Genomic DNA, 288,358 nt, shown 5'->3' on the forward strand with positions numbered 1-288,358 from the left:
ACACTATTGTAAAAAAAGGGGAAAAATCCGACGGGGGATAGAGTTTTGGGGAGAATCCCAGCATATACAAAATTGTAGCACATAATTCAAAATTCAAAATAAAAATTTATTTTAAAAAAATCTTTTTGGGTTTTCTTGTCACTTCTTTGAAAGGCAGAGACAGAGAGCAAGTTGGCTAACTCTCCAAATGCCCCTAACAGCCGTTAGTGGGACCAACCAAAGATCGGAACTCTTTCCAGATCTCCTACGTGTGGGGAAGACTCTATGTTCTTGAGCCATCACATGCTGCCTCCCAAAGTGTGCATTAGCAGGAAGCTGGAACCAAAAGTTGGGACATTCTGATGTGAGATGCCAGTGTCCCAAACAGCATCTTAACTATTCTAGCAAATGATTTCCCCAGACCTAGAAATATTAACCAGTAGGCCAAGCACCCACCCCAACCAATGTTTTTAAATTTCGATATCCCTTTATTAAAAAACAACAACAAAAAAACAATAATAGCTAGCGCATACCTGTGGAATGTCCAACACCAAGAAAGAACCCTAGTATGAGCTATGGATTCTTTTTTTTTTTAAAGATTGATTTATTTTTATTGCAATGTCAAATATATCCAGAGAGGAGGAGAGACAAAGAGTAATATCTTCCGTCCCATGATTCACACCCCAAGTGACCGCAATGGCCCGGTGCTGAGCCGATCCGAAGCCAGGAGTCCAGATTCTCTTCTGGGTCTCCCACTTGAGTGCAGGGTCCCAAGGCTTTGGGCTGTCCCCAACTGCCTTCCCAGGCCACAAGCAGGGAGCTGGATGGGAAGCAGGGCTGACGGGACATGAACTGGTGCCCATATGGGATTCTGGCGCATTTAAGGCAAGGATCTCAGCTGCTAGGCCACGGCGCTGGGCCCGAACTATGGACTCTTGCGTGATCATGATATATCAATGTAGGTTCAGCAGCTTTTAGCAAATGTACCTCTCTCATGAGAGCTGTTTGATTATAAATAGTATCAATTATGCATCTGGGGATAAGGGCAAGAGATGTGGACATCTCTCTGTACCTTCCTTTCAGTTTTGCTGCAAACCTAAAACTATTTTTAATAAAGTCTGGGGCTAACATTCTGCAGGCCAATCCTTCACCTGTAGCATCAACATCACATATGGGCACCAGTTTTGGCCCCAGCTGCTCCACTTCCACTCCAGCTCTGCACTGACAGCTGTACTGACACTGGAGGGTGGTTCAAAGCCTTGGGACCCCACACCCACATGGGAGACCCAGAAGAAGCCCCTGGACTCTAACTTCACATCAGCACAGCTCCAGCCATCACCACCATTTGGACAATGAACCAGCAGATGGAAAAATATCTCTCTTTGTCTCTCCCTCTCTTTCTGTAACTCTAACTTTCAAGTAAAATCTTCCAGAAAAAAAAAAAGTAAAATCTGCTTTAAAAAAAAATGATTTGCTCATTTGCCTCTAACTATCACATCTGTTCAGTTTCTTTGAAAGCAGGTACTCTGATTCCCCCAGTTGCTAGAATAGTGCATGGTCCCATGAAGCAATGAATGATTCAAATGCTGTTCCCTTTGTGCTCAGCCAAGGGTATTCATATGTACAAATACAGTAAGGCTGGAATTAACCAACTTGGGAATTCCAGGCTCTTGTTGGAAAACCACTTCAATTTTCCTAAATGGTTGGCACATTGGCAGAGCTCTTGGCACAGCCTTCCTCTATACCTGCAATGGCTGGCAGCTTCTTGGCACTGAAAAGCATTGCAGAAGCCTGCTCATTTAGCAGGCTGCACCCCTGGGTCATTGAGTCCCATTGCTATTCTTTAACCAGCAGCTCCTTTTAGCAAGAAAGTTCTTGAGGTCAGCTCTGGTCATGTCCCCTCACATACCAGTCCCACCTCTGGAGGAATGTATTATGTGGAGGCAGATTGTGGGCTGCGAGGAAAAGGCTGTCCATCATGAACTGCAGACTTCAAATGGTTAAAATGTGAATTACATCTCAATAAAGCTGTTACCAAAAGAAGAGTCCAGAAGTTTTGAAAATGTACATTCGTGAGGTTATAGATTCATGAGGTCTTGGCTCAAGATGTGTAGAAAATACAGAAAGAAATTTAGGCAATTAATGGTGAGTACCCTGCTGGTAGATAGCTCAGTAGCCCAACTTCCTGCTCAAGATCAGAGGGTAAAGCTCTTCAAGCAAAACTGGGGCCCGGACAGGAAGGAAGGCAGAGAATGGAGAGAGGAATTCATCTACTTTGTCCCCATCCCATCCCAGGGTACATGCAAAGCCTGAGAGGGGATTCTGCTCAGAAGAAAAAATCAAAGCCATTTTCCAAATGAATGATAGTTCCCCCACTGTGTTCTATCCATTCTGCAAGAAGAGAGCTGCCTCTACCAACATTAATGAAGCAAAACAAGCAAGTTTAGGAGCCAGCTTTCAAAAACACCTGCTGTTCTGATCCTTCCGTCTCACTCTCTCTGTTCTAGCCCCGCTATCTCAGCCTTCCTCACCAGATGACCAGTGCTGTTATTTCAAATGCAGAGGAAGGATTGGGGCTGGGGTTTGCTGAAGTGGAGCATGTGGCATTCCTGGAAATGATCTTCCCATTGTAGAAACACCCAAAATAGCAATGGCTCCACACTTAATAATTGATACACACTTCAACAACAATTGCATTTTTCTCCAAAGAACAGGGTTTAAAATACTATTTTTATAGTGCTGGATTTAAGAATTGCAGTTCTTAACTGGGATAAAAATAATCCAATTCTGGTGTATCCCTTTACCCTTGGTGTCAGAAACCCTAATGTATTGGCCTCCGTTTAAGCTGAGACACGCATGCTCACGGGTGAGCAAAAAATAGAAGTCTTGGTGGAAAATGGAGCAGTACAGCAATCTATAAGATTTGCAGTTTTTACAGTTTGCAGAGATGCATTTAGCTTGAGCTAAGCCTGGCTCAGGCCTGAACCAGAAAGCAGAGCCCATGGCTCAGCATACAACAGGGCGGTCCTGCTTGTGGTAGCTTCCCGGGTCATTGGGATTCCTCTTCCAGGGCTTTAACTCCACGCAGCTTTGGTGGGGCAGCATCAGATCCCAGCTCCGGAAAAGAACCTTCTTCTGGCTACTTCACATTAGCCAGTACTTTAGGTCATCCAAGTAGGATTTTTCCCTTTGAGAGGAAAGCAATCACAAAGGCAAATCTTTGTAGCAAAGAAAACTGAGAAGCTTTTTATCCCTTTTCAATGGCTTCTGTTGTGATGGATGAAACTGCAAGAACAATTAGAGCAGATGTCAGTGGAAAGCTCCTGAGAAGGAAAAAAGTAGGCTTAGCAGCTTTCCTGTGACAAGATTAAGGCACTTTCTCCTTTAAATACAGTGCTGTTCCAACTTAGTTTCAAGAGATTAGCAAACACTGCAGGACTGAACTAGCGGTCTATCTCAATAGCAACAGATACTTAAACAAGGGAGAAATTGTGAATGACTTGCACTGAGCCTGTGTTCATCCAGATTTTCAATTTGGAATTCCTTGTGCTTTCGCCCTGGTAGCCAGCTCAAGACTGTTATTTATATTCTGTGTAGATCAAACATTGCTGAGGCATCCTCTTACTTACAGGGCCAGTGAGGCAGCTCCAGTTTTAATGTTGCCAATGAAACATCAGTTCTCCCAGATGATGAAAGTGCCAAGAATACAAGTAACGCTGCCACTTCATTTGCATTCATTTGCACCTCGTTTTCCGTGGGGTCCCCTAGAAGCATGTTTACTCTGCCCTTACCTCTACTCAGATTAACTTGCTAAAAAACTAATCAGGCATAGGAGAGGCTGGGGTTTCCAGTTTTTCTGACAATGTACAGGTACCCGATCTCATGTTTGTCTGGCATGCCATTTATTACATGTTTAGGGTTCACTTTAGATGTTCAACTGTAATGATTTATATGGGTATGGAGAGGAGAGAAAGGAATAGAATGAGAACTAAGGTTAAGCAGTTAACCAAGCAGTTAAGTCATCCTGGGCCATATTGGAGTGCTGAACTTGGTTGCCAGCTCCTGATTCCTGACTCCAGCCTCCTGCTAAAATGCAACTAGGGGCCTGGCGCAGTAGTGTAGCGGTTAAGGTCCTTGCCTTGAATGTGCCAGAATCCCATATGGGCACTGATTCTAATCCCGGCAGCCCCACTTCCCATCCAGCTCCCTACTTGTGGCCTGGGAATGCAGTCAAGGACGGCCCAAAGCTTTGGGACCCTGCACCCACCTGGGAGACCCGGAGGAGCTCCTGGCTTCGGATTGGCTCAGCTCCAACCGTTGCAGCCACTTGGGGAGTGAACCATCAGACGGAAGATCTTCCTCTCTGTCTCTCCTCTCTGTATATCTGCCTTTTCAATAAAAAATAAATAAATCTTTTTTTAAAAAATGCAACTTAGGAGGTGACAGTAACAGCTCAAGTAACTGGGTTCCAACAATTTATATGGAAAACTGAGTTCCTGGCTCCTGGCTGCAGCCCAGTCCAGCCCGGGGCCACTGCAAGAAACTAGTGAGTGTGGGCAATCTGAATGTTGCGCTCTCTCTTCCTCCCAAGTCACAATTTTTTTATAAAAATGAGAAGCACTTGGAGTACATGATCACAATTCAGAACTTGAGAAAGAATTTGACAATTGTCAAGATTGAGTAGGTCAAATCTCTGATGTTCATGCTTAAAACTGAACTTCTGAACATCTCTGACTTTAAAAAGCCTTCCCAGAAAGATCACTAGGAGGAGTGGGAAGGAAAGAGCATGGATTGCACCCTAGGAAAATCATAGAAGTCAGTGGTTTCAGGAAGCCACCTGGACAAGAAGGAGAATGCACCTAAACCTAGCAGGAGATCCAGGTCCCGGAATAGTCTGATAAGTATTCTCTGGGGCCTGGCACAAAGGCTTAGTGTCTAAATCCTTACTTGCAAGTACCAGAATCCCATATGGGCACCAGTTCGTGTCCCAGCTGCTCCACTTCCCATTCAGCTCCCTGCTTGTGGAGAAAGCACAACTGGGAAAGCAGTTGAGGATGGCCCAAAGCCTTGGGACCCTGCACCCACGTGGGAGACCTGGAAGAAGCTCCTGGCTCCTGGCTCCTGGCTTCGGATCAGCTCAGCTCTGGCCATTGCAGCCACTTGGGGATTGAACCAGTGGATGGAAGATCTTTTACTCTATCTCTCTTTCTTTCTGTAAATCTGCCTTTTCAATAAAAAAAAAAAAATTAAAAACAAAAACACATGAGGGGCTGTTGGGAAGTTGTGCCCAATTATCCTGTAACCCAGAAAATAAGTCCTGGAGTCAGTGAGCCAGGGAGAAAGGAGAGCTGGAGAAGTGTCAGGATGACCAGGTTTACCAGGCCAGTCTAAGGATGCTCAGGAGCTGCAAGCTGAGAGAGCTCTGAAAATGTCTGACTCCCATAAGACCCAGCAATGGGGTCTGGCACGGTAGCCTAGTGGCTAAACTCCTCGCCTTCAACACACCAGGATCCCATATGGGTGCCAGTTCATGTCCCGGCAGCCCCACTTCTCATCCAGCTCCCTGCTTGTGGCCTGGAAAAGCAGTGAAGAATGGCGCAAAACCTTGGAACCCTGCACACCTGCATGGAAGACTGGGAAAAAGCTCTGAGATCCTGGCTTCGGATTGGCGTAGCTCTGGCTGTTGCGGCCGCTTGGGAGTGAATCATGGGACGGAAGATCTTCTTCTCTGTCTCTCCTCCTCTCTGTATATCTCACTTTCCAATTAAAAAAAAAATCTTTAAAACAAAACAAAAAAGCCCCAGCAATGAAGATGTTGAAATAACCACATCCCTTATTAGAGTACCTGGATTCTAGTCCCAGCATTGCTTCCAACTCTAGCTTCCTTCTAGTGCACAGCCTGGAAGGCAGCAGTTGATGGCTAAGGTACTTGGGTTACTGCCACCCACACAGAAGGTCTGAAATGAGTTCCGGGCTCCCAGCTTCAGTCCAGTCCAGCCTTGGCTTTGTGTATGTTTTGGGAATGAATCAGCAGATATTCTGTCTTTAAACTATACAAAATATGAAATGTAGAGAGAAAGCAAAGAGGAGAATGACAAACTATATAAAGAGGGATGCCTGTTGTGGCACAGTGGTTAGGCCACCACCCACAACACACACATCCTATATTGGAAAGCCAGAATTCAAGTCCTGTGTTTACTGCTTGCTGCGGTATATCCTGAGAGGCAGCAGCTAATGTCTCAGGTTCCTAGGTCCCTGCCTCCCATGTGGTAACCCTGGATGGAATTCCAAGCCCCTGGATTCAGCCTGGCCTAATTGCTGGCTGTTGCAAGGAAAGTATGAAGCAAAATGGAAATATAGCATACTTTAATAGTCAGTATGGGAAATAACAGAGCAGGAAAACATAGTGTAAGGGGCCAGTACCATAGCATAGCAGACTAAGCCTCTTCCTGTGATGCCAGTATCTCATATGGGTATCAATTCAAGTCCCTGCTGCTCCAATACTAATCCAACTCCCTGTTAACGTGCCTGGAAAAGGAGCAGAAGATGGCCCAAGAGCTTAAGTCTCTGTGTCCATGCGGGAGACCCAGATGAAGCTCTGGTTGTCGGCTTCCAACTGCCCCAGCACTGGATGTTACAGCCACATGGGAAGAGAACCAGTGGATAGAAATGTATACTCTCTCTAACTGACCTTAAAATAAAATAATTATTTAATAATATTATGTATTTTAGTAATTCTAGGTGTCTATATAAGTACTCCCTGCTAAAGTTCATCGGGAGCAACTTCTTACTCCTTAACAGTAGGCTTCTCATGATGACTTCCTTTCAAAGAATACAGTGTAAGAGGATTCTTCAAAAAATTCATAGAAATAGGTGACGGGACGGTATGGTACGGTACGGTACCTAGTGGCAGAGTAGCCTAGTGGCTAAAGTCCTTACCTTGTAAGCACCCGGATCCCATATGGGCGCTGGTTTGTGCCCTGGCAGCCCCACTTCCCATCCAGCTCCCTGCTTGTGGCTTGGGAAAAAGGTTGGGAATGGCCCATAGCCTTGGGACCCTGCAACCATGTGGGAGACCTAGAAGAGGCTCCTGGCTCCTGGTTTTGAATTTACTCAGCTCTGGCTATTGCAGCTGCCTGGGATGTAAATCAACGAATGAAAGATCTTCTTTGCTGTCTCTCCTCCTCTCTGTATCTCTGACTTTGCAATAAAAGATTAAATAAGATCTTTTTTAAAATTCATAGAAATTGAATTAAAAAGGCTTGGCACAGTGGTCTAGTGACTAAAGTCCTCGCTTTACGTGCACCAGGATCCCATATGGGCACCAGTTCATATCCCAACGGTTCTGCTTCCCATCCAGCTCCCTGCTTGTGGCTGGGAAAGCAGTCAAGGATGGGCCAAAGCCTTGGGACCCTGCACATGTGTGGGAAACCTGGAAGAAGCTCCTGGCTTTGGGTAGCTCTCAACCCCCATCAGTCAGCCAAACCCAATCAGGCTGGCCATTGCAGCTGCTTGGGGAGCGAATCATCAGGTGGAAGATCTTGCTCTCTGTATATCTGACTTTCCAATAAAAATAGAAATAAATAAACCCATTTTTAAAAAATGGAATTAAAAGATTTTATTAGCAAAAATTTTTGAAATCCATGCTTATTTTTTCATATCACTATTTTTTTTTGCTATATTATTCCGTTATTTGAAAACAGAGACAGAGAGAAAGACAGAGATCTTTTGGTTTATTTCCCAAATGGCTACAATGGCCTAAGATGGGCCAAGCTAGAATCCAGAGCTCATCCAGGTGTCCCAAATGGAGGTCAGGGACCCAACTGTTTGAGCCATCACCTGCTTCTTGCCAGGGTCTGTATTAGCAGGAAGCTGAAGTCGGGAGTTAGTGCCAGGACTCAAACGCAGACACCTGATAGAGGATACAGGCATGCCAACCAACACCCTCACCACTCTCCCAAATGCCACCCACAATGTGGTCTTAGTAGATGGACTGCATTGAACCTCCACTCATTCCCCGGGTCCCAACCAGAAGGCAGAAATGTCAGGGCCTTCCAAGGCAAGCATAGCCCCAGCTTGGCTCAAAATGCAGTGCACCCTCAAAGAACTTCACAGAACCTCCTGGTAACGTTATTAAGCACAAAAAAGAGAGAAAGTTGTGGCTGTCAAGATCACCATCACCTTGTTTTTATTTCCAGCTTGCACCCATGTTCAGGACGTGATAGAAAGTTACCTCCCAGACTTGGCCACTTTCAGCAGCCTGTCCTCCTCTGGCTGCTTCATGCCCCCTGCTGGGCCCTAGCACCTTCCCAATTGAAGCCTGAAGGCTTCCTTGAACCAGGATTAAGTATTTGGATAATAATTCACATGACAGTTTTTCTCTTTTTTGGAAACAGTGCAGTGCAGTGCAGTACACTAAGGTGGCACCCAAGGGATTAGTCCATGTGCCTGGGTTGGGCTGACTGATGAGGTTTCAGAGCTAGCCCAGTATTTCTCTCATCTTCAGAGAATGGAATCTGACAATCTGAGTAGAGTCTGATGATTTGAGGAGCTGAGTCCAGCTGATTGCTCTGGAGAAAGTGTCCATGAACTCTGCCAAGATCCATGTGGCTGTGCTGCTCTTTCCTAGGAGTGATGGCTTATCTCCCATGTTTTTCAATTCTGGGTATTACCAAAAAGCCTTCCACCAAATTCCCAATCTTTTTAAAAATATTTACTTATTTAGTTTTTTCTTATTGGAAAATCAGATTTACAGAGAGAAGGAGAGACAGAGATAAAGATCTTCCATCTGCTGGTCCACTCCTCAGGTAGCCACAATGGCCTGTGCTAAACTGATCTAAAGCTAGGAGTCAGGAGCTTCTTCCAGGTCTCCCACGTGGGTGCAGGATCCCAATGTATTGGGCCATCCTGCACTGCTTTCCCAGGCCACTAGCAGGGAAATGGAAGGGAAGTGGAGCAGCCAGGACCTGAACCAGTGCCCATATGGATCCCAGTGCATTTCAGGCAAGGACTGTAGCCACTAGGCTACCATGCTGCCCACCCCCCATCATTTTTTTTTTCTTGCAACCTAAAGAATTTAATTAATGCAAGCTTCAGCACATGCTTGTTGACACCTTTTATGTTTCACTGCCATGCTGAGTTGTGGCGCTTCATGGATACAAATGTGAATTTTCCGTCTTTATCCTAAAGGACTTTTGCAGTTTAATCTGTATTCTTCACACATGGCCTCTGAGTTCTAAATGTGAAATGACTGTGCCTCTACCGAAGGGACAGATAGCTAGATGCCTCCCAAATCTGTTCTTTTCTTCCCAAGTGTTAGGGCCCAGAGAACAATATCCCAAAGTATTACATTTTGGCATGCTAAGGGCTCTGAAGGAAAGGACAGCCAAGGTCTTGGACTTTTTCCTTCTCCTCTTGTGTCCCCAGAGGGAAGTGCAACAGAGCACTAATCTCTGAAGTACCCTTATCTGCCTAAAAATAAAGACTTCAAAAGGGAAATCAACTGTCATATACCCCTTCCCTGAGAATCTCATCAACCAGGAAAAATTAACTGGCTCACAGGAGACAAGACAAAAGGTCAGTATCACAGCATATCACAGGCGATAGCCTACTCTTCTGAGGGCTACTCAAAAGAGTTTTATTTGTATAACAGGACAACTTCTGTCCACTGTGCCTTCGCTCCTCCACTGCCTTCTCCTCCTCCACCAAGAAGCCCTTAAGCTTCCCTTCTTTTCTGGAGCTCAGGATGCTATAAAACTTTCAATCATCTGGCCCCTCTTCAAATCTCATATTTGGTGGGACTCCCATGTGTATGCACATAATTAAAATGGTTTTTCTTCAATTAATCTGTCTGCTGTCAGTTCATTTCACTGACTTACTTATTCAGTCTTCAGAGAATACAGAGGTTGTTGTCATCCCTACAAATGGCAAGGGTCATGATGAGGCTACACATCCTGGACAACATTTATTAAGATTTATTTTTATTGGAAAGGCAGATCTGATTTATGGAAAGAAAAGACAGAGAAAAAGATCCTCCAACTGCTGGTTTATTCCCCAAATGACCGTAACACCCAGAGCTGAGCTGATCATAAACCAGAAGCCAGGAGCTTCTTCTGGGTCTCTCACACAGTTGCAAGGTACCAAAACTTTGAGGCATCCTCTATTGCTTTCCCAGGCCACAAACAGGGAGCTATATAAGAAGTGGCACTACCAGGACACGAACTGGCACCCATATGGGATCCAGGCATTTGCAGAGTGAGGATTTAGCTACTGGGCCATTGCACCAGGCCCACTGGATGATGTTTTATGGCCAAAAAGTCTGAACTATTCTCACCAATGATAAGGGGCCTGTGGACTGAGGCATTAAGTCAGAGGGGTCACCCTCTAGCTTCTCTTCTTCCTTTCCTGCTGTCGGGACTCAGAAAAGGCAGTGACCCAGACTCAGTTAAGGTGATAACCCAAGGTCAAAGAGGATAGAAGAGCCTTAAAAGGAAGGAACCTGGGCCCATGTGACCTCAAAAAGTAGTTACCTAAAATGACTCCAGGGAGACATCAGCTTCTTGGTTCATTAACCCCCTGAATTTTGGTGTGGAACAATAACTTAGGAACCCCTGTCCCCTAGGGGCCACTGTTGTACCATAGATGATAAAGCCACCATGGAAAATGCTAATATCCCATGTAGGCAATGGTTTGTGTCCTGGCCATTCCACTTCTAATCCAGCTCCCTAGTAGTGGTCTGGAAAAGCAGCAGAGGATGGCCTAAGTGCTTAGGACCCTGCACCCACATGGGAGACTGGAAGAAGCTCCTGACTCCTGGCTCCAGGTTGGTCCAGCTCCAGCCACTGTAGCCATTTGGAGAGTGAAACAGCAGATGGAAGATCTCTCTGTGTATGTCTCTCCCTTTCTGTAAATCTTTCAAATCCATTTGAAAGGAGGGAGCGAAGGAAGGAAGGAAAGGAAAGAAGGAAGGAGAGAGGAACAGGAAGGAAGGAAAGGAAAGGAGAATGGAAGAAAGGAAAGAAGGAAGGAAGAAAGAAAGACAAACAGAGAGAAATCAACTTCTGTCTCCACAACGAATACAATAATGCTTCTCTAGAAACAGAGACACCATCACTACATGAGGTGGCCACCCTGGGGGTTCATGGTCAACCACGGTATGCTGTCTCCCTCAGAGGTGGCTGTTGAGATTCATGTGCAAGGAGCATGGTTCCCACTGTAATAGCATCAAATATGGGGGTAGGGACCATTAAGAGGAGAAGCCTAGTAAGACTCAAAGCACTTCCAGGTTTTCCAGATCGCCCACTACTGTGATTCCTTGCTTTCCCACACTGCTGCATCATGGGGGCTCCCAAAGAGCCCAGAACTCTATCTGGGCTTCGCACAAGGGTTACAGAGGCCAAACACCAGACCATCATCTGCTGCCACCTGGAATGCATAAGCAGTAAGCTGGCGCTGAACCGAGTAGCCGAGACTCAAACCAGCTCTCCAGTTTTGGGATAGAGCCATTCCAAATAGCAGCATGACCTCCTGGGATGCAACACACATTCTCTGATTTTTTTTTTTTTTTTTTTTTTTTAGAGAGAAGGTCCTCTATCTTTTGATTCACTCCCCAAATGACCACAATGGCTAAAGGAGTCAGGAGCTTCCTTTAGGTCTCCCATGTGGGTGCAGGGTCCCAAGCACTTGGGCTACTGTATGTTGTCTTCCCAGGCCACAAACAGAGAGCTGGCTCAGAAGTGGAGTAGCTGGGACACGAACCGGTGCCCTTATGGAATGCCAGAACCACAGTGCAGAGGATTACCCATTAGCCTCTTATGCCACTACACTGGCCCTCTCTGTCTAATCTTTGAAAGGAAAAGAAAGAGAGAGAGAGAGGTGTTTGGCTCAGTAATTAGATGTTCAGTGCAGTGCCTGCATCCAGTAACAGAATCCCTGAGTTTGAGTCCTGGCTCCTCTTCCAAACCAGCTTCCTGCTAATGTGTATGGGAGGCAGCAGATGATGGTGTAAGTGCTTGGGTTCTGCCATCTTTGTAGGGGACCCAGATTGAATTGCAGACCCCTAGCTGTGGCTTGAACCAGCCCTGGCTGTTGCGTACTTTTGGGAAACTAGCAGAGCGCCTACCTTTCAAATAAATATAGCCAATTTGTTAATTAACTTTATATATACTAAAAACAAAACACCAGAACTAAGATGACCTTCCAGGCCTGAATGGCAACCTGGCTGGGACCCACTCCAGGATCACACGTTAATATTTCCTTATCCCTAAAGCACTTTGAGAGTTGAGGCCTGGCGCGTGCTACTTCAGCGCTTGCATAGCAACCCCTGCTTTGCATAAAGAAAGAAGTACCATAGCAATGCCTTCCTGAAGAGCCCAGACCCTCAGGGATGCCAGAGGCCACCTAGAGAAATTCACAGACACTCCACCACAGTCCGGATGTTGCACCAACCACACACAGTCCCCGAGGAAGGCAGAGGCTACATGTTTGCTCCTCTGGGAAGTCAGCGTTAGCACCTCTCCAGAGGATTGTGGGGTATCACCTATATGGGGAACACACTTGTTGCCGCTTCTACTGGCCCTGACCATACTCAGTGTGCACTGTGAACTCAGACGACCAAATGGACACCCTCTGGACAGCTGACCTCACGTTCATTTGAGCACCCTGAGACACTTTAGGCACCCCAGAAGACACCCTTTCCTAGGCTTTGTTTCTAAGCTCTCTTGTGTTTTGACTGCATCTTGCTTGTTTTTTTCTACTCGGATATCCAAGAGTGTTTGAGATTGTGTTATCTGAAGACAAAGCACTAGACAAAACCAATGGAATCTGTAACTTGGGAGATTACATCCTAAGAAGAAAGGGCAACCATAGATTAAAAGACAATATAGGGGCCCGGCGCGATGGCGCAAGTGGTTAAAGGTCCTCACCTTGCACGCCCCGGGATCCCATATGGGCGCCTATTCTGATCCCGGCAGCCCCGCTTCCCTTCCAGCTCCCTGCCTGTGGCCCGGGAAAGCAGTCGAGGATGGCCCAAAGCTTTGGGAACCTGCACCCTGTGGGAGACCCGGAAGAGGCTCCTGGCTTCATTGGCCCGTTGCGCTCACTTGGGGAGTGAATCATCGGACGGAAGATCTTCCTCTCTGTCTCTCCTCTCTGTATATCCACCTTTCCAATAAAAACATAATAAAAATAAATCTTTTAAAAAAATAAAAAAAATAATAAAAAGACAATATAGATACTGTGCCAAATACCTTCCAGTATCCCTCAATTATGGGAGGCCATTGTTTGGACAAACACAGACCAGGCTGAAAATCAAAATGGGGCCACTCATGCTAAGGCTCCTTGTCACAAAGCTGAAAGCAAGCTGCTTATCTGATCTTCAAAGAAGTCAGGATTTGGAGAGATAACAACCAAATTTTCCCAACAGAACAGCTTCAGTTGGTTTGATAATGTAGCTCCCTTCACCTTAATAACCTTTACTCAAAGAAAGGTAACTTGAAGTGATTTTATAACCAATCAGTCACATTTTCTGTTGTTTTGTCTCCCTGTCCTGACTTTAAATGAAAATAACTTTGAAATGACTAACCTGTGTGTTTCAGTTTTCTCAGCCTTTTTCTATCTGTAAAATCGATCTCCTCTGCTCCACTAAGGGAACATTTATCCTGTTTTATAGAACGATGTGTTGTCTTGGAGCTGGCAGGGTATAGTATATATAATATATATACTATTTAGTATACAGAGAGTATGATATAGTATAGGCTAATCCTTTGCCTGCGGTATTGGCAGAGGATTACCCATATGGGTACCAGTTTGTGTCCTGGCTGCTCCACTTTTTGATACAGCTCCTGCTTATGACCTGGGAATGCAGCAGCAAAGGATAGATGGCTCAAGTCCTTAAGTCCCTGAACACATGTGGGAGAATCAAAAAAGGCTCCTGCCTCCTGGCTTCAGATCAGCTCATCTCTGTCACAATCATTTGGAGAATGGATCAGCAAGTGGAAGACCTCTTTCTCCCTCTGCCTCTTCTTCTTGCTCTGTAAAATCTGACTTTCAGACAGAAAGAAAGAAGGGGGAGGAGAGAAGGAGAGAGGAAGGAACGAAGGAGTGAAGGAACTAAAGAAGGGAGGAAGGAAGAAAGAAGGTGTGTTGCCTGATTCTAAAATCAAGAAGAAATTCAGGGACTGGTGGCAAGCAGGTTAAGCTGCTATGTGTGATGCCAGAATGCTTCATCTATAAAGTGCTGGTTCAAGTCCTGTCTGCTCTGCTACCAATTTGGCTTCCTCCCAATGCATCTGGGAAAGTAGTAGATGATGGCCCAAGTGTTTGGGTCCCTGCTACCCACATGGGAAACATGAAAAGAGTCCCTGACTCCTGGTTTTGCCCAGCCTTGACCATTGTACCCATTTGGGAAATAAATGAACAAGCAAAAAACTTCTCCCTTGTCTCTTCTTGTCATTCTACTTTTCAAATAAAAAATGTGTTTTACAAAATAAAGCCAAATAAGATCTTTATAATGCTGTAATTTTGTCCTTTGACTTTTTATTTTAATAAAGTTATAGAGACAAAAAGATCTCCCATTCACTGATTCACCCACTCAAAATGCCTGGAAGAGCTAGGACTAGATCAGGCCCCAGGACAGGAGCCCAGAACTCCACCAGGGAGCTAAGTACATGAGCCATCAGCTACTGCCTCCTGGGATGCATATTAGCAGGAAACTGGAACCAAAAGGGCAGCCGGGACGTGAACTCAGGTGCCCTGCTAGGGGGTGCAGGTACCCAAAGAACTTCTAAACAATTGGCCCAAATGCCCACCTGCTGTGACAGAAAAAAAATTAAAGGATTTATTTATTTATTTGCAAGTCTGAGTTAGAGGGAGAGCTTTTTTATTTATTATTATTATTATTTTTAGATTTATTTATGTTTATTGGAAAGGCAGATATACAGAGAGCAGAAGAGACAGAGAGGAAGATCTTCTGTCTGATGGTTCATTCCCCAAGCGGCCACAACAGCTGGTGCTACAGCAGGTTGAAATCAGGTCTCCAATGTGAGGCAGGAGTCTCAACCAATGTCCTAACCACTAGGTCAATAGACACCCTTACTGGAAACTTTTAAGCTACATATGTGGGAGTATGAACTTGACATCACAGTTAAGATGCTGCCCTGGGTGTCTACATTGCATGTCAGAGTATCTGAATTCCAGTCTCGGCCTTCCTCCCAATTCTAGCTTGCTGCCAATGTACATCTTGCATGGCAATACATGGTAGCTCAGATAGTTGGGTTTTGGCTGCCACTGCATAGGAGGCTTGGAGGGTGTTCTAGGTCTATGACTCAGCCTTGCCTACCCCTGGTTGCTGTGGGCATTTGGGGAATGAACCAGCAGATGGCAGATGTTTGTCCATCTGTGTGTTTTTTTCTGTCTGCCTTTCTAAAGAAATGAAAATAAAGAAGTAACTGTTTTTAAAGAAAACGAAGAGGCAAAAGTTAGCCTTTTTCTTTTCAGATACAGCTGAGATGGCATTTCTTTCCCAGTCTCCTTAGTGGAAAGCCCTAACATGTTAGGGAGGATTCTAAGCATAGGGAGCAAATTCCCATGAGGCAGGGGCCTTCACTTTCAGCCTGCCTAGCTCTAGCTCCATGATTGAATCCTTGAAGATAGGCCCACCGTTGGTTACTTGATGGATGATTAAGTCCGACTACATAAAATAGACAAAGCCCAAAATAACAGTAAAATAAATATGACAGAACTTTATTTCTCTCTCTCTCTAGCAAACAAAAGCATTGGAATAAATAAATGTCTGTCAAGTTTATGCTACTGTTATTTTGGATTTCACTGTTATATGCCCCAGAGATTAACTTGAAATGTTCTTTGGTTTCCAACAGCCTTTCTGGACCCTTAAGACCACAAGTGATAGAAGGCAGAGCAGCAAGTTAGAAGGAACCCAGATCCTCTCACTCTTCCTGTGCCATGGTCCAAGACAACTATTAGGATCTTACATTTCAGGCAGTAGAAAAGTGAAATGTGGAAGAATCAGACCATCCCCTTCCTCATAAGAAAATTCCCCAGAGGACCTGGTGTGGTGACCTAGTGGCTAAGTCCTCACCTTGCACACACCGAGATCCCATATAGGTGCCAGTGCTAATTCTGGTGGCCCCACTTCCGATCCGGTTCCCTGCCTGGGAAAGCAACTGAGGATGGCCCAATGTCTTGGAACTCTGTGCCCATGTGGGAGACCCGCAAGAAGTTCCTGACTTCTGGGTTTGGATCAACTTGGCTCTGGCCACTGTGACCATTTGGGGAATCAGCAGATGGAAGATCCCTCTGTTTGTATTTCCTTCTTTCTGTAAATCTACCTTTCCAATAAAAATAAATAAATCCTTAAAAAGAGGGGGACAATGGGAATGCCTTAAAGATAAGTCATTTCTGCCTTAAGTAAAATCAGAGCTGTGCTACTGAGAAAGAAGAAAATGAATGTTGGCATAGGTAACATACCTGTACCTGTTGAGTCTTAGCAGGTGATCTGGGTGAAGCTAAAAGACTCAGAGAATGGTGCTACAGTTTACAGGATGGATATGTAGGGAAAAGAGGAGTTTTAGAACATTTATTCTTCAATGATATACCAATAGGCTAAGGACAAATAGAGGGGTCACAAAATTAATCAATTCTAGGTCAGGCTGGAGGCCACTCCAAGACAATAGTGTCTCACGGACAATTTGGTGATGACAAGCGTATAACAGTATAATAGTTCCCCAGGTCTCACTAGCACAGGTTTCCCAGTTGGTGCCATGCAGTGTTAGTAAGGTTTTGAGAGGAAGACAAAATGAGGGCCTGGCCAAATAGCTCATTTGGCTAATCCTCTTTTTGCAAGCATCAGGATCCCATATGGGCACCGGTTGAGTCCTGGCTATTCCACTTCCCATCCAGCTACTTGTTATAGCCTGGAAAAGCAGCAGAGGATGGCCCAAAGCCTTGGGACCCTGCACCCACATGGGAGACCTAGAAAAAGCTCCTGGCTCCTGGAGTGAATCAACAGATGAAAGATCTTTCTCTTTGTCTCTCTTCTCCGTAAATCTGATCTGCCTTTTGAATAAAAATAAATGAATCTTTTCTTATTTTTTTATTTTGATAATCTTTACATAGTTGATTAGGGCACAAAGAGCCAAGGGCTACAGGAAAGTGGATAAGACCATTGTTTCCACATTATTATTATTTTTTTTTCTGTATCTGGGATAAGGGGGAAGATGAAAGGATAAACCCCACTCTGCCTCCCACCCATCCCAGGTCCCTGATATGGGGCATGCTCCAAGGACCCTGTTCAAGTGGTTTTTTGGTAGTTCAATAGTTCTGAATTGCTGCCAATTTTGGCATTTCAAGCTCGGTGAAATCTCTCTAGAATCCACTGACTGACATAGTCCACCTTAGAGTCTCCATTTGCCCATATTTGCACTGCCAACACGTGGCTGGGGTAGTTGGTTGATTTGTTCTGTCCTCCCTCCTCTGTTGTGGTACCAGGTATCCTTTAGGTTCCGATGGACTGCCATATCTTCCATGTGCACCTGGATATGCTGTCTACTGCTCTGTCTGAGCCTCTGAGAAGACTCAGCTTTGACACTTGCACTCTGTGGCTAGACCATTGAGCCTGCACTTTTCTTCATGATTGGGGTTCTGAGATCAGCAGTTCAGCTGGAGGTTCCTGAAGAAACTTCGTCTAAGGTGATACCAGACTTGACCCTTGTGTGTGCATGCCAATACAGGCATGTTGCCTTAATCAGCTTATGGGGCCTGGTGTGGTACCCTGATGGCTAAAGTCCTCATGTTGCAGGCGCCAGGATCCCATCTGGGCACCAGTTCTAATCGTGGCAGCCCTGCTTCCCATCCAGCTCCCTGCTTGTGGTCTGGCAACACAGGCAACACAGGCAACACAGGCAACACAGGCAAGGATGGCCCAAAGCCTTGGGACCCTGCACCCATGTAGGAGACCCAGAGGAGGGTTCTGGCTCCTGGCTTCAAACTGGCTCAGCTCCAGCCATTGCGGCCACTTGGGGAGTGAATCAACAGACAGTAGATGTTCCTCTCTATGTCTCTTCCTCTCTGTATATCTGCCTTTCCAATAAAAAAAAAGTAATCTTAAAAAAAAAACACAGAAATGAGTAGGGAATAGATATGGTCATATCAATGATGCAGATACTGATATGTGAGAGGTGATTGATGATGAAATTGACTTATGAGATTCTGGAAACTAAGTCCTTGACGGGCTGTCTGCAAGTTGGAGAACCTGCATTGCTGGTAGCATGGCTGAAAGTCCTAAGGACTTGAAAGTAGAAGAGCCAATGATACAGCTCCCAGTCTGAGGCCTATGGCCAGAGAAGGCAGCTAAGGGTGGAGTCCTTGTTCTAGTGCAGGAGTAAAAAGGCTAGAGAGCCTGAAATTCTGATTGTTCAAGAGCAGGAGAAGAGTGTATCCCAGCAACAGGACAGAGAGGAAACCTCCCTTTTGTGGGATGTTTTTTTAATATATGCATGTTTAGTATAAGTCAATTTAATTTCATACATTTTTACTTATTTGCTTTTAGTTATAGAAGGGAGTAAGATCTTCCATATGCAGGATTGCCCCCAAATGCCAGCAGCAGTCAAGGCTGGGCTGTACCGAAGCCATGAGCCAGAATATTCAATTCAGTCTCCTATTTGAATTGCAGTCACTCAATTACTAGAACCATCACCTGCTGCCTACCAGGACATACCAGGAGGCTGGAAATGGAAACAGAGACAAGACTCAAACTCAGGCACTCTAAGTTGGGACATGGCAAGCCATGCAGCATCTTAACCACTATGCTGAATGTCTACCTTTTAACATTTTGTCTAGTGTTTTTTTTTAAAGATTTATTCGTTTTTTTACAAAGTCAGATATACAGAGAGGAGAAGAGACATAGAGGAAGATCTTCCTTCCCACGATTCACTCCCCAAGTGAGCACAACGGCCGGTGCTGCGCCCATCCGAAGCCGGGAACCAGGAACCTCTTCCAGGTCTCCCACGCGGGTGCAGGGTCTCAAAATTTTGGGCTGTCCTCAACTGCTTTCCCAGGCCACAAGCAGGGAGCTGGATAGGGAGCAGGACTGCTGGGATTAGAAACAGCGACCATATGGGATCCTGGCACGTGCAAGGTGAGGACCTTAACCACGATGTTATCGCGCTGGGCCCACCCTTTAACATTTTTTTTTAAGATTTTATTATTTTTATTACAAACTCAGATATACAGAGAGGAGGAGAGACAGAGAAGAAGATCTTCCGTCCCATGATTCACTCCCCAAGTGAGCGCAACGGCTGGTGCTGCGCTGATTCCAAGCCAGGAACCAGGAACCTCTTCCGGGTCTCCCATGCGGGTACAGGGTCCCAAAGCCTTGGGCCATCCTTGACTGTTTTCCCAGGCCACAAGCAGGGAGCTGGATGGGAAGAGGAGCTGCCAGGATTAGAACTGGCGCCCATATGGGATTCTGGCTCATTCAAGGCAAGGACTTTAGCTGCTAGGCCATGCCGCCGGGCCCTACCCTTTAACATTTTAAAGCTTTCCACAAACTAGGCTGAAAATGTCCTACCAAAGTGATTGGAAGTTCATCCCGCACATCTCAAGTAGCCTAGCATTTAAGACCCACTTGGGAAAGCACTAGTCCCGTATCAGAACCCTGAGTCCCATGCCCTGCTCCAGCTTCCTGCTAAAGAGTACTCTTGGAGACAAGAAGAAAAGTCCCTGAACCCAGCACAATAGCCTAGTGGCTAAAGTCCTTGCCTTGCATGCACTGGGATCCCATATGAGTGCTGGTACATACCTTAGCTACTTTACTTCCCTTCCAGCTCCCTGCTTGTGACCTGGGAAAGCAGTGAAGGACGGCCCAAAACCTTGGGATCCTGCATGCACATGAGAGACCCGGAAGAAGCTCCTGACTCCTGGCTTAGTTGTTTATGAGTGAATACTGACAAGCTATTTCCTCAAAATTCTGCACTTTTCTATTGATCCCTTCACTGTGCTGTTTCATTGAGCAGCCTGTGCATCCATCATGGGCATCAGCTTTGTGGACACATTTGAGAGGCAAAAATGATGTAGGTAGAGTTGTTTTGTCCCCTTTGTAGTAAACGCCTTTTTTTTCCCATTTGATAGTTGCCAATAATAGTGGCCTTCAAGAGCACTCATTTTTGATAGACTCTTGTGCCTGCCAGTCCCCTCTCCTCAGTCACAGGTGTTAGGTTTCAGCTTTTGCTAAATCCTAGCCCATCCTGAGGATACACTAAAGCCTCTTGATTGGATTTAGGTATTCCGCAAGGTCTTGTTGGTAATGCTTATTCAAACCACTTCTCCCATGGAGGCCCCTTACCTAGATGGCTGCTGTGAGTTAGCAAGGACCCCTTAGTGTACATGACAGAGTCACGCCATGCTCAGAATAATTTAGGAAAAAAAAAAAAAAAGAATAGGGAGTCTTTGGGTCCACAAGCCAGCCTCTGGAGGGAAAGCTATCTAGAAGAGGAAAAATTTGGGGTGTCAAGGCAGCTGTCTGCTTTTGCAACATATGTGTGTGTTTTTCCTCTGTCCGCAAAACTGACTGCCTAATGCCTCTTGCTTCATTCTACTGTCTTTGCAGTTGTACTTGTTCTGTGTTCCTAGGAAGGAGGACAGCTGCCTCCCACACAATTCCAAAATGTCTGTGTACTGATAGATAAATACAGACCCACAAGTATCTGCTCCACCCTGGGCTCTTGAGTAACTGACCCACTTCCTCTATTCCAGTCAGCTATGGTCAGGGGAGCTGTGGAGCCAACTCGGAGCAGGGGATGGGAGTGGGGGTGAGTTCTCACGTGGGTCATGGACGTTATGTTCTGTTAGAATCTTCAAGAGAATGTCCTGTTACAGACAGAATGCATAAAGAGCTATACCCAATACCAACAATAGTCTCCCATTTCTACATAGCAACTAGATGATAGCTATGCAGGACAACTAACGGACACCTAACCTTGAACAGATCATTCCTTGATCAACGCAATGATTTGTTTGAGTCTCCTAGGGAGCAGCAATGCAAAGCATGCTATGTCCAAGAGGTGAGAATAGCAACAAACAACTTGGTCAGAAAGCTATCAAGATTTTGAATCTGAAAAGATCTTGCTCTCAAAGGGTATCCTCAAGTGGATTAGCTGATGTCACTTGACTTACAGATTTTGTGACATTATTGTCGGGTTAGGCAGAGCACAAATGACTCTTACTACCCTGCGGAAGCCAAGCCCATCCAGGAAGAGTTGGAATGCCAAATCACCTAGCCTTGTCTCTGCAAAAAAGATCAACACCTGCCGTGATGAGTATACTCACACACATGCGCTAACCAAGTAGCTGCTGCCTTCTCCCATCCCTGTGTCTAAGATGTATAAAAGCCCGGTGCTGCATATACCATGGGTGACCATTTCCCTAACTCAGTCCCCCCAATGTGGAATTGGTCCCTGGCCATCTCCTACCAGGGAGCGGTCTGTCAGACTCTGCCCTGACTAATAAAACTCTTTGCCTAAACTAATCCCCTTGAATCTAACAATTATAATCGGAGAAGACAAATGTGAGGAAAAAAATGTTAGAGTTTTAATCTTAACCTACGTTCCTTTATCCTCGATGGTCCCAAAGCATTGGGCCGTGCTCAACTGCTTTCCCAGGCCACAAGCAGGGAGCTGGATGGGAAGTGGAGCTGCTGTGATTAGAATCGGCGCCCATATGGGATCCCGGTGTTCAAGGCGAGGACTTTAGCTGCTAGGCCACGTTGCCGGGCCCAACCTTCCATGACTTCTTAACAATAAAGACTCTTAAGAACTTTCTAGCACTAACTTGTCCAGTCTAATCTCTCATTACATATCAGGCATTATGCCTCACCTCTTTCCACCCTATTAATGTCAATTTCTCAAGCATTTCCCTTCCTGGATGCTAGAAATTATATTGCAGGGCAGAAGTGTAATGTGCCATAATGGAGCTATGTAGAAGTGCGCTGGGATCCCAGAAGAAGGACACGCATCAACTGGCTGCAGGAAGAATCCAGGAGAAAGAAGGAGAGGCTGGCAGGCACAGCGGTTAGCATCACTGAGGTGTGCTTTAGCAGAGTTGCCATAGATTAGGAAACGAAGGCCCAGCATCCTTCATACCCAAATTGTAGAGGAGACAGTGTAACAAAATCTGGGATGGGGGGGTAGGAGATGGTAACCACAAATCTTTTGTAGGACAAAGATATTCTTCTGGAGTACAGAAGGAGCTGCAAAAACTGCAAAGCTTTTTCAATAATTCAGGAGAGCTAGGTTCTGGGCAAGAACTAGGGTAATGAGTGCTGTGCCTCAAAGATGGCAGAGATTGGGAACTTCCTAGGATCTGTGGGCTGCAGTTAATATGTGTGTGTGTGTGTGTGTGTGTGTGTGTGTGTGTGTGTGTGTGTGTGTGTGTGTGTGAGTGTGTGTCTGTGTGTCTGTGTGTGTGTGTGTAGGTAAAGGAGTCTGTATTTTAAAGTGTAAAATAAAGCTGCAACGCCTCCCTCCTTAAAGTGTGCTAAGCACCTTTCTGTGTAGTCCCTAATACGTAGCAAGTGGACAAGGGGTCTCTGACTTTCCACAGGACAACTGTTCTTCCTACTGGCGCCGGACAGCCAGGGGTGCCCATGACCTGGGTCCTTGACTTCTCTTCAAGAAGGGATTCAGGAGCTAAGAAGAGAATAGTGAATGGTAGGCTTTTGTAGCAATTGAAGAGAAGTTCATAGAAAAAGCAAAGGCATACAGAGAGTGGGGCCCACTAAGAGGGCAGTGGCCTCAGCTCTGCTATGTTAAACATTACACAGTGCATTCCCTGAAAGGGGAGGGGTTCATTCTATTATGTGGGAGGAATACTCACACTTTCTGGAAAGAAGGTAAGGATTTCCCAGAATATACACACAACCCCTCTTCCTCTCCATATGTGAGTCCATGTTTTCTTTCATGGCCACTGCTAGGTGTGTCATTCAGCACGCTAAAGTATTGCATGAGAATATAAGGTGTTATAGGTCAATCTAGGTCCATCTGTTGCAGGAATTTTGACTCCGAGTATGGCAGCAACCTCAAATTCTTGTCTCGCAGGAAAGAAGAATTTTCATGCGGACACAGTTTAGTTTTAACGCAAGATTTATTAGAAAAGCTGAGAAGAGAAGACTCCCATCCTAGTGACGGGAGGGGGTTTTGAGATAGAAAGGACCCTTACCTCCTGCCATAGTGGCAGGAGGAAAAGTAAAAAGAACCCTAGTGCTCTGCCATAGTGGCAGGAGGCAAAGAAGCAAAACCCGTATTAATGGTGGGGAATGCACCTTTTAAAGGTTTCCCTCAAAGATGTTTCTCCATAAACAAAGAAAGTTCCTGATTTCCATGGTACCTGGCCTTGGAACAAAAGGTCACAGAGATACCAGACATAGGACATTCCAGGCCTTAGGCAGAGGTGTATTACTCCTTTCAATGATAAAGAGATCAGCCTGAGGCCCTCCCACAATAGCCAAGGTAATGGCTGATACTTCAGGTGGGGAATTGATATGCTAATAGCACCACTGTCCCTTGGAAGAGACGTGCCCTGGTGAGTTCAAGACATGGTGGGGAAATTCTCTTTTACTCAGGGACCCAGAATACCCTAACTGCCTACTACCCACTAACTCCTCTCTCACATCCAAGCCTCCTAAACTGGTTGAGGCTGGGAGCCCTTTATTTTTTATTGGAAAAGCAAATATCAGAGAACAGGAGACACAAAAAGATTTTTCATCTGCTGGTTCACTCCCAAGTGGCTGCAACAGCCAGAACTGAATTGATCTGAAGCCAGGAGCCAAGAGCTTCTTCTGGGTATCGCACATGGGTGCAGAGACCCAAGGCTTTGGACCGTCCTCGACTGCTTTCCCAGGTCACAAGCAGGGAGCTAGAAAGGAAGTGGAGCAGCTGGGATACGAACCGGCACCCATTTGGGATTCCGGCGGATGCAAGGCTAGGAGGATTTAGCCACTATGCTATCATGCCAGGCCCTAGAGTGTCCTTCAAAAAAAAAAAAAAGACTATGTATTGAAAGGTAGAGTTACAAAGTGTGTCAGAACTAGCTTCTATTTCCTGATTTACTGCACAGATGTCTGTGCAACCATCTAAGCCCACTACAATCTTTTATTTGTTTATTTGTTTATAAACTCAGATATACAGGAGAGACAGAGAGGAAGATCTTCAGTACGTTGATTCACTCCCTAAGCAGCCACAACAGCCAGAGCTAAGACGACCTGAAGCCAGGAGCCAGGAGCTGCTTCCCCTGGGTCTTTCATATGGGTGCAGGGTCCCAAGGCTTTGGGCCATCCTCAACTGCTTTCCCTGGCCACAGGCAGGAAACTGGATGGGAAGTGGGGCCGCCAGAATTAGAACCAGCACCCACATAGGATCCTGACACTTCAACCAAGGACTTTAGCTGCTAGGCTACCATGCCGGGCCCATCCATGGGGGAAAGTGCTTGGTGCAGTAGAAGCGTGGGAGGTTTGTATGAGGCCCATGGGTAAACCGTGTGAGGTCATTCTCCCTGGGCCACCATCTCACTGCCCCATGTTGGCACATACACTGTCAGTCGGCTATTTGTCTCTGAGCAGGTGACCAGTAAAACAAGGCCTTCAAGTGGCCAACACAGGAATTGCCCAGTCATTTCCTAATTGGTTAGAGATCTCCAATGCGGAAAGTTCTCTGCAGGTTACTCTCCCCTCTGCACCGCCCCCTGCCCACCCCACCAGACAAGGAGTTTGAGAACCCAAGACACTTCCGGAAACAACTTTGTGTGTCTTTATATTTCTCCTTTTTGCAATGATGTCCTCGATACCTCCCAGAAGTTACTGAATTATTTCCACATTCACATGTTCACTTCCCAAATAAAATTCCTCTGTTGGGCCCTACACGATGGCCCATTAGGTTAATCCTACTCTTGGCAAGAGCCTCCAGGATCCCATGAAGGCACGGTTTTGTGTCCCACCTGCTACACTTCCTTTTCATCCCTTGCTTGTGGCCTGGAAAAGCAACGGAAGATGGGTCCAAAGCCTTGGGACCCTGCATGCATGTGGGAGACCCTGAAGCTCCTGGATCCTGGCATAAAATTAATTTGGCTCCAGCTGATGTAAGTATTTGGGGGGGTGAGCTAGAGGATGAAAAATCTTTCTGTCTCTCCTTTTTTCTGTAAACCTGTCTTTTCAATAAAAATCAAATCTATTTTTAATTTTATCATTTTTTAATGGCACAATTGCATAGGGTATGGGATTTCCCTATCCCTTCCAAAATTTGGGAATCCCAAGTTCCCAAACCCTGACTGATTTTCCCCCATATTATTACAATAATTTAGTCTTTAAAAAAAAAGAAAAAAGAGAGCAGGGAGGAATTGAATGGATGCTCTGATATGGGATATGTAAATTCAGGCATCACAAGAAGCTTAACTGACACCTGATTAGAATCACAAAGACAGTTCTTTAGTGTAGTTTTTTTGAGAAAGTTGTGTAGCTAGTTAGATATGAGTTTATGCATATGTGAGGAATTAAAGAAAACAGGAATTTCTGTGTAACGGGAGAAGGAAACAAGCTTTGGAAGCAAACCAACTTTTATCTTTCAGAAGTCTTTGTCACTGCTCAATAACCTGGTTGGGTGTGTTCCAGCATTCTCCCTAGGGGCAGCTTAAGGGAATCTTGTGCTCTTCACCACTTAACTGTCAACTTTTTCTGGGAAGGATTCCCCAGGCATTAAACTCTACCCTGCACTATCCCAGCAAGGGAGGAGGGGGAGAAGAGGCCCACATCCAGCAGCCATAAAGACTAGAGTCTCAGGCATACCTGGCTCTCAATTCTGTATAATGAGAAGCCTACCTGGTTCTCTCTATAATTTCTCTTTGTAAACATTTCTGCCTTGCTTCCTACTACTCTCTGTCTCTCTTCTGAATTCTTCTTTGTACAAAGTGAAAAACCCTGAACAGCAATGATTTCCAGGAATAGTAGGAGCTATTACCAAGTCTCCTCCTCTTTACTGTCTTACTGGCATAGTAGCTAGGACACTGGTTGGGACACCTGTTTGCCATATTAGAATGCCTTTATTCGAGGCTAGACTCTAGTGCTAATTCCAAGTTTTATGTACCTGGGCTTTTGCTTCTTGTTTGAAAACCTGGATTGAGTTTCCAGCTATCAGCTTCGACCCCCTGGCCATTGTGAGCACTTGGGGAGTGAACCAGGGAATGTGTGAATAGGAGCTCTTTTGGTCAATCTAGGTGTCGGAAGAAAGGTTTTCCAGAGCCATTCAAAAAGAAAATGGTGAAAGTGGTGTATGAACAGAGCAATTAATAATCAGGGAGAAAGCAGGGAGAAAAACCATCAGAAGGCCAGAATTAACAATCTTGTCTAAACAGAAAAAGCCCCCTGAAGGATGTGATCCATAACTTCTATTGTCATGATAAAATCAGAAACTCACATGAGGAGAGTGGAGCTCTGTCTTGCTAAAAACACTTTTAGGGCAGAAAATAGGGACCTGACTATATCTACCAACTGATTTAACTATCGCAATTGAACCCGGAGGTCTAAAGGTTTCATGTTGAGATTCCAGGTCAGACCCTCAGAGCTGAAACCTCCCACTCTTCTACTGTGCCAAGCACTGACAGTGCCGATTATTCACTTCCACTTTTAACAACTAACCACAGTGATGCTACTCAAAAGATGCTTCCAGTACATCACAGTGCCTGATTTTGAACCTGATTTTGAGCCAGTTTCATGCACACTCTGAGAGGAAGCAGGTGATGGTTCAGGTACAAGGGTCATTGCCACCCAATGGGGAGACCTAGGCTGACTTCTAGGTTTGGCCCCTCCCTGGCAGGTGCAGGCATTTGTGGAGTGAATTCAAACATGGAAAATGCCTTTATGTCTCCCTTTCAAATCAAATGAAAATAAAGCAAGCATTTAAGGAGAAATAAGAAGTTTCCTTGAGTCACCCGGGGAGGGCTACTGGCTGATCTGGGAATTCACTGCTTAGATAACCTGGTGGGGGGAGGGAGGCAAAAAGTAAGGAGGACCTCTCCATTTTAATAAAAACCATTAGCTTCAGCTAATAGCAATAAGAATGGAGGCGCCTGGTGATTGTGAGCACTTACATTGTAAATGGAAAACAGGAGGGCACCTTGGATTTCTTCATTGTTACATGCTAATGAAGTGGCAGTGCTCAAACAAAGGCCACAGGGGAAATTAGCCAAGGGTGTGGCCTGGCCTCACGCTGGGTTAGAAGCCGGTGTGGCAGGCTGGCTGTCTCTGGTTGAGGATTAGAATGTCTCCCGCCCCCTTCCACTGGCTTTGTGACCCTAGAGCCTGTTTCAGGATAATGTGTAAAATTAAATCCTGGGGTGGCTGTTCCCAACTCTCCAACCTCACAAGTAGATGGATTCTTGGTCATCTTTTGTTCCAGTCAAAGCAAGTGGAACTGCAAATTACTTTAGGTTCCTATCTGAACCATTTTAGAGACTTTTTGTTTTTGTTTTTCTCTGTGGGTGTTTAAAAAGTTATTTATTTGGGGGTTGGTATGTGGTTTAGTGAAATAAGTCACCAACTGCCATACTGGCACCACGAATAGAGGCTGGTTTGAGTCCTGGCTGAATCGCCTCTAACTCCCCACCTATTAATGGCGTGGGAAAGTAGCTGATGGTGGCCCCAAGTGGCACCCACATGGGAGACACAGAAGCAACTCCTGGCTCCCAGCTTTGGACTAGCCCAACTCTGATCCTGATGGCCATTTGGAAAGTGTACTAGTGACTAGAAGACTTTTGTCTCTTTCTTTTACTCTCTCTGCCTTTCAAACAAACTTTTAAAAAACTTTAAAAAAAAATTTTTTTTTTGAAAGGCATAGTGACAGAGAGAAAGGGAGAGACCGAGAATTAGATAGCTTCCATCTGCTAACTCTCTCCCTAAATGGCTGCAATAGCTTCTTCCAGGTCTGCATATGGGTGGTTAGTGAGACTACTGAAGCCGACTAAAATATTGGCCACTGCTTCAAATGGGTGGCACAAAAATTTCCCAGCTGGGCCCGGTGTGATAGTGTAGTGGTTAAGGTCCTCATGTTGTATGCCTGGGAAACCATATGAGCACTGGTTCTAATCCTGGCAGCTCCACTTCCCATCCAGCTCCCTGCTAGTGGCCTGGGAAAGCAGTTGAGGATGGCCCAAAGCTTTGGGACCCTGCACCAGCGTGGAAGATCTGGAAGAGGCTCTTGGCTTCAGGTTGGTTCAGCTCTGACCATTGCGGCCACTTGGGGAGTGAATCATCGGATGGAAGATCTTCCTCTCTGTCTCTCTTCCTCTCTGTATATCTGACTTTCCAATACAAATAAATAAATAAATCTTAAAAAATAATTGCCCAGACATTTCCTAACTGCTTAAGAGACCACCAATGTCGTGGGAAATGTTTTACCTGTAGGTTCCTGCCCAAGAAAGAGGGGGCAGGGAACCCTTAAAATCCCAAGACCCTTCTGAAAACATTTAGCGTCTCTCCCTCTTCCTGCAAGGGACACCCCATCTCCTGGCTGTCCTGGGAGGAGCTTTCCGTTTCCCATTCTTTCCACATTCATCTGGTCACTTTGCAAATCAAAACTCTACAACAGATTCCCAGCTTTTTATTTCTATATTAAGCTGAACAAAGATCCCACTGAGCTTTTCTAGAAACAGTTGGAGCCCAAGCACTTGGGCCATCTTTCACTGTTTTCCCAGGCACATTAGCAGCAGTCATGTGGGTTGTCAGCATCACAGGCATTGGCTTAACTGGCAATGCTACGACGTTGAGCCTCTCAAACTTTAAAAACTAAAGTAAGGATTTGACCATAAACTCAGAGCCAACACTCTGAGTCGCAAAAATTCAAACTGTCCCTCATTGTTGACATCTCGATGCAATATCACATTGAAATGTGGCCCTGAGACAAGTAATTGTAAAATCCAATTTACTCGAGAACTACCTTCGCCACTTCAAAAGGAACCTGCTGCCCCCCACCTTTGACCAATCAAAGGAAGGCCACTGGCACTGTGGGCAGCGAGACACCCACACATGAGTGATCAGGCACTGCTCAAAACTCACTTAGATCTCACTGCCTTTAATCCCTCAGGCTGTCTGGGAACTGAGCTTAAGTGGCCTGACTCCTGGCTCTGCGCAATTGCAAATAAAAAACTACTTTCTTCCACTAAGCTGGTGTCAGTAATTGGCTTGTGAGCAGTTCCAATTTGGGGAGATCTATAACAGTTCCTCCAACCATTTTGCAAGGACAGGGGGTGAGTTGCAGGGAATTCCATAATAAGCCAATTTGGTGGAGTGTAAATGGCAGAAGAGGTGACATGACACTGGGAAAAGGAAACGGGGAAAAGATTATAAAGGTTTAGGACTGAGATTTGTACTTAGGCGTCTGGACTTTATGATGGAAGTAATGAGGAAGAAGTAAGGAGTCTTGTGATTTTTAAATCATTATTTGAAGCACAATTTAAAAAAAAAATGATGAGAAAGATGTACCACGCAGTGGACTAGCACAGATAAGCATATAAGGATAAGTCCCAGTAGGGAAGTTTTATTTAATGTTGATGTAAATGTAAATTATTATGTATGCTTTTTTGGGGAGAATTATTTGTCACCAATGATCAAAAATGCATTTTTTATCCTGTAGAAATTTCTATGAACTAACATAAAATACCTGCACAAGTGCACAAGTATACACATAAATCAAAAAGGCTGCATAATTTTTGGATCCACAGCAAAATAAAAATGCAAATTTCCCTAGTTCAAAAAGCAGCAGAAAAAAGTTCATTAAAAATACTAACGTAAAACTTTTCTTTTTTTCCCTTTTGGCCTCTTTCATGCTTTATCATGGTAGAATTTTGTTTTTTGCTTTTTTTTTTTTTAATTTGAAAGCAGAGTTACAGAGAAGGAGAAACAGAGAGATCTTCCATCTGCTGGTTCATTCCCCAGATGTCTTCAGTGCCCAGAGTTAGGTGCTCCAAAGCCAGGAACCAGGAGCCTCCTGGGTGCAAGGGCCTAAACGGGAAAGGACAATATGGAGTCCTGGAGAGTTGAGCAGTTCAAATTTTATTTTATTTTGCTTGATTAATAAATTGTTTATTTCTGAGTGCACAGAGAGAGAAATCTCCCATTTATTAGTTCATTCTGCCAGTGCCCACATGACTGGACTGGAGCAGGCACACACCCAGAATCAGAGTAAATGAGTAAAATGTAACAATCAGTGAAAAAAATATATCCTATATTAAAAAGTATCCCATATCCTGAATTAAAGTGCTGATTAAAATCTTGGCTACTCTGTTCTGGTCTAGCTGTCTGATAATGTCCATTGTAGGAGGCAGAATGACGGCTCAAGCACCTGGGTCTCTGAGAGACTTGGATCAAGCTCCTGGATCTTGGCTTCATTATGTTGCACCCCAGGTGGATACAGGGATTTTGGGGAGTGCACCATCAGATCAAAGATCTCTGGCTGGCTGGCTAGCTCTGTCTTAGTACCTTTCAAATAAATGATGAAATCCAGCCAAAATTTTGCCCTAAATGATGAAATCCAGCCAAAATTTTGCCCTTCTTTTGTGTTTAGAGTTTGCTCTATGCATCTCTTCAGTTAATTTAATTTTTCAAACTATGGGTGATCTTTCAGATTTGTGAAGTTTTTTTGTTTGTTTGTTTGTTTGTTTGTTTTAGATTTGTGAAGTTTTGTGGCAGAGTAAAAGAGAGACAGAAAAGAGACAGAGATAAGGTTTTCCATGCAGTGACTCACTCCTCCAGTGCTTACAATGACTGAGGCAGGACCAGGTCATTCCCAAAGCTGGGAATCTGTAATTCAGTTTGGATCTTCCACATGGAAGACAAGAATCCCAGAACTCCAACCATTGTTGGCTGTCTCTCAGAAGCATTAGCAGGAAGCTGAACCAAAAGAAGTGGAGGTGATTTGAACCAAACCTCATATGGATGGGAACATCCCCAAAAGCCTCTTCATTGCTGAACCAAATCGCACCTGACACTGTGATTCGTGGAATACCGCATCCTCTGGTGGTTGTCAACCCAGAAGTCGGGTTGTATGCTGAAGCATGGAAAATACCTTCCTTTCCTTCATAAGAAGAGTGGGACTTTGGCAATAAACTCTAGTTTATTCCTTGTTGTCACACTAATGAATTAAAAAATTAGTTTTATAAATTTTTTTGTTAAGATTTAGAGAGGAGAGACAGATCTTCCATCCTCTGGTTCACTCCCCAAATGACCACAATGGCCAAAAACTAAGCTGAAGTCAGGAGCCTGGAGCCTCCTCCAGGTTTCCCCCATGGGTGCAGGCTCCCAAGCCTTTGGGTCATCCTCTACTACTTTCCCAGGCTATAAGCAGAGGGCTGGATGGAAGTGGAGCAGCCGGATAGGAATCAGCATGCATACGGTATCCCAATGCTTTCAACAAGAGAATTAGTCGTTAAGCCATTATACCAGGCCTTCCCAAAAATTTTTAAGGCCCTATAGGATTAGGTCCAAACTCCTTAGCCTTGTAGGTGCTGGTGTGGTGGCACAGCAAGCTTATTCTCTACTTGCAATCCTGGCATCCCTTATGGGCACTGGTTTGAGTGCTAGCTGCCCCACTTCAGATTCAGCTCCTTTCTGGTGGCCAGGAAAGCAGCAAAGGATAGCCCAAGGCCTTAGGTCCCCGCATCCACGTGGGAGATACAGAGCAAGCTCCAGATTATTGGCTTCAGGTTAGTGCAGCTCTGCCCCTTGCAGACATTTGGGGAATTATCCAGGGGATGTAAGAACTCTGTCTTCCCTCTTGTTCTATTTCTTACTTTAATGTAAAATAAATAAATCTTTAAAGGAAAAAACAAAAATCACCAAAAAAAACCTCCTTGGGTTGCTCTAGGAAAAAGTTTTGTACACCTGACACAGGCATCCCTATCCTGACCCAGCTTCCTGCTAATGTGCCTGGGAAAGCAGTGGAAGATGGCCCAAGTACTCAGACCCCTGCAGCCATATGGAAGACCCAGCAGAAACTCCTGGCTCCTGGCTTCAGCCTAGCACAGCCTTGTGGCCATTTGAGGAGTGAATCAGATGGAAAATCTTCCCTCCCAACCCTGCCAAGTCTGCCTTTCAAACAACAGAAATAAATCTTAACAACAACAACAAATCCCACAGCATTTTTCCCTGTTGCATTCTCAAAACACCAACTGTCGCGCCCACGACTCCTATCGTCCAGCAATAAGAAGGAGACGCGAGTGAAGCCTTCTGCGGTAGTCTTTATTGTGCACACCAAGATGAGGAAGAGGAAAGGGCTCCGACCCCGGCAGGCTGCCTGCTCTTATGTGCTGACTGGCCCCGCCTCCGCCGATGATAGGTCGGCGTCATGATCATGCAGGGTCCTGGGCGACCGGATTCGTCAGTCCCCAGTGTTCACGCGCCGGCCACGCCGCAGTAGTACCGCAAAAGCTACGTGACTCTCCACCAGGCACCAAGGTGTGGCTTCTCCGGCCGGCGCCATTTTGGGTACGGCATGTGGCCAGTGCATATGGATGCGGCTGGCAACAACCAACCATCACCTATTCAGTATTGCTGTGTTGATTAAGGTGCCTCCCTTGCACATTAGAGTACTAAGGTTTGATCTGAGCTCTGTTTCTGACTTCACCTTAGTGCCAATGCAGCCCTTTAGTAAGAGGCAGTGGTGATGGTTCAGGTAATTGAATTCCTGCCATCTGTGTGGGCATGGGAGACCTGAACTGCATTTCTGCCCCTGGTTTCAGCCCTTGACCAGTCCCTGCTGTTGGGGAATTTGTGGAGTAGACTGCTGAACCAGTGGGTGGCAGCTCTCTTCTCTCTGGCTCTGTTGCTCCCTCTCAAACACATAAACTTCAAAAAAATTTTTTTTAAGTTCATTAAAAAAAGAAAAAATATATTGCCTTCTTTCATAGCATTTTTTTTTACTAGCTCTGCCATCTCTAGTCTCCAGTAGGTCACATTAATTACTCCTAATTTTGGGCCACCATGACCCCTTTCTAACTTGATTATAAGTAGTTAGATACTCTTTCCTACCTCTTTTATTGAAGGGTAAACTCAAGTTCCAGAACTCTATCTATCAAGGTAACCCAGCCTATGACACTAAACGCAAGAATCTGATTGCACCTTGAACTGAATTGAACTTACACATTTGTATTTTCTGCAATTATTTTCTTTTCTTCTTTAAGTCCTCATAAAAGTTAATTTGGAAAATGTCAGCCTGTCTCAGCTGTCCTTGGAGGAAAGGAGGAAAAGGGCACTTGTTCACTTGTTCATGCAGCGACAGAGAAAAAGCACATCCCTAGGGGCCAGGAGAGAGACGGTTGTAGCGACATAAATGCAGGACAGCACTGGAGGAAAAGCAGGCCGAATGACAGCTGTGCCTTCCGCCTGGAAATTTCCTTTGGAGATCTCCTTTCCTCTGCTCTGGAGAACTGCGCATGTCCTCAGTGCAGCGGTTCCCTTCTGCTCCTCTGGAGTGGAAATCAACTTGCAAAGTGGGATGGGTCTTGGGTGGCCTAGACAAAACGCAAACAAGAGGGATGGTTCAAGGTTACCCAATGAGCCACCACTTTCCTTCTAAGATCACAAGATAAGTGCAGTGAAGGCTGACAAAAACAGTGGCACAGATCTTTGGAGACAAGGCTGCAAGGTCCCTGAGGAAAGTAAAAGGCACCAGAAGCAAAAATTGAGCCCAGCTTTATTCTCCTGTCTCCTAGGTTCCTTCCCAGGCTTATCTTTTCTCCCTCCCTTTAGATCTGCCTCAGACTAGGAGCCCATCAGGAAGGAGAGCCTTAATCCAGGGGCCCCGGCCTCCCGGATGGTCCAGATAGTGTTTACCAAGAACCAGCTTTGATATCCTTTGTGGTGTTCTCTTCCTTACTGAAGAAAAATGGGTTTTACCTCAATTCCTCATTCCTGTTTAAATATTTAGTTTCATCAGCACAGGCCCAAGAGCCTGTTCCATTTCCCTGGGGTGCCTGGGAGCCATGCTGACACCAATGTCATAAATAATCTATGGGATCCCAGCAACAAGCCATTGGCTTGTAGTCACTCCATTCCTCAAATCTCCAGACTTTACTCTGCACAGATGCTTCGGGGCAAGCTGGGCCAGGCAGGACAAGTCGTTCTTGGGCCCTGAAACCTTTAATTTCAAAACTACTTCTAGAGGACATCACTATGATAAGCCAAGAGCCCCACTGCAGCCCAGATTTGAGGGGCCTTTGAGGGAATATAAGGCCTGTATGAACTGCGGGGGAGAGTGGGTAGAGGTGAGAAGACCGAAATCCCACAGTGCAGCCCTATTTGAGTGTTGCATTGGTGGAGATACCTCAAGGCTATTGTTTTTTTAGATTTATTTGTTTTGGGGCCTGGCGTGATAGCTTAGCGGTTAAAGTCCTCGCCTTGCATGTGCCGGGATCCCATATGGACACCAGTTCTAATCACAGCGACTCTGCTTCCCCTTTAGCTTCCTGCTTGTGGACTGGGAAAGCAGTTGGGGATGGCCCAAAGCCTTGGGACCCTGTACCCGTGTGGGAGACCCAGAAGAACTCCTGGCTCCTGGCTTCTGATTAGCTCAGCTCCAGCCATTGCGGTCACTTGAGGAGTGAACCATCGGACAGAAGATCTTCCTCTCTGTCTCTCCTCCTCTCTACATATCTGCCTTTCCAATAAAAATAAATAAATTTTGTATGAAAAAAGATTTATTTTTATTGGAAAGTCAGATATGCAGAGGAGAGTCAGAAAGATCTTCTGTCCATCGATTCACTCCCCAAATGGTGCCGGAGTCCAGCTCCAGCTGAGTTCGGAACTCGAGAAGGGTGCGTGGATGAGGCGTAAAGAGGAAAGAAAGAGACGGACCACTAGGACTTCATGATCATAATGGATGATGCACAAAAGCTGTCCGCTTTATTTATACAAAATCAGTCAAACTCTGGCTCAGACTTTTTACGTCATGGTCAAGTGGGTGTTTCTAAAGATAACTCTGCCATAGTATTACCTAGAAGTTCCTGCTGCCAGTACCTAGAAGTTCCTGCTACAATTCTTATCCTACAATTCAATCTTGTATCACAAAGAAAAGGAGAACTTAAAGATCAAGGAAAGAATGAAAGCCTAAATACAGGTCCCTTGATTAGCATAGGTTCAATGGGGACAGCCAAGACAGTAGGAATGATAAAGGGCCCTTTTTGCAAGATATTGACCTCCAAGCTCAGGCTGAGCAAAAGGTTAACCTCGCAGTAGCAAATGCCAGGATGGATTAGAATTCTTCCACAGGGTGGTCCGGTGTCCATGAAAAAGAAGGTGGAGCTGCATTCAGGTGATTGTAGAGACATCCGCTGGGTGGGCCCTGCCAAACAGCGGGAAATTCCTTGCGGCCCTGCCTGCAATGGAACACTCTTCACCCCCTCATGTCCCCTACATCTGCATGGACCCCAAGAAAATGGCTGTAAAAGCTGGAGCTGAGTCGATGTGAAACCAGGAGCCAGGAGCTTCTTCCAGGTCTCCCATGCAGGTGCAGGGTCCCCAGGCTTTGGGCAGCCCTTGACTGCTTTCCCAGGCCACAAGCAGGGAGCTGGATAGGAAGCAGGGCCACAGGACAAGAACTGGTGCCCATATGGGATCCTGGTATGTGCAAAACGAGGACTTTAGTCATTAGGCTACCATGCTGGGCCCTTTTGTTGTGAACATCATTTTTTATTGGAAAGACCAATATACAGAAAGAAGAAAAGACACAGAGAGAAAGATCTTTGATTTGCTGGTTCATTCTCCAAATGGCAACTGCTGGAGCTGAGCAATCTGAAGCCAGAAGCCAAGAGCTTCTTCTGAGTCTCCCATGTGCAAGCAGGTTTTGGGACAGTCTCCTCTACTTCCCCAAGCTATAAGCAGAAAGCTAGATGGGAAGTGGGACAGCCAGGACATGAAGCAGCGCCATATAAGATACTGTGGCTTGCAGGTAGAGGATTAGTATATTGAACCACTGGGTCAGCCTCTTTAGAGCCAGTTTGATAAGGTCTTGTTAGGGATCTGTGTGAGTATCAATCAGAAGGGAGACCAGCATCACATTCAGGTGACATCCAACTTCAGTGCCACAAGAAGAAGACTGTGAATACTGAGCTTTCTCTCCTTCATTCAGAATCCTGACTCCTAAGATGTATTCTACCCTTCCAGATTTTACTCCATTATCTGAGAAGTCTGGAGGGGAAAGTTGGGGCTTCCTTGAGATGGATGATGGACACTTTTTCTATTACAGAAAGGAACCAACTGTGGGATTTGGTGGACAGGTCCTAGATATGCTTTACAAAACCTCAAAAAGGCTTACTGAGGGCCCAGCAGTTAAAGTTCTCACCTTGTATGCCCAGGATCCCATATAGGTGCCGGTTCTAATCCCAGCAGCTCTACTTTCCATCCAGCTCCCTGCTTGTGGCCTGGGAAAGCAGTCAAGGATGGCCCAAAGACTTGGGACCCTGCACCTGTGTGAGAGACCCGGAAGAAGTTCCTGGCTCCTGGCTTTGAATTAGCACAGCACCAGTCGTTGTGCTCACTTGGGGAGTAAATCATCGGATGGAAAATCTTCCTCTCTGTCTCTCTTCCTCTCTGTCTCTCCTCCTCTCCTTCTAAAGATTGATTTAAGAATAAATACAACTTTTTTTTTAGATGTATTTGTTTTTATTACAAAGTCAGATATACAGAGAGGAGGACAGACAAAGAGGAAGATCTTCCGTCCAATGATTCACTCCCCACGTGAGCGCAACGGCCGGTGCTGCACCCATCCGAAGCCGGGAACCAGGAACCTCCTCCAGGTCTCCCACACGGGTGCAGGTCCCAAAGCTTTGGGCCGTCCTCTGCTGCTTTCCCAGGCCACAAGCAGGGAGCTGGATGGGAAGTGGAGCTGCCCGGATTAGAACTGGTGCCCATATGGGATCTCGGCGTGTGCAAGGCAAGGACTTTAGCTGCTAGGCCATGCCGCCGGGCCCAAGAATAAAACTTTTTTTTTTTTTTTTTTATTGGAAAGGCGGATATACAGAGAGGAGAGACAGAGAGGAAGATCTTCCATCCAATGATTCACTCCCCAAGTGAGCGCAATGGCCGATGCTATGCCGATCCGAAGCCAGGAGCCTCTTCCGGGTCTCCCACGCGGGTGCAGGGTCCCAAAGCTTTGGGCTGTCCTCTGCTGCTTTCCCAGGCCACAGGCAGGGAGCTGGAAGGGAAGCGGAGCTGCCGGGACCAGAACCGGCGCCCATATGGGATCCCGGGCATGCAAGGCGAGGACCTTAACCACTTGCGCCACTGCGCTGGGCCCCAAGAATAAATCTTAAAAAAAAAAAAAAAAAAGCATACTGCTTCCAGGTGCCCCATTTTGTCAGTCAGCTCCTCATTGCTATGATCTGGGTAATTAAATGTGAAACATCACCTTAGTTGCCACTAATGATATGGTCCTGGTCTGGCTTTGTTCAAGCAACTCCTTCAGCTAAGCTCTATCATACTCTCTTTTTGCTCCAAAACTTTGCAGAGATAAAAGGAGACAGAAACAATTATTTATTTATCCAGGGATTCAAAGTTTTGCTTTGAGTTCTCCAATATGTGCAGTCCTTTTTGAAATCAAGAGTGCAAATAAACTTCAGTCTTGTGGAAATGGCAGCTGCTACAAGCATACACATAAAGATAAAAGGAGTGGATGAATGGAGCAAGTTCTAGTTGCCATCCTTCAGTCTGGTGGAAGGGGGGAGCTCATGAATCCCCACTCCCTGTCCTTAGAGGCAGCCACACCATACTCTCTAGAGTCAGTCCCTTTACTGATTCAATTCCAACTGACCAGGACCTGGAGAATTTAAAACCAAACCAAAGGAAAGACGGCTAGTGATGGTCTCTGATGACTGGCCACCATGTGGTCGAATGAAAAAGTGGATTACTCTGGGATGTCACAATCAGACTCCTCCCTGTTTTGCTTCACTTCTGGTTTTTGTCCTCTATTCCTTTTCTTCCTTGGTCCCCCTCTGAGACGCCCGTCCTCCCTACCATAGAAGTATGGATTGGCATCTGAACAGCCAGGGTGCTTCCCAACAAAGGAACACAACTAAGGTATTCATTGGTGTGTTGCCATATTGGCAGTCTACTGCTGTTTATTGGAATGTGTGACAACACTCGGGTATGTTGAAGAAAAGATGTTGGGATGCTCCCGGGGGTGCCCACCTAAGCCATGTAGCATCTAGGTATTGATTTTGGTTATCACTAAGTTAACCATGACAATCAGGAGGAGAGACAAAACAAAGCAAGATAAACTGAGCTGTTTCAAAGGGTTGAGCAAGACTGAGTTGAACTGGTCGTGGATTACCTTATTTCTCGGTGTATTTCTTTTTTATTGTCTTACTCTCTTTCCATAGCCCTTGGTCTTTGCATTTTGTACTCTCTGTGTTTTCTCAGTGAATTGATGTTTACTTAGAATCTTGTGGGAGACAATAATCTATGTTCACTCTTTAGGGCTGTTACAATAAATTGCTAGAGACTAGGCTTCAAACTTCAGACACCCACTCTTCCACAGCTCTACGGGTGAGAACTTGGAGATCAAGGGGTTAGCAAGTTCAATTCCTTCTGGAGTCTCTGCGTGCAGTCCTTGGCATTCCTTGCTTTCTTCTCTATCTCTCTACCTTCAGAGCAAAGGCCTCCTCCTCTCTGTGTCTTTGTACTCTTGTCATTGGATTCAGGGCCAACCCTAATCCAGGATGATCTCATCTTGAGATCCTTAACTTAATTATACCTTCAGACACCCTATTCCACACTTGATCTTAGCCAAAATGCCAAGAAGCAATCACCCCATTCCCAAGTAAGATTTTATTCATAGTTTGGGGTGGTGGCAGCAGCTTTCAACCCCAACACCACTTCAAAGGTGAGATGGTGAGGTAGGAGGAATTATATTTGTTTTTTCAAGTTGTTTCTGCTTCCTCTTCTGCTACTTCCATCTTCCCTACCACAGTCGAGGGGGTGGGGCGGGGGAGAACTGAAGAGTGAAGCAGAACTCTAACAAATGTTTGCTGAGAAGGTTGCTTGCTAGCTTTAGCGAGATGGTCAGCTTCTGGCATTCCCCTTTGACTTCATCAACTGCCTCAGGCAGTGAATGGAATGATTTTGTCCAGGCCCTGCCTGTTTGCACATTTGGAGCTGGACTCTGATCCCATGGAGCTGACCTTGCTAAACCTGTTTCCACCCAAACTGAAGAATGCAAGGAACTTGCTTCTTCCCCTGCAGCGCAGGTTTGGCTGTAGTCCTTAGATTAGGCACACTGGACTCCGAGATGGTGACACGGGAGAGTGTAGTCCCAGTGGATCACTCCTAATCTCTGGGCCAGCTCATCCAGTCATTTTCTAAAAACGAAACATCTACTTAAATGTTTCCAACGGTGCTTCAAACACTAGCTGTGCAGTACTGACTCTGTGTGCCTCCCTTCCTCTCTGTCTAGCCCCTCCTTCGTACTTCATACTCCCTACTTGGTTTCCTCCATCCATGCTTGGTTTCACCCTTTTACTCCATGCCATCCATGGCAACAATCTTACCGCTCCACCCTCCCAAATTAAAGCTTAGCTTGCTTCTCTTTTAGTTCACTGACCCTTCTAGAGGACAGAATATCAGGGCTTGTCACCACCCTCCCAAAAGATCTTGGAATTTTGTTTTATTTATTTATTTATTTACTGTTTTTCTGGATTAAAAAAAAAACATTTTTATTGGAAAGTCAGATCTATAGAGAGGAGGAGAAACAGAAATCTTCTGTCCTCTGATTCACTCCTCAAGCGGTCCCAACAGCTGGAGTTAGCCAATCTGAAACCAGGAGCCCAGGGCCTCTTCTGGGTCTCCCACGGGGGTGCAGGGTCCCAAAGCTTTGAGCCACCCTTGACTGCTTTCGCAGGCCACAGGCAGGGAGCTGGATGGGAAGCAGAGCCACCGGAACACAAACCAGAAACCATATGGGATCCTGGCACGTGCAAGGCAAGGTAAGGATTTTAGCAACTAGGCTTCTGTGCTGGGCCCTTGATTTTTTTTTTTTTTTTGAGACTTATTTGTTTTTATTTACAGGCAGATTTACAGAGAGAAGGAGAGACAGAGAGAAAGATCTTTCATCTGCTGGTTCAATCCCCAACAGTTGAAGCTGAGCTGATTCGAAACCAGGAGAAGGAGCTTCTTCTGGGTCTCCTACATAGGTGCAGAGTTGCAAGGCTTTGGGACATAGTCAGGGACTATTCCCAGTGGCCTCACTTCCCTTCCAGCTCCCTTGCTTATTACGGCCTGGGAAAGCAGTCGAGGACAGCCCCAAGCCTTGGAAGCCACGTGGGAGACCTGGAGGAAGCTCCTGGCTCCTGGCTTTGCCTTAGCTCAGCTATGGGCATTGTGACATCTTGGAGAGTGAATCATTGAACAGAAGATTTTGCTGTCTCTCCTCCTCTCTGTATATCTCACTTTCCAATAAAGAAAAATGAAGTTAAAACAAAACAAAACAAAATGAAGAAAGAAAGATCTTCCAACCACTGGTTCATTCCCTAAAATGGTTGCAAAGGCTGCAGCTAAGCCAATCCAATGTCAGAAGCCAGGAACTTCAACCAGGTGTCCTATGCTGGTTCAGGTTCTTAAGGACCCGGGCCATCTTCCACTGTTTTTCCTGGCCATTTGCAGGGAGCTGGATGGGAAGTGGAGCAGCTGGGACACGAACTGGTGTTCCTATCGGATGCTGGTGTTTGCAGTTAGAGGATTACACGATTGAGCCACTGCGCTGCCCCTGAGAAGCATCTTTTAAAATAAAATTTTAAAGATTTATTTATTTGCTTGACATAATAGCTCAATTGGCTAATCCTTTTGTTCCAAGCACTAGGATCCCAGGATCCCATATGCACACCCATGTTCACTTGGGGAGTGAACCAGTGGACAGAAGATCTTTCTGTCTCTCCTTCTCTCTGTAAATCTGCCTTTCAAAGAAAAATAAATAAATCTTTAAAACAAACAAACAAACAAAGCAGTGGAGTAGCGCCCATGTGGTAGATCTTTAGCTAGTTGGGCCATCACACTGGACCTAGAAAATCTTGCCTGTGGTTTCCTTTTTCTCAGGAACTCTCCTGCTTTTTATTCTTGTTGTCATGCCTACCTTCTTCCTGCTCTAAAATTGTAGACCTTTAAAACTCTGGACCCCCACTGCCCTCTGGCCAAGAACATCTGAGACTGGCTGTTCTTTTCCAAAAGAATTCTACTAAAAAGCAAAATAAGTTAATAAACAATGGGAAAAGAGAAATAAATCATAGGAAATACAAATAAGATGCAGTTCCTTATCCAAAAGTTTCTGGCCTCTCGTTTCAGATTAGTCACATTCTAGACCCTCAGGCTTCTTTTCGGGGTTCAGTATCACAAAGCTCCCAACTAGCACCAGCCTTCTTTTATTTATTTATATTTTTGTATATTTTTTGAAACAAAAACCAACTCTCTGGCTCATTTATGGTTTTGTTCCCCCACCCCCTTTTTAAAGATACATCTTTGCTTTTTTGTTTGTTTGTTTTTAAAAATGTATCTATTTGAGAGACAGAGGAGACAGGTGGAGAGGGTACGGTGGAGTGCTGTGGGCAGGAGAGTGTAGATCTTTCATCCATTGGTTTACTCTTCAAATTGCCTCAACAGTCAGGCCATAGTTAGGAGCTAAAAACTCCATCTGGGTGTCCCATGTGGCAGGGACCCAAGTACCTGGGTCTTTGCCCACAGCCTTCTCAAGCATTGGTGATGGCAGCTTAACCAGCCTGGAGCCTCATCTGTGACTTTCAGAAAGAGAGAAAGAGAAAGAGAGAAGGAGAGAGAGAGAGAGTGAAAAGGAGGGAGAGACAGAGATCTCTAGTTCATTCCTCACATGGTTACAATGGCTAGCATTGGGTTAAGCTGACCCAGAGCTTCTTCCTGACCTCTCACAAGAGTGCAGGGGCCCAAGCCATTGAGCCATCCTCTGCTGCTTTCCCAGACCATTATCAAGGAGCTGGATGAGAAGTGTAACAGCTAGGATATAAACTAGCATCCATATAGGATGCCAGTGTCACAGGTTTATTCACTGTGTCACAATGCTGGTTCCTCACCTGTGACTTTCTTACAGCAGACCTGTTCAGCTAACTGGTGTGAGTCTGAATCCCCCCTGCCCCCCCCCCGGGAGTGTCCTGGGCCTCAGACAATTCCTTCTATAAGCTTCTTAAATCATCACAACCACGTAAAGACCTGTGAGAGGGCTGCATGGCCCTGGGATTCTGGCAGGGTCTAAGTGATGCCTCTTAGTGAGAAGGAAGGCTGGAATAATACATAAATATGAAGCATGCAACCTATGTCAAACATTTTCTGTTTTTAAATCATAGCATGAGCTTTTGAGATAGATTTCTATCACTAGACATATTGGGTAGAGTCTGGGGCTTGGAGGGATTCACTATCTTCCTCAAGGTCTTATAAACAATTAAACTGGTAGCAAAATTTGAGCTGATGCTACTGATAAGGTTGTGATTATATAGCATAAGAGAGATGCTAGCTTTTCTGGTCTTTATCTGATTTTTAATTAATTTATTTATTTTTAGGGTTTACTTAGTTTTGTTTGAAAGAGTTAGAGAGAGAAGTCTTCTATATTCTGGATCATTCCCCAGATGGTCCCAGTTGCTGAAGCTGAGCCAGTCTGAAGCCAGGAGTTTCTTCTGGATCTCCCATGTGGGTGCAGGGTCCCAAAGCTTTGGGTAATCCTTCACTGCTTTATCAGGCCATCAGCAGGGAGCTGGATCGAAAATGGAGCAGCTGGGACTGGAACCAGCACCCATATGATACAGGTACTTGCAGGTGGAAGACTAACTGGTTGAGCCATGGCACTGGTCCCAAAGGATTTCTTTCAATGTAAAGCTGTTTCATTCCCTCTTGTGCAAACCTCTCTGCTATTAGATGTATAAAAGTTTCATAGACCAAGTTCTTACATTCAGCATTTCATTTGATTCTCTGGTTTTGTGTCTGACATTCACTGGCATTAATTATTTTGGATAGTGGGAAGCTGGAATATACAGGACATGGCTATAGGAACTGGAGAGGAAGAAGAAGCAAAGAACAGATTCTGGAGGAAGGGAAGAGTTCTGGTTCCTGCCACCATTTCCCAAGTTCTCCAAGGCCTTCCCCTGGGGGCTGCTGTACCAATGTGTAAGAAGTAGGTGTGGATGTGGGGAGTTCTCCTGGCCCTTTTCACCCTGTTTACTGTGGTCGGTATAGTCATCACAAACACCTGGTAAGTAGCATGAAGCTGGGGAAGTGAGACTGGCAGACAAGGAACTGGAAAAAACACAGAAATGTTTTGAAGGAGAAATTGCTCACTTATTAAAAATATAATGTGAAAATACCCTGAAGCCTGTGGGTTTTTTTTTTTTTCCTTTCAGCTTATAGTGCTCAAGTGACCTTTTCCCTTGGAGAAAGGCTTTATGGCTCCGAGCTTGCGAGTCGGAGGAAGGGGCTGAATTACCGTCTGCACAGTGCCAACAGGTCATTGTGTGAACTCCAGACGAATTATTCCAGCTATTTGCTTGCGTTGTCAGTTCCAAACCGGAAACAGTGATGTCAGATATGTCACACTATATTTTTGGTGGTATCTCCAGTAGAAGAATTATGATAAACAACAGCTATATCATGTGCATAGCACAACGTTTTGGCTTTCTTCACTGGGTCACAGGAGCAGCTAGGGCTCACAGTGTGACACATGGCATAAACCCCCGGGAATCAGGCTTTCTGGGGTTAAAAAGAAAGCGGAAGACACCTGTTATTTGTTTGGTGCTTTGTGCTCTAGTTTACAAAGCATTTTCAGATACCATCACAGGGAGCCTTACCACACCTGCTAAGTGGCGTTAGTGCCCCCATTTTATAAAAGAGGAAATAGGTCACACAGTGCAACACAGGCAAAGTTGCATATTGTTATTATTATTTCACTTTGCTTCGGCTGTCCAGATAATTTTTTTTGTTCATATTTTTTTTTTCCACTGCAGTACTTTGTGATAAGGGACCAGTACACAAACACAACTTTCTTTCTTTTCTGGAGATCCTTCCTCCTATGCTGAGTAGATCTCACAGTCAGCAGCCATTCAGCTATACACATCAGCAGACACTCCCAGCAACCCCCGTGAGGACAGCAATTTCCAAGTGTAGTAGATTGACTTTTTACAAGAAAATTATTTATGTTCATTTGGGGGATGGCCAGCTAAGATTCAACTTCGCCGGTTGGAGTAGACAAGTTGTCTAGAGAATTAGCCTGCTAAAATAACGATTTAAAAGCTTTAGGCATGTAACTAGTTAACTGCCTAGCAAGAGCAAGCTGGGCTTACAGGATCTCCTCCTGGGGTGCTACGGGGGTGGTGAACTGTAGGGCTGTGTTCCCCTTTACACAAAGGGCGCCTCCAAGTTTCTCCTCCACTCCCACCCCCAACCCCATAGGACTCGCAGTGTATAAGCCGACTACAGGTAGGGTCTAAGGGTGCCCGGAAGTGGGCTCTGTTCACCCTAGTATGGGGTGAGCCATAACAGGCTTGCCAATGGAGTTAGGGTGCACTTGGAAGGAAGCCGGTTTTTCTAATTCTGGCCCAACCGGGCCTCAGACTGGAAGCGCCAGGGGGTCGGCTGGGTTCCAGGCCCGCGCCGCCCGGCGCCTGCTGCAATAACCTCACCTCGAGGAAGGAGTCCTTGCCGCCTGCTCTTATTTGCGTCCAAGGCTTTACACCGGGACTGGCACTGGTGCCGCCGTGCTTGAGGTCACCCAAACTGGGGCTCCCCCGGGACACAAACCGGGAAGGAGAACCTGTCTCGCGTTGGGCAGGTGACTGGATACTCGGGGTGGGGCAGGACGCGCTCCGCAGAGGCTCAGCCTCGGTTCCCACACCAATCACCACGGGCCCCAGGCCCGCATCTTGCTAGTGCAGGTTTCAGCGTCGGCCAGAACTCGGGCCCTGGGGTCCTCCACTTCCCAGGCCCCTCAACGTCCCTCGTCGTCCCCACAGGGCCCGCAGCCAGCAGCGTTGGGGCCTCCCCCGGCGCGGCCCACACGGCGTCGCTCGCCCGGCGCTGGGGGCGGACGCCAGCCCCCAGCCCTCGGCGTCCCCTCCCCTTCACTTCCCCCTCCCCTGTCCTCTCCCTTCCCCTCCCCCGCCCCCCCCCCCGCGGCGAGGCGGCGAGGAGGAGGACGAGGAGGAGGCGGCGGCGGCGGTCGAGGCTGAGGCTGAGGCGGCGGCGGCGGCGGCGGCGGCAGCGGGCGGGGCTCGGCTTGGGCTCCGCGGGCGGGCGGGCGGATATGGCGGCCAACATGTACCGGGTCGGAGGTAGGAAGGCTCGGCCCGACCCGGCCCGTCTGGGAGCGGGCTGTGGGAAGTGGGGGGTCGCGGCGAGCGCAAGCTAACTGCTGGGAATCCCTGGCGCCCGGGCTGAGGTCGCAGGGGTGGGGGGCACCGGGGCCCTCAGAGGGGCCGGGCTCCCTACCCCACCCCTCCCCCCACGGTGGCCCGCAAGGGGCCCGGGCCCACCAGCACCCCCCACTCCCTGTCTAGGTTTTTCGAAATAGGCCTATATTTGGGGGCATGAATTAACCAGGCGCCCCACTCCATGAGACCTCCGTGGGGGACGCATCCGTCGAACCCCTTAAGTGGGTGGGTGGCCTTTTCCTCGCGTGTCTTCTGGGTACTGGAGGCCGGGGAGGACGGGAAGGGGGGACATCGTCCTCCCCCACTCTCCCTCGGTGGGGTCGAGGGGGCCCAGTGAGGGGCACAGTTGGACAGGCCTGTTGGCGGAGCCGGGCCCCTTGCACGTTTCTTTCCTCTTGGCGTTTCTTGTCCAGCACCCCAAGAGTGGGGCCGAGCAGGGTCAGGGAACCGCAGGCAGAGGTGGGGGAGTCGAGTTCTGCCCAGACGTTTTGCTCTGGTCTGGTTGTCTCTTTGCCAGCCTTCTGCAGAAGAGAGAAATAAGGTCAAACAAACTTTCTCCCTACTCACGACGCCCTCCTCCCTCTTTCCTGGTAAAATAATAATTCAGATAAGTGGCGTATTTGTGTGTGAGACGCTCTGCTTTCTCCGCTCATTAGCCGAGCTCCTGATGGATGGTGGTGGGAATGGCCTGGCTGAATGAGGCCACTTTGCTGAAGAGAGCAGGGAGGCCTCCCGAGATAGACAATAACAGTGCAGTGCAGCCTCGCATTTAGACACACAGTGGGAACTTTTCAGGGAGTCTGCTAGATGAGAGGAGAAGCCACACTCGAACATTTTTCTCTTTTTTGTTGAAAGCCTGCAGCTTCCTTTAGAGCAAGAGCTCACATGGATCTGAACTAAATATGGTAAAGGGCTGGGGTAGATGGCCCTGTCATCCCCCTCCAGAGGACTCTGTGGATGAGAAAGTGACCCCATTTGCTCCCCTTTTCCGTAGTCTTGTGCAGGCTGTTTTGGTGAAGTTTGTCATCGTGTTTTTTCTTACCTGTCCTGTTCACCTGATTTTTTTTTTAAGTTAGTGGTGATTGAAATGTAGGTTGGGCTATTCAGCCTTTCTCTGTGCTCTGAGTTTGTCTTGGGTCAACAGGTCTATGTTGAGAAGTGTACTCCTGGGCAAATTGAATTGGAGGGGAAAGATGTGGGAGCAGGTAAGATACAGGAAACACATGTTTTGCCAGCCCTGATGGTCCAGTGGATCAGAAACTTGTTTATTAAACAGATGACATGTGTGGGACAAAAGTCTAGGAGACCTTGATTAAGTGTTCATTGAAATGAAGATGTCAAGAAAATCAAGATCTGGGAATATAGTGGGCACAGGAGTGAATATATTAAAGTTGCATTATTAAGTTTGCTTTAACCAGTGGATGAATTGCATGCTTAATTTTGAATGTGAATTGCCTAATAAAGTCTTGGGTTGACAAATGTGACTTTTCTGTTGAAAAGATTAAGTGCTGTTACTTGCTTTAATTACAGATTATGTCTACTTTGAGAATTCCTCCAGCAATCCCTATCTAATCAGAAGGATAGAAGAACTCAACAAGGTATGAGTATTGCTTAGTCTCATATTAAGAACTATTTGTTTTCCACTGAAGGATATTAGGGAAGGGACGGAAGAGGCGATTTTGTTTTCAGGCTCAGGGTCTGAGAGTAAGAGATTGTAGAGTGGAGAATTCTGAAGGATTTGAGATTTAAAAATTTTTTTTAAAGTGACTTTTTTTTTTCTTTTGATACCAGATGTTGTTATTGGCTATGTGCAAGTCTGTATGTTTCTTCAGTTGCTGATAGCCTCTCTAAGCGGGTCACTGTGTGACCTGGTCTCTTATTTTTACAGTCATCAAAGTGTTTCTCTCGTTAGTGAGTTAGTATTTCTCTTTCAGCTTTAGAAGGAAGAAGTTGGAACGTACAATGCTGAAAGAACTTGGCAAACTTCTGGAACTAGGCTAACTCATAAGAATATAATTTGACATGATAATATACAATGATTTTGTACCTTTGGCCCAAGTGAAATAAAACTTGTCAGTGAAGGTGTGTCCCTGACTCAGGTGTGGTCGCTGACAGAAGCATAGTGACTGGCCGTGGGTGAGCTTTCACAATGGAGGCCAGGGAAGCAGTCATGGGTGTTGCTTTCCTGATGCTGTGTGATATCCTCTGGACCATTTTGAGTGCTCTTGGCGTGGCTTCTGAGAATTTGTGGTGTTAATCATTGGGCTTCGTGGCTAGTACCTCTCCCCTCAGATGTCACCTGAAGACTGGTCTAGGTCTAAGTCCTAACAAAATAGGCTTGGAACTTGTCAGTACTCACTTATAGAGCCGCCTTGAGATCTTGATTGCTTTTGGAATATCCCGGAACTTTATACTAAAAAAAAGTCTTGCCGTATTTGAGACTATGAAGAGCAGGGTCTTGGGCTGGGATCAGCCATGTTGCAGTGTAATTGTTATCTGCTTTTTTTTTTTTTAATTTAAAAAATGATTATTTGAAAGGCAGAGTGAAAGTGATACTGAGAAAGAAAGATGTCTTCTCTCTGCTGATTCACTCCCTAAATGGCTGCAGCAGCCAGGGCTAGCCCAGGAGGAAGCCAGCCAGGGGCCAGGAACCTCAGATGGGTGTCTGGGCGCCGCTTTACCAGCCAGGAGCTGAATCCAAAGCAGGGCAGGTGGCACTCTGCTATGAATGCTGATCTTGCTGGGCCTTAACCTGCTGCACCACATAACGCCCTCTAGATCTGTTTTGTTTTTAAACGATGCTGACCTAATATATAAAAAAATTAAGACTGAGGGTGGACATTTAACTTAGCAGTTCAGATGCTTTTGTTTTGTATTCGAGTGCTTAGGTCTAATGCCTGGCTAAGATTCTTGACTTCATATTTTTGCTGATGTGTATGCTGAGAAGAATTAGTAGTTGTGTTCCTGCCACCATGGGGGAGGCCTGGGTTGAGTTTTGAGCTGCTGCTTTCGGCCTGGTCTAGCCCTAGCTGTTGTAGGTCTTTGGGGTGTCAATCAGTGGGATGGAGCTAGGTTCTCTGCCTTTCAAGAAAAAAAAAAACAGGTGTGTGTGTGTATGAGGTGAATCTTTGGATTCCCAGCCCTTCCACTTGTATACCAGCTCTGTGCTAATGTGCTCGGGAAAGCAACACAAAAAGGCCTAAGGCTATTTTGAACTGTCCACCATATCTATTTAGAAAGTTAATTAGGATTCAGAAATGTTGACCTAGTATTGCACTATTGCTGTGTGTCCCCTCTTCTGGTGTTGCTGAGAGCAGGCGGATGGTTTCTGCTCTGTCTTTTGGCTCAGGCACAGTAGTTACTACGTTCCTGCTCCTGAACCCACCTTCAGAGGCTTCCCCCCCCTTTTCTTTTCTATTTCTTTCTTAAATATTTATTTACTTATTTATTAAAGATGTATTTATTTTATTGGAAAGGCAGATGTACAGAGAGGAGGAGAGACAGAGAGGAAGATCTGTCTGATGATTCACTCCCCAAGTGACCACAACGGCCAGTGCTGCGCCAATTCAAAGCCAGGAGCTCTTTCAGGTCTTCCCATGCGGGTGCAGGGTCCCAAGGTTTTGGGCTGTCCTGAGTGCTTTGCCAGGCCACAAGCAGGAAGCTGGATGGGAATTGGGCTGGCAGAATTAGAACTGGCACCCTTATGGGATCCCAGCATGTTCAAGGCGAGAACCTTAACCATTACGCTATCAAGCCAGGCCCAATATTTATTTATTTTTATTGCAAAGTCAGATATACAGAGAGGAGGAGAGAGAGAGAGGAAGATGCTCTGTCTAATGATTCACTCCCCAAGTGAGCGCAACGGCTGATGCTATGCCAATCTGAAGCCAGGAACTTCTTCTGGGTCTCCCATGCAGGTGCAGGGTCCCTAGGCTTTGGGCCGTCCTCGACTGCCTTCCCAGGCTACAAGCAGGGAGCTGGACAGGAAGTGGAACCACCGCGACTAGAACTGGCGCCCATATGGTATCCTGGCGCATTCAAGGCGAGGACCTTAGCTGCCAGGCCACTGTGATGGACCCCAGAGGCCCCCTTTTTATAATCAAACTATCATGCTCTCAACATTGCTTTTTTTCCTTCATGACCTTCAAAAATTGATTACTGTGTTTGTTTTCCCTCCATCCCCCCCCCTTTTTTTAACATTTATTAATTTATTTTGAAAGAGAAACAAATCTTGCATGTATTGATTCATTCCCTAGATGGTTACAAGCACCAGAGCTGGCTCAAACCAGGAACCAAGAGCTTCTGGATTTCCCATGTGGGTTGCTGGAACCCAAATACTTGGCCTGTTTTTTCACAGGCCTTTAATAGGGTGCTGAATTGGAAGCTGAACAGTTGAGGACCCTGCACCCATGTGGGAGACTGGGAAAAAGCTCCTGTCTTTGGATCAGCTCAGCTCCAGTTGTTGCAGCCCCTTGGGGAGTGAACCAGTGGCTAGAAGATCTTTCTCTCTGTCTTTGTAAAATCTGACTTTCCAATAATAAATAAATAAATTTTAAAAAGATTTATTTATTTTTATTGCACAGTCAGATGTACAGAGAGGAGGAGAGACAGAGAGGAAGATCTTCCATCTGATGGTTCACTCCCCAAGCGGCTATAACAGCTGGAGCTGAGCCTATCTGAAGCTAGGAGCCTGGAGCTCTTCCAGGTCTCCCACGCGGGTGCAGGGTCCCAAAGCTTTGGGCCGTCCTTGACTGCTTTCCCAGGCCACAAGCAGGGAGCTGGATGGGAAGTGGAGCTGCTGGGATTAGAACCGGCACCTCCATATGGTATCCTGGTGTGTGCAAGGCGAGGATTTTAGCCTCTAGGCCACATCGCCGGGCCCTAAATAATTTTTTTGTTTTTTAAAGAAAGAAACAAGGGCCTTGGTATGGAGAACAGAGGTGGAGCCAGTGTTGTGGCTCTGCACAGCAAGTTACTGCCTGTGTCTCAGCTACTCCACTTCCAATCCATCTTCCTGCTGGTGGCTTTGGAAAGGCAACAGAACAGAGCTGGAGTTCTTGGGCTCGTACCACAATGTGAGAGGCCTGGATGGGCTCCTGTCTTCCACCTGCACCAGGCCCAGCTGTTGCAGTCATTTGGCAGGTAAACCATCTGATGGAAGATCTTATTTCAAATAAAGAAGTAAATCTTTCTTATTAAGCAAAAGGAAATGACAGAGTTGTTTTTCCTCAAGGATGTGAAAAGAAATGGGGAAAAGAGCCCATGTGAGTTTTCTGGATAAAAGCTTTGAGAAAATTGACCAGGTAGTGGAAGCTAATCTGCTTCCTATCCAGTTTTCTACTAATGTACTGGGGGAGGCAATGCCACGCATGGCCCAAGTACGTAGGCCCCTCCTACCTATGTGAGAGACCAGGTTGTTGTTCTTGGGTTCTGGCTTCAGTCTGCCCCAGCCCTGGCTGTTCCAGCCATTTGTGGAGTGAACCAATGACTGGAAGATCTCTTCTCTTTTTCTGTGCCTTTCAAACAAATAAGTAAACCTGATAAAAAAAAATGTGGCATACTCTCACTGATACACCAAGGGAAGAAGGGATGTTGTCCTATTTTATTATTAGATGTAGTATGTGTGTATGTATTTTATAGAGGGCAAAATATAGTTGTAAAGTATCCATTATGTAACCATGTGCATGGAAAAGAGAAGAAAATAGAATATTTATTTTTAATTGTATCACCATTTCCAAGGCAGCATTGAAGAAATAATTAGGGGCGTAGTGGGTTGAGTTGTTGCTTGGGATGCCCACGTTCCCAGTTGGAAGGAAGCCTCGCTCATTTTGCTTCAGATCCATCTTTCTGCTAATAAATCCTGGGTGGCAATGGATGATGGCTCAAGTACTTGTAATCTAGTGGGAGGAATAGGTGGAGTTCCAGGGTCCTGGCTTCAGCCTGGCCCAGCCCCGGGGAATGTTACCAGTGGATGAAAGATGCTCAGTCTGTCTGCTTTGCTTTTGAAGTACATGGAAATAAATCGATAAACATTTTAAAAAAATATTTATTTCATTTTTATTGAAAGGCAAATTTATAGAGAGGAGATACAGACAGAAATCGGTGGCGCAAGTGGTTAAAGGTCCTTGCCTTGCACGCCCGGGATCCCATGTGGGTGCCGGTTCTAATCCCGGCAGCCCCGCTTCCCTTCCAGCTCCCTGCCTGTGGCCTGGGAAAGCAGTCGAGGACGGCCCAAAGCTTTGGGAACCTGCACCCGTGTGGGAGACCCGGAAGAGGCTCCTGGCTTCGGATCGGCATAGTATCGACCCGTTGCGCTCATTTGGGGAGTGAATCATCGGATGGAAGATCTTCCTCTCTGTCTCTCCTCTCTGTATATCTGCCTTTCCAATGAAAAAATAATAAAAATAAATCTTTAAAAAAGATTTATTTATTTTTGGGCCTGGCAGTGTGGCCTAACAGCTAAAGTCCTCGCCTTGAATGCGCTGGGATCCCATATGGGTGCTGGTTATAACCCCGGCAGCTCCACTTCCCATCCAGCTCCCTGCTTGTGGCCTGGGAAAGTGGTTGAGGACATCCCAATGCTTTGAGATCCTGCACCCGTGTGGGAGACCTGGAGGAGGTTCTTGGCTGTTGCGGTCACTTGGGGAGTGAATCATTGGATGGAAAATCTTCCTCTCTGTCTCTCCTCCTCTCTGTATATCTGACTTTGTAATAAAAATAAATAATTAAAAAATATGTTTATTTATTTTTATTGGAGAGGAGCGACAGACACAAAGATCTTCCGTCCGATGGTTAATTCCTCAAGTGATTGCAGCTGCTGGAGTTGTGCTGATCCAAAGCCAGGAGCCAGGAACCTCTTTTGGGTCTCCCATGCAGGGGTTCAGGGCCACAAAGCTTTGGGCCGTCTTCATCTGCTTTCCTAGGCCACAAGCAGGGAGCTGGATGGAAAGTGGAGCTGCTGGTATTATAACCGGTGCCCATGTGGGATCCTGGCCTATGCAAGGCAAGCCACTAGGCTACTGTGCCTGCCCCAAAAGGTCTTCAGTGTGCTGATTCATTCCCCAAGTGACCACAGTGGCTGGAACTGAACTGATCCAAAGCCAGGAACCAGGAGCTTCTTCTGGGTCTTTTGAGCAGGTGCTGTGTCCCAAAGTTTTGTCTGCTTTCCCAGGCCACCAGTAGGGAGCTGGATGGAAAGTGGAGCAGCCAGGACACGAGATAGTGTCCATATGGGATCCTGGTGCATACAAGGTTATTATTTTATTTTATTTTTTTGATGATCAATAGCTGAAATTTGTTAGGGGCAACAGACTTTATACACTTAGGGTCATATAGGATAAGGGTGGAGGTATTGAGCGAATGAACAAATCCATCAACTGTTTCTATGCTTTTGTTTGGAGGTCCTTTTTTCTTGTATATTCCATCAAGCGTTCTCATACACATACTTTCCACTCAACTGTTCTTGTACAAATGATATCCCATCAGGTATATAAAAGGTAGTCATTCGGTTGTTTTCATGCAAAGGATATCCATTCAGTCACACAAAGGCATACAAGGTTATTGAGCATGGCCCAAATAAGCATTTTAAAAAATATATAATTAGCTTTGTAGAGCATCAGTGTTAGAGAAATTCCACCAGTTTTACCATGAAATGCTTTGAGGGCCATGTGAGGTAGCCTAGTGACTAGAGTCCTTGACTTGCACAAAAAAAAAGAAATGCTTTGAAACCTTTGCTTTGGATTTGTTTGGTTATTTTATCTGATAAAGATGACAATGACAAGAGGTGTACAGTGGAAGTTATTAATAGATTTTATTTACATGCAACTATTGGCCCTGCTCATTTAGCAAATTGCTGGATCATTACCTTGGGATGATGTTTTTTTATCATAATGTTGTAAAATATAGAAGCATTTTGGCTACAAATATAACATGATTTCAGTTTTAAAGGGTAGTGTTTCTGCAGGACTATTTCTCACTCTAAAATACTGCTGTTGAACTTCATAAAATTGACAAATTTGTTACAGCACATAGATTCATTTATTTCTGTTTGAATATACTTATAAACCCAGAGATTCTGAAGACTTGTTCTTAAATTTGTTGGAAAAATGAAAGCTTGGTAGTATTTTATTGTGATCTATGTGTTTTTATAGGAAATTTTGTAATGAATGACCATCTTGAAAGCTCTCAGAATTCATAGAATAGAGCCTGAGTCCCAGCTGCAATAAATTATAACCTAAATGAATATTGATTGTATTCTAGGCTGTAGTCAAAAAGAAATAAGGGCGTCAGCATTCATAAATCCCGGGTTTTTAGTACTTTGATGTTTGAGGGTGAAGTTAACCCTTTTGAGGGCCCTAGTGTAGACTTCCCCGGGCTGAGGATGCCTTTCCGGCCACCTACACCGTGTGTTCAGCCTGGGAGTTTAGGGGAGACTGGGCGAGTTCATACTTGGCCCATGCTTTTTAGGAATGGGTTTGTAGAAGATAAGTTTAAATGTCTTGTATAATGTGTACTTTAAAAAATTGTTAGGATTAGCTTCTTAAAGATTTTTCTAAGTTTACTTTTGGTTTTGAACAGATCTAACCGCTTTAGTTTAATTGATACCAGTGAGTTATTTTATGTTTAACATTCTAATTATATTTTGAACCTGAACAAATGCTGCTTATCCTTGTTTGTGTTTTTTAGTTTTCTGGTTATTGTGTAGTGGTTTGCATGGTGTGTTTTACCTGGTCATTCTAATGTTTTTAAAAATTTTTTTCATTTCTTAGACTGCAAGTGGCAATGTGGAAGCAAAAGTAGTGTGCTTTTATAGACGACGAGATATTTCCAACACGCTTATAATGCTTGCGGATAAGCATGCTAGTAAGTTTTCTTTTTTCTTGGATTAAAATAATGTTTGAGTTGTGCTTTTAATATGGTGCAAAAATGGATTTAAAAATTATCAATAACATTTTATTAATTTTTACTTATTTGAAAAGCAAAGAGAGATAGAGATCTTTCATTTAATGGTTTACCCTACCCCTAACAAATACTGGATTAGGCTGGATTAGGCTGAAGCCAGAACCTTGAAACTAAGTCCTGGTCTCCTGGGATGGTGGCAAGGACCTATATTATCTTTCACCTGCTGCCTCTTAAAATGCTCATTAGCAGGAAGCTGGAGTGGAGAGTGGACCCACGACTCTAACCCAACATTCTAAAATGGGATGCACATGTCCTAGTTAATGTGTTAACTACTGGACCAAATGCTTGCCCATGGAAAACATTTTTTGGTTCTGGAAAGCTTATGATTTCTTTTCCATGTACTTTAGATGAGTGTAATTTTTAAAAAAGATTTATTTTACTTTTTTTTATTACAAAGTCAGATATACAGAAAGGAGGAGAGATAGAGAGGAAGATCTTTCATCCGATGATTCACTCCCAAGTGAGCGCGACAGATGGTGCTGTGCCGATCCAAAGCCAGGATCCAGGAACCTCCTCCAGTTCTCCCACACGGGTGCAGGGTCCCAAAGCATTGGACCATCCTCTGCTGCTTACCCAGGACACAAGCAGGGAGCTGGATGGGAAGTGGAGCTGCCGGGATTAGAATTGGCGTCCATATGGGATCCTGGCGTGTTCAAGGCAAGGACCTTAGCCACTAGGCCACTCCGCTGGGCCCAAGATGGGTGTAATTTTTAAAGGGTTTATTTTATTTTTATTGGAACATCAGTTCTACAGAGAGAAAGAGAGAGGAAGATCTTCCATTTACTGATTCACTCCCCAGGTTGCTGCAACAGTCAGAACTGAGCTGATTCAGAGCAGGAGCCTGGAGCCTCTTCTATATCTCTCACACAGGTGCAGGGTCCCAAGGCTTTGGGCCATCTTCTACTGCTTTCCCAGGCCACAAGCAGGGAGCTGGATGGGAAGTGGAGCAACTGGGACATGAACCAGTGCCCATATGGGATCCTAGTGCATGTAGGGCGAGGACTTTTGTCAGTAAGCTATCATGCTGGACTCTGATGAGTGTAATTTGTTGGGAGGTGTTTGTGTTTCACATACATATAGTTAGATGTATGGTAAGTATTTTACTTACTTATTTAAGTTGGCGAGACAGAGAACTGCCATCCCTTTCGTTCCCCAGATGCCCACAATGGCTAGGGCTTGGTCAAACTGAGTACAGTTGTTCTGCATGCATGGCAGGAACCCCACTGCTGGAACCATCCTTGATGTCTCCCAGGAGCTGTGTATGTTGAAGCGGGATTCAGGAGCTGGCGTTCGGAGGTGAACCCTAATCCTGCAGGGTGATACACAGGCATCTTTACTGGTCAACTAGAACTGTAATAGTATTGTCATTGTCTTGAGGATTTTGAAGTTTTCCTAGGGTTTTGGAAATGGAGTAAAGGAAGTGCTTGCTTGCCAAAGTTCTTCTTAAGAGTCATTTCCCCAGTGAGGAACCAAGTGTATCACTTATCTCATAAATTAAATTCCTACTAGGGTGGGGGGAGGAGGGTCTGGTGATGTGGCATAGTGGATTAAGTCTTTGCTTTCAGTGGAACTAGCATTTCATATGAGTACTGATTCAAGCCTTGGCTCTTCTACTTCTGATCCAGCTCCTAGCCAATAGCCTGGGAAAAGTAGCAGAAGATGACTCAAGTGCTTGGGCACCTGCACCTGTGTGGGAGCCCTGGCTAAATCTCCTGACTCTTGGCTTCTGCTTGGCTTAGCCCTGGCTGTGTGGCTGCCTGGGGGATGAACCAAAAAATTCAAGATCTCTCCTTCTCTCTTTGTGTGTATAACCCTGCCTTTTAAATAGATACATCTTTAAGATAAATAATTTTCTACTGTATTTTAAAAGACAATTCATTGTATTTATTGATTTCTATTTTGAATGTAAAATATTCATTGTGATATGACTTGTCCTGTAATATTGCAAGTTATGTACTGAAGAATTCAAGGAATTTGGTATTTACCATTCACATGAGACCAAAATAATGCTCTTTCAAATGATGATAACGAGCTGTTTTAGTCAGAGTCTATAAACTTAATGTGTTGTGACCAGTGTTATGGTGCAAAAGGGTAAATCGAATTCGGGTACCCATGTGTCATCCTGATTTGAGTCTGTTACTCTGCTTTGCTCCAGCTTCCTGATAATGTGCCTGGGGAGGCTCCAGATGATGGCTCAAGTACTGAAATCTCTAGCATCCCTATCGAAGGCTTGGATGAGATTCTTGGTTCTTAGCTTTGTCCCAGCTCAGATCTGGCTATTTTACTTTATTATTTTTGAAAGATTAGTTTGTTAGAACTAGCATTGTGCTGTTGCAGGTAGAACCACTAGCTGCAGTGCCGGCAACCCACATGGGTGCCAGTTCGTGTTCTGGTTGCTCCAGTTTTGTTCTAGCTTCCTGCTAATGTGTCTAAAATGGAGGATGGCCCAAGTGTTTGGTGTCCTGCATCCATGTAGGAGAACTTCAGGCCAGCCCAGCTCTGGCCGCTGTGACCATCTGTGGAGTGAACTAGTGATTAGGTGATCTCTCTCTTTTTAAGTCTCTTGCCTTTGAAATAAATATTTTTTTTTTAAATTCCATTATTTATTTATTTGAAAGACAGAGGAACAGAAAGAGAAAGGGAGAGATAGGCAGCCTGAGAGCTTCCATCTACTGGTTCATTCCTCAAATGGCCATAACAGGCTAGGTTGGACCAGGCAAAGCATGAGCCTGAAGTTCTTTCAGTCTCCTGTGTGACTAGTATGATTCCAGCTCTTGGGCCATCTTCTGCTGCTTTCCTAAATAGATTATTAGCAGGGAGCCATACTGGAAATGGAGCAGCCAGGACTCTGGTGTAAGGTGCCAGTGTCACAAGTAGTGGCTTAACTGGCTGCCAAAATGCCAGTCCCAAAAGTGTTCTTTGTGGATGTAGTTACTCAGGCTAGGATCAAATTCAAGCTTCCACATTGCATTCATTGTCAAGTCTCTTTTGTGGAACAGTTCCTAAGTCTGTGTTTTTGACCTTGACATTTTGAAGAGAACAGGCCAGTTTTTTTTGTTTTTTGTTTTTTTTCTTTTTGGTAGCTTATGTCTCTGTTTTTATCAAGTATTTCCCTGTGATTGGATTTAGATGATGTGCATATTTTGGACAGATACCATGGAAGTGATGTTACCTTTTCTTCAATGATTGTATTAGGGATAAATACCTGAACTTGTCTAATGTTGGTGATGTTAGTTCTGATACCTTAGTAAACCTGGAGTCCCCTTGTATTCATTAAGTAATTTTGAGGATATCCTTGTCAACTCTGTAACTATATTGTTCTTAATCAAATAATAAAAAAAGTCCATTTATTTATTTGAATGGCAGGGAAAGAGGAAGGGAGACAGGGAAGGAGGAAGGTAGAAAAGGAGACAGAGAGACAGAGAGAATATGAGATCTGTCTTCTGGTTTACTTTCCAAATGTCCATAGTATTTGGGGCAGGGCAGGGCAACAGCCAGGAACCAGGAACTTCAGCTGGGTCTCCCACAGGGGTGTCAGGGACCTAACTACACAGGTTATCATCTGCCACCTCCAGGGTATGCATTAACAGGAAGCTGAGCCAGCACTGAGCCCAGGCACTCTTTTCTAGATGCATTATCAGGGAGCTGGAGCCAAAGTGGAGGAGCTGGGCCTAGAAGTGGTACTCATTTGGGGAGCTGGCGTTGCAGAATTGCAGGTGACAGCTTAACCCACTGTGTCACAATGCCTGTCCATCAAACTATGTGCCCCCTAACAATAAGATTTATTGATTAATTTGAAAGGTTGGGTTACTGAGCCAGGGAAGAAGAGAGAGAGAGAGAGAGAAAGAGAGAGAGAGAGAGATTCCTTTGTTGATTCACTTTCCAAAAGATTGTAGTGCTAGGTCTGGACCCAACCAGGAGCTTGGTACTCTATCCTGATCTGCCACATGGGTGGCAGAGGCTCATGTACTTGGACTACTGTTTTCCCAGGCTATTGGTGGGGAATTGGTTGGGAAGTGGAGCAGCCAGGATATGAACTGGTACCCATATAGGATCCCAGTACTTGTAAGGTGAGAATTTAGCCATTGAGTTATTGCACCAGACCCAGAAGATGTATTTCTACCTATGCACTGTTGTGGAATAAGAGCTGGCTATGGGAGAGAAAGGTACTGATTGTGTCCAGTTCAGTCTTATTCATATAGTTTATCGGTTTACTGATGATTCCCTGTGTGTCAGTGTTTTAGCTAGTATCAGAAAGTACTATTAATAATATTTTTCTTTTTGAAGATTTATTTATTAGGGTTAATATTATATAACAGGTTAAGCCACCACTTATAATGCTGGCATAACATTGGACACCAGTTGGAGTCCTGGCTGTTCTGCTATTTTTTTTTTAACTTAAAAAAGTTTGAAAGACAGAGGTTCAGAGGGTAGGAGAAACAGAATCTTCCATCCTTTGTTTCCCTTCCAAATGGCCACGACAGCCAGGACTGGGTCAGGCTGAAGCTAGGAGCTCAGAGCTGCTTCCCAGACTCCCATGTGGATTCAGGGTTTCTAGCACCTTGGGCTATCTTCTGGTGTTTTCTCAGGAACATTAGCAGGGAAGTGAGTTGAAAGTGTGGCAGCGAGCAACACCTGTGCGCCTCATGTGGACCAGATCAGGGAAGAGCCAGGATGGGCAGACTTTGTACTAGTGCTAACAAAACTAGAGGGGGTGAGAGCTGTCAGCGATTAACCATAGCAGAAGCTGGCACTAGGGGCTAATACTGTCAAGTCCAACCACAGGGTCTCCTGGAGAGTGCATAATCTGGGAGTGAGAGTGACCTGGAAGGGAAATAGTGGGCTCCTCCCTCTTGGGTTACCACTCCCATGGGAGGGCACAAAATAACTAGGACAGGGGCTGGGGTGGCTAGACAGAGAGGCACTCAACAACATCTGTGAGGGCTGAACATTTGAGCTGGTTGGATGTACCAGAGCCAAATGGGATGTGGACAGACTGGACTAGTCTGCTACACATACTGGCAAACCAGGGTAGAGGGCGGGCCTGGTGGGGGTTATTGTGGGTCACTTCGACTAGGCTGCAGCTCCCACTGGTTTATGCGAGGGCCGAGTATGTGCTGGACAGAACCAGGCTGGACTGCAACACCCATTGGTTCCAGTGGAAGTCGGGGCTGAAGATGGAACCAACCAGCAATTGCAACCACCAGCTGAGCGGGGAGATGGACTGTGCCAGTTCCTATACTTGCTAGCACATATAGGAATCTGGTCTGGGAACACCTCAAAGTTCTTTTGGGGATCCCCTCAACCAAAATGGTGGACTCAGAACCTTAACCAAGAAAAGGCGGAAGATAGAACAGGTCAGTCAACAACCACAGCTATATGTTGGCAGTGAAATACTGGACAAAGGGAGACTCTATGATGGACTATGTCAATCAGTAGATTATTCAACACCCTCATCGTGTCTGGAGTGGCGAGATTGGCAGCAATGCATAACTGGTGAACTACCAGGACCACTTGAGAAAGGATCTCAGAGCATCCGCTACATCCGGGACATGGGGTGGGTGGGAGACTGGGTGGAGCTTCTCCTCAATATTTCCTTCAGCCCTTGTAACTTTTTACCCTAATCAACAATGTAATTAAAAAAAAGAAAAAAAAGAAAGTACTGCAGCGAGATCTGAAGCCTGTGCCCACGTGGGATGCTGGTGTCACAGGCAAGCCTGCAGTTGCAAGATGTTGGCCCCATTGGCTGCTACACTTCTGATCCAGCTTCCTGATTATGTGCATGAGAAAGCAGATAAAATGGCCCAGGTCCTTGGGCCCTTGCACCCAGCAAATTCCTGGTTCCTGGCTTTGGCCTAGCTTAGCTCCCCCCACTCCGCCACCTTCTAGTTCTGTCTTTAAAATCAGTCTAAAAAAGAAGCCAGTGCTTGAATGGGTACCTGTTTTGGATGCTGGTGTCATATACAGTGGCTTTATCCACTACACAACACTGGCTCCGACGTTGTTTTGCTTTTTTTCTTTATAATTGTTTATTTGAAAGGTAGAATGAGACAGAGAAAGAGGGAGAGTGAGAGAGGAGAGGAGAAGTGAGAGGAGAGAAGAGGAGAGGAGAGAGGAGGAGAGGAGAAAAGAGAGAAGAGAAGACAAAAGGGAAGGGAAGGGGAGGGGAGGGGAGGGGAGGAAAGGGAAGGGGAGGGGAGGGGAGGGGAGGGGAGGGGAGGAGAGGGGAGGGAAGGGAAGACAAAGCGAGGGAGGGCCCGGGGGAAGGCGAGGCAAGGCGAGATCTTCCATCTTACTGGTTCACTCTCCAAATGGCTACAGTGGCTGGGTCTGAGTCGGGCTGGAGCCAGGAGCTTCCTGCACTTGCGTCTGGGTGCGGGGGGGGGGGGGGGCCTGAGTACTTTGACTGTCTTCTGTTCCTTTCCCAATGGCATTAGCAGAGAGAAAGATTAGAAGTGGAGTAGGTGGGACTCGAACTGACTCCTATATGGGATATTGGTACTATAGGCAGCAGCTTAATTTGCTATGACATGGCTCCTCCTCTGCCCCTGAGCTGCCACTGTTCCCTAAAAAGTATTTTTGGTGGTTAGTGTTGTGGTATAATGGGCAAAGCTGCCACCTGTGATGCTGGCATTCCATTTGGTCACCAATTCGTGTCTCAGCTGCTTCATTCCCTACTCAGGTCCCTGCTAATGGCCTGGGGAAAGCAGAGGAAAATGGTCTAAGTGTTTGGGCCCCTGCTACAGCTTGGAGACCTTGATAAAGCTGCTGGCTCCTGGCTTTGACCTGACTGCCACTGGTTGTTGTAGCTATCTGAGGAGTGAAACAGCAGGTAGAAGATCTTTCTTGCTGTCTCACTCTGCATTTTCATAACTCTGACTTCCAAATAAATAAATAAACCTTTAAAAAATGTATTTGTTTTAATCTGGACCTGGCAAGAGAGCCTAGTGACGAAAGTCCTTGCCTTGTATGTGCTGGGATCCCATATGGGCACCGGTTCGTGTCCCGGCTGCTCCACATCCTGATCAACTCCCTGCTCATGGCCTGGGAAAGCTGCAGGTTTCTCTTCCTCTCTGTATGTCTGACTTTCTAATAAAAATAAAATTTTTAAAAAGACAAACAAAATAAAATAAAAGTGTAAGTTCCCTTTGACATCAAAACCTTTAATACAAATGACATTTAATGTAATACCACAATAACTCAAAACAGAATGTGATAAGCACTGGGTATACAAATTACCTCACCTTTATCTAAAGCAAATCGTAACCCTATTACCTAGTAATATCACCACACCCTAAAATGTGTTATTTAAAAATTTTGATAGTGGCAAGGCAGGCCTTGTGGCACAGTGGTTTAAGCCATTGCGTGGGAGACCTCCATCCTGTACCTGAGTGCTAGTTCAAGGTCCACCTGCTCTGTCTCTGATTGCATTTCCTACTAATGTGTCGTGGAAGGCAGCCAATGACAGACCCAGTGCTTGGGTCCCTGGAGCCTATGCCAGGACCAGGACAGATCTCTTGGCTACCAGTATCTTCAGCCTGGTCCAGCTCTGCTTGTTGTAGGCATCTGATGAATGACCCAACAGATGCAAGATATCTGTCTCAGTCTGCCGTTCAAGAAGATAAAAACAAATACACACACACACACATATATATTTAGGATTAATTAATTTTTTTTTTTTTTTTTTGCAAAGTCAGATTTTACGGAGAAGGAGAGACAAAGTTCTTGCATCTGATGATTCACACCCCAAGTGGCTGTATCGGCTGGAGCTGAGCTGATCCGAAGCCAGGAGCCAGGAGCCACTTCTGGGTCTCCTACATGGATGTAGGGTCCCAAGGCTTTGGGCCATGCTTAACTGCTTTCCCAGGCCACAAGCAGGGAGCTGGATGGGAAATGGGGCTGCCGGGATTAGAACCGGTGCCCAGATGGGATTCCAGCACGTGCAAGGAGAGGACTATCACGCTGGACCTGGAAACTTTATATTTTAAACGTGTTTCAGAGCCGGCACACTGACATAACTGGCTAATCTTCTGCATGCGGCACCAGTGTCCCATATGGGTGCTGGTTTGAGCCTCGGCTACTTACTCCACTTTTGATCCAGCTCCCTGCTTAGTGCCTGGGAAGGCAGTAGAAGATAACCCATATGCTTGGGATCATGCTCCCATGTAGCAGACCTGGAAATAAGCTCTTGGCTCCTGGCTTCAGGTTGGCTCAGTTCTGGCCTTTACGGCTATCTGGGGAGTGAACCAGCAGATGAAGACCTCTATCTCTCTGTCACTCCTCTGTAAAATTTGCCTTTCAAATAAAAATAAATAAGTCTTAGAAAAAAGGTTTGATTATTTATGTGAAAGGCAGAGGGAGGAAATGAGAGAGAAGACAAAAGGAGACGAGCTTCCATCCCCTGGTTTGTTTTTCAAATGGAAACAGCCAGTTCTGATGCAGGCTGAATAAAGCCAGGAACCAGGAACTCCATCCCATATGGGTGGTAGAGACCCAGAAGCTGTTGCTGTCTTCTGATGCCTTTCCAAGGCTTTTAGCAGGAACCTGGTTTGAAGGTGGTGTAGTCAAGACTCTAGTTTGTACCCCAGGCCTGGTTCAATAGCCTAATGGCTAACTCCTTGCCTTGCATGCGCTGGGATCCTGTATAGGCACTGGTTTGTATCATGGATGCTTCACTTCCCATCCAACTCCTTGCTTGTGGCCTGGAAAAGCAGGTGAGGATGGCTAAAAACCTTGGGATCCTGTACCTGCGTGGAAGACCAGGAAGAAGTTCCTGGCTCCTGGAAGAAGCTCCTGCCTTCAGATTGGCTATGCTCCGGCCATTGAGGTCACTTGGGGAGTGAACCAGTGGTTGGAAGATTTAAAGAAAAAATCTTTTTGTTGGAAAGGGAAATCAGATTTACAGAGAGAGGAAGATCTTGTTCACTCCCTAAATGGCCGTGTGATCAAGTGTTGGGGCCCAAGGGTTTGAGCCATCCACTATTACTTTCTCTGGCCCTAAGCAGGGAACTGGATCAGAAGTGAATCTTCTGATGTTCTAACTTGCCGATTGGGATGTTGGAACTGCAGGTGGAGGATCAGCTTGCCACTGCCCTTGCCCTGGAAGGGGATTTTGTTTATAATATAAAAGATTTGGCATTTCTTGTTTCAGGTGCTTTACTTGTATCTGAAAGAGAGACAGGAAAATAGACACAGTGGAGCTGGTGCTGTTGTTATAATGTATAAAACCACTGACTGCAGTGCTGGCTGGCATTCCATATGGGTACCAGTTCCAGTCCTGGCTGCTCCATTTCCAGTCCAACTGACCTGGGAAAGCAGCAGAAAATGGACGCAGTACTTGGGCCATTCCACTCATGTAGAAAGGCCCGTGGAAGCTCCCACCTCCTGACTTCAACCTGGCTCAGCCCTGGCTGTTGCAGGCATTTGGGAGTGAACCACTGGATGGGAGATCTCTTTGTGTCTCCTGTCTCTGTAAATCTAACTCACAAATAAAATGGATATATCGGGCCCACCGTAGTAGCCTAGCCGCTAAAGGCCTCACCTTTCACGCGCCAGGATCCCATATGGGCACTGATTCTAATCCTGGCAGCCCCACTTCCCATCCAGCTCCCTGTTTTTGGCCTGGGAAAGCAGACAAGCACAGCCCAAAGCCTTGGGACCCTGCATCCACGTGTGAGACCTGGAGGAGGCTCCTGGCTCCGGCTTCGGATCAGCTCAGCTCCAGCCGTTGCGGCCACTTGGGGAGTGAATCATAGGATGGAAGATCTTTCTCTCTGTCTCTTGTTCTCTCTCTGTATATTTGACTTTGCAATAAAAAGAAATAAATCTTTTTTAAAAAGGATAAATCATATATGAATATAGAATATGTATATATAATACATATAAAATATGTATATGATAAATATATAAGTGTATAAACATGTAGATCATATATAGATGTCATGTATATTAAAGAAATGCACACGGAGATGCATAGTGGTTTTTTGTTTACTCCTCTAATGCTTCCAGCAGCCTTTCCTTGCTTGGGACTTCCTCAGGGGTGATAGGAACCTGCTGCCTCCGAAGATGTCCATTAGCAGAAAGCCGTAGCCAGAAGCATGGTTTTGACCGTGTTTCTAGTCTTTTTGTGTCTTGTTTATTATATTTGCTTCACAAATGTGTCTACCCTTAATTTTACCAAAGGAAATAAATCTGAAGTAACCTGCCCATTTGGTTTTAAAATTTTGATCTGCAAATTCTCTGACATTCTTTCCCTTTAGAAATGGGGCGTGTGCCTCCTGTCTTTGGAACTGGGTGAGGATGTGACTTCCACAGTACACTGGAGTCAGTGCTGTGTGACCTGAGGCTCGATCAAGGCAGGCCATGCAGCTTCTGCCTGGCTTTTTTTTTTTTAAAGATTTATTTTTATTATTTTTTTCATTGGAAAGGCGGATATACAGAGAGGAGAGACAGAGAGGAAGATCTTCCATCCGATGAGCGCAACGGCCGATGCTATGCCGATCCGAAGCCAGGAGCCTCTTCCGGGTCTCCCACATGGGTGCAGGGTCCCAAGGCTTCGGGCCGTCCTCGACTGCTTTCCCGGGCCACAGGCAGGGAGCTGGAAGGGAAGCAGGGCTGCCGGGATTAGAACCGGTGCCCATATGGGATCCTGGGGCGTTCAAGGTGATGACCTTAACCACTTGCGCCACCGCGCTGGGCCCCTGCCTGGCTTTTGTAATGTTCGTTCTCAGGATGCTCCTGCTTGGAATTCAGGAGCCATATTGTGAGGAGTCAAGACCTTGTGTCTGTGCTGAAGCTGATAGTCCTAGGAGAGCCCAGATGACCATCGTGTGGCTGTGGGAGCAGCTGAGTGATCCAGGGGAGCAAGGATTCGTGTTTCTGGAGCAAGGACGAGATGTCTGTGTGTGCCCCTGCTGCAGCTGTGAACCCGGGACAGCCGTTGTGGTTTTGTGCCACTGAGTTTTAGGCTAATGAGTAATTCAGTCATAGTTGGCTAGAACAGAGCCATAATAAATTTTGCGTTTTTGTGTATTTTATCTATGCTTATGAATTTTATTTTTTCTTTAAATATTTATTTTTATTTGTTTGAAAGAGTTGACTATAGAGAAAGTCAGCGAGAAAGAGAAGGAGATAGAGATACCTTCCATTTACTGATTGATTCCTCAGAGGGTTGCGTAGGCCCCGGGGCTGGGCCAGGCAGAAGGCGGGAGCCCTAGTACTTGAGCCGTTTGTAGAGTTAAATGGGAAGAAGAGGAGCTAGGATGCACATGGGGTATTGGAGTTGTAGGAGATGGCTTAGCCAACTACCACAACAACACTAACCCCTTTTTCTACCTCTCTTTCTTCTATAACACTGACTTTCAAAGTGAGGTTTTTTTCAAGATTTTTTTTTTTTATTGGAAAGTCAGATTTACAAGGAGAAGGAACGATATAGAGATCTTCCATCCCATGATTCACTGCCCTAATGGCCAATGGTTGGAGCTGAGCTGATCTGAAGTAGGCATCCAGAGCTTCCTCCAGGTCTCCTGTGTGGGGCAGTGTCCCAAGGCTCTGGGCTGACCTCAAGAACTTGACTGCTTTCCCATGCCAAAATCAAGCAGGTGGAAGTGGAGCAGTCTAGACATGAACCAGTGCCCACATGGGGCAGGTGCCTGTGAGGATTCAGCCACTGACCTATCCTACGAGACCCAAGACTTTTTTTTTTTGTTAAAATTTATTCATATTTATTGGAAAGGCAGATTAAATCTGTGGAGAGCAGAGACAGAAAGACTTTTATTCTCTGGTTCACTGCCCAAATGGCTGCAATGGTCAGAACCGAGCCCATCTGGAGCCAGGAGCCAGGGGCTTCTTCTGGGTCACCTGTGCAGGTTCAGGATCCCAAAGGTTTGGGCCATCCTCTACTGCTTCCCAGGCTACAAGCAGGGAGCTGGATGGGAAGTGGAGCAGCCAGAATATGAACCAGCACCCATTTGGAATCTTTACGCTTGTAGGGTGAGAGTTTATCCATTGAGCCACTATTCTGGGCCTTAATTTACGTTTTTTAAAAAATTTATTAAAAGCTTTAAAAGTAGCATTTAGCTAATAAAGGATAAAGTCCTTAGATATGGATAATCCTAACATGATGGCAGTGAAAATATGGTAATTCAAAGAACTGACAAAAAATGAGACCAGAATAATACCTGTAAAGGACATTTAAATCCTTCAAAACAATTTTTAGAGGATTAATAATGATTATTAAAATTCACCATTCAACTCAGAATATGAAGAAGATAAATGGAAAGGAAAGTAGAAATTGGATTAAGCAATGGATTGGCTTAGCTCAAGCCGTTGCAGCCGCTTGGGGAGTGAACCATCGGATGGAAGATCCTCCTCTCTGTGTCTCCTCCTCTGTGTATCCGCCTTTCCAATAAAAATAAATAAATCTTTAAAATGCAACAACAATAACAAAACACAAATTACAGATGTAGCTCCTGAGCTTATTTTCATGTGTGTGAGAGGATTAAGTTGGTGGTGTTTTTATCCATTTATCGCATATATTTTGAGCTGAATTGTAGTGCAAGTCCTGTTAATCACTGGGGATAGGCACTGAAGAGTTGTGGAAATCTTAGATTCTATCTTTCTTTCTTTTTGTTTTTTGAGACTATTCTTTTGTTCTTGTTAAAGATTTATTTATTTAATTGAAAGTCAGAATTGTGGGAAGAGAGATATCTTCCATCTGCTAGTTTGCTTCCCCAAGTGACTACAGCATCCAGATGTGACAGGCAGCAGCTTTATCTGTTACCCCATGATACAAGCCCCTGTTTCTTCTTTAGTTTTGCTGGAAGCAAATAATTTATTTATTTAAAAATTTATTTTATTTTTATTGGAAAGACAGAGTTAGAGAAATATCTTCCATCTTCTGATTTACTCCCCAATTGCCCCAATGACTGGATCTGGGTTGCAAGTTGATTTCATCCAACACCAAGAGCGTCTTCTGGGATTTATAAGTGTGTGAAGGGGCCTAAGGACTTGGCCCAGCCTGCACTGCATTGCAACGCCACAAGCAGGAAGCTGGTTCGGAAGTGCAGCAGCAAGCATGTCAGATGTTGGTGCTCCAGGGAGAAGGCCTAGCTTGTTCCAGCCAACAGCTACAGCAGCAGAGGATTGGAAGCCATTTGACTTGGAAGCAGTTATTACAGCTATTCAGTGTCCTTGTTTTCTGAGACACATTGTTAGAAAAGTTTTGATAAGTCCTGACAATGACTTTATTGTCCTTATTTTTTCACCCAGAGGGTTTTCTTTTTTTTTTAAATTGGAAAGTCCGATATACAGAGAGGAGGAGAGACAGAGAGGAAGGTCTTCGTCTGATGATTCACTCCCCAGGTGGCTGCAGTGGCTGGTGCTGTGGCAATCCAAAGCCAGGAGCCAGGAACCTCTTTCCGGGTCTCCCACCTGGGTACAGGGTCCCAAGGCTTTGGGCCGTCCTCAACTGCTTTCCCAGGCCACAAGCAGGGAGCTGCATGGGAAGCAGGGCTGCTGATATTAGATCCGCACCTATATGGGATTCCGGCGTGTTCAAGACGAGGACCTTAACTGTTACGTATCGCACCGGACCCAACCCAGAGGGTTTCTGAGCAGTTAGAGTTTTACCAGAGAAATAGAACTAATTGGGCATTATGTGATATATCCATAAAAGTGTGTGTATGTGTATACACATAGACATATGCGTACATACACATGTTTGTTATACACACATACATAAAACATTTAGAATCAGTAGGTATCTTTGTGTGTATTTGTTTATTTATATTCATATACAAAGTTTTTTTTTGCAAGGAACTGTCTTGGTAACTATGGTTAGGCAAGTCTGAAATCCCTGGATTGGGTGGTAGATGGAATTCTTTCCTCAGGGAATCCTCATTTTGCTCTTGAGTCATTTAGCTGATCCGATGAGGGCCAGCCAGAGCATGTGGTGTCTGCTCTGACGTCAAGTGCAGATGTTCACTGGTTGTTGGGAACTCATTGTCTGAAAGTGTTAAACTGTCTTTATTTTACCATCATATGCGAATGCTAGTTTCACACTATAGAATTTTGTACTTGAAATAGCTTACTCTTAGAACTTTAAAATAATTGCATATATTCTGGTTCCCAATGTGTTAAGGTAGTCATTTGTGTTCCAATTTTAGTATATGTGCTGACGAGTGAGCACAAGGTAGTCATTTGTTAACTTATTTCAGTGATCCTTGTGTGTGATAAATTTTAAAAAGTTTACTTTATTTTTGATGTTGTTTATGTAGTTGACATAATTGCCAGCCCATGAAAACCACTGAAAAGGATGGGGAGGGTCGAGGTATGGAGTAAGGTGGGTGGGACAAATTGTTCCAATTTTCCCCTGCTTCCCTCCTCTCTCGGATAGGGTGGGTGGGGGGGAGGAATTATGAGGAAAGGGAATGTGGAAAGGGAATATGGCAGCTCCCAGCTGTCAGACTACATCAGTACCTGGGGATGAGGGATAGCGCACAGTGTCATAGTAGAAACCCTGATGTGGAAAACAATGTCCCGAGGGTATTGCTTGAGTGTTTTTCATATTTGTGAGACACTGTTGGTTTCATTTCTCTAAGGTTGAGAACATCCTTGCAAGGTCCATGGACTGACAGAGTCCACCCTGGTGTATCTACTCACGTAGACACTTGCTGCCAAAGCTTGGCCAGGAGAGATATCCAACATGGTCTGCTCTCCATCTTCTTGCGTGGCACTTGGTGTTCTCTGTAGGCTCAAGTTTGCTGGCCATGTCTTCTGGACATTCCATCCATTGCACGGGCATTAGCAGTTGAGGAGATCTAATCCAGATACAATGCATTCTAAGATTTGACCAAAAATCCTGTGATTCTCTGTCTAGTTGAGGAGTCCCCCAAGAAACCTCCCTTGGGGTGACCCCAGACTTGAGTCTTGCATATGCCTGCCAGTACAGGGTCTGGTTCAGTCTGTCAACTGTTTCATCCTGTGTATACACTGCTGATTGTAGTTGCCTGGTTAGTTCTGTCCCCAGCCCCACATCCCAAGCAAAGTGATGGGCGCTGTGGCCCAACCCGACCCACAGACCTGGCCTTTGCACTCACCAGCGGGACTGCAGCCTAGTTAGGGCGACCCCCAATAATGCTCAGCAGGCCTGCCCCCAGTCCTGGTTCCTGTGCGTGCCAGTATATGTAGCAAACAGGTCTGGTCTGTGCCTTGTCCCATTCAGGCTCTCATATGCATCTATAGGTGTTGCAGCTTAGCTTAGTCTAGCCCACCCCATAATCCAGTCCACAAATATGCCAACAAGTGCTGATGCTTATCCTACCCCCACGCACACCAGCAGGAGCTGCAACACAGCAGAGGAGTGTCCACATTTTCTCTACTAGGCCCAGTCCCAGTCCTGGATCTTGTACTTTCTATGGAGTACTGCAATGCAGTCTGACGTGACTTGAACCCTGTCCTGGCATTTGCTAGCAGATGCTGTGGCAAAGTCCAGCCAGTTGGCGTTTATCCTGGCCATTGCATGAGCCAGCGGATGCAGTGGCCTGGCCTAGCCTGGGCTTTTTCCCCAAACCTAGCTCACATGCAGGCTGAAAGTTGTTGCAGCCCTGTCCAGCCTAGTCTGTCTCCAGTCCTAGCTCTAATGCTTACCAGTGGGAGTAGTGGCTTGGTAGGGGAGCCCCCGTAGGCCCTCCCTTCTGTCCCCTATCCAGGTTCTTTCCCAGCCTGGAGTCTTGCATGTGCCAGTGGGTGCTGCAGCCCAGTTTGGTATGGCCTGTCTTGCTTCAGCATTTGCTGGTGGGTGCTGCAACCTATTCTAGCCCAGCCAACCCCTAGTCCTATCCCTAAAGTGACCCAGCATGTGCTGCATCCTAATCCGACCTGGCCTGCACCCTGTCCTGACTCTTGTACCTGCCAGTGAGTGTTGACAGACTGACCCAGCCCACCTGCCCAAAGACGTGAACCACATATATGCCAGCAGGTACCATAGCCCAGCTGTTATGTAAGTCAATGGATGCTGTGACCTAGCTTAGCCCATCCCACATCCACTCTGGATTTCGTGAGCACCAGTGGGTGCTGGAGTGTAGTCCAGTCTGGCACATCCCCAGACCCAGCCCACGTACATGCCTAGGGGTGTTGTAGCCGTGTTTAGCCCAGTCTGCCCCTATTCCCGGCTCTTATGTTCACCAGTGGGAATTTTACCTTAGCTGGGGTGTTCCCTTAGCTCCACTACCAGGTCTGGCCTAGACACAGATCTTGCGCATGCTAGTGGTTGTTCTGACCCAGCCTGGCAGGGTCTGTCTTTCTCCCCGTTTTGGCTGCAGCATGGTTTAGCTTAGTTATTGATGTCTTTTTTTTTTTTTTAAAGATTTATTTTTATTATTTTTTTATTGGAAAGGCGGATATACAGAGAGGAGAGACAGAGAGGAAGATCCTCTGTCTGATGATTCACTCCCCAAGTGAGCGCAACGGCCGATGCTATGCCGATCCGAAGCCAGGAGCCTCTTCTGGGTCTCCCACGTGGGTGCAGAATCCCAAAGCTTTGGGCCGTCCTCGACTGCTTTCCCAGGCCACAGGCAGGGAGCTGGAAGGGAAGCGGGGCTGCCGGGATAGAACTGGCGCCCATATGGGATCCCGGGGCATGCAAGGCGAGGACCTTAACCACTTGCGCCACCGCGCTGGGCCCGATGTCTTTTAATTGTTTAAATTCCATTGGGCAAGGCACTCGGGTATTGGAGTTAAAGTCAAACTGGATCCAAGTCACAGTTGAATAGGACGTTGAGTGCAATCTTGGTTCTTGTCTCACAGAGAAGAATTTACACTCGGAGGGACAGTGAGCAGAACAAGGTTTATTTAAGTGAGAAACCTGCTGTGGCATTTAGGAAGGGGACTCCAAGGAAGGAAACCTCTCAATTTTAAAGATTTAGTGATGTACTTTCATCTACTTGAAGGAGAGAGAAAGATTGATTGATCTGTCTCCTAGTTCATTCCTCAAACTCCTGCAACATCCAGAGCCAGGCCAGGCTGATGCCAGGAGTCCCAGACTCCATCTCCCATGTTGGGTGGGGGCGGCCAGGGGGCCTTTGTGCTTGAAGCGTCATTCATTTCTTCCCAGAGTACATTATCAGGAATCAGGATTGAACTAGCTCTCCTATATAGAATACAGGTGTCACTCGAAGATACAGCCCACAAGGCTTTGGTTGATCTGTCTGAGCCAGTCCAACATTGTCCTTTCAAATTCAGAGCCCTGGCAAATCTAAGAAAGGAGTGCTAGCTATGTCCCTGTGGGCACTGCTTGATCATTTCCAGGAAGCTATCACATCTAGATTGGAGTTGCCATAAAATCTATTTTTGTGACAGCATCAAAGTAATAAAGTTGCATTTTAAAGAAAATTTTTCTCTTGCTATTCGAAAATGTTTTCATTTTTTGTGAATGACATTTTGTAATTAACAGTTATGACAAGTTTGTGTCTCATTAAGTGGATTATTATCAGCTGTAAATATTAGAAAGATTTATTACTTGACAAGTTAGTTGTGTTTTATGGTGTACATTTTCTTATCGATATCCTTTGAATATTAATTTTTTAAGCATTTGCAGTTACTTTAAAATTGTCATATTGCTTATTGATCACCAAATGATGCATTGAAATAATTAGATATTCAAAAACTTCTTTTAGAGGTCTTATTATTACTTTTACTTCTACAGTTGTATGGTTGGAAAAGTATGAACTTAAGTTATTGATCAGTTGAAAAAAACTTATAGTCTGAATATCTAATCCATAATGTATTGTCTTGTATCTTTTTGTTGAAGTATATTTGATAAACTGAACTCTTTATCCCTCTCCTCCTTTTTCTGCTATTGTCTCATATCTTTGTTTTACCATTTTTCAGATACCCTGAGTTTGCTTTTCATTTAGTATTTCAAATCTTAAAAACCTTAAAGATTTTATGTGTGATCCCTTTAAACCTTTTATTTTTCTGGTGTTATCTTTGCCCTAAGATAACCTATATACTCTAGGATCTTTGTTCTCTTCGTGTGTGTGTGTGTGTGTGTGTGTGTTACATTTATGGGAGGGGACCAGCCCTGTGGTGTACCAAGGAAAGACCAGTTCTGGGATTCTGTCTTCAGCCTTACCCAGCCCCAGCTAGTGTTGGCATCTGGGGCGTGAGTCAGTGGATGGGAGATGTCTGCCTCTGTTTTTCTGCTTTTTTAAGAAGGATGCCCTCTTCTTACATCATCTTAAAAAAATATTTATTTATTTTTATTGGAAAGTCAGATATACAGAGAGGAGAAGAAACAGAGAGGAAAATCTTCCGTCCCCCAATTCACTCCCCAAGTGGCCGCAATGGCTGGAGCTGAGCCAATCCAAAGCCAGGAGTCTCTTGCAGGTCTTCCACATAGGTGCAGGGTCCCAAGGCTTTGGGCTGTCCTCAACTGCTTTCCCAGGCCACAAGCAGGGAACTGGATGGGAAGCAGAGCTGCAGGGACACAAACTGGTGCCCATTATGGGATCCTGGCACATGTGAGGCAAGGATGTTAGCTGCTGGGCTACTGCACTGGGCCCCTCTTGTTACATCTTTTTTTCCCCTCCTGCTTTTTTTAATTTTTATTTTTAGATTTATTTTTTTTTATTGGAAATGTGGATATATACAGAGAGGAGAGAAAGAGAGGAAGATCTTTTGTCTGATGGCTCACTCCCCAAGAGGCCACAACGGCTGGAGCTGAGCCAATCCGAAGCCAGGAGCCAGGAGCACTTCTGGGTCTCCTAAGCAGGTGCAGGATCCCTGCTGTTCGAAAACCTTCAGTGTTTTGAGTCACAGATATAGACTGTTTTGCTACAGAATAGGAAGGCAGTAGTAGAGGCAACCATTTGAAGTATACAGCAAGGATGTTGGGATTTGACGTGGGACACCAGTAGGGATCGCATTTCCCCCACTGGAGTGCCTGAGTTTGATGCCTGGCTGTGCTCCTTCTGACTCCATCTTCATGCTGATGCAGGCCTGGGAGCTACTGGAATGGTTCGAATGACTGGATTCTGGTTACCCATGCAGGAAACACAGGTTGAGTTCCTGGCAGACACTAGCATTTGGGGAGTAAACCAGTAGATGGAAGGTCTTGTTCTCTGTTTCTCTGCCTATCAAATAAGCAAACAAACAAAATCCGCAAAGCTCAAGAAGGCTGCCTGGCCCCTGTTGAGATTAATAAGGTGATACTGAGAGCTATTACAAAATGGTTGTTCACAGATCCAGGTACCCAAATTCTTTCACGACAGTTTTTGTTTAGAGTAGGAACAGATCTGCACAGTTGAAAGCCTCTCGGATAGAGAAGGGGCCACTCAGAAGATCCTCTTGGTTCTGCATGTTCTGTTGTGGAGCAGAGGTAATACAACTGCTGACGACCCATTTATCCTTACCTGTAAGGCTTCCAGGATCAACGTTTTTTTACTTAAAGTGCCACACAGGCATCCATGGCATCAGTAGAAACTCTAGGACTGAAGTCCAGTTATTCTCTATTTTTTTCTCCTTCATGTCTTTGCATAAAGATATAACAGGAGGGGAAGGGCCTGGCGCGATAGCATAGTGGCTGAAGTCCTTGCCTTGAACATGCCTGGGATCCCATATGGGCGCTGGTTCTAATATCGGTTGCCTGGGAAAGCAGTCGAGGACGGCCCAATACCTGGGCTGGGCTGGCAGGGCGTCCTGAAACTAGGAACCTGGAACTCCATTGAGCCATTACCTGTTTCCTCTCAGGATATATTATCATGAATGTGGTCTTGGGAAAAAAAATTAAGATTTGAAAATGGCACTCTGGTATGGGAAATAGACATTCCTCGTGACAGTGTTTGAAACTGTGCTCAATTCCTACCCCTGTTTTAGTTTTTTTTTTTTTAAGCTAGCTTTTGTGTTTTTCAAACTATTTATTTGTGGTTTTAAAACTATTAGAGATAGAGACAGATAGGTAAATATTCCGTCTGCTGATTCACTCTCCAGATGGCCCCAGTGGTGATGGATAGACCATGCTGGAGCCAAAGACTTAATCTGAGTCTCCCATGTGGGTGGCAGGGGCTCACATGTTTGGTTATCTTCCTCTGCTTTTTCCAGACTATTAGCATTGTGCCAGTGCAGCCAAGACACTAACTAGTGCCTGTATGGGTTGTTGGTATTGTAGGTGGCTTTACCCACTATGCTATGATGCTGGTGTCCAATTAGCTTATTTGTAAGGTGCAGAGAGAGGCATGCTTAACTCATCAGATGCCTGGATGGGACCAGACCAGAGGTGAAGATGGGAGCGAGGATCTCAATCCAGCCCTCCCTTGTGGGTGACAAGCACCCAGTTATTGGAGTCATCAGTCCTGCTTGTCTAGGTCTGCTTTAGTAGGAAGCTGGAGTCAGAAGCAGTGCCAGGCATCCAAGCCTGGCACTCTTGATAAGTTCTGTGGGAGTTTTAATTGGTTTCTTCACTGCTAGGCCAAATGCCTGTGCCCATCTGTTAGTTTTGCATGGTGTTTAGTGTCATCTCTTAATGATGAAATTTGGGTTATTCGCAGCTTTTGGCTTCTGTGAATAAATCTGCTGTGAACATTCAGGTGTAAGTCTTCTGTGCTTAAGCTCCTGTTTCTCTTGGGTAAATATCTAAGAGTAAAGTTGTTCACTCTTGTGGTAGGTATAAATTTACTATCGTACATATTGCCAAAAAGTTTTCTAACGGTTTATTTTTGCATCTTCTGTTAATGTATAAGAATTCCAGATGAGCTGGGTTCTTGATTAGACACAATGTTTCTGTTTTAATGATTTTAGCCATTCTGGTGCCGCAGGGTTTCTTTTAGTGGACTGTAGCATAATATCTTGGGTGGGTAGAATGCGAGCCAAGGTGACCAACTCTTCTTTATGTGTTTGGAACTTAAGGATTCTCTAAATGAAAGACTCTCCATTTTTTTTTTTTAAAGATTTATTTTTATTATTTTTTTCATTGGAAAGGCGGATATACAGAGAGGAGAGACAGAGAGGAAGATCTTCCGTCCGATGATTCACTCCCCAAGTGAGCGCAATGGGCCGATACTATGCCGATCCGAAGCCAGGAGCCTCTTCCGGGTCTCCCACGCGGGTGCAGGGTCCCAAAGCTTTGGGCCGTCCTCGACTGCTTTCCCAGGCCACAGGCAGGGAGCTGGAAGGGAAGCGGGGCTGCCGGGATTAGAACCAGCGCCCATATGGGATCCCGGGCGTGCAAGGCGAGGACCTTTAACCACTTGCGCCACCGCGCCGGGCCCAAGACTCTCCATTTTAAAACCTGATTTAATCAGTAGGATGTGAAAGGAAAAAAGGCCCATAAATTAGCACAGTACCCTTAACCATCCTTTCCCTGATGATGTGTTGTGTGATTTAAAAAAAACAGGGACTGTATGGTACAGCTCTTAAGGCACTACCTAGGATACCTGCATGCATTAGGGTTTGACATCCAGCTCTGTTTCTGACTCCAGCTTCCTGCTAATGCCATTCTGGGAGGCAGAATAAAATGGCTCTAGTACTTGGGTCGCTGGTATCCTGACTTTCAGATTTTGCCTGGTCTAGCCTGCAGGCCACAAGCAGGGAGCTGTATGAGAAGCGGGGCTGCCAGAATTAGAATGGGTTCCCATGGGATCCCAGTGCGTTCAAGGCGAGGACTTTAGGCGCTAGGCCACCACACCAGGCCTGAATAATGGCTGTGATTTCTTTTGTTTGTAGTATCTATTACAGTAAATATGGATAGAGCCTGCCTAGTCTAATGGCAGCAATGTCAGAATGAGACAGTGGATGAAGATCTGCCTGTCATTTGGCCTTTCAAATAATTGAACGAAAAAGTTGAAAAAAGAAACACAAAAGTGAGGGACTCAGCCAGCTTCCCTTTTCCTACAGATAACAGTATAGACTATGCTTATTCAGACACCTTTGCGAATGTGTGCTGCAAGTCACCACATTTGGTCCTTGAAGACATCTGAATGTATAAGCTGTTTTCTGAAATACGGAATTAACTGTAGGCTTAATCAGAACAGGCCTTTATGGCTTCCTTTTTAATACCCCAGAACATATTGGCAGTTACCTGAACTTTGGTAGAAGGGAGGCCGTGAATCCTGGTGAAACATGTGGCAGGGCAGAGTTAAGAGTTTTATAGCTCACAGAAAGTTGGTATTTGCTGAGTGGTGGGAGCTCTTGAAGGCTTTTTGTCAGAGAAGAACTTGGAGCTGATTTTAGGAGATGTTGGCTGCTCTGTTGGTAATGAATTGGAGAGCCTGGTGTTCTGGTAGTACTGGATAATTTTGTTATTTCTAATTCTTTTGTTTCTTAAGTTTAAAAATTGTTATTAGATGGAAAATTGCATGGTGGCATATTAAGGCTGTATAAAATTCCAGATGGACTTTGAATATATTATAAGGCTGAGCAGCTTTTGCCAGATGCAGTGTTCTCTGAATAAAATGTAAAGCAGAAATAGCTTAAGTGTCTTCTGATGGGATCCTGACTTGCCACAGAACAGCTAATGAGTCATTGTGTGTCACAATTGGAAGATAAAACTTCTGTGAAAGGTTTGCGTATTTATTTTTTGAGATTTGCTCATTTTTATTTGAGAGGTAGATTTTTACAGAGAGAAAAGGAGAGAGAGAGCTCTTCCATCTGCTGGTTCACTCCTCGAAGAGCCTCAATAGCCTGATTCAAAGGCAGGAGGCAGGAGCTTCTTCTGGGTCTCCTGTATGGGTACAGGGTCCCAAGGACCTGAGCCATCCTCTGCTACTTTCCCAGGCAGAGAACTGGATCAGAACTGGAGCTGCCAGGTCTTGAACTAGCACCCATTTTGGATTCTGGCACTGCTGCAGGTACATGATTAATGTTATAAGCCACCACACCTTTTCATGTGCCAGGTTTCTTAAAACCAGTAAGTTAAAAAAAAGTTTTGCTTTAGCCAGTGTTTTTCTTTTTATGTTAAATTTTTAGTGAATATACATTTTTCATTTTCTTTTCCTTGAAATAATCTGAAGGGGTCTGTGGGGTTACAACAGTTTCGCAGTGATAATAAACTGTCGTGTAGTGTAGTTGACTAGACTGTGTAGCACATGATAATACCATTACTCTTGGGCTGTTGGAATGAATGCCAATGATTTCTTTTGTTTGTAATATCTAATACAGTAAGTATGGATTGAGCCAGCAGACACAAAAACTCCTTGAGATACGCAATAGGACTTGAGTGTGTGAATAAAACTTCAGACGGAAACTCTCGTCAACAGCTGGTGTAGATGTTCTCATAGAACCCTTTCTCCTGAGAGGTGCTTGTGAGAATGATTCTTCAGTGAGTCTGAACTGCCATGATTTCCCCAGACCTGCTAAATCTGGGTTTGCTGGCGTGGCTCTGGATATCTGTTATCATTTGTTTACCAAACATAGCAGCAAAGTACTAGCTAACTGGTTTAATTTTAATATGATTTGCCTTCTTAATTAAGAATCATTGTTTTTAGGATACAGGGACACTTTTAAAGATCCAGGTGGACATTTTAAAACATGTTTTACTTATTTTGAAAGGCAGGGCTGCAGAGAGTCAGAGGCCTGTGGCATCTGCTGTTTCATTCCTTCTATTGGATACTGTGCTTAAGTATTTTTAGGAAGAGGAGAAGTAAGGGCAGCGTAGTGATGAATGTGAGCCCGTCTTCCTTTTGCCTGCTTTGCCTTCACTGGGTATTTTGGTTTTATGTGCCTTTGATTCTTTTTTTTTTTTTTAAGATTTATTTATTGTTATTACAAAGTCAGATATACAGAGAGGAGGAGAGACAGAGAGGAAGATTTTCTGTCTGATGATTCACTCCCCAAGTGACCACAATGGCTGGTACTGTGCCAATCTGGATCCTGGAGCCAGGAACTTCCTCTAGGTCTCCCACATGGGTGCAGGATCTCAAGGCTTTGGGCCGTCCTCGACTGCTTTCCCAGGCCACAAGCTGGGAGCTGGATGGGAAGTGGAGCTGCCAGGCTTAGAACAGGCACCCATATGGGATCTTGGCACGTTCAAGGCGAGGATTTTAGCCGCTAGGCCATGCTGCCAGGCCCTGTGCCTTCGATTCTTACAGCACTGTGTGCCCTGTTCTCTTGCCTCACACCCTAGTTAGTTTTACCATGCATGAATTACTATATGGTTTTTTTTCCCCTCATTCATAGCTTTCTATTTTAACCATGTGTGTAGATATGTTTTTACATTTAATAAAATGGTATAGTACATGTGTCTGACAGATTGCTTTTTTGTTGAAGCTCAAGATTTTGATCTGCTCATGTTGGTTTAACTTACTTACTTGTACCTACTGAATGCTTTCAATTGCGTGACTAAACCCGAAATTCGTCTGGGTTTGGTTGGTTTTTTGTCTTTTCTGGGGATTTTGTTTATTAGCTTTTCAAAAACTTAAGGTGTAACTCATGTCCCATATAATTCATTCCTTTAAAAGGATATGTAATAACATGTCCTGATGTAAACGTTATCTTCATTTAATTCCAAGGGATTTTCATCATATTAGAAGCTATATCTATTCACAGACATATCCCATTTCCACCTGACATTTACTAAATCTACTTTCAGTCTCTTTGGGTTTGCCTAGTCTGAATATTTCACATAAATGGAATAATTTTTGTTTTGATTAATAGTTGGATTGTTTATAATTAGTTTAATTACACTCATTCTAGAGGGTGTGAAATAATTTTGTTATGGTTTTGATTTTCATCCCCCTCGTGATTACTAGTTTTGAATGTTTGCATGTTTACTGGTTATTTGTATTATATATTTTGTGGAAATGTCTATTCATAACCTTTACTCATTATATAAGTATATTGTCTTTCTTTAAAAATAAATATGTATGGGCCCAGCGCGGTGGCGCAAGTGGTTAAGGTCCTCGCCTTGCACGCCCTGGGATCCCATATGGGCACCGGTTCTATCCCGGCAGCCCTGCTTCCCTTCCAGCTCCCTGCCTGTGGCCCGGGAAAGCAGTCGAGGACGGCCCAAGGCTTTGGGACCCTGCACCTGCGTGGGAGACCCAGAAGAGGCTCCTGGCTTCGGATCGGCATAGCATCGGCCGTTGCGCTCACTTGGGGAGTGAATCATCGGACGGAAGATCTTCCTCTCTGTCTCTCTTCTCTGTATATCTGCCTTTCCAATAAAACATGATAAAAATAAATCATAATAAAACATAATAAAAATAAAAATAAAATAAAAATAACAAATAAACAAAAAAAAAACCTAGAATAGATGGAGAACAGCGAGGAAAGCTTAGAAATAGGAAATGGGCAGGGAGGATGCACTTATAACTCACTGGGTGGGACACGAAGATTGGTTGCTCCTCACTAGGGTATTGAGGATTTCTCTGCACACCTCTCCTAAAACCGTTCACCTAAACTGTTGACATATGTCTTGTTACAGTTATAGAGCTAGACTACCCGAAAAACAGCCAGGTTCTGCAAAATCAGGCTTCAACACTATGAACTGCTAAATACTAAAATTAAAATAGACATGAGACAGCTGAATAGTAATCTATAGCCATTTTAAGGTGTATAGAACCCAGCTGTATATAAACTAATAATTGTAATGTCAATGTAGAAGTCATGGGATGTGGTTCAGAAGTTGTACTCTTTTTGTTGTTGTTGTTGTTTTCTCTCTCTCTCTTTGAACATGCTGGTTACACAATATCATATCCAATAATTCTGGTATGTTATAAATTGTTACTGATGTAATGTCGGGGCTTTCAATTGATTGGGATGATACTCTTTTGGCTGTACCTTCAGACCAGAGACTGTCTCCCCATGAAACTGTTGAACTTATCTGCACAATAAGATGCTGGACTCTATGTTTTGTAGCTGTTTGCAAGGAAAAAAATCTCAACTGAATTTGATCTGTGGTAATGCAACAAGATGGAAGAATCCACCATGGGGGAGGGGGGGAGCGGGTTTTGGGGAGGGGAGGGGGGAATCCCAGTGCCTGTAAAACTGTGTCTCATGATGCAATGTAATTTAAAAAAAATTAAAAAAAAAAGAAAAAAAAAGAAAAAAGATATAATAAATATGGAACTGTATCATAAAATGATAATAATAAATGCAATTTTTAAAAAATAAAAAAAATTAATAAATATGTATGTATATACTTTTTTGAACAACAGAGAGAGAGGATGTGGGAGAGGGAGACCTTCCATCTACTGGCTCATTGTTCAAGTGTCTTCAGCTAACCAGGTTGGGCCGGCTGAGGCCCGGTGCCAGAAACTTGGTCTTAGTCTTCTCTGTGTGTGGCAGGGTACAAGCACTTGCACCATCATCCTCTGCTTTTCCCGGTGCCTTAGTAGGAAGGTGGACTGGAAGTACACTGACTGGGACTTGAATTGGCACTGTGATGTGGGATGCTGGAGCTGAGCCAGAATGCTGGCCACAAGTTCACTTTTTTTTTAAAATTAAGTTCTTTTTTTTTTTTTTTTTTGTTAAGATTTATTTTGTTTTTGAAAGGCAGAATTACAGAGAGAAGGAGAGACAGAGAGGTCTAACCACTGGTTCACTTCCCAAATGGCTGCTATGGCCAGAGCTGAGCCGATACAAAGCCAGGAGCCAGGAGCTTTTTCCAGGTCTTTCATGTGGGCTCAGGGTCTCAAGGCTTTGGAATATCCTCTGCTGCTTTCCCAGATCATAAGCAGAGAGCTGGGTTGGAAGTGGAACAGCTGGGACTTGATCTGCTGCCCATATTGAATGCTAGTGCCAGAGGTGGAAGCTTAGCTTACTATGCCACAGTGCCAGGCCCATTCCAGTCAATCAAATTAGACTAATCAGTTTAACTAATTTTTGTGTTTGGAAGAATGTGTGAGAGGGAACCTATGACATCACCTGTTGATTGACTTCCCACATCCCCACCATAACCAGACTAGGCTAGGGACAGTTCAGAACCAGTGGAAACTCAATCTGGGTCTCCCATGTGGATAGCAGGATCCCAGGGACTTCATCTGTCATTGTTGCTTCCAGGAACTCCAGGAAGCTGGAGTTAATAGGTGGAGGCTTTTATTGGATCCAGGCCCTCCGGTGAGGGATGGGGCAGTCTTAACCCATATTTGAACTATTTGGCTAAATCCCAATTCCTGTACATGCGATTTGATGGTGACAATAGTATTTGGTAATTTACAAGTTTCATTTTTTTTCCCCTTATTCTGTGTTTTCAGGATGTCATTATGAAATGAGAATTGTCCATTCATTCTTGATTGGAAATCAGTATAAATTTGGAGATGTGTAAATGAAATTTAAACTAGGAAGTTATAAAAATTAGTTTAATTAACGAACTTTGTAATGAAAGGTACTTAAGTGGTTTTTTGGATTGTTGTTTTGATTTGGTTTAATTTTGGAGATTTTAGTTCTTTTTAGCTTGTATCAAGGGCTTGTATAAATAGATAAGGTTGTTAATACCATTATATTTACATAAATATGTATGTATTTCTTAAGATTTATTTATTTTTATTGGAAAGACAGATTTACAGAGAGAAGGAGAGATGTAGAGACAAAGAAAAAGATCTTCCAAGTGGAAGATCTGATTCTCTTCCCAGTGGCCACAATGGCCAGAGTTGAACCAATTTTGAACCAGGAGCCTGGAGCTTCTTCTGGGTCTCCCATGTGTTTGCAGGGTCCCATGCTTTGGGCTTTCTTTCCCAGGCCACAAGCAGGGAGCTGGATGGGACATAAAACAGCTGGGACACAAACTGGTGCCCATATGGGATCCTGGCACTTGGAATCCAAGGATTTAGCCACCGAGTCATTGTGCTGGCCCTGAGAGTATTATTTTGTATGGGATACTCATCTAGCAGTAAGTTCATTGATCTCCTTTGGTGAAGTTTTGTTAAACTGGAAAGTAAATGACTAGAAAGTGTTTTTGTTTGAGAGTTCATGAAAAAGAAGGTTCTAAGAACTTCAGATTTGCTGCATTAATTTTAGCTATGTGTTTTCAATTCAGAGTTTTGAGAGGTTGAACGTAGAAATGATTTGACATTTATTCCATTTGCTGTGTTCAGAGAATTAAAATTGTTACAGGTGGATTATGTTGCTATTAGGTAAAATCCCTTTTATAGTCTTGAGTCATGAAATAAGAATTTATAAAAATTGTGTGGTCTGACATGATGGCTCAATGGCTAAAGCCTCACCTTGCAAGTGCTGGGATTCCAAATGGGTTCATGTCCTAGCTGCTTTAGTTTCCATATAGCTCTCTGTTTCTGGCCTGGAAAGGCAGTAGAGGATGGCCCAAAGCCTTAGGACTCTGCACGTGTGTGGGAGATCTGCCAGAAACTTGTTCCTGGCTTCAGATTGGCTTAGCTCTGGCCGTTGTAGCCACTTGGGGAGTGGACCAGTGGACAGAAAATCATTCTCCCTGTCTCTCCTTATCTCTGGGAATCTGATCTTCTTTTCCAATAAAAATAAATAAAATCTTAAAAAAGATTGCGAATAAGTTGCTATGGGTGTGCTACCTTTGGTATCTGAAAATCAGAATTTCCAAGGTATATTCACATGTGAGGAACCAGCTGAACCCCTCCTGCATCCTAAAAGTTCTTGAATCTGTGCAGTCTGTTCCAGGGGAGGCTGCAAAGGATCTAGTAGTCACCAGTGGTGTTATTATTATTATCTATTATTATTATTTTAAGACTTTAGACTGGAGTGGTGGCCTAGCATGGTAATCATCCATCTGCTGTACCATCATCCCATGTGAGCTCTGGTTCAATTCCTGGCTGCTCCATTTCCAGTTTAGTTCCCTGCTAATGGCCTCGGAAACAGCAGATGATGGCCCAAAGTCTTGAGCTCTTGCACCCACAGACTCAGACTAAGCTCCTAACTCCTGGCTTCATATTAGCCTATCTCTGGTTGTTGTGACCATTTGGGGAATGAATCGGGGGTAGAAGATCTCTCTGTCTCTCCCTCTCTCTTTAACTTCTTTAAGTGAAATAAATAAATGTGTAAAAATCTTTATTTATTTTAAAGGTAAAGTTACATGTTCAAAGAGGGAGAGACCGAGAGATGTGTTTTTTTTTTATTGTATTTTTTAAAAGATTTATTTATTTTATTACAAAGTCAGATATACAGAGAGGAGGAGAGACAGAGAGGAACATCTTCCGTCCCATGATTCACTCCCCAAGTGAGCGCAACAGCCGGTGCTATGCCGATCTGAAGCTGGGATCCAGGAGCCTCTTCCGGGTCTCCCACGCGGGTGCAGGGTCCCAAAGCCTTGGGCCATCCTCGACTGCTTTGGATTCCGGTGTGTTCAAGGCGAGGACTTTAGCCGCTAGGCCACGCCACCGGGCCCCGAGAGAGGTGTTTGATGCACTGTTTTCTCCCCAGATGTTTGCAATGTACATGCTGATCCAGGCTAGCAGGAGCTAGGATTCCCTTCCCGGTCCCCCATGTGGGAGCAGGGACATAAGCGCTAGGGCCATCTGCTGCTGCTTTCCTAGGTGCATTAGTAGGGAGCTGGACGGGAAGTGGAACAGCTGGGACTTAGTGCCTGTATGGGATGTGAACCTGTTATATACACACAGTGTTGTCCTCCATAAATATTATTTTTGAAGTTGTATATTTGAAATTAATCAACATTATGTTTCTTTAGGAAGATTATTAAATGCAGTGTTACAGAAAATCTTCCTAACAGCTTTGATTCCCAAAGCCACACTTTGAATTTTTGTTCTTAGTGGCTGTTTCACTTGTCTCTTGAGTAGTGCCTGATTCGGCATCTAACACATAACAGTTGAGTGAGTGAAAGAAAGTCATTGTTCTGGTGTCACACTTGACAAACAGATTGATTCTAGATTGAAAATCACTTTTTTTCTTGGAGAGCATTGTTCCACCAGTCTAACTTATAGTTTTGCCATTAAAATATAGATTCTGTTAGGATTCAAGTTTCTTTAACTTTTACAGTATTTTCATGTTATCATATTAAAAAATTAAGTGTGCTAAGACAATTCCAGAGATTAGTCTTTTTTTTCTAGATTTAGTTATTTTTATTGGAAAGGCAGATATGCAAAGAGGAGGAGAGACAGAGAGGAAGATCTTCCATCCGACGGTTCACTCCCCAAGTGGCTGCAACAGCTGGAGCTGAGCCAATCTAAAGCCAGGAGCCAGGAGCTCTTCCGGGTCTCCCACGTGGGTGCAGAGTCCCAAAGCTTTGAGCAGTCCCCGACTGCTTTCCCAGGCTACAAGCAGGAAGTTGGATGGGAAGTAGAGCTGCCCGGATAAGAACAGGCACCCACATGGGATCCTAGCGTGCAAGGTGAGGACTTTAACTACTACACTATCGTGCTGGGCCCTAGAGATTAGTCTTACTCAGAAGTTTTTTTTTTTTTTTTTTTTGAGAGAGGTGAAGGGTATGGGATGGGGAATGGCGAATGGCAAGAATCTTCTTTTTGCAAGTTTATTCCCCTAGTGGCCTCCTCAGCCTGATCCGGACAAGGTTGAAGCCAGAAGCTTGTAACTGCATCTGGTCTGATATGTGAGTGGCAGATATCCAAATGTCTGGACCACTCATATATCACAGCAGATGTAGTTAAAGGGTGCTGGGTTAGACGTGGAGCAGCCAGGACTCAAACCAGCTCTCAGGTATGGGGATTCTGCTGTTGACAGCAGTGGTTGAATCTGCTGTGCATGACACTGGCTTCCACCTGCCATTTTTCTGCTGAACCCTGAAAATTTTATGGTTCTAAATGAAATGAGAAGTTAAATATGGAAATTTAAAATAAATTTTGTTTGAAGAAAATATTGAATGAAATGTTGATTTGTCCTAGTATCTGGATAGGTCATGTGCTTTATAATAATGATATATTTGAATTCTATTTGTGCAGAGGAAATTGAGGAAGAATCTGAAACAACAGTTGAGGCTGACTTGACTGATAAACAGAAACATCAGTTGAAGCATAGGGAGCTCTTTTTGTCACGCCAGTATGAGTCTTTACCTGCAACACATATCAGGTAAGAGTCTGTTAGAAACTAAGCTGATGTACTCAGTAAATATGAAGATCAAAAATCAAAAGAAAAAAAAAAACCCAAAAAGGTTTTCTTTGATACCCTTTTCTCTTCAGAATCTTGACGTAGGTAGTTTATTAGTGGATTCAGAACAAAATTATATCTTAGAGCTTGCTAATGTGTGTTAGCATATAAAAACTCTACAGCAAAAATTGTGCAGTAAAGTAACCACTTTAGGTTTATTTTAGTCTTGATTTTCGTGGTTTGCTTGAGTCTGTTACATTGTGCGGAGTACCAGACAATGTTTTGGGAAATGTTAGCCTTCTCTAAATTCCTAGGATTTATTCAGATGTTGGGCTAGTCTGTAGATAGGGCTGTGCATTGATAGTGTATGTCAGTGGAAGAAATCTGGTTTCTGGTGTACAATTTTGGTGATTGTAGAAATTATAATCTTTTCTTATCTACTGATGGTTGTAAAATTTATATATATGTATATCTTTTAAAATATTTATTTTATTTTTATTTCAAAGGTGCAGTTATAGAGAAAACGAGAGAGAACAAGCAAGAAAGAGAGATAGGGCCCAGCATGATAGCATAATGGCTAAATCCTTGCCTTGCATGTGCTGATATTCTATATGAGTACCGGTTAGTGTCTGGCTGCTCCACTTCCCATCCAGCTCCCTGCTTGTGGCCTGCGAAAGCATTCAAGGACAGCCCAAAGCCTTGGGACCCTGCAACCTTGTGGGAGACCCAGAAGAAGCTTCTGGCTCTTGACTTTGGTTTGGCTCAACTCTGACTGTTGTAGTTATTTAGGGAGTGAATCAACGAGCAAAAGGAAGATCTTTCTCTGTGTATCTCATTCTCTTTATACATGCCTTTCCAATAAAAATAAAATAAATCATTAAAAAAATATTTTCTGTCATCTACTGGTTCGTGCTCCAAATGATTTACAGTGGCTGGAGCTGGGCCAATCTGAGACCAGGAGCTTCTTTCTAGTTTCTCACATGGCTGCAGGGGCTAAAGGAATCAAGCTATCTTCTACTATTTTCCCAGGGCATAAGCAGGAGCTGGATCAGAAGCAGAGCAGCTTGGACTTGAGTGGGTGCCCATATGTGCTGCTGATGCTGCAGGTGGTAACTTAGCGCACTCTGCCACAGCATCGGTTCCCCATCAATGATTTTTTAAAGTGTAGTTTGTAATTGCTACATGGTGGAGGTATAAAAAAAGTTTGAATTTAGTAGACAAGCAAATTTTGAACCTCAATATCAGGGAAGTTCCAGATGGAGTTGGATTTACTCAGCCTCGAGAGAGCATGCCGTGCATTTCAGGTGAGCATGGTATCACTGCTTGACGCTTTGGCTAAGATCAAATGTGGTATTAGCTGAGCAAGGTGTGTGTGGTGCCTAAAGTGTGTACAGGCTTGCAGATTAAAGGAATTTCTTTGACATTTGTTCATGATCTTTTATCCATTTCCTTACTAGTTGTGTTGTTCATAAAAACTATATACAAGAGTATGTTGTATTCATTGCTTCAATAGTTGGTTCCTTAATCTTAGGCCATTGGTGTTGGCATAAAGTCTAAACCTGACTGGGTTCTGACAGGTTTATAAATTTCATAGCTTTTAATTTTTCTTAAACCTTGTTAAAATGTCTGTTAATTATTTATTTGCACAGTGACAAAGGTGGGTAAAATAAAAATATCTTCCATCCACTGCTTCATTCTCTGAATTGCTGCAATGACTAGCTCTAGGCCAGGACAAAGCCAGGAATTTGGCGTTTCATCCATGTCTCCCACGTGGGTGCAGGGGTTCAAGCACTTAGGTCAACTTCTACTGCTTTTCCAGGCCTTTCCCAGGGACTTGGATCAGAAGTGGAGCAGCCAGGACATGGAACTGGTGCCTATAAGGGATGCTGGTGTTGCAGGTGGCAGCTTTGCCTGCTATACTACAGTGTTGGCCCTCAGCTCTCATTTGGTCTTGATACTTAAAACATCGACTCCAGGGACCTTTGTGCATAACTTCCTTTTTTTTTTTTTTAAATGAAGATGTATTAATTTTTCAAAAATCAGGATGACAGAATGGGAGAGGCAGAAATATTTTCCATCTCTGGTTCACTCCCCAGATGGCTCAAGAGCCAAGGTTGAAACGGGCCGTCTCCCACTGCTTTTCTCAGGCTGTTTACAAGGAACTGGATGGTAAATGGAGCAGCTCAGTTGCCAAATGGTGCCCGTATGGGATGCCAGTATTTCAGGCAGCAGCCTCCTCTGACATACCATACTGGCCTCAGTAACTTCTTTTATTCTATAAATAGACCCAAATATCTTCCATAATGTATTTGACAGATATACTGAAATTATTTTTTCTGCAAATCCATCATTAGATTGGCTAGAGATAGTATATTTCGCATGATGTAATTCTTTTACTGGAAGATAATCTAACCAGGTTTTGTGAGAACATTCTTCTTATTACCAGTAAGGATAGCTCTTTATGTACATATTTATTTGTGAGGCAGAGAGAGGGAGGAAGAGACAGACATGCAGAGAGAGCTGCCATCTGGTTTGCTTTCCACATGTATGCGATGGCTGGTAACCAAATCCAGGTCTCCCACAAGGGTGGCAGGAGCCCAAATGCTTGAGCGATTGCCACTACTTCCCATGGTCTGCGTTATTATGACACACTGGAGTCAGGAGCCAGGGCCAGGAATCAGACCCAAGGACTCTGATGTAGAGACGTGGGCATCTTAATCAGCATCTTAATTGCTAGGCTAAATGCCTATCTCACTAGGACTATTTCAAGAAAGAAAAGTAGAGAAGCAAGTTAGTAACTTCTGTTCAAAGAGATGGAACATGAAAACATAATTTGAGATATTTCTACAGATATGTATAAAACAAATGCTAAAGACCCACATGTGTTATTTAATTGGAAGGTACTAGATTATAAAGATTCATTTTAAGCTCAAAGTATGTGACCAGTCATCAGAATTTTGCTAGAACAAGAGTCTGACGAATGGTTTTAAATTTGTATCAAACATATGCAAGTATATTTTTAATTTACCCTCCTGATAGTTTGAGTCTGTTTACAAGTAATGTTGGCTTCCTTTAACAGACTGCCTGGAATGGAAACACTAATGAAGTGTTTTGATCTTCCATAAGAACTGAGATAGTGTATTGAAAAATTGTCAAGACAATCCTGTGCTGAGCACAGAAGCCACATAGTGTACATGCTCATTCGATGGTTGTTGAACACATCATCTGTGTTCTGTGTTAGGGAGCTTACTCAGTGCTTGGTAACAAAGACAACCGTCCTTCCTCATCAGTTCTAAGTTTATTGGGTGGTGATTCATTTGTTTTGTGGAAAGCAGACAGGCATTTGGGGCTTCTTGCTTTTTTTTTTTTTTTTTTTCCTAAATTGAGGGGGAGTATTGTAGACTGTAATCTGTAACTCTCATTTGCAGACAGCTAAGTGGGGTTAGTGGCAGTCTCTGGCCAAGGCAGGGAGCCGTGTTAACCAGCTCACATGCTGCTGTAGAACAAGTGCCGATTGGAGTGGCCCTGACATTGGCTAATGTTGAAGTCATGCTTTATCTATTTCTGCTTAAGAGGAGAAAATTACTGAAGTCCCATGGTTCTTTGGCAACAAAGATAGGTAATTTGATGAATGCTGAGTTTTTTCCCCCTCAGGGACATTATCAGATGCCCAGCACTCCCTTGGTGTTTATGGCACATAGGAGAAAACCCAACCAAGGGATTTGTCCTTTGTGGTTTGTGAACTGTGATGCTGGATTCTGCAAGCTGCCCAAAGTGGTGGGCCACAGCTCTTTGCTCTCTGTGATTCCACTAAGGGGTAAAGTGTGAAGACAGCCTAGGAGCCTCCCAGGTGCAGTTAGTGATCTCTTCCTGTGCGAGATGGAGCTTGAGGAACAAGCAAGAATCACTTTGTGGTACCTTGGTAAAGAGAAGGGCAGTAGCATGCTTCATTCATGCAGTCACTTAGGTCACTTAATAGTAGATTATTTTCTGCCTACATTAGAAAGTACTGTAGTTTATTATTATGCCAACTCAATGCCTGTATTTTGCTAGTCTTTGTAATGTGTGTATGACTAATACTTTCATTAATAGATTTTTATTACACCAACAGATATTCAGTGACTGTTTAAATTGGCATCACATATGTATAGTATACATTCCCTTATGAGTGTACTTTGAAAATTTGTAAATTTGGAGATGACAAGACAGGTACCAGTGGAGAAAGTTGATGTATTAATTATTTAGCCCTTATTTCGGATTACGTCTCTAAACTTACTCTTCTATTGTCTGCATTGTGATTCTGGGGGCTTCTTTTTCTTTACATTTGTGAATTGATTTATTTACTTTTGAAAGGCAGATTTTATTTTAAAGATTTATTTTATGGCAAAGTCAAATAAACAGAGAAGAGGAGAGACAGAGAGGAAGATCTCCCATTCGCTGATTCACTCCCCAAAGGCTGCAACTACCAGAGCTAAGCTGACCTGAACCTGGGAGCTAGCATCTCTTTTCTGGTGTCCCACTTAAGTGCAGGGGCCCAACAACTTGGGTTGTCTTCCACTGCTTTCCCAGGGACCTGGATCAGAAGTGGAGCAGTTGGGACTCAAATCAGCACCCCATGGGATGCTGGCACTGCGGTTGGATATGTGACCTACTGTGCCATGGCCCTGGCTACCACAAAATGCTGTGAGAATGCTGTTTATTGTTTCCTTATTTGTAGTATGTACTAAAATCACCTAAGTGCAACAAAAATAATTTTTGCTTTCTGATAATGAAAGCAACATAGTTTACTATTGAAATGTAGAAAATACCAAAAAAACCCCTTTTTGTTAATTCTTCCACCCAAAAGCACTTTTTATGTATCATTAGCATATTTCCCTCTCATTGTAAAAGATTTATTTATTTATATATTAACGCATATTTCTCTTTTTGTCTACTACTTATTTGAAGGAATTACTTCATTTTTTTAAAGATTTATTTTTATTTTTAAAGTCAGATATACAGAGAGGAGGAGAGACAGAGAAAGATCTTCCGTCTGCTAATTCACCTCCCAAGCAGCCTGGAACTGAATTGATCTGAAACCAGAAGCCCGGAGCCTCTTTCAGAACTACCACGCAGGTGCAGGGCCCCAAGGCTCTGGACTGTCCTTGACTGCTTTCCCAGGCCACAAGCAGGGAGCTGGATGGGAAGCGGGGCTGGGGATTAAACCAGTGCCTATTTGGAATCCTGGTATATGCACGGATAGGGCTTTAGCTGCTAGGTTACCACGTTGGACCTGATTTATTTCACATTCATTTGAAAGGCAGAGTTACACAAATGGCCACAACAGTTGGAGCTAAGCCAATCCGAAGTCAGGAATCTGGAGCTTCAACCTGGTCTTCTGTGAGGGTGCCGGGGCCCAAGGATTTGAGCCATCCTTCACCACTTTCCCAGGCTGTAAGGAGGAAACTGCACTGAAAATGGAAAGGCCCAGTATGCAGAGGCCAAGCCAACTATAACACAGTGCAGGCCCCAGATTTGTTCATTTGAATGAGTTATAGAGAGAAAAGGAAAAAGAGAGAGAAGGAAAGATTTTTTGTCTGTTGGTTTGCTCCCAAATGGTTGCAATACCTGGAATTGTGCTTGTCTAAATCCGGGAGCCTTCTCTGTGTCTGTGTGGGTGCAGGGGCTCCAAAATTTGGGCAATGCTTAGCTGCTTTTCTGCACCATTAGCAGGGAGCTAGATTGGAAGTGAAGCAGACAGGACTCAAACTGGTGCTCTTACGGGATGATGGTACATCAGGTAGAGGCTTCAGCCATTTCTCTTTTCTGTGGACACTCACTGCTGGATTTGGATTTAGGCCCTGCACTGCAGGAATTTTCTTGGAGTGGCGATAGAGCTAAGCCACCTGTGTTTTTTGGCTGCCTGTTGTTAAATAGGGCTTGTTCTGTAGTGCAGCTGCTGTCATCATTACTTTGTTCTAGGTTGGTAGATTGGGTTTTAAAATAAGTAAGAAATTAATTTGCAAAGAAACAATGCAACAACAAGAGGAGAAAACAGTTTAAAAAAAGCTGGGAAAATTCCGTTCCTCAGTTTGACAGATATTACTGATAGATTTGATATAGAGGAAGGAACAGAGTGGACCTTGAGCATACGTTCCACAGTGAACCCAGATTCACTATCTTAAGATCATGAATACATTTTGTGTTTACATTCTGAAACTTTATTTGCATTTTTTTTATATCTAAGTGTTCTTTTTGTGTCAAGTGTGAGGTGGGTTAGAAAACAAAATTTAAGAATATAGTTTTTTGGGCCTGGCACGGTTGCCAAGTGGCTAAAGTCCTTGTCTTGCATGTGTTGGAATCCTGTTTGGGTGGCGGTTTGTGTCCCTGAGGCCCCGCTTCCCATACAGCTTCTGCTAGCGGCCTGGGAAAGGATTTGAGGACAGCCCAAAGGCTTGGGACCCTGCACCTGCGTGGGAGACCTGGAGGAGTTGCCTGGCTTCTGATGGATCCAGGTCCAGCCGTTGCGGGCACATAGGGAGTGAATCAACAGATGGAAGATATTCCTCAGTCTCCCGTCCTCTCTGTATCTCACTCTTCACTAAAAATAAATAAATCTTTAAAAGAAGAAGAAGAAAAAGATAGTGTTTTATACTGTTGGAAAACTATTGATATTGGCCGGTGCTGTGGCATATTGAGGAAAGCTACCTACATTGTATGGCAGCTCGTCCAAGATGCTAGTGTTGTAGGCTGTGACTTTATACTCACAAAGCCAAAATGCCCCAGAAATTAGTGTTTATTTTTAAAAGATTTATTTGTTACAAAGAGTTACAGAAAGAGGACAAGATCTTCTATCTGCTGATTTACTTCCCAGATGGCCACAAGGGCTAACTGAGGCAGGTTGACACCATAGCCAGGAGCTTCACCCAGGCCTCCTGTGTGGTTTGCAGGGACTCAGACACTTGGGCCATGTTCTGCATTTCCCTGGCCAGTAGCAGGGAATTGGATCAGAAGTTTAGTAGCTCAGGCAAGAGCTGGTACCCATATAAGATGCTGCTTTGCAGCTGGCTGATGTATCCATTATGCCATAGCACTGGTCCCAGCATAAGAGTTTAAATTTTTTGTTGTTTTTGTTAATGTTTATTTTTTGATGGTGTTTACATAGTTGATGAGGGTGGGAAGGAACAAAGGTTAGTAAAAAGTGGGTGTGATCATTGTTTCCCAATTTTCTATTTTTTCTTCTTGTATCTGCGGGAAAGAGGAAGAAGAGGAGAGAAGCCACACCAGCCTCCCAACCACCTCAGTACCTGGGGATAGGGGATGGCCACCCAGTATCAACTCAGGGTCCCCAGTGTGACGTGTGCTCTGAAGGTTCTGTTCAAGATGTTTTGGTAGTTCTGAAATGCTGTCAATCTTGCTGTTCCAACAATGAGGAAACTCTTCCAAGGTCCATTGGCTGACACAGTTGACCTTAGGAGTCTCAATTTGCCCAGATATTTGCTGTCATTTTTTGGTTGGGGTAGTTTTTCTGATTTGTTCTGTCCTCCTTCCTCTGCTATGGTATCAGATGTCCTTTTCAGACCTCAGTGGGCTGCATATCCTCAATGTGATTCTGGATCTGCCTTTCATTGCTCTGTGTTTTCCAATGAGGAGGCCAGGTTCTGACATATGCACTCAACAGTCAGACTACCAATCCTGGATGTGAGACCCCAGGCTCCCTCACGCCCTTACCTGTGCTACCTGCCAGACCCTCAGCAAGTCCATACACCAAGTCCCCATATGTGTGCCACCAGATGGCCAGTGGGCTTCCTCTGGCACCATTGGCACCCTGGGCTGCCTGACCTGGGTTGTGCTAGACCCCCTGCAGCCAGCACTCATGGGCCCAGCACACACTGTGCAGGTGAGTCTAAGGATCCAGGCCCTGCCAGCCTCCAGGGCTCATAGGCCCAGTTCCTGCCACATAGGGGGCCCAAAGACATAGGCCATTTTTACTACTATTTATTTCAAAGACATAGATGCAGACAGACAACACAGAGTAATCTTAGATCCATTATTTCCCTCCCTGGATGCCAGCCGTATGTTAGGATAGGCCAGCTGAAGCTGGCATCCACGAGTTCCACCTGGATTTTCCACACAGGTGTCAGGGACTTGACCTTTGAGAACTCTTGCCTCCCAGGGTGAACATTAGCAGAAAGCTGGATTCAGAAGTAGAGTCAGGACTAAAACACTGGCTATTTGCTAGAAAATGCTAATGACCTTGCCTCAATCTGGAAATACATCTAAAGAGAGATACATAAAATTAACATACAAAATATTTCCGGAGGAATTAAATATATATAAAGACTTATTTGTTTTTATTGGAAAGGCAGATTTTATGGAGGGGAGGAGAGACAGAGAGAAATATCCTCCATCTGCCGATTCATTCACCAAGTGGCTGCAATGGCTGGAGCTGGGCCAATCTGAAGCCAGGAGTTTCTTCTGGGTCTCCCATCCTCTACTTCTTTCCCAGGTCACAAGCAGGATGCTGAATAGGAAATGCAGCAGCTAGGATACAAACTGGCGCTCTTACAGGATCCAGCAGATGCAAGGCGAGGATTTAACTGCTAAGCCATCGTACCAGGCACGGAATTAAATATTAGAGATGATAAAATAAATAAAAGGTAAATCATGAGAATATATTTTCTCAAAATTGACTCAAAACAGTTCTGAATTACATCTTAAGAGAATTGCCTGTATAAATTAGCATAAATTGAAAAACCAATTCCAGCACTTAAAGAAGAGCGAAGGACCAAGAACAATTGAGAGTGAGATGTCAAAATATGTTTGGAAAGGCCTGCATGTGTTCCAGGATTCTTTCTGGAAGGTTTCTGAAGTCAGTTCTATTTTCGTAACAGCAGTTGGATATCATTTTCTTCTTTCCCTGTGTGATTTTAAACTGCTGGTATCAGACTGCTAGTGGGTAAGACTGCTGGTGTCATGGCACAGGTTAGGTAAGCTGTTTCCAGCTGTGATAGTGCTCATTGTGTTTTCGAACTTCGTGCATTCAGTGTATGTTTTAAAAAGCAGGCTCCAGGGCACAGTGTGGTAGCCCAGCGGCTAACGTCCTCACCTGGTACATGCCAGGACCCCATGTGGGCGCTGGTTCATATCCCAGTGGCCCTGCTTCCCATCCAGCTCCCTGCTTGTGGCCTGGGAAAGCAGTCAAGGATGGGCCAAAGCCTTGGGACTCCGAACCCATGTGGGAAACCTGAAGCTCTGGCTCCTGCCTTCAGATCAGCTAAGCTCTGGCCATCATGGCTGCTTGGGAAGTAAATCAGTGGTTGGAGAATCTTCTCTGTCTCTCCTCTTTTTTGTATATCTGACTTTTCAATAAAAATAAATAAATCTTATAAAAAAATGCAAGCTCCACTTAAGAATTTTTTTACAAAGTAGTGCAATATATTTTAATGATTCTCTACCCTTCATTTTAGAATTGCAGTAAAATTCCCATAGTTTTAAACTACCATTATCCATTGTTACATGTACAGTTTATTGGCTTTTAAGTCATTGAAAGTGTTGTACAACCATATAACTTGAGTCTTGCTTTAAGAGTTCACACTTTTTGGGTAGAAGTTTGATCTAGCTTCGTGTCCTGCCTGGTTGTTCTGCTTTGATATGGCTCCGACAGTGGCCTGGAAAGACACCGAAAGATGGCTCAAATCTTTTGCCCCCTGCACACTGGCTCACTGCTTCAGACAAGCCCAGTTCTGGCTGTAGTGGCCATTTGGGGTGTTAACCAGCAGATATAAAACCGATCTGTCTGTCTGTGTCATTCTTTTAAGTATAATAAATAAGTCTTGGGGAAAAAAAAATGAAGTTTGGTTTGGCAGTTAAGACACTCATCCTACACTGGAGTCCTGGGTTGTAGTAAATGCTGAACTTCATCTTGTAGCTTCTTGATAATGTGGACCGTGGATCAAGGTAGTCCTGACTCAGCTTGGTTGGATTTGTGCAACCTGCTTTTGAGACCTGAACTGAGTTTCCAGCTCCCAGCTTAGCCTCCTGATAGACTGTACATTTCCCACTGCCTTGCCCTCCACATGATTATTTCAGGAGGAGTGAACCAGCAAGCAAAAATGCTCTATTTCTGATATTAAAAGCTTTTTTTAAAGAATTAATCTTTTTAATGGTCTGTGTAATGATTTTAATGTTTGGTCACATAGCACTGAGGTTCTCAGTTTTATAGACTTAGTCATTCTTTTGCATGTTTTTAATGAAATTTCTTGTTCTATTCTGGAATGAGATTCAGAGATAATTGAATAGCACATACTTGATACATAGCTTGCTTTTGTTTTCAGCTATGAGTTGAAAGTTATTTTTTTCCTGAAAAATTGAATTACTGGGTTCAGTGCAGTAGCCTAGTGGCTACAGTACTTGCCTTGCATGTACCGGTACCCATATGGGCACTGGTTCGTATCCCAGCTGCATTACTTTCCATTCAGCTGCCTGCTTGTGGCCTGGGAAAGCAGTTGAGGACAGCCCAAAACCTTGGGACCCTGCACTGGTGTGGGAGACCCAGAAGAAGCTGCTGCTTGGCTCCTGGCTTTGGATCGGCTCAGCTTTGGCCATTGCAGCCACTTGGTGAGTGAACCAATGGATGGAGGTTCTTTCTCTCTCTCTCTCTCCTTCTCTCTGTAAATCTAACTTTCTAATAAATAATAGTAAAAAAAAAAAAAAACCCTGAATTATTCTGTTGTAATCAAACATTTGTCATCACTGAACTTTAGTTTTATGCCGTATAAGTCCTTTGTGCTTGTTGTACTATATATATTTTTTTCCTCTCTCAACTGTTTTTAGAATTCTCTCTTCTATTGCGTTCTGAAATTTCTGGGTAATGTATCAGCAGTGAGGGTAGGCCATTTATTTTTTTTATAAATTCTTAATTATTTTTATTGGAAAGGTAGATTCACAGATATAAGAAAGAGAGAAAGATCTTCCATCCTCTGGTTCATTCCCCAAGTGGCTGCAGTGGTCACAGTTGAACTGATCTGAACCCAGGAGCTTCTTCTAGTCTCCATGCAGGTGCAGGGTCCCAAGGCTTCGGTCCAACCTCTACAGTTTCCCCGGGCCACAAGCAGGGAGCTGGATGGGAAGTGGAGTAGCCAGGACATGAACCGATGCCCATGTGAGATTCTGGCATATTCAAGCCAAAGATTTAGCCACTAGTTATCCTGCCGGGTCCAAACCATTTTAATTTTGAAGTTTTTGTCTTCCTTGTATCTGAGATGCAGTGTGTGTGTTTTTTTTAAGATTTATTTATTTTTATTGGAAAGGCAGATATACAGAGAGGAGGAGAGACAGAGAGGAAGATCTTCTGTCCGATGGTTCACTCCCCAAGTGGCCGCAACGGCTGGAGCTGAGCTGATCCGAAGCCAGGAGCCAGGAACCTCCTCCAGGTCTCCCACGTGGGTGCAGGGTTCCAAAGCTTTGGGCCGTCTTTGACTGTGTTCCAGGTCACAGGCAGGGAGCTGGATGGGAAGTGGGGCTGCCAGGATTACAGCTGGCACCTATATGGGATCCCGGTGCATTCAAGGTGAGGACTCGAACTCCTACACTGTGGCACCAGGGCACAAAGATTTATTTATTTATTTATTTTTAAATTATATTTTTGACAATCTTTACATAGTTAATTAGGGCACAAATGTCAAGGGCTACAGGAAAGTGGGTAAGACTATCATTTCCACACATTTTTTCTATATCTGGAGTAAAGGGGGAGGTAAAGGCCGTGACATGCTGAACGCGCTCAATCTTGTCTGATTTATTTATTTTTATTGGAAAGTGAGACATACAGAGAAGAGGAGACAGAGAGGAAAATCTTCTGTTCGTTGAACTTTCCCCAAGTGGCCACAGTGGCCGGAGCTGAGCTAAACCGAAGCCAGGAACCTGGAGCCTCCTTCTGGCCTCCCACCCAGGTGCAGGGTCCCAAGGCTTTGGGCCGTCCTTGACTGCTTTCCCAGGCCACAAGCAGGGAGCTGGATGGAAAATTGAGGAACTAGCACCCAAATGGGGTCCTGGTGCATGTAAGGCCAGGACTTTAGCCACCTGGCCATTGTGCCAGGCCCAGTTCTCCTTGAAGTTACTGTCTGTGCTGTTGAAGTGATCACAATACCATCTGTTCTCTTGTGTTGCCTAGTCATCTGTGTCCTAAACGATCAGTGGATTATTTTTTTGTGTTACTCTTTATCCTCAAGAAAAAATAGCGAGAGAATATTCAAGAGAATAGCGAGGTCCGGAGTTGCGTGGGAGGACTTTGTCTGCTGCTCTCCCAGGCCTCGCTCTCTCAGACTGAAGCTGGCCAGCACTCTGCTGGATGTGCCACCTCCATCTGTAAACATTGGCTCCTTTTGTATGTGTCTTATGAACTCTGTTTTCTGATTTTTTTCTTATCTAATATTAGTAGTTGAAACTACCAATGTCATGTTTAATAGAAATATAAATGGTGGGCGTTTGGGCCTTGTTCCTGATAGTCTTTTTAGAAATACCTGGGAAACGCTTGGACTTTTTTTTTTTTTTGCGTCCTTTATTGCTGATAATACAATGTTTCTTAAATGTCATATAGAAAGTGAAAAGCCAAATGGCAAATGAAAAACATAACTATCTATAAGAGATAAAGTGATCTGTCAGTAAAAAGACGAAGGGCAAAGGGTGTGCTCGCACCCAGCGCAGTGACCCGATGTGTACATTCCCTGTCATTCAGAACCAAAGAGCTTCATATTCAATGCTAAGATTTCATGGTTGATGTATGAAATTTTTAGAAGACAAGCTTCCATTTCTTCTGAGTCTAGATTACTTCTGTCTTCTATTTAGCATTTGCCAGAGACTATAGCTAACTTGGTAAAAGAAAACTATAAAAGGCAAAAATACTAAAAAAAGGAAAGAATATTGTCATTGCCCACAAATGATAATGACATTAAGGAAAATTCTAAATAATGTCGAAACCTAATTGTATTTCATAAATTGTTTAGAAACACTTTGACTTTTAAGCTCTGCATATTTTTTTTCATTTTTTTCAATTATTATTATCATTTTATGATACAGAAGCATAGGCTCTGGGATTTCCCCTAGTCCCTTACCGATTGCCTCCCCACACACTGTGTTCCCCCATGTCATTACAACAGCGTAGTTCCTCATAAACAGTGATAAGTCCATCATTGCAGGCATGGGCAGTGGCAGAGTCCAGCATCCCACTGTCAAGAAACATCTAACAGTTTCAGTGGGAGTCCATCCTAGATCCTTTGGATTCTCTGTATGATGGCTTTAGTTTCTTGTTACTGTTTTCCTTGCTATACTTTAAAAGGCATCTTAGAAAAAATGAGATGGGGATTGCCATCACTTGTTTAATCCATTATTTTGTGACGATTCTAGAACTGTTACTCCCTTTCTACCCCACTGGGATGCCATGTATTACATCACTGAATAAAAATATATAGTACTGAGATTTATCTTGCCCTCTTTAGGAAGCTGAGGTGTCAGACTATTCTGGAAGTGACTTAAAGAAGTTATTTAGCATTGGTAAAACACACAAGAAATGTATATCCCAGATACACAAAAGAGGAGAGACAGAGAGGAAAATATTCTGTCCGTTGATTCATTCAATGGCCAGAGCTGAGATGATTTGAAGGCAAGAGTCAGGAGTTTCTTCTGGGTCTCCCAAGTGGGTACAGGGTCCCAAAGCTTTTTAGACTGTCCTCTACTGCTTTCCCAGACCTCAAACAGGGAACTGGATGGGAAGTGGGACTGCCAGGATTAGAACTCCTGCCCATATGGGGTACCAGCGCAAGCAAGGAGAGAGCTTTAGTCACTAGGCCACTTTGCCAGGCCCCATTCCTGGATAGCTATGATGGACAAAGTTCAACTGATCAAAAGCCAGCAACTTCTTCCAGATTTCCCAAGTGTGTGTAGGGGCCCAGGGACTTGGCTCATCATCCTCCACTGCTTTCCCAGACCAGTAGCTGGATCAAAAGTAGAACAATTGGAACGTAAATTGGTATTCCTTTTGGATGATGACAAAACAGACTGGGACTTAACCTTCTATACTGCAGCTCTGGCCTCTGACCACCCCCCGCCCCTTTTAATTTTATTTTTTCTTTTTGGAGTTTGAGAGAACATGAAATTTTAACGTGGTTCAAAAATCAAAATATACAAAAATGGGGTGGATAATAAACTGCATAGTTTCCCCAGTTCCTCAGTGTTTCTAGTCTACTATGTATACTTCTGGAGACCTCTGTGCCTATATAAGCAATGAAGTATGTGTATTTATGTCTTGGTGTAAGTTATGGTGCTGTTACATTGTGTTTTATGGATGAAGAACCTTGCTGATGACTCCGTATGGGATCATAAAAATCTGCTTTTTCTTTTTTTATGGTTGGTTTATATTTCTCATTTATTTGGTTCATTTTAGTCTTGTGGTGTTAAAAAATACTGCACAAAAGATGTTGCAAAGAGGTCACTAGATGTGTGGTTGTGAGTGGGTATAATGCCACATAAAATTGTTGAAAATGACCTAATTAAATTTTCCAAGTTTTTTCAATTTCTTTATTCACATAATAAATAAAATAGAACTGCAGTGTGGGTTATCTCTTGGTTCACTGTGGTCATTACTGTTGAAGCTTATTTAGAATCTCATTTAACGACAACAGTTTTTTTCCTTCACATGTTAATGTGCTAGCATTTTTCTCTTATGGTAGATAGGATTTTACAGGTTTCTTGAGAATCTGTAAACAAAATTTGAATGAGTCCAAAGAGTATTCCTGATGACTGTAGGTAATGCTACTTAAGGAATGAATTATTATAAGGAAGTTCATGGCATAGTTTGCTAAGGCTCTTAGAGGATAGGCCAAAATAAACATACAGTAAGCAGAAAAGTCATACATACCCTGGTTTCACATGTGAATATTGGCATGTGTAGCACGCTGTTTTTGAAGGTCGTGTTTATATTGTGATCTTCCTCTTGAATTGACCGTTTTAGCTCTCCATTTAGGATTGAGTTGTTTCTTCATCTAAAATTACAGTGCAGAAATTACAAATTGTACTTCATATACTGTCTCCACTATGTGTTTTCCATGGGGAACTGTCAGGGAGCTTGTCTAACAGAACAGTTGGCCTTCCCGTCCTGGAGAGAATTTTCCCAGTATCCACTGCCAATCCTTGGAACATTCCACCTGTTCACAGAAAAGGAAAAAGGGACTATCATAGTTTTCACCCTAGTTTCCTCTTTGACAGTTTCTTTAAAATTTATTTCAGATATTCAGAATCTAGTCTGTCACAAAAGCCTAGTGAAAAATCCTCACCTTGAATGTACCGGGATCCCAGATGGGCGCCGGTTCTAATCCTGGTGGCCCCATTTCCCATCCAGCCTGGGAAAGCAGTCGAGGATGGCCCAAAGTCTTGGGACCTGCACCTGTGTGGGAGACCCAGAAGAGCTCTTGGCTCCTGGCTTCAGATCGGTGCAGCACTGGCCATTGTGGTCACTTGGGGAATGAATCATTGGTTGGAAGATCTTTCTCTCTGTATATCTGACTTTGCAATAAAAATAATAAATTAATCTTAAAAAAGAAGAAGAAGAAAAACCCGACGTAGGGGCTCAGTACTGTGGCATAATAGGCTATGGTGCTGGCATCCTATATGGGTGCCAGTTTGAGTCCCAGTTGGTCCACTTCCAATCTAGCTCCCTGCTATGATTTGGGAAAGTGATAGAGGATGTTTCAAGTCCTTGGGTCCCTACATTTCGGAGACCCAAAAGAATCTTCTAGTTTAAGAGCTCTGCCTAGATTTCTCTTGTGGTTGGCAGGGGCCTAAGAACTTGGCCATCTTCCTCTACCTTTCCATACTTAGCTTAAGATAGAGTTGCTTTGGAGATCAACTAGGACTCAAACCAGTGCTCATATGGGATGCCAGACTGCAGGATGGAATTGGTCTCTCTAAATTCTGAATTAGATCATTGTTCCTTCAGGTGAATTAGCTTGGACTTCACCAATGGCTTTTGATGCCAGCATCTTGTGTGGTCACCAGTGCAAGGCCTGTTACTACTCCACTTTAAATCTAGCTGCTTGCTAACGTGCCTGGGAAAGCAGCAAGTACTTGATTGCCTGCATCTATGTGAGACACCCAGCACAAACTCCTGGCTTCAGCCTGGTCTAGAACTGGCTGTTGTTTGCCATTTCAGGGATGAACCAAACTTTGGACGATGGTTCCCTCAGTTTCTTCCTGTACCCTGTCTTCCAAATAGACAAAATGAACTTTAAAATTTGTTTTTACCATTTTTCTAATCAGTGAGCCATGATTGGTTTGGCATTATGGAACCCAAAACATTACATTTCTCCTTAAACCACTTTTTCCAACACTTCTTGGCATGATAGTGCATGTGTTAATTACATATTCATATTTACTGCATAAAAGAATTCCTGCTTAGCCTCTTAGTTTGTTAGCTGTTAAAATATGTACATGAAAATTTTAAAAGTTAAGATTTTAATTTTTGAGAAAAGTATAATGTATCCACATTAAAGCTAACTAAAAACTTTTTTCTTTTAAAATTTATTTCTTGGGCATGGCATGGTGGCTCATCTGGCTAAATTTTACCTTGCAAATGCCAGGATCCATTTTGGCGCTGGCTCAGGTGCCTGCTAACGCATCTGAGAAAGCAATGAAGGATGGCTCAAGTGCTTGAGCTCCTGACTAATGTAGGACACTCAGCAGGAGCTCTTGGCTTTTGGCTTCTGACTGATCCAATGCTGGTATTGGCAGCCGCGTGGGAGTGAACCAGTGGATGGAAGAGTTTTCTCTCTCTGTTATTCTGCCTTCAAAATAAACAAATTTTTGCAAAAATTTCAAAACAATGGTTTTGTTATAATACTTAGCAGGTTTTGCTCCTTTGTGGAAATAAACTGACTTTAGTGAACCTTTTAAGGCCAAATTCCTTGTAGGTGATTTAACTAACTTTTGAAAAACGAGGTTTGATTAGTCATTTATTTGGATAGCTAAATTACAGAGAGGGAGAACAAGAGTGAGGGAGGGAGAAAGGGAAAGTGAGAGAGATTAGGGAAGAGGGGAGAGGAGAGGAGAGGAGAGGATGTTGCATTCACTAGTTTACTTGCTAGCCACAAAGGCCGGGCCTAGGCCAGTCGGAAGCCAGGGGCAAGGAACTTCACTCAGGGCTCTCATATGGGTGCAGCGCTTGGGCCATCCTCTGCTGCTTTGTCAAGCACATCAGCAAGGAGCTGGATCTGAAGTGGAGTGTCCAGAATTCAAAGTTGTGCCTGTGGAATGCTGGCAGTGTAGGTGGTAGCTTTCCTGTTACGCCACAATGCTGGCTGCATATGTGGGTACCTCAGAATGTCTGTGGAAAAATAGACTTAAAAGAAGTTTATTTAGGTGGGAAAAATTTTCCATGCATAGCTTTTTTTTTTTTTCCCCATGATACGGGTTTTGAAGCCCTCTGATAAGCAAGGTTTTAAAAAATTCTTATTCTGAAATAAATTTACCTTTTTTGTTCTATTTCCATGAAGTTTTTGAAGAGCCTTGCCTTGTCAGCCTATATTGGAGGGAAAAATAAGTAAAGACTATTTTTAGCAACTTGCTTTATTGTTTGAGCATGTTGCATGTGTGACCGCATATTGCTAGGCCATGAAATTTACTTGAGGCAGCAGAGCGGTTTCTCTGGAGCACGTCAGGTAATTGTTGACCAAGAATTGTTATGTGTGCTGATGTAATAACATGAAATTTTTCTGCTTCACTGATACCCATGAATAAAAAAATATCAGAAAAGCAGAAACCTTTTTTTTTACCAGAAACTCTTGTGGTAACCAAATTAGAGGTTTGATAAGATAATGTGGAGATCCTGCATGCTCCCAGAGAAGCCTAAGTATAATGAACCTAATAGGGTTGCTAGAGAAAGATGTCTCATAACAGGGTGGTTGTTTTTTTGAATCTAGAATTGCAGAATGTTTAAATACTGAAACTTTTGGGCAGTGTATTAGCATTTTAATTTCAGTATTTTGTTTTAGCAATTGTTTTCTTTGAATTGTACTTCTCTGTGTTAATGCAGCAGGAGACACTAGCGCATATTTATGCAGTGGATTTGCTCTTTTACAGTGTGATGTATGTGGTTTTGATGTTGGTTTTGGGGATGTTGTTGCTTTGTTTAGAAAATCACATGACACTGTAGGATTTTCAAGATAGTTTATAAGCCTTGACCAATATCCAGAGCTTGAATAATCTACTAAAATTCTCCAGTGAAGTTTACAGCAGTTTTTCATTTTTCAAGCTGATGAAGATCATTTTGAAAGTGCTTGTAATAAGTCAACTACTATATAACTTCGATTTTTCTCAGCGTCTAGACAAGCCTTTTAGAAACAGTTTACCACTGTCACTCCGGGGCTATGATCGAAGGTAGATGCTCTCAGACGTTGAGGTCTGTGAATCTGTAGGTGTTCATTTTGCTGTCTGTTTGTGTAAAAGTTCTTCTGGTTTAAATTTTAACTAGTCAGCTATTTAAACAGGTAAAAAGAAAATAAAAACTTTTTTTAGAAAAAGGGAAAAATTTAATTAGACTTCAGAGCAGTGTTAGAGAAGGTAGGTTTATTATATCCTAGTATGAATTTGTATTTTCTGTAGATTCTGATATACAGTGACTGCTGAAAAAGATCTGAGCGTGATTACTATTTTTAATTTTATTTTTGATGATGTTCACATGGTCAGGATGGGAAGGGTCAAGGATGAGGAGATAGTGGGGGAGACCATTTTTTACATTATGGGCGAGAGGGAGGATGTAAGAAGAGATCTGTGCATTGTTTCAGGTGTTGGTTTTTATGGTGATTTCTTTGAAGATTCCTTGTGTAAAATTATCTCATAATGCCCATTGATTCCTTTAGAAATTGACTCGTACATTGAAGGAGTCATTGTATTCTTTTTTTCCCTTAAATAATTGGGAAATAGCCTTTAAAATGATTTGTGTTACTTGACACAATTCTTCCCACAGGTGAGCCTCTCAATAAATGCCAACAAAAGCAGCTTTTTAAAATAGGTTGTCCACCAACAGGACTGTGAAGTGAGCCAGATATGCATAAGTAACATCTAAGTTCTCAATCCCAGTCCTTCCTACATGTTGGATATTCTTAATTGTGTATGTCATTGTTGCCTGACGTGTGTTTCTTAAATTTTCAACAGGGGAAAATGCAGTGTTGCCCTTCTGAATGAGACAGAATCAGTGCTGTCATATCTTGAAAAAGAGGTAATTTATAACCATACTTTTTTCCCCTGTGTTTCACATGACACAAATGTTTGAACTAATTTTTTTTTTTTTTTTTTTTTGCTGAAGTTGTGTTATATTGCTATGGTAATATGTTAGTAAAAACATACTCTCAATTGTATTTGGGTGGATTTTTTTGGTTAAGTAAGATAATACCTCTTTGTTTTTCTTTTGGTGGTGGAAGAGTTTTATAAGGATAACACGTGATTTAGTTTATAGTAAGTAGATTTTTGGCTGTATGAAGTAATTGATTTACTGAACTCAAGCCTCTGGTGCTTTTGTGTCTTAAATAAATAAAATTTATTTTTGATTCTTCTGGATGCAATTTTTTTATTATTGGTGGTCTACTTTCTTTCCTGGAATCCAAATAAATTTGTGTCATTTATACATGTTTGTTTCATTAAATTCCAACAAGAAGCATATGTAGCAAGTTGAATCAGAGCATGCATTTTACAAGAACAAAGGAATTCTTATAAGCAGAACATTCTACCTTATGCATAATTTTTGGTGGCCTTTAGCACAATACCATTTACATGATGGGAGGAATATTTTATTACCAATTTAGTTTTCATATTATTTTAAAAAATATACGAGAAGTGGAGAAACAGAGAGAGGGAGGGACAAAGAGAACTTTCTCCTAATGTTTCACTCTCCAGATCTCTACATCAACCATTTCCTGACCAGACCAATGCAGGAGTCTAGAACACCATCCAGGTCTCATGTGTGAGTGACACAGGCCCAAGGACCTGGACCATCTTCTGCGGGCACATTGGCAAGGAGCTAGATCAGAAACAGAGTATCTGGGACTTGAATTGGTGCTTGGATATGGGATATCGATACCACAAGTGGCTGCTTAATTTGCTCTCGTGAATTATATAGATGTATTTAAGAGACAAACTTTTTTTTAGTATATATTTTTCTTTCTGTTGTTAGTAATTTGTACAGATCTTAAGAATTTTCTCTCTATCCACTTAATTTTACTCACTAATTGCTCTAGCAGTTGTTAATCTAGAGGCTCTGGCAATATACTCATCTATTTTATTTTATTTTATTTACAAATCTTTTAAATTTAATTCTGTTTTAATTTTACTATAAAGGTGAGGGGTTTGCTGATCAATGTGGGTCTCTGATTAGAATGGAGAGAGTGCCTGTGTGGGGGAATGTGGGTGAGATAAATGTTTCCCTTTTCCCTTCTGTGTCTGTGGTAGGGAGTGGTGGTGGTGGAGAAAATGCAAAGCTCCTTATTGTCAGACTTACATCAGTGCCAGGGGATGGAGATGGTCATTTGATGTCTCCAAGTGTGGGGAAGAATGTTCAGAGGATGTCACTTAGTGGTCCTGATCTGAGTTTCTAAGTTGTTAGCTTTATTGCACCAGAGGTAAGGAATTCTAAGGCCTGTTGGTATCTATGTCTGCCTCAGTGTGTCCACTGACGTAAGTGCTAGTTGTAAAACCTGGCCTGGAATGTTGTTCAGCCTGCCCTTCTTCCCATCCTTGGAGAGGGACTCAAAAGTCTTCTGTTGACTTAGATGAGCCTGCTATCTTGTCCTTTCGTTGGGCATCTGGGTATGCGCTCTGTTCTTAGGCAGGAGTCAGCAACTGAGGCAACCCCATCCTGTAACATTTGCTCCAGAATTGGTCCACATGTCTGTGCTTTTCCCTGAGGTTGAAGATGGAGTGCAATGATCTAGGTGGGGATTCCCTTAAGAAACTCCTCCTAGGCTGCGTGTTATGGTACAATTGGCTAATCCTCCCTTTGCAAGTTCTTGGATCCCATATTAGCTACTCTACTTTCCATCTACCTCCTTGCTTATGGCTTGGGAAAGCAGTGGAAGCTTGGGACCCTGTACCCACGTGGAAGACCTGAGAGAGGCTACTGGCTTTGGATGGGTTCAGGGAGGGAAGGAAGGAGGTAAAGAGGCAGTAAGAGAAGTCTTCCATCTGCTAGTGCCCTCTCCAAATGGCCTCAAGGTTGGAAGTGTGCCAAGGCAAAACAAGGAGCCAGGAGCTTCTTCTGGTTCACCTATGTGTGTAGAGACCCAAACACTTGGGCTATACTTAGCTGCTTTTCCAGGTTCATTAGCAGGAAACTGGATTGAAACTGGTGCAGCTGGGGTTCAGATGGGATTCTATATGTGATGATAGTGTTGCAAGTGGCATCTTAACCACAACACCAGCCACTAGGTCTTCTTCCCTCTCTCCCTCCTTCCTTTCCTCCCTCCCTCCCTCCTTCCTTCCTTCTTTCCTTTCAATTGTTTTATTTATTTGGATGGAAGGGATACTGAGAGAACCGGAAGGGTCAAGTGGGTTGGAGAGAGAGAGAGAGAAAGATAGAGAGAGAGAGGGAGACAGACAGACCTTCCATCTATTGATTGGCTAATCAAAGGACTGCAGTGGCTGGGACTGGGCCAGGCTGAAACTCAGTTACAAAGTCCATCTGGGTCTCCCATGTGGGTGGCAGAGTGACTCTTGACATTTTGTACGGAGGAGCAGATTCGGATAAATAAAACCACATGCACTGTATACTTTACTCACTTATGGGACCTTTTTTTGGTGTGCTGCCAGCCCTGAAAAATCTTCTGTTTTGTGGTCATAGTAAGATACTGAGATGATTCAAAGAACAGTTTACTTTTAACTCTTCTTAAAGTTGACTCAACTGAATGATCTTGAAATTGTTTCTTCTTTCTTTGCAACTTTTATTGTAAAACACTCATATTTTGTGTATTTTTCCATAGCACATACAAATCTAGACTTTAAGCAATTTATGTGTCTCTGAATCATTGTTTCATTTCATTCTGGTGTAGAGCATGGTAAAAATCGGTTTGTACCATACTATAAATTTTACTGATTAAAGTAGCTTGGGATATCTGCTTTTTTTTTTTAAACATTTATTTATCTTTATTGGAAAGACAGATCCTCAGAGAAGGAGAGACAGAAAGAGCCTCTGTCCATTGGCCTATTCCCTAAGTGGCTGCCATGGCCAGAGCCGAGCCGATCTGAAGGCAGGAGCCAGGAGCCTCCTCTGGGTTTCCCACATGGGTGCAGAGTCCCAAGGCCCTGAGCCTTCCTCAGCTGCCCTTCCAGGCCTCAAGCAGGGAGCCTGATGGGAAGCGTGGCAGCCAGAGCATGAACTGGCACCCATATGGGATCCCGGTGTGTGCAAGGCGAGGGCTTCAGTCACTAGGCTAGTGCACTAGTCCCAATATCTGTGCTTTTAAATGTGATGTTGAGCCCGTGACAGCGTCTTGAGTAATATTCTTTAATGATGTAGATTCTTTAATTGTTATGCATTGTTGTGATTTTCTTTTTAAAAAAAAAAAATCCAGGGGCTGGCATTGTAGCACATTGAACTAAGCTGTCATCTGCAAATCTGGCGTTCCATCTCAGAGTGCTAGTTCAAATCCCAGTTGCTTCACTTCTCATCCAGTTCCCTGTTGCTGTGCCTATGGAGGAATATAAGAATGGCTCATATTCCTGTGTCCTGCTGCCTGTGTGAAAGCCTGGATGGAGATCTGGGCGCATGGCTTTGGTCTAGTCTAGTTGTGAATAGACTAAATTTTGGTCATTTGAGGGAATGAATCAGCTATCTGCTGCCTAATAGGCACATTAGAAGGAATTTGTATTGGAATCAGAGTTGGAGACTTGAGCCCCGACATTTGGGTGAGGGATCCAGGAATCCCAAGTAGCTTTTTAACTTGTTGTGCTACAGTGGCTGCCCTCATGTAATTTTCTTTTAGCAATCTATTTATTTTTTATTCTGACATTGACCTGTCTTTAAAATATGGCACAGAATTTCTCCCTGGAAAATTTTTTTCTTCTCCTTTTCTCATTGTCATTATCTTTTCAAAATCAAAGAGAAGACAACATTACTGTTTGACAGATTGCATCTCTTTGTTTGCACCTTACTAGTCTGTTTTTTTGAGGTCCCCTACTAGGATGTAATATAGGTTGCTATGTACTTCATCTGTTGAATCATGTTAGGAACTAGAAGCAAGAACCTTACTTTACTGGTTCAGCTCATGTGCAGTGATTATGTAGAATTCAGCAAAAAATTTAATTTGAATGACAGAGTAACAGAAAAGGAGATGGAAGAGAGAGAGATCTTTCATTTACTGAATCACTCAACAAATGGCTATAATGACTTCGGCAGGGCCAGGCCAAAACCAGCATCCGGGAACTCCATCCAGGTCTCCCACATGATTGGTAGGGATCTAAGTACTTGGACTGACTTCTGCTGTTTTTGCACACACTGTAGCTGAATGCTGAATCAGTAGTAGAACAACCAGTTCTTGAACTGGTGCTTTAATATGGATTGGATGCAGGCTTCCCAAATGGTGGCTTAGCACATTGCACCACACATGTGTTGGTTTGGGCTGCTGCTACTGCTGGTACAAATGACTATGTTTATATACCTTCTCTATACCTATACTTTTGCTTCAATATTTGAAGAACTGAAGGATTATAATGAGTAAATATTCAATTAGATACCTACAAAGATAAATTAATTAGGAAAAGTACAACTTTTGTGTTGTTTATTTAGTGTGACATGCCTTTTAATTTTTTTTTTTTATTAAAATGTGATGAGCACTGGGTCCAGCTGCAGCGTTATAGCTTAATTGACTAATCTTCCACCCTGCAAGTACCAGAGCACATATGGGTGCTAGTTCGTGTCCCTTCTGCTCTACTTCCCATCCAGCTCCTTGCTTGTGGTTTGGGAAGGCAGTAGAGGCTGGCCAGGATCTTGGAACCCTGCACCTGTGTGGGAGACCTGGAGGAAAATCCTGGCTTTGGATCGGCTCAGCTTTAGCCATTGCAGCCACTTGGGGAGTGAGCCAACAGATAGAAGATCTTTGTCTCTGTCTCTAGTTTTTTTTTTTTTTTTTTTCTTTTTATAAATCTGCCTTTTAAATGAAAATGAAGAAAGAAAAGAAAGAAAGGTAGGTAGGTAGGTAGGTAGGTAGGTAGGTGTGATGAATATTTCAAAAGTAATAGTGCCTGACATTCTTGGCACCCCTGCTCTTTGGGGTAGACTTTGCAAGTTCAGTAGATTACTTGAAGTGTCTTACTTTTGGTTATCATTTAACTTTCTAGTTTTCAAAGTTCTATTTTAGAGAGGTTAGTGTTTTATTTTAGCTTATAACAGTCAAGCTTCATAATCTATTTTAAGCAATTTTTGGCATAATGTACTTTTGAATTGTTTTATACAATGACAGTAATGCCATCCTTTAGTTAATGATTCATGAAAGCATTCACTAAATGATGTTGTATATTCTCTTTGTGGTTTTGTTTTCATTGAATTTATTTAATTTTTTTATAAAAAATGGGAAAATTAAAGTTTACTTAAGTACTTTCTGTCATTCATTTCAGGATACCTTTTTCTACTCATTGGTCTATGACCCCTCAGTGAAAACACTGCTAGCTGATAAAGGTGAAATCAGAGTGGGACCCCGATACCAAGCAGACATTCCAGAAATGCTTGTAGAAGGTATGTTTTTCTTTAGGATTAAAGACCTATGCAAACAATGATATCTTGAAACCTAGATATTCTTGTTTTACATGGAAGAAGCAATTTTTAGGAAGACACATAAAAAATTCTTCTAGTTTTTGAAATCTACATCCCATTTTATGCACAGGGACTTTGGTTCTAAGATCCTCAAGAATACAAAAATCTGCACATGCACAGGTCTGTTTAATAAGATGGCACAGTTCTTTTTTTGTATCCTGTGTGTACACCTCAAGGTATCTCTAGGTGGATGTGACAGCGACCTAAATACTTTAGCCATCTGTCTTCCAGGTTGCATATTAGCATGATGCTGCCTTGAAAGTGGGGACACTTCCTTTGATGTAGGATGCTCGTGTCCTAGTGGAAATCTAACTGATGTGTTATACCCTTACTTACATGTTATATTATTATTATTAACTTAATAGAAGGACAGTTATGCAGAGATAAGGAAAGAGAAAGTAAAAGATTTTCCATTTTCTGGTTCATTCCCCAAATGGCCACAACATCTGGAGCTGGCCAGTTCAAAGCCAGGAACCTGACTCTCCTTGTGGATGCAGGGTCTCAGGCACTTAGGCCATCCTCTACTGTTTTCCCAGGTCATAATCAGGGAGCTAGATGGAAAATGAAGCCACTGGGAATCGAACCAGCACTCATGTGAGAATCCTGTGCTACAGGAGAAAGCTTAGCCTCCTATATCATGGTGCAGGCCCACAATCACTTTTTGTGTGCGTGCGTGGGGGGAGGGGAATTAGTTAATTTTAAAAATTATTTTAGTTTCTTTTTAATATTACTTACCTGATTGAGAGGGATACACTTCCCTTGTGGGCCTTTTTTTTTCTTTAAGTTGTGTCTGCAGCAGGAGGGGGAAGTGGCGCTTCCTCCTATCAAACTACATCAGAACCCAGGGATAGAGGATGGTCTTTTGACAATGCCTTTGAGAACCCAGTTTTGGGAAATGTGATCTGAGGGTGTCTTTTGAGTGTTTTTTGATATTTTTGATAAGTTGTTGGTTTAATTTGTACAAGGTTGAGAAAATCTTTCCAAAGTCTGTTGGCTAACCAAGTCCACTTTAGTGCATCAATACACCCAGACACTTGCTGCGAAGCTTGGCTAGGAGAATTATCCACCCTCTTCTGCTTTCTATCCACTGACGAGGCAGTTGATATCCCCTACAGGTCTAGATGATCTGACCATCATGTCCCCCTTGTACATCTGGGCATGCTGTTCATTGTACAGGTGTCAACAACTGAGGAAGCCCAGTCCTGGTACATGTACTCCAAGGTTGGACCACACAAGGTCCTGTGATTTTTCCTGTGGTCAGGGTTTGAGTCCAATGGTCTAGTTAGGGTGTTGCACAAGAAACCCTGCCTGGGGTTTCCTCAGACTTGAGTCCTGTTGTGCCAGCTAGTATAGGGTCAGATATTTTCACCTGCAGCAGTCAACACATATACTGGTGGATGCAATGTTCTTGTCATTTTGCCCAAGTCCCATATCTCATGCAAATGGATGGATGTTGTGAGTGCTGTGACCTAGTCTAATCATCCCACCATAGACCTAGTCCTTGTGCATACCAGCAGGTGCCGTGGCCTAGTTAGGGTGACCCCCAATAACTCCCACCACGCCTGTCCCCAGGCCAGGTTTTTGCACCTGCCAGCCTCTGCAACAGCATAGCTCAACCTAACCTTTGTTCCATTGGATGCTCATGTACACCTGTGGGTGTTGTAGCTTAGCTCAGCCAAGCCCTACCCCAGACCCAGCCCTCAATATGCTAACTGGTGCTGCTGCCTTGTCCAACCTGGTCTGCCCCTAGCTCTGGTTTCTGTGCTTACCAGCATTAGATGTAACCTGCTAGGCAAGTGCCCATCGTTCCTGCTAGTTATGTTCCCAGCCCCAGATCTTGTGCCAGTAAGGGGATGCTATGGTGTAGCCTGACATAACTTGTACCCAGTCCAGGTATTTGCCATGTGGTGCTGTAGCTTAGCCCTGCTGTCCTGCACTTATTCTGGGTCTCATGTGTTCCAACAGGTATGGTAATCTAGCCTAGCCTGGTCTGCCCCCAGACTGACCCATCCCTAGTCCCAGTTGTCAAGTTCACCAGCGGAAGCAGCAGCCCAGCAAGGAATTAACTGAAGTTCCACTACCAGGTCCACTCTTAGCCCTGGCTCTTGCGAGTGCTAGCAGGGGCTATGGCCCAATCTGGAATGGCTTGCCCCTAGTCTTGGCATTTGCCAGTAGGTACTACAGTCTTGGTTCAGCGCTGTGTGCTCCCAAGTCCCAAGTCTTGCCAGTGAGTTCAGCAGCCTAGTCCAACCTGACCCACTTCCAGCCCTTACATGAACTGGCAAGTGTTATAGTTGAATCTGACCTGGCCTGCACCCTCTTCTGGCTCTTGGTGTACCAGTATGTGTTGTGAACTGACAGTGCCCAGCCTGCCCCCACACCCAGCTCATGTGTATGCCAGTGTGTGCTATAGCCCAGGCCTGGTTTAGCTTGCTCCTAACCCTTTATCTCATGCTTACCAGTGGGAGCTGTGGCCTACGATGTAAGGTCCCCATGTTCCCCTACTAGTCCTGTTTGCAGTAACAAATCTCACGTGTGCTTGCTGGCACTGCTACTGACATGACTTGCCCCTAATCCTGGCATGAACGGGCCCATGTCATGGCCTATTCTGACTGGCCCACACCCTCCCAGCTCTCACCAGTCGGTGTTACAGCTAGCCCAGTGTGGCACAACCCCAGGTCCTGCTCTAATTTGAACCACCAGTAGGTGCCACAGCCTAGCCTGGTCTTTCCTACACCCATCCTGGCTCTCATGCCCTCCAGCAGATGCTGGAACCTAGCATACTCTGCCTGCTGGCAGACGCAGCTCACATGCATACCTATGGGTGCTGCAGCCTTGCTCAGCCTGGTCTGCCCATAGCCTTGGCTCTCGTGTTTATTAGTGAAAGCTGCAGCCCAGCAGAGTAGTACCCAAAGTTCCCCTAACAGGCCTGTTCCTAGCCTCTTGCTGCCTGTCCTGGCCCACCTGTAATCTTAGCTCTTCCTGGCAGGTATTACATCCTAGCCCAGCTGGGTATGGCCTGTCTTGGCTCGCTTGCGTGCCAACAGGTGCTAAGGCTTGGCCCCGCCTGTCCTGTCCTTAGACCTGGTCCACACAAGTGCTGATAAGTGCTGTAGCCTTGCCTGGCCTAGCATGGCCTATCCGCAGCACTAGCTGTTGTGCTCTCCAGTAGGAGTTGCAGCTTAGCAGGGAGTTTCCCAAGTTCCCCTATCACCTATGTTCCCAGCCCCAGATCTCATGCATGTGAGTGGTGGTAGCAGCCATCTTGGAATGGTCTTCCCTTGTCTCTGCCGTTACATGTGCCATTGGGTGCTACAGTCTGGCCAACATGGCCTCCTCTTAGATCTGCTCCTGGAGTGTAAGTGGGTTCCTATTAAGTGAGTTCTGTGCTATATTCTGGCTACACCTATCACCACCCCCAACTCTGTGTGTTTTCTTTCTTTCTTTTTTCTTTTTTCCCTTAAAGATTTTTTTTCTTTTTTATTGGAAAAGCAGGGGAGAAGGGGAGACAGAAACAGAGATCTTCCATCCATTGCTTCACTCCCTAAATGGCTTCCATGGCTGGTGCTGAGACAATCTGAAGTCAGGTTCCAGGAGCTCCCTTTGAGTCTCCCACATGTGTGCAGAGTTCTGAGGATTTGGGCTGTCGATTGCTTTCTCAGGCCACAAACACATTGTTGGATGGGAAGCAGAGCAGCCAGAACATGAACCAGTACCCATCTAGAATTCTGGTGCTTGCAGGGGGGAAGGGTTAGTAAATTGAGCCGTTGTGCCAGGCACTCTCAGTGCTTTCTTATTGTGTATGTTTAATGTTTAAGTGAACTGCATCTTTGACTTGATTATCACAAGGGAGAAAATTGTCCTTTTTACTTTTGCTACAATTGCAGAAGAGCATACTTTTTGATTATATCAAAAAGTCTTAACCAGAACCACTTCCCCCATTCTTTAAAGCTACGTTTGGATAATGTGAGAGTGGGAGTCTTTTTTTTTAATGCATTTTTAGTCATGTAGGGTTTACACATTTTTGTTAAGTTTATTTTAAGTCTATAGCTTGTTAGCTGTATTTGTAAGTGTTCATCTTTAGCAAGAAAAATTTCGTATCTATAGGTTTTATGAAAAAATGCTATTTTTTATTATAACCAAAAAATTATTTTGGGATCTGTATAAGCTTAAAGGATTTAGCACATACAAAATATTTTTATTTCTTCACCTATGCACCAGTAGTTAAGTCACATTTGTAATACATGGATATTGTCATCACAGGAAGTTCATCTGGTTACAGGGAAAGTTAGAGACCAGTTTGAAGGACGTATCTTTGGGAGTTGCTGCAGTCCAAAAGCCAAATTTCCCTTTGTATGGCTGCGGGTGTGGGGCTGAAAGGTAATACCCATGTTCATGTTTGTATGGGCATGGCTTATAGAGCTGGAGTTAATATCCTGGTTAAGTGGCAGCGGTAACACTGAGTTAGGATGTGCTACAGTTTGCTTTTTTTTGTGAACCTGCCATTTTATGTCTTTTTTTTCTTAAAAGATTTGTTTATTTTTATTGGAAAGGCAAATCTGCAAAGAAAGATCTTCCCTCCACTGATTCACTCCTCAAGTGGCCACAATGACCAGAGTTGAGCTGATCCAAAGCCAGGAGCTAGGAGCCTCCTCTTGGTCTCCTGTGTGGGTGTAGGGTCCCAAGGCTTTGGGTTGTCCTTGACTGCCCTCACAGGCCACAAGCCAGGAGCTGGATGTGAAATGGGCAGCCGGGAATGAACCGATGCTCATATGGGATCCTGGTGCATGCCAGGTGAGAATTTAGTCATTAGACTACTGCGCCAGGCCCCGTCATTTTGTTTTTATATTTATTTTTATGATGCTGTTTTAGTAGCTTGTTACTTCTTTGATTCATAACTTAATTTGATGACCAGAAATTTGAGAACAGGCTTGAGTAAGGAACAATAACTGACGTTTGTGTGTTTCTGAATGAAAGATAACATAAAAGTATAATGGCAATCTAATGGCAGATGCAGAGAACATGAATTGTGTTTAGAGCAGTATTTCTGGTTGTACAGGAAAGGTCCTGTAGCATGACAGTTTTATATACAGCCTTAGTTCTTCAGAGGATTTAAATAACGTTAAGCGCTCTTAGGACGATACTGAAGAACTAGTTTGTTGGTGTTTTCTAGAAATCTTACAATACAACTGTAGAGTTAGGGCTCACGTTTAAAATAGTTACTGGGGGGCTGGTATTGTGGTGCAGACGGAGGCTACCGTTTGGAACTTGCATATCCTGAACTGGACTGCCAGTTTGAGTCCCCCCTGCTGTGCTTCCAGTCCTTCTTGCATCCCGGGCAACAGCATATTATGGCTCAGGAGTTTGGGGCCTTATCTCCCACTTGGGACACCCAGATGGTGTTCTAGGCTCCTCGATTCACCTGGCCCAACTCTGACTGTTGTGAACATTTGGGAGTAAACTAGCAGATAGAAGATTCCCTCCCTCTGTTTGTGTCTTTCTGTCACTCTGCCTTTCAAGTGCGTGAGTCTAAATATTGCTGGGCCTACATTTTGTCAACATTATGTGAAGCAAAGAAGCTTTACACAAGCTTGTTGTTATTTTTATTTATAGGATCTCAGTGTTGATGGAGGTTTTCATGGGCTCTTGTTTCAGTGATATGGAAACTGAGCAGATTGGAATTGCCCAGATAGTCCTAAAGGAGAATTACTTGATCCATCACTGCTGTCCCCCAGGGTCTACCTTAGTAGAAAACTGGCGCTAGGAGCTGGAGCTGGAGCTGAGAATCAAATCCACTCATTCTGAAATTCCTGTGAGATGTTGGCATCTTCATGGCAAGGCTAAATGCCCTCTCCCTTAAATAGGGATATGTCTCATTCTCCATCTTGAAATTTCATGCAGTGTGAAGCTGTTTCAGTTTTCATTTGCTGTTTACAGATGAGCCTAATGCTGAATATCTTGGCTTAGCTTGCTAAGAAAAGTTAACAAGATTGTGGGCTGTTTTATGTAGTAGGTAAAGCTGCCGCCTAAAATGCTGGCATCCCATTTGGGTGCATGTACATGTCCTGGCTGCAGCTCTTCCAATCCACTTCCCTGCTAATCACCTGGGAAAAGCAGTTGAGGTGGGTAAAATGTTAGGGCTCATGCCACCCTGGTCGGAGACCAGGAAAAGCTCCTGGTTTTAATCTGGGCCAGGGCTGACCATTGTAGTCACCTGGGGAATTCATAGCAGATTGCATCTCTTTTATTTCTGTCCCTGTCTCTTTCTCTCTCTGTAACTGTTAACTTTAAAATAAATCAGTTAATTTTTAAAAAAGAAACAATGAAAAATAAAATCTTTTCCAACTCTTTAGATCTCTTTGTCCTAGCACTTACTCTGTGTGTGTAACTTTCTGTTGGAGCTGACAATTGGCCCTCTGGTTACTTCCAAACTGAAGTGATTAGAGGTATGCTGATTCCGTGCCTCCTTTTGGTGTGTTGTTAGTGGGAGACATGTTGCCTGCTGGTAAGATGCAGTGATTGAAAGCAAAACCCAACCCAAACCAATCCTTCTCATCCAAGAACTCCTAACCTGGTAAGAATCTGCAGCTAAACGTCCAGCTTCTAACAAACTTGTAGTTAGTTCCTAAGTTTATTTCCATTTACATCCTTTAAACTGATATTGAGCACTGTGTGACAGTTAAATCTTCCTGTGAGATATCCTAAAACAAAGCTTCCTGTATTATTGTCAGTGGGACTGTCAGCTTGCATCTCTGTTAATACTCCTCTGTGCCACTCAGAAAACTTAAAATTGACCCTGTCACATCTGGTCTACCACTGGCATGCCTAAATCCTTTGTTTCCACTGTCAGCACTGTCTTTCAACTTCTTATTACTTCCAGCTGGGACTATTAGAGGAGTTTGACTATCTGTCTTTATCAGGTTTCTTTACAGAGTAGATTATATACCTTTGCTAAATATGACATTTGATATCTTAGTTCTGGTCTTATCATTCCCTTAGCCCAAATACCAGGATCCTATTACCTCCAAATAAAATGTATTCAGGAAATCTGCACAGAATCTTGTGTAATATGTTCTTAATCCACTACTCATAGCTATCTTCTATCATTCTCATTTAAAAATGAGCTTTTGTTTTTCTTCATCAGATGGTAACATCTCATGACTATGTTCATGTCCTCATTTCTTTAAGTTTTCTGCCACTGCCTGTATATTTATGCCCTTCAGTCCTTAAGAGAAATATTCCTTCTTTCATGCCATCATTTCCCAGCCAGCATAGAATGATTCCTCTGGTGTTCAGATTCTTATAGCCTTGTCTGTGTTGCAGTTGACACATCTTTTTCTTTGGTTTGTACCATAGATAGCCATCCACAAGTTTATTATAGTTTCAGCGTCAGCAGCAGGGGTACTTTCTTTATCATCTTTATATCCCCAAGTTTGGTTCTGAAATTCATGGTAATGGTGGTCCCGTATGCTGGGTTTAGCTGTGGTGTCGTAAGTGTTCACTAGACAAGGCGTTGTACATCTGCTGTCCAAAAGAATCGACTGAAATCGTGAGCTGGGTGTGACGGTGGACTTTGTAACAAGACTCCTTTTTTTCTATTCTTGGGCAGGAGAATCAGATGAGAGGGAACAGTCAAAGCTGGAAGTTAAAGTTTGGGATCCAAATAGCCCACTTACAGATCGACAGATTGACCAGTTTTTAGTTGTAGCACGGTGAGTATGGCACTGAGTCATGGAACATCTTCTCTTTTAGCGGACTTATAAATGTGTATATATTTTTTTGTATTCCATTTCTGTTTCCATTAAAAATTATCATTATTATTGTTTTAGTTATGTGAGAAAGCTTTATAGATATCAAGCTCCTTCCTAAAAAATATGATATACTGTCACTAATTTCTGTTTTAAATGAAAGTAGGTTTGCTAATTTTTGCTGTTAAAGAGGATATAGATGAAAATCTGACACCTGAAAATGCGCATCTTTAATGAAAACAGAAAAATATTTAGCTGTAGCCATAGATTATGTGGATATCAGTAAGAATTTGCAACTCGAATCCTTTTACTGTGTGGATGGGTAAGACTCATTGCAAGCAGAGAGCTTTCTTTCATGAATTTCAGCCTGGTTGCAGGGCTTCCTTACTCCCTTTCCTTTTCTCTTGAGAAAATTTTATTTTCATTTTTTAAAATTAATTGATGTTCATGAGTAAGATTGTCACAAAATAGATTGTAAATGAGGCTATTATAGCATTGCATTTAGTAGAGAAGTTGAATAAACAAAGTACATTTGAAAGCCATTGATGAATGAAAGTGTGTTCATATAATGGGATATTACTTTACTGCAGTTAAAACGAATGATTTAGACCTATCTATAGTAGAGATAACTCTTAAGTAAGCATGTGTACCATATGATTATTTATATGCATGTATTTATAATCATAAAAAATTTAGAGTATGCAAAAGAATATTATAGTTTTCTCTTTAGAGACAACATATATACTCAGTCATTCATTTATAATGACGTGGGAATGTGTAATGGGGCTCTAACATTATATAATATGTACTTCCTTGAAACAAAACCCCAGGGGCTGGTGCTGTGCAGCTGTTAATCTGGTGGGTACAGGGGCCAGCGGCATGGCATAGCAGGCTAATCTGCTTTCTGTAGCATCAGCATCCCATATAAGCAGCAGTTCCGGCTGCTCGACTTCCTACCTAGCTCCCTACTTATAACCTGGAAAGGCGTGAGGACGGCCCAATTGCTTGGGGCCCTGCCATTCATGTGGAAAACTTGGTTGAAGCGCCTAGCTTCCAGCTTCTGACCAGCCCAGCTTTGGACTTTGTAGTCATTTAGGGAGTAAACCAGCAGACAGAAGATCTCTCTGTGTCTTTTTCTCTATATCTCTGCTTTTTAAATAAAAATAAGCAAAACAAAGAAAGTAATGGATTCATTTTAATGAATTAATAGTTGTATTCAGTTGTTAGGTTTTCATTATTTTTTAAAGATTTTATTTTTATTGGAAACGCAGATTTATAGAGAAGGAGACAGAAAGATCTTCCATTTCCTGGTTTACTCCCCAAGTAGCTGCAATGGCCAGACTGGAGCCGACCTGAAGCCAGGAGCTATGAGTTTCTTCCAGGTCTCCTATGCAGGTGCAGGATCCCAAGGCTTTAGACTGTCTTCCACTGCGATGAACCAGCTCAGTTGGGAGCAATCAGTCTGATGGGAACAGGACCCTGGGAACGGTGGGCAAGGATTCGGTGAGTGACAGACATGCCAACTCAAGGCAGTTGTATCTGAGTGTATTTTACAAAAGCAAAGCATCAACTTATATACAATAGATTATTGTAAAGGAACATTTTCTTTGTCTATTCATGTGGTTACATTTCTACAAACAATTATTCCAGGGAGGTAAGTGGGGCTGTTGAGAAAAGATTGTTCTCTAATAACCTTTTTTTTTTTTTTAAAGATTTATTTTTATTATTTTTTCATTGGAAAGGCGGATATACAGAGAGGAGAGACAGAGAGGAAGATCTTCCGTCCGATGATTCACTCCCCAAGTGAGCGCAACGGCCGATACTATGCCGATCCGAAGCCAGGAGCCTCTTCCGGGTCTCCCACACGGGTGCAGGGTCCCAAAGCTTTGGGCCGTCCTCGACTGCTTTCCCAGGCCACAGGCAGGGAGCTGGAAGGGAAGCGGGGCTGCCGGGATTAGAACCGGCGCCCATATGGGATCCCGGGCGTGCAAGGCGAGGACCTTTAACCACTTGCGCCACCGCGCCGGGCCCTCTAATAACCTTTTAATCAGTAAGCGGTTAGCTGTCATTGTGCCTTGTGCCTTACATTGGTTTTAATAGTAACCTGTCTATTTTTCTTAGTTTTTCTTCCTGTATGGGTTTTTAAGCTATAGATCTCAAATACAATCTTCTTTTAGGAATCCCCAAAAATAGTTCCAGATGGGTTTATTAAAGCTAGTGACCTGACAGTTTTTATCCCATACAGCTTGCAAACCTTGTCCAACTTCCCATCAGAAGGCTTCATAGAACTAAAAAGGAACATTGAGCCTTTGCCGCACATAAATAGCATTATTCCAGCAATAAAGATAAGAGCAAAGAGTACAGCCAGGAACACCAAGACCACTAGAGATGCAGCCAACTCAGGAGGCATCCTTCCTTGAAGCTTCTGCCTTGGCCTGGTGATGTTCTCATGCAGGTGCCACTGGAGGTAGCGTGACACTCCACTGTGTTCCCTGGCCTCATGCATGACAGCTGGGTGGGAAGTGGAATAGCTATGATTCGAACTGGTGCCCAAATGGGATATTGACGCATGCAAAGCAAGGATTTAGCCACTAGGGTATCATAACTGGCCCAAAAGAAGAAGTAAAAAAGAAAGAAAAAAGAAAAAAAAAAAAACTGCCAGTCGCGATGACTGCATTGTGTATGTTAGGGTTTTGGTTTGTTACCCAAAGACTCCGTTTCAACTCCAATTTCCTGCTAATGTTCCTGGGATGGAGCAGGTATTGTTCAGGTGTTTGAATCTCTGCCTCCTGTGAGAAAAGCCAGGAGGAGTTCCTAGCTTCTGGCTTCATGTGGTCCAACCTGGCTGTTACAGCCACTTGGGGAGTGAACCAGTAGGTGGATGATCTCTCTGCTTTCCTTTCAAAGGAAAAAAAAGGCAAATAAATAAACTGTTTTTTTTTTTTTTTTTTAACTTTAAAATGGACCAAGCATGACAAGAAGATTAAGATCAGGTAAATCTGGGCAGTCGATGTAATGGTTCACTATTTCATGTTCTGATTTTCTGTTGATCTTTATTCATAATATAACGGGGAAATAACAATCATTATGCTCCATCCAAATGCATAGAACCAGTTGCGTTGAAAGTCACCACTGTATTGGTGTGAGGGATTTGGAGCCCAGAACTCAGAAACCAAGCACTAAGTGATGTGATGGAGATGCTTGAGTGAAGGTACATTGCTGGGAAGGGAACAGTGGAGCCGAGGGAGAATGGGAGTCCTGGATGGCTCCCTCTGCTCAGGAGTTCCAGAAGGGTCATCAGGGTTCTGGTGATTTAGAAGCCATTTAAATTTTCAAGTGTGATTTGGATTCTGGTTTTTTTTGTTTTGTTTTGTTTTGTTTTTTCCTGATTGTCATGGGATGTACATTTCCTTTCCTTGGAAGCCAGCATGAGGGACAGTTGTATATAATATCGTCAACCTCCTCCACCCAGAATTTGTTTCAAAAAATTATGCTTTTTTTTTTTTAAGATTAGAAAAACGGAGTTATACACACACTCACACACACACATGCAGAGCAAGAGCAGAAGATCTTGAACCTACTGGTTCATTTCCTGAATGATCAAAATGGCCAGGGTTGGGCCAATATGAAGCCCAAACTCAAATAGGATGCCAGTGTTACAAGTGATGGCTTAGATTCTGCCAACATGATGGCAGTCACTAATTTGTATACCTAAATACAAATTAAGTTCCCAATCGTATACTATTGTCCAGAATGTTTAAAAATTTAGGAAGGCCATGCATTTGTAAAGATGTGTTACAATTCATACCTGGCTGATGGGAGTATGAGTTGGTATAGATGGGAGTATGAGGTGATATAGATTTAGAGGCTGAATCCTTGCCTTGCATGTACCAGGATCCCACATGGCTGCTGGTGTGTCACAGTTGCTCCACTTCCCATCCAGCTCCCTGCTTTGGCATAGGAGAGCAGTGGAAGATGGCCTAAAGCCTTGGGATACTGCATCTGTGTGGGAAACCCGGGTGAGGCTCCTAGATCCTGGCTTTGAGTCAGCTCAGCTCTGGTCGTTGTGGCCACTTGGAGAATGACCCAGCAGATGGAAGGTCTTTTTCTCTTTTTCTGTAGATCTACCTTTTTCTCTTTTCTGTAGATCTACCTTCTAATAAAATGAATAAATCTTAAAAAAAAAAATAAGTTGGTACTAGGCCCAGCGCAGTAGCCTAGCAGCTGAAGTCCTTACCTTGAATGTGCCGGGATTCTATATGGGCGCCGGTTCTAATCCTGGCAGCCCCACTTCCCATCCAGCTCCCTGATTGTGGCCTGGGAAAGCAGTAGAGGATGCCCAAATTCTTGCAACCCTGCACTTGCATGGGAGTCCTGGAAGAGGCTCTGGGCTTCTGGCTTTGGATCGGTGCAACACTGGTTGCTGTAGCCGCTTGGGGAGTGAATCATCAGATGGAAGATCTTCCCTCTGCCTTTCCTCCTTTCTGTATAAAAGAAGAAAAAAAGGAAATGAAAGGAAAGGAAAGGAGAAAGAGAGAGAAGAGAGAGAAAAAAGAAGGAAGGAGGGAAGGAGGGAGGTAGGGAGGGAGAAAGAAAGAAGTGATACAAGGGCCCAGCACAATAGTGTAGTGGTTAAAGTCCTTGCCTTGCACATGTCGGATCCCATGGTCGCCAATTCATATCCCAGCAGCCCCGCTTTCCATCCAGCTCCCTGCCTGTGGCCTGGGAAAGCAGTTGAGGGCGGCCCAAAGCCTTGAGACCCTGTACCCACATGGGAGACCCAGAGGAGATCCTGGCTCCTGGCTTCGGACTGGCTCAGCTCTGGCTGTTGTGGCCACTTGGGGAGTGAATCATTGGAGGGAAGATCTTCCTCTTTGTCTCTCCTCCTCTCTGTATATCTGCCTTTCCAATAAAAATAAATAAATCTTAAAGAAGTGATACAAATGCCTTGAAAGTTGTTTGCTTTCATCTAACCCACGTATCACTACGTTTCACTCCTTAATATACACCTTGTGGAAATGTGTGCACCAGTGCACCAAATGCTAGATACACAGATGACATTAGTGAGACTATTCTTACTGTCCCCAAGCTGGGAATAGCACTGAGTGTTAACAGTGGAGTGGCGGTGGGAGGAGAATCTTACAGATGATCTGTAACAGGGAAGATGAATGCACGCAGCTGTGGCCAACAACATGGATGAATTAATTGATAAACCTCGTTCTGCACAAAAGATGCTGGATATGAGGCATGTCCACAGTGATTTTGTTTGAGCAGACCTAGGCTGTGCTGCCAGAATCCAGGAGGTGGTTTACTCTTGGGCAAGAAGGGCAGGAGTAGTAGTTGGGAAACAGCTGTCAGAAACCCTTCTGGGTGCTGCTCTTGTTCTTTCTCCTGACACAGGTATTGGTGATGTGGCGATACAGTGTATAATTTTGTGGTTATATTTTAGTTAACATGTTTTAAAAAGCATTCTCTTTTGGGAATGGTAGGTTAACTTTTTGTTTTTGGCGTCTGTGGCCCCACAGTGGAATCCTGGGTTAAATTCTCAATTCTAGTTCCCAACTCCAGCTTCTTGTTAATGCAGACTCTGGCAAGTGCCCAATTTTGAGACCTGTATTGAGTACCTGGCTCCCACCTGCTGCCCAGTGAACCAGTGGATGGGATCTCTTGATATCTTTCTGCCTTACAAACAAATAGAAAAAATGTAAAAATATGTAAAAGTCTTCCTCAACTAACATGTTTAAAATACATACAGTGCAATGAAGTAAGTTGTGTTTTCATTTAATGCAGTATCTTTAGAAAAAGAAAAAAAGAATAAAGAAAGAGTGGCAGAAAGAGAAAGAGGGAGAAGGAGGGATGAAGAGAGATATCAGTCTTCAGCTGGAGCGGTTAGGGCTGGGCCAGGTGAAGCCAAGTCCTTGAACTCTTTCCAGGTCTCCCAAGTGTATCGTAAGAACCTCAGGATTGGAACTTTTCATCTGTTGACTCCCAGGTGCGTTAGCGGGAAGCAGGATTGAGTCAGAGGCAGGACCCAGTTCTAGGCACTCTGATTTGTGATTATAGGTAATTTCCTAAAAAGTGAGATTTAGTAGAAATCTATGATATATTGAGTACCTCACAGAATGGGATTCCTATAATTAATGATATCTCATTCAATGAAAAAAAATGGTAGTGAAATTTCATAATTTGGGATAAAAACAGTAGACAGTACTTGCTTTTTAAAAATTTCATCATGCCCTTTATTTATTTTTTATATCATTTTATGACACAGTTTCATAGGCTCTGGGATTCCCCCAGTCCCTCCCCAAACCCTCCTCCTGTATTGAATTCCTCCATATTGTTACAGTAGTACAGATCATAACCAGTCATAATTCCTTCATTGCGGGCATGGATCATGCAGAGTCCAGCATCTTATTGTCTAGATAAATTCAACAGTTTCATTGGGAGACCATCCTTGGTCTCAAAGTAGAGCTGGCAGAATATCATCCCCTCCAATAAGATGTCACTACACATCTTCAACAGCAGGAAGAAACATCAAAAATAAAAATATCATGAAGTTAATTAACATGGTGTTGAGTGATCAATGTGTTAGAAAATGCAAGTTCTTAACCACATTCTGTAACTACTTCCTTGACATCTCAATTTTAGTATATACACAACCGGCTGCTATAAACCTTTGTTTTGTTTTGTTTTGTTTTTTTCCCAAACTAGCATGTTTTGAGTCTAACCTAAATCAGAGTGGCACAGGAAGAGTGAAAGAAAGAATCAACATTAACACCCATCATATATAACAGCTGAGTACGAACTTAACATCAGCATTTCTATGCACTTACATCTTGTTTAGCATTAAGTCATAAATTGATAAATTTTTGGGGGGAGAATCTTAAGCCACAATTTAAACTTTGCAGTGTATAGTGATTAGACATGGTTTTACAGAACTTTGCATTTTAACAGTTGAAGAATAGAAAAGTTTTAGGCAGGTGAGCAGGGAAATCCCCAACAACCTAGTGAGTGAGGAAGAATTTAACTCTACATCCTACCTAGTAAAGTCCAGGAGAAGCAAATAAGGAGCCTGACCGGTAAGTACAGGCTGAGCGATTATAGGCCAATTGGCCTTTTCCCTGGCTGTTTCAGACTTTATCATTGCCTCTCTCTGTCTGAAAAGCCAAATGGGAAGCCTGATCAGTAAGGTACAAGCTGAGTGATTATCAACTAGCTGACCTTTATTAGTCTCTATCTATGTGAACTAATTTTGGGGCTCACAAGCAACCCTGATGGTTGGTGTAAGAAAGGGCTGGGAGCCAAGGCTAGAACTAGATAAGGACCAGAGAAAGCTTCTCTCCTGAGTCCAGAAGGAAATTTACAACCCTTTTATCTCTGAGCACCACCGGGGGGGGGCTTCTGGCTGTAGTTCCTATGTCACCAGACCCTATGAGAGGGTTTTGGGCTGCTACCATCCCGTGTGGGAAATCCAACAGGAAATGACTGGCCTCCAAGAGCATTCATATTCCCTGTTATCTCCTAGGCAGTTGGGATACAGTTCTCGGTGTCCATACTGACAATCCGTTGCTTTTGTGGTGAAAGCACTTGTGAGGCCTCCAGGAGTCTCTGGGACTAGGTTACAAACCTCCCCTTATCCTCCTGTTTCACGCTGAGATTCCCTCCTGCTCTGCACACACAATCTCCTTTTAAGAGGGTGTTAGGGTTGTTCTTGGATCCCACCACAAATTTCTGTGGTTTTTCTAATGTCTAAGGCTGTTAAGAATTTGTTATCTATAAATAACAGGTTACACTTAAAGTCTTCCTCAAACATTCTAAGAAGGTGGAGAATTTCTCTGCACTCCTGGCCTGAAGTGGAACAAGAGGAATATTAAACAAATTTAGTTTTTCAGTTGTTAGAGGCAGTTCCTCTGGGGGGTTCCATCTTCTCCAGGGGCAGCATTGTATTCAAGGGAGTTGGTGCACTTCCGAGGTCAGATGAGCCATAGGGAAACCCACAGTTTTGAGGATCCATCAGGGAATTTTAGGGAAAAGAGCATAACTTTTCCCACTGATTATTAGAGTCCAGAATATCAGTCATTCAGTTGTTTTATCAAATACATGCACCAATCTCTTAAATTCTCCATGTAACCCGGTATTGAGAGGGGTTTGGCCTCTTCCTCATCCATTGTCTCCTTGATGGTGATGGATCTTTCAGGATGAGGTCGCAAACTTGTCTTACTGGAGGAGTTTCCTCCAGTGGATGGGGTCCAGGACTTTACATTAAGAGCAGGCACCCACATAGGCTGCGGCTCAGTTTCTGGAAAGCACAGCAAGCCCTCTTCCCATAGTTAACAAGTGCTCAGGACCTCTCCACTTTTGGGTGGCTGGGACCCTCCAACGAACCAAAGACATCTGTGTTGGGTCTGCAAGTGGCCTCCAATAACACACAGCTGGTGCTCACCAGAAGGCAAAGTCTGAAGATGTGAATAAGGCCAAATTTATGCATTCACAGGGGTAGCATATTCCCCCCTCTGCTTTTAAAGCATAACTTTAATATTTTGGTGTTTCCTTTTAACTACGTCCCAATCCTGAGGATATTAGGGGAGACCTTAGATCTGAGCTACCATGTTGTTTACTCTTAGGAACAGTATAAAGTGAAAACTGTTAAATACTAGCTTTACAAAACATTATCCGAAAGGCATATTGCATGTTATAAATGAGACAGTGGCACAGGTTCAGACAGTTCAGCATCCCATTGTCTATACTTGTCCAACAGTTTCAGTGGGAATCCATCTTTTGTCTGAAAGTAGGGATGCATGTTGCATTATACCTCCACATCCGGATATGGTAGACCCCAGTACTCCATCATTATACATTTTCATAATTGAGAAGCTGTGAAACAAGGTTGACAACTGGTATGAGTTAGAACAACAGCCTCGACAACAACAATGACAACAACAAATTACAGCTCCATGAAAAGAAAAAAGAACAACAACAATGATGCCACTGAATATCCAACACATGAGTGACAAAAAGGAGATACAAAAAAATCTTGGGAAAAATGATGCTACCGTATAATTCATGAGCCAGCAATGAATTTGACAAGAGAAAAGAAAATATTTGGAATTAATAAAACAAATAAAAAACATCAAAACATCAAAACACGTGAGATGTAGCCAAAACAAAACAAAACAAAACAAAACAAAACCACCTGTATGGATCGGATTATTATTCCATGCTGGTTTCCTTATATAAGAGAGAACATATGGTATTTGTTCTTTTGTGATTGACTTATTTCACTGAGCATGGTGGTCTCTAGTTGAGACCACCTAGTTGTAATTAGTATAATTTCATAATTCTTAATAGCTGAATAATATTCCATGGAGTAGATGTACCACAGTTTCTTTAACTACTCTTCTTTGGATGAGCATCTAGATTGTTTCCATGTCTTTGCTATTATGGATTGTGTTACAAATTGTTACAAATTTAGGATTACACATCCCCTTCTCATATGTAGATTTCACTTCTACTGGGTATATTTCTAGGAGCGGGATAGCTGGGTCATATGGCAGGTTTATTTGCAATTCTCCAAACACTCTCCATACTGATTTACACAGTAATTATACTAGCCTACATTCCCACCAGCAGTGAAGGAGGGTGCCTTTCTCCCCTCATCCATACCAGCAGGTGTTGTTAGTTGAGTTTTGAATGTAGGCCAGTCTTACTGGAGTTAGGTGGTGCCTCAGCGTGGTTTTCATTTGTATCTCTCTGATGGCTAGGGAGCCTGAGCATCTTTTCATAAGTCTGTTAGTCATTTGAATCTGTTCTTTTGAAAAATGTCTGTTCATTTCCTTTACCCATTTTGTTACAGGGTTTTTTTTTTTTTTTTTTTCACGTTCCTGGGTTTCTGTAGCTCTTTGTAAATCCCAGATATTAGTCCCCTGTCACTTGTGTAGTGTCCAAAACTTTTCTCCCATTCTGTTGGTTGCGTCTTCACTTTGCTGATTGTTTCCTTTGCTGCGCAGAAGCTTCTTAGTTTGATGTAGTCCCATTTATTCATTTTGCCTTTGATTGCCTTTGCTTTTGGTGTCTTTTCTAAGAAGTTTTTCCCTGTTCCTATATCTTGGAGTGTGCTTCATATGTTTTCCTTTAATAGTTTGCTGGTTTCTGAGTATAGATTTAGGTCCTTGATCCATTTAGAGTTGGTTTTCGTATAATGTGGCAGGTCTGGATCTTGCTTCTTAATTCTACAAGCTGATATCCAGTTGTCCCAACAGCATTTGTTGAAGAGATCAGGCTTTTTGCCTGGATTATTTTCGGTTTTCTTTTCAAAGATTAGTTGACTATACATGTCTGAGCTCCCTTCTGGTTTTTCTATTCTGTTCCACTGATCTTCTCTGTTTCAGTACCAGATTGTTTTTGAAAACCACTGCTCTGTGTTATATCTTGAGGTCTGGAATTGTGATTCCTCCAGATTGATTTCTATTTTTCAGGATAGCTTTAGCTATTCGTGGTCTTTTATGATTCCAGATGAACTTTTGTATTATCTTTTCCATTTCTGAAAAGAATGTTGTTGGTTTTTGATTGGGATTGGTTAAATCTGTATATTGCTTTTAGTAATATCGTCATTTTGATGATGTTGATCCTGCAAATTCAGGAACATGGTAAGTTTCTCTGTTTTTCAATGTCTTCTTCTATTTCCTTTTTTAATGTTTTGTGGTTTTTGTCAAAGGGATTTTTCACATATTTAGTTAGCTTAGTTAGGTATTTAAGATTCCTCTCCTCTATTTTAAAGGGGATTATGCTTAAAATTTCTTTCTCATCCATGGAATTATTTGTGTATACTAGTGCCATTGACTTGTGTTCATTAATTTTGTATCCTGCTACTCTGCCAAAGTCTCTTATGAGTTCCAATAGTCTTTTTCTTATATATTTTTTTATTGCATTTAATTTTATAACAACGTTTTATAGGCTCTGATGTTCCCCCATCCCCTCTCCGTTTCCTCCCCCCATGGTGGATTGCTCCACCTTATTGCAGTATTGCAGTTTAAATCCAGTCTTATTTCTTTCATTGCAAGCATGTGCCATGCATAGAGTCCAGTATCTTATTGCCCAGCTGAATTCAACAGTTTCTTGGGGAGACCAACTCAGGTCTGAAGACATAGCTGGCAGAATATCATTCCGACCAATTAAAAGCTATAACATAACATCAACAACAGTTTCCAACATTATGGGGTTAATTAACATTGTATTGTTAGACAATGCCAGTTCTTAACCACATCCTGTGACTACTTCATTAACATTTCAATTATAGTTTGTGTACAACTGGCTTCTATCTACCTTAAATTGGCTATAGGATACTATTCAGCTATTTCATGTCTATTTTCATTTTAGTATTTAGCAGTTTATTATGTTAAAGCATAAATTTTTACTGAACTTGGCAGATTTTAGGATAGTCTAAACTACCCATAGTCTTTTTTTTATGCTTGTTTTTATTTCTTTTTTTTAATTTTTTTCACATTTTATTATTATTGCAATCATTTTATGATACAGTTCCATATTCCCTTATCCCCTCCCCAATTCTCCTCCCCCCCCCCCACTTCCTCCATATCATCACTAACACATAGCTCTTCATACTCATCATTGCGGGCATGGACAATGGCAGAGAGTCCAGAATCCTATTGTCAAAATATGATATAAACAGTTTCACTGTAAGTCCATCTTTGTCTGGAAACAGAAATGCATACCACACTGCATCCTCACATCTGGTTGTTAGTCTCCATTACATAACTACTGTACATTCGCTTAAATGAAAAGTCATGATACAAAATCAACAATAGAAAGAAAAATAGAAATTCACAATGCCATGAAGTTAAATGACATGTTACTAGATATGACAGTCTCCATTACACAACTACTATACCTTCCCTTAAATGAAGAGCCGCAAAACAAAATCAACATCTGAGAGAAAAAAGAAATTAACAACACCAAGAAATTAAACAACATGCTATTAAATGTCCAACGTGCAGCCGAAGAAGTGAAAATCAAGAACCTTCTTGAAGAAAATGATGCCACTGCATGATCCACTAGTCACTGAATGATCCAATCAGAAGAAAGTGTCCTGAAGAGATGAAACCAACAGAAAACAACAAAACCCATGTGATAGAGTCTCCGCTGATCTTTGTTGAAGTGTGTCTCCTCCAGACAATAAACTAATGGGTTTTGTTTTTTAATCCAGTCTACTAATCTATAATGTTTGATTGAGCTTAAGCAATTTACATTCAGAGTTAAATATACATAGGTGGTACTTTGGTCCTGTCATTTTAACAATGGGTTGTTCATTGGTTTAGTCTTCTGTTGTCATTTTACTGGGATGTTCTTCCCGTTTGCCTTTGGTTTTGGTAGGTGCTATTCCTCTTCTCTGTCAAGAGAACATCTTGAAGTATCATTTGTAGGGCAGGTTTGGAAGAAGCAAATTCTTTTAGCTTTTCTTTACTCTGGAAGAATTTTATTTCATTTTCAAAGATGAAAGAAAGCTTTGCTGGGTATGTTATCCTAGGCCGACAATTTTTTCTTTTAGAATCTGGAATATGTCACTCCATTCTCTTCTTGCCTGTAGAGTTTCCTATGAGAGATCTCCTGTGAGCTTAATTGGCATTCCTTTATATGTCAATTGATGTTTTTCACGTGCACATTTCAGGATCTTTTCCTTATGTTCAATTGAAAAGAGTTTGATAATCATATGTCTTGGTGAAGATTGCTTTTGATCAAGCCTGTTAGGAGTTCTGTGTCCCTCCTGGATCTTGTTTCCCAATTCTTTCTCCAGATTAGGGAAATTTTCCTTGATTATTTCCTTAAATACATTTGCAAACTCAGCTTCTCTTTCTGCACCTTCCAAGACTCCCATAACTCTTATATTTGGCCTCTTAATAGTGTCTTTCAATTCTTGAATACTTTTTTTGGCCTGATCCAGCTCTGCTTCCAGCTTTTTGTTTGCTTTCCCCTGGTGACAGGAGATATCTTCCAATTCTGAGATTTTTTCTTCTGCTTGCTTCATTCTATTTTGGAGACTCTCCACTGTACTTGTAATTTTCTCTACTGTGTTCTTAATTTCTGATATACCAGCCTTGATTTGCTTTACTGCTTCCTTAAATTCTTTGAAATCTTGCATGAGCTTCTCATTTTTTACCAGAATCTTCAAAATGAGTCTTATGGATTCTGTGTCCCCCATTTTCTCGATGTCTTCCTCAGTTAACTTTGAGGTTGGCATAAGGTTTTGCTCCTTTGCAGGGGAGTGCTCAGTAATATTCATTGTGCCTTTGTCTCTTCTTTTGCTCTTGATCATTGTACTTCAGAGTCTTCTTCTTGGGGGCAGGTTTCTAAGCTGTGTCACCCACCAGTCTACAATGCGATTTTACTTATTGCAGTTGGCACACAGCTTTTTGCTTGCAGCCGCTTGTGCCACAACCTCCAACGAGTTCCAGATCTGGGTTCTTATGTCAGATATCCACCGTGGTCTCCACAGCCCCAGCTCTTGGCTCACCACTCTCTATCTCCTGTGATACCGTGCTGAGGCTTAACCGTTGTCTCTGGAACCTTTCTCCCACTTCCAGTTGGAGTGGGTTCCAGGATTAGAGAGACACCAAGTGTCCTATCTAGTTAGGTTGTTGGTGGCACTGATCTTGTCGGAACCTGTGGGACGTTAGGTCTGGGTGCCACACGGACCTATTTTAACCGGTACAATGTCACACTCGGTATTATTTTCCTGTGAGACCTCAGCAAGCTCTCGTGAGCTCAGCACATGCGCAGTTCTGTGTTGTCCCTGCAGTCCCAAAGCTATTGCCACAGTGCACAAAATGGCGCCCGACGTACTTCCACAACAGTTCTTGATCTGGCTGTCAGATCTGAGGGCTACCCAGACCTGTCCCGAATGGAACCCGTAGAATGCCACGTCGTTGCAGTTCTCTGAGTCAGAAATGAGCTCACTCCCTGCTCAGAGCATGCTCAGTCCTTTCCCTTGCTCTTTTCTCCTTAGGCAAAATGGCGCCCAATTCAGCTCTAGGGGGCTGACTGGGCTATGAAATTCACTCTGTTCTCACAGTGCCTGAGATTTGCTGCTCTATCTCTGCTTCTGGTCAAATCAAATGGACCAGCAGGATGGACAGTACTTTGTCTGGGTTCACCTCCCAAGCTCCCAGTGAAAGTGTCTTCCCACCTGGTTGCTGGTGGAGTTTGTCTGCTGTTGGAGTTCAGATTGCCGCGCTGGAGTATCGTTCACTGCAACACCACACTGCTGTGCCCACTGCTTTCCTGTGTCAGTCTCCAGGTACCCCTCTGCTGTTGTTCTGTCCTTTCCTATTTCCTGAAATATGTCCTCTCTGCTTCGTCCTGATTAAATGTTTCTCCGTCTGATTAAACGTGTCCTTACCCTATTCCGCCATCTTGATTCTCTACCCATAGTCTTTTTTTTTTTAAAAAAAGATTTATTTTTATTATTTTTTATTGGAAAGGCGGAGATACAGAGAGGAAGATCTTCTGTCCGATGATTCACTCCCCAAGTGAGCCGCAACGGCCGATACTATGCCTATCCGAAGCCAGGAGCCTCTTCCGGGTCTCCCGCGCGGGTGCAGGGTCCCAAAGCTTTGGGCCGTTCTGGACTGCTTTCCCTGGCCACAGGCAGGGAGCTGGAAGGGAAGCGGGGCTGCCGGGCTAGAACTGGCGCCCATATTGGAATCCCGGGCGTGCAAGGCGAGGACCTTTAACCACTGCACCACCGCGCCGGGCCCTACCCATAGTCTTTTAACTGAGTCTTTTGTTTCTCCTATGTAGAGAATCATGTCATAGAGATGTCATGTCATGCAAATAGAGATAATTTTGTTTCCTCTTTTCCAATTTGGATTCCTTCAATTCTTTTTTCTTGCCTAATAGCTCTGACAAGGATTTCCAATAGTATATTGAAGAGTAGTGGAGACAGTGAGCATCCATGTCTAGTTCCAGATTTTAGTGGGAAGGCTTCCAATCTTTCTCCATTTAGTATGATGCTGGCATTAGGTTTTTCATAAATTGCTTTGATTGTGTTGTAGAATGTTTCTTCTATGCCTATCTTGCTTAGAGTTTTCAGCATGAAGTGGTGTTGGATTTTATCAAATGCCTTCACCCATTAACGTGTACGAAACCCGAATGGGATGTGGGACAGACTGTACTAGTCTGCTGTACACATTGGCAAGCACGTGAACCAGGGCAGGAGAAGGTCTGGTGGGGGTTTTTGTGGGTCCTTCTGACTAGGCTGCAGCTCCCACTGATTTATGTGAGGGCTGAGGGTGTACTGGGCAGAATCAGGCTGGACCACAACAGCCATTGGTTCCAGTGGAAGACAACGCTGATACCGGAGAGCTTGCAAAGGATGCGTGGATTGGTGAGACAATAAAAAAGAGAAGATAAGAAGTAGAGGCAGAGGATGCTTGGACCACTATAGCATGATGCTCATAATGGACAACTCAGAAAAGTTGCCTCTTTTATTTATACACAAATTACAAGTTTTTTGCACAACATCCACTTGTTTCATTTTTTCTTCATTATAAAAGAATGATTACAAAATCAATCCTAAAAAACATTATTATTTTACTTCAGAGACAATATTTTCAGCAAGCTATTACTCATTCAAACCCGCAGTGACCTGGCTGAAGCCAGGAACTCCATGGTTGGCAGCACATGCAGTTACATAGGGACAAGTGGTTTACTTATATCCAAAATCAGTTTTCACTAAACACTAATATTGCTTAAAATATTGAGAGTACAAAGTTAAAAGAAAAGATCGTAAATGAAAGGAATTTATGAAAGCATATAACATAGATTCTTTATTAAATCTTATAATCGATCATGCATTAATTACCGCCACCTTCATCTAGTGCTGATTCAATTGTTTTTTGTTCTTTTGTTAAAGGGCAGTAAAAAGGATCAGGGCAACTCAGCCAGCCTACAAACAGAGGACCTTTACAAGAAACTTACTTTTATCTTTATAAACTGTTTTCTTTCCCTAAATACAAGTGTCAATATAATGTAGAAATTTTAAGCCGTTTTTGGGGGGAGGATTCACATTTGCCTCGCTTTAGAGAATGCCCCATAAACTTTCTACTTTCCATGGTGAGAAACCAAAATGCGTCAGGACAAAGGTGGGCACATAACAAAATGTTTGGAGACATTGTGAACTCAATTTTGCTATTGTGTGCTTTTAGCTGTGTGTCATTGCCTTATGTCACTAAAGATGTTTTTATCATAATATGATTGATTAGTTTAAGGTGTTGTGCCAGTTACAGGAATCATTTCACATTTACAGAAAAACAACAACACCACCCTCAGGAGGATTCTATGAAACATCAGAGAGGTGATTGAGTGTCCATACAATGGGGTGAGGCAGCAATGAGGTGACCAAAGACATTCTGCTGGACTTTGCCCTGCAGCCAGAAACTCCTCATAGCCGTGCTAACCAAGGAGCGGTGCTCATCACAAACCTATGACATCTGACCTGACTGCATGGCTCCCCACAGGCTGAAAACAGAACCAACCTAGCAATTGCAACCACCAACTGATTCAGGAGAAGAACTGTACCAGGCCCTGTACTTGCAAGTACACAAAAGAATCTGGCCTGGGTTCACCTCAGATGAAGTTTTCTTTTGGAGACTGAATAATATGTGAGCAATGGATCAGAGAGGAAATCAAAAGGGCAATTTAAAAATTGCTTGAAAAAAATGAAGGCATCAACACAACATATCAAAACTTATGGGACACAACCAAAACAGTGTTGAGAGGAAAGTTCATCTCAGTCAATGCCTTAAGCATTAAGAAATTAGAAGGGCATCAAGTAAATCAGCTAACCTTACAGTTGAAGGAACTAGAAAAGCAACAGCAAAGCAATCCCAAGATTAGTAGGAAAGAAGAAATCATCAGTACCTGCTTTGCAGGAATAAATGTGTGCTGATTTCTGTCTTATTTTTTGAGCAAATTTGAATACCAAATAGTTCAATCCATAGCACTTTATAGTCCCTTTATGTTATACCCATATAGATTGTTCTGTTTCTTGATTTAATTATGCAGATTCATAAGGTGGGCCTTATTAGACCGAATAGTTCCAAGTCCCAGTTCCACTTCCAGTTGTGTACCCTAAGAAGCAGCAGTTGATGGCTCAAGCACTTGTGTTTATGCTACGTATTTGGAAGACCCAGATTAAGTTCTCAGTTCCTTGAGTCTGGCACAGTGGATCAGTAGGCTAATTCCTACCTGCAAAGCTTTGGCATCCCATATGGGTGTCAATTTATGTCCCAGCTGCTCAGCTTGCCATCCAGCTCCCTACTTGTGGCCTGAGAAAGCAGCAGAGAATGGCCCAGGTGCATGGTATTCTGCACCAACATCAGAGACCTGAAAGAAGCTCCTGATTCCTGGTTTTGAATCAGCTCAACTCCAGCTGTTGGGGCCATTTGGGAAGTGAACCAGAAGATGGAAGATCTTTCTGTCTCCTTCACTCTGTAATCTGGTGGAAATAAATACATCTTTAAAGTGCTCAGTTTCTTGTTTCAGCCTGTCCATTCCTAACAGTTGGTGGGCATTTGGGAAGTGAGTCAACAGATGGGAGATTTTGTTAAAAATTTTTTTTAAGTTTCAAAATTTGTATAGAACCATATGTGAATTGCCAATGGTTAAATTTTAGAGAGACAAAAGCATTTTTTATTTGATATTTCACTTGACTATCCAACAGCTTGTTTTGCCTTTTCTGTTACAATTTTTTACTTATTCCCCGAATGTGTTTAATTTTCCCTTCTGTGTTTGTGACTTGCTCAGGGCCGTTGGAACGTTTGCCCGAGCCCTTGATTGCAGCAGTTCTGTGCGACAGCCCAGTTTACACATGAGTGCCGCTGCAGCTTCACGAGACATCACTTTGGTAAGCTGTCTTCTGATATTTGGGATTTATTTATCCTTCTGCTACTTGTTTAATTATAAAGCTGTTATAACAGCGATATTGTAGGCTTGAGACTCGTTTTCTGGCTTTTAGCTCTACTCGTTGCTGGTTTGATTTGACTAACTAGTTGGCCAGCTGAGCTCCTTGTTGCCCTTTCTGTGAGTTGAGACAGGTAAGAATGACTGTTTCCGTTCCATGGAGCATATATGAAATGGCAGAGAACCTGCTGGGGGACACAGGTCACCATTGCAATATCTCTGTTTGCTTTTGTGACCTTTTTGTTTTTAAAACTTTTTTTTTTTTTAGTTTTTATATTTTATTTTTAGTTTTTTACATTGTTGAGAAGGGTTTATGCCTGTGTGGGCATCCGATTAGGGTGGGGAGGGTCAACGTATGGAGCAAGGTGAGTGCTACAAATGTTTCCAATGTTTTTGGTTTTCTCCTGTATCCACAGGGCAGGGTGCCAAACTACATCAGTATCCATCTGATGTTATCTTACAGTCCCTGTGCCACCCTGATGATGGGAAAAAATGTTCCAAAGATGTTACTTGAGTGGTTTTAATAGTTCTGAGATGTTGTTGGTTTCATTGCTCCAGGCCTGAGAAAATTCTTTCAAAGTCTATTAGTTGAAAATCCACCTTAGTGCATCCACACACTCAGACACTTGCTGCAAAGCTTGGCCAGGAGAATTGTCCAACTTGTTCTGCTTCATATCCTTTTGACAAGGCATTTGACATATTCTGCTGGCCTAGATGAGATGGCTGTCATGTCCCCCATGTGCATTTGGCATGCTGTCCACTGAGTAGACATCAGCAACTGAGGAAGCCAGTCATGATACGTGCACTCCAAGGCTGGACCACACACGGCTGGAGTTTGAATTCAACAGAGTAGTTGTGAAGTTCCCCAAGAAACCTCATCTGAGGTGACCTCAGTCCTGACTTTGTATGCACCAGCCAATGTGGGTCCAGTTGAGTCCATCACTTGCATCTGCCTGTGCATATAATGATGAATGCAATTGTCTGGTCATTTCCACCCTAGCCCATCTCCCACAGAAACCAACAGGTGCTGTGACCTAGCCAACTAAGTCAGCCACAGACCTGGTCTTTATGCATAGCAGTGGGAACTACAGTCTAGTCGGGGCAACCTCCAATAATCCCCACCAGTATGATCCCTAGCCCTGGTTCCTACATGTGCTAGGATGTGCAACAGTCTGGTCTGGCCTGGCCACATCCATCCAGTTCATGTGGATCCCATGAGAGGATCTCATGGATCCCATAGGTGCTGTGGCTGAGGCCTAACCCATGCCCAGACCTGGCACACATGCATGCCAACAAGTGCTGTTGCCTTCTCCAGCCTGGCCCACCCCCATGAATTTGCCCTACCAAGCTAGCTGCCAGCTCTGCGTCTTGCACTTGCTGGTAGGTGTTGCAGTCCAGTCTGGCATGGCCCACCTCACCTTGGCATTCACCAGCAGGTGCTGCAGCCTGGCTCGCCCTGGCCTGCCCACAGTCCCATCTCTCACCGACTGGTGTTGCAGCCTAGTCTTGTCCAGCTTTTCCCCATCCTTGCCTCTCATGTGAACTGGCAGATAAAGTAGCCTAGCCCGGTGCCACCCATACCCTGTCCTGTCCTGACTCCTGCACATGCCAGTGAATGCTAAAGATTGGCCTGGCTTAGACCTGCCTACCACCACCACCCTCTGCCCTCCACCCTCCTGTGTCAGCCTACGCATGCTGAGGAGTGTTGCAGCCCTGCCTGGCTTGGCCCATCCCCAGTCCCAGCTGTTAAGCTCACCAGTGGGAGCTACAGCCCAGAAGAGGTCCCCAAGTTCCCTCACCAGACCTTCTCCCAGACCCAGCTCTCATGTGTTCCATTGGGTGCTAGGCCCCTGCCTGACATAGTGTCCCCCTAGGCCTGACCTTTGCATATACTAGCAGGTGCTATGTCCAGCCTGCCCCCATACACACTATTCTCAGGTGCACCTATGGGTGCTGCAGCCTGGGCCAGTCTGGCTTGCTCCCATCTCCAGTTCCTATGAGTGTCAGTGAATTCCATGGGCATGTTTATTTTAGCCCGTCTCCACCCACAGCTCTTGTACAAACCAGTCGGTACTGCTGACACATGGGTGAGCCCACATATCCCCTATAGAATCTGCTCCAGAACTGGTTCTGTTGCATTGCATGCTCTTTGGTGTCATGGCCTAGTTTTACATGGGCCATCCATCACTCAGACATTCACTGTGGGTACTGTGGCCCACAGCTGCAGTTTTCATGAGTGTGGTGGGTGATGCCACCTAGCCCCACTCAGGTCTCCCAAGGGGAAAGTGCATCGGCTTGATCTACACGTGCCTTCTGGTTTCTCCTCTCTAAACCACTGGATCTCAACTCTTGACCTTGCTTACCTCTGAGTGCAGTGGCACATTCCACAGAAGCCCTCAGAAGTTCCCCAGAAGTCATTCCAGGCCTGTAAAATATTTCTTTGGCAGTCCCGACTCCATACATTCCCAAAAGTCGTTCCCCAGGCAATTGACAGCCTCTCTGTTGGTGTAGGCTGCCAGATCATCTTCCAAAAGAACCAACTGGCCCCCTCCCACATATTTTAGACCAAAATAAAAAATAATAATAATAAAAAGAAAGAAAAAGAACAGGTAACTATGCTGGCATGCTGGGATAGTTAACACAAATTTGGCATTAACCAAGCCCAGAATGTATATCAGCTATTGGCTGCTTTTCTTCCAGCACTATATCACTTACCTAGGTACAAGACAACCCATATAGCTGCCTAAAACAGGGGTGTGCCATTTTTCTGTGTTCTATTTATTGTACTTACATGCTTGTGCAGCATGCACAGTGTTTTACACTTTTTTAAAGTGAAAGCCGTCTCATGTCTTGAAATTGTTGAAGTAGGAGTTACTCTGTTGTCATGTTATTATTCAACATGAATAATGTTTTCGTGTCTACACTAAAAGAGATCCTGCATTTTACTATTTTATTAATTTCATTACATTGTAGCTGCTGTCTTCTAAATATACATCCTTTTTTCACCTTGTGTGTGATGAAGTAGAATTTCCCATTTTCAGTTTAATTAAACACTAATACCCCCTGAGTCTGGGCTTTGATCCTAGTGTGTGTGTTACCACTTGCTCGCCCTGCCATGTGTGATAAGCATGGTAGGGGATGCGGATTTTACCAATGACAGAGTTGAAGTTTGGTAAGATTATTTGACCATTGTCTGTTACATACAATGTAAGCTTCAGTTTTGTTTTGTAATGGAATGCAATATGCCTATGATAGGTTATATTACCTTCTTGTTTAGACCAATTTAAAATGCTTTCCAGGAAATGTTCATTGTGATGTGTAGAAAAACATAGTGAAAGGAATTTCACATTAGTTCCTTATGCTTCCTGTGTATTTTCGTTCAATTATGAATTGGATAAAGCATAAGTGGTCTGCAGCTGTCATGGAGCCCCTGTCTTTATCCTTTCTCAAACACTCAAGTGTTATTTATAGAAGAACAATTTTTATCTCCATTGGTGAATTCATATTTTATGCAGAAGTTCAGGAGTATTTTTGGTTGTTCAAAAGTTGGAGCGTATTTTACCATAGAAACAAGGGTGCGAGTCACCATTGGTCAGGATTTCCGGAGTCGGATATTTATGTGATTTACAGCGGCATGGACTCTGTTCACCACTTGAATATATGTGTTTTCTGTTTGGGAATATTCTTCTCTATCTTGAAATTAATATATATTTACAAAATATTAAAATGTAGTACAGCAGGGCCCGGCGCGGTGGCGCAAGTGGTTAAAGGTCCTCACCTTGCCGCCCGGGATCCCATATGGGCGCCGGTTCTAATCCCGGCAGCCCCGCTTCCCTTCCAGCTCCCTGCCTGTGGCCTGGGAAAGCAGCAGAGGACGGCCCAAAGCTTTGGGAACCTGCACCCGCGTGGGAGACCCGGAAGAGGCTCCTGGCTTCGGATTGGCATAGTATCGGCCCGTTGCGCTCACTTGGGGAGTGAATCATCGGACGGAAGATCTTCCTCTCTGTCTCTCCTCTCTGTATATCTGCCTTTCCAATGAAAAAATAATAAAAAAAAAAAAAAAAAAAAAAAAAAGTAGTACAGCAAGTAAAAAAGCTTTGTTTTCCTTACCCAAGTAAAATTTTTTTATCCTTTGTTAGGTTTTCTTTCAGCTTATTTTTATGCAATAGAAACAATAATAATAACAAATTACAGGGAAACATAAGAGGCTAGTATAGGGCCTGGCGGCGTGGCCTAGTGGCTAAAGTCCTCGCCTTGAACACACCAGGATCCCATATGGGCGCCAGTTCTAATCCTGGCAGCTCCACTTCCCATCCAGCTCCCTGCCTGTGGCCTGGGAAAGCAGTCAAGGACGGCCCAAAGCTTTGGGACCCTGTACCCGCGTGGGAGACCCGGAAGAGGCTCCTGGTTTCGGATTGGCATAGTATCGGTCGTTGCGCTCACTTGGGGAGTGAATCATCGGATGGAAGATCTTCCTCTCTGTCTCTCCTCCTCTATGTATATCTGACTTTCCATTGAATAAATAAATCTTTTTTTTTTTTTAAAGAGGCTAGTATAATAAGATTCTTATTTTTTTAAAGATTTATTTTTGGTTTTTTTTTTATTGGAAGGTCAGGTATATAGAGAGGAGAAGAGACAGAGAAGAAGATCTTCGTTCACTGATCCACTCCCCAAGTGGTCACAATGACCACAGCTGCAGTGAAGCCAGGAGCCAGGAGCCTCTTCGGGTTTCCCACGCAGGTGCAGGGTCTTAAGGCTTTGGGCCGTCCTTGACTGCTTTCCCAGGCTATAAGCAGGGAGCTGGATGAGAAGTGGGGCTGCCAGGATATGAACTGGCGCCCATATGGGATCCCAATGCGTTCATAGCAGGAATTTAGCTGCTAGGCTACTGCAGCGGCCCTAGTGTAATATGATTCTACATAATCTTACCTCAAATAAATGTTAAAGTTTTCATTTTTTCAGATTAAAAAATTTTTTTAGATTTATTTTTTTATTAGAAAGTCAGATACACGTAGGATGAGAGACAGAGAGGAAGATCTTTTGTCCACTGATTCATTCCCCAAGTGGCTGCAATGGCCAGAGCTGAGCTGATCCGAAGCCAGGAGCCAGGAGCTTCTTCCAGGTCTCCTGTGCCAATTCAGGGTCTCAAGGCTTTGGGTCGTCCTCTGCTGCTTTCCCAGGTCACAAACAGGGAGCTGAAGGGAAGCGGATTAGTCGGGATACAAACTGGCGCTCATAGAGGATCCTGGCACATGCAAGGCGAGTTCTTTAGCCACTAGGCTGCCATGCTGGGCCCAGATTTTTAAAAACTTTGTGATTATAGTTGATATTGAAGACCTTAGTATTTTGTACAAAATATTACTCTCCTTGTGCCAGCTATGCCTCCCACCCTCTTCATTTCTGTCTGCTGCCCAGCATGGCCACTGTTGCAAACCTACTGTGTATAGTCTGTAGTTTTACAGTTCTGGGTATTTATATATCCCGACCCAGCACAGTCAGTGTTTTAAACGTATTTAAATTTGCTGTGTATTGTTTATCATTGGTCTATTGAGATCTAGTCATGTTAGTAAGCACTTACCGAGTTTGTCCATTTAAGTACTTTGTATAGTGAGTGTATTCCATCATATAAAACTGTACTGCATTGGTTATATATTCTGTTACTGATTTTCTGTTGCTGAGTTAATTCCCACATGCCTCCTTTTATGAGAATGTCTGTGAGTTTCTAAGCGTTAAGTGGAATTGAATGTTGCTTCATAGGGTATTCGTTTAGAATTTCACAGGTCGCCAAATTAGTCTGCACTCCATGGTGGAAATTTATAATCCCATAATAAGTTAGCAAGTGTTTTACCATTCTTGGTCCATTTTCTTAGGTTATCTTTAACACTTGGTATTTTCAGCCTATAATGTTTGTTAGCCTCTTATTGTCTCATTTAATTTGTATCTTTCTGATTATTTACTAAGATTAAGTATCTTTTTATGTGTTTATTAACTATTTGGCTTTTTTCTTGTATTTTAGATTCTTAGTCTTGTTCCATTTTTTTTTAAAGATCTATTTCTTTTTATTGGAAAGTCAAATATACAAAGAGAAAGAGAGACAGAGAAGAAGAGTTTCCTTCTGCTGATTGATTCCCCAAGTGGCCACAATAGCCATACCTGAGTTGATCCTAAGCCAGGAGCAAGGAGCCTCGAGGCTGTTCCGGGTCTCCCATGTGGATGCAGCGTTCCAAGTCTTTTGGACTGTCCTCAACTGCTTTCCCAGGCTGGATGTGAAGCGGGGCTGCCACAATTAGAACTGGTGCCCAATGGGATGCCGGCATGTGCCAGGAAAGAACTTTAGCCATATTAGGCTAACATGCCGGCCAGGCCCATTGTTCCATTTTTCACTGTTATTTTTATTCAAAAATGTTTTTTCCCTGGTTAAACCAATAGGTATTTATTATGTCAGAGTTCTGGAGCCCAAAAATCCAAATTCAGAATGTAAGTGGGGCCAGAGGCCCTCCGAAATTTGGAGGGAGGGGCCCCTCCACACACCTCCAATCTCCTGTGGCTGTGGTGTTCTGTGGCCTTCAGTAGCATAGCTCCAGGTCTTTCCCTCTCATGGCACCTTCCTTGTGTCAAACTTTCCCCAATAGTTTTGAAATATTATTCATTGGGCCCGGCGCGGTGGCGCAGTAGTTAAGGTCCTCGCCTTGCACGCCCAGGATCCCATATGGGCGCCGGTTCTATCCCGGCAGCCCCGCTTCCCTTCCAGCTCCCTGCCTGTGGCCCAGGAGAGCAGTCCAGGACGGCCCAAAGCTTTGGGACCCTGCACCCGCGTGGGAGACCCGGAAGAGGCTCCTGGCTTCTGATCGGCATAGTATCGGCCGTTGCGCTCACTTGGGGAGTGAATCATCGGACAGAAGATCTTCCTCTCTGTCTCTCCTCTCTGTATATCCGTCTTTTCAATTAAAAAAATAATAATAATAATAAATCTTTTAAAAAAAAGAAATATTATTCATAATCGGCAGTCAGTCTATCTGGAGTTTATTTTTATGACCAAAGTGAGAGATATTTTTTCTTACAGTAAATTATCTCAATATCTTTTGTTGCATTTACTACAATCTTCATACTTTTTGAAAAAGATTTATTTTTACTAGAAAGATTTACAGAAAGAAGGCGAGACAAAGAGAAAGTTCTTTCATTGCCTGATTCACACCCCCTTCCCCAAATGGCATAGTGCCTGGAACTGAGTTGAACCAGAGCCAGGAGTCAAGCTGAACCACAGCCAGGAGCCAGGAGCCAGGAGCCAGGAGCCAGGAGCCAAGAGTTTCTTCCAGGTCTCCCACGTGGGTACAGGGTCCCAAGGCTTTGGACTGTCCTCAACTGCTTTCCTATGCCACAAGTGGGGAACTGGATGGGAAGTGGAGCAGCCGGGATATGAACTGGTGCCCTTATGTGATCCCCATGCTGGAAGAAGGAGGATTAGGCAATCTAACTATCGTGCTGGGCCCATGTTCATTATTAATAATGACCTTTATACCATATTTCAAGGTCCATGATGTACTTAGGTATGCTTCTGGGTTTTTTTATTCTTTGGTGTTCTATTGATTCAGGTATAAATTCCATAATTTAATTGATTTTTAAAACTGATAGAACATTACATATCAATTTTCTTTTAAATACATAGTTTTGTGCTGTAGTCATGCCTCCCAGTTTTGTTGATGGTATAATATAAACATTGTCTCCTATCATCATAAGAACTTGGAAAGTTTTTAAAATTGAAATATTTATTTATTTATTTTTAAATTTTTATTTGGAGGGTTGAGTTACAGAGATAGAGGGAAAAATCTTCCATGTATTGACTCACTCCCCAAAAGGCCACAGTCACTGGAGCTGAGCTGATCTGGAGGCAGGAGCCAGTTGCTTCTTTCAGGTCTCCCATGTGCTTGCAGGGGCCCAAGGACTTGTTTCATTCTCTGATCCCTTCCCAGGCCATAAGCAAGGAGCTGGATGGGAAGTGGAGCAGCTGGGATGCAAACTGGTACCCATACGTGATGCCAGCACCACAGGCTGATGCTTACCCTATTATGCCACAGCACCAGCCCCAAGCTTTTGTTATTATTATTAGCTTTTAATGTGTGATCTTGCATTTTATAGATACATCATTGATTACTTGGTTCCCAATACATTGAGATAATTCTTCTCATATTGTAAGTGGAGATGCTCTCTGTGATAATCCAGCAAAAATCTCTCCACCTGGTACAGGGAACAAGATGAGAAAAGTCTGTTCCTGGGATGGTGCATGTCCTTGTGGCTTAGAGTTGATGTTCCTCCCGGCAGGATGAGGAATGCAGAGCTCAAGCATGGCTGTTGGTGTGCAGCTGTAGCAACTCTCTGCTTCCCACTAGTGGGGAATGTGTGGGACTACAAGTGGGTTTCTTTATTGAAGAGGATAGGTTGAAATAGTTAACTATTTGTTTCTGTCAATCTTATGTATAAAAACCTTTTTTTTAAAAAAAGATTTATTTGTTTTTATTGTAAAGTCAGATATACAGAGAGGAGAAGAGACAGGAAGATCTTCCATCTGATAATTTATTTCCCAAGCGGCTGCAATGGGCGGAGCTGCCAGGAGCCCAGAGCCTCCTCTAGGTCTCTCATGCGGGTGCAGGGCCACAAAGCCACGGGCCGTCCTCAACTGCTTTTTCCAGGCTACAAGCAGAGAGCTGGATTGGAAACGGGGCTGCCGGGATTAGAACTGGCACTCTTATGGGATCCCAGCCCATGCAAGGCGAGGATTTCAGCTGCTGAGCTCCTGCGCCGGGTCCTAAAAAAGCTTTTAATGAGGATACTACCTATATGTCTTAACTAGTTTAAATGCAATATTGTATGTTCTTTCTGTAATGCTTGCCCATTTCTTTGCTTCTTAAATTACTTAGAACTGTAGTAAATTGTTAAAGCAGAGGTAGACCGAAGCTCAGGAAATGGTTTTTTTTGCCACATTTGTTGAGCTGGCTTTGGGAATCTCTTATATTTTACCTATTCTTCTGCTTCATTCTCATTAAAATGACAGGTTTACTTCTTGCTAATTGGCACCTTTAGAGTTACCTGGCAAAAGCTCAAGTTCTTGGGTCCCCTGCCACCCACCTGGAAGACCTGATTTGAAATCTGGGCTCCTAGCTTCAGCCTGGCCCAGCTCTGCCCTAGCTGATATGGTTGTTTGTGGAAATGAATCAGCTATAAGATCTCCCCCTTTCTCTCACTGTCTGTTCTTTGAGATTAAATGAAAATAAATTAATGAAAATTTAAAATGGTTTGGATTTTGATGCCAGAAGTATTTTGGATTTTAAAATATTTATGTATTCATAATGAGATATTTTGTGAATAGGACCCAAATCTAAACATGAATTGGATGAATACCTTATACATATAGCCTAAAGGTAGTTTTATGCAGTATTTTAATATGCCTGTGTTTTGGTTATTACCTTATTGTATGACATTGGGTGTGGAGTTTCTACATGTGCTGTCATGTTAATGCCTCAGATTTAAGGAGAAGCTTTTTTAAAGATTCATATATTTATTTGAAAGACAGAGTAACTAAGAAAGAGAAACAGAGAAAAGAAAGCTATTTCATCTTCTGGTTCACTCCCCAAATGTTTGTAGGGCCAAAGTTAGAAACCAGGAATTCCATCCATTGCCCACAAAGGTGGCAGGAATACACACTCTTGACTCATCATTTGTTGTTTCCCAGGCACATGAAAATATGGGGCTCTAACCAGTAACACCAGTATGGGATGTAGGCATCCCAAAAAGTGGCTTAGCCTACTGTTCCACCCTGTGTTGTTGTCTGTCTTTGATTAAGTAGCAGTAAATAATATGATTCTATTAGTGTGGGGGTTTGTTGCTTGGATTACTCAAACTTCATCCAGCTGTAGGTAGACCCTCTTTGGGTCTGAGACATTCATATGTCCACAGTGAGTCAACTGTGAATTACAACTGCTATTAATCTAACATATGTAAGATTTACAATTGTTAAAATCATTGAGCACATGGAACCTCATAAATTCCACCTTTGTTTCATAAAATGCAAAATACATCTTGTATACAACATGGAGGGGGAAAATATTTACAAAGCTAACGTAACACCATTTCATACACGTATGGAATGGAATTCCTTAGCTAGGGGAAGTACTAGCCTGTTCTCCCTGCTCAAGGTTGTGCCCTGTGGCTTGAGCTCACTGCCTTGGGCATTATAGGGAAGGAATGATGGCTGGAGCAGAGCTTCACACTGGAGAGCTCTGGCTTGTTGCTTTTGCCTGGATCTGAGGACTAAATCATTTTACAGATGGTGGAAACAGTGAAGAAATTGGGTGTAATTAGTGGCAGGGTCAGAACCAGAAGCCTAGAGTCTCTGGACTCTGTTTCCAGCCACCACAGAAGTTGGTCTGAGACCCCATGTGGCATCGCCTTGAGGATGAGATGTGATGATCAGGCAGCATTAGGAATGATATCTGGCTGTGCAGAGTCTACAAATGTTCTAATTGTTGAGAAGATGAAGGTGGCTGTGATGTATTTGTGGTTTTTTTCCCCTTCCCAATCTTAGTTGAGACTCACTTCTGATTTTATATCATTTTTGATTGTCCGAAAGAAATTTTATCATACTATTTAATTGTCATTATAATAGATAATCAATTTGGAAAATGGTGATTAGGCTATGGTTAGCCATGCCTTTCAGTATAATTGTTACATGGAAGTCATGGCAAGATTTAAAATGGTTTCCTTTGAGATGATTAATTTTTCCTTAAACATGTTGTAATTTTACAATGAAGTTGTTTTTTATTGGGAGTAACTTAGGAAGAAAACTGTGTCAATAACAAAATTTTATGTTTTAGATATTAATTCTGTGGGAGTGCTATTCAGTAGTAAGACATTTTCCTCCTTCATACGTGAATTCTGTTCAGATCACGTGTTTCTTTTAGGGCCTGGAGAATACTGAAACCTTGAGGGTAGTTTCGACACAACTGCAGATTATATAAATCTTGTGACTAACATATTGTGTATCAACTTACATTAGAAATCTAGCCTTCAAAATGATAAAATTTATCATAAAATTGATAAACTGACATTTTCATATAACTTTAAAAAAATTCAGTCTTTTAAGTTATAAAACCAGAATTGTTACTAATGAACCAGAAGAATGATGAAAAACAGGAAACATGCCATTTCCCTTGCTGCTAACTGTATCATTAAAGCAATAATATTCTACATAAGGCATACTTTGGGGGAAAAAAGAAAAAACCTTGTTTGAAAGGCATAATAGAGTGTGAGACACCTCCCTCTGGTGGTTCACTCCTTAACTGCTCACCAAACCAAAGCCAGGAGCACGGATCCCAGTCTTGAGGCTGTGTGGAGGCAGGAACAAAGTTATCCAGTTCCTTTATACTGCCTCCAGGGTCTGTCAGACCCAGGTACTTGGCTAACAGGTGTGGACATCCTAACCAGCATCTTGACATCTTTGCTGATAGGCAATGGGTCTGCCCCTAACCCAGTGTGCTTGCTTTTTTTTTTTTTTTTTTTTTTTTTTTGTGAGGGCTGGGGATTAGGAGAGAGGTAGATACTACCTTTTAGTTTACTTTTTCCCACATGAATGCAAAATTGATTCAGGAAATCACTGTAGATCTGATGTTGGGGGAAATACAGTATTAACTGAACAGCTTTGTTTAGAATTATTGATAAAGAGATTTGGATTTATAAATACAACTTAATGAAGGCTTGTGATTTTTAATTAAGATTTATTTGTTTGAGGGGCTAGCACAATACATTTGAGCTTATTTAAACATAATAAACTTAATAAAATAAAAATATAGTAAAAATAAACATTATAAAAAAATTAAAATGTATTAGGGGCTTGGTGCAATGGCTTAATGGCTAAATCCTCACCTTACAAGCGCTGGGATCCCATATGGGCACTGATTCCTGTCCTGGCTGCTCCATTTCCCATCCAGCTCCTTGCTTGTGGACTGAAAAAGCAGTAGAGGATGGCCCAAAGCATATATATGCATGTGTGTGTGTGTGTGTGTGTGTGTGTGTGTGTGTGTGTGTGTGTGTGCGTGCACACACACACACATTTATGTGTGTATATATATGCATATATGTGTGTGTATATATATATATTTATGCCCAAAGCATAAAGGCATAGAAGCATAAAGAAGATAGACCTATCTTCTATCCCCTAGTTCACTCCCCAAATGGCATCAATGGCAGGAACTGGGCTAAACCGAAGTCAAGCCAGAAGCCCCATCCCAGTGTCCCACATGGATGGCAGGGATTCAGGTACTTGGGCTCCTTACATTACTTTTTGGAGGCTCATTAGCAAGCAGTTGCATTGAAAGTAAAGCAACTGGGATACAAACATGCTAACAAGGGATGCTGATGTTGCGGGTGATAGCTTAGCATATTGTACCCCATACCAGTTCCCACAGTTTCTTAAAACTTACCAACTTTGTATATTGGGATAATGCAGAATTGTGTAAGAACTTCCTGTGGTCCATTCAACCAGATTCCCTAATTGGTGCCATTTTAATCTCATTTTTTCTTCATATTTATCTCATTTGCTTTATCATTCTTTTTTCTTCTTTGTTAAAAAACAGAACAGATAAAATGTAAACGTTTGATTTAGAGGTCTTATTGGTTTTTATGTGCAGTTCTGCAATCAGGCAGCACCTCATACAATAAAAAATAGTGAATTATTCGAATGAGCTCAGCAGAGAAGCGATAAAGGCTTTCTAGTCAGTGCCAAAATGGAGGGGCAAGAAGCAGATTAGTTACATCAAAGATGCTTTCTTTATAGGTTAGAAGAGAGGCAGCATCATCTCAGCCTTGCTCAGGTAAACCACCTTGTCTGGCTGATTGCTATGAGGTTCTTGAAAAGTTTGATTACAAAGCATTTAGCAGAAGTGAATCCATTCTTGTGGTCATATGGGGTGTACTGTGGAAGCTCAGTCTGCAATATGACCCCCGTCTAAAATGGTTATCATCAGGAGTCAGTGGACTATGGGAATACAGCTTGAAAATGTGTCAGTAAGTGATTTCATCATTGTGAGTGCATCATGGAATGTGCTAACACCAGCCTGGATGGTTGTGCCTAATGCGCATCCAGGCTGTGTGGGACCACTGTCACACGTGCAAGTTGGCTGTAACACCTTGCATAAACTGTAATGCTATAGATGTGTTATTGTTTCTGGACAGTTTTGGAATGTATGTTCTTTAGCAGTACCTAAATATTTGAGAGGATATTTTCTAAGAAGCTAATTATTTTTAAAAAACCATCAGATATATTTGTTATAATATTATTACTCAATCTAGAAGCTTTATTCAGATGCTGATTGTCCCAATATTATCCTTTATAGTAAAAATTTTAAAAAGTTATGGCCCAAGATCACCTGGAGACTCACTGTATGTAGTTGTCATTATCTCTTTTGTCTCCTTTATTCCCCTGTGTTTCATGACCATGACATTTTGGAGAATACTGTTCAGTTATTTTGTAGAATATCTCTCAGTTGTGGCTGTAAGCTGACATGTAATTAAAATAGCTTCTTATTCTATGTAAGTCTATTTTGGTTAGTTTTTTTCAGTCTAGGTTGTATTCCTCTAAGTTTTCAAACTTACTACCATTTTTTTAATAATAAATTTAAGCTTAAAAATTGCTGTAAGGGCCCGACACAATGGCCTAGTGGCTAAAATCCTTGCTTTGCACATGCCGGGATCCCATAATGTCTCCGATTTGTGTCCCAACTGCTCCACTTCCCATTGAGCTCCCTGCCTGTGGCTTGGGAAGGCAGTAGAGGATGGCCCAGAGCCTTGGGGCCCTGCACCTGCACTGGAGTCCTACAAGTTCCTGGTTCCTGGTTTCAGATCAGCTCAGCTCCAGCAGTTGCAGCCATTTGAGGAGTGAACCAGTGGACGGAAGATCTTTTTCTCAGTCTCTCCTCTGTAAATCTGCCTTTCCAGTAAAGATAAATAAATCTCTAAAAAAAATTGCTGTGTCATTAGTTAAAATAGCTTTTCATTCGGCTGATGGTATTCTTTATATGTACAATTTCCAGTTTGTCCTTTATATTTTCTTATAGCTGGGGGAATGTCATTAATTATTGAGAAGAAGGGAATTTGGATTTTGTTTGATTTTCTTTATTGTACATTTTCTGTTTATTTTTGTTCTTTCTTTTCTTCCATCTACTTTGTATTTATTCTGATAACTCTTTGCAGCTTATTAAAACCATTTTAAGCTCATTAATCTTTATTTTTCATCTTTTTCATTATATCATTTAAGACACAGGTTTCTAATTTGCAGCTAGACCATAATTCATGTATTTTGTTCAAAACATGGTATATTATGATTTCCTAACATAAATAATTATGTAGTTAACATAATAGTTTTTTCTTAGATGTGTGTCAGTTGGCTATTATGTTCAGAGAATATGTATGCTATGAGTCCTGGTACTGTATTATAATTTCCTTTAAGGTCTGGAATGTGATCTCCTGCAGTGTTTTGCCTCCTGCTTCTTTGCCACTGTGGCAGCATCAAGGTCTGATTTTTAACATTTCCATGGTCCATTCCTGCCTGTAGCAGTCTAGAAATGCCCCTAAGGTACTAAATCTCCCGCCTCACTCTCTTTCCAGGAGAATCCTAACCTCTCCTTGCCTGAAGCGTCTAGTTTTGTGTGGAATATAGATTCATGGCCGGGGGGAGAGTATGTGTTGTTTATGGCTATACCATGGCTGGTTGTCTTCTGTGGCTTTCTTGTAATAATAATCAAAAGGTTTGAGTAATACAAAAGAACATTTGTTATGTTGTCTTGAAGATTGATTGGAGTGAATGTCAACAAAGTCTTAATAGATTTGTAATTGATACAATTTTGCTTTTTATTTTTTATTATGTGTTAAGAAAAGCTGAACATGAATGGCACACTTCTGTTTTATATAGAAGAGATTATGCCTTGGTCACAGTTTGAAATTGACTTATATGGGTTTATATCCACCTTCTGCTTGGAAAAAGCATATGCTCATTAAGTTTTAAACAGATTGTGTATTTTGAATGCTGTAATTTGTGCTGTATGTATGCAATAGTCTTGTAGACTTGTAACTGGGCCTGTCAGTTGCTTGTATTAATATATATGTGTATCAGTTACCTGTTGTCATGGTAATGCCATGTGCTAGAACCTGAATTCCCTGAACAGCAGCCTATGTTGGCCACTGTCAGCAGAGTTATTGGGGAGAAACTCTGTATGACCAACTCTTATGGAAAAGAAAGGGTCGAGGTGGGATGAGGTTTCAGAAGAAGGTGAAATATGATGTGTCTGCCAACTTCTTGGGGCTGTGTTAGATCAGAATGAAAGGCCAGGCGTTGACACCTCTGTATAATTTACTACAAACTGCACCACGAATAGGGAATGACTTTGGGCAATGAATCTTTCTTAGATTGAGTTTATTGCAAAGAAAACCAATGACTGAAGGTTTTCTGCTCACAGCATTTCTAGTGACTGAATGAAAACAAAACAAACATTACAGTGCCTCAAATTTCAGTGACTTATAGCAAGGAGTGATGATGTCTCATCTACTCACCTACAGCTTGTCTTGGATCTGTACGGTGCTAATCCAGGTACCCCACCGCAGGTTGCACTTAGATTGGCGTTCTGCCTCTCTCCTCCTATGTGGACAAAAGTCTTTGACATGAAAGAACTGACAAAAACAGAAAGCGCAAATGCGTTTTCAGTCTGTTGGGTCACAAGTCTTAATGTGCTGCTGTCTAAGCCCAGTGTCAGAGGGTAGAGAGTACTCACTCTCTTGTGTGGGTCCAGGGGAGGGAGTGAATGTTTGCTGAACAGTCCAGTCTATCATAGTGTGACACTGCTTAATGAACAAAAGATAATCTCATAGCCAAGATTTTCCTGTCAGTCTTTCTCCTAAAATACTTCTGTTTGTCATCCCCATCTGTTATGAATGAGATGAAATATGACAACACCTTCCCTTCTTTTTGGCAAAGAGAACAGCTTGTGCTGGGTTCTTAGGATTTTTAAAATTTAAACTTGAATAGATCTTGCAATGTGTATCTGTATCTCTTAATTGAAAAGTATCTGAAGGGATATTTCATTGTTTTTGGTCTTCATTTTAAATCCTTTTCATCTTTAAAATATTTATTTAATTTAAAAAGCAGAATGTTAAGGATGAGGGCAGAGAGAGAGAATGAGGAGAGATCTTCCATCGGCTAGTTCACTTCCCAAATGGCCAGAAGAGCTGGGGCCAGGCCAGGCCAGAGCCCGGAAATTCCGTATGGGTCTGTCAGATGAGCAATAGGACCCCCAAACACTTGGGTTGTCCTCTGCTGCCTTCCCAGGCACCTTAGTGGGAACTTTATTGAAAGCAAAACAGCTGGGACTCACTTAAGTATGGATTGCTGATGTCAGAAGCAGTGGCTTGACCTCCGTTTTACCTCAACATTTTCCCCTGTTTTCGATTTTTTAAAGTATTTATTGTTACTTGAAAGACAGGTTTACATAGGGAAGGAGAGACAAACATCTTCCATCTTCTGATTCACTCCCTAAATGGCTGGAGCTGAGCCTATCTGAAGCCAGGAGCCAGGGGTACAGGGGTCCAATGATTTGGACCGTCCTCCAGTGCTTTCACCAAAGCCATAAACAGGGACCTGGATTGGAAGTAGAGCAACTAGGACTAGAATTGCTTCAGTGTCTTGATCCCACTAAAATTTCCATTGAAAGTTCTGTTTTTGTTCACATCCGATCTGGTGCAAGTTTGGGTTCCTGTTCATTTAAAAATTTTCAGTGAAAGCAGTGTAAGCTGAATCTATTGAGATATTTACATTAAAAATTATTTATTTGAAAGACAGAGTTACAGAGAGAGAGAGAGACAAAGAGAAAGATCTTCAAGTCGCTGATTCAGGAGCCAAGAGCTAGAAACTTAATTCAGCAGCTCTTCCTCCTGGGTGGCAGGACTCAAGTCCCCTGAGCTGCTTCCTAGGCACATTGGTGGGAACCTGCATCCAAAGTGAAGTAACTGCGGCTTAAACAGAAACTTGGATGTGGGGTGCAGATTTCCCAGTCAGTGGCTTAACCTATGAACAACGATGGTAGGATCTGTAATCCTATGATATGATCTATAGCATCTGCTGTTAATTGTCAATCCTCTTTTTTTTTCCCCTCTGTTTTTTTCCTTCACAGTTGATGTGTATGCTCTGTTGCTGCAGCCTTCATGTTCGACATTGCCTTGTTCTTTCTTAAAATGAGTTCTTTTAAAAGTGATTGTTTCTTTGAGACATTGTCTTCATAAACGTTTTGTAAAACTTTAGTCTTACTTCCCATTCTTCCTCCTAACTTCGATTAGCTTGATGTTTGATCTTGATTTTATTTTAAAGAACTTATGTTGCTTTGTTAGGGACTCATTCCATATGTCATAGCCTTCCTAACGCATCCAACTAGATGTTGTTTGGATATGTTTAACATTTTAGTGAGATTTGTGATAGACATTTCCTGTGAACATTTTTGAGGACCCATTGTATAATCCTGTTATAAAGAGGTCTCTAAATAATATTGTTCTTTTCATTTTCATAGATCAGTTACTCAGACACAGTAATTTAATTTCAGAGATGATGTAAAAATATATGAAAGTAAACACTAAAACTAAATTGCACAGTGTGTTTAGTGAGGTTAGCTAATGAGGCAGCACTTAATTGATTTAAAAAATTACAGCGTAAAGAATAAAGTCAGTTCTAACATTTCTGCAATCCCTGCTACAGAAGGGTGAAAAGAAATTCAATTGGAAGTTATTGCTCTATAGTTGTAACAAAGATAGCAAAAGATAACACATAGCCCGTGGCCTTAACTGTTATTATAATTAGAAAATTGATAACAAAATCACTATAGCTTTCATTTTGTGAGCTGTAACGATTTAAGTGAGATATTAACCCTTCTTGAAATAGTTATTGTATCCCAATTTGTTGACCCGTTCCAAATAATATTGCCTTTAGTCTGTCAACACAGTGATATTCTATGCCTTTATTCAGTGTCTTAGCTAATGTATCACAGTGTAAATAATGTGTAATGCAAAAAAATTTAAGCTTTGATCTCTTAGAGCCTAGTTTATTCAGTTTTATGCTTCATGGAAAATATTTTTGAAATAATTTATACCTAAGGTGTTTTTGCAAAAAGCTAATTATTTGTCCCAATCTAGCTTTCTTCCTTTCAGTTTAGCTTGTAAGTTGCTCTCTCCTGAAATACATGGGAAACTGACATCATCCTAGCTCTTCCATTCAGGCCTGGTCATGTGTTCCTCTTCTTTCAGAACCTTAGTCAGATTACCTGTTTAATGTAGATAGGAAATTTTGTTTGGTCTGTTCAATATGAATGTATAACTTTGTCTTAACTCTCGTACTCATGTTCCATTATTTTCTTCTTAGTTTTAACATTTTGTCTTAATCCAACCAGAGAATGTTTTTTCTAGCTGTGAAATACAAGAAAAGATATGGTCAAGAAAAGATATGCCAGCCTTGAACAACAACTGAAGTAACACTGGCATGAAAAAAATTTTTGCTTTGAATTTACTTACTTGAGAGAGACAGAACTCCCATCTGCTTATTCCCTCCCAAACAGCCAGGACCAACTGGGCCGATATGGGGAGTCAGGGATGCAATCACGATGCCATATAGGTAGCAGGAAACCAATTTGACTTGAGGCCTGCTAGGGTCTGTGCTAACAGAGAGCTGGGGTGTGGGATTGTTAACAGGTATCAAACCCAGGCACTGTATTATAGGCTATGGTTTTCTAATCCTTGATTCCTGTGTTGGAGAATATGGGATCGAGTCCTGATGCCCCCAATCCCAGCTTCAAGCTGATGGCCCATATAACTGGGTCTGACACCCATATGGGTTCTTGGCTTTAGCCTGGTCCAGCTTTAGCCATTTTCAGACATGTAGAAATTGTAGGAACCTGTTTCTTTCTGTCTCACTTTGTCTCACTCTTATTCCCCCATGACTGCCCCTGTCTCTCACTTTAATAAGAAAAACAGTAAAATAATAACAGTAAGTTAGCATTGCCCAAGAATGCATCATACTCTTTAATATTTCTGTTTTTACCCATTCTGCAGTCCAGTTGATGCTTTCTCTGTTTTCTCTTCTGCAGTTTCATGCTATGGATACGTTGTATAGACACAGCTATGATTTAAGCAGTGCCATTAGTGTCTTAGTACCGCTTGGTGGACCTGTTTTATGCAGAGATGAAATGGAGGAATGGTCGGCCTCTGAAGCTAGCTTATTTGAAGAAGCACTGGAAAAATACGGGAAAGACTTCAATGACATTCGTCAAGACTTTGTAAGTAAAATAAAATAAAGTTGGGTTGGGAATGTTTTACTTTGGAAATAACGTCAACTCATCAACTTTGTAGTATTCATTTAGAAAGCATTTGACAGCAGTTTTTTGTGCTCAGGATAGAATGAAGGCTTGTTTTTTCTAAAATTTTTAAAAATTTTTTATAAAAGATTAATTTTCATGATACAGTTCTGTAGGCTCAGTGATTTGGCCTGCCTGCCTTCCCATTTACCCTGCCCCCTACTGTTTTCTTCTACAAGGCTGGTTTTATAGTAGGAAAAACTGGTATTTGTTCTTGGGATTAGTCCTAAGAACTAGGGTCAGCAACCCTGAGATCTTAGGGTCAACTTTTTCAGTTTGACTTCACAGTCTCTGTGAACTCTAAGTTACATGGGCAGCATTCTTCTAATCATGTTCTTTACACTTCTCTGATCTGAGACCTTATTTATGTATTCTAGTTGTCTCACTAATTGTTGAGTCTGAATTTGAGGCAGACTTCTAGAATGGAAGTAAAATTACTTTTGTGAAGCAAATAAAAAAACTTGTGAAGCAGAGCAGTATTGACTTAATGTGATTTTTTTAATCTTGATTATTCTTAATCACACAATTCACTTGCATCTGTATATTAGTTTAATTATACATAACTTTGTTGAAGTATAAGTGACAAACAAACATATATATATTTGGGATCTATAGTGTGGTAACTTAATAACTCAGATTGCAAAATGGTCACCACAGTTAAATCAGTACTTCTACCTTCACACTTAATTACTAATTGTGTTTTTGATCCTTGACTCCTGTATTGGAGGACATGGGATTGAGTTCTGCTTTGCTCCTGATCCCAGCTTCATGCTAATGAGCCTGTAGCTGGTGATGGTGGCCCAAGTAACTGGGTCTGATATCAGGTCACACATGTAGCAGTGACACTGAAGATCTACTTTTTGCTTTAGCGTTTGAATTCTAGTTAATCATATTTCCTTTTCTCTTTATAGGCCTTCTGTTTTTAGTTAAGCTTACAATCTCTTTGAAATCAGGAAATGTTTTTCAGAAGTTCATAAATAGCTCTCTGTAGAATTTATATTTCATTTTAACTTATGAAAGTAGTACCGTTATAGAGTATCATATATTTAATAAGAACCAGATATGCTGGGCCTTTTATCTTATGTATTTTCTGAAATTTTATGAGATAAAATGATTACTTATCATTATGTTTGCTACACTAAGCCTCAAATACAGTAATTAAAGCTGTTAGAGCCACTCAAAGCTGACTAAATTCTTCTGACAAAACTTTATTTTATTCCTAAATTGTCACAGGCTATGATTAAAATTTGTAGGATGTGCAGCTGATAAGTTAGCTTCACATGATCAGAACAACACAGTACTCCAGTGTTACTGAACACAGTTACATCACAGCACAGAAAATGCCAAGAATAGGGGCTGGCATTGCAACACAGTGGATTAAGCTGCCACCTCTGACATTGGCATCTCATATGGATGTAGGTGAAAGTCCTGGCTGCTCCTTTTTGGGTCCAGTTCCCTGATAATGCACCTGGGAAAGCAGCAAAGTGCTTGGGGCCCTGTCCATCCATGTGGGAGACCCAGATGAAGTTCAAGGCTCCTGGCTTCAGATTGGCCTTGTACTGGCCAATGTGATCATTTGGTGAGTGAACCAACAGGGACAGATGTACAGGTGTTACAGAGGACTAGATGATGAGAAACACCAAAATAAAACTACTTTTTCCTGTATTGTGTTTGCACTCTCATCTTTAGAATGTTCTAGTGATTATTCTGAACTTAGTTCCAGTCAGTAAATATTCATTCAGCGCCTGCAACATGCCACTTGCTCAGTTGGGCAATAGGCATGCAATAGGAGTTAGTTCCTAGTCTGCATCAAGAGACTGAAAAATACACATGTGCACCCAGATAACGTTAATGCTTATCAGAAGATGAACAAGTGTTAGGGGAATATTGGTAACAGTTAGTTGTGTTGATCAAATCTGGAGAGGCCCCTTGAGGCTACTAGCATTTTAGCTGGTTCTCTGAAGGTAAAGAGGTAACGTAGCAGATGCTGATGTTAGGTCGTGTACAGACTGCACCTCTTGGCATTTAATATGAGACTAGCAGATAAACCTGGACAGTGATATACTTGGACATAAAAGTGCAATATATTTGGACATAGAAGCTGGCGTTGGTGTGAAAAGCGCTATATGAAAATGAGTATAAAAATTGTAACATAATGTTGTTACTATCCTTACTAACATTTGTTAATGTTATTTTAAAAAGCAGTTGTAGGGGGTTGACATGATCGTATTCAGGCTAATCCTTTGCTCTCACTGCTCATGGCACTGACATCTTATATATGCATCAGTTTGAGTCCCAGTGACTTCACTTCTAATCCAGCTCCCTGCTCATGTCCTGAGAAAACAGCAAAGGATGGCCCAAGGCTCCTGATTCCCACTTATGGAGCTTGTATTCTGTTTCTTTTCTGTTTGCCTTTTATTTCCTTTTTTTTTTTTTTTTTTTTTTTTTTTTTTTTTGCCTTTCTGCACTAGTTATGCTATCCAGTAAACTGTTAAAAAGAGGTGTTAAAGGTCCGGCGGCATGGCCTAGCGGCTAAAGTCTTTGCCTTGAACACACCGGCATCCCATATGGATGCTGGGTCTAATCCCGGCAGCTCCACTTCCCATCCAGCTCCCTGCTTGTGGCCTGGGAAAGCAGTCGAGGATGGCCCAAAGCTTTGGGACCCTGCACCTGTGTGGGAGACCTGGAAGAGCTCCTGGTTCCCGGCTTCGGATCAGCACAGTACCAGCCGTTGCAGTCACTTGGGGAGTGAATCATCGGATGGAAGATCTTCCTCTCTGTATATCTGATTTTGTAATAAAAATAAATAAATCTTAAAAAAAAAAAAGAGGTGATAAGAGTAACATCCTTTTCTTATATTCCTGACAGTTCTTCCACTGTTAGATGACATCAGTTATAAAATTTCTGTATATGTTTTTTATTGGGCTGAGAAAAGTTTTAATTAAAAGTTTGTAAGCATTCTTGTTCTGAATGGATGTTGAAGATTTTAAGGAAGATTATATGCATCAATTGTTATGATAAGGTTTTTCTTTTTTGATTCTTGGTATGGGAGTGATAGTAAGCTTTTAATTTTAATTTTATTTTATATTTGTCTTGTTTTGTTTTATTTTATTTTTTGAGAGAGAGAGACCACCAGTGGACTGATGACTGGGTTCCAGTAACTGAATTCAGGTCTCCTATATGGTGACCATAACCCAGTGAGCTGAATCGTCACCACTTTGTCCCAGTGTCTGCCTTGAGGAATCTGGAATTAAGACACAGACCAAGTATTGAACCTACCAACTCCACTGTGGGATACAGGCTTTTGATGCTGCAGTTTCTTTTCTCTTTTTAAAAAGATTTATTTATTTATTTAATCAAAGGCAGTTTACGGAGAGAAGGAGAGACAGAGAAAAGACATCTTCCATTCCAAAATGTTTGCCATAGTCAAAGCTGATTTGATCCAAAGCCAGGAGTCAGGATTTCCTTCCAGTTCTCCCACATGGATGCAGGTGTCCAAGGACCCCGGGCGTCTTGTGCTGATTTCCTAGGCCATAAGCAGGGAGTTGAATCAGGAATGTAGAAATCAGATCTCAGACTGGAACCCATACGTAATGCTGGTATTGCAGGCAGAAGCTTAACTTATCATGCCATGGCACTGGCCCCAAGGGATATAGGCTTCTTAACCATAGGTTATATGTTTACTGCCCCTGATAAAGTATTTTTCTAATAAATATTTTCATTGTTTTAGCTTGTAATACTTTAACACTTATTGGAAGGATGACCTAAGGTACCTTTTCTGGTATTTGTATAATCTGGTCAGATAATAAACAGCAACTCCACTGAAATGGAAATAAACTACTGGTGACTTTTTAAAAAAAATGAATTTATAAATGTCTATATGTGTGTGTGTATGTGTGTAATGAACGTTAGACTTATAGAGAGACGGAGAGGGGAGAGAAAGAGACCTTACGTCTACTGGTTTACTCCTCAAATGGCCACAACAGCTGGAGCTGATCCAATCCCAAAGCCAGAAGGCAAGAACTCCACGGGGATCTCCCGTCTGGGTGGCAGAGGCCCAAGTACTTGTATCATCTTCTTCTGGTGTTCATATGAAACACTGGCGTTAGACGTGATGGCTTAACCAATTGCACTGGAATGCTGGGCCCCGGTGAAATTTTTTCTTTATTAAACATTATGGATTTGGAAGCAGAGCTGGAGAGAAGGAAAGAGAGAGAAAGTGAGCTAGGTTTTGATTTGATTGATTTTTCTTCATGTATATTCTGTTTCATTGATTTCTGCTTGTATTTCTATTATTTCCTTCCTTCACATTTTATCGTACTTAATTGCTTTTCCTTTCCCTAGTATCTTGTTAAAACTGCAGCTTTCATTATTTTTTGGAAACTTTTATTCCAATATAAGTATTCTTCTTTAACTGACAGTGAATTCAAGGTAGTTTTTTGTTGTTGTGGGAGTTTTTATGGTCTGAAAATCTTTTTACTGTCCCCCTAGAAAGAGAATTCACTCTTCACAGAATCCACTTTTTCTTTATGGATAGATACTCTTAAGCTGCCTTTCCTGTGAAAGTAGCTTTTGGTGGGGAGTTCCATCCTTGTTTCCTTGCTCCTTCCCTCTTTCTATCCCTCGCTCCCTTCTTTTTACACACACACACACAAACTTTTATGTATATTCTTTTTTTTTTAAGTTCTTATCTACCCACCAGTATGGCAAGGGGTTTCTATGATGCATTGCTTCTTTATCTTCAATTCTCTTTACTTTTGATGTACATTATTTTATTTCTTTGCCTAAACTTGTTTTCTTTGTAATTATTCCAGTTATTCTCCTAGCTATTATATCTGTTATTTCTTATTTTCCATTAATTCTGGATAGTTCTCCTCTGATACTGGTCACACACCTCCATTTGCAGGAGGGTAGTTGCACATGTGATCATTGAATGTTGCTTTTCAGCCTCACTTGTCTTTCTGTTGCAGTTCATGTAATCTTCCATGTATGTTGTCCATCTTCTGAACTAGTTCCTTTAATATATTAATCACATTTTATGTAAAGATCTTATCTAGCATTTCCAACATTTTGGGTTGTTTTAGGATTCCATTGTATTACTTACTTTTATTCCTGTACAATGAGTCATTTGCCAGTGTTTTCTTGCTGATTTTTGTTTTTTTTTTTTTTTTGCATGTTGTATTTTTTTATTAGAAATAGAGTATCTTGTGTAAGCAGCAACAGAGACTAAGTTAAGCAGTATTTATCTTTAGAAATGAGTTTATCTTATCTCTCTTCAAGCTGTCAGCATGCATGAGGACTTGAGCCCATCCCTTCTCCTCACTTGTGACTGGTTTGAGTTTCACTGTTACAGCTATCTTGCTTGAGTGGGAAGGCCAACCTCTCACATGTTGGCTTTGTAAGTTTGAACCCCACAGAGCCTCCAAAGCCTATCCGTGAGTTCCCCTGCCCTCTCCCCCCACAGCAGCCAATCACATTTTTCCATAAGACCTTCTGCAAGAACCCGGGGCACCTTACTCTCCTGTTACTTCTAAATCACACTTGCACAGCTCCTCCTGGTACATTCTATTCCTGAGCACAGGTCTCATGTGGCCCTGCATGGAGGTCACTGTCCTCTTCCCCCAGACTGCATACCTGTCGCCTATCAGCTGCCAATATGGTCTCAGGTTTGGTATCAGGTACCATGTGTTATACATGTTGTGTGTTCAGCCATCTTGTACTACTGTGGGGCAATGGATCCCTCCCTGCCTTGTGGGTGAACAGGAGGTGGTTGTGCAACCACAGATTTCAAATTCTCACCTGTAAAGTGTGCTGTTGGCACCACAGTATGTCCTGTAATGCAGAGAAGCTCTCACAGAGCTCTTGGCTCCAGAGCCAGTTTTTGCCTGCCAGCTCAGCTCCAGCTATACTGATGCTTTGTCATACCTTCTCGATTCCTGCTTAATTCAGTTCTGAATTTAGGTCCTAGAGACCTGGAAGAAGCTCCTGGCTCCTTGCTTCAGATCAGATCAGCTCTGACCATTGCAGTCATTTGGGAAGAGAACCAGTGGATAGAAGATCTTTCTGTCTCTCCTCTTCTGTAAATGTGACCTGCCTTTCCAATATAATAAATAAGTATTTTGGAAAAAAAAAATTTATCACAGTATATTAGAGAACCTCCAGGAGGGCCAGGAATCCTGGCTTAGGTGCTGTAAAGTGAAGCTAAGAATCTGGCCTCATCCTTTGCTGACACTGTTTTAGCAGAAACCCTTCCAACAGTGTTTATTGCCTGTCCCAGCAATTTTGCTTGGTTCCTGCTCTCCCTTGACTCTTGTTGATCAGTGCCACATTTCTTAGGTGTAAGAATCTGTACTGCTGCCTATTGTTTAGTATTAGCTGGACTACTAAGGTTACAGTTGAAAGAGGCCGTCTTGGAGCTGACACTGTGATGTATCAGGCTAAGCCTCTGCTTGTGGTGCCAGTAACCTATATCGCCTCTGGCTCTGTCTGTTTTTCCTTTTCTCTCTATAACCCCACCTTTTGGATAAAAGTAAATATTCAAAATAAAAAGTAAAAGAAGCCATTTCTGCACTCCCAGTGGTAAATTGGATGTTCACTTTAATATTTTGTCCTTCATAGGGTCTCTGTTCTTTCTTGTGCTTCAAAGCTGCTTCTGCTTGGGGTTGAACTGCTTCGATAGCATTATTTTGATTGATCCCAAAATATCATGCAAAGCCATCCATTGCATTTGCATTTTTTCCTTGTCAATGAATTTGCTTCAAGGAATTCCCCTAAAGCCAGGAGTTGAGGGTTGAGGGAGAAATGGTACTGCAACAATAGCTGCCTAGAACTTTTAACTTCTGTCTTTTTGATCTATCTCTTTTTGCTAAGAGAGTGGCTTGTGAGACACAACTGATTAACACCCTTTGGACTGGATAAAATATGATTCTCGATGAAGTTCATTTTACATGATTTCAACCTTTCTCAGGCTTACCAATAAACACCACTTGTAGTGCCAGTTTCTTTTAAAAGAATAATATATGTTGAAAGCTCTTAGCTTGTTTATAAACCTTGGAAGTCCACCCCGTGACTGTCCTGTGAGAGTCACTGAAGGCTCCTTATACTGTCTTTCATATAGGTTAAACTTTGTTAGCTGAACAAGTTGAATTTGAAAAATTTGTTTTAGCTATAGGTCATATCATGTGCCTATGAACTGATCTTGTAAGATGACTACCTATGATTCCACTGTAGGAGTTATTGCACAATTAAGCATAAAGTAGTTAACTTGCTCTAAAATTTATTTGTTTCCCCCCCTTCAGACCAGACGGGTGAATTAAATAGGGAAGGTGATAGGAATGACATGGATGTTCATGTGGATCACAAGCAGACCTCTGGCTACAATGAAAACACTGTTTTAATGCCCTAGTTCTTAACACTGCATGAGGTCAAATTTAGTGGAAGTCACAAGGCTGAATCACTGTGCAAATGTCTGCAATGGTTAAAGATTGTGTTACAGGTCATTTATATCATCATGCTGCTTTATCTCGTTTCATTTGCCTCTTGGATAACTGACAAATCTCCCTTTACTGAAAGTTTAGGTGTTTACTCTCTACACAACAAAATAGGTTTGTAAAAGAAGAGAAAAATATACTGGAGACCAAGTGACACCCTGGTATCTTTGAAAGTAAAAGTAATGCAGACTAAGGCAATTTAATTATCATTTCTAAAGCTGTGCTATAACCTTACCTGTAGGAAATATCATCGGTCATAAAGATTATGATTTTTAATCAAATGGGAAGTGAAAAGTACAGCTAGAGACTCTTTTTTTTAAAAAAAAGGATTTATTTATTTTTGTTGCAAAGTCAGGTATACAGAGAGGAGAGACAGAGGAAGATCTTCTGTTTGATGATTCACTCTCCAAGTGACTGCATGGCCAGAGCTGAGCCGATTTGAAGTCAGGAGCCAGGAGCCTCCTCCAGGTCTCCCACTTGGGTGCAGGGTCCCAAGTCCTTGGGCCGTCCTCAACTGCTTTCCCAGGTCACAAGCAGGCAGCTAGATGGGAAGCAGGACTGCCCAGATTGGCACTGGGCCCAAAACTCCTCTGAATATATCTTACTTGGGATATCTCACGAAGAATTAGTTTGTTTTCTCAAGTGCTTCTTCCAGATGGATACTTGCTTTATTATTTGAAAGCAGTTTTAAATGAAGCACTTCCTACAGCAGCCTATTTACATTATCATGTTACATGTTTTTCTTTTCCAGCTTCCTTGGAAGTCACTGACTAGCATCATTGAGTATTATTACATGTGGAAGACTACTGACAGATACGTGCAACAGGTGATTTTTTTCCCACATTGTTACTAGTATGATTTCATTACCATGAACTTTCTGTTTCTGTTTTAGTACTTCTTAACAGAGCACTAATTTTATTGATTTATTTTTCATTGTAGAGTTACTTTCTTTTGATGATATTTACATAGTTGAGAAGGGTGTGTGTCCATGTGGACCACTTATTATGGTGTGAAAGTCAAGGAATAGGGGAAAGTGGATGAGACAACTGCTTCCAGTCTTCCTTTCTGTTATTCTTGTATCTGGGGGAAGAGGATATGGTCGTTCCCAGCAACCTAACTGCACCAGTACCAGAGGATGTGGGATGTCACCCTAGGGTCCCTGTTGTGGAACATGTTCTGAGAGTGCTGCTTAAATGGTTTCGATGATTCTGAAATGCTGTTGATTTCATTGCTCCAAGGTTGAGGAAATCCCTCAAAGGTCAATTGGCTGACAGAGTCCACCTCAGAGTCTCCACTTGTCCAAATACATGCTGTCAGACACTTGGCCAAGAGAGTTATCCATTTTATTCTGCCCTCTATAGTATTAGATGTCCTCTGCAGGCCTCAGTGAGCTGTCGTGTGTCCTGTGTGCATCTGGGCAAGCTGTCCACAGCACAGGCTTTAGCAGCTGAGGAGGCCCAGTTCTGACATGCATTCCACAATCAGACCACAAATCCTGTGATATTCCTGTGGTTGGGGTTTTGGAATCCAGCAGTTCAGTTTGGAGGAATCCCCAAAGAAACCAGTACTGGATCCGGCTCAGTGCTTGACCCACAACAGCCTACAAACTGGTGATTGCAGTTGCCCAGTTAGTTCGGTCTCATCTCATACACAAACCAGTGGATGCTATAGTCCAGCCCAATCCTGCCCACCACACACTCAGGCCTCATGCACACCAACAAGAACTGCAGCCTGGTCAGAGGTACACCCAATAACTCCCTCTAGGCTTGCCCCAACTCCCAGTTCCTGTGCATGCTGATATGTGCAGCAGGCTGGTCCAGTCCATCCTGCTTCCTCAGCTCTCATAGATATCCTTGGGTCCTGCAACCTAGCTCAGCCTAACCAACCCCACCATCCATCCACCTTACAGTGGTAGTTGCTACCTACTGCCTGTCTAGCCAGGCTCCAGCCCTGGTTTTCATGCTTACTGGTGGGAGCTACATCTCAGTGTCCTTACTAGGACTACTCCCAGCCCTGAATCTTGCACTTTCCAGATGGTACTGTGATCCAGACTGACAGGACCTGCCCCCAGTCTCAGCATTTGCCAGCTGCTGCTGAGGCAAAGCCTGAGCAGCCTGCACTTATTCAGGCTCATGCATGCACCAGTGGATACAGTTGCTTAGCCTGGCTCTCCTCACCCCACAGCCCCTCTACAGGGCTCACACCTCCCTCCATGAGCTTATGTGTGCTAGTGAGTGCTGCGGCCCAGTCTCACACAGCCTGCCTCATCTCGGCATTTGCCAGCAGGTGCTACAGTTTGGCTCGGCCCAACCTTCCTCTAGTTCCAACTCATGCTGGTGGGTGCTACAGCCTAGCCCAACCTGGACAGCCCCTAGCTGGGCACTAATATAAACTGGCTGGTGTTCAGCCCAACTTGGCCTGTCCTGCACCCCATCCTGATTCTCAGGTCAGCCAGTGGGTGCTGTAAACTGACCCAGCTTGGTCTGTCCTACTGAACTAATTTTAAATGTTTTATTTGCTTTATCTTTCAAGACTTTTTTGACGCTAACCTGATTTTGTATTTTTTAAATATCATTTTTAGGACTATCATCTTAATATATATATATATCTTTGACTTCAGCATTCATTGTGGCAGGTAGTTGAGGATGTCAGGGAAGGATATAGGTTCCTTGCATGTGACTGTTGTATCCCTCTGTGAGTGTTGGTGAGAAATACCAACTGTGCAACATCAGCACGAGCTTCTGGAACAAGTCATTTTTATCAGATTTGAACATTTAGATCACTGCTGTCAAGAATATAATTTTAGATAAATGATCTTCTGAAATTTTCTTTCATAGCATTTGTGTTGCTTATATCCCCTACATCTTTGACGTTAGCCATTGTAGTGTTGTTAGTTTCATTTTTTTTCATGATATACATATGATTGTTCTCAAATTTTCTGTAAAAGCAGAGAATCATTTGATTTTTTCAAACCTTCCTAAATGTTCTAAATTCGTGTGACTGTCTGTTACTTTGAATACTATTGACTCTGAGGGGAGAGATACAGTTTTCTAAAATAAAACGCCATTTTAGTCAGTGCTTGTTTTACATCCTTACCTTGGTCATGTGTTGTAACTCACAAAGTCAGAGGCAAATGTTTTAACACGAACATTTTTTCTAATTATGAGGTTACACAGTGTCAAATATTGGAAGCTTTGAAAAGAATTTTAAGGATCACTTTTGTATAGTGAGTTTTTGAAGTTATGAATAATAAACAAATAGCCTGGACCTATTGAAAAATTCCCAGTGTCAGTGCATACAAGTTAAAAAAAATTCTTATTTCAGACAACTTACATAGAAATGAAAACCTGAAAGCCTGTATTACTGAAATCAAAAGCATCTGTACATGTGTTGGAGATGATGGCCTCAAGTGTTTGATGACAGTATTCCCGACAATGTCATACAAGTTGTCCCCCTAAGTGGTTTTGTTTCCACTCATTGGATAAATGAAAGATAGCCCTATATTGTCATTTGTCTTACTTTTGGACATCAGCTGTGTGTTGTTTGCCTTTCCTGTTTGCGTTTGCTGTTGTGTTGATTGGTGTCTGGATTCAATTAAATAATCTCCTTCCCATTCTTTTTCCTGCATTTGGTTCCTAATTAGTTCCAGTAAAATCTTAAGTGAGTTTAGCCAAGATCTAAAGTTTGCTGCATCTCTCTCAGCATTTGAAGATAGATGTGTATTTAGTTCTACTTAAAATAACCACAAATTCTTCTCCTGATTGGATTTTTGGATGTAATCATTCTTCTAAAAGCAAAGATTTTTTTTTTTTCTCTACCAGAAAGGCAAGTAAGAAATGAAGAAGAATCTACATTTGAAAAGTAAAAATATGACTTTAAAAGCCCTGTTTATTCACTCATGAAGGAACTGGGAATGGAGCTGTTCATTGTGCTATTTGAAAAATCTGTGTCTAAATATTAATACTTTAGTTTGTCTCAGAATTCAGCAACTTTCCTTACTGCAGCTCAAGAATATGCATATAAAAGAGAGCTTGTCTTGAAATGGCAATTTTTGAGTTATGCTGTAATGTTTCTTCTCTTGTGTATTTTTAAAGATAATGAAGTGGTAATAATTGTTAGGCACTACATATAAAATATTTTACCCATCTTTTGAATCAGAAACGTCTGAAAGCAGCAGAGGCTGAGAGTAAGCTGAAACAAGTCTACATCCCAACTTAGTAAGTAACAGCAATCTTTTGAAAATATTTTTCATGATCCTCATTCTGTCATTACAAGATATGTCTTTTTCTAAGTGTCAGCTAATCTTGAATTTCTTTGTGTATGTCATTTCTTCTATAAAGCATGTGACTCACTTTGTAATTCATTACTACAAATTTGAAAGAAAAAGGAGCAAGTGAGAGAAATTGCAAGTTAATTAAGAACTACTGGAAGAATACCACAAGAGCTGCAGGGAAAGTTTCAGAAACCAACTTATGAAAGTTTACACCGTTTGAAGCAGATGTGTTTTAGAAATCCTGGGTCTTTGAAACCTCAAAAGCATGTTTTTCTTCTTGTTTCAATACCATTTGGATATTTATAATAAAATTCATTGGGCACACAAAATTAACAACTTATAACAGCCTGCTGCAGATATATTTAAGTTTGAGTCCAAGCTGCATTTGCCTTGGGCAGGACCAGACAAAATGATTTTGTGAGCCTCCTGAAGCCTGCTGGCTGAATGAATGAGCTTTGTTGGACATCATGCATTTCCTTATTAAGTTTGCTGTTTATGTGATAGAGGATTTTACGTAGTTTTCTTGGATCTAGTACCAATCAAAACGTAGATTTCAATAATTTCAGGTGTAGCATTCTGTCATTATCCTATGAGTTTAGAAACTATGGTCATATTCTATGTTTTTCATTTCCTATGTTTTAAATGATCTCTTCAGGTTTTAAATATTGATTATTCAAGAATAATTAGTTTATTGAGTACCATAACTATAGTGCTATCCTAAATTTTTGGGGGGGATTAAAATGACATTTATCACAAGTTTTCCTATGCTCCTGCAAGATTTTTCCCATTCTTTGAGCTATGTACAGTTTTTTTTATACCTAGCCATTTTTCAGTAGATACATATCTTTTTTTTATGTATTGGAGACCTCCTGGGCAGTGACTTAGTATCTTTTATATTAAACTTTTACCTCATACAGCAAGCTATTGTTTAATTTTTATAGTATGCAATTTACAGGGTCCATCATTTTAACTTAAAATTGTGATATTCCATCCTCAGATTTCTTTTAAGAGTAACTCCCTCCACAAATACAGTTGCAGCTTTTGTGTTCTAGAGTTTTAAAAGCAAACATGCCAGCTTTCTTATATATCACAGTGTTGCTAACATCAAAAGAAAATTCATGTCACGAGTTTTAACCAAAGTTATCCAGATCAGCGTTTCTGGTCTGCTGTGCATTGATCTGGCATTCTTGCTTTAAGTCAGGGAACTGTGGGCCAATTCTAATGCCTGTTTCTGCAAATAAAGTTTTAGTGAGATGTGGCCAGCATGGTCACTCATTTGTATATTCACTATTTTTGCTTTTGTATACAGTGACAGAAATTATATTACTTGCAAACCTATAACATTTAGTATTTTCCTTTGCAGAAAAAAATTTTCAAGTGAATGGTTTTAGGCATCAAGATTATAGAAGAACACTTCAAAAAGCTTATGAAAAATTGAATAAAAAGTTCATTTTAGTACAAAATATTTTTGAAGTCCATGCATAGTTTTTATATGGCATTTTCCATGAACTTTTAAAAATTAGTTTATTTTTTTGAAAGGCAGAGTTAGAGAGAAGAACACACACACACACACACACACACACGGAGATATCTGCAAACTGCTGGTTCACTCCCGAAGTAGCTACAATGGCCATGACTGGGCCAGGCGGAAGCCAGGAGCCAGGAACTTCATCCAGGTCTCCCATGTGAGTGAAGGGGTACATATATTTGGACTGTCTTTCACTGCTTTCTAGAGACATCAGCAGAGAGCTGGATCAGAAATAGAACATCCAAGACTTGAACCTGTATCGATGTGGAATGTGGGCATCACAGATGGCTGCTTCAGCTACCATACCACAATGCTGGATCCCCCACCATGAACTTTAAAAAAAAAAAAAAGATGTATTTATTTACTTGAAAGCCATAGCAAAGAGAAAGAGTACTGTTTCACTCCCCACATAGATGAAATGGCTGGGATTGACCCAGGCCGAAGTCAGAAGTCAGAAGCCTCCTCTGGCTCACCCACATTTGTGTAGATGCTCAAGCATTTGAGCCATCCTCTGCTGCTTTCCTGAGTACATTAGCAAGGAGCTAGATAGGAAGTGGAGATGCCAAGATTTGAACTGGCACCTATATGGGGTGCCAGCCTTTAGGCAGTAGTTTTGCCCTATATGTTATAATTTTGCAAACCCTTCCCTCCAGCACTTTTAAGATCTTTGTGTATGTATGAATAGTAATAAGGAGGATACAGAAAGAGATCAAGTATATGAAGTTGTAGACTCGGTTGTATAGATGAGGGAGTCACTGCTTAAAAGAAATGGTGGTTTCATATGATGTGTCCTTAAAAGACATCTTTATGTTCATTTCCCAGAGACAGATTGCCACAATGATATCATTTTTCCTGTGAGGATTAATCTGTGGGTCCTTGGTTTTTTAGAGCATTTTCTGCGATCCACATGTTCTTACACAGCCTTGGCACGCGTTCCTTTTATGATTCTTAAAATCAGTGGTTTATCCAGTCAAGTAGCATTCAAAAAATTTGTGTTGACTGTCATTCTTTTTTCAGGCAGTTCAACTGTAAATTTGCATGAGCTGTTTCAGCACATATATTTAGCCCTGCGTTAAATGTCAGAAGTTTTCTCATTTCTGGGAATCCTCTGCCTAGTCATTTGAATTCAAAGGACAGTTACCTGTCTCACTTAAAAGTGCATTTTTAAGACAAATTTGCCTTCAGAATATATTGGTAATACAATAGGTGAATAAATAATAACCCTGTTTTATACAGTCAAGACTTCAATGTCCAGAGGTTAAGTGATTCCTTTGTGTGATTGTTTTGTGTCTATGTGCCTGTTGGGGGTTATCTTCTGACTGTTGCAATAATGATGCCAAAAAGAACAAACTTAGGTAGAACTGGAGAGAGGCAAGTCCTTGGGTCCACTCTTCTGGGGACTTCATGTAGCTTGGTGGGTGTGACTTCTCATTCTGGAGCCTGGCAGAATGGCTCAGTTGGCTAATCCTTGCCCTTCAAGCATTGAGATCCCATATGGGCACCAGTCCATGTTCTGGTTGCCCCACTTCTCATATAATTTCCTGCTTGTGGCCTGGGAAAGCAGAGGAGGAAGGCCCTGAGCCTTGGGACCCTGCACCTGTATTGGAGACTTGGAAGAATCTCCTGGAAGAAGTTTCAGGTCAGCTACTTTAGGAGTGAACCAGCAGATGGAAGATCTTACTCTCTCCTTTTCTCTGCAAATCTCCCATTCCAATAAAAATAAATAAATCCTTAAAAAAAAAGAATGTAGTCTGCATGTAGGACATAGTCTACATTTAGCCATTCAGTATGTATTCCTAATAAATCATTGCTAGTTAGATTTGCTTTTTTATTTTTTTTTTGTTTAAACAAAACAATACATGTCTAGCAAATAGGCATGAATAACCCTTTAGAAAGAAAGCTACATTGGTTCCAAGAATGTTCAAAGAATGTTGTTTATCTGGCATTGAATAAATGTATGTTAAGTGAATTCTTAGTTTATTGAAGACATTTGATGTGCAATTTTGCAATATTCTTGTGTGTGGTTTTTAAGCAGAGATGTTAACCTGTGATAGATTGGACCAGTTAGCCAATTTATGTTTGCCCAGTAAGTACCAAGATAGTTTAGACTGGGGCAGACGTTTGGCACAGTGGATAAAACACCACTTTGGATGTCAGTCTCATATTGGTATGCCTGGTTTGAATCTCTCCTCTGCATTTTTAAAATATTTCTTTTCTGGAAAGGCAGTTAAGATTTACAGAGAGGAGAGACAGAAAGATCTGTCCACTGGTTTGCTCCCCAAGTGGCTGCAGTGGCAAAAGCTGAGCTGATCTGAAGCCAGGAGCCTGAAGCTTCTTCTGGGTTTCCCACATGGGTGAAGGGGCGTTGGGCTCTGGGCCATCCTCTATTGATTTCCCAGGCCACAAGCAGGGAGCTAGATGGGAAGTGGTGCTGCTGGGGCATCCATACGGGATCCCAGTGCATGCAAGGCAAGGATTTAGCCACTGAATCCTTGTGCTGGGCCCTCAAAAATTGTTTTTTGCGTAAGCGGCTGAGTTTTACATGGCTTTTTTTTTTTTTTTTTTTAATCAAGATGAATGCTTTGGGTCAATGTGAGTACCTTGCTTGTACTAGTCTTTTTATTCAGACATTTTGAAGAGTTCATAATTATGATAAATCAGAAATGACATGTAGAGCTTTTTTGCCTTGTTTATCCAAATCATTTTTATCACTTCACTTTACATTTCATTGGAAGCAGCAAACCAAATCCCAACCAAATATCCACCAGCAATGGCAAGCCTGGGCCTGTGAATGGAGCAGTGGGGACCACATTCCAGCCTCAGAATCCCCTCCTAGGGCGAGCCTGTGAGAGCTGCTTTGGTAAGTGTTTTCCTCCAGGCCTCTCTGGAGGAGATGGGGTGGGAGTTTTGAGTAGCTTTTCTGCAATGAACATATGCCCTTCCTCACCTTCTCTCTGGACAGCAGGCAGTAGTTAGATGCTTACTGCGTCCACACCTTAGCTAGACTTTAGGGTCCCCATGATTGCTTCTCCACATCCCTAGGTTGTGTTTTCTTTATAGTTCAAAATTATGCCAGCTTTACCCACATCATAATAAACCAGATCATCTTCTAATTTTTCTCAGTATACTTTGAAAGATTAAAGGCAACGTGTAAGATTGTAGGGAAGACCTACATGTAAGACACATTGCTATTTATAACCCTCAGACCAGCTCCCTGCGGGCACTGATTTGGAACACATTATTTTGTGGTACTTGCTTTTGGCCCCAGGGCCCTGTAGTTTGATTGTGGCACAATAAGATGGTGTTCTATTATACTTGCCTGGTTGTTAAACAGAGTTGGGCAGATTAGTATTTAGTAGGTGATCTACTCTATACATTTATTTACAATCTCAAACATCAGTATGATCTCTTCACAAAAAATTTTTTTTAATTTTTGATGTTTACCTAGTTGGGAAAGATGCTTGCCCATGTGGACCACTGATTAGAGTCAGAAGGGTTGAAGAATAGGGGAAAGTAGGGAGACCATTGTTTTCAATTTTCTTTTTACTCTTCATGTATCTGGGGGAATGGGAAAGAAGCCACACTTAGCATCTTAACTGCATTAGTACCTGAGTCTGGGGAAGGGTTGTCTGCTGTCATGCCAGGGTTCCCAGTATGGAGCATGCTCCAAGCATTCTGCTTAAGTGGTTTTGATAGTTCTGAAATGCTGTTGATTTTGTTGCTGCAAGAATGAGGAAATTCTTCCAAGGTCCGTTGGCTGACATAGTTCACCTTTACAGTCTCTATTCACCCAGAAGCTTGCTGTCAAAGCTTAGCTGGGAGAGTTGTCCAGTATATTCTGCCCTCCATGCTCTGCTGTGGTACTAGATGTCCTCTGCAGGCCCCACAGTATAATCTCTTGATGGGACATCAATTACATTATGATTTATGTGTTTTTCTAATCAAGAGTTACCAAGTGTGGGAGAGACAGAGAAAGATCTTCCATCCACTGGTTCACATCCCAATTGGCTAGAACAGCTGGAGCTAAGCTAGTCCAAAGCCATGAGTCTGGAGCTTCTTCTGGGTCTCTTACGTGGATAGAGGGCTCAAGTACTCAGGCCATCCTCCACTGCTTTCCCAGAAACATTAGCAGGGAACTAGATTGGAAGTAGAGCTGCTGAGACTCAAACTGGCACCCACATAGGATGCTAACATTGGCAGGAGACAGCTTTACAACTCTACCACAACACCCGCCCCCAAGTAGTGTCATTTTTAATGTGTTTATGAGCAGTATGGTATTTTAATTTCTTATTTGAGATCCATATGTTAGTAGTAAATATCATAAGCTGTACACTAATGTAGATTAGAAAATTTATGTTCATTTAAGAATTTTAATGATAAGAATTTGGTATTTTCTACTTATTAAATCATTGAGTTATTTGTAGGCAAAGACATTTATTAATGCATACAAAATGACTTTTCGAAGTCAGTGTTTGGGGCTGTTGCCATGGCTATATGGACTAATCTCCCACCTGCAAGTACCAGCATCCCATATGAGCACTGATTCATGTCCTGGATGCATCGCTTCCCTTCCAGCTCCCTGCTTAGGATCTAGGAAGGCAGCGGAGGATAGTCCAAGTTGTTGGGACCTTGTACTCTTGTGGGAGACGTGGAGGAAGCTCCTGACTCCTGGCTTTGGATCGGCTCAGCTCTGGCCATTGTGGCCATTTGGGGAGTAAGCCAGTGGATGGAATGTCTTTCTCTCTGTCTCTCCTTCTCTTCATAAATGTGATCCTGCCTTTGCAATAAAATAAATAGATATTTTTAAGAATAATAATAATAGTTAAAAGATGGGTGTTTAGCCTAGCAGCTGAGATATCAATGAAGATGTCTGCTGGGTTCAATGACCAGTTCTAGCCCCTGACATGAGCTTCCTGCTACCGCCTCCTCTGGGAAGCAGCTATGATGGCACAAGTGATTGGGTTCCTGTCACTCTTGTGGAAGGTCTGGATGGGGTCCTGGGGTCAGAGCTGGGCTTGCCACTTGTGATAACAACAGATAGGAACTCTTACTCTTTTGCTTTTACTATCTGTCTCTCTTCCTCAAATAAGTAAGATATGGATTTTTGTGTTTCTTAATTATGGCCTGTCATTAGTGTCAGTTAAATTTTATATTTAAATATAAGTGAAATTTCATATTTTGAATCCAAATACATCCATGGCTTAATTTGTAGGATCTGAAAAATGTTTTGTTTAAAAAGAATCAACTTGGCTATTTGTTTTGAATTATTAGAGGGAAGGCTTCTATGCTTCTATTTGTAAAGATCCCCCCAAAAATAACAGCGAATACACCATAATATTCTGAATAGAGTAAAAGGCAACCTGAATGTAATTCACTGTTTTCTTTTTTGCTGTTGAATTGGGAGGTGTTGGTTGGCATCTTAATATACACCATTTGAACATTATGGCCTGAAGAAAATAACTTATTACAGATCAGAGAAGAGTATTCAAGGCAGATTTGTAGCACTAGAAACATTTTTATGCTCCACTTGGAGTAACTGTTTCAACATCAATGTTTTCTATCTTAAACTTCAGATCCATTCTGGATGTGAATATTTAAATATGTTACATAGCTGTGATTTAATCTGCAAGATAAAATTATTACAGAATAGCAATGTTAGTCAGCCATGTGAAAAGTCAACATATTTGGGTCTTTAATTTACATTTTTTAAAAAGATATATTTATTTTTATTGGAAAGTTAGATATATACAGAGAGGAGAAGAGAGAGAAGATCCTCCGTCTGATGATTCACTCCCCAAGCGATCGCAACAGCCAAGAACTGAGCCAATCTGAAGCCAGAAGCCAGGAGCTTCTACCGGGTTTCCCACGTGGGTGCAAGGTCCCAAGGTTCTGGGCCATCCTCGACTGCTTTCCTAGGCCACAAGCGGGGAGCTCCACTTCCCTAAGTGGAGCTGCCGGGATTAGAACCGGCACCTATATGGGATCCCACTTTAACCACTATGCTATTGTGCCCGGTCCAGGTCTTTAATTTACATTTTTCCACAAGCTGTATATGCTTACTTGATAGGGATTTGTAGTTTTTGAAAAAGATTCTGTTTTTAGAAGAAAACTGTAAAATAAAATATTTAATTGATTAAAATAAAGGATTAGAAAATAGAGTCTATTTCTGTTAGATTCCTAACCTTTTCAGTGAAGATTGGAAAACCTTAAATACTGTAAATCATCCAAGGATAGGTAGTTTCTGAACCATGTTCTTAGGAACTGTGACTTACTCCCATACCAAGATAAACTTTAAACTGCTGGGACCTGGGAGCAGATTCTGGAAGGGGCTTGTAGGCTCACCTCTGTGGGACTGCATCCCTGCTGGTTTACACAGAGAGCTAGGGGATGTGATAGGCTGAGCCAGGCTGGACCCCACAACTCACCTGACTGAATAGGTTGGACAGTTCTCCTGGCCAAACTTTGCAGCGTGCTCCTCTGTCTGTGGATATACTAGGGTTAGCTTTGTCAGCCAATACACCTTGCTTGGAAAGATTTTCTCAACACTGGAGCAATGAAACTAACAACCTCTCAAAGCCATCTAAACCACTCAAGCAATACCCTGGGACCACTCTTCCCCTAGTGGGGTCTGTAAGATCATCAAATGACTATCTCCATCCCCAGGTGCTGATGTTGTTTGACAGCCAAGAAGCAACCCTCCTCCCCCGCCCCTGTCTCCTCCTCTTCAAACACAGGACAAATCAAAAGACTGAAACATTTGTCCCACCCACCTTCCTTCTTACTTGACCCTCCCACCCTAATTGGAGGCATACATGGGCATGCATTCCTGTTAACTATGGAAATAATATTAAAAGTAAAATAAAAATTTTTTTAAAAGAAACTGATTTAGGGTTTAAGCATAAATAATAAAAATACTATCTTTATGAGAAATGTGCATCAAAGGTATTTTGAATTAGTGAAACAAAAACTTGCTCAGTATTAAAATACTGAGGATGCTTCTCCAAATAGTCTCTGTTAATACTTATCACAGACACTTGATACATGGTTTAATGGAAAATACATGTATATGTTCTACTTTTATGTTTGGCTTATCAGAGAAAGAAAAGTTATGCTACACACTTAAAGATGCTTTGGGACATTTTTGAAGTATTTGATAATATTTGTTTTAATGTTACAAATTACATGGCAATCTATTTTTTTTTCTTATTTTTCTCTCATCTTTAGCTACACAATCTCACCAGTGGTACTCCTGGGGCCCACCTAATATGCAGTGTAGATTATGTGCAACTTGTTGGCTTTATTGGAAAAAATACGGAGGCTTGAAAATGCCCACCCAGTCAGAAGAAGAAAAGTTATCTCCCAGCCCAACCTCAGAGGTAACATGAGCAGTAGTCTTTTCTGGTGTTGAAAATGTCTTGTTATTCAGAGATTAGAAAACCAAAGTATAAAGATGATGTCAGAGTGAGCAAAACTAGTTTTATAACTAACATAGTACCTCTATATTCAGGGTTGTTGTGGAAGGAGAAAATGGAAAAGCAGGTTTTTTCCTCCCAGGTGTTCAAAAGAATGATCATAATGCAATTACTCAGACAAAGGGGTACTATAAGTGGGAGGTGTTAGCACAACCAGAGTTGACAAATTAAATGTTTGTTACCTTCAGGTACTGTTAAACATGTTCTTACATAAAGTAACAAATGTAAATTAAGCATTGTCTTCTTCCTCAGGCTATTGTGGAAGAACAGTAAGATACAGACAATAGTTGATATATGATTTTGGTAAAAATTCTCCCGGATTGAAGCTGTTTAAACCCCTTTGTCTACCAGAGGGCGACAATTATTTCCCAATACTCACAGGGTCTCAGGACTCCTTGACCTAGAAAACAAACCAAAAGGAAGGCAGTTCCCTCACCAGTTTCTTACTATGTTAGTGTGATTTGGAGTTGCTCCGTAGAAGCACAGGTTACACCTCCAGTTGCATTCCCTTCTCACCTTCTTCCCAAGGAGCACACTCTGCTCTCTCTGTTGGGAGTAGAGTAGTAAGGGTGGAAGATTTAAAACCCGTGCTGTGTTCTGAGCATGATGCAAGTAGTAACAACTTTGACATGCTCTGTTTGTTAATGTTTGTTGATCTCTGACTTTGCAGGACGCCCGGGTCAGAAGTCACATGTCCCGCCAGGCCATGCAAGGGATGCCAGTCCGAAACACTGGCAGTCCAAAGTCTGCAGTGAAGACGCGTCAAGCTTTCTTCCTTCATACTACATATTTCACAAAATTTGCACGTCAGGTCTGCAAAAACACTCTCCGGTTGCGGCAGGCAGCAAGACGGCCATTTGTTGCTATTAATTATGCTGCCATTAGGGCAGAATGTAAGACGTTTTTAAATTCTTAACCTTACTTGTTGTGCTTCTGACCATCTTCTTTCACTCTTTTCTCTGTGTTTTTTTCCCCCCTTTTGGTTTGTTTGTTTGCAATAAACATAAGTTCCTGTGTACAGCCTTTTATTTGTTTTTTTTTTTAACATTGTTTTTGTCTGTTGCCATTTGTATCATGCCAACCTGAAAGAAAAAAAAAATCACAATTTCTATAAATATTTATCAAACAAATAGTGGTGCACAGTAAAAGGGTGGTTGGAGGTGATCCTGTCCCTGGAGTTTTGTAATGGAATTGCTTAAAGAGCCCTGCTTGAAACATTTTTGCCTGTTCATGGTGTCTCAACAGAACCCCTAAGGATGGTGTTGCAATGAAATTCTGTATGATGCAACACAGGTCAGACTTACTTGGATTCATTGAGTTTAAATAAAATTTACCAGTACACTAATTAGAAATTGTATGTCTTAGTAAACCTCTCATTTTCACATGACCCTTTTATTGTCATACAACAGAAGAGATTCACAGTACACTGCATAGCACATTTCTTTATTAGAGGGTTTAGGAAATGACAAAAATTTTGAAATCATTTTGGGTGATTTTTCTGAAAGTACACATTAGGTTATTACAAGCCATCATGTGAATTTGTGGTCAAGCAGTCTATTTGTGTTATTTGTTTTCCATTTCATAATCACATATATATCACTACATAACATTGCATGACATCACTTATTTTCAACAATTTCAGTCGTATGCTTCCTTTTATTAGAACACAGGCCGTATTAACCAGTGAACTGTTGATTTTACTGTTAAAGCCATGTATCTGCAATATGTACATAATTTGTGTGTTTACTCTGGAGTCATACTCTGGCTAATATATTAGAGCCATGCAGTTCTTCCCCTCAGGAATCAGAAAGCTTGCTGTCTGCATAGACAGGAAATCTTAAAGGCAGTCAGATGCTGTTTCTTTACTTTTCTTTTTGTAAGTTGCTCCACTTTGATTCATAAAAGGAGTGATGACTGAGAATACATTATTTTTGGTTTTCGGTTTTTCGCAAAGGTAATTTTGAACAGAATAGTCAAAAGGCTTTGCAACTCACAAGTAAAAGCTCAGTAATAGAGGAAAAGTGCTTTGTGAAAAGAATAGTGAAACTGGTAGCAATATCAGATTCCCACAGAGGAGAAATGGAATGTTAGATTCAGGGATATTTGAGAATTTAGTTTTTAACTCGAGGTTCTTGTACTAGCATTTCCGACTAAGTGTTCTTAGCTTATCTCCTTACCCATTTTGAGGAACTGGGAATAAACATGTTCAACCAAATTGTTGCTTTAAAACACATATATTTTAATGTGATTTCTTAACTAAAAAGAACAATAAAACATTTGAGGAAGAAAATTAAAAAATTCCTGCATTGAAATTGACCTGGAGCCAGTGTCATCTTTGTTCCTAGGAATGGAAAAGAAACCGTCACCACCCACCTTAATTGGCTGCTGAGGAACCTTTGTCTCCTGTTGATTTTCAGTTAATTTGCATGTCGTCTTTATTTTGACTCTTCTTCAACAAAGTGCGTTTTTCTGTCACTTCATTCTAATTTTTTTCCTTAATTGAAGGTCATGTGCTTTAAAAAAAAGTCAAGATTAGATTACCTGTATTTTATTTCTATAAGCATATAGAAAAGAATATTTATTGTGATGAGATTAAAAGAGCATATGTTATTATGTATGTATCTTCAGGGGTTACAGAGAATCAGATTGTTATAATAATTAATGCTACCCTAATAGCTAAAATGACAATGTTTCAGTTGCATCCAGTCATTGTTTTTTAGTCAACTAATTAATCTTTTTCCTAGTGTCTGAGTCTGATCCCATCTTTACTCTTACGCAAATTGTTACCTGTTTGTCAGGTCTCTTAATCCTGGCTTGTTACGGAGACTAGATTTTAAGGTTGTCCCCAGGCAACCATGCATGTCATCCACCGGCCACACATAGGTAGTTTTGTTTTTGCTTTCCAGAAGATTTTTGCTTGGTTTTCCCAAGGGCAATGATGACAACCCCCACCTAATACCCCAATAAAATTAACATACCTCTAAATCCTTTGGAAATTTGTTATTCTAAAAATATTGATAGGTTAACAGTTATAATTAATACATATTTTGAATAACATTATGCTGAGGAAGAAATGAGTTTTTCTTGTGAGCACACTGAAAGGTGACCCCTTCCATGACTTGGAGTGGCAGCAGTATGGCGCCCAGTGACACAGGCAGACTTCATGAAGTAAAGACTACCTAAGGGTGTGGAAATAGCAAGCTAGGGAGACAGACTCAAATAACTGAGAGAAGCATTGGTCCCAACTATTCATCCTTGATTTATGAAGTAGTTCCTGTTGAGAGGAAACTTTTTGGATTGGGCATAACATTCTTTGGCCTTTATGTTCATCCAGAAGTATTTTGAAAGACTTGGTAAAAAGAAGAGTCTTTGCAAGAAGTTAAGAAGGCGATGAGATTTGTTAATATTTAAAAATTTTCCTTTTGAGTCATGAAAATGTTTCCTGTTTATAACTTAAAAGGAAGTAAATAGTATGACCAATATATGTTTAAAATTTGACAAGTCTATCTATCTGAATGTATGTAATTTTAAAACCAATTTCCCCAAATATCCATTTAGATTTAAATAATGTGCCCTTATATGTATATATATATAGGTTCATGCCAAAAATTACTACCCCCCAATAAAATGCCCAGGCCTGTTCTGCCATGTGTACAGTGCTTATAAAAATGCCTTGGTGGGCCAAAACACAAAACATTACATAAAGTCAAGTACTGTGTTGCTGACAAGACTTGGAGCCCAAATAGCACAACATCTAACCACATTAAGTTTAGGCGTTCTATCTCTTCCTCATGCTCCCCCCACCCCACCAGCAGTAAAGCAGTAAAGCTATACCACGACAACAGTGTCTTTTCTCACTGCCATGAGCTAGGATCTCAGACTTCCTATAGGACTCTGTCAAGAATGAACAAATTCAAATACCTGATGAGCACAAAGTATGATTTTACATTTGTCAGAGACTGAAGTTAATTTAATTGTATTAGAAGGATCGTATTTGATAGACATTCATAGAAGCAGTTAATAGGAAAAGGTTGCCCTGGCAGTTTGCACAGATGAGCAGGTCTCAGAGCTAACACCAGACTCCAGCAGCCTCTGTATTCCCCTGTATGCAGTTATCTGAAAGTTACCAAAGGCCAGTTTTCTGTTTGAAGATGTTAGTACAGATTTGAGAGAATCCCAGGACCCCCAATTCATGAGAATTTTGTTGAATATTTTAAGTGTGTGTCTAGTGATTTCTCATTGAAAGTGGTGAATAATTGTAATGTAATTTGCTAAAATTTTAAGCCTTAAAGATTAGAACAGTTTTGGTTTATTTTGGTATTTTTGTTAATTTACTTACAGTGACATTTTATTTCTAAATAGATACTTTAAATGTGCTTAAAGGTGTAAAAGTGGTTACATATCACCTTTCCTATTCCTGACTTACCCATTTCAGAAGTAGCCAAAATTATTGTCTTAAGTATCCATGATTAATGTGTGCATTTGTAAGGATCTAGGAAGATATATTCTTATGTTTTGTGAAGATTTTAGCATTCTGTATACATTGTTCTATCCCATGATTTAACCTCCCTATTTAATTTTTAGGTTATTTTCAATGATAAATAATGTTGCAACAAACATGCAAATGTCGTTTTGCACTGTCTGCAAAATTTCTGGGATAGCTGGGTCAAGGCACATGTGTTTGAATTTCTGCTGCCATTCCTCAGTTGTCCTCAGGGAAACTGCAGTTCATGTCCAGTGAATGCCCACTTCTCTCAGACCTTGTCACCTGTTAGACCAGTGACACATAGTTAGTTTGCATTTATTGTTTTGAGTGAGATAGAAACCTTTGCTTATATTTGAAAGTAATTTTTATTTCCCTTTCTATTAACTGTTGAATTTTTAACATCTTAGTGGATTTTTTGTTGTTTTGAGAGGCAGAGTTCTCTCCCTAAATGCCAGGATGTTACTGGGAACTAAGAACTCAGACCACACCTCCCAGCTATGGCAGGGGCCCAAGTGCTTGAGCCACAACCTGCCGTATCCAGGGTCACATCAGCAGGTGTGAAGTCAGAGTGAAGTCAGGGCTCTAACACAGGCACTCCTACAGGGACGCCCTGGCAGTTCAGGTGACATCTTGATCTCTGCACCAGACACCCTTTTTGAATGAAGTTAGCTCTTTAACTGTGATATGCAATGCAGATATTCCCCGTGTTTTGTATTTCTCTTTGCTTATAGTACATTTAAAAGAACCAGGCAAGTTCTTTTTAAAAAGGATTTTTTTTTTTTTTAATTTGGAAGACAGAGTTAGAGAGAGAGGTCTTCCATATGATGTTTCATTCCTCAAATGGTTGCAATTGCTGTGGCTGGGCCAGGCCAAAGACAGGAACCTGGAACTCCATCCAGAGTTTTCATGTGGTTGGCAGAGGCCCAAGCACTTGGGCCATCTGCTGCGTTCTTAAGTGCTTTAGCAGAGAGCCGGATCAGAAGTGAAACAGCAGAGATGCTAACTATTGCACATGTGGGATGCTAAAAATGCAGGTAGTGGCTTTACCCACTACTATACTACACTGGCCCTGCAGTTTAAAACAAAAGTTTATCCTTATCAAAAAAAAAAAAAAATTATGGCCTCTGGGTTTTGTGTCTTGTCTAGAAATGCTTTTAGAGTTCTACAAGCAAATTGTACTGATGGTGTTTTTTTTTTTGGCAGGGGTTTTGAAAGCCATGTATTTTAAATGAGTTTTAATTCAATGGATATATTTTGCAATTTTTCTGTTTCAACCATACTCCCAGTATTTCTAAAATTTGCGGGAAAAAAGTAAATATGAGTTGAAAAATTAAAAAAGACTTATCTTCCATGTTTACCTCAAGCAGGCAGGGCTTATTCCTACAGAAGCCAAAGAACTGTGTCTGCCCAACCGGGACTCAGGTTGGATGCTGATGTTCCCTCTCTTCCTTCTGGTTCTTCAGGCTTTTCTCTGGTCACTGCCTTCATCTCTGCACTCTGTTGGCATGTCTTTCTGCAAGATGAGCACGTTGAGTGATTAGAGAGCAAGGACTGACAGGTGGCACCCCATGCCAGAGGGTATTGAATATGGCCCAGATCATCCTGTGAATGATGGCTGTTGTCTCAGGGAGTGGCTGCAGTTCTTCTAGAGTTAAATGTGATTGTAATCTTAGCACCTTTCTCTCTAATCTCTTCCTAGTTGAGACATAATTCTTGCCACCAACTTTAAAATGTCATGAATATTAGCAGATGATGGATCTCGCTGAGGAGTTCTGATCTTAGCTCAGAGGTGCCTTGTAATGTGAATCTTGACTTGAACATCTGATCGTTAATCCCACTGATTTAATGAAAATTAGGAGCAAAATGAGTATAGGCTAAAATGAAAAATCTCTAAAAGATATTACGTTGATGATCTCTTCAGTGGATTTGTTCTTATCGAAGTAGTGGTTGTATCCCTCAGTGTCCGTAAGTTGCAGCCGTGGTAGCTGTTTGCCATTGGACCTCACACACTGAAGTCAAGAGCCACGTTAACCTTATTCCTAGGAATATAGCTTTTGCCATTGTCTTAGACATTAAGAAAACAACCAAGATAATTCACTCAAGCTTTGTTACTAGAAAAGTAAAATGCTGTCTAGTCCTTATCCAATCAGAACTTAAATTTTAGGTGAGATAGTAGTATGAAGAAGGAATTATATGGTAATAACTCAAGGATTTGATAAGTGTTTGTTCCTTGCGTGTTTGGGTTGCTTCCTGATGATCATTTTTTATTACTTCTCCGAAGGATGCTTCTGGTATTTCTGCCCCTGTCTTTGCTGTTGTTCAATAGCAGGTGAAAAATATCATAAACAATGTTTTTCCCAAAGAAAAGTTATTAAAAAGGAGAATAAGAAATCAGATTATTTGTCATTTTTAGTGGCTACATAATTAACCAATAATGGGGGTACATAGATTATTGTTGCTTGTGTGTTCTCTTTTTTTAAGTATGATTTTCTCACCTAATAGTATTGAGGAAAGAATTTTTCTTGGTATAAAAAAGGTCTAGAATTTATACAAAAGGTTGTATTTTAAATTATTTGAAGTTCTACATTAAATTTTACATTTTAACACCATTAGCAGATTGCTCTGAGTGTCAGAAAATTTCCTGCATTCATGTCTAGAAATGCAAAAGGTAAAATTCTCTGGTAGAATAAAAATCTCACAGGTAAAGAAAAAGCATAAACATGGTAGAGTCATATCAGCTAAAGCTACCCTTTAAGCTTCAAGACAGTATCTACAAATTAAAGGAATATTTCAATGCCCAATATTTTTTGTTTTGTCTCTTCAAACTTTTTATAATACAGCTATTTGGGGTGAGAGACAGCCATGTTCCACATCTACTCTTCCATCTGAAGAATTAATTAAAAGTGTTTGCATTGTCTATTTTCTCTGTCTGACTTGTCTCATGATAAACTGAGGAATGTGACAGAAATATTTATGATCTAATATCTGTTCTCAGAGTATTTTGCCCTTTTAATTGTTGAATGAAATATTATGCATACAGGTATCCTTTAAAACTTCAGCATTTATGATGTCTTAGTAGTCTATAAGGGATGGAAAACCAGTATGAAAGCCAAATGGCGTTTTGTAAGGTTCTCTTCTAACGGGTATTGCCAAAATACGTTGCAACTTCTCTTTCCATCCTTGTCAGAGGTTACTGAGAATGTTGGCTTTGTCAGCTGTCCTTATCACCCAAGCCAGATGAATCTTATCTTATAAACTGACTCCATCCTGTAGTTCATGTACATTTTCTCATAGTAATATAGGAATGCTGGGTCCAGATAGGAAGCACATTTCTGTTGCCTTTCAGATCAGCACATACAGAAAGACAGCCTGTATGTGAAGTGTTTAATAGTTACAGACATATGGGCCTTTGAGGTGAGTGTTTTTCATAATTCAACGATTGGGGAACCTGGGCTGGAAATGGTTTTATCAAGTCCAAAAGGAAATGATACAGAAATCTGGTGGATATTTTGCATTGTTTTCCACTTGCAACATTTATATTTCTGCAGTGTGTGTGATGTAGGTAGAAAATCCACCTCACTGGTTTTCTCCATATTTCTTTCTCTCCTCAGATGCAGACAGACATGCTGAACTATCTGGAAGCCCCCTGAAAAGCAAAAGCACTAGGAAACCTTTGGCATGTATCATTGGGTATTTAGGTGGGTATTTTCTCATCGAGGAAAAACTCAAAGACAATTTCTGTGAGTCATAATTATTTAACCATTCTAATTGGACATACCAAGTTCAAGTATTTCAGAAAAGTGGAATTGGGTACTTTCATATGTGTTGTCAGTGTGTTTGGGAAATTTTTATTTTTATTATCAACACACATATTCATACACAGTTGTGGAGTTATGTTTACTTTTTCAAGAAAACTCATTGAGGGGCCAGCTCTGTGGTAGAGTAGATTAAGTCACTGCCCATGGCACTGGCATTCCCATATGTACAAGTCCCAGCTGTTCCACTTCTCATCCAGTTCCCTGCTAATGGCCTGCAAAAGTAATGGAAGATGGCTCAAGTAGTTTGGCCCCTGCACATTTGTGAGAGACCCAGATGGAACTCTTGGCTCATGGTTTCAGCCAGGGGTAAGGCAGGCCAAAGCCAGGAGCCAGGAATTTCATCTGGGTCTCCTATGTGGATCGGGGGCCTGAGTACTTGGGCCATCTTTTACTGCTTTTACGGGCCATTAGTGGGCAGCTGTAGTGAAAGCAGGACAGCTGAAACTCAAACTGGTACCCATATGGAATCCTGGTGTTGTAGGTGGTGGCTTAACCTGGGCCAATGTGTCCCCTGACTTCTCCCTTTAAATAGAGGACTGACTTATCTACTCTCATAAAAATATGAGATCAAACTCATTTCTTATCTATCCTGAAAAAATATTTATGATTTTGATGTGCCAATTAAGATTGCCATGAAAGAGAATGTTTTATATGACTCCCTGATTTCATCATGCTATCTCACACAGAAATCTCCAAAGATGATGGCTCAATTTAATGTTAAAATACAACTAACAATACCATAGCATTACCGAAAGATGACTTCTGATTTTTTAAAGTTTTAAGTTAAATAATTTACACAATAATAATCCCTCATGATACCTAGAAACACAAGTGGCATGATTTCGTGCTTCTAATATTTTTCATTTTCTCAATAAGAGTGAAATATGTAGTGAGAATTGCTCCACACCTTATTGCTCTGTCAGAAAGATTGACAGATAATGTAGCATCCAGACATTCAGTCATTTAGAAATTAAAGTAGGGCCTTGAACTTGGGATGTTATATAGTCCTTACCCATGTCCTAGAAATCTGAAGCTGGCAGCACCCTTGCTGTTACCCTGCGACCTTATTTCTTGTTTTATTTTTTAGAGGAAGAAGAGTTGTTTTGATATCCCCTAAAGTAACGGCATGGTTACCAGGGGCATGATCTAGGCTGTAGTGGTAAAATCCTTTAAGATATCTATCCTTATTCCCAAGCAAGACCAACTCCTGAAAGCCCCTTCCCACCTTACGGGACAAAGTTCTGATCATGAAAATGACAGTGTATTTCTATTGTGGGCCAGTTGGTTTCTGTTCCTACCAGATAAGCCCCATGAACTGCATTCCTACGCAACATATTTCTGTGTGTTTTCTGTACTCAAACACTGTAGTGATTTCGGGTACAGTCACATGAATAAGACGTTGCCCTCAAAGATCTTAGTCTGTTGAGAAAAACACATAAATAATGAAAGAGAATTAGATGCTATAGAGTTCCAGGTCTTAATATGCAGTAGGCACTTGGAGGAAGCAGGAATTATCTCCACTGAGTGTTAAGACTGCCTAACATGAGAGAGTAGTAGTTGATTTCAACAATGGAAAGACACAAGAACATTTTCTCCCTGCATGAGGCCAAGAGAACCAGATGTACAAAGGCCTCAGTGAGTCCAAGAACCCGAGAAGTTGAGGGAAGGCAGGTGGTCTGGTCTGGAGAGACCACTGGAGAGTAGAGTATGCAATGAAAAAAGGTTAGTAGGCATTCAATGCTATGCTTCGGGGGGCGGGGGGAAGGCACAGTTTCTAGGGTAGTACTTAAGCCATTTCTTAATATTGACAAGTGTAAGATTTTGACCAACCTGCTATATAATAATCCTAACAATCTGGATGGCTGTTTCTAAATTTCAGTGAATCAAGCTGATGTCTGCTTTTAGCTGATGTGGTGAGAGAGTAGAAGGCAGAATGGCTTGGGCATGGATGGCATGCTGGGCTATGACTCTGGGATTCAGTGAGCAGGGGAGGCTTTGAAGGCCCAACGTTAGTAAACAGACTGAAATCCCTAAATCCTGTTCCCACACTGTTTGAATTTCTATCCATCTACAGAAAGTGCTAGTAGTTCTAGGCTTTGTGGCTGATAACAATGTACTTCACATATACCGCACACCCAGTGTAGTTTTATGGTGCTTCCTTGGTCAAAGCAGTTCCTCTATCTCTTGCCTATTGTGTTTGGACTTTGGTTTCAGATTGCATTTGTTATCCAAATGTTCTGAGCTAGGCGTGGCTGACCCTGATTCCACATCCTGGGGTGGCAGAGCCACGAGAGGAATCCTGTTTTTCAGAAAACTCACACACCAGGCATGCTGTATGTATGTTCCTGGTTTGATGAGCGCAGAGGTGGCTCCCCCGCTACCCCTGGGGCTACCTCTGCATACATCGTTTTTCTGGTTAGCTTCTTGAAGAGTCAGATGCTTTACTCCCTTGATTAGTCTTGTGTGAAGTGGCTCGCTACCCTGCCCTTTTGTGCTCACAACCTGAGGCTCAAGAGCTCAGGTAACAGAGGGAAAACCTGACTTCCTTGAGGCCTACAGCCATGGCAACAACACTTGAAGCTGATTCATTATGCCAGTCCTTAGCTGCCTCCTAAGGAACAGATTCTGAGCTCATTAAGACGATGTATGCCTATTAGCCAGTGTAAATGCACATGGAGATTCTTAATATGATGTTCTGAGTGAGAAACCTTTTCCACCCCTACCCCCACCCCTGTCAGAGATCCATCCTGCGAAGAAACCTAATGTAATCCGATCTGCACCAAGCCTGCAAACTACAACTACCAAGAGGATGCTAACTACCCCGAACCACACATCTCTGAGCATTCTGGGGAAGAGAAACTACACTCATCACAACGGCCTGGATGGTATGTCAGCCCGGGGTTTCCACAGGCCACTCCCAGGGACCAGGGCCCCTTTGCTTTTGTTCACTCAGTTGCGTCACCTGTCAAGTCCAAGGAATATGTTCTAAACAGGTGTGCTACAGGATGCAAATGTGTGGGAAGGGGTGCAGAGAGACCAGAGGCCATGTGCCGGGGGAAGACCTTTTGCCCAGTGGTGTTTCTTGGTTTTATCAGTGGAACTGCCACAGGAAGGCTTGCCTGACCCCCGAGACCACTGGTTAATAACGTGCTGACTGGGATTCACTTAAGTTGCTTTGAGCAGACATGGCAGTGTTCTCTGAGGGTTCTGGTCATTCTGAATTTGGCATTTTTTCTGTGCTTCTTTTCACTTTATGGATTTTTGTAATTGCTCAAGTGTGCTACAGGTTGTGAGAGGAATTACCTGGGTGATATCCTAAGTGCAGGAATAATAATTGGTTGGAAATGGGAACACTGAGAAATATCACCTCTTATCTGAAGTACTCCTCTCGTGGGCTTGGCCATGTAATGACTTCAGGTAGAACTAAAAAATCTTCCCATTTGAACTCTAAGCACAGCTATAGTAAGTCACTTGGGCAGTGCTGTTCATTTTAATAGTTTTGGATTTTGAAGCTGTCTTTGCTATTTAAGTGTTGGTATTTATTTATGAATAAAACTCTCCAGGCTTGTCATGCCTATGGCACTCGAAATTCCTTCAGTGACAGTAAATTGTTTTGAAACAAGGCCCTAGAGCAGAGCTGTGCAACAGACCTTCTAATAATAATTTCCTATGGTCATTTTTGTTCACTATGACTCTTGATGATCATAACCGTTTCTGAATGAGTAGAAAAAATAATTGGGGGGAGGGGTTGATGAGTACTTTGGCTTGCATTTGTCACAATGGTTTTCATGAAAGTTAGCTTCAGAAACTTGCTAATGAGAACACGGTCTACCTTAGCCATAATGTACTTGTTTTCCAGATGACAGAAGACTCAGGAGGGACTTTATAAAAATGTGGAAATTGGGTTCCTTTCCAGTCTTTCCTTGCCCACAGATTAGGGCCTCTGGATTCTGGCTTACGTGGAATCTGTAACCTTTCTTTTTCTCAGCATTTCACCCACCCCCTGGGTGTATAGTCCTGCTGCTAAAATCATACAATAAGTTCTGGCTGTTTTGCTGTACATGTATATACAAGTATATTCCTTAGGGCGTTGTGACTGATGTTGCGTTACAGCTTTCTGGTGTCCTCTTCCACTCACGTGGCTGTTTTGTGCCCATCCTGGCTGTGTGTTACCATCTATTATGCTTGACTCAGAATCACAGGAGCCCCTTTCCTTAGACTTTCTTTAAAATGGCAACTGGGAATATTCCCTCCCCAGGGCTGTCTTGTGCCATGTTCCTCTGAGTGGAAGTTGCTGGGATGTTACTGCCTTTATGTTCGTGCTAAACACATGCCCTAGACCATGGGAGTACAGAGAGTGAGAATCTGGCCTCAGCCAGGAAAATTACCTGTCTCTTTATCTGCAAAGACCCAGCACTGAAACACTCCTTCAGACGCAACTGTCTCGGCTGACTGCTGGGGTGTGTGGAGAAAAGCTACACCTGCCCTCAACTGCATTATCTCATTGGATCAACATGATAGGAAGTTAGGGGAGAACAGGGAGTTGTGTTGCATATCATTATATCTCTAAGCCTCTCACAGTGTCTAGCATGTAGTAATTCCCCACATACAGTAATTGTATAAATGAAAGTGATTGAGTAAAGTGAGACCTAGAGAGGTGAATTAGCTTGTCAGCAGTTGCCAAGTACTCCATGGATGGATTGGGATTTCCACTAGAGGGTGACTGATTCAGTCTGCTCTTTGGAAACTACTGTTCCAGATGAGTGTGGCTCTCAAGCATGCTGTCCTACGTCAACAAAGTAAAAACACAAGTTTTAATAGCTGATTTCATATGCGAGATCAGCATGTCAGATATTGAAGGACACAAATGGTGAATCTGGAACTTGGAGGAAGTTGTAGGAAGCAGGTGCTGTTCTCAAAGTTGTAAAGCACCACAGAAGGAGCTGGGGTTATTGCAACTAGAAGACCAAGGAGGACTCTGACAAAAGGGCCCTGTGTTACTGGACAGTCATCTGTCAGGAGGGATGATGAGGCTAGGTTTGGGACAAACTGTGGCTACCTGGGACCACACTGACAGGAGCAGGAAGGAACAGGTTCCTCCTAGAACTCTTCTAGAGCCTTGCAGGTTCCATGTAGCAACCCCTACTGGCATAATAGAACAGGACAGCAAAGGAGAAATGGGTGTTCTGGGACCGGGTCTTCCCAGCAGGAATCTGTTGAGTATAGAGCCAAGAAGCCAAAGTGTAACAGAAATACACATTTTGGAAAGTGTGTACCCTCTTGTATTCCTAATGAATCCTTTCCCCTGGATGCTGGGTCTTTTCTTATTTCCAGGTAATATAGAATCCTGACCAAGCTGATTTTCCAGGATAAACTGAATGTACTGGGAAAAAAAAGTTTGCCCAGTGATGAATTTTCATGGGACAACAGACACAAACTCATGGGAAGACCTGGTCTGACAGGGTCTCTGTGCTCTATGTGGCCTGTTAATCTAACTGCACGGCCCCGGGCAACACACAGACTCTGATGACCAGGAAGGTAAAGCTGAAATCTGCATACACAAGATGCCTCAGTCCTGGGAATCAGTAATAGCAGTGATGTGGGCTTGAGGGATTTAATTTTCAATCCAGGTTCTTGCCTGATTCAGATGTCAGAATTCTGAGTGGGTGCATCCATAGCCCATACAACTGAGAACAGGAGTCACTTGAAAGTGAGAGAAAAAACATTCACACATGTGTATAGACTGCCCCACATGGAGAGATATTGGTCATGAGTGGTAGACCAAAGGATCCCCAGAGGGAGAGAAGGAAAATTAGTACCCCCATCTGAAGTTAGGAGAAAAAAAAACTGGCTGTCCCTCATTTTCAGCCTCTTTTAGCATGTGTGAAGCTGTCTGGAAATTTTGTAGCACCTTCATGAGGAGTTTAATATCCATATGGTCATCCTGATGTGTCTCCTGGATGAGACATGGATACATCCTAGGAAGGTGGGTGCTTATGATTGACGGGTAAAGATGTATCATTATATAAGAATATTTCTGCCCACCTAGGCCTAACTAACTGCCTGCCTATCCACATTATATCATTAGGAAGAACGAAGGTTTGAAATTATAGACCAAAATTAAGATATAGCACCTTGTTGATCTCTCTACCCTTCAGTCTTTTCTCTTAGCTGTTGATCCAGCCATGTTCCATGTGCTGCCATGATGGTTTCCAAATCCTGCCTCCTCACTCACTCTCCCACCTTTTAAAGATTTTTAAATTTATTTTTATTGGAAAAACAGATTCACAGAGAGGAGGAGGAAAGAGAGAAAGATCTTCCATCTATCTGCTGGTCACTCCCCATGTGGCTGCCAAGGCTGAAGCTGAGCCAATTCAAAGCCAGGAGCTTCTTCCAGATCCCCTATGTGGGTTCAGAGACCCAAGGCTTTGGGCCCTCCTCTACTGCTTGTCCAGGCCACAGTCAGGGAGCTGGATGGGAAGTGAAGAAGTCAAGACATGAACTGGTGCCCATATGGGATCCTGGGACATATAAAAGCAAAGATTTAGCCATTGAACCATCATGCCAGACCTGCCTCCTCCTTTTCCCCCTCTCCCTCTGAGGATCCTTAGGTTCACCACTCATGACTTAGAGATTTCTGACATCATTACTGTTAGCAAACCAAGCACCTGCCACATATGGCCTAGTTGGTTGATTCCCAAGTGCCTCAGCAGGGACATAAGAATCCATCCTGGGAAGCTGTTCCATGTGTCAGGCCCCAGTACTTGGGTAACAGGGACGCAAGACTTGTCTGTGCCATGAGCAGGAGGCATGGAAGGACGATGTATGAGTGTTTGGAGTCAGAGAGGACTGACTGCTGACTTCCCTGATTACTTCCTGAGTAAGCATGGGTGGATCCCTTTGCACCTGCTTTCTCCTCTGTAAATCTGCTAAGTGCAGATCACATTTGCCTTTCAGAATTTTTTGCAAGTGATTAACATTTTGAATGCTAGTCAAGTAAAAAGCCAAATTTCAGAGAGGTTATGGGATTTACCAGACACATAAGGAACAGAGAAAGGCTTTCCACTCCAAATCTGCTGCTTTCCCTGCTGAATGAGTAAGGCCCCAGTCTGTGTGGAGCACAGCAGGTACTACATTTATGGTCTCTGTGCTTGGGAGGTGGGTGTGTTTTTGCAAATCTCTAGAGAAATGTGGCGGGTGTTTTTATTACTTGATTTAGTAAGTATAATAACTTTTCATTTTTAATTGCTTTTATTTTTATTTTAAAAGCGTATTTATTTACTTTGAAGAGAGATTGATATTGATATTGATATTTCATTTGCTGGTTCACTTCCCAAATAGTCTAAAATAGCCAGGAACTCCATCAGGGTCTCCCACATAGGCAGCAAGGGCCTAAAGCACTTGATCAGCTTCTACTACATTCTCAGGCACATTAGCAGGGAGCTTGATCCAAAGCAGAGTATCCTGGACAGGAACCAGGAGCTCCAACATCAGATGCTGCTGTTGCAGGAGATGACTTACCTCTCCTGATCCCCAAGCCGAAGTGCTGGCCCCTATCATTGTTGAATAAAAACCCTTCACCTCCCTTCCTGCTCTGTCAAGCTGCTCTGCCATATCAGACTGTTCCTCACTCTGGCAGTTGGGGCCTGGGAACTAGATTAGCATTAAGAGGAGGAGGAAAGAAAGGAGAAATTCAAAACCATGTTTGAGTCAAATCCTATACTATTCCCAGCATAGGTTGTAGATATTCGTTAAATGTCAGAATTCTATCTACATTTTAAAAGAGCAACTGCTATTACATTTTATTTGGAAATTACTAAGATACCAGCCATTTTTTTATCAGTGAATTGTTTATGTGTGAATTGTTTATAAATAAGATGTCAATACCTTCCTTATAACTGTGTTTGTGTCTTACCTAAAAGTATGATTTTCAAAAACCGAGTCACAACTTGCTTAAAGGTGAGCAGGGGTGTGCTAGTATGTATTTGTGCATGATAAGAGCCCAGGAGGTATACAGAGAAGTTGCCCCTGTTTGAGTTCTTTTGAGGAGCATCAAAGATAGCATGTGGGGACTGGTATGGTGGCAGACAATCATTTGCCCGCAAGTGCTGGCATTCCATACGGGTGTCAGTTCATGTATCATCTGCGCCAGTTGTAATCCAGCTTCCTGCTAATGAGCCTGGAATAACAGTGGATTCAAGTCCTTGGGCCCCTGCACCCATGTGGGAGACTTGGAGAAAGCTTCTGTCTTCGAATTGACCCAGCTCTGGGCGTTGTAGCCATTTGGAGAATTAATCAGTAAATTAAAGACATTTCTATCTTTAAAACAACAGCAATAACAAAAGCAAAACAAACAAACTAACTAACAAAAACAGGCCTGCTTAGCTTCCTAATGGCGCATGTATTTAGAGACCTGAAAGCATGGGAGATAGAACACCATGACCTTGAAATAAGATCGGTTTTTCAGAATACAGGCGGGATCAGAAGGAATTCTAGCAAAGAGAGGGGCAGGTGGACTATGTAAGCCTCTTGTGTGATTCTCACTCCCTCCAAAGGCACCCTTGGTTCATCTTCCAGTGTCAACTGCCTGAGTTTGGGTGGGTCAGGAATCCTTCCATGCCATGGCACAAACACAGGCAAGTGCCTGTTGAGTCTGTCTTTATTACATGGTGGGGGAGCTTGAGAGGCACTTCTGCTTGTAGAGTGACAGGACTCAACAGAGCATTGGTTGGAGATGTTCATATGCTCTTTCCAGGGTGATGCAGCTCTTGTCCCAGAGGTCCTGAGAGGACAGAGCATGCTGGGAAAACCAAGTAAAGGGACACTAAGAAGAGATGAGTTTGCAGTGGGACAGAACCAGGGCATGTGAGCTGGGGAAGGTGATGGATTGTCCAGTAAACTTTAATCTGCTCTCCTCTGACTTATTTCCCCTAAGGCTTCTGAGTACACTGGAAATCTAGTTTTTTAAAATTTATTTTCTGCATTCAATAATGTCATTTTTCTGGCCGCCCCGGGAAGAGGATATCTAATGTGGATGCCCCTGTAGGTGCAATATAATGGTGTGGAGAGTGTCCTTTTGATGATTTGTTTCCGAAATTGGTGACACAGCAGTTCCAACTCTCAGCTTCCCACCACAGGAAATGGGAGATGGTGAAAGCCATTGTACCAGGAAGCAAGCTCTGGGAATGCACCTGCTGTCTTTGCAAATTCCAGTAAAAATAGACAGACAAGGACAGCTGATGGCACTGTTAGGCATGCTCAGGCCCAGGCTGCCTTCTGTTAGAAATGTTCTGTCCTTTCCAAAAACTGCAGTGTTTTTCGAATCTTCTGAAATATTGTTTATGGAGGATTATCATCAGGTGTCCTTAGACTCACCTCCAGTCTCCTTATCTCAACTTGGAATGTCATGACCTGGTTGAGAGTCAAACTTTTGAGAGTTTTAGGAAGTTACTTCATGAAGAACCATTATGACTTCAGGGTTTATTGACTGTGAAGCAGCATAGCAGAGTACCTAGCCCATCAAGAACGTCTAGGACAACTGAAGCATTGTCAGAGGGTGTTTGAGGTCCCCTCAGCTTATGACATATGCAGGAGGACAGTAGAGGAAGACAGCATGAATCATCTACAACTTGGACTTTTGGAATATTCTTGAAGGATGCCAAATGGGCCGGGAAACGTTTCCCCGTGGGGCCAATGTTGTTGTGCAGCAATGGTGTGTCCCATATGTGTTCTCTCACCTCAGGGTGGTTTCTGAGAAGGAAAGTGAACCTTTTACTTAAGAGCTGGGTCGCTGGGTGTTTTTTGTTTGTTTGTTTGTTTGTTTGTTTGCTGTTGTTTGTTTTTTAGGTTTTCTTTGTATTTTTAAAAAATTTTTTTAAAAATTTCATTTTGTGACATAGTTTCATAGGCTCTGGTATTCCCCCAACCCCTCGCCAGGCCCTCCCCCCCATGTTGGATTCCTCCACATTGTTACAGTAGTACAGTTCACATCCAGTCATAATTCCTTCATTGTGAGCATGTACCATGTGTAGAGTCCAGCATCTTATTGTCCAGATAAGTTCAACAGTTTCAGTGGGAGACCATCCCTGGTCTGAAAGTAGAGCTGGCAGAATATCATATGGGTCTCTAGTTTTGCAGAAAAGATGTTTGGGAAAGGAAAGAGAAGAAGCCAGCAGAGAAAGGGGAGCAGGTCCCTGACAAGAGGGTTGAAGAGGTTTAACTCATCCATCAGAAGAGTAAGAACAAGGGTGCTGGCTTTTGGCCTCATGATTTTGGCATCAGCTGGGAGGACCACATCCTTTTATGAGAGTGTTTGCCTTCAAATCCTAACTCCACTTCCCCTTCAGCTTCCAGCTAATATGTAACCTGGGAAATAGCAGACAGGGTTCAGGTAGTTGGGTCCCTTCTGTCCATGTGGGATGAAACTCTGGGTAGAGTTTCTGATTACTGCATTCATCGTGATCCAGAACCTGTGGTTATGGGTATTTGAGTGAAATAAAAGATGAAAGCACGTTCTCTCTCTGTCTCTTTTAAAAGATGCTTGGGTGGGGAAAGAAAGGGAGGGTATTCAATACCTGGATCTTGATGCCCCAGTAGAAGAAAGACCAGCTTTACAAGCCCATAGACTTGGGCACATCCCTGTGTCCTCTGGGTATCGGAGTAAGGAGAAGCCGTCTGATTCACTGAGCCCAGGGCAGTGGAAATGGACTGTCTGTCACAGTCGCAGTTGGTTTGGGAACACCCAAGTTCATTTAAAGCTTCCCAATCCAGCTCATTGTTATTTTCTTCCTTTATTGCCAGTTTTCCCTTGCAAATAACAGAGTACTCCTTATGCTCAGGAAACACCTGGGTTATAATATATGCATTTTCCTCCCTCAATGAGATACTTATTTTTATCAGCAACATTCCACATATGAATGAATGAAGAAGTGATTCATGTAAAGTTGAAGTGCACACTTGGCAGGGAGCGTGAGAGATGAAGATCTCTGAGAAATCCCTTCCTGATGCTCTGCCTGCTGATTCACTGAGAGGGTCTCCCTGGGGCAGTCAGTGACAAAGTCCCCAGTGAAAGCAGGGACCCCAGGATAGCGTGGGCCTCCTGGATTCTCCCTCTGACTTCATTTTTTCTCTCCATTTCTGTCTCTGTGTCTTTTCTTTTCTCATCTTTACCTTCCAACCAGATTTCTCTGCTAATTCAAATTTTGTTATTGGGCATATATAGTCACTGTGAATTGATCCTCTTTATCTGGTATTACTCCTTGTTTTGAATTTATTTTGTTTAATATTATTGTTGTCACACCAGGTAGCTTTGTTTTTGTTTTGTTTAATGAACTTTTTTCCTAGTTTTATTAAGCCTGAAATAGATTGACTCTTAGGCCTCCTTAGAGCTGGCGCATGTTGTTCTAGTGCAGATTTTTAAAACCCCGTAAAGATAGCTTCCATTTCCAATGCTTATACAGTGTAATTGTCTTTTAGTGAATGTAAATATTGAAAGTGTGTGATTGGGTAAGTTGCAACATATGTATGTATACACTCTTGGGACAATCGAGATAGTAAGTTGATCCATTACCTCCAAACATTTTCTCACACCCTTTTGTGGTCTTCTGTCCTTCTTCTTTCCATCCTCTCTACCTTGTTCCCTAAGGGACTAGCCATGTGATTTTTGTCACTGTAAATTTGTTTATATTTTCTATAATTTAATGTAAATGGAGTCTATACAGTATGTGTTCTGCATTTGAGTAATTTTGAGATTCTTATCTTCAATGTCACTGATTATTCTGCAGGATCAAATCTGAATCCCATATGAAAAATTTTTGTTTCAGATTTTGTGTTTTTTTAGTTTTTTAGTATTTAGTTTTTTGGTTCCTTTATACTTCTAAAATACATCATCTTGTCACTTATTGTAACCATCTTGTCTTACAGATTATTTAGCATACTTGTAGGTTATATTTGCAACTGACAACTACCAATTCTAACATCTCGGTCATTCATTTTTTTTTCCTTCTGATTATGGTTTGAATTGTCCTGCTTCCTATGCCTAATATTCTTTACTGGTCACTGGGAATGATAAGTCATAGAGACTCTGGATTCTGTTGTCTTCTTGTGCAGAATGTTTTGTTCTAGCAGGTAAATCACTTTGGTTCTGTGTAGTCTTGATGTGAAGCTTCATTAAAGCTCACTGGTTTTGATTTTATCCTTAATCTCCTTGGATGTCATAGAAAGACCAGGTTGTTAACTTGGCAGAACTTGAATTCCAAACCTTGTTTCCCTTGCACTGGACAGCGGCTGAAATTGCTGCCCAAATTTCCGAGCCTTCCAACGATGTTTCCCCAGGGGCTCATCCTGCTACTTGCATGATGCACAAAGCAGCCCATCATTTGAGGCAAGTTTGCATGTGTGTTTCACTCCTTTCTGCAATCTCCTCCCTCAGTTCCCACCTGTGTCCTAGTGGCTTCCCACTCTCACATGTGATTCCTCCGTCCAGTTAGATCCTAGCTTTCTGCCTGAGCCATGTTTTTTCCCCTGCTGCCTGGAAGTTTTCACAGGGAAAGGCAGCCGAGAGCAGCTCTCACCCTGTTCTGCTTTGGTCTAGGGTCATCATGTCTCTGGATTTTGCCAGTTTGGGGTTACTCTTCATTACCTTCAAATAGTTGCTTTTAGTATTTTTGTCCAGAATTTGTCATTGTTTATGGCTGTAGAGCTCAGTTGATATAAATTAACTAATAATTATAGAAGCAGAACTCCTTGGTCCTTGGATGGGCTTCTCTCCCACCCTCCACCTTAGTTCTCTCAATTTAAAAAAAAAATCACATGGGGCTGATATGATGGCACAGTGAATTAAGCTGCCACTTGCATCACTGGCATCCTATTTGAGCACTTGTTTGAGTCTGGCTGCTCCACTTCTGATCTGACTCCCCATTAATGCGTCTGGAAGCAGCAGAAGATGGCCTGAATGCTTGGTCCTCTGCCGCCCACTTGGCAGAATTAGATGGGGTTCCAGGCTACTGGTTTTGATTTGGCCCCATCTCTACTGCAACCATTTAGAGAGTAAACTAGCAGATGAAAGAACTCTCTCTCTTTCTCCTCTGTGACCTTGCCTTTCAAATAAATAAAAATACCTTTTAAAAAGAAGGAGAGAGGGCCCAGTGTGATGGCCCAGTGGCTAAATCCTTGCCTTGAAAGCGTCAGGATCCCTATGGGTATGAGTTTATGTCCCAGCTGCTCCAGTTCCCATCCAGCTCTTTGCTGTGGCCTGGAAAAATGGGAGAGAATGGCCCAGAGCTTTAGGACCCTGCATGTGAATGGGAGATCTGGAAGAAGCTCCTGGCATCTGACTTTGGATTGGCTCAGTTCCAATTGTTATAGCCACTTAAGGAGTAAACCAGTGGATGGAAAAGTTTCTCTCTGTTTCTCTTCTCTGTATATCTGACTTTCTAATAAAAATAAATAAATCTTTAAAAAAGAGAGGGAGGAGTGGAGAAAAACATAACATACTGTTGATGCTCTTGTATATCTCTTTACCAAGGATATTAGTGATAGTGATTTTTGATTTTTTAAGTAGTCTTCTCCATCAACAATTTAACTTGCACCCTTCTGCTTATTTGTTTTGATCTCTAATATTTATGTTAGAAGTTTTATTCTTGGTGACCTTTGTTATCTAATACTGTTTAGGAGACTAAAAATTACATTGAAAGCTCTTTACTTATGCTTGCAGACAGAGCTTGTAGTATGTTTCGCAGTAGTGGTGGTGAGGTTGGATCTGTTGATGAATGCCCCACATGTCGGTGTCTATAGGTCAGATTCCCCAGAGATATTTCTTTCCTAGATGGTTAAGATTTGGGTACCTGGGGGCCTGGCACGGTGGCCTAGTGGTTGAAGACCTTGCATTGAATGCACTGGGATCCCATATGGGCACTGGTTATAATCCTGGCAGCCCAGCCTCCCATTCAGCTTCCTGCTTGTGGCCTGGGAAAGCAGTTGAGGACAGCCCAAAGCCTTGGGACCCTGCACCCACGTGGGAGACCCAGAGGAGATCCTGGCTCCTGGCTTCGGACTGGCTCAGCTCTGGCTGTTGTGGCCACTTGGGGAGTGAATCATTGGAAGGAAGATCTTCCTCTCTATCTGTCTCTCTCTCTCTCTCTTCTTTCTTTCTCTCTCTCTCTCTCTCTCTCTATATATATATATATATATACACACACACACACATATATATCTGACTTTGCAATAAAAATAAATAAATCTTTTTTTAAAACTATATGAAAATAAACAATATATTGTTTTAAAAAAGATTTGGGTACCTGGATTCTGGGGAATCCATGGGAGGTGGCTGGACACTCATGTATCCACTTTCAGAGCTTTCCCAATCCCAGAACATTCATGTACAGGGTTTCAGATACACGGGCCTTGAGCACAGTGGCATCATTTTGTAAGCCCTGAGGGGATTCTTTGGACAACCTGGGTTTCTCCTTGGCTTTCTGAGTGTCTGATGTATCGTCATTCCTTGGTTTGCTTTCTGGCCTCTAAAAGTGTGATGGTAATTTCTTTTCTGATTTTCACAATGCAAGTTCACTAACTCAGGAGTTAGCAGCTAGAAACCTTAAAAGGGTTTATTTCAAAACATCAGTCATTGAGAATGCAAAATGTCAAAGTCCATGAACTTCAGGTACTTCTGGATGGCTAAACCAATAGGGAAAATTTTACATAAAAACAAAGTAAGTAAGTGTGAATCAGGATTATTCAGAAGTAGATATAAAAGTGACCAGTGTAGAGTCTTGTGTTTGGGAGGGGAGAGGGTGAGAGATAGATAGATAGATAGATAGATAGATAGATAGATAGATAGATAGATAGATAGATAGATAACCAGAGAGAGGGGAGGGAGGAAATGACCTGGATGACATGCTGGTCCAGGAAGCAGACCTGAGAACTGAGGTTCTCTCTCCCTGGGGTCCTGTGCTAATGCTAGTGTGCTCAAGTCCTGTGTATCTGGGACCCTGCATGTGGCTATTGTGGGATTGTGAAGGCTCTGAACAGGGGAAAGACGTAATAGCCTAAGGAATGACAGATGGTAGCCCTGACAGTTTTTAGCCTGGAACATGGAGAGGGGACATATTTCAGCTTCAAGCCATGGCAAGCATAGAGCAGGCTTATATGAACCTGGACAAACCAAATTCTGGGCCAGTAGTAGGAAAGGAATGTACTTAAAACTGGGGCAGGTAAGTTTAGCGCAATTTACCAAGGTGAGTCAGAAACTTTACAGACTATTACAGGTGGCTCTTTTAGCAGGTGATTTCATGCCATGGGGTTTTAGACAAACAAATAAAAGAGAGAAAGGCTTCTGAGAGATACTGGCAAATATATAACCTTTAAGTTAGACATTGATGAGGACAGCATGGTTGTGTTAGGCTGTTAACAGCCATGGCACTGGATTGGGAGTAGGCAACTTGGTCTAGCAGGAAAAACCTGAACCAAGATCTGGGTTCAAATCCTGACTCCTCAACTTAATTTGCTTTATGACCTTGAATGAATCCTGGACCTTTCTGATTCTTCCAGAGTTCTAGTAAAGGTGAGAAAAGGCAGTTCTGTAACCAACAGCAAGTTCAGTAAAGCAAAGGTTAGCCTGATGCCAAAACTGAACTTCCCTGAATTCAACTCATAATTGCTGAGCCCGTATCCAATACAAGGCTGTGCCCATGGATTTTCCCTGTTCTAGAAAGACCAAGCACAGCACAACTCTGCTGTATCCTGCAGCCTTCCCCTGAGTTGCTACAAGGCTGTGGAGGTAAGCGGACCCAAATCCATTCAGGCTGCGAGCAGCCTGCCTAAGGATAGAGGAGGTCCGAGCATCTTGCCCCATCCCCACTGCCCTTACCCAGCACTCTCCTAGGAACCCAGGGAAGGCCTTAGCAGAGCAAGGGACAGGTGAGCTGCTGTGATGTCCTTTCTTGGACCCAGGATGGTTGAGGTTTTTGGGAAAGGGGTATGAGGAAGGGGCACCAAAGCTGTTTCTGACCCCATGACATGGGGCAGGGGGATCAAGGTTCACTCCCCATCCTTCCCCTCCTACAAAACAGGGTATTGATGGCCTGGAGATGGCCACATGATGCTGATGAAGGATGACAGCTGCAGAGGAGAGTTGCCTGCTCCCAGCAGGAGTGTCCCTGATACCTTGGCACAGGTCAGGGAAGTTCAGAGCCTGCTGTCTGGCAGCATCCTAGACCCAACTTGTAAGATGCTTCAACATCAGTCGTATGGTGTCTCAACCACCACTGGGCTTTCCCTTGGGTCCAACTCTAAACTGCTTTGTGAGTTTCTATTTGAATTCTTGCCGGTTCTCCTTGCCCTGAATATTATGATGTGGGTGGGACCACAGACTCCTGCCTCGCCCTCAGGATGCATTTTTCTGTTTGTTTTTTGTTTTTTTCCCTTTTCCAGAACTCACATGCTGCGTGTCAGACTGAGCCTCCCTATCTCATCCGGCAATCCAAGACTCGCTGCCCTGCCCTGCCCTGCTGTCCACAGCCCATGCCTGGGACAAAGGCAGCCCCATTCACAGTACATTTTGGGGGAGAACTCATGCACTGCCTCCTGAAGACTCAGTGGAGGCAGGGGAAGAAGCTGGGGGAGTGCGCACCCCACAGGCTGCATCTCCACGTGTACATCAGTGGCACCTTGCTTTCCTCCCAGAAACCTCGCTGTCTCACTGAAGGACCTGCCTGAGGAACAGAGTGGGGGGTGAGGAAACCACCCCCCACACTCACCCCTCTGCTTGGCAGCAGGAACCACAGCTCCTCGGGAGCCATGGAGGCTGCCGGGGGCTCAGAAGAGCCGCTGCCTGCATGTGTCAGCTCCGTTTTCTGCTCTGTAATTCTGTACAGAAGGGCCATGGCTTCATTCTAATGGAGTTTTCTTAAGAATGTGCCAGTGTTTATGCAGTTGATGATGTCTCCCTGGCCTCACTATTAATGTCGCTTGGCTTTTTCTCAGTAGGTTTCTCTATTTTTCTTAAGTGGGGAAACTCTACGTTTTCCCCTCCATCTGGTATTGGACCCTTCCCCACCCCTCCATCCCTGCCTTTCCGAGGTACAGAATTCCCTGAGGACCTGACTCCCTGAGGAAGCTGCAGTGGTCATCTGTGGTAAGCCTGCAAACTCTTCTCATCACTCATGTTTGTCGTGGGAGAGCACTGGTGTTGTGCCAGGCTCTGCTCAGCTCCAGGCTGCTGCAGCAATAGCGGGTGTGAGCCAGGCCCAGCCTGAGTGGCATAGCGGTGAGCCATTTGCAGACTGGCTGATGAGGAATCTCAGCTGGGTGGCTGCTGAGCCCGGTACAGGTTGCTCGGGTTTATTTTAGACAGATACTCTTTCTGGCCTACAGGGTTGGGGTGGGAGGGTTAGCAGATGTGAACCTGGGGATGATACCATGACCCCTTTGAGTATGTGTGTCTGCCCCTCCAGCTGGTGCTCAGTCTTTCCATCCTAAGCATCATCACAGCCAAATCACAGGGATAGGAGCAAGTCAGTGCCTGATCAACTTAGCAAGCAGACATGGGACTGGCCACTCCCCTGCCCTCCAATGTTGGCAGTGGCAGGATACAGGCCACGGGGCATGGGACTGCAGCACCACGAAAGACAGAGGAGATGGCCCCTCCAGGTGTCTTGAGGATACAGTTGAGAGGGAGCTGGACTGAAGGCAATGCCACAGCTGGCTAGCTTTTGCAGGACATGGCTGTGACTGACTGGACCCTCCCAGGAAGGCGATGCTGACCCCAGAGCTGTGTTGTGCAAGGGCTAAGGGCCATGTTCCGGAGCTCAGGCCTGGCTGCCTGACCCCTCTGCAGGTCTGCAAAGTCTCCCAGCTTCTTTCCTGAGGAGGAGTTGGTTCTCATCTTAGGTTTGTGTGAGGATGCCCGGGGGATGTTCCCGCCACTGCCAACTCATGGAGCTATACTGGGTCTTGGCGTGGGGCCCTGGGGGTGGGGCCTGTGTGAAGGGTGCTCAGTGGAGTGGTGATGCTCAGCAGGCAGCAGGCGTTCCCCAGCAGTGCCCACAAGGAACCCTTCAGCTAAGCCCTGGGGAGAGAAGGCAGCTGGCACTGCATGTCACGAGTCACGTGGCACCTTCTTCTCTAAAGAGAAAGACACAGCAGAGCTGTCCAAAACCTGCTCTGGCCTGATTGTGGCTCAGGGGAGCCACAAGAAGGGGAAAGAAGTTTCCCCGCCCCCTCTGGCCTTTGCACATCGTCCCTCTGCTGACCAGCACTAAAGGGTGACCAGTAGAGTGAGCTGCCTGCTCTGCTGCCACCAGGCTCATCCTCTCTGCCTTTGGGGAGATACCCTCTCCCCAAGTCCCAGAGATTTGGAGAAGGAGGCTCGAAGGGAGTACAAAGGGAGAGCAGGGAGTCTGCCTTCTCCCTGCCTTCAGATCACAGGAGGCTTTGGGACAAGTGTGGCTTGTTTGGAGCCACATGTACCAAGTAGGTTCTTTATCCCCCTGTCCTTGAGCCCTCCAGGTTCCACAGTCTCCTTCTCCCACCAAGATGCTGCCTAAGGAACTAGGGTCCCATGTGCTTGGCTCATCTCCATAAAACCCCACTGTTCCGATGCCTGTCCTTCAGGTAGTGGGGGACACATGCCAGGGAGCCTCTGCCCTGAGACATAACTGCTCCAAGGGTTCCCAGAGGCTGCTCTCTGGGGCCCTGTTTCTCAGCAAGCATGAAGGAGTTGTGGTGAGCCTGCACAGCCCATGGGGCTGTGCCATGTTGTTGTGCCCTCCCCTGCCTGCCCAGGTTTCCTAAATGTGCACAAGAAAGGACATGGAGGGGGTGGTGCTGGAACTTCACAGCACGCCTCTCACAGTGCTGCCGCATCCACAGTTGCTGCCACCCAAGAGAAGCACATACAGCAGAAGAGTTCAGGGTGAGCATTTGGCCTGGAGAGGAGGAGGCTAAATAATACACTTGTGCCCTCTCTCAGTCCCCAGGTTTGATACTCGAGTGATTGGGCTCCTGCTCTCCGTGTGGGAGATCTGGGCTGCATTCCTGGCCTGCAACTTCCTGGCCTGGGTGTTGTGGTCATTTGGGAAGTGAACCAGCAGATGGCAGGTCTCTCTGCTTCTCAAAGAAATAAATAATTGAGAAACAAACACCCGGGGGTTTTAATCCAGAGATTTAACACAGAAATAAGAAGAGCTGAACAGTGAAACTGGAGAGAGGGACAAGCCAGAGATGGGGGACAACAGCAGAGAGGCTGTAGGCAGGGGCCAGGGCCGCTGGGCAGGACAGGGGACCGCAGAGGGCACAGCCATGCAGGCAGAGGCATGGTCCCTGCCAGAGCTGTCTTGGGTTCCTGTGGGCTCTGTCAGCCCAGAGAGGCAGTTTGTTCTTGCAGGGTAGGGAAAACTTTTGTTTCCACAGTCATTCCATTTTCCTTTGCGAGAATTTACCCATTTAGCACCCTCATCTCCCCATCTTCCCCCGACCCCCTGCCAACATCTGCAAGGAAATTGCGACCCAGTTTTGCATCCCTCCTCTAACTCCTGGCCCTCTCCATCATGGCTCTGCCAGAGAACACCCCTGAGCATGGCACGTGCTCAACAACATCCTGCAGGCTGGTCCTTTCCCAGTGTGTCAGCAGTGTGCACGGCAAGGACACACCATCCATGCATTGGTTTGTATCATGTTTCCAATAAATTCTGGAAATGATGCCTGGTTCTATGCTGCCCTTGCCTGAGACTGTGGCTCAGCTGTGAAACTCCTGGCCTCAGGCAGGTCTCATCTCAGGTGCTGAGGGTCTGGGGAGGTGAGGGGCCAGGCCAGGTGGTCTCCCCTCAAGCCACCCAGTGGCCCTTCTGCATCTGAGGAGATAGGTCTTCTCCTATTACCTCCTAAGCCACAGACCAAGGACATGGAGAATTCAGGTCTGTGGAGCACTTGGCAAGCATTTTCCATGAATAGCCCTCAAAGCCGCTACTGCACTGCAGTGGCTTGGGCCAGGTGGTTGGGACATGTGCCCAGTACTTGCAGTGGTGCCCAGAAAGGGCAACTGTACCCCAACTGCAGCCTGCATCGTGGTCTGCCTGGTTGTATAGACTGCTTCAATTGTTATGTCCAAGCTGTGACAGGGAACATTGTGACTCTCTGTCTTCCCTTAGGACCCTATGGTAGACTGTCTTGGCTCAGGCCAGACTGCCACTTACTGGTTATGTAAGACCTTGGGCAAGTTACACAACTTTGCTGTGTTTCCCTCTGTAAACTGGGATCATAATATTTACATTACAAGACTGAGGAAGTCACATGTGCAATGCTTAGGACAACACTGGTACATCCAGACTGCTTGCTATTCCATTTTTGTTTTCTAACCCCCTCACTCATCTCCCTCCTTCTCCACCATCTCTAATTCGTCCCCCATGCAGTCCACGAGACATCTGAACCATGGTCCCCCATCCATCTACACCTCCACAGCTGTTGCCTGATTGCTCTTTACTGGCAACTGTGTTGAAAGGAAAAAGCATGGTGTCCACTGCCACTCCTCCTCACCCAGCACAGTTTGCAATGGCTCCTCCCAACCTGTACCTGCCCCAACCACTCTCTGGAATGGCTGGTCACAGTCATTAATAACCCTGTAATCACCAGTCCCCCACAGTCCTTTGACCCCTGGCTGGGGGCTCTTGAGCACTGGAAGCTGTGGTCCCCGGGTCCTTGTCATGCGTTGCACTCATCCCTTTGTTCTCAGGACAGTAGGAGTGCCAGCATGCTTCCCTGTGCACATCTCCTTACACAGAGGACTTCTGCCACAATCAGAGTCACCTGTGCACTGGCCTCCATTTCCCTCCTTCTCAGGATGACGCCCCTTTAATTTCATGTTTATCAGCCAGGGTATAATTTTATATGATTAATGTACATGTATTAGTTCATGACCCAAAAATGTGTTTCACATGTCAAACTTTCTACAAATGTCAGCCTGTTGCTTCTTAAAAACCTTTAAAAAACGGGGGCGGGAGGGCCCGGCGCGGTGGCGCAAGTGGTTAAGTCCTCGCCTTGCACGCCCGGGATCCCATATGGGCGCCGGTTCTATCCCAGCAGCCCCGCTTCCCTTCCAGCTCCCTGCCTGTGGCCTGGGAAAGCAGTCGAGGACGGCCCAAAGCTTTGGGACCCTGCACCCGTGTGGGAGACCCGGAAGAGGCTCCTGGCTTCGGATCGGCATAGTATCGGCCCGTTGCGCTCACTTGGGGAGTGAATCATCGGATGGAAGATCTTCCTCTCTGTCTCTCCTCTCTGTATATCCGCCTTTCCAATGAAAAAATAATAAAAATAAATCTTTAAAAAAAAAAAAAAACGGGGGCGGGTAGGGAAAGCAGCAGTGCTGGATGCTGCACTGTTCATCCAGGCGTCTGTCCGAGGTGCTTGAGTCCTCAGCGTCCACACGCATTGTGCTTCTCAGATCCGCTTTCTTCAGCATGCAGCTGGGAGAGAGACGCTTTGTAGAGTGCTCTATCTTCGTGTGAGGCACTTTGCAAGCGGTCCGGGTGACTTTTACCTTCATGAAAGCTGGCTGCTTTTTTTTTCTGTTCCTTTGAGTGGGCGTCCCTTTCCTTGGGCAGAGAGCATGCTGTGACTTCTCCCATGCCATCCCCTGCCTCGGTCCTGTTTTTTTCTCCCTGCCTGAGGGTTTTCTGAAATGTTTGGCTGGCACTGTCTTTGCACACCCCCTGCTTGCAGGTTTTTTTTTCCCAAGGCAGATCCTGACAGTGGTCCTGCTTGCTGTCACAGCAGGTGAGCCCATCCGCCCTGGAGCCTCAGCTCTCTGAAACCCTAAGAGCATGCCTGTGCATGTCTACCTGGAGGCCCTCCTCACCCATGCCTGCACCTGCATCTCCACTGGGTCACAGCCACGCACTCCCCATAAGGCTGCTGCCCTCGCTCCCCTCAGCTGGGCTTTTCTGTGCTGACCTCTGCACCTGCCCTTCTTCGTGTCTTTGCTGGGAGTGTACCCCCTGTCCTATGTAGATGGTCTCCCCAATACTATTACCAGAGCAGCCGAGCAAAAATGCACGAGCAAGCACCATCCTCCACTTGAAAATATCCTCCACTTGAAAACCTCCTGGACTTGCCTTTCTCTGTTGCCTTCGGCTCTCTACAGGACCAACCCCCACCCGGCTTTATGCATTCCTTGATGGTGCCAGGTCTCCTTCCCTCTCCCTCTGGCCTCCTCCTTTCTCTCTTGCACACTGTGTCTTCTTGAAGCTCTAAGACCTATAACACCTTTCCCTTCTCCCCTTTCTGCGTGGGCACAGGCCTCTCACCCCTGGCGCCCCAGACAGGGTTAGTGCCTCCCACCCCTATATTCTGAATGTGTTACTACCCAAAAGACCTTGGTGTGTCCTGGGCTGGCTGCACTGGATCCGTCTGAGCTCCTGCTGGGTTCAAGCTGGAGTGTTCTGGTTGGAGCAGGGTCATGTACCGTTGTAGCTCTGGGTTGTCTGACCTGTCCGGGTGGAAATCAGTGATGTGGGCCTGTCAGCCAACCCTGCAGTTCCTCTCCTACACCCCCTGCAGTCACGTGCTGGATGCCATTGGGTCCTCCTCTCGGTGGTAGCGGGTTACATTAGGTGACCGCAGGACAAGAAAGGAAAGATGGCAAGCTCTGCCCAGTGTTCACACCGAACAGCGCCGCCCACCCCAGGGACCAAAATGCTGTTTGAAACTGGGATGTAAGAGATGGGGTGTCTGCTCAGCCCGCCCCCAGTGTGCCTTATGCCGCCAAGGGATGGCTACTCTCCCGTCTGGAGAAAACCCTGCACCCCACACTGCAACCGTTCTCTTCTATCTCCTTTTCCTGCCTGCCTTGCTCACACTCTGCCATTTAGTTCTTGCTGCCTGCAACCCCTGAGACAGACACAGGCCAGAATCCCTGTACCCATTTCACAGATGGAGAACCTAAAAGGGAGCCTGGGCCAGGGGAAGTGGAGGCAGCTGAAGTCCTCAGATCCCCTTTAGAGAAGGTGCTGTGAAGGGGGTGTGCAAGGTCGGGAGTGAGAGCCAGTGAGAGTCCAGGGCAGGTCAGTAGTGCCCCTAGCACCATGACCAATGCCCAGGAGCTGCTGTGTGTGAGGGAGAATGAGAGAATAGGCATAGGCCTTGGGGAGGCAGGATACCTGGACGTTTCTCCAAGGTCCTAAGGGGCCAGGGGAGAAGGAGGCCTGCCACTGAGGGGCCAGGTGAGACTGAGGAGAAACACATGGGGCCCCACCTGCATCTGGTCTAGCCCAAGAGGGCACATGCCTGGGCAGACATGGGACTGCAGAGAAGGTGCCAGCAACCATGACAGGGGGTGCCCCGAGAAAGAGGTGCTGTGTTCCCAGTGAGGAGACAGTGACTTCCCTGCCCAGGTTGGCTTGGCCTTCTCCTATCTGTGGTGGTAGATAGCCTGGTGAGCTGATAGTAGTGAGAGAGGAGTCATGGGCAACAGGTGAGGAGCAACCCTGGAGGATGCCCAGGTTGCACAGGCCTGGCCAGTGCTTCCCTTGCCTTCTCCGTATCTCTGGATTCCTGAGAGGGGGGAGTATCCAGGGAAGCGGTCTGGGGCCACTCTGCAGAAATCCACAACCCCCAGGCCTGCTTCCTGTCACCCCAACATGCCTCCCTCTGTACCATGGGCGGCACTTCTGGGCCTTTGCTCCCATTCCTGGGAGCTTCTGAAGAACGGGGAGCATTCCTGGCTGTGCTGTGAGGAGTTCAGAGCAGGTGCATCATAATGCCAAAGGTTACTAGGGAGACGGTGTTGATTTCCGGCTGGTCATCAGGCCCTGGGCCCTGGACCCTGGACCCGGAGCCTGTGTGGCCTGAGGCCCTCCCAGGGAAGCAGCTCCACCTTTGGGAAACTGAGGACTCCTGAAAGCTCTGGGCAAGGACAGCGCTCCATGCAAAAAGGCTGCTGCGGGCCTCGCCTACCCTTTCCCAGTTTGCTGCCATGGTCCCTGCTGCCTCTTACACATCTGCTTGTGACTCCTCCGCGGCCCCCTGGCTTCCACTTACTTCAACGGCACTTTGGACCTCACTCTGTGCAGCCTGTCAGCCTCAGTGGGCCTCTTGTGGAACTAGAAGGGCTCCTGTCAGCCCTGTGCACAGCTCTGTGCACAGCATATGGAGAAACATATAGGGCCCCACCTGCACCTGCTCTGGCCCAGGAGAGCAAATACCTGGACAGACATGGGACTGCAGAGAAGGTCCCAGCCTGGTCTGTTCTAGCCAGAGCAAGGTCTGTCCTACTCAGAGCAAAGGCTTTGCCACAGGGCAGCAGTGCCATGGGCTGAGGATTGCTGGGATCTGCCTGGAGGAACAAGGTCACTCAACCAACTGGACAAAGGGTATCTGCAGGCCAGAGGCAAGGCTGAGGTCAGACCCAGGTGGGTGGGCAGGGAGAGGAACCCCCTGGGTCTTGCAGCACCAGGTATGTGCTGGGTGGGGGAAGAACGATGCACAACGCTGGGTTGAGACCACAAGCAGCTACGAGAATACAACTCAGGCAGGGCCAGGGTCCATCACACAAGGACTGCAGGAGGCAGTGACCTCCAACTTGTCTACCTGACTATGAACTTCCCTGTGAAAAGGTCTCACCCAATGCAATACACAAACAAGAAACAACCAAGAACCAAGAAATGTGTTCAGGTTCAAGCTGCCTGGAGTGGGCAGGAGGAGTCCTGGGAAGAGTCCATGTTGGCAGGAAATAAACTTGTATTTAATTCTCATTTTCCATGGACGCTTTTGAGATGCCCTCATCTACACGCTGTGGCTGCAGAGGCTATAGAGAGATAGGAACAGGGTCCGCTGAAGCTGACCTTCCTGCCCATGGCCTCTTGGTGCTCTGCCAGGAGCCCCATGCCCCTAGGCCTGCTCCTCAATCTTCCCCACTGTTCTGAAGCCTTGCATGGTCCCAATCCACGTGCGTGATAAGGTCTGTCCCAGAGGCAGAGGACAACCTTGCCAACTTCCCACTACCATGGTGACCGAACAGAACAACCCTTTTTCCCTGCCCACTACCCTCCCCACCCCAACCCTACCATCCTGGGTGCCCAGCACTCATGGCAGAGAGAACAAGAGGCAAGGGCCAGCTCCAGACAAGGTCCCAGCCTACTGGCTGCTGTGAGGCATTCTCTTGAGACTGCCAGCCCCATCTGTTCGTCAAGACAAGGCCATGGCTGCTGATCAGAACGGCAGGGCTGAGGAAGGCGGAGGTCTCAGGTCCAGGCTAGCTGTGGACTGGTCTGTTGCACACTGCTCAGGCCTTCGAGTTCCAGGACCTGTGGCTATGGGGTTCCATTCCCATGGATCCTCCAACACTGTCCCCTGTCCTGGGCTCCTGTGCAGCAAAGGCCAAGGACAAACAGGCTATGACTACTCAGACAGGCATGAGCATCTCCTGCAGAGCTGAGTGCTGCAGGCTCCCTGAAAAGCTGAGAGGATAAAATGGGATCATTCGTGTAAAAACTTGCTCCTGCTCAGAAAGCCAGCAGATCTGATTGCTGCTTCTGGCCAGGACAAGGCCTAGCCCCGGCTCTAGGAATAAAGTCCTGCTCGTGGCCTCATCTTCTGACCTAAGGGCCTTCTTGGGCCACTCGGCTCACACACTGCAGCAGCCCATGAATGCTTCCCGGGGCCCACATTGGTGGAGGAGGCTGGTGACATTTCTTCTTTGCTCACAGGGCAGGAAGACCCTGTAGGTTGGAGAGGTGAGTGAAGGTCCACACTACTCTTAGGGCTGAAAGCCCTTCCAGCCTGAGCAGGGCTCTGTCCCTGAAAGCAGTGTGCCTCCAGGCTGGGGCTCCCAGTCTCACTTCTGCAGCAGCTTTGAACAGTACTAGGCACCTGCTCTGGCCAGAGGCAGCCACTCCCATGCAGGCCCAGGGAGCACTCTTGGGTCTTTGCAGCCCCAGGGGGTGGTAGCCTGGGGACACATAACACCCTTTGCCCTGCCACCATGCTCTTGAAAATCTTGTGCCCCCTTCTGGCTAAGCAGCCTTTGGCTGTTAACAGGGGACTCTGGTTGTGAAGATTTTGTGGTTTTCTGCTGTTAACACAAGATGACTTCTGTTACTGGGAATGAAGACAGGTGCAACTTATTGAAAATTACATAAGAAAGACCAAATGTGAGTGGAGGAAGAGGCTGAGGGAGAACTTCAGCTGAACTGCAGCATGGGGGCAGGGGTGGGCTGGGGTCCTACGTGGCAAGGAACACCTGTGCACACATAGCAACATGATCACCTTGTGCTCTGACACAGTCATAGGAGCACATGTGTGCATGACACTTGTGTGCATGGGCCCACAGTGGGGTCATTCATTAGGAAGGCTTTATTGAGTGCTGTGCTGAGCCTGTTGGGTTGGGGTTGTGGACACAGCTGGTCACAGGAGCAGTGGGTGGGGCTGTTAGAGAAGAGGATGTACTGCATCCTGGGCTAAGCACGTAGTAGGGAGGAGGACAAGGTTGGGGACTTGGTGTCAGGGCAGGGGAGGGGTGTGATACTTGGTAGCAGAAGAGAAGTCCTTGGCATGTGGGACGGTGCTTACTCAGTGCCCACAGCGAGTGGGTCACCCCAAGGCCTTTTTGCGGGCAGGGTCCTGGGTCACAGACAGTGCCACGGAGCCCTGGGCTCGTTCCCAGCTGTACCTGTAGAGATGCAGAAAGGCCCACAAGGATCCCAGAGCAAGGTAGGGAGGGTGTTCCCACAGGGCAGGTAGAGGTGTTCTTGAGGACTCACGTGGACCCAGCCGGCACCAGCAGGCTGTCATCGGGGCTCAGACTCAGGCGTTGGCCTCCCATGATCACCACCGAGGAGCCCTCCTGGGAGTGGAACAGGACATCAGGAGGCTGGAGGTCCTAGGCACAGCCTGAACAACCCCCAGTCGGCCTTGGTCAGAGCCCCTGGGAGCCCAAGGTCTTGGGTAGCCTGACCCCCACACACAGGATGTTGTGTCACCCTCCCTGTCCAGGGCCCCACTTGCCAGCTGCCATAGCCACACATCCACATCCAGTCTTGGACCTTGGCTGCTGCCCTGTCCATGGGCGATAACCTGGGGGAGATGACATGGGTCTTTTTGGTGTTCCCTGCCCCTCATGGACCCAGGGTCTTGAACCTGACTCTCAGACAGCAGCCCTGAGTGAGGCAGGGGAAGGTCTGTAGCACAGTCTGTCACTGCATGCTGAGCAGAGAACAGGACTCAGAGAGGAAAGCTGCAGGCTGCGGCTTCCTTGCCACCTGCCAGGGCAAGCAGGTGCTGCCTGTCTGCTACTCAGAATCACTCGGGCCCGCCTTTCACATATACATGCGCCTGGGCTCCTTCTGACACATGCTCCCGTGAAGGCACGCCCACCAGGGCACACTAGGGACATACACTCATCATATCTCTCCATTCTGGCTTCCAAGGCTGAGACTGATCAAAGACCCAGGGATTCTTAACAAGGTAAATCTCAGACCTCCAAGGAGCTGTCATTGAATGGGGCAACAGCCCTACTCTGAAAGCAACAAAGGATGGCTTGGGACCACATGGCCTCCACAAACTACAGCAGTCACCACTGCCTGAGTCATGGAGGAAGCAAGTTGGGCTGTGCGTAGTGCCCCAGCCTCCAGGTTGGGATGTGTGTGTGCACCTGTGTGTGAGTGTAGCATGCATGTATGAGGGTGAGCATGTATGTAAGTGTATGAGCATGAGCATGTATCTGAGTTTCTGTGTGAATGTGCACACAGCATGCAAGCAAAGCTCACTGGCATATTTCCTGAGGGCCGTTGGATAGACGTTGTGTGTGGCCAGAACTCCATTACCTGGGTCTCATAGGAGTCCCCAAACAGGCTGAGGGGAGTGCCTGCTTGCAGCTTGCTGTGGTGGCTGTCCAGCCAGGCCTCCAGCGACATGGGCTCCATGACAGGCCGTGTGCTCAGAGGGAAGGGCGGCTCCTTGAGCAGCTGCTCTACACATGACAAGGATGGTCAGTGTCTTCTGGGCCCAGCCCACCCAGTCCACCCAGCCTGAGCAGGCCCAGCTCCCAGAGGCCGCTGCTCCCAACCGCCAGAACAGGCTCTGGGCCCAGCTCGATGACCAAGGAGCTATTTGATGCCATCTACTCCATAACTAAAAACTGTACAAAGTGCTCAGGACAGGACCTGGGGCTGGGACCCATCATGGTCTGGGGAAGCAGGGAGGGACAGTGCAGGTCCTAGTGGCCTCACCAGGGATGGGCTTTCCTGTTCTGTGTTGCTCCGAGTGGAAGAACCTATAGGGACAAGCGGTAGACAGCATGATGGGCATCCCTGTGAAAGCTTGATGACACATGCGATCAAGCACACATTCATGGGGCCCACAGTCACACACAGTTCGCTGTATATCCACCCCAGGAACACCCCTCTCCCCTCCCCAGTGGGTGCTCCTCTTCCTCCCCAGAAGATGTTCTCCCTAATTCGCAGACATAGCAGCTGCAAGCCAGAAGGTAAAGCCTCCAGACATGGCCGGGGGGAGGGGGAAGCTCACTCCTGGATGATGGGAGCCAGCTGTGTGCCAAGATCTTCGCAGTAGAACCACTTCTCATACAGGATGTCAGTGGTATTGTCCACGTAATACCTGCCAGAACAAAGGATGGCAAACTTGTTCCCTATCTGGGTGCCTCAGGCACTGCTCCACCTGTGGGCACTTGGGCTGGGCCCTGCACGTGAGGGGTCAGCCCTGATCACCTCTACCAGGCTCTTCCAGAAGCACAGCTATGCCCTCTGTACCACTGACAGAGCAGGTGAATCCCCAAGGCTCAGAGAAGCGGGGTAGCTGGCAGGAACTATCTGCCCTGGTAATAATGGGCAGAGTTAAGACTGAAGCTGAGCACACAGTAATCTCAGTGTCTGTTTTTCCCAATGAGGGAGCTGAGGCGAAGCCTGAACCCAGGACTAGCAGTGGCCAAGTGCTGGGCCTGCCTGTGGCACTTGGGTCAGAAGTCAACATGTGGAGGCTGGACCCTCAATGGGGAAGAAGAGAGGTGAGCAGTTCTTTGATTCAGGGTCATGACTGCAAAGCTTTGGGCCCTTGCCCTGGGGAAAGGCACATAATCATCACACACTCTGAAACCCACCCATGCCCCCTGCCTGGCTCAGCGGCTCCTCTGTTGATCTGGATGGGTGTGGGGGTGGGAATGTTCGACCTCTCTCCACTGTCCTGCTGCAGCTTCATCCTGCTTGAGAGGGGCAGCTCTGGACAACAGGACACCCCGGGCCTGGTTTCTGCCCTGGTCAGAGTCTGGCTGGTGGGAGCCCCTACCCTCTGGAATGACTGCCAGCCCTAAAGGGACTAATGCAGAGCACTCAGCAGGTGCTGTCTTGGGGTCAGTGCTTGCTGCTGGCATGAACTGGACTGCTAACAATAGTAGGGAGAGGCTGGGGTTGAGCAGGGGGTACTGACTGTAGCATTCTGCACCTACTTCTGTGCCCCACCTTGGCCCACAAACCCCAGACAGAAAGCACAGTTTCTAAGTCCAGCTTAGAGGGTTGACAAGCTCCCAGGGGGTCCCAGAGGATATCCTTGCCCTCCACCCCCAAGCCTGACATGGAATCCCACTCTCCCACCAGTGGACAAACACAGGACTTTCACTGTCCCCACCCTCCTGGTGACCAGCAAGAACTTTCCAGGACGTGCCACCTCCAGCTACTGCAGGTGTGGGCTGTGCCGCTCTGCTGCCTGCCTGCTCCCTGCCCCAGACCCCCAGGCAGGTCGCACTCACCTGAGCCCATCAAGCTCCGTCTCCAGCCGCCTCCGTTCAACTACCAGCCCCACAGTGTTGGCAAACCTCTGTGGGGAGTGGGGCACGCGAGCAGGCAGGAGAAATATCTGCAAGAGGATAACTTGATACCCACAGGCTCCTCTAGGCTGACCCACAGCAGCACTGCCCGTCCCCCAGGCCTGATACTCTGCCCTGCCTCTCACCAGGGAACCCAAGGTAACATCAGGTTGTGCTGAAGACGGGCCACCCTGAAGGAGGGGGGCTCCTGAGGTTGGGCAGGAAAGGGAAGAACAGAGACCAGATCTACGGAAACCAGGACGGGTACCCAAGGTGGACCCATTCCTTCTGGCTGCTCTTAATTCTCCGCATGTCTGGGCTGCCGGCCTCACCTCTCCCTGCCGAATGACCACATCCCGGTGCTGCCCTCGCTCCAGGACTCGGAGAACCATGTCTCCTTGCATCTGGTAAAACACCTGTGGGACAGCAAAAAGCCTTAGCCCCTCACACAGAGACCCTGTCTCAAACACTCATGTGAGTACAAGTAGAGGCCCCTGGTGGAAGATTGAGGTGAGAGACTCGCCCATCCTCTATGCCAGGTACTTCCATGTATGTGATCAGAAATCCTGATACAACCTCCAAAGGTAATATGAAGCCCATTCTGCAGAAAAGACAATGGAGGCTCGTGGTGAAGCCTAGACTGGGAGTCTAGTCCAGGGTGGGCTGGGGGCTGTGCTTGATCCAAGGACAAGCCTTTTTCCTGTGCCAGCCAAGGTCTGATCAGGCAATTAGGCGTGTCCCTCCGCTTGCTTCCTTCATTGCCTAACACACACTGTCTGCGGGTCATGTGTCTGTCTGTAGCATAGTAACATGCTAGCCCCTAAGACTGTCTTTGTTAAAACATCTGCTGAGCTGTCTTTTTAGGATCAGAACCAGCTGCAGCCAAAATTATGACCAACTACACCATGCCAGACAGCTCCCCGGGACTCTTAACCACATGAAACCACACACGCCCGTGACCTCGCAGCCACCATCCCAGAGCACGCAATGCAACCTGTGTGAACGCATGATCTGCTACCTCACTGATTCCCAGGTGCCTTTGTGCATGGCAAGACGGGTGTGGCTGTTGGTTTCCTGTATGTCCTGGCAGACATGGGCACTCCCTGCCGATCGCACATGGCAGAGGTGTTATGACCCACCCACAGGGCTGAAAGAGTGTTCCCAACAGTATCTGTGGTTATTATTCTGTAAGGACTCAGGAATTAGAGATTCTTGTCAGGACATCACAGATAAGGCTATTCTCCCCAAGCCCTGATAGGCCGCTGTGGGCCCTTGATCAATTCACTTAGACCTTCTTGTCCTTTTTAAAAGATTATATACTCAAAAGGTGGACTCCCCAGATCGCTGCAAGGGTGGAAACCAGGAGCTAGCACCTTCACCTGGGTCTCCCACATGGGTGACAATGGGCCAGCCATTTGGCCCATCCCCTGGTGCTTTCTCAGATAAGGGAACTAGATGGGACGTGGAACAGCCAGGGCACCAGCTGATGCTCCAATAGGATGCTGGCATTGCAGTTGGTGGCTTAACTGGTGCTGCCACAAGGCCACTTTTCCATGCCTGTTTACTCACCTACAGCAAGGTCCTTGTGAAACCGCTAGCACTTAGCAAGTGCTCAGTGAGCCTCTAGCTAATGCTTGAGTGATGGTGGCACTTAATGCCAAGGGAAATGTACATATTTAATAATAGAGTAAAAATATGAAATGCAATGGAGCCATGAGAAGCTACTTTGAATGACTGCTGATGATAATGAAAAATTGTGACATGAAACATTAAAGTGATAGTCATGACCCTACCCACCGGGTCCTAACTGTACAGACTGACACGGATCATGTGTTCATAAGGGTGCACCCGATGGGTGGGAATGTGAGAGGTACAAACATGTTTTTCTATATTTCTCATGTTTTCTATAATGGACAATATTTCCTTCCAGTATTAAAACCTCAGCCACATTGTTTAATACAAATAAGAAAATAAAACCCAGCAGGTTTCCCTATAGAAAGCAAGTCAGCATGTTCCTAGCCCCTCCCCACAGCTCTGTGTGTGTGTGTGTGTGTATGTGTACACATGTGTGGCCTGGGTCTTTTTGGGGTGTGGTGGGAAGAGTTCTGGTAAGGAGCCATGACCAAGGGAAGTCGAGGGAGTCTGGAGTGGCCGAGATTCAAGCGGTTCTGGGCAGGCTACCAAGTGCTCATGACCCTGAAACAAAAATATAAGATGGAAACTGAATTCTCCTGTTTCCTGCCCAGAGACTTTCCTTGCAGTGAAGGCCAGGCCTGGCTGGGAGCGGACACAGATGGGAGAAGAGCAGAAAATCCCCAACAGCCGTGGGCAATCCAAAAGGAATTATTCTTGTTTGGCAGTGGTGACATTTGGGGCCCCGGGCGAGCAAGGAAGATTAACTGTACCGCTCTGGCAGTTATTGAATTGAATCTGGCTGCTGGGCCTTGCAGGCAGCAGGACACACAGGCAAGCAAAGCATGGGAAGTACCTACTCCACACAGCGACTCCTTCCACCAGGTGGGGGATGCTGGCCCAGGAACTGCTAGGAAAGGTTCAGATGGGGGCTGTGACATGGCCTGTCTAAGACACATGATTGTGGCCCACCTTGGGATACAGTGAGCTAAGTTGCCACTTGAGAGGCTGGCATCCCATAAAAGAAGACTAGTTCAAGACCAGGATGCTGAGCTGCCCATCTAATGCACAGGCTAATGGGTCTGGACAGGCAGAGGATGATGGCATGAGTCCTTCAGTCCCTGCCACTTACATGAGAGACCAGAATGGGGCTCTGGTTTGGCCTGGTCCAGACCTAGCTGTTGTAACCATCTGGGAAGGGAACCAGTGATGGAAAATTTTTCTTCCTCTTCCATCCCCTCTTTGTCGCTCTGCCTTTTACATACATTCATCCATAAATCTCAAAAAAATAAAAAGATGAAACAGTCAGTGGTTCACCTAAAATATCATATGAACATTGAGTGGCTCATCTATCTCCCAACCTGTTTGCCCCCAGAAAAAAGGGTGGTTCAGGGCAGTGTGTATAGAGATTGGGAAGGGAAGCCCAGCCGCTGAGGGGCTGTTGTAATGGGAAAAGTCTGTCTCCGTAGGTAAGAGGCATGATTGCCACCAGCTGAGCCAGGGCATGGGCTGCCTGGTCCCTCAGTGGACATCTGGCCCCTGTGTGGTATGTAGGGATCACGAGATGGGCAGAGGGCAAAGGTGGTAAGAGCAAGTAGTGTAGGAGGTGAGAGGTAGACAGGAGGGGTGGGCCCTGGGGCCAGGGGAAGTGACTGGGGAGGCTGGTCCCCCAGCGTGCTGCCACAGCCTGTCCTCTCTGCCCACGCCTCTGGTGGCTTTTCCAGAGGACACTGGGGTCTGGAGCAATAGGAGGAAATGGCCAGCTCTGCCGAGGCACTTCCCATACTGCCCGAGGGAACCCATGCACACACTTGGTGCTCACAGAGCAGCTGTTGCAAGAGCCATGTTACTGGCTGCAGGTCAGGGCTGGTGACAGCAGAGCCGAGGGGGGCGGGCTATGGGCTATGGGCTGACTGCACTGCACTCTGGACCTCCAGCGTCAGAACCAGGGATGCCAGACACACGGGACCAACAGATAGACAGACGGGGTCCTGCTACTGGTCCTTCCCCTCTCGGGACTCTCACAACTGTGTCACTCCCACACTTCTGCTTTAATTTTGTTTTTACTTACTTTTAGGTAGGTGGAGGAGACACGGTTCAAAAGTCAAGGTACAAAAGAGTGCTTGGTGCAAATCCTCCCCTCCCCCTGCCAAATCACACAGCTCCTGGCCCTCACCCAGCTCCAGGCCCTCCCTCCGCTCCTCCTCCTCCCCACCCTCTCCTTTGGCATCTTGCTTCTCTCAGCCTCCTCTCCTCATTCCCCTCCCCTCTGCCCACCCACCCCCACATTGTAGTCCTGGATCAGAAGAGCACTTAGGTACCCCTGGCACTGGGGCAGGACGAAATCAGGACATCTCGTTTAGAGCAGAGGCAGCAGGAGCCAATTTTACTGCGTGGGGCCGGGCCTTTTCCCAGGGCTTCCCCAGCAGAGCTCCCTTGCTCAGGCCCTGGACCAGAGCCCTGTGCTACCCCAGCCGCCATCCCACCCCATTGACTAGGTCTCCCTGTCTCCAGACTGCCCGCTCTGGCCTGTTCACAGGGAGTGTCCCCTGCAACCAGGGGCAGCCAGCCTAACCCATGGGTTAGGCCATGGAGTGGTGGTCCTACCTCCTCGCCCTCCTCGATGTGGTAGTCCTTCCTGGTGTTGGGACCCCCCACAAACATGATCTTGAGCTGTTCCTGGTGCCTGCAATGAGCCAATAGGGAGAGTCCTGATCCAGCTCCTGAGGGTGAGGGAAGAAGGACATGCTGGGCATGAGGTGGGCTAAGAGGGCGCCTGCTTCAGTGTCACTGTCCCTGACCCCACTCCTGGACCCCCTGAGCACACACTGTGCTTCTGAACATCCACGCATGGGTCCCCTATGTCCTGTGACCCAACACGGGGAGTGGCTTGCTGGAGGAGCTGTCACTCTACCAGCACCTAGGGGCCCTGGGACTGTGCTCAGAATCTTGTTACAGGATGGTCCCTGAGATCTGTCGGGCAGCTGGCTGACTCAGCCCCTGTACTATGCAGAATACTCAGGGGCTAGGCCACCCAGCAGAGGCCCCAGATGGCGGCGAGTCAGTGTGGCACACAGCTAACACCCCAGGCTTCTGAGCCAGCCCTGGCCCAGCATTTGATCTGGCTCTACCCTTAACCTTGGGCATACTCCTTCATCTGGCTGGACCTCAGTCTTCTCACCTGGGAAATGGAAGGCCTGCTGTTATTTTGTAGAGTTGAATGGAAAACATGAGTTAACATTTGGAAGTTTGCACAACAGGGCCTGGCTGGTAGCCAGCAAATGCTGTTTGAGTATTAGATAAAATAAATAAACCTAACTCAGCTCTCTGACAGGTGACTGAGTCTAGAGAGGCTGATGTCACCAAGTAATGACAAACCCTGAGCTGGGCTCCAGCCTCCTTGGCCTCAAGCCAGCGCCCTATCCGCGGTGCACAGAGCTAGCCTACCTACTGCTGGATCCTGTCACCTTTCCCAAGAACATCCCCCAGTGCCCTTCTCTCTCCTCGCTGTCTCACTCTGCACAGGGTCTCCTCCAGTGGACTCCTGCCTCCTCCAGTAGGCAGTGGGATGTGCCCAGGGGTGCTTATCAGGTGACCCCACCACTACTAGGAGGGCAAGGGCTTTCCAAGGAGCAGGGAAGACACTGGGGCTGGGCACATCTGTGGGATCCGGTCATGGCTGTGGGGGCTGCCTGTGCTGTTGATGATGGGACATGGTAAAGGGAGGGCCTGGACTGTGCCTTCCTCTCCCTGCAACCCGGTATCCTTTTGTTGGGAGGGGGCATGGGGACCAGGGGAGATACGGTCTCTTTTTCTTCTTCAGTGAGCAAGCCACATCCTGCCCTGTGTTTGAAAACACAGATGAGATCAGGAGATGGGAGGAGAGGGTCCCTCAGACAGGCTGAAATGGGACCCAGGGCTTGCAGGAGCAGAGAAACACCACCAGGTACCTAGGGTGCAGAGGCCAACCCTGGTGGTGTGGGGCTAGTCTTGGGGAGCTATGATGGAGAAGGCTGGATCAGGAGGGACGCCAGTCGGGGACTTTGCCCTTGGCCTGACAGGTGTCAGAAGCTTCAGAAGCTCGTTTGTTTCACTCAGACTCACTAAAATCTCATTCTGGGGAAATGCTGATCATCGACCATGGCCCTCTTTCACAGTGACCAACAGCGTACGAGGACTTTGGAGTTAAACTGTTCCACTGGCCTAAGTCTGGGGAAGGTACTTTCTGAAGTCCCCCTTATAGGGGATGGTGAGGGTTAAAGGTTGTGCTGCAGAATGCTGAGCATGGGCTCTTCAGGGGATGTATAGCTGTGTGGCCTAAGGTGCCCTCATCTTCCGGAGCAGATGGGAGCTTGGATCTGGGGAGCACTGGAGACCCAGCCACGGAGATGAGGGAGGAGATACAGTCAACAGAGCCCGGGGAGGACCTGATAGGCACGCTGGACAGACGCAGTGGCAGGAGCAGGTCCATGGGGTGCTGCTGGCTTAGGGCAGACTACGGTGCTAGGGCTTGCCTGTGTGTGTCTGCAAAGAGGTGGCAATGCACCAGAACAACCCCATCGAGTATCCTCTACCTGCTCCTTCCCACACTTATGTTCTGTTGTCATTCTGGGCCGCTGAAAACTTAGAGGGGTGGAACAGCTACTTCACAGCAGCCCCTTCCCGCTTCTCAGGGTGTTGGGGCACGAATGCACCTGCTGTCGCAGCCCCAGAGTCCTAAGAAGGACAAATCACTGTGCCCATTGCAACGGTAGAAAAAAGAGGAACACTCAGACTGGCGGAAGCCGGAACAGCAGCTCTTTCTCTCCCCCCCCCCCCCCCCCCCGGCCCTGCGAGAGCAGCGCCCCCTCCCCCACCTGTAAGATCAAACACCTCTCCTGGTGCAGGCAGAGGTGGCAGCGCGCACAGGACGCGCGGGATGTGCGGCGCGGAGGACTCACATAAGCTTGTTGCAAACCGGAGGCTGGAAGAAGGCCTGATTCTTCTGCACCCAGGTCCTCACTCGCACTGGGCGCTCCATGCCTGTCGCCCGCGCGCCCTGCGGGAGTTGTCTTCCCCGACACCGCAGCCTCCTGCCCCGTGGTCCAGGAGATGCGCTCCGCTCCACGCTGGTCCGCTGCCTCGCTCACCAGCCACACCAACCCGGGATCAAAGGCTGGTTGGCCCCTCCCAGACTCGGAGTCCCAGGCCCTCCCACACAGAGCCACCTCACCTCCTAGGGACACCAAGCCTGAGCCACACCATCCCGACCCTTTCTGGTTGCTTGTTGGGGACTCGGGGAAGGACCCAGGGAAAGCCGCCAGAGACTGTGTGGTAGCAGCAGGGAGTGGAGATGGTGGGTAAGAACAAGAGTGGTGCTGGCCCTGGGTTTAAGCCTCAGTTATCTCACATGGAAAATGGGATGCGTAGATTCATATTAGTGGCCTGTCTGCTCCTGAGGAAGGGGGCATGGCCGTTTCCCAGAGGGATGGGATGCAGTCCCCTGGTCTGTGAAGGAAGCAATTGGAGCGGGACAGGTGGAGACACCAGCCGTTGGGGTCCTGGCTGCGGGATCTGGGGTCGAATGGACAAACCAGAGGCTGCGGAGTTGGGCCGAGTGGGAGAGTGAGAAACAAGTCTGGCGATGCAGAAAGAGCAGGGGAAGGCAGACTGCTTTAATTTTATTTTAAATTTTTTGTTTGTTTGTTTGTTTCAGACCTTCCATCTCCTGCTTCATTAGTTTACTCCCCAAATGACCACAATAGCTTGGGCTGGGCTAGGCTGAAGCTTTGAGCCCATAGCTCAGTCTGGCTTTCCCATTTAAGCATTAGGGAGCCACATACTTGAGCAATCACCTCCTGCCTCCTGGGGTTTGCTTTAGCACAAACTTGGAGTGGTTAGGGAGCCGAGACTCAAACCCAGGCACTCTGCTACAGGATGAGGGTCCTCCCAAGCAGATGGTCTCTTGTTTATCATTCCTAATGTTGCTGCATTACATTGAGTAGGGCTAACCTATGCGTCATTTTTTTTGGGTGGAAGACTGCATTAAGATTTTTCTTAGCAGCTTAGCCTAGGGTCAAGTTTTGTGAATGCATTCTCTATCTAAAATGTTCTCAAATAGAGGCTGGTTTTGTAGCGTACTTGAGTGAAGCTACAGTGGCAGCGACACCAGCATTCCATATGGCCACTGGTTTGAGTCCCTGCTGCTCCACTTCTCATCCCTGCCAATGCACCTGAGAAAGCAGCAGGGGATGGTTCCAGTCTCTGGTCTGCTACCATACACGTGGGTGGCCATGATGAATCACTGGCTCCAGGCTTCAGCCTAGCCCAGCCCTGACCACTACAGCCACTTTGGAGAGTAAACCAGCGTATGGATGATCTCTCCCTGTGTCTCCTCTTTCTGCTATTCTGCCTTTCAAATAAAATGCATTTTTTTCGAAAAGTAAAAATACTATTAGAGTTAAGTGCTTGATATGTTTATTTCTGAATGTCTCATCTTAAACTATCCCTTCTATAGACTTTGTTCAGTTTCTGCTATATTTCACAGGTTTTGCTTTAGGCATTTTGACTCTGTGTTGTTAGATGAAGACAGCCCCACCCTATCCTTTTAGCGTTAGAATGATTTCCTCTTAGTTTCTTTTCACTTTGACTTCAACTAATATGGCCCACCTGATTTGTGCATTGGTGTTTTCCAGGTGTGACAAATGGATTGAAAAGATGCCAGAGTAAGTCCTTTCCTTCCCAACCCACCGCCCTTGCCTTGTGCATGGCTGCTCTCCCATGCAGAAGCCAACTGCTTTTCTTGCCCATTGAATCCTGGCTGGCACTATGTCTTGCTTTGAATTCAGAAGCCAGCAGAGCTGACCTAGGACCTTGGAAGGTCTCAGAGCTACTGATCTCATCACCTGGAATGCTGCTGCCACCGTGGGCCTCCCAGGGGGAGTGGCCATGTGGAGGGTCAGCCCTGCCACCAGCCAGCACAGTTGTGTAACATGAACTACAGCTGCCAGAGGACACAAGCAGATGGATCCACCGAGTCAGGAGCAAAAACAGTAGTTGTCACTTCTCCATTGCTACATCTGAGGGATGATCTGTTCCATTGTACCAGATAACAGCAGGAACTGGAGCGTTCCCCTAAGCTTTCTGTGTCACTGCTTGAGATACATCCTCATCAATGGCACGTAGCTGGGGCTTTTGAAAATCCAGTGTGCAGCCTGTGCTAGTTAGCAGTTGGATCCAATCCATGAAAGGAACATAAAGTACATATGAAGATGTGTTTGGGGTGGGTATTGCGGTGCAGTGGTTAACACACACACCACCTGGGACACCTGCAGAGCATATCCAAGTCCCTGGAACTGAGTCCCTGCCCTGATTCTGATCTAACTTCCTGCTCCTACACATCCTGGGAGGCAACAGGTGATGACTAACATAATTGGGTCCCTGCTACCCACATGGAAGACGTGGGTGGAGTTGGGGGCTCCTGGCTTTCGTCTGACCCAATCCCAGGTATTGTGGCATTTGGGAAGCGAACCAGCAGACAGCACATTCTTTCTCTGTATTATTCTGTTTTTTTAAAATGTATTTAATTATTGATATATTTGTTAAAAGTATTAAAAGTATATATTAAAATAAAATTTAAATGTAAAAGTATATATCAAAAGTAAAAAGAACCTTTAAGTCAATTGGATCAGATGGAGTTTATTTCAGAAGGAAGAAAACAAAGTAAAAGAAAGGAAACAGAACAAAAACAATTTGTTTATTTTTAAAAAAGATTTATTTATTTATTGGAAAGTCAGATATACAGAGAGGAGGAGAGACAGAGAGGAAGATCTTCCATCCGATGATTCACTCCCCAAGTGAGTGCACTGGCCAGTGCTGTGCTGATCCGAAGCCAGGATCCAGGAACTTCTTCCGGGTCTCCCACACAGGTGCAGGGTCCCAAAGCTTTGGGCCGTCTTCGAACTGCTTTTCCAGGTAACAGGCAGGGAGCTGGATGGGAAGTGGAGCTGCCGGGATTAGAATTGGCGCCCATATGAGATCCCGGCGCATTCAAGGCGAGGACTTTAACCGCTAGGCCACACCGCCAGGCCCTAAACAAATTTGTACAGGGAGCAGTTCCTAGAACTGAAGTGAGCCTAAACACTGCAGTAACAACGGGATCTGACATTTGTAGACTGAAGGGAATGAAGCTACCACTTGGTGAGGATTCAGGCAACTGGTTATTGCTGTATTAGCTAACTGGTTGAAAGCCTTCCTGTTGAAAGGCTAGCAGTAAACCAGCTAGTTTACTGCACTTAACCCTGTATTGACTTAGTCTTGTGGGTCCAGCGTAGCTACCTGGTCCAAACAAACGGTTCCTCACATGTTTTACTTGTTCCTGATTTTATTTTGAGTTTTTCTAAATATCAGGCAGTGTTAGTTTCCCCTTGCTGCTATGATAAATGAGCACCAACACAGTGGTTTGAAACACAAATGTATTATCTTAAAGTCTAGAGGTCTGAGTCCAAGTAAACCTCCAAGGCTGAAATCAGAGCGGCTCTAGGAAAGAAACTGTTTTTCCTTTTTAAAGATTTATTTTTATTGGAGAGTCAGATATACAGAGAGGAGGAGAGACAGAGAGGAAGATCTTCCATCCGATGATTCACTCCCCAAGTGCCCGTCATGGGCGGTGCTATGCCGGTCCGAACCCAGGAGTCAGGAACTTCCTCCAGGTCTCCCATGCAGGTGCAGGGTACTAAGGCTTTGGGCAGTCCTGGACTGCTTTCTCAGCTCAGGCAGGGAGCTGGATGGGAAGTGGGGCTGCCAGGACTTGAACTGGTGTCCATATGGCAAGGCGAGGACTTTAGCCTCTAGGCTACTGCACTGGGCCCAAAGAAACTGTTTCCTAAGCTCTTCTATCTTACAGAAGCCCCCTGTGTGTCTCGGTCCAGGGTCCCTTGCTCCCTCATTTAAGCACATCATTTCATCCTTTGCTTTTCTTGCCTCACATCTCTGACTCTCCTGCTTCCCTTTTCCCTAATGAGAATCCCTGTGATGTATTGCCCAGATAATTCAAGATAATCTCCCTTCTCCAATGCCTTCAATTAATCACACTTGCAAACCCCTCCTTTGATTTACTTAATTGTTTTTAGAAATTTTATTTTCTATCTGTTTAAAAGGCAGAATTATTGAGAAAGAGGGAGAGACAGCGAGAGCTTTAGCTCATTTCCCAAATAACTGCAACAGCTGGGCCAGGCCAGGCCAAAGGCAGGAGCCAGGGACTTCTGAGTCTCCCATGTGGGTAACAGGGATCAAAGCACTCGGATCTCTTTTGCTGCTCTCCCAGGTACCTTATCAGGGGGCTGGATTGGAAGTGGAGCAGCCATGACTTGAACCGGCACCTATGTGGGTGGCCTTACTTGCTGTGTCACAGTACCTGCCCTCCTTCATTATGTAAAGTATTACATCCATGGGTGCTGGCGATTAGAACATGGAGAATCGTGGTGGGAAGGGGGTGGTATTATTTTGTCTATCTCACATCCCTTCTTAGATGTGCTTTCCTCTCCATTCTAATCTTTGAAAATGCTCAGGGTTGCAAGGAACAAGACTGCAGGTCAAGAACGGCATCGTCAACAGGAGGTTTGAAGGCTCTCATAACCAGATGTCCAGAGGGAGATGCGTCATTTCCCGGTACTGTCATCGTGGGCCCTCTGCAGCGTCCACTTCATCTCAGGGATGAATCCTGGAGCGGTCAAGGGCTGGTCCCCAGGAGTCACTGGGGCTGGGAGTTTCCTGGCTGACACCCACTGAGCAAGACCAAGTCTACTACTCACAGATGCCCCCTGAACTAGAATTTCTCCACTTCTGATACTGGGCGGGGTGTAAATTCTTTGTGTGTGTGTGTGTGTATGGCGGGGTGCGGGGGGACCATTCTATGTCTTGTACCGTGGCTGCCTACAAACGGCAGAGAGCTCTTTAATTTGGGACAGCATAAATGTCTTTAGACCTCGCCAATTGTCCCTAGGGGACAAGCTTGCCCCTACATGAGACCCAGGTGGGCTATTGTGCCAATACCAATTATTGGAGCAAAGTAATGGAGTATTTCATTGGCTTAATCTAGTTTAGACTTAAGTCTGGAGGCGAATTCAGCTGGCCCCTGAAGTCCATAGCCATGTCAAGGAAGGATGGATACTCAAGCAGAACTCCGGCTGGTGACTGGGGTGGGATGGGGTGGTGGAAACCTTGCTTGGGAGGCAGCTGCCAATGTCCATTGTGGTTTTTGATTGGGTTTTCTTTGATCCATTGCCCCTCTATACTCTATTCCTATGTGTCTCATGGTTATTATTATTTTTTTAAGTTTTTTTTTTTTAATTGGAAAGGGAGATATACAGAGAAGAGGAGAGACGAGGAAGATCTTCTGTCTGATGGTTCACTCCCCATGCGGCCGCAACAGCCGGAACTGAGCCAATCTGAACCCAGAAGCCAGGAGCTTCTTCCAGATCTCCCATGCAGGTGCAGGGTCCCAAGGCTTTGGGCAGTCCTCAACTGCTTTCCCAGGCCACAAGCAGGGAGCTGAAAGGGAAGCAGGACCACCAGGATTAGAATCGGCGCTCATATGGGATCCCGACACATTCAAGGCGAGGACTTTAACCACTACGCTGTTGTGCCAGGCCCCTCATGGTTATTCTTTAAGTGAATGCAAGTATTGAAACTTGGAAACTTCTAATAACACACACTGCTAATTCACATTTTTAAAAATTTTATTTTTGATGATGTTTACATAAATGATTAGGGTGGTAAGGGTTAAGGGATAAAGTGGGTGAAACCATTGTTTCCACATTTTCTTTTTTCTTCCCATATATTGGGGAAGGAGGGTGATATGGGGAGAAGCTACACTCAGCCTCCCAACAGTGTACCCAGGGATGGGGACGGCCACCCGCTGTCATCCCACAGTCCCCGATGTTGGGGTTCTATTCAAGTGGTTTCAATAGTTCGATAGTTCTGAAATGCTCTTGATCTTGCCACTCCAAGGAAAATGAAATCCCTCCAAGGTCCATTGTCCGATATAGTTCAACTTAAAAGACTCCATTCACCCAGATATTTGCTGCCAATGCTTAACTGTCACTCTGACTTGGAACTGTCACTAAGCCTACTGCATCTCAATGCCAGGAAAGGGCCTAATACCCACTGGCATGCATGAGGTCTGGGTCTAGAAGTGGGCCTGGTAGGGGAACTTGGGAAACTCCCCTGTTGAGCCCATTTGAGAGCATGTGATTCAGAACTGGTTGTTCAGGCCAGCCAAGGTAACTCCACCCATTGGCAAGTGTGTGGGTTGGTTTGGTGGAGGGGAGACCGGGCAGGGTTGGGTCAACCTTAGCTCACTTGCATGTGCAGGAGCCAAGCTGGAGTGTACTAATGCTGAGTATGCTGTCACACCTATCAGTTTGCATGAGCTAGGGATGGAGCAGATTGAGTAGGGCCAGGTTGCAGCACCAGCCAGCAAGAGTTGGGACTGGGGGCAGGCCAGGTCAGGCTGCAGCATCTGATGGCAAAGGCCAAGATAAGGGATGGGTTATGCCAAGCTGAATCAGAGCAACCAGTGGCACACATAGTATCTGTGGCTGGGAACAGGCCTGGTTGGGGAGGTAAGAAGATACCCTGGCTGGGTTGTAGTTCCCACTGGTAAGCACAAGAGCCAGAATGGGCTCAGCCATCTGGGCCAGACACTCTGACCCAGCTCCCTGCTAATGCATCTGGGAAAGCAATGAGCAATGGCCCAAGTACTCTGGCCTCTACGAATCATGTGCTAGATGTAGATGGAATTCTTGGCTCCTGGCTTCGGTCTGGTCTAGCTCTGGTTGTTGTGGCCATTTGGGGAATAAATGGAAGATCTCTCTCTGTCACTCTTCAAATAAATAAGTAAATAAACAAATATCTTAACAGCAAACTTTATATTTCTGAAGGTAACATTGGGTGTTGTAACAGGGCGAAACATAACAATCCACAGCTGAACACCCCACCCTCTATTGAAATGAGGAAGTTTACTTCTCATTCCTGTAAAGACCAAAGTAAGCAGTACTGCTCCACCCAGCCACATGGGGCTTGGATTGGACGGGTGCTGAGAAAGGTCTTCCTCATGGTGTGTCCCTTATGCCATCACCTTGGATACTCGGCTGTCAGAAAGAGGAGAGTGGGGTGTTGAGTGTCACCAAGTGGCCCAAGTTATGTCTGTCATCGGCTCGAACTCATGGAAGCCTGGGAGTGCTCCAGGGGCAAGGTCAAACAGGCCTGGTGAGCAACTTGCCCATATTTTGAACTTTTTTTTTTTTTAAGATTTATTTTTATTATTTTTTCATTGGAAAGGCGGATATACAGAGAGGAGAGACAGAGAGGAAGATCTTCCATCCGATGATTCACTCCCCAAGTGAGCGCAACGGGCCGATACTATGCCGATCCGAAGCCAGGAGCCTCTTCTGGGTCTCCCACATGGGTGCAGGTTCCCAAAGCTTTGGGCCGTCCTCGACTGCTTTCCCAGGCCACAGGCAGGGAGCTGGAAGGGAAGCGGGGCTGCCGGGATTAGAACCGGCGCCCATATGGGATCCCGGGCGTGCAAGGCGAGGACCTTTAACCACTTGCGCCACCGCGCCAGGCCCCCATATTTTGAACTTTTCAGTCACCTGTTTGGTAGTTTTAAATCTAGTTAGCAATTCTCTTACAGTCTCTCTGTTAAATAACCGGCATGATTTCCGCCTCTTGACATATGTTTATAAGTTGAATATTCTCTATTAAGAACTTTATTTAGGGGAGGTGGGTTTGATTCTAAGATCAGGGCATTTAGCATTAAACTAATGTGTCTTCCCAAGCACTCCCTCCCTGTGGTTGACATTTGTTGTTGGTCTTGGGGTAGAGCCTACTAGCCCAGCTAAGACCCTCCTGGCAGGGCAGGCCGCTGAGAGCCGTCTGTTCAGCTGTGTGACAGGGTCAGACCAGGGCATCTCCTCCAGGCTGTGTGCAGTAGACAGGCTGTCTGTATGTCCCTTTTAGTTCATGGCAGAAGGTCCCAGGCGATCGTTACAGGCCAGCTCTCTGCTGAGCTTACACTTTAGCAGCTAGATCGGCTGCATTTTCGTTTCCTCCTGCTGCAGGGCCAGTATGCTCCCACACCCTCCCTGCCGGCAAGACATCCACAGCTCCCGCTTGCCAATGTCCTTTGTCATCTTACCAGAGCCTCCCACCACAGATTCTGGGGCCTGGTTAAGCCTACAGCTAGAGCATTAGGTAAAGGCTTGGTCTCAAGTCCAGGGCACTATGGGCAATGGCTGAAGATGGCTCTTTTTTTTTTTGTAGCCTTAGTGTCATGAAGAAAGTCATACCTCCTACTTTTAAGAGGATGTTGTCAAAATTGAGAGTTTATGCACTGAAGAGTACTACTAACACAGTGAAATACCAAACCCACAAGGTGGAAGGAAATATAATATTAAAGAAAGAAACATGGAGCTGGTGTGGCGGCAAAGCACACTAATCCTCTGTCTGTGAAAAGCAGTATCTTCTATGGGTACCAGTTCATGTGCCAGCTGCTCCACTGCTAATCTAGCTCACTGCTAATGTATCTGAGAAAACAGCAGAGGATGCCCCAAGTACTTGGGACCCTCACCCATGTGAGAACCTAGGAAGAAGCCCCTGGATTCCCATTTCAGATCAGCCCAACTCGATTCTGACTATGGCCATTTAGGGAGTGAACCAGTAGATGAATGATATCTCTCTCTCTCTCTCTTTCTTCTTTTTTTTTTTTAAGACTTACTTATTTTTATTGGAAAGTCAGATATACAGAGAGGCAGAGAAACAGAGAGGAAGATCTTCCATCTGTTGGTTCACTTCACAAGCAGCCACAACGGCTGAAGCTGAGCCAGTTTGAAGCTAGGAGCCAGGAACCTCTTCCAGGTCTCCCACATGGGTGCAGAGTCCCAAGGCTTTGGGCTATCCTTGGCTGCTTTCCCAGGCCACAAGCAAGGAGCTGGATGGGAAGCAGAGCTGCCAGGATTAGAACCAGTATCCATATGGGATCCTGGTACTTGCGAGGTGAGGACTTTGGCTGCTAGGCTATCATCCCAGGCCCTCTCTGTGTAATTCTGACATCATGTAAAATAAATCTCTCTTAAAAAAAGGTGGGCCCGGTGGCATGGCTTAGTGGCTAAAGCCCTCGCCTTGAATGCGCCAGGATCTCATTTGGGCACCGGTTCTAATCCCAGCAGCTCCACTTCCCATCCAGCTCTCTGCTTGTGGCCTGGAAAAGCAGTTGAGGACAGCCCAAAGCTTTGGAACCCTGCACCTGTGTGGGAGACCTGGAGGAGGTTCCTGGATCCTGGCTTCGGATCAGCACAGCATCGGCTGTTGTGGTCACTTGGGGAGTGAATCATCAGACAGAAGATCTTCCTCTCTGTCTCTCCTCCTCTCTGTATATCTGACTTTCCAATAAATAAATAAATAAATCTTAAAAAAAAAAAAGGAAGGAAGGAAAGAAAACAGGAACCAAAAAGCAAATAGCCCAATTTTGAGAAATAGACAGAGGATTCGAACAGATATTGCCTCAAAGAATATATACCAAAGGCCAATAAATACTTAGATTAAGAGAGTGCAAATCACAACCCCAGTGACAGACTACTTTGCATGGCTATTATAAGGAACAACAGCAACAAACAAAAACAACAAAACGAAACAGAAATGACGAGTGCTGAGCAAGCTGTAGAGGAACTGGAACTCCAGGGCATCATCACGGGAAGTCCAAATGGTGCAGCTCCATGGAAGACAAGATGGTGACTCATCAAAACGTTAAACAGAATGAATGCACCTTGCAGCACTTCCATCTCCACTTATGTACTCAAAAGAAGGGAAGAGTGAGTGTCATACAGTCTGCATACACCAACCCTACAGTACAGCATTCACTGTGGCCCAAAGATGGAAACAGCTCAAATGTCCACCAACAGATTACAGTACAAAGAAGAAATGGCATATACATATAGTAGAATGTTATTTGGCTTTACAAAAGACAGATCTGTTGCTGCCACATAGATCAATCTTAAAAACATTATGCTAGGGTCATAGCACAAAGGCTCAATTGGCTAATCCTTTCCCTTTGAATGCCAGGATCCCACATGAGCCACTGGTTCATATCCCAGCTGCTCCACTTCCCATCCATCTTCCTGCTTGTGGCCTGAGAAAGCATTATAGTTTGGTCCAAAGCTTTGGGACCCCACACCTGTGTGGGAGACCTGAAAGAGGCTCCTGACTTTGGATCGGCTCAACTCTGGCCATTGTAGTCACTTGGGGAAGTAAGCCAGTGGATGGAAGATCTTTCTTTCTGTCTCTCCTTTTCTCTGTAGATCTGCCTTTCCAAGCAAAATAAATGAATCTTTGAAAAAAATATTATGCTGAACAAATAAGCCAGTCACAAAAGAACAGGCAGCACGTGATTCTTATATGAACTCTTGACGGAGTAGTCAAGTTTGCATTCAGGTCACAGAACGGTGGTAATGAAGGGCTGGAAGGACTGGGAAGCTGTCGCTTGATGGGTGCAGAGATTCTGTTTGGGATGACAAGCAGGTTGTGGAGGTAGGTAGTGATGGGCCCTGCCCGCAATGTCTTTGCTGTTTGCTTTGTCAAGCCTCAGCGTGGCACCCTCAGCCGGGAGCTCCTCTGTAAAGACTGACTCTTTAAGGTAAGGGAATGACACAAAGACAGGGGACACTGATGCATAATTTGCTCTTGTAGTTACCACCTTCAATGCTGGCCTCTTTTCTGAGAGCTCTGCCGGTGCTCACAGGTGCACTTCCAAGTAGTCCTTGGACCAGACAGCCCCTTACCAATCCACAGGAAGCATACTGCCTGGAGACCCACAATGAGCCAGTCACGATCAGACACTGCTCATGCCCAACTCTGAGACTGACTGCCTTTGATCCCTCAGGGGGTCCAGGCCTGAAGCCTTAGCTCTCTAACACCTTGCTCTGCGCTGGGTAAGGAATGTATTCCTACCTTTTACTACCATCCTGGTGTCAGTGATCAGCTTGCTATGCACTGGGCAAGCAGGCTGGGTTTGTGGTCCTATAAAAACTCCTCCCTTCACCTTTTGGGGTTTCCTTTGGCAATGAATGCTATGGTTTAGATGCAGTTTGAGAGAGAGCCCCCCAAAGGTTTCTGTGTTGGAAGTGTGGTCCCCAGTATGGCATGTGACCAATGGTGTAACGTATAGAGGTAGATCCCAATGGGAGTTGGCTGGGTCAATTAGGGTGCTGTCCTTAAAAGGACTAGGGTGGTTCTAATGGGACCCTGAGTTCTTTCTTTCTTTCTTTCTTTCTTTCTTTCTTTCTTTCTTTCTTTCTTTCTTTCTTTCTTTCTTTCTTTCTTTCTTTCTTTCTTTCTCTCTTTCTTTCTTTCTTTTACATTAATAAAGGCTTGTTTATTTATTTGAAAGTCAGAGCTACAAAGAGAGAAAGAGAGATCTTCCAACTGTTGGCTCATTCCCTATTTGGCTGTTATACTCGAGGCTGGACCAGGCCAAAGCCTGGAGCTTGGAGCTTCATTTGGGTCTCCCACGTGAGTGGCAAGGACCCAAGCACTTGGGCCATTTTCTGCTGCTTTTTCTAGGCCACCTGCAGGGAGCTAGATCAGAAGTAGAGCAGCCTGGATTCATACTAGCACCCATATGGGATGTTGGCAATACAGGCAGCAACTTTGCCCACTATGCCACAAAAAGGTAGCCCCAAGTCAGTTCTCGTGAGGGCAAGTTGTCATGAAGGCTCCTTCCCATGCTCCGGCTGCCTGTCTTTTGCAGCCGTGCCTTCCTCTTGCTCATACTCCCACCATGAGGCCTTCTGCCATGAAGAGGGCCCTGACCGGACTTTCAGCCTCTGAAACTGTGAGATAGACAAATCTCATTTCTTAATAAGCACCAATCCCAGGGGCTTTGTCACAGTAACTGAAAGCAGACACCCACTGAGAACTGCTACTGCGTAGGGAGTGCTTGGGAAGTGGCTTTGGAACAGGCTGGAGGGCAGGAGAGTGTGGAAGCACTCAAGAGAAAAGTCTAGAAGGCTGTTCTAGGAGCTTTGTCACCTGATTCTGGTGAGGGCTCCGAGGAGGAGACTTGTGGAACCCAAGGGGGAGAGGAAATAGGAAAAAGGCCATGCTGGTTACCCAAGCATCAAGATTCTAGGTTAGCAGTGTCTGTCCCTGCCTAGGGCTTTCTGGAAGCCCAAATTTAAGAATGATGCAAAACTGGCAGAAGAAATTCCTAAACAAAATATAGAAGCAGCTGTGTGGGTGCCTTTGGTTGCTTTCAGCAGGGTCTGAGAGCCTCTCTCCAAATGAAAGCTTTGGGAAATTTATAGTCTGGCCAGGGAAGGAGTGAGGGAAAAGCTGCTGGAGAGATTGGCACAGACAAAAGGGAGCCAGTGGCTCTGCATTGCCATAATGAGCGAGGCCTGGAGGGCAGCCCTGCCCACCCAGACCAGAGGTCCTCCAAGAAAGGAACTGTCCATAGGCTCATTGCCATGGCCACAGCCAGGCCTCCTCATATTCAGCTCCTTGTTTTCCCAGCCAAGTGCTCCATGGCTGCAGCCTGGTTCAAGCAAGCCCAAGGGACAGACCGTGGTGGTGTCCATGTGGAGCAGGTTTTGCAAATGCATGCAACAATAGTTAAGGAGTCATGGGAGCCTCCGCTCAAGGCCAGCCTGAAAGGCCAGGCAGATATTTGTAAAATGGCTGGAGCCTCTGCAAGAGTCCCCAGGAAGGTGATGCCAAGGGGAGCCATGCCAGAGGGACTGCAGTGGGGACTCCAGGTACCAGCCATGGGCAACACCTGTTGGGGAGCACTGTAGGCCAGGTGCAAAGGCACCCCAAGAGATTAACAATGTGGTCCATGACCAGTGGAGCCTTAAGGGCTGGGCAGTTCTGCCCTGTGGTCTGCCCTTCTCCCCAGGTATGCACAGGGTGCTGGATATGTGCCTTTAAATTTACCATCTACCCTACCGGGTTTGGTCCTGCTTTGAGCCACTCACTCCTTTTTGCCTGTCATAGTGGGAACACGTACTCTGTACCTACCCTCCCACTGCCTGCTGGGGGTACATTTGTCTTGATTTTCTAGGCTGATGGCTGGAAGGAGTTTGCCTTGTGTCTTTGGACATCTGTTGGACTGAGTTAAGATTTTGGGACCGTATGAATAGAAGTCTCAGTGTCGTATGTGAGAGGGACATACATTTTTGAGAAACCAGGGGTGGAGTACTGTAGTCTGAAGAGAGTTTGTCCTCTCCAAAATTCGTATTGGTGTTTCATCTCTACTGTGAGCTGTGGTGGGGAGTGGTGGATGCTCAGTCACATGATCATGTTTAGAGGCGGGGCCTTTGGGAAGTGCTTATGTTAACAGGGTAGAACCCCCACACCTGGACACTAGGGGTTTTGAGAGACAAGGATAGGAGAAGGCTCCTTGGCTTTGGGTCCCCAGAACTAGGGACCCAAACAAACTTCTTTGCGTTTAAAATTTACCCAGTTGTGGGGATTGTGTCACGAGCAACAGATAACACTAAGATAGTGGTTAGGGCTGCCCAACAATGGAAATGTATTTCATGCCACTGGGTAATACACTCAAAAATGGCTAAAACAGGGCTTGGCACGATAACCTAGAGTTTAAAGTCCTCACCTCGCACTGCCAGGATCCCATATAGGCTGCCGGTTCTAATCCTAGCAGCCCTGCTTTTAGAAAGTGACTAAAACATTGATACTTGACTATAGATACTAGATTTTCTACCATTGTCTATACCTACAATGTGCACTTAAATACAGAATCATGGGCCTGTGATTGTTGTTGAAGAACTATATTATTGTAATAATACAGGGAAAAGGGGGGGGAAGACTAGGGAGGGTGGGAGGGGGAAATCCCTGAGCCTATGAAACTATATCATGACAAATAAAAATTAAAAGAAAAGAAAAAAAGGAAAGCCACCATGGCACAGCTGGTTAAGCCTCCACCTGTGGTCTCAGCTGCTGTACTTCTAACCCAGCTTCCTGCTTATGGTCTGAAAAGGCAGCTGAGCACACCCCAAGTGCTCATGTCCCAATGTGGGAGACTTGGAAGAAACTCCTGGTTCCTGGCTTCTGATCGACTAAGCTCCGGTCGTTGAGGTCATTTAGAGTGGACCAGCAGATGAAAAATATCTTTCTCTGTGTGTCTCTTCCTCTTTGTAAGTCTACCTTTCCCCAAAAAAACCAAACATATATATATATACCTTTTTGAAGAAAAAAAGGCTATAAGGGTAAGTATGCATAATTTATCATAATACAAAAATGATTTTATCCAGGTCTCAGCATCAACACCAAGCTAAGAAGGTAGTGGTTGGTGGCGGGTGTACAACATTGTGCATGTGCTAAGTTGCCATTGAACTGAACACTTTCTAATTGGTCAGCATGATAAATTCCAAGTTATGTATAATTTATCATAAAAACAATATGCCACACACCAAAACAAAAACCTCAGAAAACTATACGTAAATCAACCTTATGACTCAGAAAGTCCATTCCTATGTTTTCCCAAGAGAAATGAAAATGAAATGTCGGGCCCGGCGCGATGGCGCAGTGGTTAAGGTCATTGCCTTGCACGCCCGGGATCCCATATGGGCGCCGATTCTAATACCGGCAGCCCTGCTTCCCTTCCAGCTCCCTGCCTGTGGCCCGGGAAAGCAGTCGAGGACGGCCCAAAGCTTTGGGAACCTGCACCCGTGTGGGAGACCCGGAAGAGGCTCCTGGCTTCGGATCGGCATAGTATTGGCCGTTGCGCTCACTTGGGGAGTGAATCATCGGACGGAAGATCTTCCTCTCTGTCTTTCCTCTCTGTATATCCGCCTTTCCAATAAAAATAAAATAAATCTTAAAAAAAAAAAAAGAAAATGAAATGTCTCACATAAAAATAATAGCCCCAAACAGGAAACATCCCAAAATGTCTATCAAGGTAATGTCCAAACTGTGGTATTTGTGTATAATGTAAAATTATGCTTTAAAAAATTATTATTTGAAAGGCAGAGCTACAGAGAGAAAATGAGAAAGAGAGAGAGAGAGAGAGAATCTTCATCCACTGGTTCACTGCCCATATGGTCATATAGCCTAGGCTGAGCCAGGCTGAAGTCAGAAGGCAGGAGTGTCTCCTAGTCTCCCGTGTAGTTGGCAGGACCTCAAGTACTCAGGCCATCTCCCCCCACTTCTGTGAGGCCATTATGAGGGACCTGGATTGGAAGTGGAGCAGCAGGGACTCAAACCAGCATCCATAGGAAACATTATGGGCAACAGCTTTAACTGTTACACCACAGTGTTGGCCCAATCTGTTGAAATCACCCAAGCAGTCACTCACCTGGCATTGACTTGAACGTAGGCTGCTTCACCCCAGTTCCTTGTCTGCAGCCCTACCCCTCTCATCTGAGCCTACAGACCACCGTGAGCATTCGATGCGCTCTGGAGTGCATCTGTCAGCACTGCCTCTGTCAGCGTTTTCAGCTCTGTCTCTCCAGTCTCTTTTCAAGCTGAGGCAGACACACAGTGCATTTAAAGAGAGAGTGACTGTGCTTTCACACAAGAGCGTGGACAGCCCCACACATAGGGAGACACACACTTTGCCACAAGGCAGAGTCTGGGAGGAGGCCAGAGAAGGACGAAGCTAGAGCAAGAAACCAAAGGGACCAAAGGCTATTCCCTATGTGACAGCCCCTCTCATAGCATGGGATGCCCTAACTGAATGTACCAGTGGGAGAGGATGCGGATGGGGTTAGTGTAGGGGAGGCTTTAGTGGGTGTCATGGGACTTCCACATGATGTCGCCTCCTTCCTGGTCCCAGATGAGAGATGGGCATCCTGGGAAAGCGCGTGTGAAGGGGTACACTGACAGTGTAGACATGGTGGGAAAACCTTCCAGCTTATTTATTCCCACCCAATGTTCCTGCCTGGTTCCCCCACATCATTAGGCTGCTTCCTTCCTCATTCCTAAAGGGATGTGTCCAGCGCTATCTGTGCTGTGACCCCAAGGACCTACCTGCCTGCGTCAGCCTCCTGGCCAAAGATCCAGTCATTGCCACAGCTGACAGAGGACCCAGCTCCACTGGCTCACAGTAAGGACTTGGGGCACTGGGGCCCCCCAGCACCCCTGGGCCCTAGACCTCCCCTCTACAGGTAGCCCAGGGGTGCTATTGCTGGTCTTCCCTTTGCCCATCTGATTCCCTTGAAGCATAGTCCACAGTGCCAGGCACCCTTCTGCCTCCCTCTCCTGGCTGAGAAGTGAGCAACCTTGGCTTTGCAAGTTGCCATGTGGGCTGCACCATCAGCTTGTGCATCTTGGCTTTCTAATGCCTTCAGTAATCCCACAGCCCCACTGTGCCCAAAAGGCAGCGACAGTCCTCCTTTGTCCCTAGTTGCTATGTGGATTCAGTGGACAAGAAGGCTAGAGGCCGCACCTGGAAAATGGTAACAACTATAAGCGGGTGTGATCTTTGCCCAGCTATGCCTAGGTTCTTCACATTCTTCTAAGGATTTTTTTTCTCAGTTGAGCAGCAAGGAACAATGATGCATCCTGCCTCCCCCAGGACCAGTCAGGATGCAGTAAGCATACCCCTCATTTGAACAGGAAAAATTAAGTGTGAAGAACTATTAAGTTGGAGTGGGCCTCTAGCTCAGTGGTTGAGAGGCTGTGTCCACCATCATAGTACCTGGGTTCAATTCCCAGCTCTGGCCTGACGCCAGTTCCTTGTTAGTGAGAGGCAGGGTGGGTGGCTCACAGGGGAGGCCTGGATAAATTTCTAGGCTGTGGCCTCAGATCCGGCCATTGCAGGTATTTGGGAAGTGAATGTGCAGGTAGGAACTCTACTTTTTTTTTTTTTAAGATTTATTTATTTATTGGAAAGTCAGATATACAGAGAGGAGGAGAGACAGAGAGGAAGATCTTCCATCCGATGATTCACTCCCCAAGTTAGCGCAACGGCCGATGCTGTGCTGATCCGAAGCCAAGATCCAGGAACTTCTTCCGGGTCTCCCACAGGGGTGCAGGGTCCCAAAGCTTTGGGCTGTCCTCGACTGCTTTCCCAGGCCACAAGCAGGGAGCTGGATGGGAAGCAGAGCTGCCAGGATTAGAACCAGTATCCATATGGGATCCTGGTGCGTTCAAGGTGAGGACTTTAGCCACTAGGCCATGCCGCCGGGCCCAGGAACTCTACTTTGAATTAAAAATGAAAATGGAATTGTTAAGTAGTAAATGGGGGCTAACTACTAACAGAGATAAATGTGATAAGTCTAAAGAACACAGGAATGACACAAACAAGCCCCGAGGGGCTGCTAAAACCTCTGGGGAAAGTCGCCTAGCGGCAGGTAGCTGTACCGCAGGAGCCAGAAGCAGGTCACAGCTCTAGGCAGCCTTTGCAGCGTGCAGTGCTACCAGCACCTCCAAACCATGGCATCAGAAAGATGGGTCTCAGGGTCCAGCCCCAGGATCACAAAGTGGGGAAAGCAGGTGTATCTGGAGAAGAGAAGCATCATGCTGACCAATACACTTCACATTTGTTCCAGTAGTTAGGGACACTGCATGGAAAGAGTTAAGACACCCACATCCTGTATTAGAGTGCCTAGGTACTCCTCCAGCTTCCTGCTAATGCAGACCCCAGGGAAGTGATGGCTCAAGTAATTGAGTCCTTTCGACCCATGAGGGAGACCCAGGGTTCCTGGCTTCTGGCTTCACCTTGGTCTAGCCCTGCTTTTTGCAGGCTTTGGGGGAGCAAGTGGGAGATCTCTCTCTCTCTCTACCTTTCAAATAAATAAATGCATTAACTAATTAATTAGTTAATACAACAGGGATGTCCCAGATATATTTCAAGTATTTAAAATGGTACCAGGATTGTCTGACAGCACAGTCATAGTTCACATTTGTTCCAGGATTACTAGTAGTGGATTGACATGGACTGTTTGGAGGATAAATTATGTGGCTGCACTAGCTACTGGGGTTCCCAATATGGACAATCTGCACTCATACATACACATACACACACACACGCGCGTGCACACACACCAATTTGAAAGCAATAAGAAGCTGCCGAGGTTGTCCAGAGCCAGCTCAGGTGCCAAGACTGCAGGGAGAAGAGCCATGCATGGGGTGAGCTCGCCTCTGAGCATCTGTCCTCCTAAGTGGAAAAAACCGAGTCTGGAAAGCCAAGCAGCAAGCAGCAGCTCTCAAGAGAAATATATGGTTAAAAAGACTCATCCGTCTAAAAGAGCTATTTTAATTAAAGTGCAAAATAAAAATTCTAAGTGGTACGACAGTACTGTGTCATAGTTAAAATGGTAGCCTATTTTTCCTTAGAGCTGCATAAAATAATGGTTCATTGAACAATATAAGGCACCTTGGATTTGATGAAATATGAGTGTTTCTATGGAAGGGGATCCCATAGGAACTGCTGGGTGGAAGGACATACACACTTAAAACTTGGATTCTGATCAGCTGTCTCAAAGACAAGCTCAGTCCCAGTGGGGTCCATTTCCCACCCCTCTCGTCCACATTGGCTGCTTTCAAACTTTTCTGCTTGATCACATCTAACCGGCTCTCACCATCTCATTTTGCCTGCAACCAGAGTGAAGGGATCTTTGCTTCCTTGAACTATCACCCTGTTCCACTCCATGTGTGACCCACTCATGTCTGCCCTGGAGCTGGGGCCTTGGGTGCTCTCCTACCTCCACAGCTGTCTCCTCTGAAAGCAAGAGAAAAGGTCGTCTCCCCACGCGGTGCTGGGGAGACCCGGCCGGGACCTCAGACTCTGCCAGACGCAGGTAGTTCCTGAAGGAGTTTTTGATGCACTGTGACAGGTGGCAGCTCTAGAGTCCTGAGTCTTAGTAAAGAATGATTAGGGTTCTCCCCTCCGGATTGAAATGGAGCTGTCTTAAGAGCTCCTGCATGCACGCTGACCAGAACACACAAGCAATCCCCCGCTACCATGTGTGTTGCTATGACAGCTGGTGGCTCGCTCTTAACATGGATTTTGGACTCCTCCATAACAACATTCCTGTTTAAGGCATTTCTGCTTAATAATTAGTCAACAAGAGATGCTGGCTAAAAACGTAACATAAAAAACTCGTGGAGAAGTCAACGAGGACCATTGCAGGATCCCTCTACAAACAGGAATCCGAAAGCTCTCCACTCACCAGCCCACACACTGCATCCAGTTCATGGCGGTCATCTATCAGAGTCATCAGCACACCCAGGGCTGTGATCCACGCAGCCTGAACCAGGGGTTTGGAGGGGGAGGATAGTAACGAGAAAAGAGACAGAGATGGGTTCAGCACAATGGCTCACTTAGCCGATCCTCCCCGTTCAAGTGCTGGGATCCAATATGGGTGCCAGTTTGTGTCCCGGCTGCTCCACTTCCCATCCAGCTCTCTATTTATAGCCTGGGAAAGCAGTTGTAGATGGCCCAAAGTCTTGGGACCCTGCACCCATGTGGGAGACTCAGAAGAAGCTTCTGGCTTCGGATCAGATCAGTTCTGGTCCTTGTGGCTGCCTGGGAAGTGAACCAGGGCATGGAATATCTTTTTCTGTCTCTCATTCTCTCTGGAAATCTGCCTCTCCAATAAAAATAAATAAATCTTTTTAAAAAGGGAGTGTGAGCGCAGTAGCCTAGTGGTTAAAATCCTCACCTTGCACGTACCAGGATCCCATATGGGTGCCAGTTCATGTCCTGGCTGCCCAACTTCCCATCTAGCTCCCTGTTTGTGGCCTGAGAAAGCAGTGGAAGACTGCCCAAAGCCTTGGGACCCTGCATCCACATGGAGACTCAGAAAGAAGCTCCAGACTCCAAGCTCTGGCTGTTGAAGCTGCTTGGGGAGTGAACCAGTGGACAGAAGATCTTTCTCTCTGTCTCTCCTTCTCTTTGTATATCAAAAAAATATATAAATAAATAAATCTTAAAAAGAAAAAGAAACAGACAAGATAGAAGTTGTTGAAAGCAGCAGCCAGAGGACAGAGGAACAGCTCCATGCCTGTCTCCCCAGCTTTTCTTGATTTGACCAGCCATAGTTCATGTCAATTGCATTTACCTGTGGATCTTTTGTTGCCTGACCAATCACCATACCAGCCAAGAGGTTCTTGGGTCACATGCCCAAAAAGAGGAGGTGAGCAGAACATGTGCCCAGTGATCTGAGGACTGTGTGCTGCCTGGGGCTCGGCCTCGCCAACCAGGGCCTTGTCAGGGTCCCAGGGCATCCCTGCACAGATGCCTGGTGCTGGTCTGCCTGAGTCCTTCAGCGGCTGCTGGTGACCCTTCCCTACTGACCTGCGGCTTCCCTGCCCTTGCGTCTTAAGGCTTGGCCTGTGGTGCTCAACTTGGCCTTTTGCCATTAGGGACTAAGACCAGCCACACCCACCTCGTGTTCTTTGCAGAATATTTGCATACTGCAGTCTGAACCCTTCTGTTTTATCTCATCATTTCGACATAAAAACATGAAAGTAGTAAAAATAACCTGGTTCTTTTTTAAAGTGCAAAAGGGATAACTTCCAAACATTCGTTTAGGAGAGCAGTTTCTGTCTATTTCTGACACTCCAATGAGTCATTAAGTTTCATCCATTTTAATATACAGTACATTTGTCCCAATACCAAATATGCTATTCTAAAAATTATTTGTTAACCAAGCATGCTTTTCCCTTACATAATTAAAAATAAATTAAACATGTTGTTTTAACTTGGCAAACAGGAATTGAAATTTGTCTTTTGTGTTATAGGTATTGCCATTTTCGAATTATACATGGCTCTAAAACAGGCTTTATCTGAAAAAACGGGTTATTATAATTCTTATACTGATTATTAGAGAATTAATTTCAAGGCACTGGCAAGAATTGCATGGTGAAAGGGGTTCTCCAGTCATAACAGGCTGGGAAGTTCTCCACTGATACAGGTTCCTGTTTGTGGAGGAGGAAACTGAGGCGCAGGGAGAGGAGGGGCTCCAGTTTGGCTGGCTCAGGGCTCTGCAGGCACAGCCCAGCGAGACCAAGGGATGCAGATCGCAGGAGAGGTCTCCTGGCTGTGGGCACATCTGGCAGCCGTTGTGCTGAATCATCCCTCAAGGCTTCAGGATTACCCAGGGTCTTCCCTTTAGAGCCCAGACCTCTGGCACCTGTTCAGCCAGTGAGGGGCTACTTCCCCCCAGCACACAGGTGGGCTGTTGCTCTCTGCTGTTTTCCACTATAAAACTCTGTTCATCAGATTCAGCATCTCTCAGTTAAAGTCACTCTTTCAGGTTCTTCAGTTACCACAGATAAACAGGCAGTACACAGCTCTACATGGTCCCCCTGCCAGGGCCTGATGGAGTCAGTTATTTGCTTTCCTTGTCTGGGGTCCTGCTCTCCCTGTGCATGGCTTACGGTCTGCATACCCACCTCTAGGTGGCTCACCTGGCTCCTCTCTTCAGCTGTTTAATCCAGCAGCACCTTCTTGACTCACACACAGCGCCCTAGAACCCCCTCCCCTCCCCCGAGGCACTGTGAGACAGTCATTGTCTCATCATTGCCCATGGGGTCACCTAACTCTACTTGGAATGATTTCAAGGCCTCAACAGCCTGGTAGGACCCTACTGCTTGGCACTGGGGACCAGTTCCTGTGGTTAGTCACTGGCTAGGAAACCACCCAATGACCTTCCTTCAGACCTCATGGCCTGTGCCTGCGGGTTAGGTGGCTCCTCCCCATCTCCAGCCTCGGTCTGCCGTTTGCTCCTCTGGATCTTCTAGAACTGGTCACCCAGAGAGGTGGCTACCATGCCATGGGGGGAGCCAAGCCTGCAGGAAGGGACAGGGGTGGCAGGGGGCATCCGGAGCCGGTAGCTGTGGTTACCCTCCCCAGTTCTGGGCCGAGTCAAGAAGGTGCTGCAAGCACAGGCCCCGCCCCACCACAGCATCCAGCTTTACGATATTTATAAAAGATAAAAAAATGGGCCCGGCAGCTCAAGTTTTCACCTTGAACACGCTGGGATCCCATTTGGGTGCTGGTTCTAATCCAGCTCCCTGTTTCTGGCCTGGGAAAGCAGTGGAGGATGGCCCAAAGCCTTGGGACCCTGTACTTGTGTGGGAGACCTGGAAGAGAACCTGGCTACTGGCTTCGGACTGCTTCAGCTCCGGCCGTTGCGGCCGCTTGGAGAGTGAATCATTGGGCAGAATATCTTCCTCTCTGTCTCTCTTCTCTCTCTCTTTATATATATATGACTTTGCAATCAAAATAAATCTTACGAAAAAAGGGCAAGATCACAAATATAGTAACGAATAACTAGACATCCAACAATAATTATGCCTCTTATCCCTTTTTTAAGGTTTTAAATTTTTATTTTGTTAATGGAGGAAAGGGACCAGCGAAGATAAAAGTGTCCATGGCCAGGGCAGTCATCATTCAGGTGTTTAGAATTTGTTTTGGATGTTCAGATCTCTCGGTGTTAGGACTGTCTGTGACCCCCCCCATATTCCACGGGGCTCAGGCGGTGACTCGCAGGGTCGGCGGCGCGGATGAGGGCCGGGCATCCCGGGCCCCACGCTCGGCTCCGAGGCCGCCATCTCTGCAGGGCTCCGCCAAGGCTATCCCAGCTCCCGCGGGCTCCTGACGCGGGGCCGCCCGGCTCAGCCGCACCCGGGGCCCGCGTCGGCGCAGCGGCCGTCCGGTCGGCTCCTCAGGCCCCACCCGGGGCGAGCCGCGGGCTTGGGACTCGGGCCACCTTCCCCTCAGCCGCGGGCTCGGGGCTCGGGCCACCTTCCCCTCAGCCGCGGCCTTGGGGCGCGCCCGTCACAGCCCCGGCCTCTTTCCCCTCAGCCGTAGACGAACCTGCGCCGACCGGCCGCGCCGCGAACCCTGGCCCGGCAGCCAGCCGGAAGCCGCTGAGAACGCGCCCCCGCCGGGCGCAGACGCGCATGCTCAGTCGAAGCCCACAGTGAGGCCGTGTGAACCCTGTGAGAACCGGCGCGCAGGCGGCTGAGCGGAGCTCCAGTGGCGCAATCGGTTAGCGCGCGGTACTTATACAGCAGTACATGCAGAGCGATGCCGAGGTTGTGAGTTCGAGCCTCACCTGGAGCATTGTTGTTTTGGGTGCCGCGGCCCCCCTTTTGGCTCTGACTTGGAAGGATAAGCGTTTCTTCCTCCTTAATCTCCTAAGTAAGCTTCTCTCACCCCCCCTCCTCCCCGCTCAGCCGCAGGCGCGGTGATCTCTCCTTTTGCGCGTTACTGGTGTCTGCGCGCGTCACTCACCTGCTGGAACCCTCGGAGTTCCTTCACTGGTCCCAGATGGGGCCACAGCAGCAGGGTGCGGCGCGGACGTCCCGAGGCGCTGCACTGTGCGGGTAGGGAACCTGGCTGGTTCTTCCAGCTCCAGGGCGAGCCCAAGCCCCGGTCTGGTCCTCCGCCTTCCTGCCGGCACGAGCTCAGGTCCCAGCCCGATAGACCCGCTCCCGGGAGCTGTGTGCTTCGGTTTCCATGGTGGTGACTTTAGGAACTATCGTTTTTTTTTTTTTTTTTTTTTTTCTGGTAAAATGATGGTTCAGGAAGGAAGGAAGGAGGGAAGGAGGGAAGGAAGGAAGGAAAACTACTTTTTCCTTAATTCAGAAATCTCCTTTTAGGAAATTATTGAGCAAGCTAGATTCTTGACTGCATGAGGATTTAAAAATCATTTGCTGGAGAGAGTGAAGGAAGGAGGGAGGGGGAGAGAGAGAGAGGGAAATCTTGCATGCACTGGTTCGCTCCCCAGATGCCCACACAGCTGTGAAGGCTGCCCAAGCCCGGAGCTGAAAGCTGAACCAGGCGACAGGTGGCAGAGACCCAATTACTTTAGTCCTTACCTACTGCGCATGAGCAAGTAGCTGCAATCAGGCGCTCGAGCTGGGCCTCAAACCCACGTTTTCCACATTGGGGCTTAACTGCCAGGGCTTCTTGCGTCGGTCTTGCCTGCTAGGCCAAGCACCTGTGCCTTAGCTTGGTTGTTAGCTAATGGTATTCTATGTCGCATGCTTGGCTCTTCTCTCCCCAGTCTCTTTCCATTTCCTCTGCTGATACAACGTGCCGCTCTGACCGCAGGAACACACGGTCAGTCTGGGGCCAGCATAGGACCTGCATGCCCTGGCCACACTGCACACTGATTGGTTCAGAGATGGCCATGGGACCTGAGAGATGCCAATCAGAGCAATTTATTAAGTTTATATCTTTTTTATTAAAACTTACATATTTTTTGTTGGAAAAGCAGATTTACAGAAAGATCTTCCATCCCCTGGTTCACTCCCCAAGTAGGCAGAACGGCCGGAGCCGAGCCAATCCGAAGCCAGGAGCCAGGAGCTTCTTCTGGGTCTCCCACGCAGGTGCAGAGTCTCAAGGCTTTGGGCCGCCCTCTACTGCTTTCCCAGGCCATAAACAGAGAGCTGGATGGGAAATGGAGCAGCTGGGATTAGAACCAGCACCTATATGGGATCCCTGCACATGCAAGGTGAGGATTTAGCCACTGAGCCATTGCATCAGGGCTGCTTTTTCGATCAGGAGGGATGTGAAGAGTCCTATTCGTTTAGAATCATAAAAAACTATGCAGATGTCCCAGCTTATGATGGGGTGTGGCCTCATAAACCCAGACAGGCAGGCGTGCAGTTACTTGAACTATGACCTCTGCTTCCCAGCGTGTGCAGGGACAGGAAGCTGCAGGCCCTCCCTGAACCCATGCACTCCTGTAACGGATGGAGGTGTCTTCACCACTGTCACACTGCCCTCTGTTCCAGGCTTCTGCCTCAAGGCCTTTGCAATGATCATTCCTTCCAAACTCCTTCCTTCAGATCCCCTCTGGAGACACCACGTCCTCAGAGCTGCCTTTGAACCCAGTGGCTCCCCATCACATCACCCTGCTGACTCTGCTTGACCGAGTCATTACCATCCAGACTTGCCCTGTCCCCGTGGGTGCTGGTTGTCTCATTGCAAAGTTACAGCTTCCCGCTGTGTTGCCCCAGAGTGCCCCCAGCAGGCCCTAAGTAGATGGATGCGAAGGCGATGGAGAAGTGGCACAGGGGAGAGTGCAGAGCACGGCCCCGCTTCTGCCCACGCAACAGGTGCAGAGCCGAGCCCGGGCAGTTCTGCAGACTCTTCCCGAGGTCTTACCACTGAGCATGCGCCACACCTCGCCGTTAGATGGCTTCCTGTTAGCGAGAGTCAGGCTCACACTAAGTGCTGACAAGCAACCATGACTCGAGTGTCAGCGACGTGGCCTGCACATGCTGGTCTCCAGGCACCTGCACATTCCTGGGCGGCGGCCGGGGACTAACTCGTGTCACCCAGGCTGTGCCTACCAGCTCCCAGAGCTGGATTGTGAGGAAGATGAGGGCTGGCTGTTTCCTGGACACCCCTGACTTTAGCACCAAGGGCTAGGAAGTTCCTGGACCCCTGGCAAGCCAGTGTCTTTGTCACCTGCCCTGGACAGGCTCGGAGAGGCAAATGCTTGCTGCCACAGTGGCCAGCTGTGATTTCCTGCAGGAGCCGAGGTGGAGTTTCTTGTCTTCAGCTTTCATTGTGTCTGTGCTGTGAGTTAGTCTAGTTCCCCGCGACCCCCTACCCCCACCCCCAGGATCCCAGAGCGAGCAGCAGGGACGGGAAACAGTGGTTTCCAGAGCACCTGCCACGGGGCCAGCCACCGCGCGGTGGCCTTTCTTACAGCATTTATTCCCCATATTATTTCTGTTTTTTCCCCCCCGGCTCCATAAAGCTGCAGAATCAGAATCGCCCAGCTCAGAATCTGCAGGATGGAAGTGATGAAAGACAAAAGCTGCTCCCCTAAACCCCCAGACCATTCTCTCTCTGTCTCTCTCTCTTTCTCTCTGTCTCTGTCTCTCTCTGTGTGTCTCTGTCTGTCTCTGTCTGCCTCTGTATCTCTCTCTGTGTCTCTGTCTCTGTGTCTCTGTCTCTGTCTCTCTCTGCCTCTGTCTCTCTGTGTCTCTGTGTCTCTGTCTCTCTCTCTGTCTCTGTCTCTGTGCCATAATGGGGTTGCAGAGCAGAGATGGCAGCTACGGAGCTATTTGAGCTTTCTTTGGGCCAGTCTTGTCACGTGCAGTGACTGCAAGTCGGCCGTCTACCACACGATGGCGCTGCGGCCTGCCTTCCCGGAGCCCCTGTGCAGCCCACAGCACACACAACACGCGCCTGGAAAAGTGGAGGGGGCACCCCTGTTGTAGTCGTAGGCACAGGGGACTTGGAGGTGTGGTGGGGGGGACTAGAAGCATTTTCGTGGGTTTTGTTTGTTTTTGCTTTGCCTTGCAAAACGTTTCTGCCAAGTGAAGGCTTCAAGGAGAGCAGGGTCCTGGGCGCTCCATCAGAGACTAGATGACGCTAGGGACATCAGGTGTCCACCCGCCTGCCTGCTGGCCACAAAGCGTCCTCCCCACCACAGGAGACACCGGGTACTCCTCCATCTGTATCTGCCACAAGCGGGGGGGTGGAGGGCAGGAACAACTCCAAGTGGGTGGCTCTTTAGCACCTGCTCTGCTTGGGGTGGGGGGCTCACCCCTTGCACAAACCGCCACAAAGCAGCTTGAAGCCTCCTTCTTGCCCAGTCTCTTACCGCGCGGAGACTCACTGCACACAGTGTAGACGGCACACGTGGTGTGCACGCAGCGACAGCTCCGGGCCTGTTCCTCAGCAGGCAGGGCTCTCCAGGCGTGGAGAAGGCGGCTGCTTAAGGCACAGACATAGTCAGCCTTCCAACCGTGCCGTCTCCTCCTCCCTGGGGTGAGGGCCCTGTCAGAATCTCCTCTCCCTGCTTTTCTTTTTTAGTATTAAAACTTCACCTGTCTGTTGTTGAGTTAAAATATCTTATTTGACTTCTATCAAAAATGTCACTTAGAAATCAAAAAGCAGTACACTCACAGGGGCAAAATTCAAAGAGTTCAGAGGCCGGCACGGTGGCATCTCAGGTTAATCAGCTCTCTGCCTGTGGCACTAGCAGCTCATCTGGGCAGCAGGTCCAGTCTCAGCTGCTCCACTTCTGATCCAGCTCCCCGCTTGCAGCCTGCGAAAGCGGTGGAGGACGCTCAAGTCCTTGGGCCCCTGTACCCACGTGGGAGACCTGAATGACACTCCTGGCAACAGACCAGTCCAACTCTGAGCATCCCGACGATTTAGGGCGTGACCCAGTAGATGGAAGATCTTTCTGTTACTCCTTTCCTTTCTGTTTCTGTAACTCAAACTTTTCAGTAAAATCAACACATCTTTAAACATTTTTTCAAAGAGTTTAAAATGGGAGGCCTTTTTCCATGTGATGCAGGGACTGACCTGCGGCCGAAGGCTTTCCACAAAGGCAGCCCGCACAGTAGCCGAGACGTCCCTGAGCAGACCCCCTGGGAATGCTACCTTCCCCTGCAGCTGCTCTCCCTGCGCCACAGGACTTTCTGATGCACAAACATTTCAGCTTCAGTCCTTCCCGGTGTGCCCACAGCTTCTGTCCACCCCGAGACCTACAAGCCTTCTTCTCTCCTTTCTCCTGGCTCTCCCAGCACCTCCCAGGAGCCTTCCTCAGTGACATGCCTGCAGCGTGGAGCCCGGGGCTGGCGTGGCCGCCTGAGATGCCCAGCTTCACACCCCCCGTGACCCCCAAGCAGATGCTCAGTATGTGCGAGGGGTCTTCACAACGCCCCAGGGAAACACGTGGTGTCATTGTGTTTGTGCCTAGATAGATGTACCTTTATGTTCCATCTGTGAACTTTCTGCAGGCTCTGGGCCAGCCTTGGGGTCATGACCGCTGCCAGCCTGTTGCCCCCACCCCCATGGCACGATGTACTGGCCCTCTTCCTCAGCCTCCCCAGCCCCTCCCTGGGTGTCAGGGGCCCTGAAATCTTGTTTGCAAGGGGGACCGCTCTTCTGAGCGCCGAGGAGGAGAGAGAGCTTGAGGCCAAGAAGTGGGACATGAAGTGTTGCTTCTAAATCGTCCCTATCATGTGACCCGGACTGCATTCTGCCCTTTCTTGTATATTCATTTTCTTGTCCATGAAATGGGGAGATGATCTTGCTGCCACCTGCACATCAGGTGACTAAGGGAGCCCGTGAAACAGTGAATCCCACAGGTGCGAGTGGCCCAGTGCAGCCTGGGTCAAGATCAAGACAGCTTGGTTGCCCACCTGGTTGTTTATCCTTGTGGGGCCAGCAGGTGGCAGCATTGTCCTCTGCCTGTGCTCATTTCCAACACCTGCCCCAGGTTTCAAGTGGCATGCAACAGCAAAGTGACCCCTGTATGGAAAGATCTGGAAAGAGATCTTAAAAAGATCCTAAAAACAACGACAACAAACAAACAAACAAAACAAACAAACAAACAAAGATCTGGAAAGAGATCTTAAAAAGATCCTAAAAACAACAACAACAACAAACAAACAAACAAAACCAGGCTTGTTCCTCCCTTAAAAAAAAAAAAGCACAGCGTAAGGCAGGGGCAAGAGCCAGGTGTGTGTGAGTGCCCAGGCTAAGGAAGACCTCGTTCTGCACTGTCACCACCATCTCCCACAGCACCCAGAGGAGGCAGATTGGCATCTAGAGGCCAGGGTTTGTCTCTTAGAGTCATTGTCCTTAGTTGGATATAGGGCAATCATGGGTCTCTAGTTGTGTATATGAAGCTATAATTAAAAAAAAAATTCTCCCCGGGGAGAAAGAGTTTCCATCTTGGAAGGAAAGTCACTTTGCAATGACCGATCTGCCTTTTGTGTGTTTTTTCCCTGTGCTTTCTGCATCCCCTCCCCTATTCCTTCTCTGCCTATAAAATCTACCTCTGCTTGGTTCATTGATTCTGTTTTATGGAATGAAGTGTAGCCTGCCTCCAGAATGGAAAATAAAGCCAATTATAGAGCTTGACATTGTTGTCATTTTGTCCTCTGATGGGGGCAACTCAAGGTCACCCAGTGAATAATTTGGAAACCTGGAATTTACCCTGAGGCTGTTGGCGTTCATGCCAGCGCAGCAGCCAGCGGCTCTTCTGCTTGTCCTGTTTAGGGCATCCACGTGGGGGCTCCGGTCACAGACCTCACGGCAGAGGGGAGACACTGGGTTGCAGCCTGTATTCTACAGGGGTTTTGGGGGAGGAGGTCGGTCCTGTTTTCATGTCTGGTGAATAAATCAAGTGTCAGCTTTGTTCTGGGTCCTCAGGGCTCTGGCCTCTGCTGACCCGTTTTTACTCATGAGTGCAGCACAGTGCCCACAAGGGTGTGTCTGCCTTTCTTGGTGCCTCCCCAGCTCTAACTCTTTCTCCTCACCCTTCTTTCCTTCCTTGCTGGTGACTCAGTGGCCGGGACCTTGGGGTAGGTCTGAGAAGGCATGGGGTCTGTGGCAGACTTTGTGGTATTTATTTATTTATTAAGATTTATTTATTTTTATTGCAAAGTCCGATATACAGAAAAGAGGAGAGACAGAGAGGAAGATCTTCCGTCCAATGATTTACTTCCCAAGTGACTGCAACAGCTGGTGCTGTGCTGATCCAGAGCCAGGAACCAGCAACTTCCTCCAGGTCTCCCACACGGGTACAGGGTCCCAAGGCTTTGGGCCGTCCTCAATTGCTTTCCCAGGCCATAAGCAGAGAGCTGGATGGGAAGTGGAGCTGCCGGGATTAGAACCGGCATCCATATGGGATCCCAGTGCATTCAAGGTGAGGACTTCAGCTGCTAGGCCACGGCACTGGGCCCTGACTTTGTGGTATTTAGTCCCAGAAGACGAGGTACCTGCAGGTACTCATGACCTTGAGTGGTCCCCCCTGTAAGTCCGGACTTGCTTGTGACCTGTAGAAGGCAGTGACTGAAGGTCACATGACCTTGGCGGCTAGATCACAGAGAGGCTTCTGGCACCTGCTTGGGTCTCTTACAATGCTTGCTCTTGGATAAACCAGCTACAGCATGCTGCAAGGAAGCCATGTGGAAAGGCCATGGATTTCCAGCCACTTGCTCCATCCATGGCAGCAGGTGTGAGCAAAGATGCCACCCTCTGGGTTGGGTAGTCCGGCTGAGGTGCCACTGGACTGCAGCCACATGACTGGTTCTTGCCATGCCCACGGCCTGCAGAAGTGTAAGTCACAAAATAATGTATAGCCACTATATAATAATGTATTAGCCACTAGATTGTGGGGGTTTGGTATGCAATAATAAATAGACAACCAATACTAAAAATGCAACTGTTTGATAGAAAAATATTTTAATAGTAAAATATCAAAAGTATTATTTCTTAAGATTTATTTTCATTTTATTTGAAAGACAGAAACACACACACACAGATCTTCCTTCCACTGAGTTACTTCTTAAATGCCCCCAACTGCCCAGGCTCTGTCAGGCCAAAACCAGGCTCCTGGAACTCCATCTGGGTCTCCTGCGTGGGTGGCAGGGGCCTAAGGACTTGGTACATCACCTGCTATCTCCCAGATGTGCATTAAGTAGAATCTGAGTGGAGCTGACTCCAACCCAAGCACTCTGAGATGGGATGAGCTGTCCCAAATGGCAACTTAACCACTGTGCTAAATCCCACGTCTTCACATTATTTCTCATGAATTTTTTAAAAATTATTTTTCTTGGGCCCAGCTCAGTAGCCTAGTGGCTAAAGTCCTTGCCTTGCATGCGCTGGGATCCCATATGGGCACTGGTTCATAACCCAACAGCTCCACTTCCCATCCAGCTCCCTGCTTGTGGCCTGGGAAAACAGTTGAGGATGTCCCAAAACCTTGGGACCCTGCACCCTTGTGGGAGACCCGGAAGAAGCTCCTGGCTTCTGGGTTTGGATCAGCTCAGCTCTGGCTGTTGCAATCACTTGGGGAGTGAACCGGCAGATGGAAGATCTTCCTCTCTCCTTTCTGTAAATCTGACTTTTGAAGAAAAATAAATGAATCTTCAAAAAATGTACTTTTCTTAACAATCTTCAAAAATGCCTATTAAATTTAGAAGGTGAAAGTAGCAAATAATGTGATACATTTAATATATTGCAAACATTTATATAAAATAAGTAAATAAATCTGACTTTCTGTCTTGGAAGTTTCATGAAAGGTTAAAAACATGTTTATAAAAACCCAGCAGCTGAGAGTCGCAGCAACGTTCCATGTCTGTCTCGTTGCCAATGCGACGACTCAGGATGACGCTTCATGTATGTGACGTCCTGAGCTGTAGGAAAATACTCCCAGGCTACCATATGCAACTGGAGCAAAAGCTGTGCACATCACGAAGGGAACTAAGAAGAGGTGTGCTTGCCACCTCTAAGGAGAGGCTGAGGCTTACATTGCATTCTGGCTGCCGAAGAAGGCGTTGGTATGTGGGTCTGCCTTTTTCCTGGCCTCATGGCTGGCACCATTCAGTCTCTTCTACACTTCAGAGCGGGCTCCGCAGGTGCTCCTAGCCTTGGACCCAGGACACAAAGCTGTGCAGCATGGCCCTGGGGCCTAAAGGCTGGCTTCGTGGATCTGAGAGCTCACTACGCTGGAGCCGAGCATGTGTGTCCTGGCAGCCATGTGTGTGCAAGTGTGTGTGTGTGCAAGGGAGGTGTGAAATGCAGAGGTCTCTCTGACCTATGCTAAGGCCAGGGGAGCTTCCGACTGTCCTGGGTAGAGATCTCTGGTCCTTCTTTCCTCTTGCCAGGCCGTTTTGGTTCTGGCGGGAAAAACACAGTATGTCTCACTTGTTGGCTTGATGTCACAGTTGGGGCATTTGTAGCTGCAAGTGAAAGAAGACCACTTTACAGAGGTTTGAACAAAAACGGCAACACATTGGCTCCTGCCACTGGGAAGTACAAGGGGAGAAATCTGAGGTTCAGCTGTGACTGACAGAGGGCCCCCCTGAGACTCCTGGAGGGGACACTGGGGCTCCCTTGAGGAAGGGAGGTGGACAGACAGGAGCGTCTCCTCCACACCTGGTCGTGACACCTCCAGGGACTCGGCTCCTGAGCCTTTTGGGCTGGACACGGGTCGGATTATTCCAGAATCTCAGCTGTTGGGCAGCAGCTTCCCGGAGCTGTCCGCTGTCCGGGATAGAGACCTCACCCACTTGGGTTTCAAGCCTCAGCCACCCATGGCCCCGGAGTAGGTGTGGCAGCTCACAGGCAGAGGAGATGAATGACAGATGCAGCTGGGCCCCCAGGAGGGCAGAGGCTTTCTGGGCACAGGTTCCCCAATCCTTGGATCTATTAAGACATTCAAGGACCACTTCCCCTCTACGCCTTCCCCAATTCACCTTTTTTAGGCAACTTCCCTGCAGCTGTGCCATGTTTGTTGAGATGTCTGTGCAGCCAAATGCCTGCCAGGCAGGGCCAGGCCATTCTTTCCTGAGTCCCGCCTCCTCGAGGGGGCAAGGGAGACCCCTGGAGGCAGCAGTGCCCTTCCTTCCTGCTCCTCCTCTGCCTGCGTCCCCGGGGGCACATGCCGGAGGCTGCTCAGTCTGCTGGCCAGAGAGGAGAGCTGCTGAGGCAAGCCCAAGGCTGCTTGTCCAGGCTGCACTAGGCCTGCTGGGCCTGGGGGTCTACACAGCTGTAGGGGGACCACACGTGGAACCAAGACAGTCCCACGAGGTGGGACTCTCTCCCCTGGGGCTCAATCCCAGCTCTGGTCCAGAGAGGCACCCCCAGCCTTCTGTCTTTGTCTTATGTCCCTCTTGTCTCTTGCGCCCTTTCCCCCTTCTCTGTTCTTTTTCCCCTTTTTCTTTCAGGCCTATGAGAGCTCTTCAAAATAAAGGGGAAAAAGAAGTTTTACTTTGGCACCAGCAAGAATTGAGGTTCGTACACAGTTTTCTCATAGTCCTTATTCCCTGTGAGGCCCTTTAAATGAAGCTAGTTATGCAAAGCTTGGAATATCAGACTGAGAACTGTTATGTCTGAGTATGGGGTTTTTTTTTTTGTTGGTTGTTTATTTAAAAATATTCTTAAATTTAGCTTTCTATTATTTTTCTGTTTATTTGAAAGGCAGAATGAGGGAGAGAAAGGCAGAGAGAAAGAGAGGGAAAACAGAGAGAGATTTTTCTATCCATTGGTTCTCTCCAAATGGTTGCAAAAGCCAGGTCTGGAACAGATCACAGCCAGGAGCTTGGGATTCTGCTGTTTTCCCATGTAGGTGGCAGGGATCCAAATGCTTGGGCCATTCTGTCTCTCTCTTTTTTTTGAATTGGGAAGTTGGGCCATTCTCTACTACCTTCCCAGGTACATCAGAAGGAAGCTGAATGGGAAGTGGAGCAGCCAGGACTTGAACCAGCACTCTGATATGAATGCTGGTGTTGTAGCTTAACGTGCTGTGCCACAGTGCTGGTCCATGATGATGTTTCTAAGAGCATCTTGGACATGAAACTACCTGTGACACTGCCTCATCTGTGGACAACAGCAGCTCAGAAGGGACCAGAGGTGGTACGAGCTGGGTTTCTAACTATCCCATGTCCCTGCTCTTGGAAAAGGGTGATGCAAATCACACAGCACAAAGCCATATGGATGACCCCATGCCGTCGTATAACCCCACCATGTTCCCTTCCCTTCAACCCTGCCATCTGGAATCTAAGCCCAAGTCTCAGAGTCAAGGCCCTTAGAAGCCGCAGGGCATGGCCTGTCCCCCATAGCCAGCAGCGCATTTCCAGGCTGGCCTGTCCCCACTCCTTCCCTTACCCACCAGGGCGTCTGTCACTTCCTCTGCTGGGAGTGTCTGCAGAACCATTGGATTCAAGGGCAAACACATAATAAAAGCATCTGCCAGCCCCACTTCCGGACCTAATGGCGTGCTTTACTGCAACAGAGTAGAGGGCTGCTCTGCAGAGCCGTCTCTTCTTACCAAGCCAGAATCTTTCCCATCTGGATTTCAGCTGCGGCCTATGAAATAATGTCTATAAAAGCAAAGTTGGAAGTGAAAACAGTGAGTGCATTAAGTGACGGCTGCGTTGTGTTCTGTCCCGAGGCTACGTCCTGGCCAGCGCCTTCAGTGTTGCTGTCTAGGACCATGTTTGTAGTTCCACATAACACATTCCATCTGCTAATGGAGGATGAGAGGGGCCTGATGGGCGTGGCTGCAGGATGCTTGGCGACTCCCAGGGGCTGGGGGAACAGAGGGCTTGGGACCCTCCCCCCACACTTGCTCCTTCCCAAGCTGGTGGGCGGTGTGTTTATGGGAATGCACAGATGTTTACATGACATTGCCAAGTGGTGACATGTGAGTGGCTCTGGCTGCTGCCTCTCTGGCCTGATGGGCGCTGCCTTCACAGCAAGAATGTGCCGCTTGCCCGCCTACTGCGTTTTGCCACACTTGTGTTTATTTTTGTACAAGAGCCGCTGTCAGGAAGCTTCTTTGCAGCTCTGTTGCCCCTCAAAGGAAGCTGCCAGTGGCTCCCAGGGTGCCAGGGCCTCCTGGCATGCATCCCCTATGCGCACCAAGGGCTCTAGAGTAAAGGGCTGGCACCCCATGCAGCAAGGGTTAAATTCTAGTCTCCAGCTCTTGCCAACTCAGTTCTTATCTCTCTGAGCTTAATCAGTCTGGCTTGCTTTCTTAAAGGTTTATTTTTATTTATTTGAAAGATAGATTAATAGAGAGAGGGAGACAGGGAAAGAAAGATCTTCCATTCATCTTGCCTAAGTGGCCACAACAGCCAGAGCTGGATAGGCCAAAACCAGACCCAGGAGCTTTTCCTGGATCTCCCACATGGGTGCAGGAGTCCAAGAATTTGGGTCATCCTCCATTGCCTTCCCAGGCACGTGAGCAGAGAGCAGGATCAAAGTGGACTAGCTGGCACAGAAATGGATGCTCATTGGGATGCCAGCACTACAAATGGTGGCTTAACCAGCTGTGTCACATACTAGCTCTACTGTCTTTCTGTTTAAAATATTTATTTGAGGGCCTGGCTCTGTGGCCTACTGATTAAAGTCCTTACCTTAAATGTACTGGGATCTCATATGGGCGCCAATTAATCCCGGTAGCTCCACTTTCCATCCAGTGCCCTGCTTGTGGCCTGGGAAAGCAATCTGAGGACAGCCCAAAGCCTTGGGACCCTGCACCCACTTGGTGAGACCTGGAGGAAGTTCCTGGCTCCTGGCTCCAGATTGGCGCAGCACCGGCTGTTGCAGTCACTGGGGGAGTGAATCATCAGACAGAAGATCTTCTCTGTCCCTCCTCCTCTATGTATATCTGACTTTGTAATAAAAATAAATATTTAAAAAACATAGTTATTTGAAATGCAATTACAGAAAGAAAGAGAAGAGCTCTCTGATGCAATGGTTTAGGCTCCAAATGGCTGGGGTTGGGCAAAGTCAGTCTTTGCACCCCAGATCTTGCTGTCCCACCCAATCCCAAGGTCTTGCCACTTCATCTTAGTCTCCTATGTGGATGCAGGGACTTGGGTTTGCCCCAGGTGCGCATTAACAGAGAGCTAGATCAGAAATGGGGAAGCTGGGACTTGAACCGGTGCCCATCTGGAATGGCAGCATGGTATGTAGCAGCAGCACCTTACTCAGTATGCCCCAACACTGGCCCCCCAGCCTGGCTTTCTGGCTCTCAGCCTTACCCAGCTGCTGTGAGAATTCACAGTAAGTTACCACACAGCTGCCTTCTTTGCGCCCCAGATATTGCTGTCCCACCCAATGCCAAGGTCTTGCCACTCAGCTTGACCGCTGGAAGCTGGGGAGAGGAAGGGTCCACTGCCTATACACAGCCAGGAGCCATATTTGCTCTTCTCAGGTCCTCAAATGGGGAATCACACACTCCAGTGCTCACAGAGACCAGGGAAGTAACTTGATGACAGGAGGGACCTGGCAGATGAAAGTTGATCTATAAGGTTTTACTCTGCAGTTGGGAGTGTAATGAGGGAGTGGTGGGGACTGAGCCCTCATGCAAGGGGACATGCCTCTTAGCAGGAGAACTGCAGGGGTCTGGGGTAGGCAGCAGGGGAAGGCGCTGCTCCCATTTCCTGATCTGAACTGATATGCACAGCCGCCTACTATGGCCTGTTGGGAACCATTTCCATCCTCAAACTTGGTGTTGGCCAAGTGGGACACACTTGCTGGTTTCCTGTGGCTGCTTTGCTCCTCCACTGCTGAGAATAGTCGGGGCACTGTAGTTCTTGACGGAGTGGTGTGTGGTGACCTCCTGGTCTCAGCCCAGAGCTAGCTGTCCTGAGGGTTCCCACCCTACACTCAAGTCTGGAAAGTGGAGCTTTTCCTGCTGAGCTAGATGTGCACCCTCTGGGACCTGCTATTTGTCTAGGGCAGCATACAGAGCCCAGGTCCTGTGGAGGCCTTCCTGGGCCTTGGTTTGGGGTTGCACAGGGCAGGGCCATGTGCCAAGGTAGTGGGTGTCCTCTCTCTCAGCAAATCAGTTGGGACTTGCTGCATGGCAAGGGGATGGTAGGGATGGCTTCCAGGGTTCTGGTTGATGTGAGAGCAAGAGTGAGGTACCTCTCACACCTGGAAAATAATCAGACTTGTGGATGATCCTGCTCTGTGCATCCAGCTTGGGATGAAGGAAGTGGAGCTTCTGGCCTGTGGTTTTGCATTATGAGTGAATCCTCTGTACCTTCTTCTCACAGGGTGTAGCCTCCTCATGGAAGAGGATGCAGGACCCCAGATTTGTCCCCGGAAGGTGTCTGCCTGGGCTTGGCCTGGTTGCCCAAGACAATGACTGTCCAGTTCCCAGTGGTCCCTGGGCTTCTGGCATCATCAAGTGGCATGGAAGTAGCTTGGAGTCCTGGCTCTGCACTTTATTAGCATGTGACTTTGGGCAGGGTTGTCACCCTGGGCACTGGTTTCTGCATCTGTAGAGGGGTCTGGCTGGTTGATTGTTAGTCTGCATTCAATTGCCTGCCAATGACCTTGATGCTGCTGCCACCATAGCTTGATAACTTGGTTGGGTGCATCTTGTAAAGCAAGGAGCAGGCTTGCTACTTCCTTGCCGAGCCCCCAGGGTCCAGCCAGGCACAAACGCCTGGTGGATGTTTTCCTGTATGTTCATTGAATAAGTGAACAAGACCAGAACCCTGACAGCCATGTGTGCCGAGAAGACAAGCAGGGTACACATGCTGTACCTTCATCCCTGCCCTGGAGACCAGTGGGAGTGAGGATGCAGCAGGCCAAAGGCCACTCAGGCTGTGAGGCTGGAGCTGGTCTCCCTGGACAGCAAGGAACAGCCTGGCTGGGGATCAAAGCTCGGACTGAAATCCCTCCCAGAACTGCTCCACAGCCATCTTTTCAGGTCATTGCACATCTCTGAATACTTACAGGATTTTTCTTTTTAAAAAAATTATTTATTTTTATTGGAAAGGCAGATTTCACAGAGAGCAACAGATATACAGAGAAAGATCTGTCTGCTTGTTCACTTCCGAAGTGGCCACTACAGCTGGAGCTGATTCGAAGCCAGGAGCTTCTTCTGGGTCTTCCATGTGGGTGCAGCGTCCCAAGGCTTTGGGCCATCCTCCACTGTTTTCCCAGGTCGCAAGCAGGGAGCTGGATGGGAAGTGGAGCATCCAGGACATGAACCAGTGCCCATGTGGAATCCTGGTGCATGCAGGGTGAGAATTTAGACACTGTGCCATTATGCCGATCCCAAAGTTTTGTCTTCTTCTTCTTCCTCCTCCTCACTCCCCTTCCTTTGCCTCCTCCTCCTCCTCCTTCTTCTTTTTGAATGCAAACCCAGAGTGGGCATTTTTGCACCCAGGCTGAGCCACTGCCTCCACTCTCTATCAGCCCACTGCTGCTGAGTCCTGTCTTTTCTTCTGTCCCTGGTTTCCTGCTAACGTGCATCCTGGGAGGTGGTAGGTGATCGCCCACACACTTGGGTCCCTGGCAGCCCCATGGAATACCCAGATGGAATTTTTGGCTCCTGACTTCAGCTTTGACTGTTGCAGACCAAAGTGAGTCAGTGTGTGGAACGCCTCATCATGCCTCTGTTTGCCTTTGTAAGTGTGCCTTTCAAACCAAGTGAGAGAACATAAATAAGACTTTGGAACATAAGTCTTTGGGATTTATGGGAAGAAGCTGAGCTCTCGCTGAGCCATATTGGCATGTGGGACAGTGAGACTTCTGCTGGGGCTCAGCCAGGGCCTGGCTCTGCAGCTGGAGGAGAATAGGGTCCAGGCCAGAAGCCTGGTTCCTCTAGGAGCTGGGGCAGAAACCAGCAATGGTCATAACCTGGGCCACTCTGAGGCATGCTGCTGACTGGGGGGCGCCCTAATCAGGGGGTGTGCCCCTTTGGGGCACCCACAGGTCTCCCCTAAATGTTCACCCCTATTCATCCCCAGCGCTACAGAAATGGAACCACAGTTCCCACCCCAACTCCCTGTATGCTGTCTGTCCCCACCTAGAGTCACAGAAATCATGGAAACTTCCCCCTGGGGACTCTGCATCCGAGGCTGGGAGGTTGGAATGTTTTTTTCTCCATCCTTCATCCTCTTCAGGTCTCATTCTCTGTATAACATTGTTGTAGAATGAGCTAGATATGTTGAACCAAACCAAACCAAACCAAACCAAACAACACAGAGCCCAATAGCAAAGCAAAGTCTACAAATCCTCCCACTCACTGTGAGGAGCCACACACGAGTGTTAGAAGTAAAATGACTAGTCTTAGGCTCAGCTTTAGCCCCTTCAGCACTGGGCCTGGGTCCACCCACCCTTTGCTTCCCCTCATGGTTCTACTTCTTGGGTGCCAAACAGTGGTGGTGCCAGCTGTGAGGGACCTGCCTTGGAGGCCTCTCTATGGTTGGCAAGTGGCTGTCCTTTCACAGGTGCGCCTTCTGTGCCCCAGCTTCTTGCTGTGTCTGCATTCTCTGGTCTTGCCTACTCCTGTTCGGACCTGCCTGGGGCTCCCTTGACAATCTCTGTGGGCTGCATCTCCAGGTATGGCTACACGCTAAGGTGCTGGAGGCAGGGATGGCAAGACAGACATTTAGTGACACATGGAGTTCAGCTGACATGGCTGATGGAGGCCACATGCTGGGCCACCAGGGGAACATGAGCGACCATAGCTGGGGGACTGTTACTCACACAATGGGTGCCTTCACTGATGGGAATACTTCACATGTTTGGAGAATATTGACTCCAAAGCTGGCAGTTTACCCAATTCCGAGAGTGGATTTCCTGCAGATGGCAGTGATGTATTTACTCCAATATGATTAGAATGTTATGATACAATTTCCTAAAGGAAATAAGATATATTGAAAAAAAGCAATGTTTTTCCTTTTATAAGATGTCACAGGGCTGGTGTTCTAGTGTAGTGGGTTAAGCTACCACTGTGATGTTGGCATCCTATATGGACACCGGTTCAAGTCCTTCCCATTCAGCTTCCTACTGGTGTGCCTGGGAGAGTACTAGAAAATGGCCCACGTGCCTAGCTCCCTGCACTCATGTGGGACACCTAGAAGAAGTTTCTGGTTTCAATCATTTCAGCCACTTGGAGAGTGAACCAGCAGATGGAAGATCTCCATCTCTCCCTCTCTTTGTAGACTTATTTTTATTGTCTTTACAATAAAAACATTCTGTTTTTCCTTCCTTCCTTCCTTCCTTCCTTCCTTCCTTCCTTCCTTCCTTCTTTCTTTCCTTCCTTCCTTCCTTCCTTCCTTCTTTCTTTCCTTCCTTCCTTCCTTCCTTTTAGATTTATTTTTATTGCAAAGGCAAGAGAATTTGCAATTTCTTCTCTTTGTTGCATTTTTATTGCAACATTGCAACAAAGAGAAGAAGAGCAAAAGATCTTCTCTCTACTGGTTCACTCTCCAAGTTGCTGCAATACTCGGAGCTGAGCCGATCTGAAGCCAGGAGCCAGGAGCCTCTTCTGGGTCTCCCAAATGGGTACAGGGTCCCAAGGCTTTGGGCCATCCTCCACTGCTTTCCCAGGCCACAAGCAGGGCGCTGGATGGGAAGTGGAATAGCTGGGCTATGAACCAGTGCCCAAAAGGAATGTGTGCTTCACCAAGAGGGCATTTAAGTGGACATCAGGCAATGTTTTGTGTCTCATTAATCAGAACCGAGAGTGAAATGGTGGTGGCAGTACAGGGGGCAGCGAATGCAGTTAGCCAGATGCAGACCGCAGCCTAACTGGAGCCTGCTGTGCAAGGCGAGGATTTCGCCATTGAGCCACTGCACCTGGCCCAACTTTGCCTTTCAAATCAATCAGTCTATCAATTAATCAATCATTCAGTCAGTCTTTATTTTTTTAAGTGTAACATTTTGGGGATGGCAGAGGCCAGCCATGTGCCTGAGCAGGGCTCTGTGCCACCTTGGAGAAGACCACATGATTATGTTTGACCTTATTAATGGATCTGACCAGAAGCATGTGACTGTCTCGGTTTCCTGCACTGAGATGAAGGAAGAGGGCCATGTTACTCCAGCTGTCCCCCACACAGGCTGGTCATGAGCCTGTGGCTTCTCTCATCCTTGTGACTGTGTCCCTTCAGCCACTGAGAGGAAGTGTGTCCATTCTAGGGAGGAAATACGGGGTGAGCCCCCTCCTTTTTAAGAGATATATCTTATTTATATGAAAGACAGAGTTAAATAGAGAGGAAGACAGAGAGGCAGAGAGAGATCTTCATCTGTTGGTTCACTCTCCAATGACTTCAATGGCCACAGCTGGACCAGCCTGAATCCAGGAGCCTGGAGCTTCCTCTGGGTCTCTCACATGGATGCTGGGTCTGAAAGACTTGAGCCATCCTCCACTGCCTTCCCAGGTGCACTAACAGGGTGCTGAATCAGAAGTAGAGCAGCTGGGACTTGAACTGATACCCCTTTGGGAAGCTGGCATTGCAAATGGTGGTTTATTCCATGACATCATCACTCTGGATCCCTCAGCGGTTTCTCTTGGGTTGGGTGAAAGATGATTGGAACACTGTTGTGTTGTCTTTGCTGAAAGGGTTCTGCTTCTCAGTCCGAGGTGGTTTAAAGGTGAGGACGATCTTTCTGGGTTGCCAGTCATAAGTTTGTGTCCTTCCCAGCACTGCTCCGGGCAGGAACAAGACTGGCATCTTGCCACAGATTCAGTCCTGCCAGGGTGGTCCAGCTAGCCGACTGACCTCTGGTGACACCAAAGGATATGTGCTTGTGCAGGTAGCTCTGTTCATGCTTTGCAGGCTTGTGCGCTTACAGCTATGCATGTCAGCACTTATGGGTGTTTGTGCACACAGTTCTGGGTATGTTTACATATGCATGGGCACACATTTTTCTCTCTGTGTGTTCACATGTGTGTGCATGGATGTCTGGTTGTTTCTTCTATGCATTTACACATGTGCATGTGTCTTTATCTCCCTTGTTTACATTGTTGCACATGTGTTTTTATGCCCGTGCATGTGTGTAAGTACGGCAGACACATGACAGAATGCACACGGAGCAGGAGGTGCCTGAGGGCAGGGTCTCAGGCCTTGACTTGACATTTGCAATGTGCCACAGATGTGACCTTTCACCCTTCTCTGTGGCTGCTGAGGTCATTGCCCCGAGAGGCCAGAGAGTTTTCCTTTGGAACCCAGTGGGCCTCCAAGGCCTGGGGAGGGAGCAAGCTGCTTCCAAAAGCCGACCGGATGATGGTCACTCTGGGGCGCCTGGAACTGCTGGGGCATGCTTAATTCTAAAGGAATGTGTGCAGGTCCGCCCAGCCGAGCAGGCCCCAGCCTGACTGGGAGCCTGCAGCTCTGCAAACGGGGAGCCCAGCTGGTGGGCACAGAGCATGGTGGGGGATGGGGAGACAGTCACACAGGCTGTAGGCGGCCAGGGACTAGGGCTGGGAGAGGCCCGGGCACCCCTCTGTGGGTGGGGGTATGTGTAAGCATTGCCGAGGAATGGCGCAATTCCGAGCCTGAGGGAGCTAGGGATTCAGCAAGGGACAGTGAGCAAGCACGCAGCCTGGCCTGCTTGGGCCTGGGTCCCGCACATAGTTTGTTGAGTGAATGAATGTGAATGGAGGCACAGCTCAGGCCGCTAGCGCTGACAGAACTCCTGATGGCAGTGTAGACCCTGGAACTGTCCTGGCCATGGGCTATGTCTCCCTGGTAGGTGGGCCCTCGCTGTACCTGTCCTCTGGCCCTGATACCCTCCTGCTTCCCCCCACCGCCCACACACACACACACACACATACATAGTGCAGGGGGCTGGGACCAAGGCCTCCACACCAGCCTCTGCAGGCGGAACCAAGGACTCTTCCAACTACCCTCAACTCAGTACCCCTGCAGGTCAGGCTGGGAGGCATCCCTGGGCGGCAGGGGGTGGCACCTTTCCATGCACAGGTGCCTGGAGAAGGGGCGGGGTCTCTTCTCTGGGCTGATGGGAGCTTCTTTTCTGCTGTTTTCAGGGGTTTTTAAGGGAAACAGCCATGAGCATGCTTGACTCTAATTTCATATTTTATTTATTTGGAAGCAGAGCAACACACACACACACAGAAATAGATCTCTCTCTTGCTGGCTCACTCCCGGAATGGATGCAATGGCTAAGGCCAGGCTAATCCAAAGCTGGGAACCAGGAGCTTCTTCTGCGTCTTCCCACATGGCTGCAGAGGTCCAAGAACTTGGGCCACCTTCAATTGTTTTCTTAAGTCCTAAGCAGGGAGTTGGATCTGGAAGTAGAGCAGGCAGGACTCAAACAAGTACCCATATAGAATGCCGGCATCTCAGAAGCTGGCTTAACTTGCAACTCTAGTCCAGTCCTGACTCAAGCAGGGAAAGGCATGATCCTGGTAGGCAGGATGATGGGGGTCCAACTTGGGCATTCTGGGGTCCTGGTTGGACACAAGGGCCGGCCTCTGGGGACTGCTTAGCTAGGGCTCCCTGACCTGGCAGCTCTGGGAAGGAGAATAAGTGGCAGAATGGCACCGCATACTCAGGACCCTGTCAAGCTTAGCCCCTCCGCAGTGAGCTGTGAGAAGAGGGACTTTTGCCACCTGCCCGCCTCCTGATGTTTCCCTGGTCCCTCTGTCTCCTCCCCTAGGGTCCCTGCAAGCCCTCGACAGGTCTCCGAGCAGGAGGTCCGCACTGCTTTGGGCTGCACTGGGAGGGGTCGGGGGAGATGGTCAGCCTTCTCTGGTGGCCCGTGCAGGACCCCTCTGGCCAGCACCCCTGAGCTGTGGCCATGGCATCTCCTTGGCATCGGAGCCCCACCTACTGCCTGCAGTGCTTCTATTTCTCTGTCCACACAGTGCCAGGTACAGCCGGGCAAAGCCTGAGGCCAGGAGGAAAATCCTCAAAGTGGATCTTGTTTCTATTTAAAATTTGTCGTTTCCCTCATCAAGTTGCTTTGTGTTAATTTCCATCATTAAAAGTGGTGGCTAACAGCGTGGACCCAAACAGGCCTTACTAGGTGGGACACAAAGATTAGTAAGGCCTCACTGGGGTAGTGGGGATTTCTCTGCACACCCATCCTAAATTAAAAAAAAAAAATGCATTGTACCTAAACTGATAACTGTATGGAATCAGGTTGAATACAAACCAAAATTGAAATGTCAATGAAGAAGTCACAGGATGTAGTTAAGAAACCGCATCTTCCTATCAACATACTATTAATCAATGTCATGTCAATTGATGCCATGGGGTTGTAAATGGCTGTTGAGGTCATGGGGCCTTTAATCATTTGGGATGATGCTTAGCTGGATTTACCTTCAGACCAGAGATGGTCTCACCAAGAAATCGTTGAACCCACTAGGATAAGACACTGGACTTTATGCTTGGTAAATATTTCCAATGAAAGAACCACAACTGAACTTGAACTGTGGTAATGCAACAAGGTGGAGAAATCTACCATGGGGAGAGGGTTTGGGGAGGGGTGGGGGGAATCCCAGTGCCCATAACACTGTGTCACATAATGCAATACAATTAATAAAATTAAAAAAAAAAGTGGTGGCTAAAATATGATTTGTCTTCATTCCTGAGTTCTGCAATGGCCAGAACTGAGTAGATCTGAATCCAGGAGCCTCTTCCGGGTTTCCCAGGCCATAAGCAGGGAGCTGGACGGGAAGTGGAACAGCCAGGACATGAACTGGTGCCCTATGGGATGCTGGTATTTGGAGGGGGAGGATTAGCCAGATGAGCCATCACACCAGTCCCCACTCCTGAATGCTTTGGCACTCTGTTAACATGTGTGCCCAGAGGCTGGCACCGTGGCACAGCAGGCAAGCTGCTCCATTCCTGATCCAGCTCCCTGCACCTGCAAAGCTACAGAAGATGGCCCAAGTGCTTGGGCTCCTGTACCCATGTTACTCTGCCTTTCAAATAAAGAAACACGCAGTCAAACACGTGCTCAACCTTGACAGCCGGGCTGAGAGAAGAGGGTATCTGAGTCAGGGATCTGGTAGGCCCAGGAGCTGTTTCCTAGAGCTGAAATGCCTGTGGCTCTCTTCTCCCAACTTCCCTTGCCCCCAGAGTGTGTAGGTGCAGAGTGGGCCAGTGAGGAGGCAGACAGAAGCAGCCAGAGTTTTGGAGGTTATGCCAGCACAACTGGCGAGTTAGCTTCCCCTCTGAGATCTTGGGGCATTGTGCCTGGAGGTGGCACAGTGGCACGGTGCAGGGGGGCAGACCTGGCCAGTTCCCTCTGCCTCTAATACAGGCCTGCGATCCCAGCCCACAGCAGGCTGTGTGGGGAGGAGCAGGAAGAGCTTCTGCGCTTGGCCCCCAGTGCCTCCCCTCTTCTCCAGTGGGGTCTGCAGACACAAGGCAGTGGGGTCTGCAGGCACAAGGCAGTGAGTCTGCGGGCCCAGGAAAGGTGGCCTGTGCAAAGCAGAGAGTCTCTGAGCCAGGATCCCCCTCCCCGGCCAGGCCGGCTGTTTGTCCATTTGCTAGCCAGTCCCCACCTGCGCCTGGCTCCCTGGGCGGGGTGTGGGTGCGGGGCTGGCTTTGAGCTTAACGCCCTACCCCACAGGGTCACAACAGTGTGCAGTGGGCCAGGGCAGGAGCCTCTTGGCAACCACATCAAATGGCCCAGCTATCTGGGAGGCAAGTCAGTTACCCTCCCCTGTGGCTTATCCCTGGGGACCACAGCAGCACCCATTTGCCAGCCTCAGCATGCCTTTCTGGGCAGGCCCAGCCGGCCCTGCAACTGGTCTCCTGTCAGATCTGCCGGGCGAGATGCAACAGGCCCCTGTCCTCCGGCGAAATGGTTGCCTTCTTGGGGAAGCGCTGAGGACCTTCCCAGCTTGCGGGGTTCCAGTCCTCCCCTGGGCTGCTGCTGATCAACCCAGCCTGGTGCAGCAGCCAAGGCCCCACTGAAACACAAACACCTTTGCAGGGAACGCCCTAGCTTCCAGAAGCTTCCACATCACTTTGAGCCTTTCAAAGCTTCCTGCCTTCTTGGGGCTGCAGGGACAGCTCAGCAAGCGTTCAAACTGTGCCTGCTTCATGGCAGAGTTGTGCTGGGTTGTGAGGTGGCGGAGACATGAGACAGCTCTGCCTTTCTAGCCCATACCAATGTGTGGCACTGGGGAGCACCCGATTCAGCTTGGAGGGGATGAGGGCCTCGGGAGCAGGTGGTACCTTGGCCGGATTCCCAGGGACAGGTTTTCCTGCTGGCAGGGGAGGAGGGAAGGAGGCAGGGGGGAGTGCTGATCTTGAGGAGGGAAGGGAAGTGGGAACGGCTGGAAAGAGACTCATGCATCTGGATTCTGTGTGAAGAGGCCGGGGCCAGGTGGGCCCCACTCAGGGCTGTGCTCAGGAGGGAGCAGAACTAAGCTGATTCAAAGTCAGGAGCTTCTTCCAATCTCCCATATGGGAGTGAGGTCCAAGGATTTGAACTATTTTCCCAGGCCATAAGCAGGGCACTGTACAGGAAGTGGAGCAGTCAGGGCATAAACTGGCATTCAGTATGGGATGCTGTCTGCTACTACGCCACGATGCCATTTTTTGGGTCTTTTTGTAGCATGCATTTGGGCGGATTCTTTTCAGCTTTGTGTGTTTGCACCGGGAATGACGCTGTTTTATTTATTTGTTTATTTATTTTCTATTTAAAAGCAATGCAACTTTGTGAAGCCCAGTGCACTAAAATATGTCATACAACGGCCAGATCTGCATCAGGAAAATATGAGCCTGAGCTGGTATTTGTTGCTGCTGAGTTTTCTGAAGTTGCATCACTAGGCACATCCTTTAACTCATTCTCAGGTTTTAATGTGTGTGGCAGGTGTTTGGAATCCGTCTTGGCGATTCATTGCGCTCCTGTAACCAGGTCAGCAGTACCTGCTTTGGAAAACATGCATTCCCAGCACTCTCAGGGAATTTTCTTGCAATTCTGAGATATGTCAACAGATGGCAGTAGTGCTTTGTGTTGGAGCCAAGTTAGGCTTCCTTGGTCTTCAGTGCTTTATTTGCAAAAAAGTTACAGAAGAGTTTCAAATAGTTTATAAAATAAATGGTAAGGAAAGCCTAAATTACAGTGCTTATTTTTATTTTAAAATCTAAATTTCTATTTATTTGAAAGGTAGAGTTACTGGGAGTGAGAGAAGGAGACAGAGTCTTCCATCTGTTCACTCCTTAAAAGGGCCGCAATGATTGGATCTGGGCCAGGCCAAAGCCAGAAGCCTGAAGCTTCTTCTGAATCTCCCATATGGCTGTAGGGGCCCAAGGACTTGGGCCATCTTCTGTTTCAGGGGCAGGCTGCTGGATCAGAAGTGGAATAGCTGGGACTCGAACTGGTGTTCATATGAGATGCCTGCAAGGCATGAACACCATGTTGTCAGCCCCAGCAGAGCTCAATTTGAACTTCTAACTTCAGAGCCAAGCTGTCCAATCTAGTGACTGCTGGCTGAGCGTGGCCTGTGAGCACCTGGAGCGTGACTAATCTGGGCAGACGGATATTGAAAATGTAAGAAACACACTGGCTCTTATGAACAAACAAGCCACCAAGCCGAGAATGTGAGCTCTGCCACCACAGTGTGCTGAAATTACACTTCAAGCCAGATAAAAGTTTACCAATCAAAGTTAACTTTATTTGTTTGACTTTGCAAATACGGTTGCTATACAATTTGGATGTGTCTCTAATTCCATTTCTAATCGCTGGCAATACATTGTGATGGCATTGACTGCTGCAGTCAGGAGGCGAGGGCTGCCATTTGATCGGAACATCCTTGATTGGAAGCCAGGGGCTTGCATTTAAATTCCAGTCCAAATGCTCCTCCTGTGCCTTCGGCCAAGCGATGTAGTCTTACTTGGCCTCCATCCACAGCCTGTAAAACAGAAGCCCCTCCTGAAAGAGTGATAGGAAAGACGGAGTGTGAAGATGCTGTTGAGGAGCAAGTGTGCAGAGAGAAGCATCGCAAACATAAGCTAGTAACGAGGGTGCAGCCCAGGACTCAAACCCAGGCCATCTCAGCCCACGCCCCCACTCCCCCCAGGTTCTTAGAACGCCCACCACATCAGCCACTGGATGGGGGGCGCTCCCCAGCTCAGCTTGCAGCTGAGAGAAGACATTTTTGCCTATTCCCAGGAATGTGGGATTAAAACACTGACCCCAGGAGGATGTAAACCTTGTGTCAAGGCTTACATGGTTAGATGTGAGAGTTACTGCTTTTTTAAATTTCTTATTTAAAGGGGAGAGAGAGAGAGAGATCTTCCATTAACAGCTATAACAAGGCTAGGTCAGGTTGAATCCAGGAGCCAGCACTCCCGCCGTGTCTCCCCTGTGTGTGGCAGGGGTCCCCAGCACTTGAGAGCCATTGTTCGCTGCCTCCCAGGCATATTCGCTGGAAGCTGAATCGGCATCAGTGTAGCTGACCCTCCAAATCAGAGGCGGGAAGCCTCACTTGCTGCACTGCTTGTTTTTAAGGTAGTGTTCATTACCCCCCAGGGTAGGATCAGAAGGCTGGGGTAGCAGAAGAAGGGGAAGGGAGATAGCCACATTTGTTTTCTCTTTCCCCAAGGGACAAAGGCAGACAGAAAATTCTGGATTGAGAGTAAAGACCGCTCTGAGGGAGGTAGACTTGTGGCGGGGACAATGCCAATGCCTGACCAGCCTTCTGCTTTTCCTCTTTAATTCTGGAATCTTGATTCTGGTTAGCGCTGGCTGTGGATCCAGCTAAAATACTGCCTTTTCCAGCCTTATCCTGCAGCTGGCAGTCGTTACACAAAGTACTTCTAGAGAAGGCGAAGTTGGGATCCAGGAAGGCAGGAGTGAGCACTGAGCCATGGTGCAAAGTAGAGCCCTTTGTCTTGGGACTGGTGCAGTGACTCAACTGCTGCTCCGATTCCCTTGGAAAGCAGTGGAGGATCACCCTAGCCCCTGGGTCTCTGCACCCACGTGGCAGACCTGGAAGAAACTCCTGCCTCCTGCTTTTGTGGTCATTTGGGGAGTGACCAGTGGATGGAAGATCTTTCTCTCTCCCTCTCTTCTTCTTTCTGTAAAATCTGCCTTTCCAATAAAAATGAATAAATCTTTTTTTTTTTTTTAAAGGAACCTTCATTCACTCTCTTGCCTGGACTGTGGGTATGATGGCAATGACACAGGCAATTGCTTTGCAAGCATTCATTCAAAAGCCATGCCTTACAGTGGCAGAGGAGAGAGCTCCATGGAGTCTGGGGCCACATTGATGGCATGCCAAACTTGTCTGATTTTCCAACCTTTGATCTTGTCAGTATGTAGGAGAGAAAGTTTCTATTTTGTTGAAAGTTGCTGTTGTCTGGGTTTCCTGTTCTGGGCAGTCACTGCAATCCTGGCTGCCAATGGGCAGCTCAGGGCACATGTGGAGGTCCTGCATGTGGAAGCACAAGTGGAGGGTGGCAGAGGGCCTTGCTGGACTGAGGGCATGGATGATCACTCAGCTCCTTTTCCTCCCATGAAGGATGAGGCCTGTCTTGTCTCTAAGAACCTGTGAGAGCTAAGAAGCAGGACCAGTATCAGGAGAGGAGTGGAGGGCTGGGGTCCAATGGTGCCAGCACATGAGGCCACATGCCTTCCTTGCAGGCGCCGTGATGTAAGGCTTCTAGAACTCAACTGGAAAACCAGTTGGAGATGATTTATCTTTTGAAATTTTGATTTAAAAAATTTAAAAAGTGTACCTAAGCGCCTGAGAGGGGTGAGTCTGTGACTCAGCAAGTAAGAGCCAATTAAGACACCCACGTTCCAAACTGGAGCAGCCAGCTCCCTGTGGCGTCAGCAGAGCTCTTCACATCCAAGCCCTGCTTCACGCTGCTTACCCAGACCAGGCTGTTTTCTCAGTCTGTGACCCCACTCCATGTCTTCCTGAACAGTCACCTGTCGTGGGCAGTCAGCTGCTACTGGTCAAGGCTAGCTACTGGCTGTGTCCCAGGGCTGGGAGTTATTGTGGACACACTGTCATGAGCACGGCAGGGAGGGAGCCTCCACCTGGCCTGGCTTTCTGGGCTCACGGGAGCACCTGTGCAGGGAGATCCTCAGAATGCAACAGTGGCAGTGGGGCTGGACTTAGGGTACCGTGTTGCGTTGGGACTCGATTTGTGAGGCTCCAGGCTCTTGGCCTCCTTATTGCGCTTGGCTGCCGGGGATTCAGGTGTAATTGTCCTTTCTTCCATCCAGCCCAACAGTCCCCAGCCTGTCTCTTGGGGGTCAGCCCTGAGACCTCCCTGGGGAAAAGGCCTTGGCTTGTTGGCTCCCACCTTAAGGCTCCAAGGACCTGGTGGTCCTCCCCCGGGCATCTCCTTGGCTTTCCTCATGGAGGCTTTAGGGCCTTTGGGGACCACAGCTTTACTGCTTCTCCATGTTTCTCCTCCCTTCCTTCCTTCCTTCCTTCCTTCCTTCCTTCCTTCCTTCCTTCCTTCCTTCCTTCCTTCCTTCCTCCATTCCATATTTATTTATTTTTACTGGCAAAGCATATTTACACAGAGAGAGAAGGAGAGATACAGAGAGATCTTCCATCCACTGGTTCCTCTCCAAATGGCCTCAATGGCCGGAGCTGGGCTGGCTTGAAGCCAGGAGCTAGGAAGTTCTTCCAGGTCTCCCACATATCAGACTTTGCAAAGTTAAGGTTGCTGGTTCCCACTACTCAAAGCCCCACAGAAGCACCAGCGTGTGTTACTCTGAAAATGTTGATTCAATCCAAGAGGCGTCAAGAAAGGATCACAAAACAGACAAAAACAAAGCAAATAAACTAAGAACTAATACGGTGATTATCGTACAATTAAAAGGATTATCATTTTGCTTAAAATATATAACTGAGCAAATAACAAAAGCAAACTTAAGTACATCATGCTTACATATAAGTTAAATACAGATTAACAGGAATTCTGGAAGAAAAACAATAAGCACAGCACAAAGAACATTGGAGTCACTATATTTACTTCAAGTGAGGTGGGTTTAATGGCAGACCATCACTGCTTGGCTTCATGACACTTCAAGTCCAATAGAATAGGAAGAGAAATTAGCCCTAACATTATGGAAATCTAATAATATTGCCTCAAAATCACTGCGAAACTTAAAGGAGACATGAGAAATACAGTCATGTGTCTGGGAGATTTCTTTTTTCTTTTTAAAGATTTATTTATTTTTATTGGAAAATCAGATTTACAGACAGAAAAATCTTCTATCTGCTGATTCATTCCCCAAGTAGCTGCAACAGCCTGGGCTGTGTCAATCTGAAGCCAGGAGCCAGGAGCCTCTTCCAGGTCCCCTACGAGGGTACAGGGTCCCAAGGCTTTGGGCCATCCTCAATTGCTTTCCCAGGCCACAAGCAGGGAGCTGGATGGGAAGCAGGGCCACAGGGATTAGAACCAGTGCCCATATGGGATCCTGGCACCTTCAAGGTGAGGACTTTAGCCACTAGGCCACGATGCCAGGCCCAAGAATTCTTTTTTAAAAAGATTTATTTATTTATTTGGAAGGCAGAGTTACAGAGTTAGAGTGTTAGCTTTTTTCCCCACAAATCCAAGACTCTAGACACAGGAAGTGAGCCGCAGGAGAGGCCTTTATTTCAGTGAGGGAGATAGCGTGGGGTAGGGAGACAGTGAGAGCAGAGACAGCACAGAAAGAGAGAGACAAAGAGCAGAGAAGTGGACGAGGAGGAGAGCAGAGAGAGACAGAACAGGAGGGAAGGAGACAGAGAAGAGCAGAGTCAGCTCCAGGAGAGAAGGAAGAACAAAGGGAAGAGCCATCTGTATAGCCTTGAGGTGGGCCCGGGGAGTGCAGGGTCAGGGACTGGCGGCTGTGGACACCAGGTACATGCCTCAGGGGATTGGTGGAGCATGCAGTTTACACCTGAAGGTCACTAAGCTTAATTAGGCAAGTGGGCCTTAACGGGGTTGAGATCTAGGAGGTTTACGGGGATGCTGGCTTTGCAAGTGACAACTTCACCTGCTACACCACAAAGCCAGCCCAGAAAACAGTTTTATTAATCTAATCAAGAGGATTGTATTCAGGTTCTTCAGTGAAACAGACCCAATTGGATGCATATGGTCTGTACGCATACATGTATGTATGCATGTACATATGTATGTTAACTCACGTATTACAGAAGATGGCAAGTCCAAAGTCTGCAGAGTAGGCTGACAGACTGGAGAGTGGGGAAGGGCTGATGTGTGTCACTGATGATGCCAAATGTTGGCCGGGGTGTTGAGTGGTGGGAACCCTAAATCATGCTGGGGGGTGTAAGTTGGAAACTATGTGGAATCTGGTGCTGTGGCATAGTGAGTAAAACCATAGCTTGTAGAGCCGGCATCCCAAAGCGGCACTGGAGTCCTGACTGCTCCGCTTCCAATTCAGCATTCCGCTAATGTGCCAGGAAAGTACTGAACAATGGTTTAAGTGGTTCAAGTGCTTGGACCCTTGCAGCCACACAGGAGACCCCATAGAAGTTTCTGGCTCCTGGCTCTGGACTGGCCCAGCTCTGGACATTGCAGGCATTTGGAGAGTGAACCAGTAGATAGAAAATTCTGTCACTCCCATAATGCTGCTTTTCAAATAGATGAATAAAAATAGGACAAAACTATTTGAACACACACATGCTCTAGGATCCTACGAATATACAGCATATAAATGCATTTGTGGGGGCCCGGCAGCGTGGCCTAGCGGCTAAAGTCCTTGCCTTGAACGCGCCGGGATCACATATGGGTGCCAGTTCTAATCCTGGCTGCTCTACTTCCCATCCAGCTCCCTGCTTGTGGCCTGGGAAAGCAGTCAAGGATGGCCCAAAGCTTTGGGACCCTGCACCCATGTGGGAGACCAGGAAGAGGTTCCTGGTTCCTGGCTTCGGATCAGCGCAGCACCGGCCATTGCAGCTACTTGGGGAGTGAATCATGGGACAGAAGATCTTCCCCTCTATCTCTCCTCCTCTCTGTATATCTGACTTTGTAATAAAAATAAATCTTAAAAAAAAAAATAAATGCATTTGTGGGCCCAGCACTATGGTTAAGTCCTTATTTTGCAAGCACCAGGATCCCATATGGGCATCAGTTCTTGTCCCAGTGACCCAACTTCCCATCCAGCTCCCTGCTTGTGGCCTGGGAAAGCAGTTAAGGCTGGTTCAAAGCCTTGGGACCCTGCATCCTCATGGGAGACTTGGAAGAAGTCCTGGCTTTGGATCGGTTCAGTTTTGATCTTGACGGCCACTTAAGGAGTGAACCAGTGGGTGGAAGAGTTTTCTCTCTGTCTTTCCTTCTCTCCCTAGATCTGATTTGCCTTTCCAATAAAAACAAATAAATCTTTTAAAACGCATTTGTATCAAGTCAGGGAGGAGAATGTCTTCAGAAGCATCTTCAGTAACGTACACTAGTAACTACACGGTGTGGTGTGGTGACTCCACAGCATCCTCCATACAGAGGCTAAGCGTGCACTGCTTTGCCAAGCAACGCAGCACCATTCAGCAATGAGCATTTGCAAGCAGCCACACTGACTACGGCGGAGGAAACCACCCACAGCAAGCACAAAGAAGGCAGGCAGGCACACAGGTGAACACAGGTGACTGCTCCTATAAAATACCTCACGCTGAGCAACGTGGACAGCGAGAACGGGGGTTGAGGCTGGCAGAGCTCAGGGGGACACAGCCAAAGTCCGACGAGGCTGCCCATCCTGCCCAGCTTGTCTGAGAGTTGATCACATGGTGCAGTTGCTTATGGAGACTCTATGAGAGCGATGTGTGAAGAATTATAGAGAGAAAGAAGGGGTGAGCAGGGCAGAGGGGATTGGAAACAGCAAGCATGGAACATTCTTGTCAGCAAGTTTGCTTTAAGGGGAAAGCAAGCAGGAGCAGTTGAGAGCCTTTTTTTTTTTTTTTTTTTTACTTTTCATTGATGATTTTTTTTTTCAGATGGGGGAAGCAGGCTCTGTTTGTGTGCTAACGAGAAAGTGCCAGTAAAGAGGGGCAACTGGTGCAGGACGGGGAAGGTGAGCCTTGTGGGCAGTGCAAGTGGACGCAGACCCAAGAACATTCTGCGGAGCAGTCAGGGTGGGGAGACCAGCATGGAGGGGTCTGGACAGCCTCCTGCTCACCTCGCTCCCACACAGGTTTTCTCATTCCAGCCTAGGCCAAGGCCTCCATGCATTCTCTGTTTCTGGAGAGGCATGGGGGTCTGGGAAGGCAGAAATATTGGCCAGGCCTTTGGGCTTTGGAGGGGCAGAGGCTGGCTGGAGGGGGGCAAGTTTGGTGGTGGTGGTGTGTGTGTGTGTTTCTGCCATAAGGGTCACCTGTACTCATTAGCTGGGGCTGGGTGAATCAGGGGATGCCTGCCAAGTACCAGCTCCCTGTCCCTCCCCGCCCAGCTTTGGGGGCAGTGCCTGCGGGGCTGTCTGCCTTTCTATCAGGACTCTAGGCCATCTGTGAATAGAGGCAGGGAGGGAATGCTGGCCTTAAGACCGGCTGTAAGCCCGGCTTTAAAAAGCACATTCCTTGGCAGGTTACACAAGTTTTCCTTTTCTGTTTCAACTGCAAAGATTTAACCTTTAGTAGGTCTCTTTCCAAGAAAAGAGACCATTGTGACTTGAACTTGGGAAAATATACAACATCCTAGAGCTCCCCCTACACCTCACCTGCTCCTGCACTCCCCACCCCCCCTGCCGGGGCCATATCTCCTGGGGGGTTCCCTGTTGGGTGGCTCCAGTCTGTCCTTCATGGACCCGCTTTGCAAGGCGTCAGAAGGCTGCACTGGCCCCTGAAAGGACAGCTTGAAGGTGCTGAGCCCTTGCCCGGCGGGGACTGCGGACAGGAACAGTCGCTTGCTAGTTGTCCGCATCAGAAACAAGACTTCATGATGTCCAGGACCCAGTGAGCGACAGTGTGCACACCTGATTCCAAAGTCCTTGGAGTTTGGAGTAGGTGAGGGCAGGTGCCTGAGGGTGGGCCTTCTGCGCAGGTACCCGAAGGGCCGCTTTTGTTAGCCGGGGTTACCGGCCTGGTCTCCAGGGTTCACTCCCACGCTGCTGGCCGGCCATGTGTTTCCAGAGCCTCTTCCTTGGCAGCCCCAGGCCCCGTCGCAGAGACTGGATGACACAGGAGAGGGATTAAGGCTTCCTTCCTTTAGGGTCCCACCCGGAGCCCCCACTTGCACCTCGGGCCACAGTTTCCCTGCCTGGATCTCTTCCTCAGACCCCGCCCCCCCCAAACCCTGATGTTTCCCGGACGGTGCTCGCTGGCTGCCGGGGCAAACGCTCTGGGTTGAACCGGGGCTTTCCTGTCGCCTGGGGACCCCACTGTGGTGGGGACTGAGTTATTTGGAGCTTCTTGAGCCCCCTCCCAGGCTCTACTGTGAGGCGGAAAGTATTAACACATGCTGATGTCGCTGCAGATTGAAACCATCCGCGGCTGCTTTTCCCGAATCTTTACACGCAGCGGTTACGATTGTTTGGGCAGCATTCAATCCCTTGCGTGCTCCTTACAGACTTCACGGCTCTCTGTGAGCCAGAGGCTAAGCATCTGGGCTCCCCGGGGTCTGGGAGGCACGTCATGGGTCAGGCTGACCTTCCGGCTAAGGCTGGGCTACTCAAGGCTTCTGTGCACCCCCAGGGTTCCACCCAGTGATATGCAGCTCCTGTGGGATGCACACTGGAGTTTTGGAACCTTGGTACAAAAAAGAACAGCAGATAGCTCGTTATAAATGGTCTTACATTGAGTACATGCTGAAATGATATTTCTAATTTATTTATTTTAAAGGCAGAGTTGAGAGAGAGAGAGCGAGAGAGCTCTTTCATGCATTGGTTCATTTCCCAAATGGCCACAATGGCCAGAGCAGAGTTGGTCTGAAGTCAAGAGCCAGGAGCTTCTTTTGGGTTTCCCTTGTGTCAAGGTCCAAACACTTGGACCATTTCTCACTATTTTCCCAGGCCTTTAGCAAGGAGCTAGATTGGGAAGTGGAGCAGCTGGGACTCAGACCGGCGCCCATATGAGTTACCGTGTGAGACAGTGTAGTGTGATGACTTTGGTAAGCAGGCTTCGCAGTGTTTAGGATGTACACCCTGTACCTGCTTCTACCACCTTGGGGTTAAACATCCCTGAGCAGCTGGCCCACCCTCTTGATGCCTTGACTTCCTCATCTGTGAGATGGTGTGGATTTAGTGTGGGGATCCCAAGTCCCCCTGCCCAAGCCAAGCCTGGGCCTGCTCAGATTCCAAGTCCTTAAATGGGGTGCTCCTTAGGTATCTAGAATGGGAGATCTGTTTTTCCTTGCACATCTGCCTCTCGGAGACAACTACATTGGGTTCATAAGTGTTGATGCAACCAATTCCACACATCTCAGTGGCTCAAGCCAGCAGAGGTCTGCAGTTGGTGCTCCTGGCCAGCTAGAGGCCATCCACACACTGATTCAGCAATCCAGGCTCCTATTGTCATCAGCACCCAGGGAGTAAATCAGACACATGGCCTTCTAGCCACTGTGACTGGGATGTGCCATCTAGCACCTGTGCTCGCATTCTGTCTTGGCTTTCCCTGGATCTGAGAGCAGCCCAAGGGGGCTGCTGATTCCATTCAGTGGAAGGGACAGGATGACTTGCTGGTGGTGGTGGTGGGGGGTCATTTCTGCCAGTTCCCACTCCTTAAGGGGAGCCTGGCCCCCTTTGTGCCTAGCAGGGCCTCTTTCTAAGTCTTTGCTAGTTTGCTGGCCTGTCGCACCCTAGCCAGGCCAGGAATCACAAGGGCTGTCTCAGGGAAGTAAACAGAGCCAGGGGCTGATGGTAGAGGCAGGCCTACTCAAACAGCTGGCACAGGCACCTGCACCTCCCTCGGTGCTTCCGATGGCCTCTGTCTCTATCACATCCTGGCCCTGGCTGTTAGAGGCATGGCGCAGTGGACCAGGCCAGGAGGGTGGTGCGGGTCTAAGGAAGACTAGTCAGTAAGGGCTCCGGAAGCTCCTCCTGTCCTGCTCGGAACATCTCAGAGGGATCTGGGCAGTAGAAGCCGAAGTCCCCAGCAGGCAGGACTGGATACAGGGAGAGTAATGTGAGTGAGTTGGGACTTATGGTCTGACCTTGTGTCCCCAGCAAGTGCTCCTTATACAGGGGAAGAAACAAAGGCCCAGAGAGATCAGGCCTCTTGCTCAGGTTTGCACAGAAGCGTGGGAGTGAGGATAAAGAAATCCCACCAAACAGTGCATAGGCTGGGGAGGGGGTTGTCTCTGGACCAGTTTGATAAGCATGTCTCTCCCTCCAGGCTGGTCTGGAAAGAACCCCAGGTGGGGTAGGAAACTCCTGCTCTGAGCACAGGCCCTCCTGGTGGTGTCTCCAGGCTGGGTGCTCTGAGCACAGGCCCTCCCGGGGGTGACTCCGGGCTGGGTGCTTAGCCTCCCCTGCGGAACATGTGTTTCCTGTTTTCCTTCTCCGTCTGGCTCAGCACGGAGGACAAGGCCTTCCTGAGCGGAAGTGCCTCGCAGACCTGGCCCTGGGCCCAGCAAGCTCTGGCCAGCCTGTCTGCTTGGGACCCTGAGCCCCTTACCTACCCATCCCAGGAGGCCCGTGCTGCTGTCTCCCCTCAGTTCAAATTCTCTTGACTTCCTCTTTGGCATATTTTCAAATGCCCCTTGCTGCATCAGGCTCCTTGGCAAACCTGGGGTCTGTCCTGCCTTGGAACCAAGGGGCAGGTCTCTGGGTTCCTAGGGATGGGGAGTGGCAAGCCAGGACTCTGGCCAACCCTGGTGCCCCTGGAGTTCAAAGCTTACTTCTCCACAATGTTTCCCATTGTGCTGGGGTGAAAGGTGGGGTGTCATTATCCTGGCTTTCCAGCCAGCACCACTGGGGGGTTGACCTAGTAATGTGGCTCAGTCAGCAGATGCTGTGGACCGTAGAGACAATGCATATCTCTTCCCGTTGTCAGGTCCTGGAATTGTCCCAGCTTCTTGGACAGAATATGTCTTAGTGTGTGTTCTGTGTTGTGTTGTTTCAACCAAGTACCGAAGCGGGGTCAGTTATTTAAAAAAAAAAAAAGTTCATTGAACTCACAGCTTTGAAGGCTGAAAGTCAAAATCATGTGGCGCCCATTTATTTGGTCTCAGGTGAGGGCCTTTGGCTGTAGCATCCCATGGTGGGAACATGCGCAGAAGAGGCAAATGTGGGGGTGGCCTTGCTCTGTAACTGCTGGCTCTCCTGATAACAGATCCAGCACCAGGCACTCCACACTCCACAGCGCTCATACGTATCCTTTCTGAAGGAAGAGCCTGCGATCCAAGCCCCGGTTCACTCATCCCATCTCTCACACTATTATATTGCAGAGCTGGGTTTCAGCATATGATCCCAAACCACAGCGGAAAAGCCAAGTGAGTGCAAGAACAGCCCAGGGAGTGGGTGTCCTAAGTCTGCAAAGCCCTGGGCCTTGGCAGCAGCCCCTGCAGGTAGGGAACAGGAGGGCACACAAAGGGCTCATTGGAGACCCTAGTTGTGTGTGTTCTATCAGATGAGGTGCTGGGCATGAAAAGGCTTTGCGGTAGGCATGGGGACAGTGTGTGTGCATGAGGCAGTGTGAGTGTTCCCTTGCATGCCAGGTGCTCTGCACACTGTGCAGGTGAGAAGCAGGCCTTTCTCTGGCCGGCAGCCATGGGCATGCCTGGGGACCCCAGGGGCAGGCAACCACCTCTGATGACCCGGGCCTTGGGCTTTGAAGTCCTCCTTGCTGGCCAGGGCTCCCGGTGCAAGCAGTCCAGGTTTATGAGGCACAGGTTTATCGGGCCTAATTTAGCTTGTTAAGATAATTGTGCCAGAGGCTGCTGCCCAGAGGCCCCGCCTCAATAATTACCTGGCCCAGCCTTTCATCTCTCCAGGACAGGGGTGCTCTGCACAGCCCTGCTGGGGCCGGCGCTTGCTCTGTGAAAGCCCTTGGGAGGAGCCACGCTCATGCTTTCCCAGGGTCTCCTGCTTTTGTCAAATTTCGAACAGTGTGTCTTTAGTTCAACCACAGTCGTTTAGGGCTGTTTCTTTTCACTCTGCCTTCCCCTCCTGTCAGGTCGTAATGATATAGCTGCAGGCATCCTGCAGATCCAGTGCCCTAAAACTCCAGTTAGAGGTGACTTTAGTTTGGTTAAGTGGGACTGCGTGGGTGTGGAGTGCGATAGATGTACAAATGATTTAAAATTTTTTTTGTTACAAGTCTTGTTTATTTGAGAGACAGGATTTTCCAAGCACTGGGTTACTCCCTAAATCTCCTGCCTCAGTTAGGATTGCAGGTGGGACTGGACAAGGCCAAAGCAAAGAGTCATCAACTCAATCCAGGTCTCCTCCGTGAGTGGCAAGGACCCAAGTTCTTGAACCATTACTGTCTCCCAGGGTGCTCATTAGCAGGAAGCTGGAATCCAAAGGAAGCTGGGACTTGAACACAAACCCTCTGAAACGTGATGCGAGTGACCCAAACCGCATCTTAATTGCTGAGCCAAATCCTTTCCTCCCTCCCCCTCCTTGTGCTAGGCCATGCTATGCCTTTCTGTTGCTTTGGTATACCTGTATGGTTCCTGGAGTGGGGGCTGAATGCTCCTGCTGCCCATGTGGTATTCATCCACCTGGAGTACTTCCCTGTGAACGTGTCCTGTGGCTCTCGTGACAGGAAGTGTGTGGGGAGTGAAGAGAAATTAGATTCAGCAGCTACAGGGCCAGAAACAAAGCTGTGCAAAGTTCTCACAGTTTGAGGTTTACTCCCAACTACCAGCTGTGGTGATTAAGTTGGTGTGTTGCATTGACTAGGCTGAGCAATGGCCTGAAGATGGTAAGCCATGGTTGTGAGTGTGTGTCTAAGGTAGAATTTTCAAAAACTATTGGCATTGGAATTTATAGTCTTAGAAGATGGCCCTTCTCAGTGCAGGTGAGGCTCATCCAAGCCGCTGGGTCCCTTCTACACAGAACCAAGGCGACAGAAGTGGAGAGGATTTGCATGTTGTGCTGTCTAAGCTGAGACATCCACCTTCTCTCACCCTTGGAGCTTGCAGCTCCTGGTTCTTGAGCCTTGGATTTGAAATGAATTAAATGACCAGCTGTCCTGGGTCTCCAGTGCTTGACTGGCCACTTGAGGGGCTTCCGGACCTCCCTAATTTTTTGAGTCAATTCCTGCAATAAAGCTCTCTGTTTCCATGTGCATGGTACACCTTTCCTATTAGTTCTCTCTCTGGAGAGATGAACAACAGCAGTTCCAGAGGAATATAACCTGGTTTTTAAAAAAAGATTTATTTATGTTTATTTCAAAGGCAAATTTACAGAAAGGAGAGACAGAAAGATCTTCCATCTGCTGGTTCACTTCCCAAGTGGCCACAATGGCCAGAGCTGAACTGATCTGGAGTCAGGATCCTCTTCCAGGTCTCCCATGCAAGTGTAGGGCCCTAAAGCTTTGGGCCGTCCTCGATTGCTTTCCCAGACCACAAGCAGGGAGCTGGATGGGAAGTGGAGCAGGCAGAACTAGAACTGGTGTCCACATGGGGTGCTGGCACTCCAGGTGTAGGATCGGCCTAATGGGCTACCACATCAGCCCCAGCATAGAATCTTAAGGATGGGATCTGGGATTTCTGGGCTTACATCTTTAACCTGATGATATTTGAAGATATTAGTCATTATTATCCACAGTAAAGAGAGTGCTTTGGTGTGATCTGTTTATAGAGATATATAAAACACCTGCACCTTCTACTACTACTCTACTGCTTATAAGAAACAAAGAACTGGGTCGTTCATGATGGCTCAATTGGCTAATCCTCCCCTCACTATATGGCTGCTGGTTCGTGTCCCAGATGTTCCACTTCCCATCCAGCTCTCTGCTTGTGGCCTGGGAAAGCACTAGAGGATGGCCCAAAGCCTTGGAATCCTGCACCTGTGTCGAGTTGTTCATTACAAGTCCATTGCTTGTCTACTTGGTGCCCATTTGTATCATCTTAAACCATATTTCATCTCCAAATAGAGGCTGTAACAGGATCATTGTTTTACTTAACATGACACAGTTATCCATCCCGTAACCTTAAATATAACAATTCCTTCTCCCGAAGAGGAAGTGGAATCCTGGTATGATGTCCATTCTGCTACCCCAGAGTTTTAATTTTACAGTTAATAAAGAATTGATTTCAATAGATATAGCCTTTAATTTTTGTTTATTTTACCTGAGAGATAAAGAACTCCCACCTACTTATTCATTCTCTGAATATGTTCAATAGCCAGTGCTCGGCCCATTGACGTCAGGACCTGGGAACGCCATCAGGATCTCCCATGGAGGTGACAAGGACCTGAGAATCTGAGCCACCACCTTGTTCCTGCAGGATGCACGTGAGCAGGGATCTGGACTCGGAGCTGAGATGGGCATTGCACCCAGCACTCTGATGAATGTCCCTAGCAGTCTGTGTCCACGGTGACAGGTGCCAGCCTGGGTCAATGCTCCTTCAGTGACATCCGGGTGTGTCTGTGTGTGTCAGAAGCATTTGACTTGGAGAACGAGTAGGGAAGATCACCCTCCCGGTGCAGACATCATCCAATTCATGCAGGGCTGAAGGGGACATGGACAGTGGACGGGTAAAGCATGCTGATTGAGCTGGGGCATTGATCTTCTAGCCTCAAACACTGGCCCCAGCCTATCTCCAGGCCTTCAGTCTGATGTAATTGTATACCCTTTAGTTCTGTCTCTGCAGAGAATGCTAAAATAACAAGCCTCAAATTTCTCATAACATTATTTATAAAGCAAAAGTAAATGTCTCCTTTTTTTTCGGGAAAAATGCTCTTATATATTTGAGTATGTATTTGAAAGGCAGAGAAGAAAGGGACACACACACACATACAATCTAACATCTGCTGGTTGACTTCCCAAATGTTCTCAACAGCTAGGACTAAAAGAGGCAGAAACCAGAAGCCAAGAACTCCATCCAGGGGCCCCTATGTGCGTGGTAGAGGACCAAGCACTTGAACCATCATCTTCTGCTTTGCAGGGAGCTGGAGTAGCTGGATCTTTAATGCAGGCTCTGACGTGGGATGCAGGCATCAAAATGAAAGCTAGGCCTGTGGCACCCAGTCTGCTCAGTAACCTCCAATAGCAGTACGTGTCTCAAACCTGGGTTAGAGGAAAGATCACTCCATTCTCTTGGTAGGAACGGATTTTATGAAATGATGGACATAGCACAAGGTAATCACAGAGAACACAGTCAAAGATGTAGAGACAAGGATATTGGGAAGGAATGCCAGTGAGTTCATCTATTGAAATGTGATTTTTCTGGCTGTGTTTATATGTTAGCTTTAGAAAATGTATGGGCCCCAGCACGGTAACCTACTGGCTGAAGTCCTCACCTTGCATGCGCCAGGATCACATATGGGTGCCAGTTCTAATCCTGGCAGCCCTGATTCCTGTTGAGCTCCCTGCTTGTGGTCTGGAAGAGCAGTGGAGGATGGCCCAACGCCTTGGGACTCTACACTGGCATGGGAGACCCAGAAGAGGCTCCAGGCTCCTGGCTTCAGATCAGCTCAGCTCTGGCTTTTGCAACCGCTTAGGGGGTGAATCAGTGGACAAAAGACCTTCCTCTCTGTCTCTCCTCTCTGTATATCTGACTTTCCAATAATCAAAAGAAGTAATTAAGTCTGAGTTGACAGGATTTGTAGTGAAGGAGCGGCATTGACAAGAAGAGTTGGCTTGGTAGCCTGGTGTTGCATTTGTAATTCTGTGCTTTGCTATATGTCTCAGATGCCACAAAACTGGGCTCCATCCTGAGCTGTTTCTGTTTGGGTGGAGGAGAACATACGAGGATAGTTTACAACCCTCCTCTTGGTATGTATGCCTTGAATTGTGTGAGTTGAAAAAAAAGTTGTTAAACAGTAGAAGCAGTTTTCACACAAAATATGCTTGACTTAACCATGAAAGCAGGGGGTTAGATGTCTATGTCTAGCAATGTAGTTAAGTTGCCCAGAATGCCACATTGGGAAGGTACCTGGACTGGAGGCCTGGCTTAGGCTTCAAACCTCAGCTTCCTGCTGGTGTGAACACTGGGAGGCACCAGTGACAGCCAGTGTAACCTGATCACTCTAAGGAGAGACCAGGATGGAGTTCCAGCTGTTGGCTTTGGCCCTGATGAGTATATGGGGAGGCTCTCTGCCTCTCAAATAAATACATAAATAATCTATTTTTAAAAAATTATTTGGAAATGTTAGAGAGGGAGAGACAGAGGAAAAGAGATATCTCCCATCTACTAGTTCACTCATCAGATGATTGCAATGGCCAAGGTCAGGCCAAGTTGAAGCCAGGAGCTTCTTCCGGGTCTCCCACGTGGGTGCAAGGGCCATGCTGCACTGGGTCATCCTCCATTGCTTTCTCAGGTACTGGAGTAAGGAGCTGGATCAGAAGTGAAGCAACTGGGTCTCAAACTGGTCCCCATATGAGATGTTGGCATCAAAGACAGAAACTCAACCTGCTACACCATAATGCTGGTCCCTACACACACACACACACACACATTTAAGATGACACCCTCAATTTTCTCTAGGATTCTATTTAAAAAATCAGAGAATAGCTACTGTTTGATTTTTTTTTGCCATTTTTAAACTTCAGATGAATGATTTATTTTCACAGTTGTAGTCTCTAATGCTTTATTGTGAAATGATGCTTGTTTCTATCAACATATATTTTACTCAGCTTTATATAGTCAATAGTTCTTAAGGGTAAGTATTTAGTTTCACTGATTTTACCAGATATTCGAAAGTTAAACTACACGTCTGATCTGTGTGTTTGGTGTTGCACAACAGCTAAGCACAGCACCAGCTGCCTTGGCTGCGTGGGGGAAGAACCCCTTCCTGAGCCAGCAGATGTGGCTGCTGTCCCGAGAAGGTCAGGGGCAAGGCCACAGGCTGTTAGCCAAGTGGTGGAGAATGCACTGGAGTAGACGTTGTATCCCCACCCTGCACTCCCTCTGGCCCAATCTCCCCGGCCCCCAAGTACTGAAATCCCAGCCCTAATTTGGATCTTTGAGATTGGGGCCCAGAACTTTTAGGGGCTGAGGGAACCCAACGCCTTGATCCCTATGCTCAATACCTGTGCCCCCAGACACCATGGGAGGATGCAGGGGCTCAGAAGAGGGGAAAGTGTGGCTGAGAACCAATACACCAAAGACACTGCCTTCCAGCAGAGGGCCAGAAGCACAGCCAGGGGACTTCTGCTGTGCTCGGGCATCCCAAAGGTCACACGTGTGCAGCTACTCAGTCCCTCATGGGCTGTGTGTTGCCCTTGCTACCCAGCCCCTGGGTGGCATGGCCTGGCCTGTGAAAACCTGGCTCAGAACACTTTCCCAGAGAGCCCCCCAGGGCTGGTGCTGGTGACCCTGATGCATCCTGTAGCTTGGCTGTGGGTCAGACTGACTGAGAAGTACCGCTACCCTCTCCCTGATTCACAAGCGGGGGCCACATTCAGGGCAGACCCAGCTTCTGGCCGCTCTATTAATTAATGAGTGCTGATTGGCCCAAGAGCCCCACTTATTATGCCCAATGGAGATCAAAGCTGGTCCCAGTAATCTGCTAAACAAGTTGTCAGATTAGGGCATTATTCTTGGCTATTAGGAAGATTTTTCTCCCTGGGTAAAGGCCTGTCAGGACATATGACCCTGTCACCCACCACGGCTGAACCAGAGGGCATTTGCAGCCTTTCTGCTCCTCTTACTTCCAATGTGGCCATTTGACAGGACAGTCCCACCCCAGGGGGCCCAGTCGGCCCCGGCACGATCCCTGGGGGAGGTCACAGTGTAGAGGCGTTCCCTTCCCCTGGGAAAGGCATGTTTGGGCAGAGGTCCCTCTCCGTTTATCTTTGGGCAGGAAGAGGGGCCTGGAGACTCCCCTGGGTCCCTATGCTGTAAGCTGTGTGAGGAGCCCAGGGCCTCAGTTTACCTCTCAGGGTTGGGAGGGATCAGCCCTAGGGTTGGGTTCCTGCCGTATCTTCACTCAGGAGCTAGCCCCTTGTGTGAAACGAGGAGTTCTAGCCCAACATTTTCACCCTGGGAGAGGCTAGAGCCTTTGCATTTGGTGTTAGTGCTAATAGCTATTAAGGGCTACCGTTAATCAGAGTGTGCCCAGCACCGTGCTATAAGGCCAGATATTGATCTTTATTGGAAATGTGACAAGTTAGCTACTAAGACTGTTTGGAGGGTGAGGCTCCCAAGTCACTCCACTCAGTGGCAGCACCAAGCGTCCTGACTGGCTGGGCATGCATCATGTTGACTGGTTTAGCAGAGATTGACCCAGGACCTAGTTTTGGTCAATGAGAGAGGGCCCTAATCACGTGACTTGTAAGGAAAAGCCTCTCTCTTTTCCTGCATGCTAGGGTGTGAGGTTGGGCGATCTGGACCCGTCAAAACCAGTGGTAATTCTGGCTGACCTCCTCTTTCTGCTTTGAAATGCAAGCATCCTCACGGACTGCCAACCCAACAAACCTTGGGTTGCCCAGCAAATTCTGGGCAAACCAGAATTGCCCAGCATAGCAGGGAAATGTGGAGGACAATTGCTGCTAGGGGAACTTCCCCTGGCAGGTAAGAAGCTGTAGCATCTTCATAGCTTAATGGCCCATGCCAGGACACTGTGCCCTGTCCCCCCACCTCCCAAAGCCACTTAGCATCTCTGAGTTTCTGGCTCCTTTGATGCCTCTGGGTGTCCTGATTCCTGCCCCTGGTCACTGTAGACAGAAACATGACTTCCTTGGAATACCCGTCTTCCTCCTCAGAACAAGGGGTTTTGTATCAGTTTCTGAATCCAGCACCTCTTGCCAGGTTCTCTTCCAACTGCCCTGGGATCTCTCTGTCTCTGTCTGCGTGTCTGTCTCTTTCACTGGTTCCTTACCTCCTTCCTCCAGACCCCACCTGGCTGGAGGGGTCAGGAGGAAGGTACTGGTGGAAGCCACTATTTCGCATCCATCCTACCCCGTTCTGTTTGGTTGGACTCTCTGTGCCCGTGGTGTCCCAGCCCTTGGGGCAGACACCTTGGGCAGTAGTCTTCAGAGGTGTCAACCTTGGGGGCTGTCTGGGTCCCTCTAGGAAACCCAGGCAGAAGGCCTTGTCCACTCAGCCTCTCACTCAATGCCCCAGTCTAAGCTCAGGGCCTCTGTGCTTGGCCTGCCCTCTTTGGCTGCTCTGCTTGGGGTGGGTCCTCTCAGGTGGCATGGCCACACTCCTGACCTCCCAGGGCCCTTCCCTCCGGTACCAGACAGGTGTTCTAAAGCTACCGCCATGCCTCGCCCCTACCTTGCCTGTCACTACCCTGAACTGGCTTTGGGGATCAGAAGTAGAAAACTGCAGGGAAGGGAAAAGAAAAGGAAAGGGAAATGGAAACAGAAAGAAAATGAGAAAGGAAAGAGAGAGGAGCAAGGAAGGTACCCCTTGCATCAAGGGACTGCTGTGTGGTCTGCCAGGGGTCACTTGGTGCAAACACAGGACCTGGCACGCAGTCAGTGTCCAGGGGCTGTGACACTGGTATGTCCATGTGCTTCTTTATTTACAAGTGTGTGCAGGAGGAAGGACATAGCCGCACTTGCCACCGTGGCCTGGGCAGTTTCAGGCCCCAGGCTGCATGACCAAGGAGGGAAAGAGCAGGCGCCCAGTGCTTCTGCAGATGTTCACCAAGGCAGAGGATGTGCTGGGTGCTGGGCAGGTTCACCTGGACAGTCTGTTCCCTGGGGCAGAACGATGGAGGAGTGCAGGTCGAGGAGCCGTTTAACCCACTGAGCGAATCTGTGGCTTAGAAACACAAATAGTGAGTATGCTAATACTAACTGCTAAAGCATACCGGTTTCAGCACCCATTTGTCATCATCTCATTTGAATCTCCTAGCAGTCTGTGAAACACAGGTGTCCTGCTGTCCCTGACCTGCAGCAAGGTATCTGGGAGCCAGAGACAAGCCAGGAAGTTTGTCCACGTCCACACAGCGACTCCATGTTCAAACCTGCAGCTAAGCATCCCCTCCTGCAGGCCAGGGCTGCCTTTGTCCACTCCACCCAGGTGGCACAGGCCAGCAGGAAGCTGGTGGGAGTTGGAGAAGTCACTCTCTCCGCGGGTGGGAGGTGGCGCTCTCTGAGCATCCCCAGGAAGGGACATCCCCCTAGGACAGTGCTGGCATACTGGCCACTCTCAGATCCTCAAAGGGTCCTCATGCTGAAGTGAGGGCAGTCATGACCCGAGTGCACAGGGCTTGTGGGGTGGGAACACAGGGCTGGGAGTTGGACAGCAGACAGTATGGGAATCCAAACGCCAGCCATGGCTACCCAGTAAGGGTCTGTGTGGGGCAAGGGGGTGGTGGGAGGAGTGTGGAGGGTAGCAGGGGCTGGGAGGGAATGGTGTCTCCATATCTTCCCCATCTGGAAACCAAGGCAGTATCTGCAGCTCCTCACACTTCCCAGGGTGCTTGATAGATACAAGACCATGTGCTGAGAGGAGGACGGGACACTTGCTCACTATACCCTGGTACCTCGTGTCCCCCCTCTGCTGACTTTGTGGACCAGGGGTGAATCTACCCATGAACAGTACCTGTGACAGAGGGTCAGAGAGGAGTGATTAGCCCTTGGTCTCCCAGCTCTCAGGTGATGGCAATGGGATTGCCACTTGAGAACCTGTCTGTGCATTCTTTCTTCTAGACTCCCAGTCCAGTCCTTGGCCTACATGGCCCTGGTGTTGCTGGAGCCTCCAGTGGGCATGGCATCGGCAGATGATGGCTGTGATTTTGCCTGCTCTGGGCTGCCCCATTTCCCATGTGATGCCATCTAGTCCTCTTCCAGAGAAACCAAGAGAAGTCAGCACCCAGTTGGGAAACACTCTGGCCCTCATATCGCCCCACCCTGACATGAAGAGGCAGAGCGCCTCTGAGTAGCAGATGCTGCTAGCCGGGGAGTTCCTCTGGGATGGGCACCATGGCTCACACCCATCAGACCTGGTGGAGAGGTCAGAGGTTCCCTCTGGACTTGGGGCCGGAGTGGCCACATCCCCTGACAGGTGAAGTGTGGCAGTGCTGTTATTGCTGTGGCTTGGGGAAGGCAGTGAAGCAGCAAGGTGAACTTGATTTGGGGCTGTTCCTCTTTTGGCATTTACAAGGCGTGTTCTCTGGCTCTCGGCTTTCTTGTAGCCTCACCAATGAGTCGGAGACCAGCTTGCGAGGGCTCTGAATGTGGTTACCAGGCCAGGCCCCAGAGATAGCACCAGGACACCACTGCCGGACACTCAGCCCCGCTAGCCTCACTTGTTGCCAGGGTGAGGGGAAGGCAGG

General features: G+C 45.5%; 2 protein-coding genes and 1 non-coding gene across 7 annotated transcripts; 2 read left to right on the forward strand and 1 right to left on the reverse strand.

The window, feature by feature from the left end:
• Window positions 1-45,232: 45,232 nt before the first annotated feature.
• Window positions 45,233-202,776, forward strand: MTA3 (metastasis associated 1 family member 3). 5 transcript variants are annotated; one of them, XM_040993159.1, is made up of 17 exons: window positions 45,319-45,354; window positions 46,984-47,051; window positions 54,222-54,315; window positions 85,251-85,377; window positions 104,578-104,641; window positions 110,026-110,143; window positions 117,831-117,933; window positions 135,787-135,886; window positions 155,109-155,297; window positions 163,617-163,691; window positions 167,024-167,082; window positions 171,402-171,526; window positions 175,891-176,042; window positions 176,809-177,031; window positions 184,236-184,322; window positions 187,181-187,327; window positions 200,874-202,776. In XM_040993159.1, the coding sequence occupies exons 1-17, from the start codon at window positions 45,327-45,329 to the stop codon at window positions 200,897-200,899; spliced, it is 1,785 nt and encodes a 594-aa protein (XP_040849093.1). In that variant the 5' UTR covers window positions 45,319-45,326; the 3' UTR covers window positions 200,900-202,776. The 5 variants fall into 5 exon arrangements, with proteins under 5 accessions (XP_040849090.1, XP_040849092.1, XP_040849091.1 ...); XM_040993156.1 differs by lacking the exon at window positions 200,874-202,776 and having other exon boundaries at window positions 45,233-45,354; window positions 187,181-187,450; XM_040993158.1 differs by lacking the exon at window positions 200,874-202,776 and having other exon boundaries at window positions 45,284-45,354; window positions 117,834-117,933; window positions 171,405-171,526; window positions 187,181-187,450.
• An 8,000-nt stretch (window positions 202,777-210,776) lies between these two features.
• HAAO (3-hydroxyanthranilate 3,4-dioxygenase) lies at window positions 210,777-221,005 on the reverse strand. Its single transcript, XM_040993161.1, has 10 exons — window positions 220,821-221,005; window positions 218,488-218,566; window positions 214,581-214,664; window positions 214,192-214,298; window positions 212,958-213,047; window positions 212,660-212,703; window positions 212,255-212,400; window positions 211,437-211,505; window positions 211,193-211,275; window positions 210,777-211,101 (listed from the first exon to the last, which is right to left on the reverse strand). Exons 1-10 carry the CDS (start codon window positions 220,898-220,900, stop codon window positions 211,023-211,025), a joined length of 861 nt encoding a protein of 286 aa, XP_040849095.1. The 5' UTR covers window positions 220,901-221,005; the 3' UTR covers window positions 210,777-211,022.
• A 22,854-nt stretch (window positions 221,006-243,859) lies between these two features.
• TRNAI-UAU lies at window positions 243,860-243,952 on the forward strand. The gene is given in 2 exon segments: window positions 243,860-243,897; window positions 243,917-243,952. It is a non-coding gene; the product is annotated as a tRNA-Ile (tRNA).
• Window positions 243,953-288,358: the final 44,406 nt, after the last annotated feature.

Source organism: Ochotona curzoniae, unplaced genomic scaffold, assembly GCF_017591425.1.
Source record: "Ochotona curzoniae isolate NIBS_2020 unplaced genomic scaffold, NIBS_Ocur_1.0 contig_883, whole genome shotgun sequence".
NCBI classification, from domain to species: domain Eukaryota; kingdom Metazoa; phylum Chordata; class Mammalia; order Lagomorpha; family Ochotonidae; genus Ochotona; species Ochotona curzoniae.

Coding starts and splice junctions, on each gene's coding strand:
- MTA3 (XM_040993156.1), top strand. CDS start 45,327: ATGGCGGCCAACATGTACCGGGTCGGAG. Junction 85,378..104,577: donor TTACCTGCAACACATATCAG/GTAAGAGTCTGT, acceptor AATTTTCAACAG/GGGAAAATGCAGTGTTGCCC. Junction 177,032..184,235: donor TGCTGCCATTAGGGCAGAAT/GTAAGACGTTTT, acceptor TTCTCTCCTCAG/ATGCAGACAGACATGCTGAA.
- HAAO (XM_040993161.1), bottom strand. CDS start 220,900: ATGGAGCGCCCAGTGCGAGTGAGGACCTGGGTGCAGAAGAATCAGGCC. Junction 212,704..212,957: donor CTGGCTCCCATCATCCAGGA/GTGAGCTTCCCC, acceptor TTGTCCCTATAG/GTTCTTCCACTCGGAGCAAC. Junction 211,102..211,192: donor CTGGTGCCGGCTGGGTCCAC/GTGAGTCCTCAA, acceptor GCATCTCTACAG/GTACAGCTGGGAACGAGCCC.